At 48.1% G+C, this 282,705-nt stretch overlaps 15 protein-coding genes and 1 non-coding gene across 23 annotated transcripts in view; 5 read left to right on the forward strand and 11 right to left on the reverse strand.

The window, feature by feature from the left end:
- Positions 1-934, reverse strand: part of fam181b (family with sequence similarity 181 member B) — a 1,602-nt gene extending 668 nt beyond the window's left edge. The window contains exon 1 of the mRNA XM_086164110.1: positions 1-934. This exon is cut by the window's left edge and continues 668 nt beyond it. Coding sequence (XP_086020236.1) covers positions 1-373 — 373 coding nt within the window. The 5' untranslated portion in view covers positions 374-934.
- A 2,555-nt stretch (positions 935-3,489) lies between these two features.
- Positions 3,490-15,430, reverse strand: prcp (prolylcarboxypeptidase (angiotensinase C)). The gene is made up of 9 exons (XM_086164105.1): positions 15,093-15,430; positions 10,854-10,994; positions 10,669-10,770; positions 10,403-10,584; positions 9,444-9,601; positions 7,623-7,795; positions 5,070-5,237; positions 4,796-4,983; positions 3,490-3,755 (listed from the first exon to the last, which is right to left on the reverse strand). Exons 1-9 carry the CDS (start codon positions 15,246-15,248, stop codon positions 3,530-3,532), a joined length of 1,494 nt encoding a protein of 497 aa, XP_086020231.1. The 5' UTR covers positions 15,249-15,430; the 3' UTR covers positions 3,490-3,529.
- A 1,832-nt stretch (positions 15,431-17,262) lies between these two features.
- On the reverse strand, positions 17,263-23,406 carry rab30 (RAB30, member RAS oncogene family). 4 transcript variants are annotated; one of them, XM_086164106.1, is made up of 5 exons: positions 23,233-23,406; positions 20,659-20,752; positions 20,498-20,581; positions 20,225-20,408; positions 17,263-18,845 (listed from the first exon to the last, which is right to left on the reverse strand). In XM_086164106.1, exons 1-5 carry the CDS (start codon positions 23,235-23,237, stop codon positions 18,592-18,594), a joined length of 621 nt encoding a protein of 206 aa, XP_086020232.1. In that variant the 5' UTR covers positions 23,238-23,406; the 3' UTR covers positions 17,263-18,591. The 4 variants fall into 4 exon arrangements, with proteins under 4 accessions (XP_086020232.1, XP_086020233.1, XP_086020234.1 ...); XM_086164107.1 differs by having other exon boundaries at positions 20,659-20,757; positions 23,165-23,295; XM_086164108.1 differs by having other exon boundaries at positions 23,165-23,293.
- Positions 23,407-23,865: 459 nt separating this feature from the next.
- Positions 23,866-25,876, forward strand: ndufc2 (NADH:ubiquinone oxidoreductase subunit C2). Its single transcript, XM_086164111.1, has 3 exons — positions 23,866-24,115; positions 25,099-25,242; positions 25,672-25,876. The coding sequence occupies exons 1-3, from the start codon at positions 23,977-23,979 to the stop codon at positions 25,719-25,721; spliced, it is 333 nt and encodes a 110-aa protein (XP_086020237.1). The 5' UTR covers positions 23,866-23,976; the 3' UTR covers positions 25,722-25,876.
- Positions 25,877-26,105: 229 nt separating this feature from the next.
- On the reverse strand, positions 26,106-28,354 carry thrsp (thyroid hormone responsive). The gene has a single exon (XM_086164335.1). The coding sequence runs from the start codon at positions 26,567-26,569 to the stop codon at positions 26,126-26,128; it is 444 nt and encodes a 147-aa protein (XP_086020461.1). The 5' UTR covers positions 26,570-28,354; the 3' UTR covers positions 26,106-26,125.
- Positions 28,350-31,154, reverse strand: guca1c (guanylate cyclase activator 1C). The gene is made up of 4 exons (XM_086164334.1): positions 30,716-31,154; positions 29,993-30,142; positions 29,548-29,635; positions 28,350-28,712 (listed from the first exon to the last, which is right to left on the reverse strand). Exons 1-4 carry the CDS (start codon positions 30,908-30,910, stop codon positions 28,582-28,584), a joined length of 564 nt encoding a protein of 187 aa, XP_086020460.1. The 5' UTR covers positions 30,911-31,154; the 3' UTR covers positions 28,350-28,581.
- A 2,910-nt stretch (positions 31,155-34,064) lies between these two features.
- c15h3orf52 (chromosome 15 C3orf52 homolog) lies at positions 34,065-46,186 on the reverse strand. Its single transcript, XM_086164586.1, has 7 exons — positions 45,970-46,186; positions 35,785-35,847; positions 35,634-35,711; positions 35,344-35,467; positions 35,090-35,250; positions 34,491-34,561; positions 34,065-34,405 (listed from the first exon to the last, which is right to left on the reverse strand). Exons 1-7 carry the CDS (start codon positions 46,030-46,032, stop codon positions 34,219-34,221), a joined length of 747 nt encoding a protein of 248 aa, XP_086020712.1. The 5' UTR covers positions 46,033-46,186; the 3' UTR covers positions 34,065-34,218.
- Positions 46,187-48,636: 2,450 nt separating this feature from the next.
- LOC147224167 (capZ-interacting protein) lies at positions 48,637-63,300 on the reverse strand. Of its 2 annotated transcripts, XM_086164800.1 has the most exons (6): positions 62,547-63,300; positions 53,624-53,710; positions 53,476-53,547; positions 52,251-52,316; positions 51,560-51,763; positions 48,637-49,451 (listed from the first exon to the last, which is right to left on the reverse strand). In XM_086164800.1, exons 1-6 carry the CDS (start codon positions 62,550-62,552, stop codon positions 49,140-49,142), a joined length of 747 nt encoding a protein of 248 aa, XP_086020926.1. In that variant the 5' UTR covers positions 62,553-63,300; the 3' UTR covers positions 48,637-49,139. The 2 variants fall into 2 exon arrangements, with proteins under 2 accessions (XP_086020926.1, XP_086020927.1); XM_086164801.1 differs by lacking the exons at positions 52,251-52,316; positions 53,476-53,547; positions 53,624-53,710; positions 62,547-63,300 and adding an exon at positions 52,015-52,230.
- Positions 63,301-65,985: 2,685 nt separating this feature from the next.
- Positions 65,986-70,095, reverse strand: mlnr (motilin receptor). Of its 2 annotated transcripts, none has more exons than XM_086164520.1 (3): positions 70,047-70,095; positions 68,916-69,800; positions 65,986-66,293 (listed from the first exon to the last, which is right to left on the reverse strand). In XM_086164520.1, exons 2-3 carry the CDS (start codon positions 69,772-69,774, stop codon positions 65,986-65,988), a joined length of 1,167 nt encoding a protein of 388 aa, XP_086020646.1. In that variant the 5' UTR covers positions 69,775-69,800; positions 70,047-70,095. The 2 variants fall into 2 exon arrangements, with proteins under 2 accessions (XP_086020646.1, XP_086020647.1); XM_086164521.1 differs by having other exon boundaries at positions 68,916-69,751; positions 70,047-70,094.
- A 5,820-nt stretch (positions 70,096-75,915) lies between these two features.
- On the reverse strand, positions 75,916-125,427 carry fndc3a (fibronectin type III domain containing 3A). Of its 2 annotated transcripts, XM_086164140.1 has the most exons (27): positions 125,280-125,427; positions 124,954-125,132; positions 122,442-122,585; positions 105,202-105,277; positions 93,694-93,770; positions 92,533-92,782; positions 91,860-92,156; positions 91,504-91,562; positions 88,518-88,699; positions 88,384-88,443; positions 88,158-88,296; positions 87,850-87,903; positions 86,692-86,816; positions 86,430-86,604; positions 84,858-84,944; positions 82,828-82,966; positions 81,547-81,615; positions 81,335-81,453; positions 80,237-80,342; positions 79,943-80,118; positions 79,747-79,860; positions 78,494-78,643; positions 77,783-78,153; positions 77,387-77,599; positions 77,099-77,265; positions 76,878-77,002; positions 75,916-76,270 (listed from the first exon to the last, which is right to left on the reverse strand). In XM_086164140.1, exons 3-27 carry the CDS (start codon positions 122,550-122,552, stop codon positions 75,932-75,934), a joined length of 3,780 nt encoding a protein of 1,259 aa, XP_086020266.1. In that variant the 5' UTR covers positions 122,553-122,585; positions 124,954-125,132; positions 125,280-125,427; the 3' UTR covers positions 75,916-75,931. The 2 variants fall into 2 exon arrangements, with proteins under 2 accessions (XP_086020266.1, XP_086020267.1); XM_086164141.1 differs by lacking the exons at positions 122,442-122,585; positions 124,954-125,132; positions 125,280-125,427 and adding an exon at positions 108,605-108,718.
- Positions 125,428-127,617: 2,190 nt separating this feature from the next.
- rcbtb2 (regulator of chromosome condensation (RCC1) and BTB (POZ) domain containing protein 2) lies at positions 127,618-135,561 on the forward strand. Of its 2 annotated transcripts, none has more exons than XM_086164142.1 (12): positions 127,618-127,896; positions 129,206-129,339; positions 130,455-130,605; positions 130,897-131,063; positions 131,148-131,306; positions 131,908-132,015; positions 132,114-132,256; positions 132,325-132,515; positions 133,218-133,344; positions 133,921-134,060; positions 134,159-134,289; positions 134,366-135,561. In XM_086164142.1, the coding sequence occupies exons 2-12, from the start codon at positions 129,214-129,216 to the stop codon at positions 134,504-134,506; spliced, it is 1,584 nt and encodes a 527-aa protein (XP_086020268.1). In that variant the 5' UTR covers positions 127,618-127,896; positions 129,206-129,213; the 3' UTR covers positions 134,507-135,561. The 2 variants fall into 2 exon arrangements, with proteins under 2 accessions (XP_086020268.1, XP_086020269.1); XM_086164143.1 differs by having other exon boundaries at positions 127,754-127,891; positions 129,204-129,339.
- A 4,039-nt stretch (positions 135,562-139,600) lies between these two features.
- lpar6a (lysophosphatidic acid receptor 6a) lies at positions 139,601-142,713 on the forward strand. The gene has a single exon (XM_086164144.1). It carries the CDS (start codon positions 140,097-140,099, stop codon positions 141,183-141,185), a length of 1,089 nt encoding a protein of 362 aa, XP_086020270.1. The 5' UTR covers positions 139,601-140,096; the 3' UTR covers positions 141,186-142,713.
- A 10,471-nt stretch (positions 142,714-153,184) lies between these two features.
- Positions 153,185-167,124, reverse strand: nek3 (NIMA related kinase 3). Its single transcript, XM_086164145.1, has 14 exons — positions 166,835-167,124; positions 166,414-166,507; positions 166,178-166,275; positions 166,007-166,090; positions 165,496-165,563; positions 165,325-165,411; positions 164,457-164,511; positions 161,931-162,131; positions 161,652-161,769; positions 161,405-161,545; positions 159,054-159,185; positions 158,845-158,959; positions 158,048-158,162; positions 153,185-153,321 (listed from the first exon to the last, which is right to left on the reverse strand). The coding sequence occupies exons 1-13, from the start codon at positions 166,949-166,951 to the stop codon at positions 158,096-158,098; spliced, it is 1,377 nt and encodes a 458-aa protein (XP_086020271.1). The 5' UTR covers positions 166,952-167,124; the 3' UTR covers positions 153,185-153,321; positions 158,048-158,095.
- A 298-nt stretch (positions 167,125-167,422) lies between these two features.
- trnak-uuu (transfer RNA lysine (anticodon UUU)) lies at positions 167,423-167,495 on the forward strand. The gene has a single exon. It is a non-coding gene; the product is annotated as a tRNA-Lys (tRNA).
- A 10,951-nt stretch (positions 167,496-178,446) lies between these two features.
- On the reverse strand, positions 178,447-232,357 carry LOC147224174 (LHFPL tetraspan subfamily member 6 protein). Its single transcript, XM_086164147.1, has 4 exons — positions 232,115-232,357; positions 229,540-230,033; positions 182,533-182,631; positions 178,447-179,090 (listed from the first exon to the last, which is right to left on the reverse strand). Exons 2-4 carry the CDS (start codon positions 229,922-229,924, stop codon positions 178,972-178,974), a joined length of 603 nt encoding a protein of 200 aa, XP_086020273.1. The 5' UTR covers positions 229,925-230,033; positions 232,115-232,357; the 3' UTR covers positions 178,447-178,971.
- A 3,533-nt stretch (positions 232,358-235,890) lies between these two features.
- Positions 235,891-259,248, forward strand: cog6 (component of oligomeric golgi complex 6). Its single transcript, XM_086164148.1, has 19 exons — positions 235,891-236,073; positions 236,875-237,018; positions 239,897-239,968; positions 240,158-240,216; positions 245,307-245,418; positions 246,387-246,469; positions 246,596-246,666; positions 248,061-248,154; positions 249,476-249,604; positions 250,683-250,774; positions 252,075-252,139; positions 252,219-252,310; positions 252,393-252,510; positions 254,183-254,314; positions 254,384-254,551; positions 254,884-254,991; positions 256,231-256,284; positions 256,745-256,824; positions 258,759-259,248. Exons 1-19 carry the CDS (start codon positions 235,936-235,938, stop codon positions 258,904-258,906), a joined length of 1,959 nt encoding a protein of 652 aa, XP_086020274.1. The 5' UTR covers positions 235,891-235,935; the 3' UTR covers positions 258,907-259,248.
- Positions 259,249-282,705: the final 23,457 nt, after the last annotated feature.

Consider the following 282,705-nt stretch of genomic DNA (forward strand, 5'->3'; position numbering starts at 1 on the left):
CCTGGACGCCGTCGCGCTTGGGCGGCGGTTTGCTCTGCGCCGGCGGGGAACCCTGCCTCTTAACGGGAGCGTCCGCGGCGCCCGCCGCCGGCGCGATGATCCCCGTGCACCTCTTAATCTGCTTCTGCAGATACTTCCGGTGGTTGACCTTCCTCTTGGACTTCACCGGCTTGTCCAGGGCCAGCTTGATGTTGCTGGAGGCCGAGTCGATGAAGCTCAGCAGGTCCCTGGTGGTCTCCCGGTAGTCCTCCTCGTTCTCCGCCTCGCCCAGGAGCCCGCCGTCCAGGCTCTTCTCCACCTCGTACTCCATCGCCGAACCGGGGAAGCAGAAATTCAGGAACTGCGGGTTCATGATCGCGGCCTGCGCCGCCATCGCCTCTCCGCGGGGGGCTCCTCCCCCCACGCCTGCGCCCGCTCTGGTCCCGGCTCACCGGCTCCCCTCACAGCATGGCCCGTTCCCCGTCCGCTCGGCCTCGCCGCCGCTCATGAGCGCTCGCTGAATAGTCCGGAGCGGCAGTGAGGGGTCGCGGCGGGGCGGGGAGCGAGGAGATCTTTCAGGGGGCCGGGCCCCGTGATGTCAGGACATCGGAGAGGAGGGGCCACGGGGACTTAACTCTTTGCCTGCGCCGGGCCCCGCGGGGGCCGCCTGCGTCCGAGGGGGGATTTGTCTGAAATTCCCCGCCGGGCCGGGGAGACAATAACCTCCGTCGGAGCCGCCGCTCACCCGCGGCCGGAGTGTTTACGTGCGCTCTGATCCGAAAAAGGGCGCCGACGGAGCGGGCGTTCCTCTCTCCTCGGGCGGATTATAACCCGCTCGGATTCCGTCGCGCCGTCCCGCACGTTTCCTGTTTTTGTTTTTAAAAGGGGTTTTTAATCCGGACGGGATTAGCAATCCCGGCGCCACAATCGAGGCTCCGCGCCGGCGTCCCTGTGGGAAAAATCTCCCGGGCCGAACAGATGCCGTCCGTTCCGAAAAGAGGGGGAGGCTTCCCGACCGCTCTCCTGTGTCTTAATCTGGGCCCGAGTCGATTTCGAGCGCATTCCCAGGGCCAGTGGGAATTTCTGCCCTGGCCTGACAACTATTATGGTCTGCCTTTGACATAAAGCCCTACAGGGTCTAAATAGCCCCTATTCTTCGCCCCGGCAGTGAAAGGGAGCTTTGTGCCAGGGATTCATTAAATTGCACCTCACAGCCCCTTCGTAAAATGGCTCTCAATAATGAACAGTCGATTTAACTGGAAAAGCCGCCGGAGCTGTTAAATTAAACGGGAATAAAGTGCGTGTGTGTGTGTGTGTGTGTGTGTGTGTGTGTGAGGGGGAAGGGGGGCGGATAGAAGAAATGTTGACCTTAAGAAATCCCGGGTATGAAACTTCTGCTGTCCACAATGTATTTACAGGAAGTGTGTGTGTGTGTGTGTGTGTGTGTGTGTGTGTGTGTGTGTGTGTGTGTGTGAGCCTAGCTGTCATGAAGCCAGAACTTCAGACACAGCTTGCTGAAGAGTTCAACAAGGACTTTTTTTCATTTTTTTTTTTTCAAACGACAGGAATCAAACACATTTGTTTTCTAATCGACCTTTTTTTTTTTTTTTTTTTTTTTTTTTTCGTATTTTCAAGGTTCTTATTTTAGCAGAAAATCCATCCTCTTCCTCTGCCAGCGCACGTTGAGGTGACGCGCCCCGTTTCGGAGTTTTAGAAGGGGATTAAATCTCTGCGGAGAGGGAGTGGAAAAAAAAAAGGGGGGGGGGATCTTTCTTATGCAAATGTGTATGTGTGTGTGTGTGTGTGTGTGTGTGTGAGGGGGTTGAAACTGATAGCACTGATCTCATTATCTGTGGCCCGACAGGAGCCCCCGACCGGGCCGACCGACTGAAACGGCCGTCCCGTTACGTAGACGGAGTTTCGATTTCACAGGTTTTGCGGTTGGAACTCGGCGGCCGCGTCTAATTCACGGATTATCAACGCGGGTTTTCCCACCCGAGAGGGAGAAAGTGGTAAACACTCGTGTCGAGTCTTTTCCGAGGGGCTCGTTTTTTTTTTTTTTTTGGCACGGCGGCGTCACGACCGTCGGGGCTGCCGTGCAACCTCCCCACACACACACACTTCTTTTCCAGTCGAGAGGGTTTCGCGGTTGTGCACTCGGGGTCATTCACATCACAGGGACTCCAAGCGAAAATCCCGGAAACAAGTTTTCATTGTTGCGCGGGGGCGGGAGGGAGGGAAGCGGCGGCGCGGCGAGCCTTGAAAAGCAAAATAATACAAAAAAAAAAACCAATTATTTTTGTTTTTTTTTTTCCCCTTTCACGGCGGCTTTACGGGGTTTGTTCTTGTGTTGTCGGTGCGATTTCGGGGATTTTAATTCGTAGGAAATCATTAATAAACCCCGACGCTGATTTTTCCCACAGCCCCCGGCGGTTGTTAAATACACCTCTCCATATTGTTGAGAAATTGTCAAACATGGCCGCCACGCCCTCCGCCCCGGGGAAAATGTACTCATTCAGCGTCCCCCGAGGGAGAACGAGGGGGGGGGACGAGGGGCGACGTGGAAGCGTAATCTCTTCCTACGAGTGTGTGGTCCCCCCGTCAGCGCGGGGACACACTCGGGGTCCGGGGGTCGAGCGAATACTAATAACACCTCTGATTGATGGCCGGTGTCAGCGGCTTAAAGGAGCCCGATGAAATTAATGACCCCACCGAGTCCTGAGAAAAAGTTTTAAGGAGGGCAGTTGGTGGCCGGGAACCCTCCGCCCTCCCTCCCGCGTTCAGCCATGTTTCTTCCCCGTGGTGGCGGGGAAAGTCCTGAGATTCAAGTCAAACCTGCCACAAAACGGCGATTGGGGTTGGAGAAATGTGTCTTCAAAAAGTTTAAATTTCTCTCGGGTTTGTTTTTTTTGTTTCTAGACGAGTTCAAGCGTCGCGGGATTTCACCGGCGATGTGTTCGGGGGTGACGTCCGAGTGTCAGACGTTAGCTAGCCGGCGCTAGCACGGGCATGCTAACAACAAAAGCCCCCCGGGGTCATATTAATAATATTCCTAGCGGGGGTCGTCGGAGTCCATCGACCGCCTCGCCGCCCCGACTTCAGAGTTCTGACGGGGAACACTGACGGAAGCCCTGCGGAGGTTGAGGTCAGCGGGCGTAGCCGCGATAACCTCCCACAGCCGGCTTTATTGGCCTCCTCCGATTGGAGTTTTATTAAAGCTCGCTCTGCCGCTCTCTCTCTCTCTCGAGTTGCCTCCCGCTGGTCGGGGGCGAGGACAAAGACTGCGTTTGACACGGCCGGATCCCCGACGAGGCTCAAAGACAACCCTGGAGATCCGGGGGATAATATAATTTCGCCGGCGGCCGACATCGACCGGAATTAAACATCGGCGTCGCCGTGGTGACGGATGGCCTTCTGCGTATTTGGCGTGGCCGCCTGAGCTGGGGGAAGCACTCGGACGTTCGAACCGGGGCGGGAGTCGTACGAAGGAGAAAACTCCGGCGTCAAAAGTGATCGAAACCCCTGAAAGTGATTTATTAGTCGAAATGATTTAAAGCTTGTTGCCATGACGACCGGGCGCTTTCGACGCACGTCGGATCCACTCGCCGAAGTACTTCAGCTCCAGCGCACGGGCGGCTCGGACCGAGGGGGGGTCCTGCTTGTTGCTGAAGCGGAGGTCCAGGTGGTGGGCCCCGTTGGGGATCATGATGGAGACCAGGGACTCGGAGATGTTGGAGGTCACGCCCCCCGAGGACCACGGGTCCAGACCCCCGTTACTGCCAATCCACAAATAGAAATAGATGAAGGACAAAAACAGGGGGAACCAGAAGGAAACCAGAAGAACGAGACATGCCAGCAGGACACGCGAGAGGAACCAAGAGGAACAATCAGGAGGAAGCAAGGAGGACAAGCAAGGGGAACAAGAAGGAACTTGGAGGGCAAATAGAAGGAACCAGGTGGAAAAGCAGAAGGAACCAGAAGGACAAATGGGAGGAGCCGGGACAACAATTGTGAGGAACCGGGAGGACAAGTAGGAGGAACCAGGACGACAAGTAGAAGGAACACGGAGGAGAAGCAAGTGGAAGTACAAGAACAAGCAGGAGGAACCCGTAGGCACAGGAAGAACAACCAGACAAGTAGAAGGAACAAGCTATACAAGTAAAGGAACAAGGACAACAAGCAAGAAGAGCCAGGAGGACAAGAAGGAGGAACCAGGAGGACAATTGTGAGGAACTGAGAGGACAAGAAAAATGAGCCAGGAGGACAATCAGGATAAGCCAGGAGGACAAATGGGAGGAACAAGGTGGACAAGCAGAAGGAGGACAACAAGCAAGAAGACCTAGACGGACAAGTAGGAGGAGCCGGGAGGACAATCTGAAGGAACCGGGAGGACAAGTAGAGGGAACAAGGTATACAAGTAAAGGAGCCAGGACAATAAGCAAGAAGAGCCAGGAGAACAAGTAGGAGGAACCGGGAGGACAATCGGGAGGAACCTGGAGGACAATCGGAGGGAACCAGGAGGACAAGAAGGAGGAACCGGGAGGACTTTTGAGAATGAGCCAGAAGGGCAAGTGGAAGGAACAAGGTAGACAAGCAGAAAGAGCCAGGACAACAAGCGAGAAGCTCTAGAAGGACAAGTGGGAGGAGCCAGGAGGACAATCGGGAGGAGCCAGGAGGACAATCGGGATAAGCCAGAAGAGCAAGTGGAAGGAACTAGGTAGACAAGCAGAAAGAGCAAGGACAAAAAGCAAGAAGAGCCAGAAGGGCAAGTAGGAGTCAGAAGAACCAGCCTCTGATCTAGTCTGGTGATGTTCACCTGAAGATAATGTTGCTATGGGAGGAGATGTCCCTCCCCCCGAAGACAGTCCCGGCCCAGCCGTCCCGCGGCCGGACACCGAACAGGGCGCCGCACTCGTCGGAGTACGCCTGCGGGTTCCACTCCTCCGGCTCGAACATGTCCCGCACGCCGTCCGTGCACATGGGCATCACCATCTCCGTGCACGCCTGGAAGACGGGAACCTTCAGGGTCAGTGCGCCCGGACGTGGGGAGCGGCGGTGCGCCAGCCCCCGCCCGAACCTCCCGGCCTCACCTGGTAGGTCCAGCCGAGGAAACCCAGGCTACCGGTCGCCGTCTGGGAGGTGTTGAGGCAGGCGGACGCCCCGGTGTAGTTGTAGTAAACCCTGGCCGCCTGCGCCACGCCGCGCAGCAACTCGCCGTCCGGCACGCCGGCGTCGAAGGCCAGGTATTTGCACACCTCCTTGGAGGACGCGGGGGGGGGGGGAGGGGTCGGGAGGAAGGAGGAGGAGAACGATCGGACGGGTGTTTACAAGTCTTTCCTGTAAAGTGTGTTGTTTTTTCTACATTAAAAAAGCGGCGGCGCCTGATTTGCATTTGAAATTCCTCCCGGAGTGGAGTTCAATTTACTGCTCTGATCTTGGCACGAGACGGAAAGGGAGGTGGAGCCGCCCCCCCCACCCCCCTCATCCGAGAGGGGCCTAGCGTTTCTATTTCTTTTTTCTTTTTTTTTTTTTTTTTTAATTATTATTCGCGGCCCGATTCCTCTGGAGTTGATAGTGTCGTCGGTCAATATTTGAGCCGGGGCTTTTGTGTGTTATGGCGTTGGCGACGGCGCTGGAGTTGTTGCACCGCTCTTTGTCAGGCAAAGAAATCCCCCCCCGGCTTTCTAGTTGTTTTGGGTTGTTTTTTTTTCTTCCTCTGAGGGGGTTGGAGGGGAGCGGCACCAGTCTTTTGCTTGGGCTTTTGTCCGCGGGCCGGGGAGGAGTTGGTGGCCGATGGATGAGGAGGGCCACAGGCATGTCCAACTAAAGATTTATACCGTGGAAAAAAAAAAAAACACCGCAATTGCTCTAAAGCATCTTCTCCTTACTTTTCAGGCGGGATTAGGTTCATACATTCATCTCTGCCAACAGATTTCCCCCTCCTGAGCCCTCAATACCCCGTTCTCACACTCACTCGGATAATCACATTAGCTTTGTCATTAAGAAAAAGCCCCTCTTTTGCACCCACTGCCTAAACCGCTTAAACCACCCATAGGGGTCGCATACATTAGCGGGCGAGAGGGGCCAAAAAAAAAAAAAAAAGAAAAAAAAAATGACCATTTAGTGTTTATTTCATCCCCCAGCTTGGATTTACTCTGGGTGGTTTGAAAAAAAAACTCTGCTGATGGGGGAAAGAAGGGGATAAGCGAAGGGGGAGCTAAGGGGGAGAACCACTGGCCGACGGTGTTTCTTGGTAAGCTCTATTGAGGCTAACGGTTCGTACGTAAGCAGGTGTTTCCTTTTCAAACGTCACCGCCCAGGTACTTCCCACGCGACACCGTGGTTGTTCAGTAATAATACGTTCTCCAGAGGGCGGCGCAGAGTTCAGAGTTCACTACCGGGTTCCCTTTTCAGATGCTCGCAAACATGGAGGAGCTGGTGATAACGGACACTCTGGGAAAGAGGCGGCGTGGTAGACGCTCCTTTTGCTAGTCGCGCTCGAGCATACCGCCCACTTTCTGATCAGGTTGCCGCGTTTGGCTAATCATGTGCAAGCCAAGCGAGCGCAAAGAACAGTAGAAAGCTAACATTAACTCTGGTGCGATCTTAACATTGTGTTTAGTCCCCTTGTCTTATGGGTCAAAAATGACCCATAAGACAATCTTTGTACCCTAGTGGTGTACAGCTCATATGGAAACATAAACAAAAAAGAAGTATCACTTTCTCTAACTATGGGGCCTCTTTAGGAAAAGTCATAGAATTTCAAGTTGGAAAAAAATAGGTTAAGGTGTTTTTTTCTACAGTTTAACATGGTAGTGGGTCACTTTTGACCCGCAAGACAACACAAGGGTTAAGCCCCAACAAGCTTCTGGAGTACCCAACACCTGAAGCTAATGGTTCCATCACGGTTTCTCACCACGAGATGATCCTAAAAACCCTTCTACTCTTCTCGAGCAATAAAAGTTCCTTTTGAGGCGGCCGTGGATCAGCTGGTATGGCGGGGGATTAGCTTTCCGATTGCCGTCTGCTCCCGCCCGCATGCCAAAGTGTCCTTTGGCAAGACACCGAACCCCACGGTTGCCGCCGGCGGTCCGATGAGCGCCTTGCATGGCGGCTCTGCCGCCGTCGGTGTGGGTGGACGGGTGAACCGGATCCAAAAGCTCAAGGTGTCGAAAGCACGAACTAAGTTTGGACCGTTTAGCATTATTATTCCATTACAGTTTCTGGCAGGGTTCGTGTTGGTGCTCGCCGCGGTTTCTCCGCCTCCGGGATCCAGCGGAGCGTGCTAATGAAAGGGTGCGGGGGGAGAATGGCGGCCGTCCCGTAGCCACTCATCCGGAGAATACCTTAAATCCGACACACACTGGATCCTTATGAATATTGATGACGTTAATCGACAGCCGCTGTAAACAAAAGCTGGGGGGGGGCGACGGGGGGCCGCGGAGACTCCGCTCAATTAGGGACAGAAGGAGCCGGAGTTGCAATTAGCAGCCTTTGACAGTAAATCAACCGGAAGTTTAAACAGATTCACGTATTCTTTCTATTTGCTCTGATCGCTGCGGGAGGCGAAGTCTTGCGTGCGTTGTGTGTGTGCGTGTGTGTGTGTGTGTGTGTGTGTGTGTGTGTGTGTGTTGAGGTGGTACCTGGATGGGCCAGCTAGGTAGCGGCTGGAGGAAGTTGGCCGGGTAGGGGTAGTCCACCATGGCCAGGTTCACCCAGGTCTCCTGCAACCAGCTCTTGAAGCCCCAGACGTCGTTCCTGCTCTTCAACGGGCTGCACAGGCGGAATTCGTCCGACAGCCACTGAAGACCAGACGCTTTTATTCAAAACATCAGACACCACAAAATGTCAGGGAGTGGCATTTATTAATATTCGCTGTTAAAAACTACGTTGTTTACTAATAACAGGAGGATTCAGTTGTAACAACAAAAATACTCCAAATTATGAGGATAATGTTTTTATTTGACGACAAATAACCAACTACCCTTCGAGAAGCGACTTATTATTTAATGAGGATAAAAGACTTAAATTAATTTTGTAATTTGATAATAATAAGGTCGCCACCTGGAGAAATAAGTCAGTTTTACTGGGGAAAAAAAGCATGTTGATGACGTGGGATTTCTCGTATATTTCGCCGACGATAACGTGATGTTTACATGTAAAAGTGTTTGGCTAATTTCTGAACACTTGACGTGTTTCTCCGCATGATGCAAAATCCTTCAACCAGTCAATTTGTCACGTTATTTTTCTGATTTGTCGAGCAGCGTCTCCATCTTTAATGGTCTTCTGCAGACAAGTTGCGAAACCTTCAAGCTGTAGTCTGACTTTTTGGCATCATCAGAAATATGGATGAATGGATTCATTTAGTTGCAAAAGCTAGCTGGACAGTTAGCGGCTATATTCATGCTAAAAAGGTTAAGATACTGCCGAAAGCTAAAAATGAATAACGCGACATCAGATATGGGTGAAAGACAAAACTTTCTATCAGTTGCAAAGAATCTGGACAAAGAATCCCCGAAAATCATTTGGACCCGGACAAGGAAATACAGCTTCTAGATAACTTCTTCTTTTGCTCCTAGAAAATAAAAAAAAAAGGCAACGGTCGGACTTGTTTTCTTTCGGCTGCAGTTTCAGTCAATTCGGTCTTCTAAGCAGCTGAAAGAACAGACCGGCAATAAAGCAGCAGGTTCTGATAAGACACCTGCCGGGTTCCTGTGGGACGCGGCGGAGTGTGTTGCGCCGGGAAACCATCTAATCGATCCCCGCGTTTCAGCGAGCGAAGGCACCATCTTATCTTAAAAGTGCCGCATTCATTCCCCCCCCCCCCTTCTTTTCTTCTTTGAAGAAAGGAAATATGCGCGATAAAAAAAAAAAAAACAGCTTTTTACTTCTCGCCGCTTTCTCCGAGGTCACCGTAACGATCGGCGACGGAACGGGCGGATGAATTTCGAGGTCGGGCTTTAGCTTCGCTCGGGTGTCGCGACATCGCCTTCCTCAGAGAGCAGACGCATAAAAATGCATTTCTGATTCTGACGCTCAAACTTCCTGTTTTGATGGTAAAGAGCGTACAAAGTTTAGAATATAGCCCCCCCACACACACACACACACACACACACCTCCACCCCGCAACCCTGCAACTGTGCCCATCCTCCCGTCCGCGGCTGAATTGGCTTCCGTTGGGGAAAAACGACCCATTCAAGTGCAGTTGGAACCCGCGGCGTCTCGCAGACGACTCAGGGGGAGGCAGCTCGATGGGCCCGTTTCAAGACTCAAGACTACCGGTGTGTGTGTGTGAGTGTGTCGGGGGAGGAGAGGGGGTCGCGCATCAGAGGGGGCCGGACCATCTGGGAACATCCAACAAAAGCACTTTTTCCAGACGTGGACTGAAGTTGAGTTTTTGCCTCACTCATCCTCATAGTTGTACGCTCGTGATCCGTCCCTCCATCCTGGACTTTTCGACTCACCGGTGGAGGAGACGTTGTTGATGGCGATCCATGACCTCCTGATGTTCGCGTCGCAGTTGATGCCGCTCTTGGCGAAGTCTTGCGTGACCACCCGGTAGAAGTCCCCACACGGCACCATGTCGGTGAACTGCCAAATGGGAGCAGAGGACGCCAGAGCTCTGGGAGGTGAGAGGGGATAAAGTTGCGGCTAGCATCTTCTCCGTCTTTGCGGGGGTCGTTTCGGTGCGATACGTTCGCCGTATCGAGGTGTTTCTGATTCAAAGACCCGACGGGAGCGGATCTCCGTCCGTCAGCGAGGGAGCGGCGTCTCCTCGCTCGGCGGCTCGTGATCTGAAGACTCATTAACGTGTTCAGCCGAAGGGAACCGGCGATCGGGAGATGAGATAAACTGCCAACCAGACGAGAGATAACAGGAGCGCTAACTGTTGCGCGAATCAAAAAAATAAAAACGGGCAAAACAAACTACTGGATAAACACAAGCACCGACACCGGAGGTTTGGGTCGGATGGAAAGGAGGTGACGGTACATCCCGTCTTCCCCAAATGTCTAACGACTGTGCTAACCTGCCTATCAACCTCAATGAAGATAGCCTGTCAAGCTAATTTTGTAGAAGTTGTAACATGGATACAGATCGGCTCACGCGCCGCAAAACAGAAGGGAAAATGACATTAAACTGCAGGCGAGGACGCCTGACAGTTGTATTTGCAAGCTAAGCTAGTTAGCAACTTTTGCTAACTGCGCTTTTGCCGTTATATACCGGTCGAACAGTTCTGCACTCCCTTGTAGCTGAAAAATAAATACAGAAAAACACTATCTTGACCAAACTTGGTCTTGTTATGCATTGAGCAAGTATTGCATTCAATACATGTTTTTGTACTTTCGGTACTTCCATCATGTATCCCCAAGGGTATCCATGCAAGGACAGGAAGTACAACTCGGCGGATCCAAAGGACAACTACCCAACAACGACGTGGGGGTACTTCATCCTGAACCAGGCGGCTAGCATCCCTCCGTATGAGCCGCCGACGGCGATGACGGGGCTGCTCTGAGCTCCTGGCCGCGTCCTCTTCAGGTGCCGGATCAGCACCGCGAAATCGGCCAAGGCCTGCTCCGCCGTCAGGTAGTTCAGGTGTTTGCTGTCCTGAAAACAAATGATACGGCTCAACCACAAGAATCGAGTATCGTCCAAGACCGGTTGGTTAACTGACTCAAACAGAGAACTTACGCTGTAAGAGTCCGGTCCAAACGGCAGGGACTCGCCGTAGTAACGGTGTTCTGCGAAAACCAACATGGCGGCCAGCTCCTCCGCAGCCTCCCACATGAAGCCCTGAAGGGAAAAAACAACCGGTGGTTTAGATGACATGCGGATTACGTCAGTAATGTCGTTAGCCGGAGCGGAAGGTTGGTTACGGTGTTGTTGCAGAACCAGGTGATGTCGCCTTCATTGCCGGTGTAAAACAAAATGGGGCCCCCGTCCGGCCGCCAGTGTTCGTCGGACACAAGGTAGCGCTGCTTGAAGGTGCCGTCCTCCAGGAAGCCGAAATGATCGATCTGAGGGAGGTTGCAAAAAAAAAAAACAGAGTCAAGAGACAAACGTTCGGATGAAGCAGAAGAATCACATTTAAAATGAGCCGAAAATCAGTATTTTTGATCAAAACCGATCTCACTCTCAGTCCACGCTGAATTATTGATTGTGTTATAAGCTGCTTTTCCGACGGACAAGTTCTAAGAACTGTCCGGCAGGAATTCCACTCCAGGAACTAGCTTCCTCCTTTTAGAGTCGATTTCAAAAGAGCTTCGGTGGGGACCAGTGTGACGCAAACATCTGCGTCACGCTCAAAAGCAAAGCGCCGAAGAGGACAAAGACGACACGGAAAACATGGAGAGCCGAGTGCGTGGAGGGAATAATAACAACGGACCGTCAGATGGGCCGAAGTGTTTATATCTTCTCCCTGCACTGCTTCACTGTGTGAAGAACACCGTTAACCATTGGACTTATTGCGACCAAAATGTTCCCCCGTGAGCTCTGGAAACCCCTCTTGGTCGCTCTGCAATCCGGAGGAAGTGTCCGGTGATGGACGTGGCTTATTTTGAGATCGACCGGTCGGCAACGCCAAATGGGTTCCTGTAAAATCGCGAAAAGTCCCCGCCTACGTTGATGGTTCCAGGGTACCTGGTTCCTCTGCTGTCCGGGCGCACCAAAATTGTTCTAGACCCTGGAAAGGTACTCCCATAGAGTGTGTTTCTTCAGAGGTTTGGTGTGTGTGCTGTGCACCGTGACCCAAGAGCCGACGGCGGCATGAAATGACGGCCCCGAGTTTGGCTTTTGGGGAAATTAGCCCCAATTAGCACGATGGAATCCCGAGCCAGCTCGGGGCTCGTCGCCTCGGCTCGGGGGCCGAGCGAGGCCCTTTTCGTCGGGGCCCCCGGAGCACCTTTCCGAAACACCGTTTTAACAAAAGACGCGGACAAAACAGCGACACGACGGCGTAGACGGCCCCGCCGAGGAGACTCGGCGTCGCAGCCCGGCCCGTCGGGGACCCTGAACCGGTTCCAACCTCCAGCGTCGGAATGTTTTAATTTTTTTCTTCCCCCCTCTCTCTTTCCTCCCCCTCTCCTCGCCGGAAAACAAAAGAGGCGGCGATTTTATGAGCCAGCGACAGAAGAGAGATTCAGGGGGGCCCTCAATGTGCTCATTCAAGCCCTTGAATCCGCCAGCGCTTGGCAGCGGCTTTAACTGCGAGGAAGGAGGGGGGGGGACCGTGAGACCCTCCGGAGGACAGCGCCGGCTGTTTGGCGGCGAAGAGAGCATCATGGCCGCCGGTCACCCAGAAGTCAGAGCCACCTGAGCGGCTCAGATAACGGCCGCGGTGTTTCCTCGTGTAAAATATATCGCTGGCGGGGGTCAGAAAATTCTCAGATTTCACGCGAGAACGCCGCGGAGGAAAGAGGCCGCGTCCGTGCCGCTTCTCGCCCACTCGGAGCGCACGCCGGTTTCATAACCGGCTACTCGCCTTGACAAACAGCGCCGCCGTGTGGCCGACACCAGGAAGCAACTTTTTTTTTTTTTGTCTCTCTTTTTGTTTTTCCATTGAAATTCAAAGCACAAGTCGCGCATCCGCCGGGCCGGTACTTGAACTACCCACCAGAAAAAGAAGGCGGCGTCCGTTGCGTCCCCATCCAACACGCCACAGCCCCCCGGGCGGCAGAGCCACTAAAGTGCATGCAGGAGAAAAGCTAATTGTGTGTGTGTGTGTGTGTGTGCAGAGGTGGATGGGTGAATCAGAGCGAAGGGGGTGGTCGAGAGGATTTCCTCGATATGACAGGGAGCCGCCTGAAGCGGAGGCTGCAAAACGGCGAGGGGAGAAAAAGGGGCTTCGGCCTCCAAACCACGTCCTGTTGATTTGCCCCCCCTCGCCTCAACCGGTGCCCCGAAAACCCGAAGAGAACGAGGCAAACAGACGAGACAATGGGTGTCAGGAGGGAGGAAGTGGTCTTTATCCTCCCTGTCACTGATTAGGAAGGATGCTGTGGGTGGGCCAGGTGGGGCCCATTGTCCCCCCTCCCAGCCAATCACCAGTCGCTATTTTTATCGACCGTTTTGTTTTCTTGCAGAGTCGCGTCCCCCCCCCCGCCGCCGTTTCCCCCTTGTGTTATCATTTCTACTCTCGTAAGCGCGTGGGTTGATGTGTTGTTACCGCGCGCCGATTTTGTAACAATCTATCAGAGGTAGAAGTGGGAGCAGAACCGTCATTTCGGTTTCAAGATGAGTCGGTTCATCGATCCCCCCGTTACGTCGTCATTAAGCGCCGTGAAGGATTCCTTGAAACCAATCAGCCTTTCGATTTGTTACAATTTGAGACGGGAATCCAGAAAACGGGAACGCCGATCCGTCCTGAGTGTTCGGCGTCCCGCTAGATGAATCGGCTAATCACTTCCGTAATTGATTGATTGCTTCTCTTCTAATAGCGTCGATTCATCCTCGGTCTGGGAGTTTTAAACATTTTATCTCTCATTTACGCTCAAGTGTTGTGTTTTGCTGTCGCGTGAAAAAGCCGCAAAACGTCCGACCGCGGTCACATGACACGTGAACCAAATCACGCGGATCCATGATTCAGGTTTCATTTCGCTGTGTTGCTTTACATCGCGATGGCGTGCAATTCGACCCTCCGGCGTGACGATAAACCGCCCCACTTCCCTTCCCCTCTTCTTCGGAGGTGAAGCGCTCAGTGGGCCCCTGGGGGCCTTTTAGGCCCCGAGCCAAAAGGGCAAGTCCCGGCCCCGCCGGCAGGAACCGAGCCAATTGTGCTGCTTTTCCCTTCTACTACAGGAAACAGCCGCATTGTCTGCAAACACGAAGCGCCGCGAGGGCCCGAGAGCAATCGCTGCAGACATGATTAGTCATCCGGGAGGTTAATAAAGGGGTAAATACAGTTTTATTCAGGAGAAACAACTGAATGCTCATTCGTTTTCTAGTTGAAAGGAAAAAAAAAAAAACAGACTCTGCTGTTTCTTTTAAATCATTTCTGAATTTATTTATTGATTTGCATCGGCGTGGATGTGTAAACACAATTATACGGGTGTGATATTGGAATACAACGGGATTTATCGATAGACGGTGATACGGTTTCTGTTCAAAACGGCGAAATAAAAAGAAAAGAAATGGATTCGACTCCTTTGACTTTAATAAAAGCCGACCGTTAAGAAAGGCTGTCTAAATAAAAGAAGAATGTCTTATTTTAGATGGGTTTTTTTTTTAGGAAAACTCTTTTTTTCCGCACTGTTTTCAGGGAGATCACATAGTCGAGGCGGCTTTCGTTTACTTTTCCATTTTATTTCACTTTATTTTGCTTCTTTTTATTTGACTTTGTTTCATTTTAGACATAAATTCTTTTTCATTTGACAACAAACACTAGTCGAAAGTGAAACCTTTTGTGATGCAGGAAGTGTAATATGACTGAGATAAAAAGTCAAATGTGTTGAAATTAACACTTTAAAATAATGAGTATTAATAAAAAAAAAATAGAGGTATTTTAAATAAAAATAAACAAACTCTCGCAGGGAGAGGGGGGTTGAAAATGAGGTTTGGAGAAGTAAACATAATAAAAGGAAGTGAAACACGACTCAGATGAAAAGGTAAACATGTTGATCGGGAGGAGAAATGAACACTTTAAAATAATGAGTATTAATTAAAAAAAATGGAGGTATATTGAAAAAAAATAAACAAACTCTCGCGGGGGGGGGTTGAAAAAATAGGTTTGGAGAAGCAAACATAATAGTAGGAAGTGAAACACAACTCAGATGAAAAGACAAATGTGTTGATCGGGAGGAGAAATTAACACTTTAAAATAATGAGTATTAATTTTAAAAAAAATGAGGTATTTTAAATAAAAATAAACAAACTCGCAGGGAGAGGGGGGTTGAAAAATGAGGTTTGGAGAAGTAAACATAATAAAAGGAAGTGAAACACGACTCAGATGAAAAGGTAAACGTGTTGATCGGGAGGAGAAATTAACACTTTAAAATAATGAATATTGAAAGAAGAAGAGAGGTGTTTAAAAAAAAAAAACTTGCAGGCAGGGCTGTAAATGAAGTTTGGAGAAGTAAACAAAATTTAAAAAAAAATAACTAAAACAACTTGGAACTCACCTTCTGGTCGAAATAGTGCGTGTCATAGTGGACGTGGGTGTCGGCGGCGGAAGCACACCACGCGTGACCGCCGAGGAGCTGCGGCCTGACGGCCACCGCGCGCAGGCAGCCCAGGCACAGGGCGAGCACAGCTCCGATGCCGTCCCGTGCCTTCATCGCCACATGATCTCCACCAAGGAAGAAGAAGAAGAAGAAGAAGAGGCAGAACGGAAGCTGAACTTCTTCTTCCCCTCGGTAGCGAATCAGAGCGGAGGTAGGGAGCTTCCGCCCCGGGTCGCCTCCTGACCCAGATCCCGGCCGTCCCGTTCCGAACCGGAAGTTCCTCCGAACTTCGGCTCCGCTCCGTAGCTAGCTAGTTAGCTAGCTTGCTAGCTAGCGGGCGGTCACGTGTGTAAATACAGCGCGCAAGGGATGATGGGAAATGTAGTTTGTTTTTTTTTTTTTACCGAAGGGAGCGCTGAACGACACTGCTGCTACTCTTTCACGCCGACAAATATCAGTCTGCGTGCACTTATACTTCATACCTCATCGTTCATTTGCTAATTTCATTACTATTATATATTGTAAAACGTCTGCTTAATGAGCCATAGCCCCACACGAGTCTGCAATGTAACTAACTGTTCCCGCTCAATTCCAGATAAAAAAAAACCTCCGAATTCCTTGCACCCCCAAACCACACACACATAGTTCCCAGTAACCCCAAAATCACACAGAAAACAAGCATCAACATAAACCCTAACATTCGTGACTCACGTTTTCTCCATTCCTCTGTATGTCCAGTACATGCGGAGAAATTGACCATTAAGCTGAATTTCAAATTTGAATTTTGAGGCGCTCAGCAGGGCCGGAGTTAACGACGCCTGGGCCCGGGGTGCAATATCCCCCCCCCCCCCCCCGCCCCCCAAAGGCTGCATTTTGAAGTGGCCCCTCTTGCTGAAATCTTGTTGTCGTGGCAACTGGACTTGAATTTCTTCACTTGAAGACGTTTCCCCCCTCATCTGAGAGGCTCCTTCACTTCTGAGGAACTGTTGCGGCAACTGGAGTTGAATTTCGAGTTCTGAGGAAAGAACGAAAGAAACCTCTTGGATGAGGAGGGAAATGTCTTCAAGTTAAGAAATTCAAGTCCAGTTGCCATGACAACAAGATTTCAGGAAGAATTGACAAAATCTTGGTTCTGTTCTCCGTTTGTTCATAAGGGCCATCTGGGCGACACACAACCAAAGTGCAATAAAAGAAGGGTATTTAAATTTTTTTTAATTTTGAATTTTTATTTTTAAAATCCCATTACGCTGCTTTTACAGTAGTTTTAGCAGCTGCCTCTGAATCAAGATTATTTTTTTCAATGTGCAGCCACGATGAAATTTTGCAGTGACAGCAGAAGAATGTAACGTCCAATCAGATTGCATTGCCGCTCCGTGGAGAACTGCCCCTTTTTGGACGATTTTCAATCCCGCATAGACTCTGTTGTTAAATCTTTTTCTTTCTGATTATGTTCATGACTATTACCATTAGAAGTGGTTGCAGTATTTTTTTAATTGAATTTATTGAAGAATTTCAGGCTAAAATCGGCGGTTGCTTTCCCATTTAATAGGGGAAACAAACAAACAAACCTGTATTTGCAAGTGTTATTTGCAGTCCTTACGTCCTCTATTGTAAGTCGCTTTGGATAAAAGCGTCTGCCAAATGTAATGTAATGTAATGTAAAGGGGAAACAAACAAAAATGGACTTTGTAATCATCATTATTATCATTTAGCAATAGCAGCAGCAGCAGTTGTAGTAGTACACATTTTTAAGCTAAATTGGTTGCAAATTTTCAAGCAAAAATGAGATTTACCTGCCCAATTTTCCCATTTATGAAAACAAACTAAAATTAATTTTGTAGTTATTAGTATCTATCAATAGTAGTAGGAGTAGCAATTTGTTTTCTTTATAACCGTTCCATGGGGCGGCCATGTTGGTTTCGTGCCACGCATCCGTCCATAAATACTGCGCAAGTTGAAGTTTTTCTACTCCTTGATGATACACTGCGTTACTCCAAATAGCAGTACAAACAAATACACTTGAAGTATAAATCTGATAACCATTGCTGTACATCTGAAGGAACGTCACTCTTTTGATGGCATTTAACCTCAGTTATCAGCGCTAAGAAATAATACCATCTGACAAGACTTAGTGTAATTTTTTTAATATTTTAGAGTACTATTAGGGAGTATTTTGTACACATAAAGGAAAATGAAACACAACATCCCCATGATTTTTTTTTTCTTTTTCCTATTATGTTAACAGGAATATCCACCAGGCTAAGGATAAGTAAATGCTGAATATTCTAAAGTTAGAGGCAAAACCAGTCGCTTGCCTGCGTGGAAAGGAGTCGCAGGGAGGGGGGAAAAAAAAAAAAAAATTAAAAGTATAAAAGCAAAGTGCAAAGATGTACTAGGAGTCTGTACAAAAAAAAAAAAAAACAAAGAATGTTACAGTAAAAATAACTGCAGTATATGGCATTGTGCAATACAGTACATTACAGTTATGGTAAATATATTAAAAGTTAGACCACTACAAATGATGGCGAAACATGCTGGACAATCGGGAGATTTCACAATAAAAGCGTATGAAATACGACGAGTCCTACGGGAAACTACGTGAACACCCCTTCTAGGCAGCGACAACGAAAAAAAGGCAGAGGACTCGCGACGGCCACGGGGTCGAAGGCCGAGATCCCGCCGGCGTCCCGTCTGCGTGGCACTGAACCCCCCCCCCCACCAACACCACCACCCCTTCACCCCGAATTACAATTTGCATTTGCATGTAAGCGTCTCTAAGCGTGTTTGGGTTCCGTCCCGGTCGGACGTGAGAAAACGCATCGTAGCAGCAGAGGGTTGAGGAAAAAGAAAAAAAAAAAAAAAAAAAAGAAATGAAAACACGCGTTTCACAGTTTGTAATGAGAGGTGCAAACGGCTACCTGGGGGCCGACGCGGCGGGGAGGAGGAAGAGGAGGGGAGGACGAGGAGGGGCGGCGGTGGGGAGGGGAGGGGGGGTGATTGTGCGACAGATTTTGCAGCTCGGTCGGACTTGTTTCGTAAAACCGCATGTAAACATTTGGTCGGCGTCGGCCGCCGGCGTCCCCGGGTGATCGCGACGCTTTCGATATCTGTAACAAAATACCTGGTAAAGCATTTCTCTCTCACGTAACACTGCTGGTGACTGGAGACGGTGGAGGGGGGGGGGGGGGGGGCGGCGTAGGCGGACTCGGAAACCCAGACAGGGGCGACTATGGGGGGGGTTGATAGAGCCCTGTGCAGATTCCTGGGCGCTTCCGGCGAACCCACGCTTGGGAGTTGAGCCGATGTTTGAGCCTCCCCTCCCCTCCCCGTCCCCGTACGGCTTAATAAAAAGGCATGGGACAAGAAATGAAAGGACCGAGCGGCGGCTCCGCAACGCTTCCGGGGGGGGGCAGGGGGGTTGGGGACGGAGGCAAGTGGGGTTCGGGTTGGGGGGGGCTCACTGGTTGAGGCTGCAGCAGCTCAGGTAGCTGATGGTTTTCCCCTCGCCCGGCATGGGGGCGGCGTCGCTGTTGTCCAGCTTGTTGAGCTTGGCTTCTCGGATGAGCCTGCAGGCCAGATCGAGGAAGAGCTTCTCCACGTTGTCGGACTCCTTGGCCGAGGTCTCCAGGTACAGCATGCTCTGCGACTCGGCGAAGTCCTCGGCCCTCTGCCGGAGAACCTCCCTCTTCTCTGCCAGATCGATTTTATTACCTGTCACACCCAGACATAAAAAAAAAAAAAAAAAAAAAAACGCCGGCGTCAGCGCGTTTGGACTGTTAACGGCGTGGCTTCCTGCGTCTCTACACAGATTGTTTTCCTAAATAAAACGGCGCGTGGGAGTGTGTGGACAAGACAGATGGAAGTGTATGTGTGTGTGTGTGTGTGGGATGGATGCAAGAGCGGCGAGAGATAAAGCTTTGTGTTCTAGAATAAATGGCTCAGTCGGTAAGAAGAACTCTGGCAAAAAAAAAATTGAATCCCACAGTAAAATCCACGAAAAAGTCATTTTCTCACTGGAGGAACTTTTTGCCGTTCCTAGAACCTTTTCGGAAACTCGGCCGTTCTTTAGTGCATTCGGGTGGCGGAGGAACCGAGAACCTCCAGTCCTTAGAAGCATCTTAGCTCCTTCTCCGAGGCGAGATCTTTTTACTCATGTCACCTAAATGATTGGTGGGACTCATAAGCCTCTGCCGTCACCAGATGCGTCTTGCCGACTGCAGGGCACCATTTTTTACAACCAATGCCGTCACTGGTCAGCTGTTTTCTTACGAAAATGGATAAAGCCGGGGAGAGATGGACGAAGAGGTCCAAACTTTTCTGGCCTGCTGCACCCCAGAGGAACACTCACATTTTGGTCAAAATAAGCACTGAGTTAGCTAACGTAAGGTTCTTCACAAGCGAAGCAGCGCAGGGAGAAGATAAAAACACTTCAACCCATCTAATGGTCCACGCTTCTTTTTCCCGCCATGCACTGGGTTCTCCGTGTTGTCTGCGTCGTCTACCTCTCGTTTGTTTTTGAGCCTGGCGCTTGAATCAGAGCGCGGTCCTTTACAACCTATGAGAATGTAAAACCGGGAGGCTCCCCTTGGGGAGGCTCGTTCCTGGAACCGCATTCGAGCTGGACCGTGATAAAAGCGGAACAGACTTTGCAGCAGTTGTGCAATATTGGTCCAAGTCCATCTTGGCGTCTCCAGACCATCGCCGTTTCGGTCCAGGACCGCAGAGTTCTCACTCCGCGAAAGTTTACGATGAGAAAATTTGGGAGGACGTTACACCCCTCGGTTCCCATCAGAACTCCGGTCGAATCCCCTCTTCTGAACCCCGCGGTCATTTAACCCCTCCGCCCGACGGCTATCCCCCGAAGACCGAAGGCGCCGGCAGGAGGCCGCTCTTACCGACTGATATAATTTCGGCCCAGGACCGCAAAGTTCTCACTTCGGTCCAAAAGCGCGGCGAAAATTTACGATGCGAAAATTTGCACTGTAAAACTCGGTTCCCATCCGGTCGAATCCCCTCTTCTGAACTCCGAACCCAGTTCTTTAACCCCTTCGCCCCGAAGACCGATGGCGTCGGCGGCTGGTCGCCCTTACCGACTAATATAGTCACCACTTCATTGTTGGCGTACTGCTCAATCTCCCTCAGCCACTCAGGAAGGCACCTGAAGGAGTCCTCGCAGGTAATGTCGTAGGTGAGAATGAGGGCGTTGGCACTGCGGTAGTAACTCTGAGTGATGGAGCGAAACCTCTCCTGTCCGGCCGTGTCCCATATCTGGAGCTGCAGAAGAACACCGAGTTCCAGTTAAACCCGTTGACGATCCGTTGATTGTGACGACACCAAGACACCTTGTGAACGTCTTTGCCCACCTTGACCTTCTCCCCCTTGATTTCCACTGTTTTAATCATGAAATCTACCCCGATTGTAGCCCCTTGTCCAGGTGGGAAAAGGCCCTTTGAGTGAAAACAGAAAACAAAGACGTGAATCCCGGCATTCGTTCATTTTTTCAACTCACTCCAGACGGACTGACCTGAGTAAAGCGGCGGACGAGGCATGTCTTCCCGACTCCGGCGTTTCCAATCAGAACGATTTTGAACAGGTAGTCATAATCTTCCATGCTCATGCTAAACTGGGACGGCAGGGGGAGAAAAAAAAGGGGAGGATGAGTCGGTGCGTCATCATCGTCGTCGCCGCCGTCATCGTCGCCGTCGTGGCCGCGCCGTGGCTGATTCAGACAGGAGGCGGCTGTCGCCTGAGTCGGTCCCGAGTTTACTTTCCACGCTTGTCTGAAGACCCTTCCCACGTCTGGACCCCCACTTTTTGAGATGAGTGTTTCCAAACCACTGAGAAATCATCAGGTGTCACTTTCACCCGATTGGTCCAAAAATTATTATTATTATTATTATTGTTATTATTATTATTATTATTTTTAATCAACGCAAATGATGGGTCTCCGTACGTAGCATCCAGTGACAGGCAAATAATTACCGTGATTTACGGACTATTAAGCGCACGTCAATATAAGCCACACCGGCTAGCCGATCGCTATCTTGTGATTCCGCCAAAGTCGTCTTTTTCGGTGTCGGAATGGAACAGACTCGGAATTTCCCGATCATTTCATCAGTCCGATGTGACGGGGATAAATATTTTAGCGACATGAAGCTCATAACCCCCCCCCCCCCAAAAAATCCATATATTAGCCGCGTTGTTGTTTAAGTGAAAAAAGTCACGGCTTATTGTCCGGAAATTAGGGTAAATGCTACTCGATGGCAACAGGTAGTGAATTAACTTGTGTGTTAACCTGCTGCTGCTCAAACAGCTGCAGGTCGATACAACTGGCAAGGATTTCGAATTCCCTCAGATATGAGCATCCGCCAAAAAACACACTCAGGAATATATTACGGCATGAAACATACATCTGTTGAAGTTGTTGTACTCATTATTTACAATGTATTATAAAATAAAGTCTTGAACATGTTAATTAATGCTTTATAACGCTTCACTTTAGATGTCTATTTACCCTCACTCCTTTGTGAGTTTGTTTAGTCATAATAATGTAATTCCAACGCAAGAACTGGAAGTGAAAAGAAAAGAAAAGATCAGATCTTTAAACTCACATTACGCATCTGAGCATCCGCTAAAAAAACACAGACTCATAAATACATCACGGCATGAAATGTACATCTGGTAAAGTTGTTGTACTCATTATTACTACATTTTTAATTTTTAATTCCTTTTTAATTCCTCTTCCTTCAGCCGAAGGGAATATTCAAATCTTTGTACTTTTTAAGACCTTTAAACACTGACTTTGACACTTTATCGTTGTATTTGTATTTCTTATTCTCCCTCCTTCCTGCTATTATTTATTATTGTTATGTTTCACTTGAAACTTTTGCACAACAATTTCCTTCAGGATAAATAAAGTTGTTCTTATTCTTATTCTTATACATATTAAAAATGATAATGAATGCTTTATCTATTGTATCTATTGTAAAATATATGAGAATAACGCTTCACTTTGTCCTTTAGATCCTTATTTACCCACTCTCCTTTGTGAGTTAGTCATAATAATGTAATTCCAACGTAATAACTGGAAGTGAAAAGAAAAAAAAAAAAGAAAAAAAGCCTTGACAGTGCAAATTGCAAAGCGACCAGTCACCGGCAGCGTCAGCGCGGATCACATGAGCTCTAACCTCTGGGTGCAAAAAAAGAAAAGTTCATTTGTACCAACAAAAAAAAAAAAAAAATTATAAATAAGCATCCGGGCGCTTCCTGCAAAACCCCCCCTCTCCTGAAAGTGACGTTGAATCGGAGAATAAAAAATAAAAAAATAAAAAAAACAAAAGAAAATGTGCACGCCGTGCCCCCCCTCGCCCTCCCACCCATCCTGACATTTTTTTTTTTTTTTTTTTGCATTTAAAGGGAAAGGAGGAGGGGGGGGGTCGAGCGTCACACTGGGCAGATTGTGTTGACAGAGGAAAACTCTGCCCGGGTGAATAATCTGCCGGATTAAACACGAAGATGCACAAAGATAATGCCCGCTTTTGCAAACGCCGGGCACGCAAAACGGCGGCGTGAGAGAATAGAGAGACAGAGAGAGATGTGTTTTCCCTGCAGCCCCGTTGCATCCCCGGCCCTGAACGGTTCCCCTCTCATTCCTCCCGTTTTTTGGGGGGTTTTGGGGATGTGGAGGGGGGGCTTGCCAAATAGTGCGCCGGCTCTCCCGCAGCCCTAGACGCCGGGAATCGCGCGTCGAATCCCGCCTCCTCCGCGCGGGAGGAGCCGCCGCGTCGCATTTCCATCGCACCCCTCGCCATTATCAAAACACACCGGTGCGCAGCTGGAACTCCCGCCGGGTTCGACGCTCCCCTCCCTCCCTCCCCAGCTCGGTTATTCCCGCTACCACGTCCGGTACCCACCACCCCACCCCGGATCAGCCGCGCTCGGTGCGGCCGCTGCGACCCTGGCCATTTTGCCACAAAGTGGGAGATGCAAAGGCGAATGTCAGATCGCGGCCGGAGAGAGTTTGCACTTACCCCCCGAAAAATCCAGGGGATACCCCCCTCCCCCCCGGACGTTGTACTACTTGGTATGCATAGGTCACCTCATCAGACAGGCAAAGCTGGTGCTGGGCAGGGCATTATTCCTCTGGCCGCGTATCCTCAGCAGCCTGGTTGAGAGAGGAACAGCAGGGGGAGGAGGAAGAGGAGGACTGCACTTCAATGATGTCACCAGCTGACATTCAAACTCGCTGTTCCTTGGGGTTACTTTGTGCAAATGTGCTTTTGTCCGCGTCCGTGAACGCCCCATACGCCTCCTCCCCCCCACACCCCTGCGCACCGCACCGCACCGCAAGGCGTGCAGCAAGTTGAAGCGATGACTCCGATGACCATCTTCATCCCAGCAAATTAATTTGCTAATTAAGGATAGAATAGTAATATTAAAATTAAATGGCATAGCCATTTTGCACGGTGCTTTGTTACATTTTACTGTAAACATTACCCAATTAGTCGACAGCTACTATTGGACTCAAAATAAGCTTGATACAAAAAGAAAACGCCCTTCGCTGTCCTTTAAGTACAAAATCATATTATTTTTCATTATAAACATTTAATTCTTGATTTAAAACATTTAAATTATTTAAAAAATGTAGAATTAATCTAATTAATGACACGAAAACATAGGCGGAACCCGGAACCGAAGCGTCCGCGGTCCTTGTTCCACACGGACACTTCTCGCGGTTGCACACCGTGCCCTTGACTTCCTGTAGGAGGTTATAGCTGCTGGGCTGAGCTCCGTATCACCGAGGTCATAACTTTTTTTTATTTTGCGAGCGAATTTTCTGCGAATGGGACTCACACCAGAAGAGGGGAAGGTTCTCCCTCCCCCGGGAATCGCTAACCGGAATTCGGTCTGGCTCGCCGGCGTCGGCTGGTTCTCCGCGATGCTCCACAATGCTTTGAACCACAGGCCGCCGCTGAAAGCAGGTTAGCATGTTTGTTGACGTTAGCATCTGTAACGTTTATTCCCTCTCTTATAATTAAAAAAAAGCTTCGACATGTGGCGCAAGAAGACAGAGCGTAACCTCTGACAACGATTTAACAGAACGAGCAATGGTTTATTGAAATATAACGGCTGTTTGGAGACTTATTCGGAAAAATCACATTTCAACACAGTGGGTTAGCTATTAGCTCGGATGGTAGATTGCATGCACTCTGTATGATGAATGAAGTTCTACATGTACATAAGATCTGCATACTTTGTATTTGCTCGTTTACACGGCAGAAAAGTCAAACAATCAAGTGCATTTGAATCCAATAAAAATTGTTGCGGATAATATTCACGCACTAACACATCTTATTTAAAAGACTAAATTACCGCTTTGAGAAGGACCGTCATCAAGCGGTTTCGCGATACAGGAATGTCCATTGACAGTTGAGAATATGTTTGTATTATTTTATGATGATTATTAATAGATGACACACACGTAAAGAATGTACTATACGCAGTTAAAGTTTTTTAAAGAGATTGTTTAAACGATTCAGACTATTTTTTTAGCAGGCCTTTAAGATTCGGGAAGTGAGGCGTCACTATTGCTGCAGCTTGTTTGTGTGTCTGTCCCAGGTGGGCCGTAGATTCCCATTGCTCAGTAATACACAAATAAAGATACATGATCCCCATTAGTGATTTATATCGAAGGAAAAGGATCTCAAAATCTTTTAGCAGGCAGGAAACCGCATCATCTGCTTGATCAATAAAGTATAACATGACTGGATTGCGAGCCTGTTTGTTTCAATTTGAGATTGTTCTGCAGATCTTTCCAGTGAGCTTTTATTTGTTTGAAATACTATCTTTTGTCCTTTTGTGATTTCACCTTCTGTTGCTTACTGATGGTTGTAGTGTGTGCTAAGACTGTAAGAATTTCCATTTTAATATGAATTCATTAGTACTTTACTTGTCTCTCCGTCAGGGGTTCACCGGCAGTTCCTGCTGGCAACAATCGGCTGGTTCGTCGGCTACTACGTGACAAAATATGAGAATTACACCTACGCCAGACTTGACCGAGACATGAACGAGTATATCAAACTCCATCCGGAGGATTTCGCACCAAAGGGTAAGTCGATGTCAAGACAGGGCGGATTGGAAAGAGATCCAGATTGTGCTTTTTATCTTGGTCTTTGTGTTAGTGCACCAGCTCGAACACGGTGAATTTTACTTTTCTAAAGAGGGATTCATCACACCATCTGTGAATAGACATAGAAACTGGTTCCGTGATGATTTGTGGCAACATTTATATTTAACTTTGTAAGGTCTGTCATTCCCCTTTCTTGCCGTCGCACCTTCCATTTTCAAATCTTTTCATTATTATCTGTATCAAGATAAACAATAGGGTTTTGCAGATGTTAATGATTTAGCGGTCTTTACCCCAAAATCCCCGCTGAGCGGTAGATGGTTTTGTACCTGCAGCAGAAGTCAAATATAACCTGGACGCTTTCCCGTGATCTCACTGGATTCTTGTTTTGTTTTCTCTCCGTCACGTCAGAGAAAAAGACCTTTGCGGAGATCGTGGAGCCCTTCCATCCCGTGCGCTAACTTCCAACACCTTGCCTCCGTGGAGGAGGGAGGGAGGGAAGGAGAGAGAGACATTTTTCCTACCGCCGGCTCTCTTTCGTGGTGTTTTCTGTGAGCTCCTGCTGTCCACTATGTCAGATATAGCTGTGTATAATAATAAAAGAAAAATATCCAAATCAAGCATGACTGAGTGAAACTGATTATGTCGTAACAAAAGCCTTAGCTCCTTGTCATGTTGGGCTCCAGTTTCATCATCATACAATTTTTATCTATGCTGTATGATGATGAAACCGGAATCATAGTTTTTCATCACATAAAAACGGAACTGAACTTCCGACGGGTGACTTTTAAAGCTAAAAGAAAAATGACAGTTTTTCCATTTTTATTACACAATGCGAGTCAAGGTTCCCGCTGCATCTCTGCAGCTAGCTCTCCTTTCCATAGTTAAAGACGGCAGCCTCACATTTGGGAACCCCAATGATATCCATGTATTTCTCTGTGAGGCTGTGGGTCTTCAGAGTGAGGTGGCTTATCACGGAGAACAGTCCCCTCAGGTGGAACCGGAAGAGGGTTTCTGGGTCCGTGTCCAGCAGCGGCTCCAGGCTCTTGTGAAGGCTCGCGCTGTGGTCGTCCAGGGGAACCAGGCTGCTCTCCACCGCGTTCCTCACGGCCTTGAGCATCAGGTAGTTTGCGTACAAGTCCCCGCAGGATTCCTCCGTCGCCGCGGCGTCCCAGGGTTCATCGGCGGGGACGTCTCGCAGCAGGCTGGGCAGGAGGACGGTCTGCTCCATTTGACTGGCGGCTGAGCAGTAACTTCTGAGAGCCAAAAGCAGGCTGTTCTTGTTGGCTTTGGCCTCCGCTAGCTGCATGGTTCCAGCCGGATGGGTGAGCGCCACGCGATGCTGCGACGGCAGGCTATCAGAAGCGGTTTATATGCGGAGCAAGAGGTTGGCTTAAATGCAACATCCGATATTTTTAGGAGTGCTATTTGGAGTCAAAGCCCTTATCTTTGTTTGATTTGTCCTCACCTCGTGACCAAAGCGTAAACCCAAGTGAACCGGCGGTACATTATTAACCAGGCGCGGCGTCCGAGGGGCCTCGTCACGCCGGGGTCCGATAATGATTCACAGCCGAGATGAGCTGACAAGTTCAAATCTTAACATGTCACCCGGCTTCCACCGAGGTCACCTGTGTTTATACTTTAGGTCGTCTGAAAAAAACAAAAAGAATCCCGAGCTGAGGGGACTCGGAGCTCGTCTGGAAGTAAAGCTCTCACGTCGTCTTCATGGGTCTGGCCATTTATCGCCGCTGCACAAAGGGATCCTGCAGGATCAGTGGCAACCAGCACACCGCTGCAGCAGGACTGGGTAATTATTTCTAAATTTGATGGAACATATGTCGCTTATCCAGAGCTAAGGCGGTTTAAAGGACGCCCCAAAGATTTTGTCGTTGCGTAATCCCCCCAAATATTGCATAAAGCGCCACTTCAATTCCCTGCACAATATGTGCAGGCTGAGGTTATTTAAATAAATGCCCGAGATTGAGGGCGGGTTGCATGTGAACTGAAGTTGCGGTCGACGCGCGCGCAGATCCTGCACTTTGCAGACAGTGAAAAATGCGCCTGGTCGCCGCGGTGATGCACTTTGGAGTAAAACGCCACTAAGAGGGGAAAAAAAAAATGAAATGGACAAAAGGACGAGCAGCTGTACTGTTACGTAAGAGTAACATCGCAGATCCTTTCGGCAATGTCAACAAACCTAAATGCCACCGGTTTCTGCCAGGTTAGGTAATCAGTGCACCTTTGGGCCCTGCAGAAATCTACCAGCTGTTATATAAAGGGCCCGACGAGGACGTTTGGAACGCGGCTTGCATGCCGACCGACCCCCCCCCAGACAAACAACCACCACTTCATGTTTTGTTTTGTCACGCAGGTCGCCAGGACGACCTCGTCCACATGACCCCGGCGACGACCCTCCGACGAAGCTCCCGAGGAAGGCCGAGGATGTAAGCAAGCGTCACATTATCCACATCGGTTCGCCGGTCGGGGTTATAGTATGTTTATAACATGAGTCACCCCGAATTGACTTCCATACAGTACACTCACACATATATTTTACATAGTAAACATGCGTCTCAGCAACATGATGAGTCCGTTTTGAGGAAAATCTCGTATCTCTGCTGTGGGAAGAGACAAGAGAAACCGCGTGGCAAAAACACGCCGGTGTTGTTTTCTTTTTTTTTGTTATAAACATTGCATTGATTTTAAGGCAACAGTCAAGTAACTCAAGTGCTTCTTTACGCTCAGTGTCCTTCCGTCGAAGTTTTCACGCAGATACTAGAGCTAGAACAAAACTGTTGCGGTGGGGATTTTGTTACAGTCAATAGCCATAAGTTTTGAGAATGACACAACCATAGAAACATCTGGCAAACACCTAAAAACCCTGAAGGAACAGACTTGGTGAAAGTGTCTCAAAACTTTTGGCCATGATTTTACATTCTAGACTGAGAGCCGAGATGCTGTGATTGGTTAATCTCCCGGAGGTCCGATCAGAATCCAAATTTCCCGCCCAAGTTCTGCGAAACCAGAAACCGGGTTGGACCGGTTGAGATCTAGATCTGGCAAGCCGTCTTTCGTCTCGCAGGAGTGTGTGGCGCTCAGGCAGAGCGATGGAGGGTCTTTGCTTCCCCGCCCTGAGGCGGAGCGCTCGTATCCGCGGGGTGAAAGGTCGGTCTCTTCGTAGCATTCGTCGGGAGATCGGAGCTCACACGCACTCCTTCCTCAGTATCACCGCCTCGTGAAAATCCACCAAACAGGATTTAAACCCCTCGCAAAGTCCGTCTTGTCCACGAGGGAGGGCGTGGAGGGAGGGGCGGGATCAGTTCACGCCTTTTTCCGCTGACCTTTGATGATGATTTCCAGCACGTGGGTGAGATCCATCATCTTTGTGAGCATTTCCATGATGTCGGGATGCTCCCGCGCCCCGCTGATGAACTCCTCCAGGGTCAGCTCACCTGGAGAGGAAAAAAACGAAACGTGACGTTGTGAAAGGGTATCCGAATCCTCTCCAGCTCTTAATCTCTATACGTTTTGGTTTGCGTCCAAATGAGAAGTCGGAAAGTTCGGTGTGGAAAATAGTTTGGGTAATAAGCGGGTTCGGCCGGACGAACTCAGAAGGACGCGAAAGAACGTGTCGTTTGGATTCCTATCGGTTTGTAACCTGCTTCTGCAAAACCCAACTAACAGGGGAGGTGGACGGTGTCTGAGGAGCATTGTAACCCCGTGATATTGTTTCCTAGAAAGTTGGACGCATGACTTTTATCAGTCTATTAGTAGCGATTAGTAGGGATTAGTCGTGGTCCCGATTTGGATCCCTGAGGTACCTCAGGCTCATTAGCAGAATACGCAAACTTCCCAGAAGGCGACTAGGAAATGACTTCTTCTTCTTCTTCTTCTTCTTCTTCGGACTAAATTCATGTCCTCTATCACTTGATCCATACGTCTTCTTTTTGGTCTTTCTTTAGGCCTCCTGGCTGGCGGTTCTAACCTTAGCGTCCTTAAACTAGTCTAGTCTCTATCCGTCCTCTGGCAAACCATCTCAGTCTGACTTCATCTCCAAAACATCTAACACGTGCTGTCCCTCTGATGAACTCTTTCCTGATTCTCTCCATCTTCGCCACTCCAAAAGGAACCTTAACATTTTCATCTCTATAAGAAGTAACTGGATTAGCATTACAGTTATCAACGCTACCTACCTACGATGATGATGATTAGGACTACAAGTTCTAACCAGCGATACGGTTCTCACTCTGAGGAAGACTACGAGAAAGCTGTCGTGATAATGGTTACCTTCTCCGTTAACGTCTATCTTTTCGTATATCAGGGTTACGATCTCCTCCGGAGGGACGTCGTAACTCCTGGTGATGTCTTGGATAGCCTGCGGGAAGAAGTTTGACAAGTGATTGCTGAGCGAACTACTTTCATCCAAATTTGTCCAATTAGAATATTAATATTTTGCACTGCTTTGCAAATATTAACCAGTCCAAATACAACTTTGTAGCAAAGAACACACGGCAGTCATAACGTGTGATTTCTTCGAACAGCGAAGGTGGTTAAAAGAACAGCCATATTTAGACCGCCGTTCGGATAAGAAGCCCTGGATTATGTGCCGTGTCGAGTTCATTGCCACCTAATTCCATCTCTCCTCCCTGTTGGAGTTAAGCCTACGGACACGGAGAAGCCCGAGACACACAATTCTGTGAACCCCTAATCGTGAATTGCTTAACGGAAATACCTTAAAAATAGTCTCCAGCTCCTCCTTGTCGATTTTCCCGTTTCCGTCTTGGTCGAAAAGCTTGAAGTACCACTTCAGTTTCTGGTTGATTTCTCCTTTCAGGAGTAAACTTATTGCCGCGATGTATTCCACAAAGTCTATGTAGCCGTCCTGTGAATAAAAAGTAGATAATAATGCAGCTACCGGTATAGCCTTGTTGATCAAAAGCTCATTAGTGCTGGCATTTTGCGATGCTAGTTGTAGTTCGGAATAAGCTTTAGTACAAAGGGTGGTGTTAATCCACAGAGACAGTGATTTAGCAAGTAGTGACCTTTAATTCTCAGCTGTGTGAAGGAGTTCAGATCACGACAAGTGAACCTCAGAGGTTTAATCCCTTTGTTTTCTCAGCTATTTCTTATATATTTGCATTTGCTCAGAGCAGTCACGCTAACTTGCTCACGGCACGGGATATGAATACATGATGACAACAAACGAACCAGACAATGACCATGTGGGAATTTGGTTCGTTGCAAGTTAATATGATGGTTTTTGACATTCCACCCTCTCCCCTCCCCAATGAAATCCCTAATTTAATTTGGCCAAAGCCCCTCTAAAAAGCCTTTCTGGAGTGGCGCAAACGTCTCCTGTTTGCAGTGGAGTTTATTAGCGGAGTCTCTGTTACATCAGCTGGATTCTTTACCATCTGATTCCTTCTTCCGAACGGAGCGGCGGGTGTTTTCTTACCCCGTCCATGTCAAAGGTGTAGAAGACCTGGTCCACGTAGCTGCTGGCCTCCTCGGTCATACCGTTCATCTCCAGCATGGTCTTGAGCTCGAAGAGCGTGATCAGTCCCGACGGAGACTCCCTCATGAATTTGGTGTACCAGTGGTGCATGTCCTCCTCCAGGATGTCATCCAGGTTGGAGCTGTGGGCCCCCATCGTTGCCCCGAAGCTTGATTCCTCCGCAGAATCCCGTAAAGATTCTGAGAGCGAGGCGAGCAGCGGCGGCGATGGAGTGGAAATGCGTCGGCTGCACCCTCAGGCTACGAGGGGGCTTAGTCCTTAAGACTTGCAGGAGCCAAAAGAAGACATAACTCCTTAATGGGATAAGTGGAGACTTTTTCCAAGAACCCTTGGCTTCTTGCATGCCCGCCGAGCGTCCAAGGCCCAGGATGCGTAGCGTCAACAAAGGAGGCTCTCCTTCAAGCCGGAGCTCTTTTCTCCGAAACAAGTATTTGAATTGATAAGTTGTATTGTGACATTGGTCAGGTAACTTGTTATCTTCAACAAGTCAGCTCTCCAATCACCCGATTTTTTTGATCACAAGTAGGCCTGCTGGGAAAGGGTAAATATATTAGATTTGACAAAGGAAAATAAGAAAAATTAATAGAAAACACTAGAAACAGAGCACACATAAAAAATGCAAATGATACTACTCCTATTGCTACTACTGCTAACAATAATAATATTAATAAAAATAATAATAACAATAATAATAATAATAACAACAATAATAATAATAATAATGATAATAATAAAAATAATTATCATCATCATGGAAATAACATAATAATAATAACAATAATGATAGTAATAATAATTATTATAATAATTGTGTATGCATAGGTTTCCTCCGGGTTTAAAGTTTCTCCCCACAGTCTGTTCATTGGAGACCCAGTCATGTGAGAGTGAATAGTTACATGTTTTATATATATATATTATATATTATATATATATTTATTTATTTATTTATTTTTGTAATAGTTTTTTTCATTCTGTTGTCTATCGTTATCCGTGATGTTCACTTTGCTGTGTATTTGTGGATGTCTTTTGCTATCTTTTAATTTTCTCTCTATTTATATTTAAACTCATATTCATTGATACTCTCATTGTTGCGCTGCTGTGACTGAAGAATTTCTCCTATGGGGATCAATAAAGTATATCTTATCTCATCTTATCTCATCTTATCTTATTATCCGTCAAGTGAATGGTTGTACGTCTCCATATGTGGTGATCCAGGGTGAGCCCCGCCTGTCCAATCACAGCTTGGAAAAGCTCCAGCAATCTTGCAAATTTGATTGCAAGATAAGCGGTATAGATGTTAATGGGTGAATGATTGAATGACGGAAGGATCCTCATCATCATATTGAGAAATAAAGCTGTTATATGACCTAAATCTGCACCTGCTCAGTTGTACTTCAGTCTGTGAGTGGACTTAAATAGCCGGGGAGTCCTGGGGAATTCCTCTGAACGTACTTAACCTATTTAAAACACACATGGGAGACTAACAGGATAACACTGCGGTTCGCACACATTAGGATTCTAAAGTACAGCTTATGACTTCAACGTTATCGCGTATGATATAATCCGGGCTGTGGAAACCATCTAGGTTCGTAAAGCCGTATCGAATCGACGCCTCGGGTCGCGCGTTTCTCATTTGTGTTTCACAGACTAGTTTTGCTGAAGACGTCGGAAAGGAAGAAGCATCGGCGGTGATGACGCCTCCCGTGTGGAGTGAGACGGACCAAACTCTTCGAGACCGTCAACTTTCTCGGGGAGGAAACAACTCAGCTCAATGTCAGCGGCCTTCTGCCTCGACCGGTTGTGGTGGAAACAGAGACGGAGGGGTTTGACGGTTGTCAAGGTGAAGAGCAATCGTCTCTTAGTGATAATACCGGTAGCGCTAACAGCTGCATGCTAATTGCTAATGATAGAATTTTAGGTTTTTATCACAGGTTTCATTATAGGATGAAGTGACGTGAGTGCAGACAAGATATGAAGAGTCGGAGGAATGTGCATCATGGGATGTCCCGCGGCGGAGTGAGCCTGCGATAGCAGCCCCGGCGACTAGCCTAGCGCTAACTCTTTAACAAAAAAACAGAGGTTTTAAGGTTGTTCTTAAAGCAGGATGGGAAGTCCACGCCACCGGTTGGAGATTGGACGATGGTTCTGGACCGGCGCCGGTGACCCATGAATGAACCAAGGGTGCGTGAGTGTGTCAGCTGTAGTAACGGGCCGCTTATAGCACCGGCTATCACAGCGTAAGAGCGTTTGCGAGGGTAAATCTGGTTTTAACAGCTTAACAATTCCCGGGATGGGATTGAGAAACCGCCGATCCCCATGGGTGGCGCCATAAAACAGCCTGAAATTAGAAAAACACCTGGAAGGGGATGGAAATCACAGGAATCACAGTCGCTTTCCGCTTTTCGCAAATGATGGGATATATCGGATGGTTCAAATCGCAGGTGATTTGATTTGCTCTTCTGTGCAAACGGAAAAAAAAAAAATTAAGTCGACCTTTTGAACCGGGTTTGCCGGATTCAAAGTTGTTTTTTGTCATTAATCCCATTTTAAAAATCCCTTTGAAATGAGATAGCATTTGCATTCAAGAGCTACGAAGTTTTACAAATCGCAACTTTTGATGCTTCCTCCGACCTCAAGTGGAAGAGTTTTAAAAAATCCTCCCTGCGATTAATTGATTATCAAATCTCTGCATGCTAATTAGCGTTTGATCGGCGGCGGTTTTGATGAGGAGCCGACGGAGGGGATTCATTAATTAATAACAATCTTGCCGAGCGATTTCCGCTCACGGCCAAACAATTTTGGCATGAAGATTAATCATCGCTCTGATCTAATTAGAGGGTAGGCACGGCCGCCGCCGCCGCCAGGAAGTAGACTGCGCCGTGACATTCGGTTAAATTGGATGAAAGAGCGACACGGCGGCGTTGTCATTAGAAGCAGTCGGCCGGGACCGTAAATGCCAATGTTAATTCTAGACTCCAACGCAAAGGAGAGAAAGAGGAACGTAAAATGTATGGCGTGATGAGGGACTTTGGCGCCCCCTGCCGTTTCCTCCGAGCAGCTCCGCCTCCGAGACAAACTGGGCAGTTTCTTGTTTTGTTAGTTTTGTTTTCTTTAGTAAAGGATCTACATCATGGGCTTTGAACCTGTCAAGCAAACCGGAGGTGGGCGGGATTTCTTCCTTCCAAATATTTGTTCTAAGAAGAGTTTGTTTACAGAGGAAGGAACATAAAAACAAGTGTTGTCTCACATTTCCTGTTCTCAGACTCCAAAGCATTAACGCAGGCCGGGGTGAAAATATAAACTCTTTTATTCACACTTTCATATATATTATATTCCACGTACATATACATATTGCTCTGCGGGAATGACTCATACTTGCAGTCACAAAATATTTTGCCTTGCGGTTCCAGTCCTTCCTTCTTTTTCTTTCGTGTCCCGTGTCCTCAGGACAGTCTGAGGGAAAGGGGGTCGATGTACCAGGGCTCGGACCCGTCGCCCTCCTGGTCGTACAGGACCTGCCTCAGCACGTTCAACACCATCTCGCCGCTGAGCGTGAAGTTCCTCAGCCGGTCCTGCCGCTCAGCGGGCATGTGGAACGTCAGCCGGTACTCCGCGATGACAGAGCCGTTCCTGAGAAGAGGGGGGGGGAGCGGGGTCAGAGGTCGTGAGAAGCCGCGGCGGGAGTCGAGCGGGGTCGGCGGGGGAGCGCGCTGACCTGAGGGCGGAGACCGCCGCCTCGGTGAAGTAGCGTCCCAGCGCCGGGGAGGCTCTGTAGACGGCGTCCAGCTGGGAGCGGCGGGTTCAGACACGCAAAAACAAGACGGGTGAGATTTTTTTGTGGGGGGGGGGGAGAGGGAGGGATAAATATCTGCGGGCTGTGAGAAACGATTTGTTTGTTTCCCAAAGCCTGGAGAACATCAGAGAGTCTCCGGGTCTGGATCTGATTCACTCTGCAGCTAAAAGTGTCTGCACACCTACAGCACTCTAAATGAAATACAGTGTACACACACATATACACACCCTGCATGGAGAGATTCTATTTTCATATATTCATAGTATGGAGATATATACTATGTGTGTGTGTCCAGATTACCTATCGAGCTGAAGAGAGACAAATGATAGATAAATATGGCAAAGACAGACACACACAGGCATATGTGTACAGTATCTGTATCTATACACACACAGCATATGTGTATAATTATATAAACATTTATATTTACAAACATCAATTCACATGGAGTATTGTGCGCATGTATTTATGGATGGATAGATAGATACTTCTACACTGGTGCACTCGTGTGCTGATCCAACCTTTTTCTGAAGGTGGCCAATGAGAGCCTGGCTCTCATTGGACTGGACGACCAGGAGCTCCTGGCTGAAGACCTGGTTGGGCATCCCGAAGCTGCCGGAGAAGGAGCGTGGCACTTTGAAGGTGGAGCGGTCAAACATCTCATCCTTGTCTTGGTGGACCACTGCGGAGGACAGGAAGCAGATCAGAACCCGTAGAAACCCCCCGACGGGCGAACCTCTCGCCGAGCGATCCCGAAAAAACAGCTGGACCTCACCTGAACACAGCGCCAGGGTGACCAGCATCACCGTGACAACCAGCACCGCGATGAAGACGATGACCATCCAGAGTCTGACTCTCCAAAAGATCACCTCGTTCAGCTCATCCCTGACCTTGCTCATCTGCGGGAATCGGTGAAGTATAGATTCAAATTCGAGAGGAATGTGACAGGAAATGAAAGAGGAAAAAGAAGCGCGTTTGCAGTCATGTGACAGGGGTTCTACTTCCTTCCTGCCGCATGCAGAAGGGAGAACCTCCTGGGAGAAGTTTATATGATTTTAAGAAAACCTTGGTAGGAGTGGCGACGCGTGCTGGGTCCCTCCGCACCGCCGGTGACGCCACCAGGTTGCCATGGCTACCGTTAATCTGCGGGCAGACAGGCGGGTTAACACGGCGGACGCTCGCGGAGAGGCGACCCGCGAAGGGGCCGGGGTCTCACCCGGGCCAGGAGGTCGTCCTTCTCGCCGGGGCCTTCTCCGTTTCCCACGGCAGAGGTGTAGCGCTGAGGAAGAAGGAAAACAAAAAAAAAAGGAAGAGTCAACCGCAAGTCTACTTCCCACTTGTGTGTCAGGGTGCACGAGACGGATTTACAAACACGACGGTCAAAACACAAAAGTCACAAGGTTTTTTTTCCGTGGCGAGTCCCGAGCGTGGCGTGTTTACACGGGAAGCCCCGGGATCCGGCTCTCAACTAAGAATTAAACAGTTTATACTTTTACACATTCCTGACACAATACTGCAGTTCAATGTACCATCGGAAATTAAAAAAAGGCATGTTTTACTTCCATACACTTACATATATACAGAACTGTCTCAGAAAATTAGAATATTGTGATGAAGTTCTTTATCTTCTGTAATGCAATTACAAAAGTCATACATTCTGGATTCATTACAAATCAACCGAAATATTACAAGCTATTTATTACTTTAATACTTCTGGTTATGGCTTACATCTTAAGAAAACTCAAAAATCCTATCTCGAAATATTGGAATATCATTAAAAAGTAATTTTTGCTTTTTTAATTGCATTTCAGAGGATAAGGAACTTCATCTCAATTTTCAAATTTTCCTGAGACAGTCCTAATATATACACACAAACATATATATATATATATATAGACACACATATATATATATATAGGACTGTCCAGAAAATTAGAATATTGTGATTAAGTTCTTTATCTTCTGAAATGTAATTAAAACCACAAAAATTACTTTTTCATGATATTCCAATATTTTGACGCACACGCACACGCACACGCACACGCACACGCACACGCACACGCACACGCTGCGGGCAGACTCGAGCAGGGAACCACACCTCAGGGCAGAAATCTGGATGGGAAGCGCTTAAGTGCGTTGAAACGGCAGGTAGGGTGTCGCTGGTAAGCCCCTGGCCCCGAGACAGAGTTGCACAGGGCTGGGTCTCACCAGGACGGGTTGCAGACGGGACGGGCCGCAGGCAGGGTTGCAGGCAGGACGGGTTCAGAGGTTACACCGGCCGACTGGGTCCGCTCGTCACGAGGTAGGGGACAGAGGTTACACCAGCCGACTGGGTCCGGTCATAACAAGGGAGGGGCCAGAGGTTACACCGGCCGGCTGGGTCCGGTCGTGGCAGGGATGGTGTCAGGTCGCGGCAGGGCTCCGCAGTAGTCTGAGAGCCACAATCCCCCGGCGCCAGGCAGAGCGTGCCGCTGCCCTTTATAGGGATCTTCATTAGCAGCATCTGCTGCAGCTGGCGCCGATTGCAAATTTGGATCAGGTGTGATACCCTGACACATGTACATACACACATATATGTACATTTATATGTATAAACATATATATATATATATAGAGAGAGAGAGAGAGAGGACTGTCTCAGAAAATTAGAATATTGTGCTAAAGTTCTTTATCTTCTTAAATGCAATTAAAAACGCAAAAATTACTTTTTCATGATATTCCAATATTTTGAGACATATGAACATATGTGTATATATGTGTATGTATGTACACATATATACACACAGGTATATGTATAAGTGTATATATATATACACACACATATACATACACACATATATGTACATATATACATATATACATACACACACATATATATACATGTATATATATGAATATGTATTTTTTGTATACATGTTTGTACATGTATGTGTATGTGTATACATATTACACACATATATTTATATTTAGACATCCACATACCTACATTCATACACCTAATTTCATTTCTGTTCAGTTGACTTGAACACAGAAAAGGAAACAAAGAAATATTTGACCAATCGATTCGTCACAGGAAATGACGTGTTTTATGTTTGGTTCTTCTCACCGATTTTATAAATTAGGGGGCGTGGCTAACGAGAAGACCGGAAGTTAAGCCGAGCTAGCTAGCAGCAGCGGTCGAGTGGGACGCCGACTACGGGAGATAAACACATTTAAACGTTTTTCTTGATGAAATTGCTTCAATTCGATGAAAGAGTAACTTTACCACAAACTAAATTCATCAAAGAGAAGTAGTGACATTTCTAACCGTCATTTGTTTCATTCAAAGGAGACGTCGCGGGCAGCAGGTAAGAGGCTAATAGCATTAGCATCAAAGCTTCTTGCTATATCTGGTTCGTTCTGGATAGACTTGTTAACGGTCTATGTTCAATTCTACAGTGTTCGATTTAAATTGAATGCAAACGCTGCAATCGCTGAAGTTACGTTGTGCAGCAGTCTGTAGCAAAAACCTTTTTGAGGTATTTTTTGCTTGATAGTCTGCATTTTGACAAAAAAATCCCAGATTATATTGTGATGTTTAGTTCAAAATTCCAAACTGGGACAAAGTCATGGGCCAACATTGATATATATTAATGAAAAAAATCTTTCTCCAGATATAACAATGAATCTTCATATGGACCCACACAAGTTTTGCTTAACAACGAAATATGGCACAAGCATAGCTTAATACTATACAATATATAACATAATATTGCATACATGCTAAATCCTGTTTTCTGCCCAAGTAGCAGGGTGCCAGTATTAACATGAGGTCGCTATGACTACTGTACACAGGAGAGGGTGTATATTGGTCCTGTTGTGATTTTCGTGCCAAAACACCAGCAGAAAATTCAGTGATTTGTTGAATTAGTGATACATGCACTGTAGACTATACCGGCGGGCCAGCTCTAATAGTCATTCGTTATGGCTTTGCAGGCCAAATGTAATTACAGTGCAGGCCAGAGTTTGATGCATGGCTATGGGCATGGTGCATGGGCTATGGGCTACAGGATATGGAGGTTTTTAAGTACTGTAGCGAGTCATGAACGTTGGGGTTTATATTGATTCTTGTTTTCTATGTGATTTTGGGGTTGCTTGGGAGTTTGTGGGTGTGCTTTGGGATGCGAGGAATTTTGTTGTTTTTACCTTGAATTGAGTGGGAACAGTTAGTTGCATTGCAGGCTTGTGTGGCGTTGCTGTGGCCAACAACAACCACTGCCTATTTAACGGACGTATTACTGTCAACCAGGTGTTTTACCTGATTAAAACACTACAGTACGCTTGTCAACAGTGCAGAGCAATGTAGGTTATGGAAGAGGATATTTATGGATGGATTGAACAAGGACATGATGTTAATTGGTCTGAGAAAAAGTAATGCAGGGAAGAGATGGATGCAGATGGTTTGCTGAAGGGAGAAAATGAGAGGAAAAGAGGGTTCCCAGAAAGTTTAAATGGTAAAGTAACAAACTTTGTCTCCAAAACCCAATCCCAATCACTCAATCCTGTTAAATCATTCTTTCTCGTCGATCAGACCTTTAAAACGGACAGTTCATCTAAATCTTGCTGTGACGATCTTATGTTAGTCAATTCTGCTGTTTTTTCTGCAGTGTTGTAGGGTATTGTTTTTTCCCAGCAATATGAAAAAATGACAGTAATAAAAAAACAAAAAGTACTCAGGGTTAGGGTAGGATTGAAAGGTTAATATTCGTACTATTTCCCGTTCAGCACACAAATTTTCAAGATAATTGCAATCATCAAATTGGCACATGAAATAATTAATTTAATCTTTTCTGAATGAAGTATAGAAATGAGGCCAACATTAACTGTTAACATTTTTAAAACCCATTTAAAATAGCTCCCAAGTTGTCATTGAATGTTGTTCAGTAAGTCCTGTAACATCTGCTTTGATCTCCTTGAGGGACTCAGACAGTTTGGTGTGGATTCGAGTGTCCGTGTGCAGAGTAACTTCATTTATGACGACAACCAAGCCGAAGCCTCACGTCAATGGCAGCCTCTGCTGTGGTGTCCAACCTCAACGTTGAATAAAGCTACTTTTTCATCATGTTGGAGCCTGTGTTATATCTATTTTTCTATACATTTCTTATTATGTATATTTAATATATATGTATGTCTTCTTCTTTCGGCTTTTCCTTCAGGGATCGCCACAGCGTATCTACTTTCTCAATCTAACCCTATTCTCCGTATCCTCCTCTCTCACACCAACTACCTTCATATCCTCTCACCACGTCCATAAATCTTCTCTTCCTCAAGACCTTGCCTGGCAGCTCCAATTCCATCCTGATCACTCCCAAAGAGAGCCTCAACATCTTCATCTCTGCAACCTCTAGTTCTGCCTGCTGTCTTTTGATCATTGTAACAGTTTCTAGGCTATACAGCATCGCAGGTCTCACCACTGTCTTGTATAATTTTAATTATGATAAAAATAAAATGTTTCCTTTTCTATCGGGACACACTCACACTGTAGCCCCCCGCCTCCGCGGGTGGCGAGGGGTGGCTGGCGCCCATCTCTCAGCCTATAGGGCCGCCCTGGATTGCACAGGGCCACTCACACCATTCATTCCTAGGGACACTTTACAGTCGCCAATCAACTTAAATGCATGCTTTTGGCCAGTGGGAGGAAGGGAAGAACCCACGCGGACACGGGGAGAACATGCCAACTCCACACAGAGGCAACCGTGGGGCTTGAACCCGAGTTGCTTTGCTGTGAGGCCACAGCTCTAACCGCTGCGCCACCGAGCCGCCCAACCAGCAACCGTGCGGACGTTATATTTGACATCTACGTTGCCGGCACAGGTGGTAAGAACAAAGTAAGTATTAAGTAAGACTAGTAAAATCTTTCTGAACTAGGATGTGTTACTTAAGTGTTCCCTATATTTTTAGAAAATACAGTGTATGTATGTGTCAATTTGAGTTCTTCCCAGTCGTGTAGTAAAATAAACTGATGGATTTAACTTATTTCATTGCAGTGATTCCTGATGTTTGTTTTGAATAAAAGTATCCCTCATAGAAAAAATCCAATGTGACTGATTGAATAACTTAAACCAGCTAGTCATGACTCATGAACCACGCATGGGCTGAACAAACATCTCAGTATTTCATATCTCCCATATGGGATCATTCTGTAAGCAAAGCAAGTTTTGTTTTATATTCAATCTAATTTTATTACAGTTAACAGTTGACTTGTGAACACTGAAAACAAAATGTTAAGCCCAGACATGGGTTGATAAGCTGACGGACGGCCTTTCGCTCTTCTTGTTGGTGTCCCCTCAGACCCCCTCAGACGTAGTGGCTTGTATACACATACATATACATGTATATACATACAAATACACTCAACAGCCACTTTATTAGGTACACCATGCTAGTAACGGGTTGGACCCCCTTTTGCCTTCAGAACTGCCTCAATTCTTCGTGGCATAGATTCAACAAGGTGCTGGAAGCATTCCTCAGAGAGTTTGGTCCATATTGACATGATGGCATCACACAGTCGGCTCAGATTTGTCGGCTGCACATCCATGATGCGAATCTCCCGTTACGCCACATCCCAAAGATGCTCCATTGGATTGAGATCTGGTGACTGCGGAGGCCATTTGAGTCCAGTGAACTCATTGTCATGTTCAAGAAACCAGTTTGAGATGATTCCAGCTTTATGACATGGCGCATTATCCTGCTGAGAGTAGCCACCAGAAGTTGGGTACATTGTGGCCATAAAGGGATGGACATGGTCAGCAACAATACTCAGGTAGGCTGTGGCGTCGCAACGATGCTCAATTGGTACCAAGGGGCCCAAAGAGTGCCAAGAAAATATGGATCCATGCTTTCATGTTGTTGACGCCAAATTCTGACCCGACCATCCGAATGTCGCAGCTGAAATTGAGACTCTTCAGACCAGGCGACGTTTTTCCAATCTTCTCTTGTCCAATTTCGTTGAGCTTGTGCAAATTGTAGCCTCAGTTTCCTGTTCTTAGCTGAAAGGAGTGGCACCCGGTGCGGTCTTCTGCTGCTGTAGCCCATCTGCCTCAAAGTTGGATGTACTGTGCGTTCAGAGATGCTCTTCTGCCTACCTTGGTTGTAACGGGTGGTTATTTGAGTCACTGTTGCCTTTCTCTCAGCTGGAACCAGTCTGGCCATTCTCCTCTGACCTCTGGCATCAACAAGGCATTTCCGCCCACAGAACTGCCGCTCACTGGATATTTTTTCTTTTTCGGACCATTCTCTGTAAACCCTAGAGATGGTTGTGCGTGAAAATCCCAGTAGATCAGCAGTTTCTGAAATACTCAGACCAGCCCTTCTGGCACCAGAAACCATGCCACGTTCAAAGTCACTCAAATCACCTTTCTTCCCCATATTGATGCTCGGTTTGAACTGCAGGAGATTTTCTTGACCATGTCTACATGCCTAAATGCACTGAGTTGCCGCCATGTGATTGGCTGATTAGAAATTAAGTGTTAACGAGCAGTTGGACAGGTGTACCTAATAAAGTTGCTGGTGAGCGTATATATATACACACACATAAACACATACATGAACATTTATATGTATATACATATATATATTCAAATTTTACATATTCTAATTTTCTGACAGTCATATATATATATATGACTGTCAGAAAATTAGAATATTGTTCTTTATCTTCTGAAATGCAATTAAAAACACAAAAATTACTTTTTCATGATATTTCAATATTTTGAGATATATATACATATGTGTATATATGTACACATATAAACACACGTGTGTATATATATATATATATATATATATATATATATATATATACGCACAGACACACACACATATACATACACACATATATGTACATTTATATGTATATACATATATATGTATACATGCATATATATATATGTATATACAAATATATATATATATAGGACTGTCTCAGAAAATTAGAATATTGTGTTAAAGTTCTTTATCTTCTGAAATGCAATTGAAAACACAAAAATTACTTTTTCATGATATTTCAATATTTTGAGACCTATATACATTTGTGTATATATGTGTATGCTTGTACACATATATAAACACACGTATAAGTACAAGTATATATATATACACAGACACACACATATACATACACACATATATGTACATATATATACATACACACACATACATATACATGTATATATATGACTGTCAAAAAATTAGATACACACATATACATACACACATATATGTACATTTATATGTACATTTATATATATATATATATACACTTGTACATATATGTGTGTGTGTATATGTGTACTTGCATACACATATACACACATGTTTATATGTCTCAAATCATTGGAATATCATGAAAAGTAATTTTTGTGTTTTTACAAGGGTAAATATATACACACACACATATACATACACACATACATACATACATATATGTACATATATATGTATATATATATATATACATACACACATGTATATACATGTATATATATGACTGTCTCAAAAAATTAGATACACACACATATATGTACATGTATATGTATATACATATATATATATATATATATATATATATATCAGACTGTCTCAGAAAATTAGAATATTGTGATAAACTTCTATGTATATGTATGTATATATGTCTCAAATCATTGGAATATCATGAAAAGTAATTTTTGTTTTTTTAACTGCATTTCAGAAGATAAAGAAGTTTATCACAATATTATAATTTTCTGAGACAGTCCTATATATATATATGTATATACCCATATATATATATATATATATATATATATGTATATACATATATGTGTACAGAAATGTGTGTATGCATATATATATATGTATATATATATATACACACTTGTACATATACGTGTGTGTATATATGTGTACATATATACACATATGTATATATGTCTCAGAATATTGGAATATCATTGAAAAGTAATTTTTGCTTTTTTAATTGCATTTCAGAAGCTAAAGAACTTTATCACATAATTCTAATTGTCTGAGACATTCCTATACATATATATAAGAGTATAGATGTACGTATGTATGTATATGTATGTATGTATGTATATACATATATGTACATATATGTGTGTATGTATATGTGTGTGTCTGTGTATATATATACTGCTCAAAAAAAGTAAAGGGAACACTTGAACAACACAAGTCAATCCAAGTCAATCACACTGCTGTGAAATCATAGTGTCCACTTAGGAAGCAACACAGATTCATTTTGACTTGTTTTAAGGACATTACATCAAAGTTGAATCAGCCTGGAGTTTGTTTTTACACTTTAATTTTGAGTGTGATTCCTAATCCAGACCTCCATGGGTTGATACAATTGATTTCCATTGATCATTTTTGTGTGATTTTGTTGTCAGCACATTCAACTGTGTAAAGAGCAAAGTATTTCATAAGAATATTTCATTCATTTAGATCTAGGATGTGTTTTTTAAGTGTTCCCTTTATTTTTTTGAGCAGTGTATTTATATACACTTGTACATATATGTGTGTGTATATATGTGTACATACATACACATATGTTTATATGTCTCAAATCAATGGAATATCATGAAAAGTAATTTTTGTGTTTTTACAAGGGTAAACATATACATATATATATACACACACACATATACATACAAACATACATACATACATATATGTACATATATATGTATATACATATATATACATACACACATATATATACATGTATATATATGACTGTCTCAAAAAATTAGACACACACACATATATGTACATGTATATGTATATACATATATATATATATATATCGGACTGTCTCAGAAAATTAGAATATTATTCTGATAAAGTTCTATGTATATGTATGTATATATGTCTCAAATCATTGGAATATCATGAAAAGTAATTTTTGTGTTTTTAACTGCATTTCAGAAGATAAAGAACTTCATCACAATATTATAATTTTCTGAGACAGTCCTATATATATATGTATATACCCATATATATATGTATATATATGTACAGAAATGTGTGTGTGTATATATATATATATATATATATACACTTGTACATTTACGTGTGTGTATATATGTGTACATATATACACATATATACACATATGTATATATGTCTCAAAATATTCAAAAAAGGTAATTTTTACTTTTCATTTCAGAAGATAAAGAACTTCATATGTATATATGTACATATATGTGTTTATGTATATGTGTGTGTGTGTGTGTGTATATATATATACACTTGTACATATGCTTGTGTGTATATATGTGTACATATAGACACATATATACACATATGTATATATGTCTCAAAATATTCAAATATCATGAAAGAGTAATTTTTGCTTTTTTAATTGCATTTCAGAAGCTAAAGAACTGTATCACATAATTCTAATTGTCTGAGACAGTCCTATATATATATATATAGGAATATAGATGTACGTATGTATATATATGTATGTATGTATATACATATATGTACATATATGTGTGTATGTATATGTGTGTGTCTGTGTATATATATATATGTATATATATACACTTTTACATATACGTGTGTATATATATGTGTACATATATACACATATGTGTGTATGTATATATATATATATATATATATATATATATGTGTGTAATCATTGTCTTTGTGTAAACATCTTTTTTCAGTCTAAAATGTATGCGTGTGTGTCAATGTACTAAAAATACATGCATCTATTACATACACACACCTCTTCGTACAGGAACACATTTGTGTGTGTGTGTGTGTGTGTGGGTACATGCATGTAAACTCTTGTCTATGTGTGAATTATATGTTTTTAAAATGTATATGTGGTATGCTTAATATATGCATATATTGCATACACACACTCATACCTATACTTGCATTTTTGTGTATATTTAAATGTAAACTCATGTGTTTACATTTATACATGTCTAAATGTATATGAGTGTAAACGTACTATATATACACACACATACATTTACACTGTATGTCCGTGAATATAAAAACATAAACACACATAGATAAATACTGATACATATTTACAATACTTGTTATATTGAACGGCATACACTGTCAATTTGAACTGTGACGAGACACATTCCTATGTGTGTGTGTGTGTTTGTGGGTGGGTGTGTGAATATGACTGTTGGACAGGTGACTTCAGTAGTCACAAATTACAGTGTTTACAATTAACAGTATCTGTAAAATATCGAATTAACTGTAAATACAATTATTGATAGTATCATAAGAATAAAACATTAAAAAGTATCATGAACTTTGGACTCAAAAGCAGTATCGTCACACACCTGTGAGTACAAGTAGAAGTAAAAGTACTATGACTAGAAGTAAAAGTTACCTGGTGTTCCGATCCGTCGCGACCGTTCGTCGAAGCGACCGTCAGCATTTCGATCGAGTCCATATCTTGCGTTTCTAGTCCCGCACAGGAACCGCAACCCGGAAATGTTTGAAAAATGCGTGAATTGTCCGTCGAAACCCGAGGAGATTTTTTCTCCTCTGTTGGGAAAAAAAAGAGTCTCGCCTTCTTTTCTTTTTTTCCCTCCCCCTCTCAAACACTCACGCACACACACACACACACACACACACACACATCTTAAACACACACCTCCACTCACCTGTTTCCCTCAGCTTTCGGTGACGTCATGGGACGTCAGGAAGCGTCAGGCCGCGGCGGGAAAAAAATTGGATTGTTGTTCCTGCAAAAATCTGAACTTGGATTCTGAATGTTTCACGGGAAAATGATTATTTGTGATGAACGAATAGCAAAAAAATAACTATTTGAATTTTGAAATAATCTGATTAATATTGAATGTGTGACATCTGGCGACTTTTTCCATTTGAGGAAGAAATATGTATGATCTGTTTTGGTTTAATTCTCATAGAATTGTTTAATAATCATAGAAGATTATCAGATTATCGTAATGTTGATGTTGAGGATTATTTATTGCTACAAATCATTCTACTACTACTACTATTACTAACAATAATAATTATCATTATATTATATTTAATTTTTTGATGTTATATATTATATATTATAAGATATTTTATAATACTATATATATATAGTAAATCAATATCATATGTGATATATGGTATAGTATGATAATAAAATTATGGCATATAATATATATACATATATATAAATATGATATATATATAAAATATATAATATACAAGATAATGAATTACAAAATATAAATTATGATTACTTTTCCTGAAACAGTTTCCATATAATATAATGTCATCATTATTATATTATATATTATGTTTTATATATATATATATATATATATATATATATACATACATATACATATATGTATATATATACACATACATATATGTATATATACACACACACATATATATATGTGTGTGTGTGTGTGTGTATGTGTATATATATATATACACACACACATACGTATATGTATATATATACACATACATACATACATACATATATATGTGTGTGTGTATATGTGTATATATAATGTAATATATATCATTATATTATATAATTTATATTATATATGTCAGAGCAGCAGTATAGTTTCATGCCCGGACAGAATACTACAGATGCAATACTTGCTTTTAGAACGTAAATATCTCTACGTACAGAAGCGCATAGAGATGTTTCAGAGGGAGATGCATTGAGCCTTTGCAGACCTACAATACAAAAGAGTGCCGAAAGAATAACTTTGGTATCGTATGAGGAAGATCAGAGTGGCAGAGATGTATGTTAGGCTGGTGCAGGACATGTATGCAAGATGTGAAACAGTGGTGAGGTGTACTGTAGGAAAGTCCAGAGAGGTGGAGGTATTGAAAGGAGAGGAATGAAGATTAGTCTCAGCAAGACAGAGTATATTTGTGAATGAGAGGAACCTGGTGAGGCTACAGGGAGTGGAGGTCCAGAAGGTGGAGGATTTCAAGTACTCAGGTTCAACAGTTCAGAGCATTGGAGAGTTTGTAAAAAAGGTGAAGACAGGTTCAAGCAGATTGTAATGGGTGGTTCTCACCACATCCATATAACTAACACATGATTTATCTTTTATTTTTATTCATTTTATCTAGCCTTCAAAGAGGTTTTCAATTCAATTTTAATATTTCATAAGTAGTATTTTTATTCTAAAGTCACAATTGTTTTATCATTGTCACAATGCTGTCAAAACTATTACTATTATTACATGAGCAATTTAAAAATGCAAAATGTTTTTTACATTACTTGTATTTTTATGTTTCATATATAATAATGTTTAATATATGATTAATACATAAAATAATACTGCAGATTATTTAAAAGGTTTTTTGATTTTTTTGGGCATATTTTTGTTTTTCTTTTGTTTTTACATATAATTCATTTTTAATAATAGCTCTGAGTAAAATAATAACTTAATATTTATTATTTTTTTACTTCATTTTATTACATTTTACTTGAAGATTTGAATTGATTTTTTTTTTTTTTTTGTATATTTTTTTTTACTTTTGTTTTATTTAATTCACTTTCATTTTTTTGTTATTTACGAGTATTTCCTGTTACTTATTGCGTTTACTCAGTTCTGCAAGTTGCGCTGTGATTGACAGGTGACCCATCCCGGTGGAACCCCGCCTCTTCTCCCAGAAAGCGCTGCGATTGGTCGCAGTAAGCCGTGCCAACGGTGGCTGGTTATTTAGGGATGACCTCGTTCACATTCGAGAAACCCAACCTTGTCTAATACCCTTTCAATATCAAATTCAGAAACAATGTTTCTGAGCGAACACGGAAAAATCATGTAAATAATTTTTTTAAAAAAGGTTAACTGAAAAATGAATATGAATTATAAATCCACAAGTAATAAATTATGAAAAATTTGTGATTCCAGAGAAAATGGCACATGCTGGCAGGGGCATAAAAATTAATTAAAAAATAATAATAAAAAAAAAAAAAAAAAAATAGTATACTCCTTAGTACTTGTAGCCTTTCCAGCTACGGTCATGTGGCGGACCTGAAGAGAGGCAGAAAACGTTTCCTTTCCCTTCACGGAGGAACGGAGCCCTTTATTGTCTTGACGTTTCCTGTGCGTGGCTTCCAAGACCCCCCCTCAACCCTTCCACGTCAAAACGGAAACTAGAAAACTAGCCAAGCGAAGTACATCCTTTCATATATACACGTACATGTACACACATGAAGTACAACATGAAGTACAAAATCAAGTGCAGGGTGCTGTTGCCTTCTTTTTTTTTTTTTTTGTCTTTGAATCTCTGCAGGAGAAAAGAATTCTACTTGTTGTAAAAATGGAGCGTGGGGGCGCCGGTGGAAGGTGAAGGGAAGGTGCGGGTCAAAAAAGTTCTGGACCCGGCGGGACCTCCGTGCACGGGAAATGGTCGCGCTTCCGCGGGTGACCACAAGGGGGCGGCAGAGCGGCGGGAAGCAGGGCGGGCCTTTGTACAAAGTGGGCGGAGTCAAAGTTCTCCTTTCCAAAGCACAGAATAACTTACATTCATATAGATAGTTTGCCGGTAAAACGTTCAGCAGCTCGCCGTCCGCTCCGTCGGACAGAGGCTGGAGTCCGGAGGCCCCTCCTCCTCCGCCTCCTCCGTCGCCATGGAGATTTGCTTCTTCTCCTCCGGTTCTGGCTCTCTCGCAGTTTCCTCGCAGTCCCCGACTTGTTCTCCGTCCCTCTCCGCCTCGCCGCCCTCTGGGTCGTCCGGCGGTTCCGCCTCGGCCTCCTCGTCTACACCCTGGTCCCCGTTCTCCTTGGGGTCGCCCGCTTCCTCGCCGGCCGACCTCCGGTGCCGCCGGGTGGGCGGGCGCCGCTTGAACGACAGCCGCGCTCGAGTCTGCCGGTCACAGCCAATCAGAGAGGAGATGAGTCAGCGGGGAACCCTGAACTCTAAGGACCCACATGGAGACGCTTTGACACTCTCACATTCACCTTATCTGCAAAAATACTACACCTGTGACATGCAGTCAGTAAAGGCAGGTGAGGCTGGGGCTCACCTGGCCTCACCTGGCATCATGGGAAGAAAAAATGTTAAATGAAAAAATAATTGAATGGTTCTATTTATTCAGTGATTTGTACTATAGAGTTATTTTCCACCTAGCTTCACCAGTTTTGATCTTTTTTTTTTCCAAAATCGCTGAAAAAAAATCACATTTAGCGTTTAAATATGAAGAGGAGACGTGCGGTGACACGGCAGCCAGCGGCGCCCACTATGGATTGCGCAATGATTCTGCTAACTGCGCTGCCATGCTATGGGGCTGAGACAGTATTGCTGTCTCTGTGGATGTCACCATTAAAATTTTCAAACACTTTAAGCACTAATATATGAACTAAAATTCCATACTTTAGCTGATGTGTATAATTTTTTTTCGTCAACAACCGTAAAGTGTTTCTCGTGCCGAGCGATCCTAAAGTGGCAGCAAAGACACACTAAGTGAGGCACGCAGTGACGGTGCCTCATGGTAGGGGGCACCGCTGGTCCCAGGGATCCTTCTTACTATTCGGCGAAAGAATAATAGAATTTGCAATAGCAAGCTACTGTAAACAGTTAGCAAGTCAAGTGCAGCCATCGAGTAATTTTTTCCTCTTGCTTGGCTTTATTTCCAATAAAGGATTACATAGCTAACTGAGAGAATTTTCTAAACTGGACTTGCAGTCGAAGCAAGAGATAATAAGTAAGGGAAGACCGACGCCGGATTTGCTTCTGACTCGGAGACGGAAGACTCAAGTCTTTTCAAACGGAGTGGTTCACTCGAAAAGGCTGCTGTGTGGATGTCCAGTAATGGAGCGCCTTTTCTGCTTTTCCTGCATTTTTTTCTCAACTTCTGACAACTTCTGGAGTCAAATGAGATATTTTGACCTGAAGAATCAGCAAAGAGGCCTAATCAAACATGAGCGGTCGGCCAATCACGTCAGATCGCACAATGCTAAGGTAAAGGAAAACCGCTCAGCGCCGCATGGACGTCATTTATAAGTAAAGGTAAGAGATAATGACATTTTTTTAAATGTGCTTTTTTCTATGCTACAGTTTGTATATGTAAAGAATGCTGATATGATATTTTAAACAAAACACGCTAACTGCTGCCAATAAAATGATGAATAAGCTATTTGGTAGGGTTCATATATTTGTAAATCTGACTGATTTGTATACAATTTATATATGATTTACATATAATTTGTATATGATTTGTACTTAAGACCTTAAAACACTTTATAGCCTTGACTTGTTACTTAGACACTTTATAGTTTTATTTGTATTTCTTATTCTCCCCCTTTTTTATACTGTTTATACAATTTCCTACTATTATTTATTATTGTTATGTTTTATTTGAAACTCTGGCACAACAATTTCCTTTGGAATAAATAAAGTTGTTCTTATTCTTGTTCTTATTCTTACTCCGTAGGGTTCATATGTTTGTAAATCTGACAGATGACGTCTCACCAGCCATGAAGCTGAGCGCACGTCACTGTACTGCACATACAAGTACATGATATACTTGTACACTGCATACCTTCAACTGCTTAGTAGCTTCTTATTTTCTCTTTCACCTCTTCTTGTATTTGTTTTTTTTTTGTCCCCGGCTATCTGCTATTGACAGCTGGACAAAACAGGGCGGACGTGAATAAAATCAAAACGGAAAGCGATATGACATGTTAGCGCTCGACCGTCGAAGCCAAAGACTCTAACTAGGCTAAGGGGATTAAATCTTCAATCTCCATCCCGCGCTTATCCAAGGACTGCTTAGACAGAGGCTGCATAACCAACACCTGCTGAGGGACACGTCAGCGGGGGGGGGGGGGGGGAGGAGGGCGGCCACGTGCGAGGCCGCCGCGTCACGGCAAAGATGGCGTGCGTCACCTCAGAAGCCCCCCTTCCGGGCGGCGGCGAATTTCATGAATCCGGAGCCCGACCACGATATTACACGTCATGACGACGGGGTTTACCTTGTTGAAGCTGGGAAGCAGGGCGCCGTCCGGAGGGTCGGCGAAGACGGCGGGGTCTTCGTCTTCGATGGAGGGTTGCGACGGGCGCGGGGTCGGGGTCGGCGGGCTGCGGGGCGCGGCGGGGGACAGCGGCCCCGGCGGCAACTTCCCCTCGGGACTCTTGGACGGAGGCAGGAGAGCGGTGGGCGACAGGGCCAGGTTGGCCTGCAAGGAAAGTAATCCCGTTGCCATGGCGATGTATTTAAAAACACTCGAATCAATCTGTAGCTCAAGCTACTTTCTGAGGAGAATGTCAGGTGAAAAAACAGCGCCGACCCAATTGGAGCTCATATTAAATTGAGAATTTGTACGTTAAAAAAAATGGCCGCCGTCCTGTTTTGTTTTTTTTTTTTGTTTTTAGAGATTCAATTGCTGGACGCTCGCCGCAGACGTCCACAGGGGAGATGGTTTCCTACCTGCACCGGGGAGAAGAGGAAGAGGGAGAAGCGGCAGCCCTTCTGTCCCATGGCTGCCCACCATGTGAATGGCGGGAGGAGCGGCGGCGCCGGAGGCTGAGCGGCCCCTGATCCCATTAGCTCCCTAATCCCTGCAAACGGCGCCCAACCCGGCGCCGGCTGAGGCCGGGCGGTAGGGGGCAGTAACGCTCCGGCTATAAACCCCTCGCCTCGCTGCCAAGCTACCGAACACCCACCTGCAGCTTCTCGATGACGGAGGAGTTCTTCATCCTGACCTTCACGGGACTCGTGGGAACGATTTTCTGAGGGAAGCGACAGGTTGAGGCTCAGTTACTTGTTTTTTTTTTTTTTTTTTTTTTTTTATTTAATTGACAGAATCACAGTATTTGTTTGTAGTTTTAAAATGTAATTCCATCGGTTTATTATTTCTTATTTTATCCTTTTTGCTTATTGTATTCTTTTTCATTTCATCACTCTTGTCTGAATTTCTTTTCCTGCTTCCAGTTTTTTTTATATAACATTCTTTTACCTTTAAAAGAAAAACATATCATAAAAATATATAATATAAATTATTATATAAATATATTTATTTCTAATATATATTACATTTTTCTTTAGATGTGAATTTACCATATCTTTCATTTTATTATTTTTATGTGCCTTTATTTAATTTTATCTCCTGTGGTTTAGTTTCTACACATTTAACTTTTAACAATTTAACCTTTAACATTTTATCCTACTGTTTTAGGTTTTCGTATTTTAATTTGTTTTTCCATTTCTATTTTCATTTTCACACTTACTTTGCGTATTTCACCTCTTTGGATTCCATCTTGTCTTTTTAATCACAGGCTAATTTTTAAATGTTGGATTTATTTAATTTAATTTTATTTATTATTTAGTTTTATTTAAATCCTACTATTAAAATAATCAATAATGATAATAATAATAAACTGTCATTATGTTATATTATAGTATATTACATCGATCAGCAAGTGCAGAAAGAAAACATCCTGAAATTGCACATGGAAATAAAAATAAAGGCGTTTCAGTCATAATATCAATACTATGATAATATAGAGAACAAAACTAAATACATAACTATAAAGAGTAGAACCTCAAAATCTTTGTACTTAAGACCTTAAGACACATTATAGCCTTGACTTGTTACTTTGTCACTTTATAGTTTTATTTGTATTTCTTCTTCTCCCCCCTTTTTTTATACTGTTTATACAATTTCCTACAATTATTTATTATTGTTATGTTTTACTTGAAACTCTCACACAAAAATTTCCTACAGGATAAATAAAGTTGTTCTTATTCTTATTCTTAGACACCTGGGTAACAATCTTTGTTATCATTTTATTTTTATTTTTTCGTTCTTTTGATCCATGTAACTGTTCAAATAGGAGGCAGTAGGTCAAAAAAAAGAAAAAAAAAAAAAACAAAGAAAAGCAAACTCACGTCCGAGTCTTCAAGTTCATCTCTTTGTTTCTGGAGCTTCGGGGACCAAGGTGTCTTCCTTCGAAACGCCGGCTGAATAAACAAAACATTTCTGACTGAACCGTTTTGCACGGACGGTAAACGGTTGCGGGGGAATGTTCTGGATTACCTCCTCGCCGGCGACGGGCGACGGGAGGATGTGACCTTTGAACCTTCCGGCCAGCTCCGCCACCGAGGGCTTGGATGGAGAATCCTTCTGGGAGAAAAGTTCCAGAGAAATATAAGCATCCATGTGAAAATACAAAATATCTAAAAATAAAGCTTTAGGAGCAAGCAAGTATATTTACAACTATTTCCGCTACTTTTTACACACGCTTTGAAAAAGTGGTTTCAACAATGATTTATGTTTTTTTTTTTTTTTTTTTGGCTGTATGCCACCAAAACATTCATCCTCGTGTTATTTGTTATTAATCTGTTTCATCCGCCGTGTTACAGCCGCTGTTCGGAAAAAAACATTTCCAGTCCATATTTGTAGATGTTACCTGTATGTATCTAATTAAAAGTTAAATAAAATTAAAAATTAGTAAGTAAAATCGAAAATAGAGCGGGATGGACTGACCTCTCCTTGTGTTATTTGTTATTAATCTGTTTCATTCGCCATGTTACAGCCGCTGTTCAGAAAAAAAGCATTTCCAGTGCATATTTGTAGATGTTACCTATATGTATTTAATTAAAAGTTAAATAAAAGTAAAATTTAGTGAGTAAAATCAAAAATAGAGATGGATGGACTGACTTCTCCCTGTGTTATTTGTTATTGATCTTTTTCATCCGCCGTGTTACAGGCGCTGTTCAGAAAAAAAGCATTTCCAGTAAATTTTTGTGAATGCTACCTATAAGAAATAAGTAAAAAAATAAAAAAATAAAATAATAAAATAATAAAATAAGTAAGTAAAATTGAAAATGGACTGATGGATGGATGGACTGATTTTTCCTTGTGTTATTTGTTATTAATCTGTTTCATCTGATGTGTTACAGGCGCTGTTCAGAAAAAAAAGCATTTCCAGTACATATTTGTAGATGCTACCTGTATGTATTCAATTAAAGTTAAATAAAAGTAAAAATAAGTAAGTAAAAATATTTCCTTGTAATATCTTTTTAGTGTAAATATCTTACAACGTGGCCACCTTTGGCTTATAGACAAGTGCGGCTTATATATGCACACGTACATTGTTCATTTTTAGCCGGCGCGGCTAATATTCAGGTGCGCTAAATGTACGTTTATAGTTCTGCACTACTAGTATTTGATACAGTTATTGCACAAAAATGGTGTTAAAAGTAATTTGTCTGGGGGAGGAACCCCATGCAGACTCTCTCCATCCCAGCCCATTTCTGATATAAATATTAAACCTATTATTCCATCTTGTTAGCTATTAGCATGTAACTGTTAGCCTCCTCCTTCTCCTCGGGGAACGCAAAGAGACGCCGGTTTGCGAGGGTTCGTCGTTCCTCGGTCGTCCGGCGGCGAGGGAGGCCCCTCTCCTCCCCGCTCCGCAGCTGGCTAACATCACGCCGCGGCCCGTGACAGGGACGCCGTTTCCTTATCGCCCCCCCGCCCCCTCGACTCGGGGGCCGCCGCTCCTCCCGGCCATTAGCTCGCCGATAAGTCGGCTGATTTCTGCAGGCCGGAATGTGTGTGAGCCTCAAAAAACAGGACTCTGACCCCCCTCTCCTCCCCCCACACACACACTATTTTCCCAGGATCCCGTTTTTGGCGTTGGGGGGGGGGGGGGGGGGGGGGGGGGAGTCGGGGTCCCGCATCGGACTATTTTTCACCTTTTTTTCGTCCTCCCAGCTGCTCCTTCACACTTCCTCCTCAAGCGCCCTCCTTCCCCGACCGTAACCCGTGGAAACGCAAACATAAACACCCCCCCCCCCCCTTTCCCTCATCCTCGCCGACCCTCGCCGCCTCCCGCACCTCCACCTCCACCCGTCCCATTCCGCGCTCTAATCGCACGCTTTATTTTCCTTGTTCTCAGTATGACCTCACCGCCTCGCCGCCTCCACCCAACGCATGACAGCATCTCGGAGGAGCCGTGAGAGGGTGGACGGCTGCATGTTTTTAGATAAATGAATAAAAAAATGAATAAAATATGAATAAAAAAAGAGAATGGTTGTATGAATGAGTGAGTGAATGTTGTATGAATGAATGAATGAGTGAATGTTGTATGAATGATCAAATGATAAATGATTGTATTAATGAATGAATGGTTATATGGATGAATGAATGACTAAATTACTGTATGAATGAATGAACAAATGCATTGATAAATTAGTGAGTGAAGTGAATTATTAAGTGAATTATCATATAAATGAACAAATGACTAAATGATTGTAGAAATGAATAAATGTGTGGATGATCGTATATAATGAGGAAATGAGTAAATGGTTGTATGAATGAATAAATAAGTGAATGGTTAAATTAGTTAATGAATGAGTGAATAGATGACTGATTGTATGAATGAGTGAGTGAATAAAGGACTGTATAAATAAATGAATGAGAGAGTGCATGATTGCATGAATGAAAGGGTGAGTGAATCATTGCATGAATTAATGTATGAGTGAATGTTAGTATGAATGCATGAATGCATGAATAAATGAATGAATGACTAAATCATCGTATGCAATGATGAATGGTTATATGAATTAATGAATGACTAAATTACTGTATGAATGAATGAACAAATGCATGAATTATCGTATAAATGAACAAATGAGTGAATGGTTGTATGAATGAATTAATAAGTGAATGGTTATACGAATGATCAAATGGGTAAATGATGTACGAATGAGTGAGTGAATCATTGCATGAATGAATGAATGAGTGAGTGAGTATGTCTTTGTCCTTATCACAGCTTAGATAGACTTCAGCCCCTCGGAGTGCGGAAAAAGAGGTTTCAAGAATGAAATAATGAATGAATGAAATAATGAATGAATGAATGCTGCCGTTCACCGGTGCGCTCTTGGCCTTTAAGATCCAACTTGAATGAAAATTTACAGGAAAAGAAGTTGATAAATTGTCCCAAAAGAAGCGCTTTTGGCCCCTCGGGGTGAATGAGAGGATGAATGGTCGTATATTTCGAGATCACGTGTAGATGAGAGGGTGAATTATTGTACGTCTCCACACAAAGGTCCCTGACAACGGGTCCGCCTATCATCCGATCACAGTCGGAGGCTCCGGCGCCCTGCAGGATCAGCAGTATAGATAATAAATGAATGAATGAGGGCGTATTAACAGGCGCCAGAGGGCCACTTGGCTGCCGCGCTGTTTTTTCCTCAACCTCCGATTGTTTAACTCTTTCCTGTCCCTCGAAAACAAGGGCCGCCGCCGAGAGGAAGTCGGCTTTTGTTCGGCCCGTCGGACGTTTCAGGTATTTCTCAACTCCGGCTCAGGGGAGAAACTCAGACCCGAAACTAAACGGGGGCGCCTTCGGTGGGAACGGCTTTCCAAACCGACACCGGATAGACATTTTAGTGTCTTCAAGAAATCTGAGAGACGGGGAACCAGGCAAGAACCCAGGAGAACAAACAGGGAACCCAAGGAGGAGAACATGGAGACAGTGAATGTGTTTGCGTCTATCAGCGATCACACTTCATATCCAAAGCATCCTATTAGATCTGAGAGTCCTCGGAGCCGAACGAACGAAGATTCGATGTCAACAATGAGGTCAAAATTTGTCCGCCGTCGCCTCCCTCCGCACCGAACCGGGGCCGCGTTCGGCCCTGCAAACATTTAGGTCGTCTGGGAACCCCGGCTTCTCCGGACGGCTGGGAAAATGCGGTTCCCTGCAGGAGGTGGGGTCTAGGGGGGGGTTGGGCTATTTTTAGGGTCTATAGGCCTGGGAAGAGAAAAACCCCAGAGCCATGGGGAAACGGCTACGCTAACCCCTCTGCTCCCGCGACCGCATCTGAAACACAAAAGCAGCCGGCGAGCGGCCGTGTCTAAACAAGGAAACTGCTGAATGAAAAAGGGTCCCTGTCACGTGACGCGAACGCAAAAAAAGGTACGAGCCTTGATCACGCTTTCGTCATGGTCACTGCATACACAGGAGGCGGGGCTGGTCGTACGGATGCTGCAATAGAAATGGGAAAAAAAATCCCAAATCTGCTGGGACGGCGAACAGGAAGTTGAAAACATCTCTCGCGTTGATTCCTGCCGATCCTCCTATCCTTTCTCATGTCGCAGGTTTCCAGAAGGTGTGGTTCGATTTACTGCGGCGTTTCTTTAATCGATGTTAAAGCTATTAGCGTGTGACTGTTAGCGCTACTTTTACGTTAGCATCCGTGCTTGATTCCTCATATCTCACTCTCCTTTTCTATCTTTCCGTCCTCCTCTCTGATGGTCGAGGCAGACGGCCGCCCACGCCGAGCGAAAGGGTTCCCGTGGATCATCTTTCCGCGGAAAGATCGGGTTGCGATTTGGCGCCACGTCGATGGGAGACGTCGGTTAAAGCGTCACAGGACGGGCCGGGAGATACCCGACGCGTTCGGACAGGAGGAGGTTAATCCGCTCGGCGTCAGAGCTGCGGACGGAGACACGAGGTTGGCTGTATGACCGGGCAGACGTGAGGAGACCACGGGGGCGAACGCCGCGCACAAAGGCTGTCTTTGTGCGCTCCCTGTGACTCCGTCTCCAGAGGTAAAGGCGAGGAGGCACATGACATTTCCCTATAAATCCCCAACATATCGCCTCGATATAAAAGCAGTAGTCAGAGAGCGGCGGCGGCGGCGGCGGCGGGGGGGAGAGGGGGAGGCGTGACATCTACCGCGTTGCTGACAAACACCGTGTCCGACTCCATGATCTTGACCCTCCCGAGCAGCCTTGCAAAATATGACTATATGGACGTGGGCGGAGATAAAAACAACAGATCAAAGAGTGGCTGTTGGGCGAGATCCCGCCGAAAACGCCTCTCGCCGCGGCGTCGACCCTCGCCGACCTCCCAAAATGAAAACAGAGAGAGAGGAGGAAAGAGGACGGGCCTCCTGCTCGGACTTTCCTGGGAAAACGTGATGTGTTTTTTGGAGCCGCCGTCCGATGACTGTCTCACTTTTCCACAGCCGTTATGGCATCGCATCTGCATGCTCGCATGTGTGTGTGTGTGAGTGTGTGTGTGTGTGTGTGGGAGTGTGTGTGGACCAGAGCAGGCCTCGGTAAGGGATGAGGTAAACGGAGGCGCTCGCCTTGCATGCTGCTGCAGGAGGGGTGAGAGGTGCTGCAGCTCCGCCGGGCGAGGAGACTAGTATGAACTAATAATAATAATAATCATAATCCGAAAGGCCGAGGGAAAGGAAAATAAACGCGTCGAGAGATCAGAGAGCTGCGTGCGAAGCCGCGCCGACGCCGCCCGTCTTCAATCCCTGCAGGCGCTTCACTAGAAGCGTAAGAAGAGCGTCGACTCAAACGGATATGCGAGAGCGTCGATTCAACGTGGAGGCGGCTTCGTTTTTCCAAACTCGACCCGCCGACATTCATTTATCTATATTTTTATGACAGCGAAGATGTCATAGGAAGGCCGAGAAGGGACAAAAAGTCCTCTTTTGGGATCGTTTGTCAACGTTTTTTTTTCAAAAACCCAGAGGAACACCAAGCACACGGAGAACATGGAGAACTTGCTGGGTCTTTACTGGAGCTTAAGCTCTGACCGGGTTTGTGAGTGAATAGAAATAAACCAAAATAAACCAAAAAAAATAAAAGCCTCCCGAAAAAAAAAAAATCCACATATTTCTGATGATCCAGGTTTTCCCAGGACAGGAAGTGGATCTGCTTTTACTTTCTCGATGCTTGGAAGCGCACGTTTTTTACGGGACAATCGTAACGCGCGGGACTGCGACGGCGTCGTCGTGGCGACGCAGCATGGCTTATTTTGACTAACTCAAGTGGAGCCCGGACGCAGAGGCCGACTTATATTCCCGCTACTTTCTGCCAAATAAGGAAGAGACGGAGCAGCGGCGTGAAGGCGGGCAGGAGGCGACGGAAACCATCACTACGCTTCGTCGGCCGCTCTTCGCTTGTGCGTGAACGCGGCTTCGCTTCCACTCCCGGGCTGAAGGGGGCGGCGGCGGCGAGCGACGGCGGCAAGCGACAGCGGCCTGGAGAGAATCTGGACTGAGGAGACGCTTGTGAGAAAGCGTGTGAATGGCTGAACTTCCCGTTTAAGCGTAATTCCCCTTGCTTACATTCTTTTGAAAGCACTGGAGTGTGCGTGCTTGCATCTGTGTGTGTCTGTGTGTGTGTGTGTGTGTGTGTGTGTGTGTTCTCCCTATCGGTTCCCACCCCCTGCTATCTCTCAGCCCCACATGGGGCTTCGGGCGCTGAGGGAGGGGGAGGTTCAGGGTCCGACGCTCCCTCCTCCCAAGATAGGGCTCAGAGGAAGAAATTTAACACACACACACACACACACATACATACACACACACCACGTGTGGAGTTCAAGGGCTGAAATGAATCTGAGGCAATTACGTAAAATGGGCAATAAGCAGCGGGGCGGCGTTATGAGGCTCAAGGAGACGCTTGACGAACCGTCAAGGTGAAAACGTTCCCCAAAAGATTTGTCCGACCCCCCCCTCGCTTTACTTTTAAAAAAAAAAAAAAAGTCCGATGCGACGGCGCTGGATAGATGGCGTTAGCGTGCTGAGCTCGCGTGTGCAGAACGTGTCCCAAAAAACATCGGCTAAACAAGCCCGCTAAGTGTTCCTGCTTTTTGGCGGCGGACGCCTGTGTCGTCATGGCACCCGATGACATCAACGAGTGACATCACCCGCCAAGGCGTGTCCCGTGATCTCATTGGTCGCTCGCCATAGGGTTTTGTTCGGTAACAGCCCTTTCGGCTCGAGGTCACGCCGACGGCGACCCGCCCGATGACATCATCGGCCCGTCACCACGACGCCGCATCACACACCTGGTCACGTCGGGCGAGTCGTTTCACGAATCGGTAAAACGGTGGCGTTATTTCATCGCAGGACCGAAAAAGGACAACAAGTACAAAGTACTACAAGATGAGAACTACGATTCACCGCCAACAAAAACAACCATTTCCTGTTGTGCTTCACCCAAACACTGTCAGTCCAGCGGCTGCATGTTTACAACACCACGTGAGTGTTTTGAATACACACGAACTGCTGGACGCACACACACACACACACATATGCACAAACTTTCAAAATGTTCTTGTCGTTTTCATTCTGTAAAACCAGAACACACACACACAGACACCCTATTTCGGTCCATGATTTCAGAGGGTCCAGACGCCGCGGTTTCCTCCACGCCGGCGGTTCTGGCGGGACCCCCGGCCCTCCAGAGCCGGAGCTCCTGCAGAAGATTTCATTATGGCTAATGACACGGTAATACGACGTAAATGACGTCTTATTTCGTAGCGGGGGGGGGGGGGGAGGTCTTGTTAAACGTCTGGTTTCTTGAGTTTACTATGGATTACATAATAAATGTGCGCGCCACATGCTTGGCGGGGCAGACCAGAATACTCACTCATTTAGCGGGGTGTTGTTTTTCCATAAAGGGAGACTCCCTCAAACCCCCACCAGCCACCCACCCACACACACTCCACCTCGGCAACACTCTCAAGTACTCTCGGGCATTCACACACACACACACACACACACACACACGGGATGAAGTCTGTCATGGAAGTTGGGAAACAGAGAGATGTGAGGGTTCTCGTTCCAAGACGGCAGCGCGAAAGAGGGGTTTGAAGATGGAATAAAATTAGAAATTCAAAATTATTATTATTAAAAAAAAATGTTTTTAAAAAGTTAAATTAAATTCATTTATTAATTAATAATTAATTTAAAAATAATTAGAACGATATAGATGATATGGGGGCTGCGCGGTGGTTTCTCCCACAGTCCAATAATGATGAGTGGGTGAACCACGTCCCTACATGGGGCCCTGTGATTGGTGACCAGTCCGGGGCGAACCCCTCCTCTCGTCCAATCACAGCTGGGATAAGCTCCGCACCCCCGGATGTGATATAAACGTCTTATCCGCAGTTTCTGGCGAACACAGCGCCACCTACAGGAGAGGGCAGGTACTGACAGGAGCGATCACGGGGATGTGATTGATGAATATTGATCACAATCCCACGACCGATACTACGACTATTGATTGCGATCCGGATATTGCTTTCGGATTTCTGCAGCTGGTCCACCTGGGGGCGCTAGCATTGCTAGCATGGCTAGCACACAGATTCCACTTTTTAAGTGAAGTGTTTTTTTTACCGCGCTTGTTTACCGGTTTTTGCTGGGAGCGCTTTGGCGCCGAACACTTCCCGATGCTAATGTTTTCCCCCAACGTGCTGCGGGGCGGCGGGCGTTCCTCCTCTTCCTCCTCGCCACATGACTTGAAACACTTCGAGAAGATGCTGGAGGCCTCAAGGAGAGGTTTGAGACGAGGCTGGAGGTGAACGCGAGGCCGCGCTCCTTGTGACGCCGTTTCCTGCCCCTCCTCCCGCCGACGCAAGCTCGCTCTTAAAAACCCTTTCAGAAAATTCAAAAAATGGGGTGTCGGCGCCCCGTGGGGAGCCGCTCCTCCTGCGGGGAACATCGAAAGGAAGCGTACCTCCCTGCTTCCTCCTCCTCCTCCTCCTCCTCCTCCCCTGTCAGGGTTTTTATTTTAGAAATTCACAGAAAAGTGAACCTTCGTCTTCGACCTGTTTCAATCAGCATTTTAAAATAACCTCCAAATAATTTAGCCAAATGAGCGTATTTGCGAGTTCTGCTCATTTACAATGTAATCACGTCAGGGTCTGAGCAGTTTGCAGCACGAGTCCCTCTGAGTCTCTGAAAATGAGGGTTTTCCCGGCCGGCCGAGGGTCGGCCTGGGGGTCCAGGAAACGCGTGATGGCGATAAGATACTCGCCAGCAAGAACGAGGTACTTGGAAGAAGCGGTAATGAAGTTTTTCTCAAGTAATACTACAAATATCCTGGGTTTCCCAGTGAGCTTGAGGTGAACATCATCACCCCACGGCTGCACGTGAGGAGAAAAACAAAACATCTGCCGGTGAGGAGCTGAATCTCCTACCTCCATCCTGAGGAAAGCGCCGCTCCCTCCTCCCGCTCCTTCTTTTTCTCCCTGCCCGCTCTCCGGGGCCTCCTGGATCCGCCGGCCGTGAGGAATGGCAGCGAGGACGGACGGCAGCGCCGTGTTTATATCTGGAGCCAAATCAGCCCTGGGACGAGGAGAGGCAGGAGGAAGGAGAGGAGGAGTGGACAACTTTTTTTTTTTTTTTTTTTTTTTTTGTCACAGTTCCTCTGAGTTGTAAAGTTGCACGGATTAAAAGAAGCAGAACTTCCTCTGAAGACTTTCAAAATAAAAGCTGAATATAGGAAGTTGTCAATAGTTGACTTTCTCAAAAGAGTAAATTATTCTTTCAGTCCTGTGTGGATTTATATTTCTTATAAATTAGTCTTTTCTTCCACCCAGGAAGCAGGAAACAAAAAGCCCTACTTTTTCCACTCCGACTTGGGCGATTAGGCTCCGCCCACTGCTTCCTTCCTGCTTCCTGTGTGTGTGGCCGAGTCGGAAAGGGGGGATCTCCACTCTTTTCTCTGAGATGACGAGAAAGAAAAAGATTTCCTCCGGTGTTGTTTGTCCGCTTTCACCTTTGGCAGATAAAGTCGTCTAATCCCACGGCTCGTTTCCATTTCTGAATGAACCCTTTAGGGTCCAGGCGGGTCATGTGACCGACACCGCGCCTGCGACCGCAAGCAAAATTAGCACGTGTCTACGTGCAGCCGCCGCAGCTGCTAACAAGGCTAACTAGCATGGCCGGCGCTGGATGTCTTTCCTAGAAATAGAGAAAATCACACACAAGAGAGCCGCCGCCTCTCCGAGGCTCCAGAGCTCGGACGCTTTCATTCCTCTTCGATCGAATTTGGACGCCGCCGCGTGTTTCCCGCTCGCCGGCTTCGGAAACACCTGCTCCTCTGACGTCGGGACCTGAAACACCAGCAGAAACGAGTCACTCCTGCATGATTATCAGGATGTGTTTCACAGGCAGCTACGCCTGGTCTCTGATTTATACTGGGAATATACCTCTGCGTGAGTGTGTACGTGTGTGCGTGAGTGTGTATGTGTGTGTGTGTGAGGCGGCTTTGGCTTGCATGTCTTGCATCTGGTGCAGCAGAAGGTCGGCGGTTCCATTCCCAGCTCCTCTCGACGTGCCTTTGCTCAAAACATTGAGCGTCTTGCATGGGAAGGCGGCATACATTGAGGACAATTTGGCCATTTAATTTTCTCTTTCGTCTGTTTTTATGACATTCCTGGAAGTTTAACGGGATGCGAGACGTCATGCCGACAAACCGATGACGTCACACTGATGATAAGATGAAATAAAGACTGGCAATATTTGAAGATTCCTTAAATCACTCGGATTCTGTTGGATAATTAACAATAAAAACAAAGGGTCGACATGGAGCAAACCATTTCGGACAAACGGGGGGGGTGAAAGCAGCAACGCGAGATTATTATGCAAAGATATCAATGCCTGCCGTCCGCGAGGCTTTTTTACCTGGAGGTGGGCGGCTGATGACCCGCAGGGACAGCCCGGCCCCGGGGTCCCGGACCCCCGGGGGCCCCTTTAGGACTTCCTCTCCTAAATCAAGCCCCGTTTTTACGCAGCTTCCTGTCCAGCACATGAACGGAGCGGCGGGTCGACAGGAAGAGGCCAAGGGTTTTGCTGACAGTGAAAAAGGGGACGCGAGATGAGGCTGATACCAAAAAATAAGAATAAAAAGCGCTTTGAATACTAAGAATACTACTGTTCAATGACACCCCAGAGTATGACGTCACAACACTTAAGAGCCCCCTGGCAGGGATGATATTTGGCGCCCCCTTGTGGTTGAATGACGCCACTACAACGACATCTCTGGGTATGACATGAACTCAAATAGAACATTTAAAAGTAGCAAAAAAAAAATAAAAATAAATAAAATAAATAAATAAATAAAAATGAGATTTCATTAAATTAAAAAAAAAAAAGAAAAAAACATGCTGGTTCTAATTTGCAAAAAAAAAAAAAAAAAATCTGGCGCGAAATCCAATGCGCACAAAAAAGGAGAAATTAGAAGATCAAATCATTAGAATTCCCGTTTTCTAGGTTTATATAGTGTGCTTTATACATTTCTTACCAGCATAATAAAAGCTTTTTCATTGATTAATTAATCTGAATGGCTGTATGTCTTTTGATGACGCGCAAATCAAAAAAGAGAAAGGTTGCATGAATGAATGGTTGAACAGTTGTAAGTCTGAATTTGTGACTGGCGAGCGAAACCTGCCTCTCGGCCAATGACAGCAGGGATACGGATGGGATAATGAATGAATTAAATTGGAAATATCAACGGGAGGAGATTTCTCCATCTGCGGTTTGGTAGTAAAGGAGGCGCAAACTTGGAACAGCTGTAAAACTTTAATAAGACAAACCAGCAGGAAACCGGACAAAACGTTTCTTTTTTTTTTTTTACCCTCGGATTCTAAAAACATCGACTCTGGATACAAACATGGCGGACGTTCATGGAAGCAGCACGGAGAGCCTCCGTCAATGGGAGGGCGGGGGGGGGGGGGGGGGGGGGGGGGGGGGGGGGGGGGGGGGGGGGGGGGGGATGGCGCCGTCGAAGAAACCGCTTGGCGAGCGAATGTCACAGGTGACTTGATGTGAGGAGACGCCCCGGGATTCAGACGGGGCCTCGGGGCGGGCGGGCGATGTGGATCTCGGCGGTGGAAACGGCGCCGGAGCACGCGAGCATTGTTTTCTCTGGTTGGCGTGAAAGCAGGGGGCGTTGACAGCTCCGGACACTCGCCGTCACCTTCTTTCATTATCAGCTCAGAAAATAACCGAGGGGGTGTAAAGGGTAGACGGGGCCGCGGCGGGTTGTTGATCTTACCGAGGAGCGATGGCAGGCCGGCGCGCCGCCGACTCAAACCCCCCCCCCGCCGACGCACGGACGACACCGGAGCGCCGTTTCTTTCAACAAGAGGGCTGCTTCTGATAAGGAGGAAGGTCGGGGGGGGGCGAAGGGGAGCGGCGGTGGCGGCGGCGTGACGATTATGCAAGCGGAAGCGGCGCCCGCTCTGCTGACAGGCTAATATCTCCCCCCGTCTTTGAAATGCACTTAGAGCGACCATTACTTTGAATATGGTGATGCGGCGGGGGGGCAAATCCGACTCAGAGCCCGGGTAATGTAATAACCCTGTCAGATTACGCGCGGCGACCTGCACGTAGCGCCACCCGAGACCCCGGGGCTCAGGTGGCCTGCGAAAAACGCCACGCGCCGGCCCTGTTTCCATGGCGACCGGCCTTTGAAACCCCCCCCCTTCCACCTAACCGTCGTCCGCCGTGTTGCATACGAACCCGGCGCCCGACCTAAAACAGAAATACCCTCGACCCCCCCGACCCTCCCTCCGTTTCCCATCACACCTTCTAACCCGGCGCCGGCTAAACCCCGCCCCCTCGCCACCCCCCTCACACCCCGCTCAAGCTCTCATTCATGGTGGACGCGTGGTCGACCACGCAGAGCGGCCTCTGGCGACGGAGGGCCGGCGCCGGTCGCCGGTGTAGCAGGAAGAGACGCTTAGCCGCCGCCCTGTACTTGCGCGACATGAGGTTGTAGACGACGGGGTTGATGGAGGCGCTGAGGTAGCAGAGCACCATGGACGCCATGTTGAAGTTCTGGCTCAGCATGGCCGTGTCGTAGTCCTCCACCTGGGCGAAGAGGTTGCGGCCGATGTAGTACGGCAGCCAGCAGATGATGAAGGCCAGGACCACCACCACTGAGGAGACACCAGACCAGAAGTCAGCTGAGGAACCGAGAATCCAGCACAAAACACGGAGGAGACGCGTCGGATTGTTTTATTATATATCTAAGCTGATATCCTTCTTTAGATGATTCATCCGTATTTTTTTTTCCCGCCCTTTCCAGACTTTAAATGGCCCGTAAATGTATGTGAGCCTGTGATTGACAGGTCCCGTTTAAACCCCGCCTCCTGCTGCAAGGACGGCTGCGATTGGCTGCACGACGACGTTTCCGTAAATCCGTTAATTCGATCACTCATTTCCTTGTTGTTGTTCTTTTTTCTTATTTTGAATTTCTTTCGTGGCCCCGCTGACCTTGGTGCACGTATGCATGCACATACAAACACAGAACACACACACACGGGACTGTGTGTGTGTGTGTGTTGGGTGAAATTGGTTTTCAGTCCCTTTAATCCACTTATAACCTCTGGTCCTGGATGGCTGCTCTCCCCACTGGCAACGCACGTGCACGGCAACACGCCAACACGCACATGACCTGAGGGTCACACACAAACACGCGTGTCCACAGCCGGCGCCAATGATGTCACAATTGAAATCGTTTTAAATGTTTCACAAAGGCATCAGTCGCCATGGAGACTCCTAATAAATATCCATCCATCTGAATCTATTTATTTATCTCTATCCAACCGTTCATTAATCATCCATTATTTATCTATCATTTATATGTTTAGCTCAATCCATCCATTCATCAATTGATTGATTAACCTATTTATTTATCTATTCATTTATCTGTGCATGTATCTCTATTTATCCATCCATCATTTATCTATCATTCATTTATTTACCTCTATCCATCCATCCATCCTCCATTAATTAATCAATCTATTTGTTTCTGTCATTTATTTGTTTATTTCAATCCGTCCATCCATCCACGCATGTGTCCACCCAAAAAGAAAGTTTCTTTTTCCGTCCGTAGAGGTCGTGAAGTGAAGATCAGATCTCCGGACGTCATGGTTATTGATCGGGACGCGGTCGCTGATAGACTTACGATCTGTGTGTGTGTGTGTGTGTAGGGTAAAATTAATCTTAACTCGATAATTCAAGACAGCCGGATTATTTGCAGCTCATGGCGACTGTTCACAACCACAGTCACAGTTTTGTCCAGAATTGATCTCTTGACCACACACACACTCACACACACACACACACACACACACTCACACACACCTCCACCCCCTGGGACCAGGGGAGCATGCAGATTTCCATTAGCGCTGATTGATGGCGGCCCTCCGCTGACAATCCAATTTGTAACTTAACCGATGTGGATGCTACGCCGGCGTCGCGGGCTAATAAATGTCCCGTAGAAGCAGCCTGATCCGACGCCGCTGCTCGGAAATATGACGGTTAAAATTTTTTTGAAATAAATAAAGCGGAGCTTCCTGCGCGGACGGCGGCCCGAGGGGGCCCCGTCCTGCCCGCAAGACTAATAAACAGAAACAAGATGTGATGATGAAAAGATACCCAGAATGTGACATTTGAGATCTCTGGACTGGGAAACGTTCATCCCGCGCTGACTGGTCCTCGTCAGGGTTATTTATAATAACATATATTTATATTATTGTTATTTAGAAATTTATTTCCCTTATATTTTGTTTATTCAGAACTTACATTTGTATATAAATTCCTTAAAATACACATTGTTATATTTCCTTTTAAATCAGCTTTTATTTATTTATCCAAGATCTGTATTTATTTATTTGTGTTTTTTTATTTATCTATATTCAAAATGTGCAAACCTTTATTTATGCTTTATTTCTTTCAACCACTCAATTTATTTTTTTATTATTCATTTCAAATGTTCCTTTATTTGTTCATTCACCTATTTAAAATGTGTTTACTTGTCTGTTTTTTATTTAAAAATAGAACTTTTATTTATTTATCCATCCATTCATTTACCTAAAATGCACTTTTATTTATTTGAAATAAATCTAAATGTATTTATTTATCCATTTAAAATGCACTTTTATCTATTTAGAATGTCCCTTTATATATATTTGTCTTTAAAATAAACTTTTTATTTATTTGAAATACATCAAAATGTATTTATTTAGCCATTTAAAATGCAATTTTATCTATCTAGAATGTCCCTTTATTTATATATGTCTTTAAAATACACTTATTTATTTGAAATACATCTAAACGTATCTATTTATCCATTTAAAATGCACTTTTATCTATTTAGAAGGTACCTTTATTTATATTTGTCTTTAAAATACACTTTTATTTATTTGAAATACATCTAAATGTATTTATTTATCCAGTTAAAATGCACTTTTATCTATTTAGAAAGGCACCTTTATTAATATTTGACTTTAAAATGCACTTAAATGCATCTTAATTTTTTATTCGTTTAAAATGAACCTTTGTTCATTCATTTATCGATTTATAAAAAATGCACTTTTAATGATTTCTGTATTTACCTCCGCATTTACTTATCTATTTATTTATCATTCATTCATATGTTTGTGAACTTCGCTTCCCGAACATTTGTAAATGATGGGTTTCCGTCGATAGATAAACACATAAACGGGCGACGAGGCGAAGCGAGCGACGGGTGCACGGAGGGCGCGCGTCCTCACCCTGGATCTTGACGGTCTGGCGGTGCGAGCGCTCGCGGGTCAGGCTGCAGGGGCCCTGCAGCTCGTTCTTGCTCTTCCACAGCTTGCAGCCGATGGAGCCGTAGAGGAAGATGAGGCAGAGCATGGGGCAGAAGAAGTAGGCGGTGGACACCCACAGCATGATGTGCAGCTGCCCCGAGCTGATGGCGTCGCTGGTGTGCTTGCACTGGCCCGTGCTGTAGTCGGGGTGCGTGTCGTTGTCGTACTCCACCCCCACCAGGAAGAGCGTGGGCGCCGCCGACGCCAGGGCGAAGATCCACAGGGCCAGGATGATGTACTGCACCCGCCGGCGCGTCACCACCACCTTGATCCTCAGGGGGAAGCTGATGGCCAGGTAGCGCTCCACGCTCAACGCGGCGATGTGGAGGATGGTGGCGGAGGTGCAGCCCTCGAAGACGTAGTGGTAGAAGCGGCAGACGGCCTCGCCGAACAGCCACGGCACGTACTTCCACAGGCGGTAGAGGTCGAAGGGCAGGCACAGGAAGATGACCAGGTCGGACACGGCCATGCTGGACAGGTACAGGTTGGTGGTGGTCTTCATGTCCTTGAAGTGCTGGATGATGAGGATGGTCATGGTGTTGCCCATCACCCCCACCACGAAGATGAGGATGCAGATGACGGTGACGGGGATGAGCGTGGAGGCGGGGAAGAGGGAGCCCTCGTAGTGGTGCTCGTCCACGCTGTACTGGTCCGCCGATTCGGCCCCGCCGGCGTGGAGCTCCACCTGGGGTCTGCTCCAAGGCATGCCGACCTCCTCCGGGCGCGGGCTCAGGGCCGGGGGCGGAGCGAAGAGGAGGCTGGGGAGTGGAGAAGGAGCCATGAACCCGCGGGCGCCGACGTTCCCCGCTGCGAGAAAACCCCCCCCAGCCAGCAGAAAACAAACTCAGGGTCTCCATATTTGTTTGGGGCGGGCGAATGCGCCCCAAGCTTCAAAAAACACCACCATGCAAACTAGGCTTCAGCGGAGAGACATAAACACTTTAAAACGCACAAGAAAATGGATTTAACTTTCCAAACTTGCTCGAATTAGTTCGAAGCCTCGCTTCGAACCTTGTGAGATATGAGAAAAATGAGACGGTGCGAGAACTTTACCTCGGCAGGAGGGGGGAAGAACCGTCAGCTCCTCGTCCGGCAGCCTCGTCCTTTCGTGTCGTCGGCGGGAGAAAAGGCAGCGGCGGCTGCGACGGTGGCAGGAGGAGGATGAGGAGGCAGGAGGAGGAGCTGGAAGAGGAGGATGAAGAGGAGGAAGAAGAAGAAGAGGAGAAGGAGGAGGAGAGGAACGTCATGAAGCAGCAGAGACGGTTCCTGGCGCTAAGCAGCCGGTGAGGAACCGAGGGAGCACCTCCTCCTCCGAGGAGCCAGGGAGCAACCCTGGGGTGTGTGTGTGTGTGTGTGTGTGTGTGTGTGTGTACAACTTATCCACACAATCAAATGATGGGATGGGGGGGGGGGTAAAGTGGTGAGGGACCCCCCCATCATCTGGACCAAACCATCTGAGATCCAAATGAAGGCATCGATCATGGAGATTGTTTGCAGAGCTGTCGAGGGGAGTGGATGACAAATGGAGCCGAGTGTTTGCCTCGGTGTCCGCCGTCACTCCACACACACACACACACACACACACACACACACACACACACACACACACACCTTCATCCGACCCCCCCCCTGCCCATTGGCGCCAGCCCCGAGTGACCCGTCCGGCTTGTCACAACAAACCCGACTTCAGCAAAAGACGCTGTTTGTTTATCCGTCGCACGCGGAGCGTCTCCACTTCCTGGTGGAAGAAACGGACCAATCAGGAGGGAGGACGAGCCGGGCCGCCAAAACAAGACAACCCGCGCAGTGAATCGCCCAAGTCCGTGTTTATCGTCGAATCTAAATTGTGTCGGGGGTTCTGGTCACGTGAGCGACCCCCCCCGGGGCCCCGAGCCTCGCTTTGGGAAACACAGGTCAGAGGAGGGAAGGGTTAAATTAACATTTCTGTCAATGAGGGGACCTGGTCCGACTTCATCAGCAGGTTTTACAATAAATTTATAATTGAATATACCACGATTTTTTTTTTTTTACTTTTTTTTCTCGTAAGTTTTTTTTAAAGTTTATTGTAATTTAATAATAATGATCATTCCCTTCTTTTTCAATGTATTTAATTCACATGAATTTTGATTTTATTGCTTTTTTTGTTTCACTTGACAAATCCTTTCAGGATGAGCTTCTTTTTTAAGTCATTATTATTATTGGCTCCCTGTTATTGTAAATTTAGTAAAGTCAATTATTACTGGCTCGCTATTCTCGTAAATTATTGGTTAACTACTCTAGTAATTTATTCCAATAAATCAATACATAAATGTAATGAAATTACATGTAGAAATATAAATTTAAATTATATTACATTTTTTCTCCATGTACTCATTTCTGTTATATTCTATAGAAATAATCCTTTGTATTTATTGATGTGACGGGAGAGAGCAGATTAAATCGGTGTAATAACACGTTCATAAACAATTCATAACCCAAGCGGTGCAATCATGTCTCTCGCTCTCTCACACACACACACACACACACACACACACACACACGCATGCACACACGCACACTCTGATGGTTGGGGTGATGTTGCCCATCCCAATCCCTCATTGGACACACACTCGTCTTACAGAGTAAAGCAGCAAACACACACACACACACACACACACACACACTGTGATGCAGATTCAGAAATATTGGGTGTGATAGTTGATAATGGAATAAACACCTTAGAGGCCCTTTGTCACAATGACAAACAAATACACACACACACACACACTCACAAGCTACACTTTTTCTTTGGTGTGTGTCCTGCAGCATCGGCGTGGTGTGTGTGTGTGTGTGTGTTTTGTGTTCCATTAAATCTAATTCACCCTGGGAGGGAGATCACAGTGACATCAGGATTTGTTTGTGTGTGTGTGTGTGTGTGTGTGTGTGTGTGTGTGTGTGTGTTTACCCAGGATGGTCACGTCGCTCCACCTCTGGAGGGAAAGAAGCTTATTTGTCCTTTTTCTTTTCCCCATGGTTGTTTTACAAAACCTGTCTCTCAGCAATGGAAGTGTGTGTGTGTGTGTGTGTGTGTGTGTGTGTGTTTGTGTGTGCGTTTGACAGTGGGAGTGTTGAGGGAAACCGCCCTCGTCCTCATCAATCACGGGCCTCTGAGAGAGAGAGGGAGAGAGAGAGAGAGACACACTCACACACACACACACACACACACACACACACACACACACACACACAAAAGAAGGCAGGGGAAAAAAACTCAACTTCTACCTTTTTATTATAAGTTTGCTTCATTTCTGGTTAATAGCAGCCTTTTTCTAATTAATCACTCTTAATTTAATTTTAATTCCTTAAAAACACAACTGAATGACAAAATATTCCAACGGTGGGACTTTGGCTATCACTGTCTCTCTGGACTGGAATACACACCGCTCATTGCACTGGTTAATGTATATATAGATTATAAATCACTTATTACTCGTTACTAAAAAAAAAAGACTGTCAAACATGCAGAAACCCTACTGGAGAATCAACAATTACTAACATGTGTGCACCTCTATGACCTTTGACCTTCGACCCAGCAAGATCCTAATTTACTTTATATATAAATATATAGATATTAGATACATGCAGATATAGATATACAGTGTACCCTCACTTTTCGGGGGGTACCGCAAAAAAAAATTCAAGAAATCTTCACAAACTAAATAGCACAAAGTGAATAGTATTCGCACTTATGCGAAGAGCAGCAAAGTGGAGCAGGACTTGTATGCTGGGCACAACCTACAAGATCTGCTGCTTCTCTCCGCAAACCAATCAGAATGAGGAGTGGAACAACATGCTCAATCAGCCAATAGCACGGCGAGTACAGATCTATCTAGCAAATCTTATTCTGCATGGTAGGAGCGAGTTTGCAATGGTGGGTAACTTTGTTTAGCAAAGGAGATCTTGTAATTTATTGATATTACAAAATGAATTTTAGTTTAATTATTATTCCTTTTTCCTTTTTTTTTTTACTGTTTTTCCTTCTTTCTTCATCTCGAAAAAAATGCTCAAATCTGTGAAGCAGCGTTGGAGTGAAAACCAAACCAGAAAAATAGCGAGGGTCCACTGTGTATATAAATGAGTTGGAACTCTAAATAAAACTTACATTGTTTGTCTCATTCTGATGTTTTTTTGGTGGGGTCAGATAAGCTGAAACAATCGGGATATTTAGAGCAGACAAAGCTATTTGTGTCACTATTTAATGACTTGAAAATGACTTAAAGTTGACTTAATGAATAGAGTATAGAAGAATCCTTGGCACCAGGAGGCCACGTCCAGGACGTCTTGCCGCTCCTCCTAAAGTTACGCTCTGAAATGAAAACTGAGTGATCAGGTGATTAATAAGTCGACTTATTTGGAAAATGAGCGAAGACATTGGTGAAAAAAAAAGCCGATATCTACTGTGAGTAATGGGCTTCGAGACAGAGACAGCATTTAATGACACACAAAACAGCAATCCGGGTGTTATAACAGTGATACGACACAAGAACAACCCGAGGTGGATAAGAATTATAAATCTTTTATTGTGCATGGATCCTTTGTCGATATCATGGCTATACAGATACACTTTAAATACATTTCTATGATTATACATTTTTCCCCATAACGAACATTTCTTTTTTTTTTTTTTTTTTTTGTTTTTCTTTTTCTTTATTTTTAAACCTTTTTTTTTTAAAGTGATATGTCTGGTAGTATGTAGAGTATAACAAATTCTCGTTTTGGAATGTACGGTGTATGAGGTAACTGCAAACATTAAAATTACATAAAAATGGTCTTTCCGTTGCTTTTGTGCATATATATATATATATATATACACTTTGTTTTTATTTTTTTATTATTTTTTTTAATTTTTCCAAGCATTTTCTGAACCTCCCTCCCCCCCCCAGTCCAGGGCTTAAGAGGTGATAAAATGGCACACACGTTTGCAATCACTATCAAAAATAGGAATTTTGAATTCTTCTTTTATGCGACAAAGAGGGGGAGGCGTTCAGGAGACGTCCGAAAAAACCAGAATGTGTCATCGTATGAGACATTGTTTTTTTTTTTTTTTGTTTTTTTTTTCCACGGTACCTGCAATTTCTCATGATCTCACCCATTTTATTTAATTCTAACACTTTCCCCGCCCCTCCGCTATGAATACAGAAGGGGAGGCGGTGGGGGAAGTACGTGATGGGGCTCTATTATTTTCTCTTGAGTACTTATATTACTTCGGTAGTATTATTTTAAAAAAAATATACATATACTTCACACGTGTAACCCCCCGCCCCCCCTCCCCGACAACAAAGAAGTAAAAAATAAAAAGGGAAAAGTAATACACAAAGAGTACACACAGAACTACTCGCGGGGTCACGAAGGTCTACGAAAAGGTGTCGCTGACGCTAAGAAACACCAAGATAAAGAGAAAAATCCCACTTTTCTCTCCCTCTCTCCTTTCCAGTTAAGGCCTCTGAAACAACAGCTACCTACTTCCGTTTTCGTTCCCTCTCTCCCTCTTTCCCTCTCTTCCTCCCTCGCTCGCTCTCTCCTCGCTGAGCTGCTTCAGTGACACGGGCAGAACGACAAACCCCCCGCCGCCCCGCTCTGCACGGAGAGAAAAGGGATAAAAAGGGGAAATGCATCACAAGACACAGTCGAGGTGTTTTTCGTCCACTAAGGTGCCAAAAATAAAAAAAAAACAAACTTAAATTACCGGGAAGGATAAATATAAGAATAAAATAGGTAAGCGTACATTATTGTGCTGAGCAATTATCTGGGAGTAAAGCAACCGGTTGATTGTAGAAAGGAGCTATGATGGAAAGACGTGATAGTAAAAAAAAAAAAAAAAAAAAAAAAAAAAAAAAAAAAAAAAAAATTACTTCACTGTTAGTTTGGTTTTCTCTTTATTTTCTAACATTAATTTTAATTTTTTTTTTTTTTTTTAACTTTTTTTTTTTTTTCTCTCCCCCCTCTGTACAAAAATATACCGAACATTTCTCCAGTCGTTTTTGCATCCTCCGACATTCTGATCATCAAAAAGAAAAAGAAAAAAAAAAAAAGGATAAAGGTTTCGGAAAGTGCTAAATGGACTTTCTGCTTCCCCGCCTTCCTCTCTTCCCCTAAGACCCCCCCGATTTAAAAATCCAGCAGGAGGGGGGGGTTGAGCCCCTTCAACCTGGCCCTGCAGCCCCTCCCTGCCGTGTACCTCTGTGGCACAAACTACATAAGAGAATCTGATCTCACACACACACACACACAGACACACACTCGCTTGACCCTCCCACACACACACACACCGCTGTGCAAACAACTGGCCCACCACGTCCCGGGATCAAAATAGCACTAAGGCTAACGACACACCTACATACTAGTTTTGGAACAACGTCTATCAAAACCAGAAAAAAACGAGTTTCATACTGGACACGTGACTGGAAATATAAATAAAGACTATTTCTATACACATATATATACTGAGTGTGTATAATCAGAAACACGTGAGCCCCCTTTACCCCCCCCCAAAACCAGAAAAATAAACCACATCCCCGGCTCTATCCTTACAACGCAGGAAGCGGATGGTGACGAGACCCGAGTGGAAGAGGGGCGGCGTCGGGACAGGTTAACGGAGGGCGAAGGGGAAAAAAGGAGGGGGTCGGGACGGTATTAAGGGCGCCGGATCGGTCGTCTCAGCCGCCATTAATCACCCCTCCTCCCACGGCCCCCCAGGGGTGGCTGATGGGGACTGCTGACGACGTGAAAAAAAAAAAAACAACAAAAAAAAACATAACCGTAGGAAAAAAAAAACAACAACAGGAAATACAAATTAAAAAAAAAAAAAAAAAAGGGAAGAGAGAGAGGGAGAGAGGGGGGGGGGAGACAGAGAGAGGGGAGAATAAAGCTATAACCCTGCAGCTTGGGGTGCACACTGCTCATTTAATGACAAAGTACTGGATGACAAAAGCAATGAGGATCGCGATGACGGCGAACACCATCAGGAGCAGGAAGGCGCACTGCTCGTCCGTCAGGCTGCGTGCCGCCCGGCCCGGCTCACCGCCGGCCCTGGACACTGAGCCCGCCGCCGGGCCGCCCGCCGCCCCCGCCGCCGCCGACGCCTCGCTCCGCTGGGAGGAGAGCGTCACCGTGGGGCTGTAGGGGCCGCTCAGCTCGGGCGCGTCCTGGCACTGCCGGATGGCGCAGACCCTGAAGCGGTAGTCGCTGTTGGGCTGCAGGTTCTGGACCTGGAAGGAGGAGGCGGAGCCTTTGTAGGCCTGCGAACAGGAAGGAGGAGCTGTGAGGGACCAGACAGGTGGAGTTGTATGTCTCACAGAAGCTCCAGAGGCGAACCTCCACCTCTGCAACCCGCTAACACCCATGAAGCTACATGATATAAGCTAAAACACCATTATCCTCACTGCTCAAGTGTGTGTGTGTGATCAGTTTTGGGTGTCGGGGTCAAGGCTGGATGCACAAATAAGGAGGCTTGTTGTTTGAACCGATTTGAATCCCTCCCACAGTGACGCTCATTGCTCTTTGCCTGTTTTTCAATTTCCCAAAAAAGGGGCGGAGCTACAAACGCATGGCGCCACATGATAGCAACGCATGATAGCAAGCATCGCGATCCCTTGCAGCACGCCCTTTTCTCTGGTGCCGGCACTGCTATGGAAAATGACCATGTGAACAAACAGGAAGTGAAAGCTAGCTAGCGTTAGCCCTCAGCATGGGCATTGGTGGAGGCAAACCAAAGCGGGGGAGGGCACCGGCCTGTGGTGCGACACCGGTTAGATCAACAACTGTCGCGGAGCGAGAAACTTAGCAGCCTACGGCGTCCGAATGGCGGTCTGGAATGGCGATGAACGGCGAGCGGCGCCCGTGTACCTGTTTGAACTCTGAGTTCCCCATCATGAACTGCAGCGTGTAGATCACAGGGTCGCCCCTCATGGGCAGCAGGGCCTCCCATGTCACCTCGCAGGAGGTGTCGTCCACGCGCTCCACCTTTGGGGCTGAGGGGTCGGGAAACTAAGTTAGCGGTGCGTTACCGGGGGATGGAGGGGGGGGGGGGGGGGGTCGCGGATGGCGTCAGCGGCGGGCGACTCTACCTTTGACGGGAGCCGGGGGGGAGCGCGGGGTGGTGAAGGTGTAAACACTGGAGAAGGGCCCTTCGCCCGCTTCGTTGAAGGCCTGGATGCGGAACGTGTAGGAGGTAGACTCATTAAGCCTCTGGACTTTGTGTGTGTGGCACGGCCCTTTGTACAGGGACACGAATCTGAAACGACGGAGAGAGGAAATAATTAAAAAAAATAAAATAAATTAAGCAAATCAGAAGGACAGATGTGAGGTACCGCCGATCGGCATCCTTTCCCCCGAAGCCCCGGTTGGCAACCGACCTGCCGCTCTTGTCCCCCATCTGCAGCTGATACTGGGCCGCATCCGAGGCGGCGGCCTTGGCCGGGCCGTCGCCCCACTTGAGCCGGAGGGTCTGGTGGCTGAAGGCGGTGCACTCCAAGCGCGGCGGCGCCGGCGGCAGCGGTTTTGTCTTCAGCTTGAAGGTGTGACTGAAGGGCCCCGGCCCCAGGTTGTTCAGAGCCTGGATCCGGATCCTACGACGACGGCGCCCAAAACAGATGTTAGCGCGCTAATGACCAGCTGATGAAGTTGTTTGGTTCAAAGTACCCTGCTACGACACTGACGGCGGTGGCCAGAGTCCCAATATGAACCAGGAGGAGTGGAGGATGTAACAAACCGGTAAAAAGCCTGAAATTCGAAAAACGGCGCCTCCTCACCTGTAGCTGGTGTCGGGCTGCAGATGCTGGATGACGTGCCTGGTGACGGGGCCGACAGCGATGGGCTGCCGCTCCCCGAGGTCGATCAGGTAGGACGTTATCTCGGAGCCGTGATCGCACGGCGGGTCCCAGGAAATGCCCACGCAGGTGGACGGCGAGTAGAGCGGCGCCGGCTGCCGCCCCCCTTCCTCCTCTTCTTCCTCCTCCTCCTCCTCTTCGTCGTCCTCGTCCTCCGCACCTGGCGAGGCCCCGTACCGCTGCATCTCCGCCTCCTTCAGCGTGTAGATGTTGCTGACGGCGGCGGGCACCGAGCAGGGGGTCTGGCACAGCACCGCCTCGCTGAAGGGCCCCACGCCGGCGGCGTTGGCGGCCTGCGACACAGCGGGACGCCGGTCAGGAGACAGAAAATCGGACGTGTGCAATACCGGCAATTCACCACTAGGGGGAGCTCTGACGCAAACAACCCACTGAGGTTTCAACAGGTCACAGGTGAATATTCCGTCTTTTCACTAAAAATATCACTCAAAACTCTGAATTGTACTTCTGTGAGAATAGTGTTTGTGGAAAATCTAGTAGAAACACTTAAAATCATGGATGGGGTGAGACGTACACTTTTCTGGAACCCCTTGGAAAATAAAGTTGCTCGACGATTCGGGTTTCGGAGATCGCGCCCGGCGACGAGCAGTGACTTCGCGGGAAGCGGATTCTCACCTGCACCCTGCAGAAGTAGTTGGTCGCCGGCAGCAGCCCCTTCATCTCGTGGCCGAGCGCCGTCCCGCTGTAGCACACCTGCATGCTGCCCTCGGCGGCGCCCCATTCCAGGCGGAAATCCGTCACCGCGGCGCCGTTGCAATGAGGTGCCTGGCGGGAGGAAGACGGAGAGGGAGAGTGAGCGCAGAAGATCCAGTTCTGTTTGAGGATCCCCTCGAGACGGGGGAATATTCTGCTTTGACTGATAATAGGTTTCAGCTGGATTGTTTTCACTTTGTGAGAGCAGGCGCTAAAGAGACTCCTCTGTGTGTGTGTGTGTGTGCGTGTGTGCGTGCTCTCTCATCATGTTAATTTGACAGACAGGGCCGTAAAACTTCCCCCGTAATCTTTTATTAACAGTCATTTTCATTTACAAAAGAGCGAAGACTCTTCCGTCTCTGGAAAATACAGGCAGATTTGACGCCCGGCTCGTCCGCCTGGTCCAATCCTGTTTCCAAACAGGGGGTCACGGGTTTCACATTATTTTCTAACTTACTGACAGTGTTAGCGCCCCATTAGCAACAACATTTATGTTACTTCCTTTATCTCGTTGCCCAGGTAACGGACGCCGTACCCGCTGGTTTGTTTTCCCTCACAGAACCATCTTCCAGACTTTACCCTCTCTGATTGAGAACAGGCTTAAGTCTGGCCTTTTTGGGAACGCTTGTCATTAGCGCCCAGCTAGCTGGTAGCTGCTGCTGCCGGAGGCTTATTTTGCTGAAGGATATCCCATGACGCACCGCTCTCATTCCTCCACTCTTCCTACCATCAGCCCATGATGAAAACATTATATCTTCTCCTGATTTGTTTAGCAGGTTCCCGCAGGGGTGTGGCTTGATCTAGTTTTGTTTCTTTATGGCGATCAAACGTAGTATTGTATCACGCTAGCGATTAGCGTGTGACTGTTAGCGGTACTGGCATTATTTGTAGATCATGTGTGCCCGGCCCACCTAACCTCTCTTTCTACATTGATATGGGATCTGTAGATCACTTCCGAGAGAGGTGGTCCAGACCTGGTTTCATAGCGCTTTCTGCTAGATTGCATTCACACACACGTACACAAAGATGGTTGCAGAGCTGCCATGCGGCCGCTAACCAGACCGTGGGGAGCAACTTGAGGTTCACTTGGACATGCAGACAAGAGGATGTTGAAGGACCTCATCGGACAATCGCATCCGATTCTTAATCATCAATTAACGTCTTTGTCTTCTCACCTCCCAGCTCACCACCACGCAGCTGGGTGACTTGCACACGGTGGACGGCGCCTTGCACTGCTCGGGCGCCCCGGGGCCGGTGGTGACCTCGTATCGCTCCGAGAGGGGCCCGAACTGTGGGCGCGCAAGAAGGGAGAACGGAGCGTGAGTCAGCCGCGGCGCCGCGTCTTCGGCGCTAACGCCGACACGTCCTCACCCCGGCCTTGTTCGCCGCCTTGAGCCGGAAGCCGTAGGTCCTGCCGGGCAGCAAGCCTCCCACGGAGCAGTCCAGCTCGCCGCCCTGGTACACCTCCCTAACCTCCTCGGACTGCGGCCCGCTCGCCTCCAGGATGTAGCAGGACACCGGGCTTCCTCCGTCCACCTGTGGCGGACCTGGAGGTACGGGATCACAAAAGGAAAGTTTAACGGAGACGAGGACGACTCGGCTCCGGCGAGTTCACTGGACGGAGAAGTCGGTTGAGATCAGCCCACGCGGATCCCAATGACTCACCCCAGCGCAGCTGCAGATCCCTGGCTTTGGGTTTGCCCACCAGCCGAGGGGGCGGGCACGGCCCCGGGGGCACGGCGGGGGTCTGGACCTGCAGGGTCTCCGACAGCTTGGGAGGACGGACAATGCATCATGCAAATGTTCCCTTTTTTGGCCGATTACCATAAAGATTCAGGTGTTTAAAAAAAAAAAAAAACTTGAATCCCCATGCTTTTTTTTTTTTTTTTTTTTTGTTTTTGAATTTCAACGGGCACGGAAAATGGCAAACACGTGAGGCTCGTGTCACATTGCGCCGCCGACCGTGAGTCATTTTTCTTTGCAGTCCCCGTCACGAGCTGTCGGGGGAAAGTAATGTAGAGCAACTGTGAAAATGGGATAATTGAAGGAAAACGTCTGTGTGTGTGTGTGTGATCGGACAACGCGTGGATTCGTGGCGATTATTTTACTGGGGAAGATCCTTCATTGTCAGGTTTGATTTTAAACAATACTGATATAATTATAACAACAATAAGGGTGATAGACTGTAGGAAGGTCTTTCTCAGGGCAGTTTCCTTTGTTTGTTTCATTTGTTGGATTTCCACCTCCATCAGTCAGTTGAGTGTGACGAGGCAAGGAGGAAACAAGAGGACGTGTAATAAACACCTCACACGTGACAAAGATCACCCGTGATCTTGTTATTATTGCAGCGGGTTTATTTAAGGAAGAGGTTCGGACGTCTGATGGGGAGTGACAGTGAGAGGCACCGTGGACGGTGGCGGTTTTACAACCGGAAAGCTGGATATGGATTCAGCAGCGGACGAGAGGACAGTTTAACTCCGACGGCACCTCACTACTTCGCTCGTCTGGGTTTTCACCCCGGAGAGAAATGGCCCGGGTCGACGGCTGCGACGAAGCAGGCGGGGTGGTGTTTAAGACTTTCGGGAAACGCGGCGGGGGCCATACGAAACGTGCCAAGTATTAAATTTGGCCGGTCTGGCCGGACCTCGCGGTGGATAAACAGGTGCAGCTTTAAGCCTCCCCCATTTTCTCCAATTCCCAAGACCACGGATGCATCTGTGTGTGTGTGTGTGTGAGTGTGTTTGGTGCAACCAGGTGACTCACCAGGCTCTGCCCCCCGTCGCTGGCGCAGTAGACCCGTGTCTGGTAGGAGCAGCCGGGCTTCAGGCCGTCGCACACGTGCTCCAGCGCCGGCCCCGAATACACCGGCGCCCATGTCAGACCTCGACGGGATCGAAGATCGGGGGACAAAACTTGAAAAACCGTCTCTGCCGCCGCCGGCCGGCCGGCTTCGCTCCACCCGGAAACGAACTTACCGCTCGGGCCCTCCGAAAGCTCCACCACGTACTTTGTGATTTCTGCGCCGCCGTTTTCTTTAGGAGGTTCTGGATGGACAAACAAAAGGAGTGATGAACACCATGACCTCCCCTCTCTGTTCTTTCAGCGCAAGCTTACAGTTAGCACTAGGCTAGCCCCTGCTGCCGTCGGCTGAGCGTTATCCCATGATGCACCTCTCTCATCCTAACCCTCATACCGTCTTATTTCCCGACACCTGGGCTCTCTAATTTCACAGGTTCCCTGGAGGGCGTGGCTCGATCTACAGCGGCATCTCGATGGGCGTCCACCATCGCAATTTCTTTTAATTGTATTGAAGCAAAATGTCAGCTATTAGCATGTAGCTGTTAGCGCTACTGTTATTATTCGTGCCTGTCCCCCCCCCGACCCTCCAACCGCCATCTTGCTCTCTTTCTACCCCAACTGATGGAGGCAGACGGCCGCCCAGATTGACCCGGGATCCGTCCAAGGCAGCACTGCTTGGAGAAATCCCACGATGCGCTTCTGTCTTCCCAGCTTATTCAACAGACGATAGCGCTCTCATGTCGTCTCCTGCGTCCTTGGGCTCGATCTACAGCAGTGTCTAATTCCTATTTTTGACTACTATTAAAAGGATAGTACTTCTGGTCAAGGCAGATGGTTGCACACATTGAACGTGCCTTTTATTTGTCAGCCAAATAAAAGGCATGTTCATTCCTGGATGGATGTTGGTCTGTCAATCTTACAGTGTGGTCCAGATCTGCTCTAGATGGACAGTGTCATCAGACAAGTGGGTCGGGATCTGGAGCCGCGGAAATAATATCCGACTCGACTGTCTGAGCGGCAGACCCGTGCACGTCCTCTGAAACTCGGCGTGCACTTTTGCTCCGTCTGGAAAATCATCCCAAATTGGTAATCGTTTCAGCCCAATTAGCTGTTTACTGAGCTAAGAAATTCACATCAGCCCCGACGTGATAACACAACATTGTTCCGCCTCCGACCTCTCGTAACTCATCAATAAATAAATGTAGCGTGATTTTTTTTTTTTTTTTTTTCCTCCCTCCAAACTACGCTCCTGTCACCTCAGGGGGCGTTCGCGGCACAACTTTGGGTGAAACGTCTGCACGGCCCGCCCGAATTCGCCCGGGAGTGGCATTTGTCTGGCGGCGCAGACTCCTGGAAATGTCAAGCTTTTCGTGCAAAATAATTTCACTGTCTGGCGGGAGGATAATAACAGGACGGTGTGGGGGCGCGAGGGCGGTGATGAGGAAGGATGTGCTCACCCCAGGCCATCTTGAAGCTGTGAGGCAGGACTCTCCCCCTGACGGAGAGCCTGCAGGGGCAGCCCGGCTGGTCCGGGAGCGTGATGAACTCCACCACCGGGCTGGGGTTGCTCTTCCCTTCCGTGTTGTAAGCGGCCACCTGGAGAGAAGAGCGTCGATTCAGGGAGGGCCTCTCGCTTCTTCTTGGTTTATACCGTAATTTCTGGACGATTGGGCGCACCTGAATATAAGCCGCGCCGGCTACAAATAAATAAATACATACGTGGGTACATATAAAGGCCGCACTTGTTTATAAGCCACAGGTGTCCATGATGTAACATGAGATATAAAATACATAAAAAATAAAAAATTAAAATTAAATACCGGAGAAAGAGTTTATAATAATGCGAGGAGGCTAAATGTTTTGGTGGCATGAAGCTTGTTAGCCCCCCCAAAAAAATCCATAAATCAACAACAATGTTGTTTAAGCGGCGTTGTGAAAAAAGTAGCTGCTTATGGTCTGGAAATCACAGTAATTGCACAACCAACGAGCCAATGGCCGCATCGCAGAAAAGTGTCCAGCGCAAATCTGGTTCTGGGAACTAGCCTCCTCCGCTTTTAGATTTGGTGGGTTGAGGTGTTTTTATCTTCTCCCTGCAATGCTTTGCTGTGTGAAGAGCCCCATTAGCCATTAGCTAACTCCAAAAAGTTCAGGTTCCTCCGCAGCCCTGGAAAACCCTCTAAGGTGTAGCAGGCTAAAAAAAACTCTTCATCGCTCTATTTCTTGCAGCTTCTGTGCAATATTGTTGCAAGAAATGATCTGACCAGTGACCACCATAGTTTTTAAAAATGGTCTGCAAGAAGTATCTGCTAATGGACCTGGCTTATGAGTCCCACCAAGCACCTTGAGTTGGTTCCTCTGCTGTATGAAAGCACAAAGAAACTAGTCCCTGAAAAGGTTCAAGGAATTGCAAACAGTTCCTACAGTGGAAAAGCGACTTATGGGACCCGGGAGAGGAAAGGAGGACTGCGACTGAGACGACCTCGGTCAAACCGTCCCATCGGAAACGTGCTCCTCTGGGGTTCAACGCCGCCAGCGTCAGTTGAAATAGAAGCGAGCGCCGCCGATTCAGATGGAGCGCAGGCAGTTTAAGCCGCAGGCCGGAAACACGAAATGTTGAGTAAAAATCGAGCATCGAAACACGCCGGGAAGCCATTGACTCTGCATCGTGTCTATAGCAGAACACACACACAAACACACACGCACATACATACATACACACGGCCCAAAGAGGATCCCATTGTAATTGCCGCGCTGATTACACGTCATTATTCATCTGCGTGAATGCAGTGCACAAAACACCGACGGGCTCCTGCTTTCCGCCGAATGACGCCCGAGACAAAGCTGCTGAGACGCCTGACAAAAGAGGGCGATCGAAGAGAGAGAGGCTCTCGGCACGTCTATAATAATGTGGAAATCTGCACGAGCCGGCTGGGAGCAGCTCATCCACGCGAGGCCTGCACGGCGCCGGGAGGCGAGGCGGGGTATCCGTATGGACGGCGGAGAGAGAGAGAGAGAGGAATAAATGGCTGCTCTGAGAGCGTAAAAAATATAAGAAAGATAAAAAAATCAAAAGTAGCAAGGCGGAGTGGCTCTGGACGTCTCCTCTGGCTCTGAAGGTGAGAGAAATCGATAATGAGCGGAGTGCGAGGCCCGGAGTGGCCCGCGTGTCGTCTGACCCGGCGGATGCCGCGCCGCGCCAGAGGGCGAAAATAAACACGCCGTCGCCGATTGCAATTAATACCCCGTGATATTTCTATTCTGCTCCGGCGTCAGCGCGGAGCCAGACGTATACGCCGGCGGCATGGGAATAGGGCAAAGACGAAGCAGAACGTGGGTGTTTTGCTGTTAATCTGATTAATTTTTTTTTATAATAGAAAATCAAATTACTCGCGGCCGGCGTTCCTGGCGCCATGAGCTGCACCCCGCAACATAAGCGGCGCTCAGTAAAACACATATCGCACACACCTAGGGGTCAATTCTGATTTACCCGAAATTTGTATTTGGTGCTCCGGTGGAGGTTCCTGACGGTGCAGCAGAGCTCTTCGCCGTCGTAGCTGGGCTGGAAGCCGTAGCCCTGAAAACAGACAAAAGGAAGGGGTGAGCCGCGGAACGGGGAAGCTACATGGTCTGGGCGCTCGGACGGCGCTCGGAAATAGGATTTTTCTAGTTTTGATTAAAAAAAAAAAAAAATTTCAATTTGGGGTTTAAAAAAAAAAAAAAAAAAGGAAAATTGAAAAAAAAATTTTTTTTTTTAAAATAATCAGCACCCCGTTTCAGAACACGCGCATCGATTTTAGATTTATAATTGCCGGATTCCGCGGAAAAGCTCTTCCCGAGGCGAGTTCAACCGCGGTCACATCTCTGTTGACTCTACGCTGGACGCGGGTCTGAACCGTGCGGCCAAGGCCTCGCGCTTGACCTGCCAAAAAAAAAAAAAATGCAACAATCTCATTGGCTGCAGACGGGGTGGAAGAGAGCGGCGGCGCCGGGACGACGAGCGTGAGCCGCGTCCGATGAGATCCTCCACGGAGAAGACTCTCACACCCAGTATTTTCAAACGCGTGCGTTTATCTGTCGCCCTGTGACGGAACCCATGAGCGTTTGTCGATTACACCGTTATGCTAATATGCACATGAAAAAGCGGCAAGCGGTGCACAAAGCTGATCACAAAGGGTCGGATTGACGTTCCAGAAAACAAGGCAACTGAATAGCGGCGGTGTTTGGCGTTTAAGTTACTAAAGAACGTGTTCTTCACTAGCTCTTTTAATTCCTTTTGTTTTCTCTCCATCAAAAAAAAAAGGGAAGTTTATGGCCATATATGGCTCTTCTGGTGACACCATAAGGCTCCCAGACAATTTTGAGTTGAAAAAGAAAAAATCAGTTTAAAATACTCGTCATATTTCTTCATAATAGTTTTAGGGTTAGATGGAGAAAGTCGATTCGCTGTGGGGACCCCTGAAGGGAAAAGCCGAAGGAAGAAGAAGAGTTCTTCATGATACTGTGTCATTTTAAAGTAAACAGATATTAGTTATGAAGATAAATTTCACGGGTCACCTGTCGGTAGGGTTGGGAACCATTAGCTTCCGAGCACGTCTGGGTCATTGTAAAGGTGAGGAAATTAATTTGATCAAATAGCCAACTACTTTATCCGCATCAACCCTCGTAACGGAAAAGATGGCGACAAAGAAAAAAAAAAAAAAAAAAAAAAGATTACCGTGCATTCCAGGCTGCGTGGACAGAGGAATTTGCATTTGGATCCGCGGTACGTCTAATATGCTATGATCAAATTGCATAGATGAAACGGTCAAATACAAAGCAGCACTTAGAGCAAATCCATTCAGCGCCAGAGGTCGCATTAAAAGTAAGACGTATTTCACCTTTTGTGCGTTAAAAATACCATATGGCTCTCGATGAAATATATCGAGAAATATTTGGCTTTTGCGGCTCTCCCAGTCAAAAAGGTTCCCGACCCCTGCGCTAAACTGTAGCGCTAGCATGATGTTAAAGCTCTCTCTTTATCTGAATCTGGCTTGAACGTGCACCGGGCGCCGAGTTATACCGAGCCCTCCTCCTCCATCTCCAGGATGTAGTAGATGTCGTCCTCCTTCGGCGAGCTGGCGGGTCGGTGCCACTTCAAGCACAGCCAGGTGACGCCGGCCATTTGCAGCTCCGGAGGCTGGGGCGGCTGCGGCACGCTGCACGAGGTGAACAGGTCCACCGAGTCGCTGAAGTCGCTGAGGGGAGGAGAGGGGTAGGAGGTGATGGAAACCCTTGATGGAAACGTGGGACAGCAAGACAAGGGGGGCGTCCAGCGTTCTTACCTGACGCCCATGTCGTTTTTGGCTGCCAGGCGGAAGGAGTATCTGGAGGCGGGTGAGAGTTTGGTCACTCTGTGCTGCTTCTGCGGTCCGTAGTAGCACTGCTCGTAGGTACCGGTGCCCTTCCCCTGGGGAGGAAACGTAGCAGGTCCGACATCAGCAAACACGCCTTAGCTCAGACCTGGGCATTTTACGGCCCGCGGGCCACATCCGGCCCGTTTACCTTTTTTATACGGCCCGCCAAACTATTTTCTTTTAATACCGAATTTTCACGACCATAAGGCGCACCTTACTAAAAGGCGCAATCTCGGTTATGTGTGCCATTATTGTATTTAACACACACATAAGGCGTACCAAATGATAGGGCGCGGGTTTTGTATACAATCCACGGCCACGCTTTCCCCTTTAACGTTCTCATGGTGTCCTCTACTACTTCCGCCTTACAACAACACACACACACACACACACACACACACACACACACAAGGTGCACTGAACGATAGGGCGCACCGCACGTTTTGAAGAAAATCTTTGACTTTTATGTGCGCCTTATGGTCGTGAAAATACGGTATTTTAAGAAGAATTTTCAATCAATATTGAATTTAGAAACTCCTTATTTTTTCCCCTTTGTTTAATTTTGTATGGATGATTACAAATAAAATGATGTCGGTACATTTATATGATTATTCATGATTTTAAAGTAAAAAAAGAAATAAAATGCCAAAAAATGTAAATAATTAAAATGAAATTTTCATTTTGTTCGATTTACATGGTACCAAGTTGGCCCGCGCATAAAAATGAAATAAGACATGCGGCCCACCAGCCAAAATAATTGCCCACCCTTGCCTTAGGTCCTCTGTCTTAAAAACTAATGATAGCCATGTTGGCTAAAATGGATAGGGATCGACGTATCCACGATCTAATTGGCAACCATGATGGTAATCGTTCCAGGCTTTTAGAGAGAACATCATCTCCGAAAACATCATCTTCTGAAAACCAACAAAACTATTTCCTCACATCATTCTGGAGACGCCGTATTTGTGACTCTGCCCCCATGACTATTTTTGGTTGTTCAGATCATCAGATCCTACGGATCTCGACGTAAAGCCAACGTGTTTTTTTTTTTTTTCCCCCCGGGGGTTAAAAAGGTGGAAAACTCACCTCATCCCACTGAAGAATGTAGTTTTGGATCTTGGAACCGTTGTCACATGGAGCCTGAGGGGGGACACACATCGTCACCGCGACTCATACGCACTGATCCGACTGCTACCGTTTCTGGCGTTACTGGTAAATCCAGGTTGTTTCAGCTCTGTAGAAACTTCTTCCATCCATCCATCCATCTTCTGCTGCTTCTCCAGGGAGGGGTTCCCGACAAACCCTTCACTTAGGTCTACCTGGCGACGGCACTTGGGAGCTACTTTTTCACCCTGACCATTACGCCAAACGGAGGAAACCCTCCGAGCCTTTACCTTCCACTGGAGGACCAGGGTGTTCTTGGTCCCGCTGGCCTTCCGGGGAGGGTTTGGAGGATCGGGCTCGCAGCTCAACGTGGTGAAGCTGGCGGCCTCGGATGGGCTTCCCTGTAAACATTTGCAGGCGGCCTGGACCCTGGGGGTGGCGGGGGCGAGACAGGGGGCAAGAGAGGTAAGGAAATAACCCCTGCTTTTGAAAACCCAGGAGCGGAGTGGAACCCACCTGACGTGGTAGTCCGTTGCTGGTCGGAGGTTTTCTAAAGTTGCACTTAGTTGGTCGCCACTGCGTCGAAGAAGGGGAGTTATTTGAAAGCGACCGACAGCATCTGTTGCGTCACGCCAGCGGGGGGGGCTCACCAGTACACGCTCTTGTACTTCCCGTCTTTGCCGGCGAACGAGATGGAGACCTCATAGCTGAGGGGTCCGGGGAAGGCGCGGTCGGCGTCGGCGCCGTCGTCATCCCCGCCGCTGGTCTCGCCCTCTGGCCCGGCGGGCTCGGTCCAGCTCACCGTGGCGCCCCTGGCCTGGATTTCCGACACCTGCGGACGTGAACATACCGCCAGTTACCGTCCGGTTAGCGCCACGGAACGCCGGCAGGGACAATTAAGGATCCACTGCCAACGAGGCCTGAGGAATTTGAAAATAAATTTCTTGGGATGGTAGAGCAATCAGCTTCCCCCCCTCTCTGGCCTCGGACACCCGACCAACACATCCACCCCGACCCCTGTTCTCACAGATCTCTTAGGCCACATGTGTCAAACTCAAGGTCCAAGGGCCAAATGTGTCCCGCCACGTCATTTTATGTGGTCCACAAGAACCTCCTAAAAGGTCTGATTGTCTTAAAATAAAGAAGTCAAACACGTGAATTGACCATAAACTACATATCCCACTATTGATGCCGATTAGGTTACCCGCGAAGTGACGTCATCCCGATTTTTTGCGGCGTATCCAACAAGCGGAATTGAGAAACACAAATGATCCCTAAATGAGAAAGAGAAAAAGTGATGCAGATGGAAGGCTGATTCAAGAAAGATGGTAAGGCGACTAGAAAAAAACGGTACGTTCTTTTTTTGTTATGAGGCAGTGTCGGTTCTCAAAGAGTACAATCTAGATCGGCATTTTGACACGAAACATGGAACTAAGTATGCCACGGTTAGCCTTTCGGAAAAACAACAAATTGTCCAAGAATTAAAAGCCAAACTACGAGGGCAGCAGAATGCGTTCACGAAAGCCTCATCCAAAAACACAGTAAAAGCCAGCTTTGTAAGAGGGCAACTAGTAAAAAAAATTTTTTTTTTTTACATCTATGCAAATGCATTTTGAATGAGTAATAAATTCAGATTTATTTAACATTAAGGAATAGTTACTTTCATTTTACATTTAGCCATATTTGTGCTGTTACCGTTGCTCTTTGAGGGAAACCATAATGCTGATGTGAAAATGAGTTTGACACCCCTGTCTTTGGCAGCACAGGAAGCAGAGAAACCATTTTTAGATTCACAAATTCAACATTAATTCTTTTAAATTGGGACAACAAGGTTACTGCCTGTTGCTGGGTTTTACTCTATTTATTTTGTTTTTTGTTTCTCACATTTCTGCCTGATCGACTCCCAGAACGTCCTGTTCCGATGCGAGCCTATTCTCTGAAAAAATAAAGTGAATCATTTTGAAAAATAAAAGATGTTATGATAATAAAGGGCTATCTTTACTCTTGCCAATTTTTGTTTTATTTCTGAAAACCTTGCATTTGTTATTCTGTCTTTTATCATAGTTAAAAACCCTTCGGTTGAATGTTCAAGCTAAAGAAATGAAAAACACTGCATTTTTACCCAACTGACAAGCAAGTTAAGACATTGGGATGTTTTTAGCGCTTTCTCAGAGACACTCCGTGACTGAAAACTGCCGCGAAAAGTTTTCCAAGATCAGAATATCTGTCGGTAGCCAGAGGTCCGACGAGAACCTGCTGTCATGACCCTGAAGGTCTGGAACTGGTGTGGAAAAAGTCGAGAATCTAAGAATTAGAGGCAGGGTTTAACCTGGACAAGCCACCTGTCAGTCACATACAGGACTCATCCAAACATTCACACCAAGATAAACAAACCACTGATCGCTTTTGGGCTGCGGGAAGAAGACGGAGAACCTGGAGAGAACCCAGGCTGGAGAACGTGGAGAAGCCAAACGGAGGGAACTGGAGTAGAACCAGAACCCCCCGACTTTCAGGGCAACCGTAAATCTGTCCATAGATGGCGTATCTATGCATCCGTCCTTGTATTATCTTTAAGGGAGAGCCTGCCGAGGTCACTTGAACCCGTGTTCTGGTTCTGTCAGTGACCAGAGAGGTGGGAACGGAGATCCACCGCTAAATCCAGATCCTTCTTTACCCCCGACGACATCAGCCAACCTGTCGTGGTACTTAGAGCTCCTCCACTTTGGGGTGGGACCTCATCCCCGACCCGGAGGGGGGGGGTTTCTCCCATTCTCACCCCGGTGGTTTCGTATTTTCATTACATTACATCGCATTGCATTTGGCAGACGCTTTTATCCAAAGCGACTTACAATTCCTGCTCGCCGAGCCGACAGCGTCACGCCGTCTGTGAAAAGGCGAATCCCCTCGACGTCTCCCTGGCGAACTTGGAAATTCTGTCCGCGAAAAGTTATTTGTAACGTGTTATTATAGTTTGTTTATTAAAAACTGCACTGGTGTATTTGTCCCTTGGCTATCGCAGCCACAAACACACACACACACACAGTTTCTCCCAGAGTCTACAATTATCATCAGAATACCGAAGCAGATGTCACAATGGGAGCAGGTTTTTTTTTTTTTTTTTTTTTAAATACGTTTCACAGACTTGGCAGACGTCAGCCGTGAAATCTGACAATGTTCCACCCTGTTCTCAGGAGATTTAAAAATAGCTCGAGGTAGACTGCGAGAGCTATTCATACTCGAGAGAACTCAATCAGGTCAAGAATCCCTCCTCCTCTTCCTCCTCCTCCTCCTCTTCATGCCGCCACCGGGGGCCGACCTCGCTCCTCTATTTCCCCATATTTTGCTCCGTAGTCCGTTAACTAACTCGCGCGGCATCGAAAAGACGGTACGCGGTTTTCGCTTCCGACTTCCGCAGCGGAAGTTTTCGCACGTCAACACCTTCTGGTGCTCTCGGCAGAGGTGGACTCGCGGTCATCTTTGACCAGGTTCAGAGGAAACCTCGCGAAAACCCGGGCGCGCTCTCCGTTAGCGGGACGTCGGCGAGAATTCATCGCGGGTGCTAACGTAGCGTTTAGCGACGCGGGAGCGTTTGCGTCATTTCCGGCGCGTGCGATTAAGTGACGAGTGTGTACTCACCGCCAGTTTGGCCACGGTGCTCAGGAGAGCCTGCAGCGCCCGGCCTTCTTCGTCCAGCTCTGGGGGGGGGGGGGAGAAAACACAGCGGGACACGCGAGGGTTTGAAACCGACAAAGAAGAAGGAAACGCGTCCCTCTTTTCTCGAGGGCTGAAAAGAAAAGTCTGGTGTTTGTAGACGGCGGTTCTTTAGAAAGCAGCGCCGCGGAGTCAAATTCCGGTACTAATGAGCAGTCGGGTTGCGGAGCGATCCGATCCTTCGCTCCCAGCCGCCGCTACGGCTAACGAGCCGCTCCCGGATTGTGACGCGTTCCCCGAAATCGGAGCGGTACATCCAGCTTCGGCCGTCGGCCTGTTACCTTCCGGCTCGCCGTTCTTCCCCTTAGCATGCTGCTTGTCGGGGCTGGCGGCCGCCTGGCCGGCCTGGCCCTGCTCCGCCTCCGGTCCCTTTCCTCCCACGCCGTTGTGGACGTCCGGCGCCGAGGGGCTGCCGCATTGCTTCTGCGGGGAGGGCGGGGGACTGTCCTTCACCTGCCCCCCTCCGCCCGCCTGGCGCTCCTTCAGCTTCTTCTGGAGTCGCTCGTACATTTTGCTAGTCCTGTCGTCTCTGTGGACGAACGCCGGGCGTCCGTGCTGGGAGTGGGAATCTGTAGAGACTGTTGGGGAGGAGGGGGGCAGACAGGCGGCGCTTACATGAGGGAAAGTACTGGAAGTAATCGAATAAACACAGGGTTGCAGGTACTTGTGGGAAAGGGTGCTGACCCAGATCCGCCATCACCTGCTTCTGTCCCGGACACAGCTGCCGGGTCAGATCACTGCCCTTTTCTATTTGCGATTCTACCCGAGGCGCCGCGAGCGGTAGGACGGCGCGGCTTCCGGTCTATTTTCGAAACCGGACTCCATCCTTTAACGTGACGCTTGATTCAACGTGCCTGGTGTTTTATCCTCACGGTTATCGCCGCTGTTTCCCCACCGTCATTTTTGCCAAAAAAACGCGTCGGACGGCGAAGGGAGACGGTATTGGTGACTCACCCTGCTCTGAGTAGATGTGAGCCGGATGGTACTGGGGGATGTACTGGGAGCTCATGTCGCCCACGCCGCCCGCCATGCCCGTGTAGAGGTGCGGCGGCGGTGGCATCATGGCGGGGTGCGGGATGAAGGCAGGCAGGTGGGCGTGGGGCGGCGGCGGCGGAGGGTGGTGCAGGGGGGAGTGGCCCCCCGGGTGGAACTCTGGTTGCTGAGGTAAAACCAGAACTCGACGCACTCCGTTTTCTTCAATGATCTGATGGGAGACAAAAGAGCAGACAACATGAACTCCTCGGGGCCTTTTGGGATGCCGGAGAGACAGGAATAGAACCCTGAATCATGGGTTCTCTTCCATTTCCGCCAAGATACAAGATGTTTTTCAGCCCGCAATCAAACGATTCCCATCTGATTCTACTCTTTGACGCAACACAAACTTTTATGGTGGAAAAATTTCAATATACTGCGGCGCAGTGGTTTGCACATCTGCGTCACAGTAAGACGGAGTCCAACGCGAGGCCTTTCTGTGTGGAGTCTGCATCTTCTCCCCTGGGTGTTTTTTCTCTCACAGTCCCAGCGGGAGATTGGAAACCGTAAATTGTCCAGAGGTTTGAATTCAAGGGTTAATAGTCTTTACATGACGTATCGAATGTAAGACGTCTCTAAACAACGAGCTACGAAAGCGATTAGTTCTTTAGCGCTTTTCGCTAGCTCCGAACGATGGAATTGTCGCAGACCGAACTTGGAAAATTTCTCCAGGGGTCTTTCGCGGAGGGTTTTAGCATTTCATGAATTTCAAATCAAACTACGCAGCTTTCTGTCCGGACCGCTCTCTCGCTGATGCCTTCAACCGGGAACGGTTTACCCGTGGAACCCTCGCACACGTACTCCTCCTGAGACGTCGCGCTAGCAGATGGAGGAGAGCTACGGAACCGCTCGACTTGCTGTCAAACTCCACAATTTCCGCCCTTTATCACACTGATGATCACGAATGCGTGTATCGACTAACTAACCAACCGGGTAGCAGAACGCACAATGCCGCTGCCCGTGAAAAATATCAGCTGGTACGAGTACGCGGGAGATGAAGTACACGGGTAGTGTTGTGAGTGTTGCTGTTGACGGAGTAGCTGTTACTTTATCACCTTTCTGGGAATATTCTAGAGTACGTACCTGTGAAATGTATCCAGGAGGCACATAGATTGGAGGCACTGAACCGTTTGGAGACATCATGGGAACCTGAGCAGGACCTGTGCGAAGGAATGGAGAAGGAGGGGTGGGGAGGTCATACGACTTCCAATCATCGTCTTCATCTGCGCTCGGGTTGGACCCGAATCGGTCTGTCGCAAATGCTTGGATGGCGCTTTCACACCTTGTGACGTCAAACGCTTTACACTCGATCATTCACACACACACCGATGGCAGCAGATCCGCTGTGCCGAAGGTGCTAACCGGGCCGACGGGAGCGACTCGGCGTTCATTATCTTGCCCGAGGACACTTTACCACCAAAAGTTCAGTTCAGTTCGGTTCTACTACCTCAGTGGTGGAACAAACTCCCAGAAGCAACAAGACTAGCATCATCTCTCTCAACCTTCAAGAAACAGGCAAAAACGTTTCTCTTTCAGGACTTTTTACTGCGCTGATGCCCCAGATCAGGTTGGCAGCAAGTTAGGCTATGCAGTGTGTGTGAACATTTGTGTGTCTCTGTCCAAAAAAAAAAAAAACCTCACTAACCCAAGCTTATATTTCCTGTGCATCGTGTATTTGCAAGTGTATTTGCAGTCCCTATGTCCTCTATTGTAAGTCCCTTTGGATAAAAGCGTCTGCCAAATGCAATGTAATGTAATGTAATGTAAAAACAGATTTCCTTCCCCTTGCCTGCTCCCTGCTTTCAGTATAGATTACGATATCATCTGCAAATATCATCCTCCAAAATTTGTCGCATTAAGTTATGAGCCAGTAACTAAACCGCCGCCGTTCTGATTGGACGGACGCCCGCTCTACCAACTGGGTTTTCTGTCCTGCTACGGCTAACCTTCATTCCTCTCCAAGGTCTCCACCTCCACCTTTCTGGATCTCCCTCCCACCGCCTCCTCCCTGCCTTCACTATGAATCACAGTATCATCTGCAAACGTCACACCAAAATCAGGCCTAAGCATAATTACCGTTTGTTGCATTAGCTTACAAGCCGGGAATCAAACCACCAGCGTTCTAACAGGAGGGACGCCAGCGCCTCCATATCTCCATACCTCCCTCCTGCAACCTGCTCTCACTATAGATCGCAATGTCATCTGCAAACATCTAACTCCAAAATCAAGTCTTTACATACACACTGATTGTTGCATTTAATTGATTTGCCATCTTTCCAATAAGAGGGATACGTGGTAAGTCGAGTCTCAGCTTCTTAAGGGGGTCTTAGGGGCGTTACAATGAAGAATCTTTTTATCATTTGCAGACCAACAGTGCGGAGTCGCTGGCAGTGGAAGACGCGCAAAATGACTTGGCGAGATGACGCCGTCGTCAGAAGCTTCGGCTGCGGAGAGAAAAAAAAAGGACCCGCGTGTCACCAACATGCTCGTCCGTTATCTGTATCAATTTAAAGGGAGGACCTGCGAATCAGAAAAGGCAGACAAAGCTTTTTTTTTTTTTTTTTTTTTTTTTTAATCCCGGCAAATGCAAGGAAGCCACTTTGCAAAAGTGCTGAGAAACAGCAAAGCCTCCTGCGTGGCCGTTCCCCCTCCCCCTTCCCCTTCCCGGCGCTGCTCCGAGGAAGTTACAGCTCAGCAAAAAGCCCGCGAGGGAGGAGGAGGAGGAGGAGGAGGCGCCGTCCTGCCAAGTCACACATTTCTCCTCTCGCGGACATAAATACTCGGGACCAGACTCTAGACGAGCGTGGGGAGCGGGAATGATCCACGGCGCACTCACCGACCGGCGACCCGCTCGGGGACCGTGTTTCCTTCATGTTGTCGGTGCTGGGACAGGAAGTAGGGGGCGTTCTAGATGGGCTGCCTTACTGGCTGCAGTAAGACAGAGGCTGGGCTTTCAAATCCCCAAATCCAGCCCTTGCAACCATAAACAGGCCCAGACTCCACCTCCCGGGGGGTGGAGAGGTTTTCCCTCTGCACTGAAACAGTCAGGTGGAGTGAGGAACCCAAACCCCCTAGGAAATCTAACCTTCCTGAAGCTTAAGATGCTAGTTTTTTGGTTTTTTTTTGGGGTGTTTTTATAAATACCACTGGTGTTCTAAAACTCAGTAAGCTGTCTACCGGCTGAAGTTTGCGGCAAGTGCTCTCCTACTGGGCTCTTTTCAGGGACAATTTTCAGGGTTTTACCGGCGCTGGGGTGAAATATCTGGAAGTCTCCTTCACGCTTCAGACAGTATAAATAAGCCAGGCCCGCTATTGACCGACTGAACTGGAACCGAGCGAATGTGACCGTTTTCGCAAAAGCTGCCGATGTTGGTCGGGGATTTGGTGAACAGAAAAAAAAAAAAAAAAAAAAGAGGGGGGGTCAAGTCACCACTGCTGGATGTGTGACGGGTGTTTAAAGAAGTGAAGCAGAGACTCTGAGCTGTTGACCTGGCGTTGTCTTGAGGATAGCTGTAATTTGTTGTTGCGAAAAATCTTTTCTTGGGATTATAATGGACTTGAGAGGCCATCTATTGTCAACGGCCGGTTTGGGTTATCTGATGCCGACGCCTTCTTATTGGCTGGTCTGCGATCAGAGCCTATGGGTCCAAACTTGTCTCCATTTCCGTCATTCACTGGAGTTGCCAACTTTTTAAGCATGGACTTCCTGTTTGACTCTACTGCGATCCCATTGGTTGATTGATCTCCCATTGAACCCGGTGGGAGCGGCTGCAAACAGTCTCCAGCTTCATTCGGAAGACACGATAGCTTGGAGGTGAAGTGACTGTTACAATGTAGTACTTTTGTGCAATATGCTAATATATGTCTTTTTTAACAACGTACAGTACTACTGAAGGATGATCGCATCCACTAGGACTCCGGAGGGAAAAAAGCTCCGGTGTCATACTCCCTCTCGCAAAATCCTACTTGAAGCATAAGAGTTCAGTCAATATCTCCCAAGTGAAGGGAGTGTAAACAGTGCGCAGAGCTGACAGAATCATGCAGTAACTCAGACAAAAGTACGCCATCTGGTCGAAGCTAATATCGCTACACTAATGACTTCGCCTGTAGCCTCCAGCACGGCAGATTGGAAACCAACCACAACAGCGGCGATAATAAAAACACTGAACTACTTGACCCTGAACCCACTGCACTGAAATCCCGGGGGGGGGGGGGGGGGGGGGGGACCGAAAACAGAAGGCGAAGGAATAAATAAATACATTTACAGCAAAAATGTAACGCTTCTGAAACCCTCCCAGTGGAGCAGGGAGCTCCGCGGAGGGTGGAGCTCAACCCAGCCAAGCTGCATTGAACAGCGAGTAACTATTGGTTACTTGATAGTATGATGCTGTCAGGGACGTGTTGACAGTTAACTGAAGGGTGGATTAGTAACTGGATATTTTTATTCGGGCCTGACAATACCTCCGGGCCTCCGACGGCTTACGAAGACCGAAAATGGTCAACACAGTAGGTATCGTTCACCCATTCGAGCACCGATCGTTGCAGAGCTGCCAAGCAAAGCATCGACCAGGAGGTCGGGAACAACTTGGGGTTCAGTGTCTTGACCAGGGACAGTTCAGGCACGTAGACCTTCTGCTTGGGAGGGATGCCCGCTCTACCGATGGATCCGCGGTCGCCCGGACCTTGAGGTAGAACGGGCTCGGTTCGGACGAGGAAGAATCAAGGAGACGCGTCACGGATGTGTTCGGATACCTGGACAAAGTGTCCAAACTGTGGAATTGCAAGGGAGGACGATTGATAAAGACTTGGGCTGACAATGAACTTCTTTTTTTTTTTTTTTTTTTTTTATCCTTTGTTTTTGAATAGAAGTCAAAACCATGCAAACGGCCTCAATTCACTATCGTGGTTTGGTCCGATAACGCTTTGAAGGCAAATTTTATTAAACCAACTCGACTGATCCTGCTAACGGGATACTTCCACTGTGATTCTTGTGATGGAAATTTTAGGTCAAGTTACCCCCGTTTCCAAACCTCGTGCATGTATGCGACATGTGCCGTAGGCGTGACGGAGAAGGTGGAAGTGCATCGGGGATCACCTTGGAGCCCCTTCTTGTTTGCAGTGGTCAGAACAGGAATCTCCATGAGCTACGATGTTTGCACATGACATTGTGATATGTAGTGAGGGAGGATGGAGGGTTTTAAGTACTTTGGGCCGACTGTCCAGAGCGGTAGGGAGAGGAGAAGCATCAGCTGCGATAAAAGAGTATCAACCAGAGTGAAGAGGAAGGTGTAGAAGACGGAGATGAGAGCAGCCATGTTGTCGGGTTTCGAGAAACCGTGGAAAAGACGTCAGGCAGAGCTGGAGGCAGCAGGGATGAAGATGTGGAGGTTCTCTTTGGGAGTGAGGAGGATGGATGGGATCGGGAATGAGTCCATCGGAGGGACAACGGGTGTTCTGGAGATAAAGTCAGACTGAGATAGTTTGGACGTGGACGAGAGATGGTGAAGGATGCTGAGGTTGGACCTGCCAAGCAGGAGGTCTAGAAGAAGACCAGAGAGATGATTTCTGGTTGCGAAAATCTGAAAGGGAGCCGCCCGAAGGAGGGAAAACAACTTCTACTTTCAAGCCTCGTGCCAGCCCTCCGGCAACAAATACTCAAATTTAAATTCAAGCAGGAGGTTCACCGGAGACCCGAAACTGCCCAGACGTGCGAATGATTGCACGTCTCTGTACGACACGCCAACGAGTGGCTGTTTGTCTCTATATGTGGCCCTGTGAGCGCCTGGCGACGGGTCCAGGGTGAACCCCGAATGCCACCCGATCCAGCACCCCTGCAACCCCGACTGCAGGATAGGCTGGATACATGATGAATAAATGAATAAATGAAATTCTGAGTAATTAAAGAGACCTTTTCAGTCCACGAAGCTCAAATATGTGAGGGCGACTACGGGATTATCTATTATCTTCAACTCTTCTTCATTTTTTTTTTTTTTTTTGTAGCTTACGACTGGTTGCCATGGCGACAGGAGACACGTAATGTTTGTGTTTCTTGTTTTTCCCGTCGACCAAACAAAAAAAAAAAAAAAAAAAAAAAAAAACGCGTCTGTCGGCCGCGCTCCACTCGAGAGCTCTTTGATTGCTTTCATTGAGAGCCAGATGGCCCCCGCGGTTTATGACTTCCTGTGGGGATACGCCGCCGCCGCCCTGCGCTAACCGGGGGGGGAGAAGGAACCGGACCGGAGCGAGCAGGTATTCCTCCAGGGGAAAACGCCGGCGCTCCGGAGACCCTTCTCAGAGCGCGACGCCCCCCCCACGCACCTGTACTCCTGTGAGTCATCTTCCTACACGTGACCGTCGGGAGCATGAGAACCGAATCCGTCCGGATCGGCCCCTCATCGATTTCGGATTTACAATACCGCGTGGGTGGGAGTTCAAAGTTTGCAGACGGCTCGCTCGCCGTTTCCAAAGAACCGATGAATTACGCCGTGTTTTTTCCAGGGGGGGGGGTGAGAAGATGTGCGACGGATCCGCCGCTGTTTGTGGGGAACGGTAGAGCGAGAGGGTCCGGAAGAAAAAAAAAAAAAAAAAGGAAAAAGGGAGGGTAATAAGGTGGGGTCGGGGAAGGGAGGGGGGGTTTTTTACATCAGTCTGACGCACGAGTTTTGACAGGGATCAGATAGAAAAGGCCACATCCCTCCCCCTTCTCCGCCTCCTCCCCTCCCCCTGAGTCAACTGGAGCGCCGGTTGTGCTGACGTGGCCGCCGAGTGCCAGCCGTCCAGCGGGAAGCGGCCACGGAGGGGGAAAGAAAAAAAAAAAAAACACACAGGTCCTCCTCCACAAAAACAGCAGCTAAGAATAGTCCAGAAAAGATAGGGAAAAAAAAAAAAAAAAAAAAAAAAAAACCCCGTCCGTTCCAGGATAAACACATAGGTGTCACTTTGGGAGCAGCGTTCAACCTCCCTTCCCCGATTTTACATTTTCCAAACAAACACCTTTGCACACCTTTTAAACGGATACGGAAGAGAGGGGGGAGGGGGGGGCGGTAATTCAGACCGGCTGCGCGATAGAAAATGTAACAAGAGAGAGAAGCTCGACAGGTGGCAGGCCTATAAAGATGACGCGGTGCGGATTATTAATCAAGAGGTGATAAATTGTCGCCGCCGGAAAATAAAGAGCGTGGGATTCGCACTGAGGCGACTAACCGCCAAAGGTTAATGATTACAAACAAGCGAGGGGGAAAGAGGCCGAGCGCGGCGTGAAAGAGGAGAGACGTCGCTCACGTTGAAGCCCTCGCGTTACGACGGCGCTTTCTAACGTCAATTAAGGAGGTAGTCGTTTCGCGTTTGGCGGATTCGCGACGGTGGAAATGCTCATCTGCAGCCGAGCGGATTCGCCCGGGGGGACGCGCCCACGAGCACCCGACCAAAGAACTATCCGGATAGACGGCGACGCGACGAAAGTGACGAGCGCCGATCCAAAGAGGCAACCGGAATAAAAACGGAGGAGCGAGCCTTGGATGGATGAGATTTAATTTGGACTCCGGAGGTTTGCTTTGTGCGAACCGTGAGTTTACGGGAAGAGGAGCGAGGCGTCGGCGACCTTCAGGCTTCCCGTTCACCGGCAGAAAGAGGAGCTGCGGCTAGCGCCGGCGTTTAGAAAAAAAAACAAATAAATGAAAAAGAGAGAGGAAATGAATTACGTTGTTACGTAAAGGGTCATCGATGATTGCTTCTGGAAGGCTCCGCCTCTTGCGGCGTCGGGTGTTACGGGACAAGTGGCGTCACCGGCTGCACCCTTTGCTTCCTGCCCCCAGCGCCGATGCGGCGATGGGAAAATGAGTCACGGAGCGCGTTATCCAAGGAAGCACTCATTGTGGAAGCTGTGAATGGATGGTGTCTGCATGCGTGTGTGTGTGTGTGTGTGCATGTATGTGTGTGTGTGTGTGTGCTCGCGCATGTCCTTGGGGGGGTGTAATCCATACGGTGTCAACGCGGCTAATGTGTCCGATGTTAGCAGGCTGTGTGTCAGGTATCGCGCCGGTTAATTCTCAATGCCGAAATTCACATTGGAGCTTTCCGCTGAAAGGGTTGGAGAGACGAAACAAAGAGCGCAATTATTGACTGATTTCTTAATCTTTCCGCAAATTATGATGCAAACCTGGGGAAGTTCTAGCTCACGGGATGAGATGTTTGTGTGTTTATGCTATTTTTTTCCGAAAAGCCAAAGGTAAATATCCATTTATCCTTCTACTGCAACTGATCCGAAGTTGGGGGGTCTCAAGATCAAGACTTCCCTGTCCCCAACCCCTTGGTCCAGCTCTTTTGGGGGACTCTCTAAGAGTTCCCAGCTGAGAGACGTCATCCTTCAGGCGTGCCGTGGGTCCTTCCTGACCCGAGCCTCCTCATCGGCTCTACCGCCTCCCGATTGGCCGACCTCCTAACACTTTCTCCGAGCCCAGACACGATGGGGAGGAAACCCCTATTCGATTGCTTCCGGGGATCTGATTCTTTAGGGGCCGAAGAAGAGAACGTTGATCCGCCGGTAAACGGACCGATGCATCCTCGGGTGCTGGTGAGGTCCGAGCCGACGGCATTTTCCATCTTGACCTTCACACAGCGGCGGGATTCCTTCCCGATGCACTTGGAGCGCATCCAAATAGCCCACAGTGCTATCTTCATTACTATCCTCGACTTCTCCTCTTTTTCTTCTCCGTTGGGCTTTTCCCCTTCCCTGCAGCAAATCGATCTTCTCCATCTAACCCTATTCTCTGTATCCTCCTGTCTCACACCAACTACCTTCATATCATCTCTTGATACGTCCATAAATCCTCTCTTTGGTCTTCCTCTAGACCTCCCCGCTTGCAGCTCCAACTCCAGCATCCGTCTACCAATATATTCACCATCCCTCCTCTGTACATGACCGAACCATCTCAGTCTGGCTTCTCTGACCTTCTTTCCAAAAATATCAAACGTGCTGTTCCTCTGATATACTAATTCCTGATCCTATCCACCCTCGTCACTCCCAAAGAGAACCTCAGCATCATCATCTCTGCCTTCTTTCTTGGTCATTGTAACTGTTTCTGGTCCACACAGTATCGCTGGTCTCACCACTGTCTTGTACACCTTTGCTTTTATTCTGGCTGATAGTCTTCTATCTCATGATATCCCTGACACTTTTCTCCACCTATTCCAACCTGCTTGAACTTGTCTCTTCACCTCTTTTCCACACTCTCTGCTGCCCTGGACTGTTGACCCCAAGTACCTGAAATGCTCCAACTTCTTGATCTCCACCCCCTGTAGCCTCACCGTTCCACCCAAGTTCCTCTCACTCACACACAAATACTCTGAGTTGCTGCGACTAACTTTCATTCCTCCCCTTTCCAGAGCTTACCCCCATCTCTCTAGATTTTCCTCAACCTGTTCTCTGCTCTCACTACAGATCACAATGTCATCTGCAAACATCATAGTCCATGGAGATTCCTGTCCATCAGCACTGCAAACAAGAAGGGGCTCAGAGCCGATCCCTGATGAAGCCCCACCTCCACCTTGGACTTCTCTGTTACCCCAAAGCACACCTCACCACTGTCTCACAGCTGACATACAAGTCCTGCACCAGTTTAACATACTTCTCTGCTACTCCAGACGTCCTCATACAGTACCAGAGACCATATACTTTTCCTAGGTCGAGCTTGTGAAATAACATGGGGGCGCCACATAAATTCCCATCAGAAAATTTCTTTTTTCTATTTTATAGATTGAATATTTAAAATGAAGTGACAAACAGTACAGAGTTGACTGACCCATGAGGGTGAAATGTATCACGGCCTCACATTGCGAAAACCTTCTCTGCCCATTTTAAAGAGCTCCAAGACCACGTTTTTTTTCTTTTTTTTTCCTCTCTCTTTGGAATAGCCACTCCGTAGCTATTTTTCCATATGACTTTCTGGAAAAAGCTTCCCAGAGTCCTGAGCTGCGGGTCAAGAGGGTTTGCAGGTTGATCGGTGTGTCGACGCGCGCAATAGATCTCCTCCAATTCTTTATGGTTTTTAAGTAATGCTTCCCATGATGGACACGGGTTAAGTGTTCCTGCCACATATAGGCTCAGATGGTTCTTCTTCATTTGGTCGGTGTTTACTGGTTTACACTGAACATGATCCTGGAGCCAGACAAACATCGGCGTCGGAGGAACTGGATCCTGATCCCAAAAGAGCCCCGGGGTCGTTTTTAGAAAATGTCTGGAACAAATAAAATCGGGCGTGAAATATTTCAGTGGGGAAAAAAATCCGCCACATAAACATTTCACTCGTGGAGCTGCCCCCCCCCCAAAATCTTAAACGTGGGGAAAACTATTATAAATTCAGCAAAGCGGCTGAGGCGGCACCCCCGCCCTTCCACCAGCCTCTGAGGGGCGAAGACGGGTTGATTTAAGCTGTCTTCTTCAATCTCTCTAAACTTCTGTCAGGAGCCTGGCGTCGGGAATATTTATCCCGCCGGTGTTTCCGGAAAAGGCCCGCGGTGGGATATCGCAGCACCGGGCTTGATTTATGAAATCGGCGTAAAACACGCGCCTCGGAGTCCGCGTGCGCGCTTGCGCGGGGGGGGAAAAACACGTAACAGCGCGTCAGCGTCGTCGTCTGGCTCGCCTCGTGGCATCCAATTCCCTCCTCCGCGTCGTCTATGCTTTAATTTCCACCGAGTCCGCCCCCCCCGTCCCCGTCCCCTTCGAGTCCGGGGTTATTTTTTATTTATTTTTCCCGGGGATTTCAGTCGGCGTAACCTTGTTAAATATTTATTGGATCCGACGATCCGACCGACGTCGGGCGTTCGGTGCCGGGGTAATCGCGTCTCGCCGCATGCTAGCCGTCGACGTAGCGGCCTGATCTCATTATTTCCGATTGTATCCATTTAATTCGCTGCGAGACTTTCACCCTACCGGGTAAAGCAGACGGAGGGGAGATTTGGAGATTTGATTCAGCAGGGGGGCCTGGGTTCCAAGTTTCGGGGTTCCGTCCGCCAGCAAACACGACGGTCTTTACGACGAGCAAGACAACAAGCGGGGGAGAAGCTAAGTGGCCCCTGTAATTAGCTTCCGTCGCTTCCGCCCGCCGCCCCCCCGAACCCGAGGCGACTAAAAACTCAAATGCCCTCTATAAACTTCACTTACAAGATTGTCGGTTCCTATTAAGCCGACTGTCAGGCACAAACATGCACCGATTGCACGCTAAAAATACGCGACGGGATCCACCGGGGGAGGGGGCGCACCTTATAAAAAAATAAAATAAAAAAGATAATACAATATATTATGCTTTATTAATATTATATTAATATTGTGAAATGATAATAACGAGCTACAGCGAGGCTAAAATTGATAGCGTGCGTTCGTGCGACAGACACTCGGGCGAGCGGAAAAGACGGCCGTGAGGTTTTTGTTGAAAACACCACACACACACACACACACACACGCAGATGCACGCGAACCCTTCCCATCCCTCCACCAACCAGACACACATACACACTTCTTTCTCCCTCCTTGCAACGCAAGCAGTGAGTCATCCCTCTATTCGCGTCACAGAGATGAGTGCACCCTGTGACAAGCCAGTTAGTAGCAGTCACACTGATCTATGTGGCACCTCTCGGCTCTTTGTTTCTCCTCTGATGGAGAGACGATGTACGTTCGCTCCCTATAAGGGAGGCCGGTGACGGGGTGGGGTTGGGTGGGCTTCTGCCCCGGCCGTTGCTTTTTTTTTTTTACAACCCCTGAATTTTCACCCCTTTCCCCTTTGCCCGGACCCGGACGGTCCGTGGCTCATTGTGCGGGCCGGTCGCCTCATCTTTATTTATGTACGTCACAAGGCGCTCTCGCCAGACAAAGAAATGCCATTGTCTTGGCACGGGGAGGCAACAATGGGGGTATTGTGCGCGCGCCCGGCGGCCCCCGGGAATGTCAGCATTGGCAAAGTTGTGCCGGAGGGGGAAACTATCAATATGGGGTTCAAAAAGTAATGAACATCCAAACGCCGTTATTTTTTTTATTTTTTTTTTTTCCATTTTGCAGGTGGGCTGCAGCTAATGACGTGAAACCTTGGCGCTGCCAGTTGTCATGGTAACGCCAGCGCTTTCCGGCTGCTGCGGCCGTCGGGATGTGAGCTCTTGTAAAAAAAAAAAAAAAAAAAAAAAAATCTGACGGAGGTGAGCGGGGATCAAGGGGAGGGGAAGGGAAAAAAAAAAAAAACGGGATGGAGATGAGGTGTTCGCGGCGTGTCGGGAACGGCATTGGACCGGTCAGCCTTGGGAGCGCTTACGATGCTAATGGCGAGCGGCGGCGGGCTGGCACTGGTTGGCGCCAGCTTAAGTTTAGAGCCCGAGGTTGGGTGTGGCGCGAGCCGGAGGAAAAAATTTTAAAGTATGACGAGGAGAGATAGAGGTCGCGGTGGTTGGATCTTTGTCGAAATCGCAGGCGGTGCAGGTTCAAGTCAGGCTAACTGGATCAAGCTAACTCGCAGGGGAAGATAGTAGCCATATTAGCCGAGGACAGGAAGGCCGGATTGGAAGCGGAAAACGTGCCGGGCGCGGAGGGAGCGGTTGTCTTACCTGTGATACAATGATACTGACCATCCTCTCGTCGAATAGTGAAGGCCTCACCTGGGTTTACCTGCACCAGGATTACCTGCGGAGGAGGGAGGAGACGGTTATCTCAGAGCAGGAACACCGGCGTCATCTCCCCTCGGACGATCCCTCTCGATTTCCGCGGAACGTCTCGAACCGAGGGAAGCGCGTGACAATTTCGGTGAAACAATAAATCAGCGGTCTTATCAGGACGGACGGCACGGCGACACGTCTCCGGGGAGGCGGCGCGCTCGGGCGGCCGAGACGGAGTCCGTTTCGTCCTCGTTTGAATTGAGACCGGCCGCGTCGAAGCGATCGGCCGCGTCACACGCAGCTGCGACTTTTGAAAGCACAAGGACAAGAGGCTTTAAACCCAATCCGTGCTAATCCGGGGGACCTTCGGAAGGTCCCTGCACCGAGGAGGGGTCTTAATCTGGCCCGGGGGAATCGACGGGGTAGCTATCAACCAAGAATATTGCCAATCATTTTACTAATCGACTGCTTCGCTTTATCCCCCCCCCCATGTTGGAGCACTGCAGTTCCCAGGGCTTTGGGAATGACCCCCCCCCCCGCCCCCCCACCCCACCTGAAAGGAGTCAACTGTTTATTATCTGCAATACATCTGTTGCCAGGCAACTAAAATTAAAATAAATTAATAAAGGCGGCAAATGAGAGCAGCGTATGGAGGATCAGAGATGAACAAGTCCTCTGGAGTTTGACTGATCTCTCCGAATGTCGATCGTAATAACAATATCATTACAGATCCCCGCCGAGTCGGGGGGGGGGGGGGATCTGACGGGACCTGCGCAACCTTCCGGACAGAATGAGGCCGCTCGGTTCGCACCCGTCAATCAATAGATTAATCCTCGTCAAGCCGGGTGAATCTGGTGATCAATTACCGTTGAGATCCTGAAACCGTGTTTCTTCATGTTTTTAATCTTCCGTGATGGTATACTGAGTTTTCGAGAAACACCAACTTTCCCACGTTTGTGTATTTTAGCTGGATAGAGAACCACGTGAGCACAGCAGAGTCCGTTGTGGTCGCTTATCCTGTTAGCAGACGAGTGCAATAAAACCTCAGAGGGAATATTAGCCTCCTTCACAAACAGGAAATGTTTGATTCTTTGCTTGCGGAACGACGACGACGACGATGCCCCGGCTCAAGTTTCATTTCTCGAGTTTTGGTTCTCCGACAGCTCCCGCCCTTCCAAGTCCTCCCACGGCGGGCCAACGTCGGGGCCTGGAACCTCCAACCGGACTGGATCAGACGGGGGAGGGATTTCACCTGAATCTGCTTTGACGTCAGCGACCGAAAACCGGGATATAGATTTACCTTTAAAAGGGGGGGTCGGGGGTGGAAACAACGCTTTTGGTTCGCAGCGAGACGAGCCTGACGTGCCTCTGACTCAGAGCCACATCCCGCGTTCTGCTCCCGGATCCGTCGGGATCCGTCATCTTGCAGCTACACCCTCCGCCAATTTTGCTTTGGGGATCTCGTCTGGCGGTGTCGATAACAACAACAACGACGACGACGACCCGGAGGATGTTGAATCCCCCTTTACTCTCCCTGAAAGCAGCCACGGAGGCGCCTTAAATATCATTACGGCCTGCTTCGGTATCTTTCCACAGTTGTCCGGCGTTATGGATACATATCTTATGCATCCTGTTGAATGGATGTGAATATTTCAGAAGCACCTTCTTCAAAAACGGGGACTTTTGTTCTGCGATTCAGCCTAAGACCGTGATGGGGTGCAAATGGGTGCTGCTGAAATGCAGCTGGGTGAGGATGAACCAGTACTTCGCAGCGCATACCACAGTGCAACCAGAACGCGGTCCGTTTATCAGCCATACATTTGAGCTGTGATGGAGGTAAAGGCATGTTGTCTTTTAGTTCCAGTAGAGGTCATTGAATGCATCATTAATTCATGATTGATCCCGCTGTTCCTGCAGTCAGGTTCACAGAAGGGCCAGAACCTTTTCCCAGGTGGCGTTGGGAAAGAGTTGGGGTTCATCCTGGGACGGATCGCAAATCCGTCACAGTCCCACATTTGGACCTACAACCATTCGCTCTCTCGTTGAAACGTTTGAAAGAAAAACGTACAACCATTCAGTCATTCAGTCATACATCCGGACAACGGAGGAAGCTCCTGGTTGCCCCCGGAAACGAGGACGATGAGGGTCCCACAGAATTCTGGATGAGTCCAAAGTAAATCATGAGGAAACTCGACCCGATCTCCTCCAATGTGGACGAGGTCTTTACGAAATTTATAACCCGGATTTCTTAATCTAGCGCCAAATATGGAGGATTTTCGATCAGGCTCCGCCCCCTCTACTTACAACTACAGCTATCAGTTTAAATAACATCGTAACCAATGACGACGAAACTTGGGCCTCCTCTTTGAGACTCGCCGATGACTACGGGTGAGTTATCAAACTTAATCGTGTCCATTTTCAGGAAGCGCAACCACCCAAAAAGAGCAGGTGACAAGAAAACAACATGGCGTCTGTTTAACCGAGAAGAAGAGTTCTCAATCCACGCGCCACCATGGAAATAACGGCCACAAAGACCACTTAGAAGGTACATTACGTACGTGGCCATGTTTGTTATTGTCTGAAACAGAACTTGGAAGTGAACTCCGCACCGTCCCCTAGTGGACGACCACAGCGACATATAGCACACCTTGGAGGTGTGCGTTTTGAAATGGACGTATGCGTTTACGAACGGAATTTGAGCTGGGTTTTGGACGCCCGGCTCATGCGGGTTCTCCAAAAATGCGCTGGTAGCCGTGGCAAGTATTCAATAAAGATATATTTTGTAAAAAGGGGCGCAGTGGGACAGGACAGTCACTGGAGCGACCCGCTGGCATTTTGTAAAACTTAAAAAGGACCAAATGTAAATTCAGCTGTAAATAATGACAACAATAAACAAGCCAATAAACAAATGACAGTCTTACTTTAGATATAAACACAAATACGCATATATATTCATATAGGTGGATGTTTTACCCGTATGAAAGATTCCAATGTAAAATGTATCACATTATTTGCATGCAAAGACTAGGGAGTCTCTTGGAGTGATTATTTTAGCTTCAACCGTGCGTATAATAATAATGATGATTCCAAACCGTTCAACCTCATTTCCCTCGGGAAAAAAAAAATAAATCGGCACAACTCGGTTCCCCTCCAAGCCGGCGAATACGACCTTTAATTGAAAATTACATTTAAAAAAGAAAGAAGAGACAAAATATTCCCTTTTGCCTGGAGGACCATTTAACACACCCTCAGAAAAAAAAAAAAAAAAATCCGCTCCATCAATTCCCCTCCGTAATTCCACGTTGGTGTAAATGTTATTCTCCCAGGGTCCCTGCGGCGCCGAGCCCGGTGTTACCTCGCTCTTGGCGAAGACGGTGTCGTAGAACCCGCCATCCCCCGGGCGCGGGTTCCGGCTGCGGCTTTCTTCAAGCGCAGAGATCATCAGCACCTCCATCTCCCGACACTGCTCCCATTCATGTGCGCGGGAGCCAGAGGAAGGAGCCCTTTGACTGCCACACACACACACACACACACATGCACGCACACACATCCTCGGATGTCCACACACACACACACACACACTCCCACGCGAGTGGAGAGTGCAGCGGCTCCCAGGGTCTAATTGAATCAAAGTTGAGGCGCTTTACACTCAGGTGTACACACCCTCTTTGCTGAAACACACACACACACACACACACACACACACACACACACACACACACACACACACCTCCCACTCCTCTCCCAGATGATTCCTGTGCTTTTGACCCCCCCTTCCCCCCCCCCCCCCGTTCAGATGTGTACCTAAGAAGTTACTACTGAAATCAATACTTTGACATTTACTGCCTGGTGATGACATTACAAACAAACAGGAGGAAAATTCCAGTGTGTGTGTGTGTGTGTGTGTGTGTGTGTGTGTGTGTGTGCGCGCGCGCTCACTTACTGTTGCCCGCATCGCTTTTTTCTCATTCAGGCATCGATTTTTTTTTTTCCACGCAGTCTCGGACAGAAAAATCCCCCCCCCCGGAGGGCAGGGGGGTCGGCCCGGACCCTCCGCCACTTCGACCGCTTCTTCCTGAGAAATCACATGGCCCGCGACGCAGAGAGCGTTCTCTCCGGCGAAAGGAAAAAAAAAAAAAAAAAAAAAAAAACGAGAGAACGGGAGGTGGGGAGCTTCGTCGGTGGGGGGGGGGGGGGGCTTAGTCTCGCCGGATGAAGGCTTCAGAGAAAGCGCGGCGCAAATCTCGTATTTGCCGAGCGTGGCCGGGTCTCGTCTGCTCCATCGCGGCGCTCTCTGCGCGCAGCGTCGCCCCTCCCGCCGGTGGCTCCGGCTCAGCCTCCCCCGCCGGCAGTATCCACGGCAACCCCTTCAACAAATAAGCCACAGCTCCGTCCGAGCCAAAGCCCTCAGATAAGGGGCTGAAACATTATCAGGAGCGAGCGCTAACCGGGGGCTGGGGGTGGGAGGTGTGTGTGTGTGTGTGTGTGTGTGTGAGGGGGGGGGCGTCGAACCCGACCAAACAGGAGCAGAAACGAGAGGGACTCGGGAGGCTGACGCTCGCCGTTCAACTCCCTCCTCGACTCTGTCACAGTGTGTGTGTGTGTGTGTGTGTGTGTGTGTGTCGGCTGAGGCTGTTATTTTCTGCAGCATTCCATCAGGGTGTGATCGTGGCAACGCTGAGCCGGCAAAAAAAAAAAAAAAAAAGAAAGCACAAACGGTCCACGGCTGCTTTGCCTCTCTCCTTCCTCCTCCCCCCACCTACGACGACAACAACAACGGCGTGGAGCAGCTGAAGCGACCCGCTGGGGGCTTCGGAGGAGGCGACGTGCGCCGCCGACCGCTGCCGCTCCGATCGATGCCCTCTCAGGTTCCACGGCTGACCGGCGAGTCCGAGCAGCGAGCGTTTGTGAGCTTTTAAACAAGGGAGGGGGGGGTTCAAGAAGTGTTCGCCTCGTCCGCACCTCTTTCCTCCTTAAAGTGACAAGTTTTATTTTATTTCCACGCCGACGAATCGCAATTGAGTAGTCTTTTGTTTACGTTAGACCGGTGGTTCTTAACCCGGGTTCGATCGAACCCCAGGGGTTCGGCGGAGGTCAAGACACACATTGGTGATGACATCAGCGGCCGCAGGTGATCACGCTACATAGCTCGGCCGATCCGTGCTGCGGGGATTTTGGCGCGCTCAGTTGTAGTAACTTGTGACTGTCGTGATGGTACGTCATGTGATTTCTTTCTTAATATTTGAATCCCTTCATACTAATTATGTCGGGCAAAAAAAGAAAGCGGTCGGAAGAATACGTACAATACGGATTCACATGTATGACGGAACGTGATCGGAATCGATGTCCTAACGGCATGATTTGCAAAGACAAGATGAGCAATTCTAGTCCGGCACCGGCAAAACTAAGGGAAGGCTTCCTTCAGCTGCATGGAGATGGGAACTACAAGAACATAGCGCTTGCTGAATTCAAGGTGAAGGGAGCCAGATTCGATGAAAAGGCTACTCTGCCTGTTCTTTGTACCCATCAACGAACCGATCCTCGATCCAATAAAGAAGGGTTCGGTGAATGCGCATGTAAAACAGGTGGGGTTCAGTACCTCCGACAAGGTTAAGAACCCCTGCGTTAGACGCAGATCTGGGCTGAGGGTTTAAGATGATCGACAGCATCCCTCATGAGCGACGGCGGCGGGGAAAGAACTGCGTTTTCCCGGCGCGGAAACCTCAGGCAAACTCGACGTGGGCGACCTTCTGCCTCGACCGGTCAGGGGAGAAAGAAAGAGAGAGCGGGATCCCGAGAGACGGCGCTGACGACTTCATCAGAACGTGCCAGATTAGCGGGAACTCTGCGTCACCCGTGCTGCCGGGAAGGAGGGACGCATTTAAAAAAAAAAAAAAAACATCACCGGCTAAATGAAATCTCTCAGAGTGCAAAGACAAACGTGGGGGATTTGAGGAATTAAGAGGGAAATTAAACCCAGAGATCTGAGCGCAACAAGCTTCGGGAGCGCGGCCGCTTTGGTGAACGACGAGGTGTAATCCACTTCGTAAAATGGGAATTTATCCGCCCACGGGGAGGGGGGGGGGGGTCTGAAATCCACCCACTACGGCTCTGTTTCGCCGCCGCTCATCTTCAACTCCGACCAAAATTTTTCTATGAACACTCCCGACTCGTTCATTCACTATCTACCAGCTCACCCCGATCCATCTCAGGGGCCACTTGTTCACACTCTCATTCACACAATTTGGGTTTCCATGTTTGAACCAGGGTCCTTCCCGCTGTGAATGGCTAACCCCCGCGCCGCTAGTAACGGTTTTGCTGACAATGCGGAGTCGCCACTACTCATCTCGACGTACAATCTGACCCTGGGAGGAAGCATACAACTCCTCCTAACAGCAGGGGGCAGAAGTCTTGCGAGCCACAGGGACAAGGGCTTGTTTACGCTCGATATTGCGGTGGTGAAGACCTGGGTGGAATGCACGGAGAAAGAAGCTATGAGACCCTAAAGCAACCCAGGTTGAAGAAGAAGAGGTTAAACTTCTTCTTTCCATCCTCTGCATCATTTCCTTTGTAATTCTGTAGGTTCTCCGCGAGCTCGTAGACTCGCAACAGAACCGAGCAGTACCGGCAGAAGTCATGGTAGGGTATGCTCGGGCGCGACCAGACAAAAGGAAGTCAGGGCATTTTAGAACCAGCGAGAAGAATTCTCCGGCCACATGGCGGCATTTAGTCAATGCCGCTGTTTTACCCGAAACTTGGAAGCGCACTCTCAACTCCGCACAGTCCTCTGGTGGATGTGCAGCGTAAAAACCACGGCGACGTCATGCACGCACGGGAAGTATGTGGGCGATGACGTTTGAAACTGTTTACATGCGTAGCGTTAGCATAAACAAGAGGGTTTCTGAACGATTCCGGTAAATCTATCAGCGGCATCAAATACGCTGATGGATAATAAGACGGTAAGGGAAGTGCCGTCTTTCGGAAACATTTGGAATTGAATGATTGGAAAGCTCCTTTGCCGGTCCTTTACGAGTCCTTTGCCGTTTGCTTGAGTTCGAGATCCGCCAGACGATTTGAGAAGATGTGATACTTCTGGATTATCAGAAGATGGGAAAAAAAAAAAGGTTAATGGTTCTGTTTCTACACAGCGGGACTTTGTCCTTACAAGTGTCGTGATCTCCTGACCGGATCCTCACCCGCGCCGGATTAAACCTCGGACGCGTGTCGCTTTTGGACATAAGTATGGGCTTAAAAAGCCGCGTTGTAAAAGTATCTGGTTCCCAGCTGCGGCGAGGATATCAATGTTTGAGCTTTATGCAAATACGGCGTGGATCAATTAGCCGTCACGCAGGTGGCCTCCACTGTGTTTTATTACCCGGGAGAATGAGCCCTGCTGCACGCATCCGCCGCCCGTTAACGCTGACGTTTCCCCGCCGCCGATGAGTCAGAGTTCAGGTTTCTCACTGTTTGTTCCTCTTTGCTGCGCTTGGAGGCAATATAGCAGCTGGGCGGACAGGAAACGCACGCCAAATGACACGGGCAACAATCCCGCCGGCGTCGGAACTGGCCGGGAACTAACTGTCTCCCCGCCGCTGAGCGCACACGCTTACGTGTGCGCTGATAATTCAAGGCAATTCGATCATCCGCCCGCCGTGATGCCACGGAAATCTCACATGATGGAGTGATACCGCATAAACCCCCCGCCCGGTGCTCAGAAAAAAAAATATTCTCAGGTATTAAAACTTCACAGGAGATAATACTTCCATTATTCTTCCATTATCTGCGCCGCTTATTCCGCACCGAGGGTCGCAGAGGAGCCAATCCCAGCTGACATTTGTCGAGAGGCGGGGTTTTAACCTACGCCAGTCACCTGTCAATCAGAGACATCCAATCATCCGCTCTCTTGCTCAAACCAAAGAACGACTTAGTCTTCAATTAACCTACGGATGTTTTTTGGACGGTGGGAGGATGAAGGGGGAGCCGGAGAACATGGAGAACCCATTGCGGGTGATGGGTGACATGTTTTTCTCCGGATTAAAACTTCCTAAATGTCAGATATGGACGTTTTCACTGCCTAGCAACTCCAGGCTGTTCATTTGGACGACGTTCAACGGTGTTCTGAAGCATCTCCATCTCCAAGTCCGGGTGTCGCCGGACCCGATCGCCACGGCGACTGATCCGATTTCAGACATCAAATCAATCGGCCGATCGAAATACACGGAGAACCAATCGGAGGAGGGGTGTCAATCGCTTCAACCAATCAGGGCCGGACTGAGTGACAGAACTACCAATCAACCAATCACGAGTATGGAAGGCGAGACTAACACTGGAGGGGCTACATATATACGTGTATATGTATATATATAATACACGTGACGGCCACAGATTTTTGAAGAAAAAAGAAAGCATGCAGTAAATAAAACTCTATACCACTTTACCATATTGTGTCTTTTTTTCCAGATCTTTTTTAAAGATATTAAAAATCCGGGGCTGTCGCTGGAGCGCCATTCCAGACCGGCGAAAACGAAACAAAGTCTCGGATACGCCGTTCGCTGAGACACGTGACCGAGTCCGCCACGAGCGTCGGGTGCAAACCGCCGTCAATAAAAGCCGACGCGCATCTCGCTTGTTAATCTACGCCCTCGTGCATTTTGTCACCGGCGTCGTTAAGCGGGATGTTTAACGCCTTCGGCGGAGCGTGCTCCGGGAAACCGGCAGGAGGTGCTTGAAGACAGCCCGCACCTATAAATAAGACCATTTAAATGGGGGGGGGGCGCTTGACGCTGTTTCGTTTTTCCCCAATCACTTTTGATGATTCATTACGATTCGCCGGGTTCCATTAAGTTTCATTCATGAATAGCATTTCTGTATCTGCTTTAAAATAACAAAATAAAAAAAAAAAATCGTGGGGTAATTATGATGAATGGCAGAGTCGGATTATGTGCTTTAATTATACAAGTGTCTGATAAAAAAAAATTTAAATAAACACGCCGGCGTCTCCTCGAGCTCCCAGCTCTCCCTGAATGTGTCATCGGGCAACGTTTCCATTCATGCAGAAGGTCACATCGGAGCTGGTTCCGTCTTATTCTGTTATCGATCTGGGCGCGCGGCTAAGATCGCCGCCCAGCTGCGTGACCGATTCCAAGACACCGCAATGAACAATGGTGCCGCTACCATCGTCAATATCCCCCCCGCCCACCTGAGTCCCTGGAAAATGATAACTTAGGTAATAGTTGAAGACAGCGATCTGCACTTCAGCTTTTTGCTGCTTTGCTCGGACAACATGGTCTAAGAACACTTCCACCCTGTAGGAACTTTCGGAACTTTTCCTGAAACCTTTTCAGGAGCGAGACTGTTTCTTGGTGCATTGAGACAGCGGAGGAACCGGAGACAGTGGACCTCAGTTCCTAGAACCATCTTAGCTCCTACTCCGAGGCAGGGTCTCCTAACGGTTCCATGGGAACTTCTATGACATAGGTGCCTATTACCAGATACGAACATTTTTAAAAACTTTCGTGTCTACCGGTCAGGTGTTTACTTGCGACGAAATGGACAGAATCAACGGGAAATTAACTGAGAACGAAGTCCGAGCTTTTCTGTCCAGCTACATCACAGAGAAGTTTCCAGGGCTCGCGGAAGAACATCAACATTTTGGCTAAAAAAAAATTCAGAATGAGCGAACATCGGGTTCTTCACATGGTGAAGAAGAACCAGGGAATTTGTTTTCGAGCCTGGCACTTCAGGTTCACATCCCAGCTTGCGCTCTCTTACTGCTGGTGGGAATGCAAAGCAACAAAGTTTCCTGCAGGGAGGCTGATTCCTGGAAGCAAATTTTGAGCTTGGAACTTGAAAAGAGTCTGAAAAGAGGCCAATATTGGACAAAATGTGAATTTTGGTTGTTTTCTGACCGGCGTACTTTCCGCTGCGCTGGAAGAGTCCCTCGTCACGCACCTTCGACTGGGGGTTGAGTTGTGTCGCTCCGCCGTCTCCCCCCCCTATGAAAAATTTATCGCTAGGAGACGTGCAAAAAAAAGGAAGCAGAGCGACACGGGGACGGTTTCAGTCCGGCTTCCAGAACATCTGCAGGAGCTTGTAATTTGCACGAATTGTTTATTTAAATTTATGGAAATCCGCAGTGATTTTGGCCAAATAAACCATTTGAATTTCCAATGTGAGGCCGGGGGGGGGGGGGGGGGACGGACACCAGGAAGGTCGACTGATTGCATTTTTTTTATATTTAAAAAGCCTATTTTTGTTTTCAAAAAACAGTGATAATACATTTCCATGTCAAAATATATATAGTCGATGGCTGGAGGTCATATTACATTGATTTTTCTAAGGCGCTAAATTATTCAGTGGGTGATTTAAACTGTTGAAATAAAAAAAATAAATAAATTAAAAAAAACCCACACACACATACGCAGTGTCCCCGGCACCGCTGAGTCACCCGCTGCCCACCTCCTCAAAATAGTTGACGAATCGTGGGCGTGGACCCCGTCTCCGGACGTGACCGAGCGAGTGTCCCCGAGACGAGTGAGGAGGCGCGGCGCTCCGGTCACGTCTCGGCGGCCCACGGCGGGGGTCGAATAAGGGGAGGGGTCTCGCCGGCACAACCGTCACATTTGCCCACATATGGCATTTAGTCAAATATCAGACACCCCCCCCCCCCACACACACACACACACATGGTGGCAGGTTGATGGTAAGCGGTGGAGGAGTGAGAAGAATCAATGATCTGCAGACGCATTAAAATTCCTCTGTCAAAAATTCCGATCAATAACCTCAAAAAACACATAAAGCTGACATGAAATTCGTCTCAATATATGTTTTTTTTCATCATCTTGCATGCACTGCCCCCTCACATTGTCAGGTGGGTCGTACGCAAACTGTAAAAATGAAAAGTTAGGCGTGTTTTGGATCAATACGTCCAGATAAATTAGCCGAGACTCACGGTTTAACTCATCTCATCGGCAGTAACGTCAGGAAAGCACCTTTCCAATGTTTTTAGGGAGTAGATCCGAAGTGGGCTAACTTTTCGGCGCAGGGGCACAAGATACGAAAGATATAAAAAAAAAAAATTTGCATTTGTTAACAGTACATATCAGACTCATCTGATATTTGTCTGAACGTTGTCTGACATCTGCTTTGAAAATAAAACCAGCTCGGTTTTGAAGGCTCGGACGATTGCTTGCATTTCACGCACAACCCTTTTTTTTTTTTCCCCTTGTAGCTTCACGTCCAGCTCGTTCATGTGTGTGTGTCCACAGCGAAGCTAGTCTGCGCCATTCAGCTCAGGAAATTTCCAAAAATGAAATATTCTCCTGTTTGAGCTCCAACATTCATTGATCCAACCATCTTAGCTCCTTCTCCGAGGCTGGGCCTTTAACGGTTTAACAGGAAGTCATAGTAGGCGATTGTTGGAACTCATAACCCGCGCTCATTACCGGCTACTTCTTGCACACTGCAGAACGCCATTTTCCAAAAGTATCGCGGTCACTGCTCGGCTGTTTTCTCGCTACAAATCATACAGAAGCAGGGAGGAATGGAGCGACTTCGAGGTCTGAGCTCTTCCGGTCTGCTACACCTCAGAGGGGTTTCCGGGGCTCGCAGAGAAACGTCAACATTTCGGCCAAAGTTAGCACAGCGCTAGCTAAAGGTGGGGCTCTTCAAACGGCGAAGCAGTGCAGGGCGGAGGTGACGACACATTAATCCATCTGATAGTGTTAGCAGTGTCTTCCTTTTTTTTTTTTTTTTTTTTATAATGATATATTTAGTGCTGAAGGTGCATTCGCAAACGCTTGCGTCACAGCGATCGCTACCGTGGTCGCTTACTGCCTGCATGAATGCACAACCGAAAGGTTCCCCCCGCAGGAAGCTAGTTCACAGAATTAAATTTGAGCGGTTCTGTCCGAAAGCTGGCCCCGCCCCTCTCTGGGTAGCATTTCATTTAAGCTAAAAAGTCGATAAACCTTCTCTCGCAAGTCCCTGAACAAAATCTCCTCGTGTTTGTTTGAGTCACGAGTCCTGTCACTTGCGGAAAACATGGGAGCGCCGAAACACAAAGCCCGGGGAACATCGGATCGCTTAATAGCAGGTCTAATGAAAAAGACTGACGGGCGGAGTGGTCGAAAATATACATGACCGCGGCGAAAAAATAAATAAAACAACATCCAAGTACGTAAGCCATTAGCCTGGCTTAAAAATTTACAGACAGATTCATCTGTTACCAATTTAGCTAATGGACGGAATCAGTGAATCATCCTGCAGCCAAAGTCCTCTCTGAAAAGGAATCATCTCAGGTAATGACCGCGAGACAACGGCTTCCTCTGACTCAGAATAATTGGTCCGGCGGAGCATTAATACCGAGCCCCGACTGGGGTGGAGGAACCTGGGGGGAGGAGGAGGAGGGGGAGGGGGCAGAGCGAGGTGTCCTCGCGGATTATCGGGGTAAAAAAAGGTCAGGGAGGAAGGGGTGGGGACGTGGCCTCAAGATGACGATCCGCCGATAGTCTCTTCCCGTTTCCGACACCGGCCTCTCTTTTTCCATGAGGGCTGTCGCCGTGGCGATGAGCATCCTCCCCCCTCCCCCCCCCCCCCACATTGTTTTTCCACTACGCTGGTTTTGCCTCGTAGGCTACCGGTCCGATAACGATCGGAGCTGCGTCCGAAATCTATGACGGAATCGCCGCGGCTCCGATTTGATGGTTTTTAAATAGGAAAGAAACGTAAGAGCCTTGACAGGTGATCGGGTTCCGTGGCGAGCGGCGATTGGGCCAGCGTGTGGTCAAACGGCCATCGGAAACAACCCCCGGGAGGGAGACGCGGCTGAAGGGATAATTAAATTGGAAAAAAAAAAATTGTAAAATGAGACCGACAAACAAACCGATGGGGGGAGCGATGAGCCCGGCGGAGGCCTGGGGAGCTGCTGCGGGAGACAAACGACCAGTTGGTCAAATTACAAATAACTGGGGCTGCACTTTGGCTCCTCCCCCCCCCCCGTCTCCAACCCCTCGGTTGTCCAACTGTTTAATATGCTAAAATGACCGCCTTGGCAGGGTTTCCTTTGCTTTGTAACCCAGCGCTGTTTTTACCTCCCTACCCTTCCATTACCTGCTGGACCTGACAAACAAACCCCGGACAAGGGATAATAAAGTCTGCCTATTCATACAGACGCCGCCGAGCAAAAAACACGGCGGTCCGTCGTTCCAGCAGGCAGGTAGCGGCAGACGTGGTTCCATTCGCCGCAGGAACATTGACGGACATCTAGTTTTTTTAAAAATTGGGGCAGCTGTGGCCCGATTGGTGGGAAGTTCTCGGTTTTGTGAGCGACACGGGTCCTTGGGCAAAACATGGAACCCCGAGCTGCTCACGACGGCCCTGTTAGCGCCTTGCATGGCATCTCTGCTGCCATCCTGTGGTGTGTGAAAGTGGACGTGTGCGTGAATCCAACCTAGTGTTCAGCGCTTTGAAACCGCAAGGTGTGAGAGCACGGAATAAGTGAGACTATTCATCATTTCGTGGAGTTGTAGACCACTGAGGAGGGAGTTGGTTCGTCTTGAGGAACATCTCGGAATGTGTCAGAGGTCAACGACGCTCACCGCCAAACATGGCAAAGCGCTAGCTTGGACGCGAGGTGGGTAGCGGGGGTGACCGCCGAGAATCCACGAAGCGAGTGGATTCCGTGAGAACGCGGCGCTCACAGTCAACCGCCGCCGGTGCAATTTGATCTCTGCGCAAACAAAGCCTGATTCAGGAAAGGGTTTTTCCACAGTGGGGCGTGTGGGGTAGGGGAGGGGGGCAAGATTGCTAAAAAGGCAAAGGGCGGCGCTAATATTAGCATGCCTTATCTGGACAAACTGCGCCGGAGTGTGGAAACGAGGTGAAAAGAACCCCCCCACCGACCCCACCGGGAAGCCACGGAAACAAAGCAAATCAAACTGACGGCCATCAAAATGACAGGGAAATCACCCGGCGCTGTCACGGCCGCTCAGTCTCACCCTGTTGCTGACGGGAGGGGGGGGGGGTTGGAGGGGTGAGTCGCCCCGTGATCGCCGAGGCTCGCCGCGCACCTGTTGCCCCCTGGTGTTTCGCTACTTCTTTCCTGAGTCACGGCGGCGTGTTTGCATGCATCACTGAGACATCGCAGTTTCACACGCTGACGATGCTTCGTTGCTTTCACAAAAAAAAAAAAAAAAAAAATTTTTTTTTTAAAACGCACCACTGCACCTGATGAGCCACTTGCGGCGGCACTGAAACGCTTCCTGTTAAAAACTGATAACCGTGACCGTCCCCCCGGGATGTTAATACTCTCGGAAATAAGTATAAAATGTAATAACCGACGGCTGAGACTTTTAACATCAAGCCGCCGCCGCCGCCGACGACGTCTTTCAATTTAATTTAATAAAAAGGTCGCCTTGTGCTTTTACTTATCAAGCGGCAATACTTGTCAATAAGTTGTTATTAATCATTTGACAAAATAGAAAGGGTTACTCCGTTTGTAGTCAGCGACGCTGTAATTACATACTTATGTCACTTTAAGCAGTACTGATTCTCTGGCGTGGCGGTTTCGGCCCCTGGCCATCCATAAGGAGGCTTCAGTATCCTCTCTCCTTACATCAGCGCTGCTGGTTGCCACGGCGCTGAGGTTATTTTGTCTTCTAGGGCCGGGCGGAGAGACAGAAAATGAAGGGGAAGGGTGCTTTTCGGGGTTTGACCCGAAGTATATGAAATATCCTCCAAAAAAACAAACTTTTTTTGTATTCTCATACGTACAGAGATCTGCTCGGGTAACAACTTTTATTGGATTTCTGATATTTAAGCCGCGTGTATTGTCAGTCTTTTCTCCCTATTTTTGCAGTTCCTAGAACAGGGGTGGGCAAACTGCAGCCCGTGGGCCGCATTTGGCCCGCTGGTCTTTTTAATCCGGCCCGCCAAATATCGGTACGGAATTCATACTTAATGTGAATGATTGGATCAATGAATGCGGGAGCTCAAACAGGAGATTCATTTCATTTTTGGAGCTACTTGAGAATTTTCCTGAGCTGAATGACACAGATCGGGTTCGTGATTTAGCCCGGTGATTTTCAACCGATGTTAGAGTTAGTGCTGCGCGACAGAGACAGTTTGGGATCACAGCAAGACGAGCGAGTGACAGCGATGGAGTTGGACAAAAAAAAAAAAAAAGAAAAGTTGGTGAGCTCGAGGAGATACAGCGAAAGCTCGTTTTCATTTGGGTCGACTCCGCCGTGCTCGGTGTATGGCGAGAAGCTATCCGATAGCGCCACGGCGCCGAGCGAGCTTAAACGCCATCTCCAAACGAAATGTTCAAAACAAGCCGATCGACTATTTTGTAAGCTTATGTACAAACAATGAGAAACGGGCAATTTTTGGGGAGAAAAACCACAAAGGTAAACGCGAGAGCCCTCAAAGCTGGCTATTCCGTTGCTTAACTCGTAGCTAAATCCAAAAAGTCCCACACTGTGGCAGAGACATTAATACTGCCGGCTTGTAAAGCTTGAGCAAAAGCTTCATGCGTGTCTTTCTACCATTACTGCCAGGATATCCATTGTGTGTGTTCATCGAAACAGCCCCAGGTTTCCCACTAAGTGAGTATAAATACATGCGAGCCAACGCGAGAGCCTTCAAAACCAAGCTGGTTTTATTTTCAAAGCAAATGTCAGATGAGTCTGATATGTACCATTTACAAATACATTTTTTTTATATATATATATATATCGTTACTTGTGGTGACCCGGCCCTGGGTCACCACAAGTTAAAAGTCAATGTGGCTCCTGAGTCAAAAATATTGCCCAACCCTGTACTAGAACCTTTTCGGGTACCAGGTGCATGGACGTCAGAAGAACCAAGGACCGGGTCTTTTTACAATTCCAAAGAAACTCAAATCACACAGGTGCTTTGAGGAACTCGTAAGCCAGGCCTACAACCAGATATCGTAATTTCCGGACGATAAGCCGCGACTTTTTTCACGTAAACAACGCTGCGGCTAATATATGGACTTTTTGGGGGGAGGGGGGGGGGGGGGGCTAACGAGCTTCACGCCGCTAAAACATTTATCCTCGTCACATCGGACCGATGAAATGACCGAGAAATTCTGAGTCCGTTCAACTCCCACATCGAAGAAGACGACTTTGACGGTTTTCGTGCGCAGGAGGAAGCCCGAGATAGCGATCGGCTAGCCGGTGCGGCTTATATTGAGGTGCGCTCAATAGTCCAGAAATTACGGTACTTCTTTTGGACTGTGGGGTCCATTTTAAGAACGATGGCGGTCATTGGCCTGCTCTTTTCTTGCAACTAAATGGACAGAAACAGTAAGAATTGGACCGGCAAAGAAGTCCAAGCTCTTCTTGCCTGCTATACCGCAGAGGGACGTCAACATTTTTGGTCGAATTAAGTTGGAACAACAGCGTTCGGGGAGAAAAAAAAACAAAACTTCAAGTCTACAGTCCATGGGAATTATTCCCGCCATGCATTTAGCTCTTTACGTTCTGAGCATCGTAGATTCTCGCGTAACACTGGTCTCTTCCGTGGCCCCTTACTGCCCGTGGGAATGCCAAACGAAAAGATTCCCCTGGAGGAGGCTAGTTCCAAGAACCAAACTGGAACTGGACAGCTCTGACAACTTTTCTGTCTGAAGGCAGCTATTCCACTGATTTCGCCGAGTTTTTGGTGAAATAAAGACAAAAAATAAAAAACAACCAAAATCTTATCTCCTCCAAGGCTGTGAGGAGGTAACAGCGACATTTCCAAAAGCAGCCGACTCCGCTAACCTTCACGCCTCGGCGGCCTCATGAATATTTCCTTCCGGTGCTGCTGAAGAGCGAACACTGCACGTCTTCTGTTTGTCCTCGGTGAAGTCAAGTGCTGGTAATTATTGCCCGGTTGAGTCCCGGATGTGACGAAGCTTAGCAGCCGTTGAAATTCTAGAAATTCTGCGGTGCCGTGAATGCCGACCGCTAACGTCTCATACGTCTACGGAGTTCTGCTGGAAAACCCGACATCGAAACCCGCGCGGGCGCCATCCCGGGCTGCGTTCGGTCGAGCAACCGGACGCCACCTCTGACCCGAACACCGTGAGGCAGATGGGTTGAAAGGGGATTTTAGAAGGGAAACGCTCGACGGCGACGTGGTGGCTAGCGGCGGACGGCTACCGGGGCGGCGGGGTCTGAGCGTACCTGCTGGGGGCCCTCCCCGTTGACCAAGGGCGAGGGCGGCGTGGACTGCATGATTTGGAGTTCAGGGCTGATAAGCTGGCCGGACTCCAGAGGCGGGGTGTGGTCCGCCATGTCTCCCTCATTCACACCACTGAAGGGGCTCTCCTGCAACAAAGACGGGGGCCGATCAATGGGAGGAAGAGCGCAGAAGTACAGTCAATAATCTTGATTAATGCTTCTGGCCTTCCGGCCGGCAGCCGGACTGTTCGGGGCGGGGGAGAAATATTGGAAACATCTCTTGGGTTTGAGCCACCTCAGCATCGCCGTCAAGGAATTCTTAAGGGTGCCCTCCGGAGGACGGCGCTTACAAAGCCTCTCGTACCTAATGAAATTACTTCACTGCATTTCTGAGCGGCGTTTCCATGGGAATCGTGTCTCGTGCGCGTTAATCCCATTTTAACTGTATTTGTGATTTTCCCCTGACTTCAAAAGGGAGCCGCTGAGAGACGGTCAGACCTTTCATACCCCCAAAATCAGACTGTGAAAACAGATGCATTTAGGTGCTTCGCTTCCTCTTTCAGATAAAGATAAGGGCAGCACCAAACATCCCCTGCTTGCACCTGAGTTTACACGTCACACCGATGGAGATTTACAATTGCGTTGTCTGTCGAAGTGGCCTTTTCCCCATCGCTAGTCTAACGTCACACACGCCCATGCACTATTAATTCTCCCCGCCGGCCCGCTGCCACCATGCCCCGCGAAATGAAAATCACCCGGAGGTCAATACAGAACTTTTACCAGCCGGCTAGCGGAGCTCAGTATCTGCTTCTGCTCTGGTCGCACACTATAAGACCAAGGTCTCCGAAGTTCTAGACCCACTTGATGATTAACTGGGGGCGACGTTTCGAGCGAGGGGGGAGGAGACGGCTGGCTTCCTGTCTCCTGTCGTGGCGTTTTCTCGTGTTTCACTTTAATTTACATTAGACAAATCGACAGATGGGATCATTCTGGGTACGTTTTCGCTCCAAAACAGATTTCAGTGTCATTGGAGTGGTTGTTGCTTTCCTTTTTGGTTCAAGTGTAAAGAACCACCTGACGCCATGAGGAAGGCGTTCGGTCGTGTTCGGTCGACAGCCTGCAGACACGCTCCACGCACGGCGAGGGATGAGCAGAAATGAAAACACACAGGGGGAAAAAAAAAAAAACGTCATTCAGCCACAAACCTACGAGAACCGCCGTGAGAGAAATGTAACATGCGTCCTTGAACCTAATTACAATCCGGCGCATGCGCTGCTAAATCTCGCAGTGATCTGGCTTATCGGTCAGCCGTTCGCCCCTCCCCTCCTTAAGCTTGAGCAACAAAGTCAGTTTACAGTGTGATGGTCGATGGACTGGATCGGAGGGATTGCATCGGGGGCGCGGGGTGGGGGTGGGGGGTGGGAGGGTAGGTAGATTTAGTCACACTAGATGGAGCACTGCCTCTGTGTCACAAGGCCTGCTCTGACGTTTTTGTTTATCTATATCGTAGCGAGACATCAGCTCAAGCTATCAGGGTTTCCAGGAACACACACACACACTCAGACTTGTCCACTTTAACATTTTTCCCCCCCAACATCCCCCTGCTGATTCACAGTTTCAGGCGGAGCGGTGTGTTATCGTCAACGAGGAGCGGAGCTGTCATCAGGCGTTTCCTAAGACGGCTTTTAAAAAAAAAAAAAAATTCACACAGGGGTTATTTGCAGATCCCATCTAGTCCAGTCTAAGAGGTTATTAGTGCAGGGGGGCTCGTGTTGGGGGCATTGGGGATGGAAGAAAATAAAAGTTTTCCGTGAGGAGACCAGCAAAGAACAAGAAGAGGAGAAAAACACCTGTGAACTTTGAATGACGGCCCCTGTGAAAAGCGGAAACTCAAATGAGGCCCGATAGTGAAATTGTGGTAACATATGTTATTTACTTGGCTAGGGGAGCAGTGCTGAAGGTTGAAGCAGCTGTTTCTCAGTTACGGTTTGAGTGAAATGGGCACAAACAAACACACAAACACACACATACACACAAAAACACACACACACCTAGAATGGTAACATGCTAAATGAAGTGCTGAATTATTATCAGACGATAAGTGAACACATGAGAAGAAACAGCTGGCTTTACCTCCACTTGGCTTATGTAACAGAACCGAACACACGAATCCCCCAACACACACACACACACACACACACACACACACACACACACACACACACACACACACACACACACACACAAATCATCTTTTGCACTGCGGCTCTCCCACCGATTCTAAAGAGTTTTGTTTACTCCGGTTACAGGTGTGTGTGTATGTGAGTGTTATGTCATGACGTTAGCTATCACACAACCGCAGAGCAACGCCGCAGATAACCGTGATTCCTCAATCCAGGCGTGTTTTTAAGAGTTTCTCCCCCCTGCAGGGATTGCAGGCACGGTTTTGTTATGTTTTGCTGGACATTAGCAACAAACGCGCGTCCTGACAGTTAGCGGTGCTAGCGCTACTCACTCAGGCAGTCCACAGTCCACGGCGGCGGCACCAGCGGCGGTCGGTGTCCGGTGATGTTCCCGGTGTGGCTCCTTTCCCCCCCACCCCCACACCCGGAAACGTTTCTGGATCACGTCAGAGAGCTGCAGTTGACCGGCTGCCCCTCTGCGCCCCCCCGAGAGAGAGCGACACCCCGCTACCTGCCTCGACAAACACAAGACAAGGCGAGATGTGACATGCTAACGCTAGCGCTCCCGATGCTAGCGCTGCCAGAGCTAGCCGCTAGCGAGATGTAGATGTGCTTTTCCCTTCAGGGGGGGAAGCTTTGGAAAACCGCGATCGCTCACATTCAGCGGCGCCCGGGCGACGTGGAGGTGGCCGGCGATCGACCGTGACGCTGCAAAAGTGTCGATAATCGTCGCCGAATCGCCGATATTTCAGAGAGATAACTTCCATCCGAGCCCGGTCCTCGCATAAAAAAGCAAGAATTTCGCCATCGCTGACGGGGCTCTGTGCGCATGCGCATTACAGATAATAATGACGAATCCCAAATTTATGGAAAGCAAATTGAATTACTTCGCATTTTTTTCCAACTATCCCCTTTGACATCATACTTAATTCAATCGTTAATATATCCGACCCAACATCCGTGAAAAAAACATCGAGCTTTATTTTTTCGTCGCCGCAATCGGTTCATCCATGAAACGTGTTAAATAGACGCACGGTTGACTTACATATCTCTAAACAATCAATAAGACTTTTAACTTCCCCGTTCCAGTCGCAGTGTGTTTTGACTCTTGTTTTTGTGTCTGAATATTTGAACAGGTGTGTGTGTGTGTGTGCGCGCACAGCGTGACACTTGAATTTTTTTTTATTTTTTTTATCTCTTTCATTTTCCCCACCACCTCCACATGCATCATGAAAGTTTAATGCCCTCTGTACAAGATAAAAATGTGGGATAAGATATGAGAGAGTGGGCAACAAAGATGATTTGTGACTTCGAAACTATGACGAAGGCACTTCTGCTCCAAAATACAGAAGAATCTCATGAGATGGAAATCTGATGCCTCAGGTCCTGGAATCTGATGAGGGCCAATGCAGTAGTGAACAATATTAATGATTTTGTGCTGGCAGCGTTTTTTTTCTGCAAAAATGATGTCATTCAAATTCAATAGTTCTTATCGAAGAACTTTCTTAAGATTTGAGTCATAGGTTTGGATAGGAGCCTTTAGAAACCAGGGGAGGGGTTTGAGAATATACAATTTCTGTCACCAATTCTAAATGAAGCTTTAAGAGGGGCATTGATCAATGGATGTGATTGATGAACACGCGAAACATGTGTTTGTAGTTAAAAAGAGGGTGTAATCCATGACAGTGACAACAGATAGTGTCTGACAAAGTCAAAAATGCAAAAAGGAGGTTGTAAATCTTTGGCACGGAATAGACTGATGTGTCATGCCGTGCACTTGTTTCCTTCAAAACCTGATTGCACAGAGCGCCATCTGTTGGGTTCAATGGAACAATTCCTTTATATGCAACTCACAGGAATTTCAACGGGAAAAGGTGAAATCAAAGCTGCATTTCCAGAAAACAAAGGCATAAAACGGTTACATCTATTTATGATGTTGTCTTTCGGGTATTCGGAGAGAAAGTTGTAGAGTTTTGTAGAAAGACGACATTTAGAAATGTGCAAGAGGTACTAGAAAACCCAATTTTATAAATATGTGTGTATAATACGGTGCATTGACGTGTAACACAATCCAAAGCGAAGCAGCTTCGATATGGAAATGGTCACTGATGAAAGGGGGAGAGTAATAAGTAACAGAAAAGAGATAAGCGACCGCATTTTCGTGCATCCCGAGGAAACCAATATATATATATATATATATATATATATATAGAAATGAAGGTGCAGTCAAGCATGTCTAAGATTCGTCGAGTCTTAAAATAAACCTCTGAAAAGTAAAAACCAAAAGTCATCTTTCACGCAGTGATGATTCATTCTGGAAGCTCATTGGAAGCCTGGGCTACGTGACATCATAAATATAATAAAGGACGTCCTGGTTCAGACTGATGACACAGTCGACCAGAAAAGTGTTGGTGGAAGATGGATTAGGTTCTGGAGACGAATGTAGACGAATGAAATGCTATTGTAGCCTTTTTCCAATATTCGTGACTCGCGACAGTATATTGTTTTTGTTGGACTAGATACAATTAGAAAGCATTGCAGAATGACTTGAACACCTGGTGCAAAAGCACAGAAAATGGCTGTCGGAGTAAGAAAATGTGCAGCCCAGCAGTTTAACTAAGATATCAAATACAATCATGTTGTATATTTTGTGATAAACCTGACGGTATTTGTTATGTCTATTTGCGTGCGGTGGGAATTTATGCTTTTTTTTTTTTTTACCGCGTATTGATGTTAAACAAACGGGGACATAAATACAGAATACAAAGGAGACGACTTAATCTTGAAAATCTGCGTTCGGTTGACAAATTTTGAATTATATAACAAAATTGAATTAATGTATGTCAAAAAATAAATAAAATAAAATATGCTCAGAAGTCATCTTTCATCACTTCCACCGCTCTCGAACGGCGAGTATTCGATTTTCCGAGCTTTGGTTTGACCTCGAACGCACCATGTCACCTCGGGAAGTAACGTGACACCCCCTCCTCCCCCCGCCCGCTCGGCGTCTGCTGTCGGGAGCGGGTGGTGGAGAACCGAGCGAGCTAGCGAGCTAACGCTACGGCTAGGGCTAACACCCGCTTCCCCTGGCAACAAACACGGACCGGGTGGCTTGACGAGCCGAGCGGCGGTCACGGAGGCATCGTCCTCACCGACATGAATCCGCCTGCTCTCGACAATGTCGCCTGACACACTTTCAGTGTCGCCGACGGGTGGGGAGAGGGCGCTCGGAGAGTGCTAGCTAAAGCAACAACAACAACAACAACAACAACAAGGTAAAGTCGGCTAATTAGCTTAATGGCTATTAATGGGTAGCTCTAGTTATTACTCGCTGTCACTGCTAGCGACGGATGCTACTTTAGGAAGTGGCTTAGCTTGTTTATATTTAGTCGGCTTATTTTGTCGCCGTTGTCTTGTGTTATATTTTTGGCCGATGAAGTGTTGACATCTCCGGAGTGAAAAGTGTTCGGATTCGGGCTCCTGCTAACTCAATACCCGCTATTCCCGAGTTATTACACACACGTACATACATACATACACACACACACACACACATACACACACGTAAACGGGGAATGGCGTCTTGCGTGATTTTCCTGCACATCTCGTTGTTGCTGTCTATAAAAAAACTAATGTAATAACGTAATGTAATGTCATAGCACATGATTTTAATTAGAGGCAGGAGGCAGTTCAAACATGTTAATTTTTTCGGCTGTTCAGATCCAATCAAAATCAACAAAAGGAGCAGAATATTGGATCTGAAGTCAACTGTTACTTTGCACATTTGTGCATAATTTCAGATTTTTGATCAATAACGACCGCAGAGTTGACATGAACGCACACTCTTTGTTATTTTCATTTTATTGCCCTTTTCCCCTTTGACTGTTTCCCAAACTGGGCTCGGTGCCCAGCTGTTTGTGTCCCACTGAGCATGAAAAGTCCAGAAGATACTTAATCATCCTCTCTTCTTTTTTATTCATTAAATGATTTACTCGCCATACTCACTTTTGCCCCTGTTTTGCTTTGATTTTAGCCATTGGTGTGTGGGTAATAACTGCACAATAAGTTGATATATACAGGTATTATAGTGTTACAATCCTGCGCATGAATTACTGTAACCTTACAGCAAATGTGTTTGTATTTACAAGTAGTTTGGGACTGTCTACAGATATACACATCTGACAGGCTGCAGTTCGGACAACATATTTGCAGATTTGTTGACCTCGGCTCAGGAGATCGTGGCACCCCGGTTGTGCTGAAGGGTGCAAAACATTGTTATTGCGTTGTTGTTTTTAACCTGACCCGGTCATGGTGAAGTCCACCCGGGGTTTGACTGCTGTCCGGCTTTTTTTTTTTTTTTTTTTTTTTTTTTTAACAAAGTTAACATGGACTTTAAAGAAGACATTTCTAACCAGTAGATCTGTTTTATATCCCGCGGCGTATTCAAACAAATTGAAATTGAATTCCCTTCGAAAACGAAGGTCATGATCAGCGGCGCGTGTGACACTTTTTTGTGTAAAAAATACACCTGACCAAGATTGGTGATGTCTGACAAAGTGACTTTCTTCCATTCCCATGTGCCAGTGAATAGTATGCTGGACGTGGGGAAGTGGCCAGTGTTTGCGCTCCTTCCTCCAGAGGAACTCCGACTCATCAGACAGGCTTGCGTCTTTGGCAACGCCGCCAACGAAGCCCTCTACGTCACGGTCAATGATGAGGTAATATCAGCGACGACCAGGGGACGCTTCTTTCCTCGCACGGCCCGGGATTTTCTCCCTCGCCAGGTTGTTGTGGTCAGCCGTAACACTTCAGGCAGGGCGATAAGCAGATAGATTGAATCTATCTTTGGCAACTATGGACCTAATACCACGACAACAGCTATTTATATCCCCTGGAATTGCTTTGTGAACGCCTAACTCCGCCCAATAATTAATAACAACAGACAAATAACGGGAAATCTGTACCGAGAGTCAAATATAAATGAAAGACAAAGGACCCCTCAGTTAATGGAGTCATGTGACGATTGCAGAAGTCGAAAACAGAGGTCAGTTCTGACAGGGTTCTTCCTCCCTGGGTTTCTGCATGCTCTCTGCCTACCTCTCAAAGTCATTGAAGACTCTAAATCGTCTGTAGGTGTGAGCGAGAGGGTGAGCGGTAGGATATGTGACCCCGTGATTGACAGGCGACCAGCTGTGGGTTAAAACCCCTTCCTCTGTTTCCCAATATCGGCTGGGATTGGCTCCATTACTGCGACAAGCAGGGGAGACAAGGAATGAATGAACGGCGCCGTGCTGGGGAGGATACGGAGGAGTCCTGCTCATTAACCGGAGGAGACGGGTCGGAGCTCCTCTCCCCTCCTCTAAGAACACGATGTGCTGAATGGCTGTATTCAAAGCTGCCGGCAGACTGTCTGCTGGATAATCAGTATGCGCTACATCGGATTCCTGTCGGTGATATCGGAACGGGTGTGCGCGTGTGAGGGTAATCATCCCGTCATTAGCACATCCTGCCGAGAAATATCAGTGCAGCTGCAGATTATTGTCATTAGAGCCTAAAGACCCGCCTTACCTATTCCAGAAGAAACTGACATGGTTAAATTGCATTGTATTCATAGTTAGCTGTTAGTGACTCCTCAACAAGTCATTACAGTCTGACGCCGACTCCTCAATGACTTGGATACCGACAGTGTGACTCCGTGCCCGTAAAGAAATATAAAATAAATGAAGAGCCTTAGCGATACCGAGGTATTTCCTAGAAACTTGGGCTTGGTGTGGTGTATTTGTTGAGGTACCGTCTTAAACACACACCTGTACATTTTCCGAAACCCCCGCAGGTCTTCGCCCTGGGCACAAACTGCAGCGGCTGTTTAGGGCTCGGGGACCTCCAGAGCACCATCGAGCCTCGCAGGATCGACGTCCTGTGCGGAAAGAAGATCGTTTCCCTGAGTTACGGCACGGGGCCGCACGTGGTCGTCGCCACGTCAGGTAAAGCACGCTATCCGGAGAAGCGGTCGCTGCCTCACTTGTCAATCATGTTCAGTCCAGAATGTTTCACCAACATGGAGTCACCTGTCAAATACATTTCTTTTCATCCTTTTCCTTTATTAAATCGTTTTTTTTTTTTTCCGAGAACGTCGGTTTTCAGAGATTAAACAAACAAAACGGGCAGTAACCCCCCCGCCTGTCACCTGCAAGGTTGACTCCTTATCGCCTCGCAGTAAAACATTAACCGCCGCGGCAACAGCGGTGTAAGTTTATCCCTTCTCCCCCCCCTAGACGGTGAGGTCTTCGCCTGGGGCCACAACGGCTACAGTCAGCTGGGCAATGGCACCACCAACCACGGGCTGACCCCGGCCCTCGTCTCCACCAACCTCCTCAGCAAGAGAGTGACGGAGGTGGCCTGCGGCTCCCACCACACCATCGCCCTCACCACCGATGGAGAGGTAGCCGGTCCTCTACTTTCCCATCTCCCACTCCGGACGGTGTGGAGCTCCGTCTGAGCACAGTGTGTGTGTGTGTGTGTCCAGGTGTTCGCCTGGGGCTACAACAACTCGGGCCAAGTGGGTTCAGGGTCCACCGCCAATCAGCCCACGCCGCGGCGGGTCAGCAGCTGCCTGCAGAACAAGGTGGTGGTGAACATAGCCTGCGGTCAGCTCTGTTCCATGGCCGTGCTGGACAACGGAGAGGTAATGGCTGACCGGCGCCGGGCGACCCTTAACTTTGATCAGTGAATGTTTGTCAGGAAGGAAAGCGCTAGCGCATGGTCGTTCGTGTAAATCTCACACACACACACACACACACAGAGCACTTCCCTCCCCTTTAGCTTCCAACTGATACATCGAAAACCAACACGAGAGGAAGTTAAACACTAAAATATAGTTGAAGTCTTACAATCATCTGAAATCAGATGAACCCATCAATCAATATTTCACTACAAGAATAAAATCCCGGGGAAATTAACATAAACAAATCGTGCCCTGCCTCAAAAGGGAGGAAACGAAAACAAACGCAGGCCCAAAACCCCTTCCTGTCCTGCTGCGGCCGGCCAATCACTGCTCAGATATTGTCATACGTCAAATCCCGGGTTTGTAAGTTGGAATCAGGTCAACAAGTAGAAATACTCTGAGGCTCCGTCTGTTGATTGACAGCTCATGCCCCGGTCGTCACCACGCCGAGCGGAGTCGGCTCCCCGTCTTTCCTTCCAGTATTTCAAGCTGGGACGCCCCTCAGATCGCGATGCCTCCTGGCGTTGACCACGAGTCAGCTTTTGGTTTGTCCTCCTCGCAGATCTACGGCTGGGGCTACAACTGCAACGGCCAGCTGGGTCTGGGGAACAACGGCAACCAGCAGACGCCGTGCCGGATCGCCGCCCTGCAAGGCGTCAACATCATCCAGGTGAGAGACCGGCGAGGATTCCACACACGCTGTCGCTATGCTTCGTTTTTTTGGTTTTTCTTCAAGTCTCCCGATGTGGTGTTTCCTCCCCCGCGCAGGTTGCCTGCGGGTACGCACACACGCTGGCACTCACAGACGAGGGGTTTGTTTACGCCTGGGGAGCCAATTCGTACGGGCAGCTGGGGACGGGAAACAAGAGCAACCAGGCTCTTCCTACGCAGATCAACACGGACAAGGAGAGGTTCGCACCGAGCTCTTCGAGAGTCCTCTTTTTTTTTGACCGACACGTGAACGATCGTGCGTTCGCAGGATCGTGGAGGTGGCCGCGTGCCACACCAGCCACACCTCCGCCGCCAAAACCCAGAGCGGACAGGTGCTGATGTGGGGTCACTGCCGAGGCCAGTCGGTGGCCAGCCCTCACGTCACCTATTTCAGCAGCACCGACGACGTATTCGCCTGTTTCGCCACGCCGGCGGTCACATGGCACCTCCTCTCAGTAGGTAAGACACACCCCACATGGCCATTCCCGTCAAGCTAATTGGAAAAGGCTTGCAAATGTGACCCGTCGGGAAAAAACCTACAGGGCTCGAACACTGGATGTCTGCGACACCACAGAAAAATGACATTCCAGGTTGAGGGAAACGTCTCCGGGACCGTCATCGGCCACATCTGGCGTCGAGCGGCCTCCAAGCAGACCTTGAGCCAATGAATCGGCCCGCCAGCATCAAAGTTAGCGCCATTTCGAAGCGCACGCCGCTCTTAAATCCCAGTTCAAGGACTGGCCTTTTTTTCCTCACTTTAGTGTATTAAGGTACATCAAGCGTACCATCCGACCTTGTCCCATTAGTGCTATTCCTGGAAGCGGCCTAATGAATAAACAGGAAATAGGCTAAGAGGACCCATTGTGTCACTTTAGGGGTGACCGTTTGTGTGTGTGTGTGTGTGTGTGTGTGTGTATTAAATCCATTGCTAGACACTGAGATCCAAGGAAAGGTAAATCAAGGTTAGCAAACACCCACAAGCACTTCTTCATAAAATTTCTCTGTGTGCGTTGTGAAAGCAGAGGAGGAGCAGTGTATCGCGTACACTCCCTGAACGCCTCATCTTAATCAGATAATCTCCGAGCAGAATTTCGAAATTAATAGGAGTGTGTGTGTGTGTGTGTGTGTGTGTGTGTGTTTGCATGTCTCTGCGTGCTGCAGACGGGGACGACTACCTTACCGTCGCCCAGTCACTGAAGAAGGAGTTTGATAGCCCGGAGATTTCGGACCTGAAGTTTTTGGTTGACGGGAAGTGCATCCATGTTCACAAAGCCCTGCTGAAGATAAGGTAACAGACCCCAAACCCTCTGCAGCACCAGCGCAGAAAAAAAAAAAAACACACCTGCTCACGTTCTGTAACGTCCTCGTCTACAGGCCTGTCCGTAGAAATTGATATTAATATACGGACGTGGTTTCCCCCTCAGATAAACTGATGTAGAAAGGAGGGGAACTTTAAAAAAAAAAAAAAAAACGATAACAGCAGGGAAACCCCGCAGAGGACAGGCAGCAGGTGTGTTCTAGGCGAGCGACTTCCGTCGTGAGCGGTCACAAGTGTGTGTTCATCGCCCCGTCTGGCTTCTACCGTTAGCCTGATGGGGTAACAGAGGCGGGTCCGCTCTTTATACTTGATCTTTTTATAGAGGCCCGGACACAGAGGAGCCGCAACTCCCTCTCCTGTCCTGTGCCGTCGGCAGGAAGGAGCCAGGCTGTCTACGGCGGCAGCTTTAACACACACCAACACACACACACACCTACGCACAACAGTGCTACAAGCTAACAGAAGCCAGAGAAGGACGCCGCCTGCCTCAAAGCAGCCGGTTATGTTAATCCCGATGTGAGAACTTAACTCCGCTGCCCCGTCCAGGTGCGAACATTTCCGAGCGCTGCTGAACGACAACGACGAGGACGCTATAGAGATCCACCAGTTCTCCTTCCTGGTGTACCGAGCCTTTCTGGAGTACCTCTACACCGACACCATCAACCTGCCACCAGAGGACGCTGTTGGTACGACCAGACGCCGGTGAACGCCGGGCCGCGGCAGAGCGCAGGACAAACATCTCACGTGTGTGTGTGTGTGTGTGTCTTCTACCTGTGTCACTCAGGCCTGCTAGACTTGGCTACGTTCTACAGAGAGGTGCGGCTCAAGAGGCTCTGCCAGGAAACCATCAAGAGGGGCATCACCGAGGAGAACGCCATCACCCTGCTGTCCGCCGCCGTCAAATACGAGGCTCGGGTGAGTGGGCGGGCGACGGCGGCGAAGCGCACGCTACCGGGCGCGCTCCATACGACTGTCCGCTTTGTCTCGGCAGGACCTGGAGGAGTTCTGCTTCAAGTTCTGCGTCAACCACCTGACGGCGGTCACGCAGACGCAGGCCTTCACCGACATGGACCACGACCTGCTGAAGAACTTCATCAGCAAAGCCAGCCGCTACGGGGCTTTCAAGAACTGACTAGAGAGCTGCGGCAGCGGCGGCGGACCAAAGTAAACACATCGTCTGCGGATGTGATAGCCCGACCCCGACGCCGCCGAGCTGCCGCGAAGCTCAAACTATTCCCGAACTGAACTGCCGCCACCGCGCGGGGGCGGGTGCACCTCTTATCAAGTCACAAGGAGGGAGGATGACCCAGGAGGAAGGGGAGGTCACTCCACCGTCAGCTCTGCCAAACTGACAACACCTTCGGGCGAAATGTTTGATTTATCTGTCGCGGCTAACAGAAGGTATGGACGCAGGGGGAGGGGTGGGGGAATCGCGCGTCCGTCAGCCGTCAGAGGACGGACACCTGGAAACACTTTGGACAAGGAGGTGCGCCGCCGTCCAAAGACTAACCGCCGGAACCGCGTGTCTCCCGACGTCTTTATCTGTCATGCACACACCGCGCAGGATCCCTCCTGCACCCGCCATCTCCGAGGCTTCGCTTCCTAAGATTTCTCTTCTTTTTCCGGCACTTTTCTTCATCGCTACAGCCGGGCTGTGAGGTCAAAGGTCGCGTCGGTTCTCCCTCTGTTACAGAAACCCAGGAATCGACCCCTTTAGCGGCCCCGGTTTCGTCACGTCTGTCCCGTTTCCATGCCAACGACGAAGCTGCTTTAGCGTAGCCTGCATCTTAAATACGTTTCTCCGCTCTGCCCGGCACCTGCGAACCAAAAATAAAAAAGTTACAGTCGGTCCAGAGTCGTGATATACAGGGCTGCGTCCCGCCGCCGGCTCGCAGCTCGGTGTGTTTACAGCAAACTGTGTGTTTTACATGTTTGTTTTGTTACAGCTGACCGCCGGCGTCCGGCTCGGACCCCGAGGGTCCTCTGTGTAGTCACCGCGTTAGCACACGTCGGATCGCTAAATGAGTAGACGTTAACATGAGATTTTAGTTTTTACCAAGCCAATTATTGTACATATTTTTTTTTTCCTTTCGGAATATTTTGATATTACATTTACCGCCTGTGTGGTCATGTTTTATATCCTTGCGAGCTGCTTGGGAACATCTGATCCTAAAATATTAAAATGACTCTTAAAGATAAATACCTGTGTGTGTGTGTGTGTGTGTGAAGGAATAATTCGCCTCCCTGCATGGGGAGCTGCAGCCTCGAGGTGAAAGGTAAGGTTTTGAAAATCACCCGTCGAACACAAGCCCCACTCTCAGTCATTCACGCCTACGAACAATTTAGTCGTCGGCGAACCGGTTTGTGGACGGCAGAAAGACGATGGAAAACAAGAAGCCGTCGATGTTTTACTTTGCCCACATTGAATTTAATAATGTGTCATATGCCGCCCGTCCCTTCAAAAACACGACTTCCTGCTGCCGAGGACGTGTTAGCGCCCGCTGTATGTCACACCTGCGAAAAAACGGTGCCAGTTGACTCATCTCTTTCATGGAAACTGTGTAAACAGAGGTAAATAGCGGCGCTACCGCCTGCTTTGCAACCAAAACAACTTATCCCTCCTCTCAGCATCCAGTGATACATGGCAACCGCCATCTTTGGAAAAAAAAAAAAAAATTTGTGGTCACAGGAGACAGGATGGTGGTGTGTGTGTGTGTTTAAGTTTGTGTCAAACCAAGCTTCGCAATACACCAGTTGTCAAGGTGACACGACTTGCTTGTACTAAACAAACCACAGGATGGTAGAAAAACCCAGACGTCGGGTTTCAGAAATATTTTTTTTCACGTGGTGCCAAACGTTGCCCAGTAAATGTAAAAAAAAAATAATAATAAAGGGGGGGGTTGTTCTGTGGTTTTTACGGCCGCCGACCGGGCGAGCTGACACCTGAGGCAGCCGGGGAGGGTTTAATGCCAGCACGTCGAGTCCTTCTGTGGCGGCGGCGGGGCGCGTTGTGGTATCCTCGGGTGGAGGTTATTTGTACTACAAAGCAGTCAGAAGTTGATAAGGAAATGAGGCGGGGGAAGCGTTGGAGGGGATCAGTGGAGCCGCCTCGGTTTGAAGTCTCTCGCAGAACTCTTTGGTATGAAATCGCGATTAAGCGTTCCTCGGGAGGAAGACGAAGGGTCGAACAAAGGTCACGCCCTCCGATTCTCTCGATCTTCTCGGCAAGCCAGAATAATGTCACCTGCTGCGCTTCTCCAGCCCCTTTGCCCTCGCGCTTATTTTGGTCATGGCCTTGGGTGGTGGGTGGGTTGGGTTGGGTTGGGTTGGGTTGGGGGGGGAGGTGGGGTCCCAGACTGTTTCCTGGTATTGTGAGAGATTCGAGAGTCCAGGGATTCCGACTCCTTGTTGTTGTTATTTTGCGGACACTTGCATGTGAAGAGTGTTTTTCTCGTCCTGGACGGAGCTGATTTGTTATTTCTGGACAAAGAACATTAAAAAAAAAAAAGAAAAATAAATGAACAACCTCCCACTTCGGTTCCATGGAAGACTCCCTTATGTGTCTTTGGTTGTTGTTGTTGTTGTTGTTGTTGGCGTCTGGGTGGAGGCCCGACGAGTGGACGTGGTACTCCATCCCACGCGGGTGGGAGATCGTGCCATTACTGGCGCGGAAACCAGAAAATGAGCAAATTCATGGCGGGCCGGAGTTGGTTCAGGTGCAGGTTTCCTCTCCTCCGAGGGTCAAAGGGGCCAAATGAGGCGGATTATTTGTAAACTTCACTTTGCACCACTTCCTCCTGAGCGTCCGCAGGGAGGAACCTGCTCTTTGACAGAGGGTTTGCAGAAAACAGCGTTCTGGTCTGAGGTTCACCAAAAACCGTTGAGGCACTTATCCAGCACTTCATCTGGTGGAAAAACACAACTACGAAAGTGATCTGCTTCCCCACATATCAGCCCAGAATAATTAAAATCCAGATGTTGCATGAATGCGGAAGCTGCAAGAGAAAAAAGATCCTCTATTAAGGAAGTGATACTTTCCCACGGATGTCTCAACATTTGACTTTTCAATCTTACCACTGATCTAGCATGATGAAAACTCTTTACAGTTATTATTAATAATAAAATACTCAAAAATGTTTTCATTCATTGTCTCCAAATATCGCTTATCCTGCTCTATGGGTTGTTCTAATAATCTAATAATCTTTATTCAGAGATGAAAATGCTAAGGTTCTTTTTGGGAGTGACGAGAATGGAGAGGATCAGGAATGAGCCTATCAGAGGAACAACACATGTTAGATGTTTTGGAGAGAAAGTCAGAGAAGCCAGACTGAAATGGTTGGGTCATGAACAGAGGAAGGATAGTGAATATATTGGTAGACGGATGCTGGGATTGGAGCTGCCAGGCAGGAAGGAGGTCTAGAGGAAGACCAAAGACAAGATTTATGGATGTATCATGAGAGGATATGAAGTTAGTTGGTGTGAGAGAGGAGGATACAGAGAACAGGGTTAGATGGAGAAGCTTGATTGGCTGTGGCGACCCCTGGAGGGAAAAGCCCAAAGGAAAAGATGAATTTGTCACAGGGGTGCAGGACATGTATGACCGAGACAAAGTGATGACTGAGATGGTTTGGACATGAACACTCCTCATGTCCAAACCATGGTGAAGATCTGGGTAGAAGGTTGCTGAAGGTGGACCCGCCAGGCAGGAGGTCTAGAGGAAGACCAAAGAGAAGATTTATGGGCGCAGTGAGAGACGATATGAAGTTTGTTGGAGTGATACAGAGAATAGGATTAGATGGAGAAGCTTGATTGGCTGTGGCGACCCCTGGAGGGAAAAGCCCAAAGGAAAAGATGAATTTGTCACAGGGGTGCAGGACATGTATGACCGAGACAAAGTGATGACTGAGATGGTTTGGACATGAACACTCCTCATGTCCAAACCATGGTGAAGATCTGGGTAGAAGGTTGCTGAAGGTGGACCCAGCAGACAGGAGGTCAAGAGGAAGACCAAAGAGAAGATTTAATGAAAAAGATGAATCGAAAAGAAGAATTTGTCACAGGGGTGCAGGACATGTATGACCGAGACGGAGTGATGACTGAGATGGTTTGGACATGAGGAGTGTTCATGTCCAAACCATGGTGAAGATCTGGCTAGATGGTTGCTGAAGGTGGACCCGCCAGACAGGAGGTCTAGAGGAAGACCAAAGAGAAGATTTATGGACGTAGTGGGAGAGAATATGATACAGAGACTAGGGTTAGATGGAGAATGTTGAGTCGCTGTGGCGACCCCTGAAGGGAAAAGGCCAAAGGAGAAGAAGAAGAATATTTATTCTTATTATTGTTATCATGAACAACAACTACAATTATTATTGTTGTTATGATCAATAATAGAATAATATCTACTGCCACTACTAAGACAACTACTCTTAACCATTAGAATAACAGAAAATGCTAGTGGTTCACTAAGCCAGCCAGCGGGGAGCGCCAAATCACACAATTCCTACATTGATAAAGTTAATAAAAGTTTTTATCTCCCCCTGACCAAAGTCAAGCCTTACAGGTGAATCTCTTCTGTTTCGGTTTTGGGAAAACGGTTAGGAAATCTAAAGAATGGGATGTCCTGGTTCTGCAGCTGCACCTCCACGGGTCTGGAAGAGGAAGAAGAAATTGAGATCTAATAACATCTGACGGTTGATGGGCGGCTCGAGGGGGAAGTTGGTTGGTTTGATTCTCACCACATGGAGGCGGTGAGGCTTCCACTTGCATTTTCTTTACGATGGTACTATTACCTAGAAATAGCAATCGTCTGATGGTGCATCCGCCAAATATGGCGAACAACACTTAAAAAGACAGGAAGTGATGCAAAAATCCACCTTTTACACGACCGTTTTCTCCCTCCAGCTGGCGTTTCATGCAAAACTAGGGGGATTAAAATGAATCATGAATGAACAAATCGACGACGTGCGGCGACTCGTTTTGGGCCTCTTTTACGAGAAAGGCGGCGTGAAAGTGCAACAATTCCAATAACCCGTCCCTTTATCCGAGCAAATAAAAATTCCTGAGTTCGCTTTTCCTGTCGGGACGAATCCCCACCATTGTCTTCGCGTCGGTTGCAACTTTAACTTGCGGGCGGCAAACAAAGAAGTGGGAGGAGCCAAGGGGGGGGGGGGCGGAGCCTAACCCCCGACACCACCCCCACTTCCCGCTCAAAGTACAAAAAGTGTGTGTGACACCGGCAACAAAGGAGAAGCCGGGCGAGAACGGCGCCGAGCAGAGGGAGAAGGGTCGGATAGAGGAGGAGGAGACGGAGGAGGGGCGACAGGAAACGGCTTCTCGGGACTGGAGCGCAAACTGACTCGTCTGCGGCGACGGGAAGCAGATGAAGACGGCGCGTGAGGGAGGCCGAGGACGGACGAGGATCCGGCGCCGCTCCGGCGGGGGGATTAACGGCCCGAGGACGAGGGGGTCGGATTTGCGCGGCTGATTCATTCGAGGTTTCCCAGGCGGCGGCGGCGGCGGGGGAAGGGGAGGGGAAGGGGAAGACGCTCCGGGTTCGGCTCCCCTCCCGGCTCGACATGAGGTAGCCCTCGGAGGGGTCGCGCGAAGATCGAGCGGGGGCGGGGACGGGGGGGGGGGGGACGGCGGTGGCGGCGGCGGTCGGACGCTCCGCTCCTCACGCCGCATTCCTTCCCGCCGCCCCCGACCCCCCGTGACCCCTCAGGATGTTCAACGACACCCTGCCGGCGGACGCTCCGGCCCAGCGCTGGGCGGAGAACATCTCCCAGTGCAGCAAGAACGACGCCTTCAAGTACCCGCTGTACAGCGCCGTTTTCAGCGTGGTCTTCGTGGTGGGGCTCATCACCAACGCCGTGGCCATCTACATCTTCACCTGCTCGCTGAAGCTGAGGAACGAGACCACCACCTACATGATGAACCTGGTGGTGTCGGACCTGCTGTTCGTCTTCACGCTGCCCCTGCGGGTTTTCTACTTCATCAACCAGCACTGGCCGTTCGGCGGGGTCCTCTGCAAGGTGTCCGTCTCGCTGTTCTACACCAACATGTACGGAAGCATGCTGTTCCTCACGTGCATCAGTGTGGACCGCTTCCTGGCCATCGTGCACCCGTTTAGCTCGCGGACGTTGAGGACCAAGCGCAACGCCAAGGTGGTGTGCGCGGCGGTTTGGGCGCTGGTGCTCTCCGGGAGCCTCCCGACGGGGTTCCTGCTTGAGACCACCTCCAGCGAGAACAGCGCAGCCAACGCCACTTTCTGCTTCGAGAACTTCTCCTCCAGCCAGTGGAAGTCGCACCTGTCCAAGGTGGTGATCTTCATCGAGACGGTGGGGTTCCTCATCCCCTTGCTCCTGAACGTTTGCTGCTCCGTCATGGTGCTGCAGACGCTGCGGCGCCCGCACATCATCAGCCGCGGCGGGAACCTCAACAAGACCAAGATCCTGCGCATGATCCTGGTGCACCTCTCCATCTTCTGCTTCTGTTTCATCCCCTACAACGTCAACCTGGTGTTCTACGCGCTGGTCCGCACCAAGACCCTGAAGGGCTGCTTCGCCGAGTCGGTGGTGCGCACCATCTACCCCGTGGCGCTCTGCATCGCCGTTTCCAACTGCTGCTTCGACCCCATCGTCTACTACTTCACCTCGGAGACCATCCAGAACTCCATCAAGAGGAAGTCGCAGAGCGGACGCCCTTCCGACGCCAAGTTCTCCGAGGCGTTGCAGTCGGAAAGCAGTTCCAACCTGCAGTGCAGCTTGAGGAACCTCAAAACCAAGGTCTTCAAAGATGAATCCTCGGTGTGAAGGGGGGAAAAAAAAAAAAAAAAAAAAAAAAGACTTGAACTTCCCACACACACACACACACACACTTCCACACATCTGTGGATTTATCACTCACTAATTAACCCCCCCGCCTCCCCGCGGAGTCATCTGGAATTGCGTTCAGCGCCGACAGCTCCGCCGGTGACCCGGAAGGGAATGTGATAGCCGAGCAGCGCCGCCGCGTGTGGATTTTTTTTTTTTTTTTTTTAATCTTTTTATTTTTTTTTGCAGGTCGCATTTATTAAATTAAGTGATATCAAGCTGCTGGTTTGTGCCGGATGTTTTCTTTGTCGTCCTTCTCGTCGTGAATCTGTGCGGTTGCATATTTGCAGGGGGGGTCGTGTGTCAACACCCCCCGAGGTGAGGAAGTGGAAGTGCGAAATCTGTCCGAGCGCTCGCCCCGGAGGTTTCCTGTGTCGCAAACGCCCGCGGGCAGGAAGTTTCCGAAAAAAGAAAACGCGAACACGAGAAGCGCGTCCGCGATCGAAAACGGCGTTTATGCCGAATTTCAGGGAATCTCTTCGTGATGTTTTGACCTTCCCGCCGCCTGACGGCCGAGAAAACTCCGATGCCGATTCCGGTCGGATAACAACCCGATAACGGCGAGCCGAGAGCGAGGAACAGGAGTCACGCGGTCCAACTGGAATAGCGGAGCCGCCACGTGAGCTTTCAGACGGCGGCGGCCGACCGGCGCTGTTTTGACAACAAATAAAAGCGCGGCCGAGACGGAGGCCGACCTCCACCTGTTAGCAAGCGGCAACATCGGTTTAAGGTCACGCGGCGGCGACTGGCGTTCGTCCCGCTTGTCCGATTCTCTGCCTCTGGGTTTTTATTACACGTTCGCACCCTCGTTGCCTCGGAAACGAAAGTTCTCGGTCGGATTCCCGCGCTCCTGCGAGCCGGTGGAAGTGTTGTTGTGCAACACGGTGAACTTCTCGCCGCCTTCAGCACATCCAGTGTGAAATACGTGCAGTAAAGCAGATTTCAAAATTTCACTGGTGTTCTGCTGTAAGTATCAGTAAATATGAAAATAAAGGCCTTTCTTTCCTCTTTCTATCTATCTATCTATCTATCTATCTATCTATCTATCTATCTATCTATCTATCTATCTATCTATCTATCTATCTATCTATCTATCTATCTATTTTATATATATACAGGACTGTTTCCGAAACTTAGAATATTGTGATAAAGTTCTTTATCTTCTGTAATGCAATTACAAAAACAAAAATGTCATGCATTCTGGATTTATTACAAATCAACTGAAATATTGCGAGCCTTTTGTTATTTTAATATTGCTGATTATGGTTTACATCTTAAGAAAACTCAAAAATCCTATCTTAAAATATTAGAATATCATGAAAAAAGTCATTTTTGTTTTTTTAATTGCGTTATAGAAGATAGAGAATTTTATCCCAATATTCTTATTTTCTGAGACAGTCTGTATATAGAGGAATGAATAGGGTGAAAATATATTGCTCAAAAAAATAAAGGGAAAATTTAAACTCAATCACACTTGTGTGAAATCTGTCCACTAAGGAAGCAACACTGATTCATTTTGACTTGTTTTAAGGACATTATATCAACTTTGGATCAGCCTGTCGTGTCTTTTTCCACTTTAATTTTGAGCCTTTATGGGTTCATACATTTGATTTCCATTGATCATTTTGGTGTGATTTTTTTCATTCAACTATGTAAAGAACAAAGTATTTAATAGGAATATTTCATTCATTCAGATCCAGGATGTGTTATTTTAGTGTTCCCTTTATTTTTTTTGAGCAGCGTATATATATTTATATCCATAAAATACATGGCTGACAGAGCGCGGTGTGGATGAACTTGACCTCAACCTGATAAAACACCTTCGGGATAAATTAAAGCGTGACCTTAAAAAATGCGCTTCTGGAAGAACGGTCAGAAATAAACACACGTTTGTAGAAGAGGTGAAGCTGTTATAGCTGCAAAGCGTTAAAAAAAATCATATTAAACCCTAAAGATTAGGAATGAGATGTCGCTTAAGTTCATATGCGAGTCAAAGCAGGTGCGGCAACACTTTTGGCCGAATCGTGTAAAAAGGGCGTCTTGGTAGCGTAGCGGTTAGCGCTTCCACCTCACGACAACAAGGTGGCTGGTTGGATTCCAATAGATGGCCAATCCAAAAAAAATAGTTTTATCATAGCCTGCATCGCCCAGACGTGTAAACGAGAAGGTGTATACAGTGATCCCTCGCTATAACGCGGTTTACTTTTCACGGATTTGCATGGTGCATCGTGTTCTGCATTCTGATTGGCTAAAAAGTCACTCCGCTTCTTCTCTACCTGTGCGTCGATAACGTTGCAGTTTAATATGTACACGTACGTAAAACAGCTCGCCGAATTTACATGACGTACGTGCAAATTCTCTAACGATTTCGAGTTTCTCTAAAACCCATAATGTTGACAAAACTGCCCAAAAGGCAGCGGAGGATGCCTAACCCTAACCCTGGACATGCTAAGGGAAGCTAAAAGCTATGCGGCTGTGGGTCGGCATCACGGAATTAATGAATCTTCCGTTCGCTCCATAAAGAAGGAAGAAAAAAACATAAGGACGACAACAGCAATGTATTTAATTGTATAATAATAGTGAAAAAAAAATAAAGGTTTCTACTTCACGGATTTTGCCTATCCCGGGTTCTTTTTGGAACGCAACCCCCGCGAAAAACAAGGTTATACTGTAGTTGTATCTCCCGATATGACCTATGAGTGAGAGGGTAAATGACGATACATCTGGGTTTATTACGCACTCACATCTCGACATTTTACAGGAAAATGCATGACTTTCGCGAGAATCCGACCCCGTGTTGTTTGAGTTCTGCGGGAGACAAAGGGTTAATCGCTCAGGAAACCTCAGGCTTTATCACATCAGCCGAGCGTTTCGTGACAGTCAGGTCTGGGTGAAAGGTTGAGGAGGAATAAACAGGAAACGTTCACATCTTTATTTCGCCGACGAGGGACGGGGGAGGGGCTGCTGCTGCTGCAGTTCCGGCACGTCAAACCTCGGGGTCGAGAAGCTCGCCGTTTGAGTCGTCGTTAAAAACAAATAAATACCCGAGGAGAAGCAAAACAAACGAGAAAAAAAAAAAAAAAAGGAGCAGTAAATTCAGCTGCAATCCTTTCGAGGCCGCGTCGGGGTCGTGGCGTTCAGCTGACCTCTGACCCCACACACCCACACACCCACACACACACACACACACACACACGAGGAGCTTAGCCCTGCCATTCGGCTCCTACCCTGCAGGGAGTCACCGCTCTGTTATTTACATTATTATCATTATTATAAAACACAGTAGGACTTTTTAATGCCTCTTCCCTCAGCCGCAGGGAATCTTCAAATCTTTGGAGTTAACGGTTAACAGTTAAGACAATTTATATTTCATTGTATTTCTTATTCTTCCTCCTTCCTACTACTATCTATTACTGTTATGTTTTTGCTTGAAACTCTGGCATAACAATTTCCTTCGGGATAAATAAAGTTGTTCTCATTCTCATTCTCAATAAAACATGATGTGGGAGAGAATGCAGATAATCGGAAAATACGAAGAACGCAAAAATAAGGTAGGCGTTAATTATGTTTGTTACGTCACACACACCTAGCCTTTAGCGACATTAATAGTTGACAGATTAGCATTCGGTTGTTTCACTCGTGTGTGTGTGTGTGTGTGTGTGAGGATGAGGTCCTCGTCCATCAGCTTTCACTCGAATCCCTGGATCACATGTCCTGCAGCCGAGCACTGCTAAGCAGATCTAGCCCGCGCAGTGTGTGTGTGTGTGTGTGTGTGTGTGGAGGATAATGAGCCAGTGTTCCCGGTGTTGCGAGGCTCGCAGGATAAATTAAGGAGGAAATGTCTGCCATTACCCCGATGCATCAGCGCCCGTTTAGGCCTGTGCATTATTTTCCCCACCGTGACGCCGCGTCCCTGGTATTTACAGCTCCCGGAGCAAACAACCGTTATTATCGGCCCTGTAAAAAAAAACAAAAAAAAAATTAAAAAAACACGTTTTTCACCCAGCGGGGGGGATATTTCGCTTTTTTTTTCAGGAGGCCGCCGAGGGGAGAGGACGTCGAACCCCACGTGGATCCGAGTCGGGATTTTGCGTTTCTGCACAACGTCCGTTCACGCAATAACTCGCGGCGTAGCGGAGCGCAGGGCGGGAGGCGCGACCGCACCGTCATGTGAGGCTTCTCGTCAGGCCCTTATCAGTTTTACACCCAATGAGAAATCAGCGCCGGTTGCGTCTCTGTCTGCAGGGAGCGGCGCTGCGATTACGCTGTTTGTTTCTTTGTAAAATGATTTTTTTTTATTTTTTTTATCGCTGAACAGAGAAGTGAAAGCTCACGTATTTACCCGGATGAGTAATGTGCCGCGTTCGGGTTTTGCAGAAATGGTGAGGGGTCAGGTTCGGTCACACACGCCGAAAAATAACTAATCTGGACACACCTGCTGCTGCAGTGTGAGCGTCTTCATAGCATTAAAATCTTTGTCCGGATGAATAACAGATGGTTGGTTTTGTGGTCGCCGTGGGAACCACAAATGCGACAAGGTTCCTCTCCTGAGTTGATGTGTGATTGAGAGTGAATAGCTGCCTGTCTCTTAAATCTCTAAGTGACGGGAAATAATTGAGATTAATTTTATTTTAGGGTGTTATTTTTCCAATGGGATTCTAAATTTAGATTATGGTGGTCTTGTAGCATTAAAATAAATGTGGTTACTTTCTTGTAAATCAAAAATATGCGCCACAAATCGGCAACGAGCACACGCCGAGGTGCGGAAGCTAAAATCACATTAACCAGGTAAAATAAACATTTTAATTGGAGATCTATTTTGCTAATATATACTGCTCAAAAAAAAATAAAGAGAATGATTAAACAACACAATGTAACTCCAAGTCAATCAATTGTGTGAAATCAAACTGTGAAATCAGCCTGTAGTGGGTTTTTTCCACTTTTATTTTGAGTCTGACTCCACATCCAGACCTCCATGGGTTCATAAATTTGATTTCCATTGATAACTTTTTATCAATTTTCCAGTCAGCACATTCAACTATGTAAAGAACAAAGTATTGAATAAGAATATTTCATTCATTCTGATCTAGGATGTGTTATTTAGTGTTCCCAGTGTATATTTTGCAGAACGTCTTTTTGACTGCACGGCCCAGTACATGCGATAATAAAAAAATTTGCAATTTGCTGCAAGCAGATCACTGAAGTTCTTTTTTTCCTGAATGAGGACTAAATTTCCGTATTTTTTCCGACTTCGAAATGTTTTTATAGCTTGCAGAAATAGATTTCCTTTTCGGTTCATTAATTTCCTGACTGCAACATATTTTTCTTCAACATAAAAAAGATACCTGCAGTGTTATCTACCTCTCAGATGCCAGAAGGGGTTTTGTGGCTCCAGAGTTTTCTTTTCTGCGGGAAACGGGTCTAAACATCTCTTTGAGCGTTTAAGGTTGCCGACCCCTGATTTAATGTTTTTATGTGAGACGTCTATAAGACGTGTGTTGTTTGTTCGTCCGTATATGATAGGTGAACGGTTGAATGGCCGGTCCAGGGTGAATGAACCTGCCTCTCGCCCAAGATGGATAACTTCTATTTGCGCTTGGGTTTCTATTCCTGGATCCATAGGGACGTGTCTCGTTGACAGAGGTTATCTGCGCGCCCCTAAACAAACCGCACAATTAGGCCTTCGCCGACGACAGATAAGAACCAGATGCCCGACGGAGGAAGAAGACCATCGAGCCTGGTGAGCTTCGATAAGACAATACGCGTCCGTCGCCATTTCTCTACGAGCGGCGCTGCGGCTCTGCACGCCTCTTCCAAGGCCATTCTGACAGAAGACAGAAGGGAGCAACAAAGAACACTTTTAACAACAACTCCTCTGGTGATTGCCATATCCTAAGTCCCTTACCCAACCTAAAACACCTTAAAGTCATACGTCAATATCAAGAAATGGAAGTAGAAAGGGGAGAGCATGATGATAGTACAGTAAAATATGAAAATGACACTGGAAAAAATTGAAAATGAGAGAGTAGAGGTGATACACAGGGACCAAACCATCTCAGTCATCACTTTGTCTAGGTCATACATGTCCTGCACCCCTATGACAAATTCTTCTTTCTATTAAATCATCTCTCCTGCCTGATGGGTCCACCTTAAGCAACCTTCTACCCAGATTTTCACCATGATTTGGATATGAGGAGTCTTCATGTCTAAACCATCTCAGTCATCACTTTGTCGAGGTCATACATGTCCTGCACCCCTGCGACAAATTCTTCTTTTCCATTCATCTTTCCATTAAATCATCTCTCCTGCCTGATGGGTCCACCTTCAGCAACCTTCTACCCAGATTTTCACCATGATTTGGATATGAGGTGTGTTCATGTCTAAACCATCTCAGTCATCACTTTGTCTCGGTCATACATGTCCTGCACCCCTTTGACAATTCTTCTTTTTCTTTGGGCTTTTCCCTCCATGGGTCGCCACAGCCAATCAACCTTCTTCATCTAACCCTGTTCTCTGTATAACTCCAACTGACTTCATATCCTCTCTTGATACGTCCATCAATCTTCTCTTTGGTCTTCCTCTAGACCTCCTGCCTGGCAGCTCTAATGCCAGCAGCAGTCTACCAATATATTCACTGTCCCTCCTCTGTACATGATGCTAAACTCTTCCAACGTGCTCACAATCAAGTTTGCCCAACGCTTCAAGCCGAAAAGCGCGAGTTCAGGATGTCGACCCCCCTCTACATGAATGTTCAGCCTGGATATATGTATGTTTGTGTACATGCTGTGCGTTTGATAATCAATAAGATCCACCAGACTTCTCTCCCCGCACGTTGATTTTCAGTTTTTTTCCGCTGTTATTTTCTTCTAGGAAACTCCAGCCCGGCTAACGGATACTTTGAGCGTTAAATCCGACACTGATGGACCCGGCTCTACCCCCCCCGGCGTTCACGGCCCCCGAAATAAACCCTGGTGGTTGTGGATGTCACGGGGCCGAGGCATGAGCGTCCCCGCTATTTCACACGACAAGTCTGACACCGCCACGATCGTGATCGATAAAGGTTTATTTTCATCCCAGATTCTGAAAAGGTACGGCTGCAGCTCGAAGATTACTAACGGAGCCATGGATGATCGACAGCTGCCGGAAAATCATCAAGAGCGGCGATTTTAGATGAGGAATTGAGTCGGCTAGCAAGCTAATTAGGTACTTAATTAGCACGCTACTTAGCCTAATGACTCGTTTCATTGAGATTGTTTACGCTATACAGAGGAGAGGCTACGCGAGCAACACTGATAGTAGCAGGTGAAGACAGAGCACACACACACACTATAAGTAGTATTTATATATATGTGCATATATATGTATACATAGAGTTAAATATACTTTCTTTACGCATATATATGCATATATGTATATATAGTGTGTGTGTTTATATGTATATAAAAGAGTATATACAGTATTTGTCTATCTATTGATATATACATACAATGTTTATATATAGTGTGGTGTATGTATATGTGTATATACACATGCATGCGCATGAACACACACACACAGCATATACAGTATTTCTGTGTCTATTCATACATACATACAATGTTTCTATCTTTTACAGTATATATACAGCTTATATAGCGTGTGGTGTGTATGTATACACACACACATGTGCACACAGTATATATATATATATATATATATATATATATATATATGTACTGCTCAAAAAAATAAAGGGAACACTTAAACAACACAATGTAACTCCAAGTCAATCACACTTCTGTGAAATCATAGTGTCCACTCAGGAAGCAACACAGATTCATTTTGACTTGTTTTAAGGACATTACATCAAAGTTGGATCAGCCTGGAGTTTGTTTTTACACTTTAATTTTGAGTGTGATTCCTAATCCAGACCTCCATGGGTTGATACAATTGATTTCCATTGATCATTTTTGTGTGATTTTGTTGTCAGCACATTCAACTGTGTAAAGAGCAAAGTATTTCATAAGAATATTTCATTCATTTAGATCTAGGATGTGTTTTTTAAGTGTTCCCTTTATTTTTTTGAGCAGTGTATATATATATATATATATATATATATATATATGTGTGTATATATATACACATACACCTGTATATGACACAGTATATGCAGCATATATATAGTATATATATTAATGCATGCATATGCACACACACACACACACACACACACACACCCACACACACACACACACACACACACATACATACATGCAAATACCAATTGGTGCATGTGCCATCTGGCCTACTTTTTTATGGCGGGTTTGTTTTCAACATATCATTAGCAAGGGCTATTTGGTTGAAATATAAAATATATATTCAAAACTGGAACGTGTGAACGGGGGGAAGCGTGAGCGTGCTGTGAACAGTGGCAAGCCCTCGCTTTGCCGGCACGTTATCTCTTCGGAGTCGCTGCCGCAGGAAGTCTCACTCCAGTAGAAGTTGTGATATAGAAGAATAGAGGTGTCAATAGAGGTGTCAATGGTAATATAGCAGCTGAGGCTACAGAAAATCTGTATATGTTCTTTTGAGAGCTTGGCTCTCATGACAATTTAGCCGTAAACGGAGACGAGATTATGGTTGTCAGGTGGTGATAATCTAATTATCCTCTCAGACCTTTGCTTGACTTTTCAAAACAGGGCCAAAGGTTTCCCCTCCTCCGTTGCAGACCTTCATGCAACCCTGCTCTAAATGAAGACCAAGAGCGCAGAGAGATGGGACCTCAACATCTCCATGAGAAGGTCAGACCGCCTTCTCCTCTAGAGACGGGCTACCTACAGGACGCCATTCTATGATTCTATGCAGACTTTCTATGTTTTATGTGCTGGAAGGAGCTGTGTTTCTACCTTTCTCATGGAGATCTTCCGTGAGTTGTGCATTAGGGAACGAGGGGGCGTATTTGCAAACACTGCTGAATTGTATCCATGTACCTACATATTGAACAGACATGTATACTTTGCCTTCTTTTCCATTCGGCTTTTCCCATCAGGGGTCGCAAAAGCGAATCAACCTTCTCCATCTAACCCTATTCTCTGTATCCTCCTCTCTCACACCAACTAACTTCATATCCTCTCTCATTATGTCCATAAGTCTTCTTTTTGGTCTTCCTCTAGACCTCCTGCCTGGCGGCTCCACCTTCTATCCAGATCTTCACCATGGTTTGGACATGAGCAGAGAAGTGTTCATGTCCCAACCATCTCAGTCATCACTTTGTCTCGGTCATACATGTCCTGCACCCCTGTGACAAATTGTTCTTTTCCATTCATCTTTCCATTAAATCTTCTCTCCTGCCGGGCGGGTCCACCTTCAGCAACCTTCTACTCAGGTCTTCACCATGGTTTGGACATAAGGAGTGTTCATATCTAAACCATCTCAGTCAGTCATCACTTTGTCTCAGTCATACATGTCCTGCACCCTGTGACAAATTCTTCTTTTTCTTTGGGCTTTTCCCTCCAACGGTCGCCACAGCCAATCAAGCTTCTCCATCTAACCCTGTTCTCTGTATCACTCCTACTGACTTCATATCCTCTCTTGATGCGTCCATAAATCTTCTCTTTGGTCTTCCTCTAGACCTCCTGCCTGGCAGCTCCAATTCCAGCATCCGTCTACCAATATATTCACTGTCCCTCCTCTGTACATGACCCAACTTTGTACTGTACGCAAAAAGTACAATGAACTTTTTCCTTTTTTTTTGCACTGCTTGCACTTAGTAGTCCCTGTACTGCTCTGTATGCCCTTTGTGCTGTTTTTATCAACATCTTTGTATTCTATATTTGCACTCCTATATTTTTTTTTTCACTGTATGCTAATTATATATCCAGGCACTATCATTCATTACCCACAGGCGGGGTTCCCCCTGTCGCCAGTGAATCACAGGGTCACACATGGAGACCTCCAGCAATTCACCCTTTCATTGATACGTCACGCTCACAGGTCATGTAGAGACATACTATCATTCACTCACTCATTCATAATCCAACCAGAGACCTTCTAGCTGTGAGACAGAAGGGCTAACCACTGGGTGGTTGTGATGCCTAATGCTAAGCTTACACAAAAAGACTTCCACGGGCACAGATAAAAACTGAAGTCTTACTGGAGTTGTGATGCGCAACAAGTATAAGGCTTTATACAGATCACGCTTTTCCTTGTATTGGGTTTACGACACTATCAAATGTGTTTGATATTATTACAAGTCTTCCAGTCTTTACGGTGACGGAACACGATCAACAAGCAATAGATGAGCTGTAACTAAACCGGAAACCTGGAAGACAACAACGGCCAGAGCGGTGTTGGCGGCAGAGACGGTATTCGTTGGCGGTATGGATGAACGGGAACGGCGAAGGAGGTCCCGATCAGTTTTGGAGCGTCCGGAAAGAGGAGCTTCGACTCTCCAAAGTATTGACTCTCCACCGAGTTGAGAAGGAAAAGTGGTGGAGTGAAATAGTAAAGGCTCGGGGAAAACATGGCAAGGGGGGAATAATTGCTGATAGAATCTAGTTGTAGTCTTGTAAATAGTGACCCTGTAAGACTGAAAGTATTTGTAAACTCTCAGTTTCTATTGAGTGAGCAGGTGTGAGATGATAGTTTCCCTCGAGTCTTTTTCAAATCTTTTCAGTCTTCCGATGTTTTTATCCTATATATTGTGAATTTAGTCCGCGGTCCAATGAATTACTTCAAATCCACATTACTTTCCCCCAAATAAATCAAAAAAGAACCAGATTTACAGTAATTCAAGACAAATTTTTCCCTCTCGACGCGGTTTTGTGTTTGCGCGAAGCGTTTGTTTCACAATCACGACTGAGGGAAACAAAACACACAACACCGTCCTTCTAATTTTTACTCCGACGGCCAAAAGCAGAACAAGGCACCAGTCAGTTTCAGCTCAGGCGGCAGAATTTTGGCTCCTCACGCACGGATAACGTGAGAGTTCAACTTTTTTTTTTTTTTTAAATTCCCCGCTCGGACCTCGAGCTATTCTGTCAGATACGTTGCGCCACTTCGCCCGGCGGCGCCAAATTTAACCATTCTTGACCTTTTCGCGACTGATGAAGGGAGCCACGCCGGGCCTCCATTGTCCGACAACAAAACACTGGTGGGTCGGCGGCGAGAGCTCGAAATAATCGCAACAATGACAGCCGCTGTATTTATAGTTGCAGAGAGACTCCCGGCTTGCAGAGCACCGGCTGCTTTGTGATTAACAGGAAGAGCTGGAGAATAAACAGCACTTCTCCTCGCCGGGTGAGTCACGGTAGCAGATTTCATTGTTTCCCCTTCTGCTTTGTTTAAACACCAGGGAGCTCCGTAACGTCTGCTAAACTGCAGGGGGAAAACAGCGGAGAGAGTTAACAAAAAAAAAATAAAAAGAAAAAGAAAGTTTTTCAAAGCGAGCGCTGTCAGAATCGGGAGCCGAGAGGCCTTCGGAGGCCCGGGTCACCGGGTCGCCTCGCATCTGCTCGGTCCTTCCTGATTTTTAAAGAAAGAACGGCGAAGGCTGAAGGGGGAGCTCACGGATGGCTGCCTCGGCCCGCTTAAAAAACAAGCACGGCGAAAAACGAAAATCTGCTTCTGAATGCAATGCAGCAGGTGAAACTGTTGTTTTTTTCGTTATCACACATTTGAGTTTCTAAGAGATCGAATGGCACGTCCTTCCTGCCAGAGGAAGCGCTTCCTTTATACAAATAAAAAAAAAGTAAAAAAAGAAAAAAATCATCTCCCATGTCAAAGGCAAAACAATATACACATATTAAATTACATTATATTACATTACATTGCATTTGGCAGACGCTTTTATCCAAAGCAACTTACAATAGAGGACATAGGGACTGGAAATACACTTGCAAATACACGATGCACAGGAAATATAGAGAACAGTAGATTTACTGAGATTACTGAGGTTTTTTTTTTTTTTTTGGGTTAGGGTTAGGGTTTTTTTTTGGACAGAGACACACAAATGCACACACTCACACACACACACACACACACTGCATAGCCTAACTTGCTGCCAACCTGATCTGGGGCATCAGCGCAGTAAAAAGTCCTGAAAGAGAAATATAATATAACATAAATAATATAAATATAACATATAATTTATGTATATATTTTTTACAAACAATTCATTGGTATTTAAAAAAGCATAAATGTTTGCATGAAAGTCAGAATTAGAAAAAAGGGACAATTGGGGCGTGCATGGGGTAACAGCATCAAATTGTGAACATCTAAGAATGAAAAAAATAAAATAAATAAAAAAATAAAATAAAAAAAATAATTTATTTATTTACAATGTATTTATGCATATACATACACACATATATATGTGTTTATATATACATATATATATATTTATTTATTTTAAAACAATTTACTGGTATGTAAAAAAGCATAAGTGTTTGCATGAAAGTCAGAATCAGAAAAAAGGGACAATTGGGGCGCGCATGGGGTAACAGCATCAAATTGTGAACATCTGAGAATAAAAAAAATAAAATAAAAAAAATACAAAAAAATTATATAAAATTTATTTATGCATATAAATTGCAAAAAAATTGCATAATATGCGTAAAATGTATATAAATAAATTACTGTACAGTACAGAATTGTGGCATTTGTAGGAATTGTAAGGTTCTGCAACCAGAAGGGAACCACTTGAAGTCCAGCTGCAGGATGTGGGACGGGTTTGTTAAATATTTGAGCGTTATGCAAGTAGAATATGGCGCAGCGGTTAGCAAGGAGCAGCGCTTGTTTAAATCTGCAGAGAGACGTTGGCCCTCACAAGAAGAGGCACATCTGTGCTACCACTACCTCATTCATTCACAGTCATGTCCTTATCTATATCTATTTATTATCCTTATTGTTGTCTTTATGCTTTTAATTATCTCCTTTATTTATATTTACATTTATTGTTATTTTCGTGAGATCTTTGACGACATAGCACAGGGTCTCCACTATGAAGCAAGGGGGAAACATGAATGCAGAAAAATATCGCCAAATCTTAAAGGGGGATAATCCTAACTCAGATTTGGGAGAAGATTTATTCTAAAGCAAGACGACGACAACCCCGAGCCGAATTCTGCAGAGCGTCCGGGTCAGAGCACAATCCAGAATTTGTGGATGAACTTGGGGGAAAAAAAAGGGCAGTTTGCGCTTGATAATACTGACCAGAAGGGAGTGAATACTTATTTACTTGACCTGATCCAGTCAAAGTAATGATTATTTCTTAGAAACCTGCATTTTTTGTTTATGTCAGTTCTAATAAAAAAAGTTCTATGAACCACGATTTCATGCAAACAACCAAGATGGGGTGAATTTCTTTTTTTTATATAGTCGATATATTACTACATACTTTCCTTTTCATAGAAATTGTACGCCAACTCTGACTTTCTCATCTGGGCTGAGTGCGGTTTGCACGTAGCATGGAGAAAACAAAACAACCCGCTCCATGGCCAGGAAGTGAAAATACCAGCGTGAAGAAACAAGAAAATAGGGTCGTTGGCCCTGAAGTCTTTAACTTCGGCCAAGTTTGAATGGGAACCCCAACCGGGAGGACTAATTGGCATACATTTTTTAATCTCTGTCTCATAGTAGAATGTGCTCAAAAACAATTTATACAAGAAAGTTTAAGCGACGGGCGCAGCCTTTTGTTTTACTTGCGCAACGCATGCTTGGTTGATGTGGGTTGCATTTCCCTCTACAGAATACGGTAATAATCCCACATCGTGACGCTTTTGGGTGCGATTTCCAGAAAGGGGCCGACGCTAGGCTACACAGATTTTCCAGCGAACAAAAAGAGGAGTGGGAAATTGCTTGTTGACATACACGATTTCCCAAGAAGTCGCGGCTGGGTTCTCTCCGCTTCTCGTTTGATGCGTTTAGCCGAGCTAAGCTGCTGTAAGAGCTCGCAGCTGCTGCTAGTTTAAAATCGAAGACTGAAGCCAAATGCCGTGCCGACAGTTTGCTTTCTTTCGAAAGACCGGGTTAAGAGCAGGAAAGCGGAGGAGCCTGACGACGAGTCACTTGGTCAGTCGGCGCGGCGGTCCGGAAGTCTGGAGCGAACAGCTCTCTCTCTGTTAGCGTAGCGACGCAATTGCAGGACGCACACCGGTGAATTCAGCTGACTCTCGCCTCTTCATTTGGACACTTATAAATTTTATACCAACCAAACTACTGTTTTTACACAGCTGGTATGAATACTGATCAAATAGGACTGTAACGTCTTGGTACCCGGGGATCCCTTTAATAGTCGCAATACACGAACACGGGAAAAATGTTTCGTTCATTAACGTAAACACTTATGCTGAGACTGATGTGAGAGTATTATTATTATTTTTCCTATTTTATTTTTTTCTGAGCCACCAACCGATAAAGGTTTTTGCTTTGTCTCTTAAATTAATTCAAAGAACGGAGCGGTTTCGAGTGACACGTGCCGCCGCTTCTTTTATACTTTCAGACAACGAAATAACCCGGGAGGTGCAATGTTTTTCTGTGGAAAATAAATACGATTTAAAAATGATTCGATTAACCGAGTCGGTGCCGGCTTCTCGCGTCTGACTCCGCGGATGATCTAATCCAATTAAAGCAGATTACATCACAGATATGAGTGTTTCTCGTTTGGATTTAATAAAAACGCTGCTTGCGTTCGAACGTTGGATTAGACACACACACACACACACACGTGGGCACACACACTTTGGAGTTTCATTGCTTTATTAAACCTGAACGTGGAGGAGGAAGCCAGGATGAGCGTTGGGGGCCTGAAGGGTGTGTGTTTATGTGTGTGTGTGTGTGTGTGGAGGGGGGGGGTGTCTTCTCTGAGGCTTCCAGATAAAGAGCCACTTGCGGCCCTGGGCTTCCTCAATAAAACACATGGCGGGGGAGATATGTGGCGTGCGGGAGGTGGGCGGAGCCTAAGCCGCAGGATAATCCATCCCTTATGTGTCTGTTGGTGAATCAGCACCATTATGGTTTTGTTTTATGACCCCGAGGGTCTGTAATATCTATATCCTGTCGCCCCGAGCTGGAAGGCCCCATTGTTCTTCTCCCCGATGACGAATAACTCGATCGAAATAGCGCCGATAACCTTTTTTTTTTTTTTTTTTTACGCAAACTTCCAAAATCAAAATAAAGCTGGGCGTTTCATGGGAGGGAATGTCGACACGCAAACACACGCGTGTATTTGCAAGTGTATTTGCAGTCCCTATGTCCTCTATTGTAAGTCGCTTTGGATAAAAGCGTCTGCCAAATGCAATGTAATGTAATGTAATGTAAGCCGTTTCTCGTTTGTTAGGTCTTTTCCCTCCAGTCACGAGTCGGGCTTTTGACAGGACGCCGAAGCGTGGATTAACGCTGATTTCCACTTCCCGATCGGCCTTTTTACGAAATCGGGGATGAGTCACAGGTGCCGCGTCGACGCCTGCTCAGCACAATCTAATAAACCCAAGTGATAAAGATAATTTCGTCTAACCTGCTTCTCACAGTTCCTGTACATCGCCTTTTGCCCTCCGCGGGAGCGTCTTATCGGTGAGACCCCAAAGCGTTCGGGGGACGCGGTGAAGAAAGGGGGGGGCCGGCTCTCCTGAGAAAACACAACGGCCGGCGACTGGTGTGTTTACACCCCTTTGAAAACCTGGACTTTAGCTGTTACTTCCTGTGTTTGTGTGCACGCTGCGCTATTGTTTTAGGGATCGGCGGAGAATTAAATTAACGGATAATGGATACAAAGTGCACTTTTCGATTTCTGATGACCTTTTTCTTTTAACACCCCCCCCACCCCTCCCCGCCGGCAACAAATTCACTTTTTATTGGCCCCGTCGACGAGGCCCCGGGAATGTTTATATTCAGCGGTTTGTCAGCGGGAGGAGGCCGATAAGATATCAGAGAGACGTCAACAAAAGGAGCCATTGTGTGTTTTCTGTCATGACGGGAATGTCTCTCGCCCCTGCGGATCAAATTCCCGTCAGACGGCGCCACCTACTGGATGATGTGTGTGTGTGTGTGTGTGTGTGTGTGTGTGTGTGTGTGTGTGGAGGGATCTGGCACTGGATCACATATATCAAATATACTGCTCAAAAAAACATAAAGGGAACACTTGAACAACACAATGTAACTCCAAGTCAATCACACTTGTGTGAAATCATAGTGTCCACTCAGGAAGCAACACAGATTCATTTTGACTTGTTTTAAGGACATTACATCAACGTTGGATCAGCCTGGAGTTTGTTTTTACACTTTAATTTTGAGTGTGATTCCTAATCCAGACCTCCATGGGTTGATACAATTGATTTCCATTGATCATTTTTGTGTGATTTTGTTGTCAGCACATTCAACTGTGTAAAGAGCAAAGTATTTCATAAGAATATTTCATTCATTTAGATCTAGGATGTGTTTTTTAAGTGTTCCCTTTATTTTTCTGAGCAGTGTAATATAAAAAGGTAGAGAAACTATGAACATCAAGGACAGAGGGTGTTTGGACTGGAGGAAACGGACGTCAAACCGCTGGCCGACCCGCCGCAGACCCCGCCTCCTCGCCATTAATACTTCCTGTTCCCCCCCCCGACAAGATAAACAGGAGCTTCCAGACGGCCTTTGTCAGCCTGGAATGTTATCGCCGGTAACCCGATCGGCGGGCGGCGGATCGGAGGGCCGGGAGACTCGGTTTTTTGTCCAAAAAAAAAAAAAAAAAAAGGTTGTGTCAGGAGATCAAGCCTGGATTCCGCCGCGTGTGCGAAAAAAAAAAAACATTTTTTTTAACCGGACGCAGAAAACACACTGACCATCGCGGGAGCGGCGGCGGGGAGACGGGGACGGAGGGTCGGGGGTTTTCACCGCTGCAAAAACATCTTCTCCACGCCATCCATCCAGTCGCACGGAGATTCTTCCTCGAAGTCCCTGTGGAGAGGGAACGGGGTCAGACGCCGTTCAACACGTCGATATTCTTGAATACGAAGCAAGAATATAGAGATTTAATCAGATAGATAAGGAGTATCAGTGGCGTTCACTAAATTAAATTTAGCCATACAGCGCGGCAAAGTCTGCATGTTACATTTAGCAATACATTGTAGCGTGAAGTGTGTAGCCAGTCGGCTAAATTAAGCGAAAGAGCAGCAAATTAAAGCGGACGAATGCACTTAATAAAACCACTTTTTTACATTACATTACATTACATTTGGCAGACGCTTTTATCCAAAGCGACTTACAATAGAGGACATAAGGACTGCAAATAACACTTGCAAATACAAGAAGCACTTTATTTCTTTGTGTTCACTTTTATCGTGTATTATCATCTTTTATAAAGTATTCGTTATTGATAAAGTACATTTTTCACATAACCGGATTACGGAAAAGGATTGATAGTGTTTCATTTCATTTAAATGGGGAAATTCAATTTGATATATGAGCAAATTGAACCAATTCAACAGGCAAGTCAAGGTATTACTGGAAATTTAATCCACCGTTTCAAGGGTCAATAAAAGCACCTTCATTACGAAACGATCGTGTCGTGAGATCTCACACCCTTTCAGAGGCAGTGTGTGTGTGTGTGTGTGTGTGCAAAACGCTGCTCGTCCCTTACGTGTCTTCGTCGTCGGAGCGTGGCTGCAGCCGCTCCTCTTGCGTGGTCACGTCCTGCTCGGGGCCGTCGGTGTCGTCGCCCCGCTGAGCGAGGGGTCCCGCCAGAGGGTCGTCACCTGCGGGGACGGAAACATCAGGCGGCGCCACATCGGGGTCTCGTCCGAGGCGACATGGAGACCCAAATCCAAGCGAGGAAACAGGAAAACCCACCTCCTCTGCGGATTAGATAGGTTCTGAAGGACCGGCTGAGCGTGGCCCTCTCCAGCAGGCTCAGGAGCTTCTCCGGAGGGTTCACTTCCCAGCGTCTCCTGGATGGGACGTTCTCCGAGACCTCGCACACACCTGCAACCGCACCAACACGCCCGCGGTAACGTCTGCACAAAACCTCTTTGCAACCGTTACACCTAAGGTTTGGGAAAAGACGAGACGATTCCTGAATCTACCTCTATCTCTATCGAGGGCAGCAAAAATAACAGCAGCGGGTGACTTTCTGCCAGCAAAGATGGACGGTGGTTTCATTAGACGGGCAGGGAAAGGTTTAATCGCAATAAATCAGTTATTTGAAGGAAGAACTCTGAGCGCTTTTTCACAACTTCGGGCAAAATACGACATTGACTCTAAGGATTTTTTTAGATATTTTCAAATTCGACACTATTTGATGACACACAAAGAATGGGACGATATTAAAGAAGCTTCAACTAATTTTGAACAATATTGGATTGAGATAGTTGAGGACAAAATGAACATTAAAACTACAATATCAGATATATATGGCAGGATACGTATGGACACTTTAGTGGACACACTGGATGTGAAAGCTAAGTGGGAATTGGAATCTAATGACGTGATTGCAGATGGAGAATGGGAGAGTTCTTGGTTGCCCTGGCAACAATGTTTAAGCAGCCCAACATGGAGGGAGTTCAGCTGGAAGTTAAGAATAAGGTATTTTAAAACTCCCTTCATAATAGCTTCTTATGATGGTAACTGTTCTCCCCTGTGTTGGAGGGGCTGTGGCATAACGGGGGACTTTTCCAACATTTTCTGGGACGGCCCTAAACTGATGAAATTCTGGGAAGAGGTAAAAAAAAACAAATAAGTGAGATTTTAAAATTAAACAGACCAATGGATCCACAGCAATTTATTATGGGTACAGCATCAACAAGCGATTTAAGGAAAAACCAGGTGTTTTCGCTTAGAGTTCTTCTATTAATTGCACATAAAATGATCACAGTAAACTATTATCTCTATTTGACTGAGTTAGATGTTTTTTTTTTTTTTTTGTTTGTTTTTGTGTTTTGGTTTTTTTTTCGCTGCTAGTGAGGAAATAAGTGACCTACAAGGAATATTGTATAATGTGTATCTTCTTATGAGGTTTTGTAAGAACGTGTGTGACTCTGATAAGGAACCTGTTCTAATAAATGTTCAAAAAAAAAAAAAACACTTTGGGAACTCCAAGCCCAGTTTCTCCATTGGTAAATTTGCTTTGAATTTACTCGGGTCACTAATCTACACTTAGCGATGGAGTTTCTTATGTTTAGGAGCAACTGGCTCCGGGAAATATGCGGTCGTAAGCAAATGACGACATGACCCAAGACAGAAAAGTTCTAAGAACTAGTGAATTTGGACTCAGGAACAAGCGTCATCCAGGGGAACCTTTTAGTTTTGTGTTCCGACAGGCAGCAAAACAAAGACACAGACAACATGGAGAGCCGAGGGAACGAACATGAACTTCCATGAACTATCGGATGGGTTGAGATGTTTCAGCTCCTCCCTGCACTGATTCGCCGTTCGGAGAACCCTGCCTTTAGCTAATTCTGGTCAAAATGCTGATGTTCCAAACTCCCAGGCATAGCATAGAGCTCGGACTTCTTCGTCGCTCCCTTTCCGTTACTTCACGAGAAAACAGTTGACCAGTGGTTGCGATCATTTCTACGAAAACACCAAGAAGTGTCTTCTAATGTGAGCCCGCCTCAAAGTAGGAGCTAAGAGGGTTCTAGGAACTTGGTCCAATGGGTCTCTGGTTCCTCCAAGGATCAGTCTAGTTTCTGGAAAGGTTCTAGGACAGGGGAGGGCAATTGTTTTGGCCCCATTTCTTATTTAATTTCTATGCACAGGCCAACTAGGTTCCATGTAAATTGAAACAAACGAAAATTGTAATTTAAATATTTACATTTTTTTGGGGCATTTTATTTCAACTTTAAAATCATCAATGATCATATAAATGTTTTGACATTATTTTGTATTTAATCGCCCATACAAAATTAAACAAAAGGGAAAAAAATTAGGAGTTTCTAAATTCAATCTTGATTGAAAATACTTATTAAAATATTCATTGAAAATAAAAAAATGCCCAGGTCTGTTCTAGGAGCTGCAAAAAAGTTCCTCCAGTTGGAGAGGAGCTAACATTGCAACGCTTCTTTGGGTTTCGAATCCTTGTTTTATTTGATTTTCACACGATCCTCCATATTTTTTCCAACTGTTCGTGTCTGAGTGCTATTTAGTTGGGATCGTTCTGGAGACCATCCCGATCTTTACCAGATTTCGGGAGCCTGTCTGCGTACCTGCAGGAGTAGAGCCGCCGCCGAAGCCGCCGCTCGGCGCCGAGCCGTCCGACGACGCCAGCGTTGCGTCGGCCAGCTCCCGCAGCGCCGAGTCCCCGGCGTCCACGGACCACTGCTTTCGAGGGCGGGGCCCCACAGCGCCTGAGGGGGGACAGATACATTCAGGACTGTCTCTCTTCCTTCATCCGGTTCTCGCCGGATGTGATTTTCCCAGAATATCCTTCTGAAAACACAACCGAGAAGCAACCTTCGAATGTTGTTGTTTCCATTCCGCTCTCCTTCCCCGGGAGATTGACGACCTCCTTCCCCTCTCCTCCGTCCCCCGCCGCTGCGGTCGCCCTCCCCCGTCCCTCCGTCTCTATCGCCTGTAAATCAAGCGCACGAGCGACGTTTACGGCCACCTGAACCAACAGCCGTCCGTCAAGAGGTCAGATTCCGCGTCGGGGAGGTCGCGTAAATCCCCGGGGATGTCACCGCGTCTCCGGAGCATATCCGCCGTGTTTGATTTTTTTTTTTTTTATTTTACCTGGCGGGACAGATGAGGACGCAAGAGTCCGGACGCCCGGTGGGAGGTGAGGATGGTGCGCAGGGACGGCCTGTCCCGCGGGCACGTCTTGAACATCTGCTTGATCAAGTGCCGCAGCTCGTACGGCAGGTGGCCGGGCAAGGGGGGGTACGCGCCTCGGCACACCTTCAGGATCAGGCTCTTCCAGCTGGGTGCCTGGAACTGAACGGGAAATAAGAAAAATCTGCACGCCGAGCTATTTTAAATAGGCCTCATCCTGCAGCAGGAGATAATCACAGAGAGCTACACCATCAAGAGTGGACGCATCAACGACGTGATGGGTGGAAAATGGTTTCACGTCAAAATCGCCATCCTTTTCACGCCAAAAGAATAGGATCTCGTTTCGTTTTAACAATCACGGGTTCGTTTTAACAGGCGCTGTTATATCGGCCTCCGTCGCCACTTCGAACGCGACTCAGAACCATGAAGACTTTATCACCAGATACGCGGCGAGCGAATGAAACCCCTGATTTTCCCCGGCGGAGGTTTTCATTTCGGTTCCACTAATCCATTATTTCTGATTATACAAATTAAATACTTGCTCTTTTATTGAGGAGTGAATGTTGGTTTGCTGGTTTTTGTTGGTTTTTGAGGGACTGGAATCAATCCTCGCTGTCACTGAGCGAGAGGCGGGGTTTAAGCCTGACCGGGTCAACCGTCAATCACTCATTCATTCATTCATTCATTCATTCATTCATTCGTTTGTTATCTATAATGCCTGTCCTGCACTCACGGTCGTGGAGGAGACGTTCACCATTCACGCTCTTATTTACACATCAGACCAGGGGTCTCAGACTCGCGGCCCTCGGAACAATATTTTGTGGTGCCCTCCCTGAAATCAAATCTTTGTGTTCTCACATAAATCTGGGGGTTTTATACAGTGGGTTTCAAAAAAAAAAAAAAAAAAAAAGGCCGGGGAAAAAATGGAAAAGTAACTTTGCAATGTATTTTTTTGCTTCGAAATTTGAAAAGAAAATGATTTTTTGATTAAAAAACGTCTAGCGACATTGATGGACGATCTTTTCTTCTGTTATTGCTAGAAAAAACAAAAAAAAGCATTGTAAAAAGAAAAAATTAAAAAAATTGATTTAATAACCAGAATAGCCTTGTAAACATTATACCTCCACTTATGCATGAAACCAATCAGTTTTCTAATAAATTCTCCCATAATGACAAGATTTTCTCTTTTAACTCAACGATATTTTTAGGGTGTAATTTCATCAATTCTTTTTTAATATTCATTTTTTAATATTCATTTGTCATGTATTTTTTTGAGGAACAGTTCATTACATATAAGGACTTTTATAATTTACCTGTTTACCTCTTTTACACTAAAACAAAGGAGCATGCACGCACACAGCACAGAGCGGGAAATATGAAGAACTGTGAACAAACCCTCAAGAGACACCACGGAAAAATATTTAACCGGGATAATAAGAAAGGCGATGAGAGACGGAGATAATGAGACCAACGAAAGTCACCGGAAAGCCACGACGAGGAAATATGACGAAAGTATTGCAGCGATCTTGCGGGAATATTAGCGTGAGTTCTGTTTTCCTCCTGGCTGTGAAGGTGTTTTTGGAGTTGCAGGGTGGAGCACGGAGAAAGAAGATAAGTGAGGCCACGGTTGTTTAATTGTGTTAATAAAGATAAGGTTTGTCAACCGCCGTATCGTCATTGTTGAGCACGTCCATGCGGAAATTACAGTATGTAGCGCTTGGCTTTACTGTGATTACGGGGAGAGACAAGGAAAGTGTCTAAAAATGTTGGCAGCGGACAGCATGAAGACAAATAAATGAGGGCGTCACCTAAAGATATGACTATTACGTTAGCTGTTTGAGTTTTTCCAGCAAAACACGCCGAATACTGGCAACAGTCATCCGGCTTTGTGAAAGCTACTTCAACAAACCAGCGAGCATTGTTATGTCAATAAAGTCATTCCTTGTTGCAAATTGATCTAAATTTCTTTTTGTTTCTTTTCTCTATGTTGTGTCGAGGTGTACATTTTAAAGAGAAATTATACTATTTATAGTTGCGGCGGAGTGGGGGGGGGCACGAAATGTTTTCTTGCAACGGAAAATAATTGAGACGCACTGATGTAGACAAACATTCACACATATAAAGGCTACTATTCACTCTCTCATTCAAATATAATTTTTGATGCATACAGCCGTTCACTCTCATTTATGTCATATAGAGATGGAGAAAAAAAAATCACTCTCATTCACACATTAAAAAGACAATTCGTTGCTGTGTGTTTTTGGTCCGAGCGTGTTTTGGTCTCCAGAATCCGGAAGCATCTGCCCCTCCCAACAGAAAAAAATGTACAAAATTCCCGAATGGTTTTTGCCCTGGACACGCTCCTGTCCAGGAGATGTTACGCCTGTTTGGAAATATCTGGGAGGTTATCGAGAGCTTTAAAAGGACTCCACGTGGATCTTTCTTTTCGTCATATTTGAGGACCACGGCAGGGTGGTGGACACGTACCGGGTGGCGCAGGGCGCAGAGCTCGTAGAGGACGCAGCCCAGGGACCACACGTCACTGCGGGGGAACACAAACACTTAGTCGTTTATTCCAGACGTTCGTCATCGGGGGGGCGTCGAGTCAACCCGAGCGCTCTGAGAGGACTTGACTGCCGGTATGTTCGCTGACACTTCCAGCCACACAGTTGGCTGCTGGAGGGGGAGTGTGGTCACAGGTTTCGCTGGCAGAGAGAAAAAGGCGAGCCCAAAACTGCAAGCAACCCCACACACACACACACACACACATACACACACACACTTGCACGCTTTCCCCGGGAGCACGTCATGTTCGGGTGTTCACGGAAAGAACATTCTTGTCAGCAGGGGCCAAGACCTGTCAGTCCTCAGACAGGAAGTGATATTACGGATGAAGAAATGCACCGTGGCCTTTTGATCAACATACCAAATGAATACTCTCTTATATTAATTATATAAAAACAATATGTGATATTTTCAGTGATAAGCATTAATCAGAAGGGAAAACATATATTTAATTTGAATTAAATCACCTAAAATGTGATTAGATAATAATAACAATTCTTCTTTTCGCCACAGCAAATCAACCTTCTCCATCAAACCCTATTCTATACATTTTTTTTTTGAATATTTAAAAAAAATTCAAAATTGTATGAAAAAAAAAAATTTTGAAATGAAATCTACAAAATCTACATCCAAAATGTCTGCAAAGGGAGATCATCTGGATATTTTTCTGTCTTTTTCCTGGTTTGCTGGTTTGCATTTTCCCCAGGACATATCAAGCATACAATATCGGCATGACAGACACACACACACAAGTGCGCGCACACACTCATACAGGCACACACAAACCTACCTTTTATTGTTATATGGCTTGTTTTCCCAGATCTCTGGAGCAACGTAATAAGGGGTTCCGACGTACGTCTGAGCGAAAGCCTCAGAACTACGATACAAAGTGAAATTACACTTCAAAAAATGGTGAATTATTGCAAAAAGGCTTCATTTTGAGGGGGGGGTAGTTGTTTACCTGTTAAGAACACAAGCTGAGCCAAAGTCTCCCAGTTTGATCGTTCCGTCATGTGTCAGGAAAATGTTCTGCGTCAAATGAGACAGAAAGACAGAAGAGACGAAATGCTGAGAAATACAGCATCTTCTTCACGATTAAACACAGAAAAACAAAATAATGGACCTCATGTTGTGGCTCATTTGGCCCTGGAAGTGTAACAACACTTCGATCAGAACCAAAATATCATTTATCAATGGGAATATGAAACAGACATTTATCACAATGCGTATCACAATGCGTGCATTTATTGTGAAAGTCTTGCAATTGCTTTTCATTTCAATTTTAATGAAAAAAAGCTTCCAAAATTCACATTTCAAAGAGTCGTTTAAAATGTAAGTGATAGCAAATAATTATCGATCCATTGCTATCGGGATCCAACATGTGGCTTCGAAGCCCGGGTTAGATGACGAAGCTAATTATATGCTTGCTCTTCCACAACAAAACCAAGTCACATCATTCAACATTCCTTTACCTTGGACTTTAGATCTCGGTGCAAAACCTGCTTATCGTGTATATGCTTTGTGCCTGCACACATCTGTCCGAACCATCTCAATATCTGTGAAAAAAAGACAACCAAAGGAAAAGTATAAACGGGACTGAATGGCACAGGGGGTGGGGGATAACATGTAGCCATTCGCCCTACTTCGTCAACACCGAAGTGCGTGGTTTTCTGTTGCCGGATCCTCTGGAGAAGGTCTCCTCCGCCGCAGTACTCCATCACGATGCACAGGAGGTCGTCAGCTGAGCAAACACAATAATGCTCTTTATTTATTTATTTTCAATACAACCCAGACACTGATAACTGCATGTCACCAGAGAGCAAAAAGGCATGTAATGAGCTTAAATGGAAAGTGTGTGTGTCTATGTGTGTGTGTGTACCTTCAAATGCCTCCCTGAAGGCCACAATATTAGGATGTTTCATTTTGGACAGCAGGACGGCTTCTCTCCACGAATTCCCCGATTTGGACGGATTCTATAAAAATGCAAATAAAACATAGAAGCGGGTCTGTTATGCAAAAGAAACAGCATCCGTGTCTCTGTGAGACTGGTACCAATCTAATATGTTATCAGCATGGTGCAAATAACGTTTCCATATCCAACCCCAGGCTGTGACATAACAGGCTGGATTGTAATGCATTCTGTTTCTTCTCTGCAGGGTGGTGCAAATCCAACATGCTTTAATATTAGGATAGCTTATCATCAAATAAAATATTTCTCCATGAGGGATCCAGCACCTGTTCCATCGTCTTAACCCTGTAAATCCGAGTGCAGTGTAATGATTTATCTCCTGCATACTCACCTTTGGTAACTGGATTTCCTTCAAGACATATTTTTCCCGAGTATTTTGACACTGGACTAACAGAGCCCGACCGAAAGTACCCTCACCAATAACTGTCTGGAGCGAGTACTTCTCCATGGACACATAAAAAGCCCAAAGAAGAACAATAGAAGGTGGAAACAAAAGCAATCAGTCGCAAAGGGCCTGCAAAAAGCCGGGCTTTTCAGGGTCAGCTCAGGTAAAGACTAATGTTTTCTTTCAGATATTGAAGCCATTCCGCGAAAACTTGGTGTTTGGAGCAGACGCGTGTGGCGATGCGGTCGACGGATACTTCCTTGTTATTGAATGACGTATGAGTGACGTAGATGCAGATTACCAAAGCTATCGCTGGATGGCGGTACATCACCAACTCTAAACTATATAAGCGCTGTATCAGCAGTGTACCTCTGCAGTCGACAGACTCCCTATTCTGCCCTGTCCTTGTTTGTATGTTTGTTTCCATTAGCCTCAAAGTGTATCAAAACCCTCTCAAACCATATATGTAAACAGATATGATGCTACATAGTCGATACATATTCATATATTTACAACAAACATGCGACCGACAGAGCCCGGATAGCTCAGTCGGTAGAGCATCAGACTTTTAATCTGAGGGTCCAGGGTTCAAGTCCCTGTTCGGGCGATAGTTTTCTTTTTAAAATGTCACAATACACTTCTACTTAAGCTATCTAAAAAGGTAAATAAAAGTACTCTCACTAATATATGTAAACGCCATTCCGTCCTAAGTATTAGCAAATTAATTATTTTATTTTTTCCCTCCACTGGCTAGCCAACGGGTAAGCGGCTAATCGTTAGCCCCGAGTTAGCAACAGTTCCGGACTCAAGCTAGCAATGCCGTGTTCCCCGGTAAGCTAACAAGCTAACACCCCGAAACCTCAAATTCTATAAAATTCCATTGAAAATAAATATGTTTAAAGAGGTTCTTGTTAATATTTGCTACAGAGGAAGAGAAAAAGAGTAACTATTAATACAAACGCACAGAGAAGGTCAGAGGGTTCTGTAGATCTAGATCAGGGATTGACAATTATTTTGTCCGGTTGGCCACATTTCATTTTTGATTTTTATATCCTGTAAATTGAACAAAATAGAAATTGCAATTTAAATATTAGATTTTTTGGGGGGCATTTTATTTCAACTTTAAAAATCATTAATGATCATATATATGTACCAGCATCATTTTGAATGTGAATTCACACAAAATCAAACAAAAGGAAAAAATAAGTTGTTTTTAAGTTAAGAAAATTGTTTGGTGTGCCGGATAAAAAAGCAAAATGGGCTGGATGTGAACCGCGGGCAGTAGAATGCCCATGTCTGATGTAGAAATAGCTTTAGATCTGGAAATAGCATCTGACAGGGTTTCTGGAGAAGAACTATGGTACTGTATGAAGAAGTCTGAGGACATGTATGATCTGTGGGACAAACAGAGGAGATCAAGATGGACATAGAGCTGCAGTGGGGATTAGCTTTGAGCCCCTTCATGTTTTGCAGTGGTGATGGACAAGGTTGAGGTCAGACAGGAATCTCCACAGATCATGATGTTTGCAGATGACACTGAGCTGTAGTAAATGCAGGGAGCAGGTGGAGGAACATCTAGCGAGATGGACATCTGCTCTTGGAATGGAGGGGGATGAAGGTTAGCAATAGCAAGACAGAATACATGGGTGTGGAGTGGAGACGGTGGGGGATTTAAATACTTATGGTCAAAAAAGTAAAAGAAACGGGGAGTGTGGAAAAAGGGTGAAAAAAGTGTGCAAGCAGGTTTGGATAGGTGGAGAAATGTGTCAGGGGGAATGTGGGCCAGAAGGAAAAAAAACAGGTGTACTAGACAGTGGCGAGACCAGTGATGCTGTTTGTTTTAGAGACGGTGGCATTGAGGAAAAGACAGGAGGCAGAGCTGGAGGCAGCAGAGATGAAGATGCTGAGGTTCTCTTTGGGGGTGAGGAGAATTGATACAATCAGAAGGAGTTCATCAGAGGAGACAGCACATGTTAGATGTTCTGGAGATAAAGCCAGACTGAGATAGTGTGGACACGTACAGAGGAGGGATGGTGAATATATTAGTAGAAGCATGCTGAAGTGGGAGTTGCTTGGAGGAAGACCAGAGATGTATGGATGGAGTGAAAGAGTACATGAAGTTAGTCAGTGTGAAGGTAAAAGGATACAGAGAATAGAGTAAGATGGCGGAGGTTGATTTGCTGTGGCGAGCCCTGAAGGGGCAACCGAAATAGGACGATGAAGGAAATGAAAAATCGCAAGTTAACTTATTGAAACACAAAATGAGCTAATGAGCTAACCAAATGAACTAAAGTATCCAAAATGTTTAGTGTATGCATTGGATTTGATTAAAAGTTAGCTCAAGAGTCAGAATTTATTCCTTTTTCTGAGAGACAAAAACAACCACCTTAAAGTAGTCTTGGCGAAGGATCATAAAAATAGATAAATAAAAATCATAGCATGCAAAATCAGATGCTTTGACACTTTTCATTGCCTTCTGTTGCCTCAGAGTGACACATGATTGACAGGAGGCATCTGTTTGGGGGGTTACAAACAAATCGAATGGAGATGAGTGACACGGGGGAACCTCTAGTGTCGGATTCTTTTCGCCGGGCCGGGTTCTCCTGTGGGGCCTTCTTGATCTACAGGCAACTCATGAGTGATTGAGTTTGACAACTTTGCAACAGACGAGCAGCATATTGAGATAAAAGCCTCAACCAGTGACTTGTTTTGATGTGATTATGTTTTAAATGGAGGCTCGCTGTTATTTTTATGCATTTTTCAGTTCGCGGTGATTTAATACCATTGATCTCTTGTACCGATGAATGCAAAAAGTCACTGTACTTTTTCACCACAGGATTCTCACCACGCGATGTCAAGGATGGATCAGAGACGACTTCAAGATCTGTAAGTTTCTCCTGCAGGCTTGATTGATGCAGCGGCAATCTTGTGCAAAATCCATGTATGCATAGCAGGCCTCATTCGTCACCAGTTGAAATGCAACAGCGATTGATATAATGCTGCTAAATGTTCATGTAACATTTATCTTAATAAAGGTTGAAACGCTGCCGAGTTGTTAACTCAGTTGGAGCTAATTTTTGGGTGCAGCTCTGTTGTTATCTCGCTCTCGCTCTCGCTTGTCATGACAAACTGTGCTGAGTCCTACTTGGAAAAATGTCACCCGCTGCACCAGGAGCATATTGTACATGGAATTACTCAGCTGTCACGACTCAAGTCACACTCAAAGCCAAATATTCTGTGCTTTTCTCTTCATTACATTTCCAAGTCTCCAGCTGCCGGGAAGAGAAACTGCAGAGCAACGCCAGAGATGTCGGCGCTGGCATGGTGTGAGTTTAATTACTTTATATTTCGCCGCAAAATGCATTTTGATGTACCCACGTTTGTTATCGCACACCGTGGCCCCGTAATAGTTAAAACAAGCTATATATATTGCGGCATTTCATCTCGGCAAAATACAGAAATACCAAGATTTGTTTTTTTTAAAGACATTCTTCATCAGGAATATGTGAAACAGACTATGAAACAGGGATGAGGAGGTTGTCTGGAGGCTTCCATATTTATACATTTAATTCACAAATGACAAACACCGTAAATATTAAGAAGTTATCAAACCATCAGGTTGCTTCCATCCCTCTTTGAATTGAAGCCACTCTTATCACAGTGCCAGTTACCCGTGGGTGAGAAGCATTCATAAAGCTGCTTCTGTTTCCTTACATTTCCCAGAGTTGCAGTTTAGCATGTCGGTGTCCCCCATGGTTCCTTCCTGGGTCCTGATGTCTTTAATCCATATATGCTTCCTCTACTTTATTAACAAATAAGTCAGACTGCCAGTCAGAATCTATGTGACAGGCTTGCTTCTTATCGTCGGGGGAGAGTTGTGCACAGCGATAAATGAAAATAATGATTTCTCCGCGGAAACATCTGAGACCGGAGCTTTCCCTCCTTCGTCTGCTCGAAACCATTTAAATGCTCGTGCGCAGAGCGAGTTTTCGTAAAGCTCCAGCCTCACAGGTGGTGGAGCAGACTGTTGTTTGTCGTTGTTGTCCAGGACAACAGTGGGAGAAATACAAAGCCCGTGGTTCAAAAGGCAGTAAAAAGCCATGTCTGTGGATTTGACGATAATCCCGTCGGCTCCTCCGAGGCACGGCTTTTTTAGTTGCGCCGCTGGTTTAATGGCGCAGGGAAAAATATCGATGACGACGGATTTTAAAGCCTTCATATCTGAATAGTCGCTGGTATCAGGTGGTAAATGAAAGCTAGCCAATTCAAGAGAGAATTACTTTGTGTAATTGCTTTCTAAAAAGGTAACGGTTATTTGGCAGGGATTACCTATAATGAAAATATGCGACTGAAATAGTTTTACGTTTGTATTTCATATAGGAGTTGGAAAAACAGAGGTGTTTATTGCCGTTAAGATGTTTTGGAAAAACCAATATCAGAGGCATCCCGGAAGAATCCAACCGACACGTTGTTTTAGAGGCAGGCAAAGTCCTCTAATTGATCTGTTTTTAATGGGAAGCTGGTTTTCCAGCAACATCAAAACAGCATACTTGGAATCCAGCGCTCACATGCTTTGGTTGAGGGATAAAAGAATCTACATCTGTTTCTCGTGGGAGGCTCCGGCGCCGCAGAATTGATTATACCGAGGAGTACTTCAGGTGTTTGTACTGTGTGACGATTTGGAGACGGCAGTCACAGAGAACTGCTCTTGCATCCTTATGCATGGGCCCGATACTATAGTTTCTAAGATACCAACACTTCACAGCGTCATTTCCTCTAATCTGTACGGAAGCACACTCCCTCTGAGCAAGAGAGAGGCCTTTAAGTAAATCTTGTGATTTAGCATTGAGTAAGAACTTGCCTAAAGGGGTGACTGCAGGACATACAGCTAAACCCGTACCTCAGGTTTAGCTTTTTCCACATTTTTTATTGAAAAAAAAACAACCAATGATCTGTTTTTAAAAACAACAAACTTGCCGTGCCTCATTCAGACCTGCAAATAATTCTACATCTTTTTGAACTTACACCGAAGTCACTTGAAAGACAGCAGCGCCAGCCCACATCCTACGTTTTTTTTTTTTTTTTTTTTTACTTCTCTCTCTCTCTGTCTTTTTTATTGATGCTAACTGCACAAAAGGATGACATCCAGGGGGGAAAGACACCAAAGTCTCTCTTCACTCTCTCCTGTCTTACCAGGAAACTTGGGGGAATTGCACATTAATGATGCCATGAAATGCTCAAAGGAATAGTTTGCAAAAGTAAAGGTGGAAAATAACTCATTAGCCAATGGTGATGAACGAAGGCCAGCGGCCGTGAACGCGGCTCAGAACATAGCAACAACTGTTTACACCTATAGACATTTATTCTGAAATTTCTTTATAGATGACATCTTTGAAAGTCATCTTGGCGTGCCGGGGCTTGCAATGGATGTTTTTTTTTTTTTTTTTTTTTTTAAATCTTGTAGCGTGCTTGTCTTCCGTTGTCTGGGTCGGAACTTATCGCTCTATCCTGTTATTTTATGCCGTGTTTATTTTTGGATGAAGTATTCCTTTAAAGGGAGGTGGGAGGTTCTATAGATATTTGTTCGCTACTATAAAAAGTTACCATGTTTTATTGATGAAGGAGTCCGGGTGCACAAACCAAGACCATAGGTTTACTTTATTAGTAATCTGGGTCGCACTTTATTTGATGTGGATGCTGAACGTGCACGCTGACAAGCTCATACCTGCAGAGACTCACACTCACAAACGCGAGCATGCACTGGGTGAGCTTGTCGCACGTTTGTAAGCCTGATGGAATACAAACACAAACCCTCGAACAAATGTCGCCGTGCCTCTGCGCTCCTGCACCCTTGGCTAATTACAGACAACAATAGCAGACATTTCTTTTTTGAAATGCACAAACTTCACAGCACCGTCGAAATAATCATCACGCGCTCAACACAAGAGCCCGCAAAACATTCTTAATAAAAAAAAGCAAGCAATGGAAAGCCAGAGCGCTGTTGGTTTTTGTGACTTTTTTAGTTGTTGCATAATTTTGGTATGTTTTTATTGGAGCTGAGTAGTACCTGCTGTATATCCTGTTACATCTTCAGATGGGGTGTATTTATGATAGCGGTGCTACTTTACGGAAGAGCTTCTAAAAATAAATGATGGAGGAGAAAAGAGGAGAACGAGCATCCGTTAAGCGTTTTCTCATGAATTTTTTTGTCGCACCTTCCCTTGTAGTATCTCAAAAAACCGACTTGGCGTAAATCCCGGTCGAGACCTCTTTGTCTCGTCCGGGACGACGCTCTCTTCTGTAACTTTTAACCACTTCTTACAGCTGGCATGTTTGCCTTGCTCCCCTTCGGTGAGGCTTTACGGCATTTGGAGAACGGGGCGGGGGGGATCCTGCGCTGTCTCCTCCATGTTCTCCTCTCCCTCAGGCTTCATTGCCGTCAAATTCGTCTTTCAAGTCCATTTGTCCTTGTTCTCCTGTCTTTAAGCTCCGTTCACCATCAGTCTTCATCGCTTTCAAAATCTTCTTTCAAGTCCACCAGACCTTAAAACCCTTGAAATGCATTTCATCCCCACAGAGCTGCCTGCATACCCTAATTTACTTTCCTCTTCTTCATTGAGGTTTTCCGACGGTTGGCATCCTGTCTCCATTACTGTTCGTTGTCGCCGAGGTTCCTTTCGTGTCCGGTTGTCACTCTCGAGTCTTTGTATTCCGTGGCCGTCGTCTTTCCAGCCCTGTTCTCCCTCGGCCCTCATTCATTTTAAATTTGTTTATCGAACCGCGTTCGCCTTCAAAATACGCATTGTACGTTTCGTCCCCTCGGCACCGTCTCCTTCCCAGCTAGGATGTCATAATGACACACAGCAACTTCTCATCCCCTCCAACCGCCTCCGTCTTCCCTGCTCAGCCCGGTTGTCAGAGAAGCATAATCTCAGGTTGTGATATAAAAAGTGACATCTACTGAAAAATACTGATCTCAGCCCCGGGGCCTGTCACCTCCTTCTGGCTCTGCGAACGCCAGGACGGCTGGCAGGACTCGACTCCAGGAGAACCTCTTCGTCGGGCGATCGAAAGCCTCTGCGGGGCCGGCGATGTGACAGTGGCGGAATGAAGCAGGACACGATGACAATGACGGGAAGGGGGTAACAGCGTCACGAAAATCCAAGTGTCAAAACCGCAGTGTTGACGAGCGGAGAAGCAGAGCTGAAACGCACAATAACCCACGCCACTTGAATTGAACTCGCACACGAGGACCGCTCACCTCGTTGCATATTCAGCTGAGATTTCACGCAAAGAAATTGCTCCTGAATGCAGACGAAATCATTACAAATGCCTTCCATGTCTACGGAACACCGGGGACTTAAATGGGAGAGCAACACGGTGCTGGCAAACATGCACGCACGCACACGCCGGAGTGCCGGTCAGCCTGTTTCTCATTTTAACATCTGCATCGAGAGCACGGAAGCAAACGAATCAACTTCTGCGCTCGCCAGAGCACGAAAGCAGGGGAGCGCTTTCAAAGGTGGTCGAATTCTGTCGAACGGCTCCAGCGGCCGGCCGAGCATAAATGAGCCGTCGCTCATTGGCCTGCACCTCACACACAGCTTTCATCAGATTCAGATGCCGTCGCCGCGACGTGTTTGACGACCCGCGCGCTTCATTCAACGTTATGCTAAAGCTCTTCCCCGGAGAGACCGCGGAGCGTCCGCCCCCTCGCTTCACCTCATGTCCCCTTCGCCGGAGCTACTGAGGTGTACGGCCGATGAAGTCGGTCTTCCCGCTCCGCGCGGCTCAGACGCCTCGGCTTTGCGGCCGACACCACCGGGACTTCGCTGAGGTCAACGCGCCAACCTCCGGTGGACGTTCAGCTGTTTGTTTTGACTTGACTGCCGCTTACACAGTCAGCTCACGATGACAAAATAACAGAAACAAGTATTTTTCGTCGCTCCGGCCATGCCGTCGGCATTTAGGATTAGGAATCTGTTGTTTTGGTCGGCGGAGGACAGGAACTCTTTCTGGTAGCGCGCTGATGAAAAACGATCGAACCACGTCCGTCCTTGAAATGAATCTTTCATGGGAAAACGGTTGATGCCAAGTTTGATTCTGTTACTAAGTGCGCTGTTTCCGCCGGAAATGGCGAATCAGAATTTTGATGTGTGCAGTGTATTTATAATTTTTTTTGTAAATTTCGGTCCTGGCCAGCTGCTGTGCGGTACATAAGCAGGAAGCCCTCCTGGTCAGCACAGTGGAGTGATGAGTAATGTCAACAGAGGCCAGTGACGCTGGAGGACGGCTGCTGATTCCCAGTCTGACCACATGGTGGAGATTGACACCTTTTTTGTGGAGCGCTTCCCCACCTCACTACCCAGCATTTTAAATTAAAAACATAAAATGACACGCACTGCTGTTTTTATTTTTAATCCTGAAATGGACAGGAGGTCCGGTCTGGAGTAGTTCAAAGAAAAACACAATTTATCCCGGAAGGTGACTCACGAACAACCTACTCGTCGTATTCACATTTGGAGGAGCTTTCTGGTTGAAGGGACAACCTGCCGACCACAGCGGCTCCACTGGAACAGTTGGGCTCTCTTTTTTATTGTTTCCAACATCTGGAGGCTCCACATAGAACCGAACAGCGGTTCCCTCGTGGATCATTAACCAGGCTACAGATGGCACGCTGGGTTTTTAGCGCTGACTTGTTTATGGAAACCGTTACCCAGGTTAATGTGACTCACCTGTGTCGGTTGTCTTTGCTTTACATCTGCCGACTTTAAGGCGCAGTTTTACGATACGCGGGGCGTCCTGCGCTTCTCGGACGCTGTTTCACCGCAGCACTGTCAATCATCCATCCGTCCATCCATCCATCCATCCATTGTCTACATTTTATCAGGTCGCGGGGGCAGCAGCCGAAAGAGAGAGGCTGAGACTTAAGGACTTAAAGGACCCTGCTGAGGATTTAGAGCTGTTCCACTGTTCCACGGTCAGGACAAAAACCACATTACTACTCCTGGATCCGAGGTTCGACAACTCGTCGGACCCTCCTTTCCAGCACCCCAGAGTAGACTTTTCCAGGGAGGCTGAGGAGTGAGATCCCCCTTTAGTTGGAGCACACCCTCCCAATAGTTGTTTGCCGCCATCTCCCACGCGATGCTGCAGAGCTTTGCCAGCCAGGAACTTCAACTCTGGAAATAGGAAAGTCCACCTCAGAATCCCCCGACTTTACTGTCTTGTTGTAAGGCCCGTCACCGGAATTGAGAAGATCTTGGAAGTATTCTTACCGTTCCGCAGCAGTCCACCATCTCCACTGTGCACAGTATTGACGGCGTATCGCCTCCCCCCCCCCGAGCCTTCGGATGGTGTACCAGAATCTCCTTGGCGCCTATCAAAAGTCATTCCCACTGGCCTCACCACACTCCTCCCATGCCCGAGTTTTTTCCTCGGCAACCACCACAGCTCCATGACGCTTGGCTCGCCGGTACCCGTTAGCTGCTTCTGGAGCTCCACCGGCCAGAAAGGCTGGGCGCGACTCTTTCTTCAGCTTGACGATCATACAACTACAAAATCGATCATTGAACTGCGCCGGTCCGAGGCGCACATATCTGCACCTTCGTGTCCGAATATGATGTTCGAACACCACTCGGGTTCAGATCAGGTGACCTTTCCTCCCAATCACGTCTTTCTAGGTCTCGCTTTCGCTGCCCACGTGAGCGTTGAAGTCCCCCAGCATTGTCAACTGTTAATTAGCTTCATTGAGATTGGTGTTATAAAAGCACAAATGCTTTTCTTTTTTTCCGCTAGCTCTTAAGGGCAGTAATTATCTCACTGTGGTAGTGTTGGGGAAATAAATTAATAAGAATAAATTAACTGATATTTATCTGGCTGCTAAGGTTGAATTCCCAAAAGGCTCCGGAGATTTTTCTTCCGTAGATATTTGCTAATTCAGGAATGTTTTTGTTCATGCTACACAGCTTTGACACCTCAGAGTTTTTTTTTTTCCCCTAGCTTGATATCTCTAAATATAAATCTCCTCACTTGTCGTCAATCTAACGGCATTTGCTGATCCGGTCCGGACAGGCTTTTAGCTTAACTTCTGCACAGATCACAGAGGAAAGACACGCTGTTATCGAAGTGGGGCGGGGAAAAAAAAAAAAAAAAAATCACTTTCTCCACCTCCAAATTTGAAAAATATCTCAGTTCCACAAATGTATTCTACAAAAGTGCCTCCGCCTGTGCAGAGATAATTTTGGTTTTATTTGCCGTCATATCGCGTCCCGTACTCCAGCACAGATGAACAAAGTGGGTGAAATTTCAAGCAGGGCCCTTCTGCTCACTGACAGAGCACCTGTGAGCGCAATTATCCGTCAAAGAGTCCTTCAAGGGAAACTAATTCTGATCCCGCCGATGTGATGTAGCTCCGGCTGGTGAGAGCCGCTGTTAGCGCACCTTTCTGCATGTTTTAATACAATCGACCGCCTACACGTTGCGAGACGGCACGCCGCGCCCCGTCACCCTCGGATGGGAGCGCTGATTCAAAGGAGAGAGCGCTCGCCGACTCGACACCGGCGTGTCAAACCCCCGGCTGATGAGGCGCGTGGTTCGACACTGAAACTATCGCCGGTGATATCAATCAGCGACGCAGATCAGAGAGCAAGAGCGAGCACAATGCAGGGGAGCCGAGGAGATGGGAGCGCGAGGGGCGGAGGAGGGGGGTTCCGTTATCAAGGGGATGCCGCACATTTTGTGAGAAAGCGTGCATGCTAATGAGGGCCAAATACATCCAGAACAGCTGCATGGCAAATGAGACGACTCGGTACTCTTGGGCTGGAATAAATCTCTGAAGTGTTGTTTGTTAATCAAAGGAGGAGAAACAGAGAGGAACAAATTACTAAAAATAGTAACAGGGAAGCTTCGACGGCGCACACGCCGCGGCGGTAATCGCTGAGGAAAGGTTAGCGGAATTGTTATTCACGATACGGAGGGAGGTTGAGGGACCGGGAGATAGCCCTCCCGACGTTAAGCTGACGGATGCGCAGCCACCCGGGCGAGATTCTATCTCCCGCTTTGTCTGGGGAAAAAAATGCGAAGCTCCGAGGCGGAGCAAACCCCGACGCCCGACGCCCAGAAATCGGAGCGGGGGGTCACGGGTTTTACCCCGGCCCCGATAGGACAAAGTTAAATTCACAGCCCCCGTCTTTATCAGCTCCCACATGCACGGGGGGGGCACCGCCGGGGACCAAGAGGTCGCGGGAAAAACTTTTTAGGAATGCGAGGGGGGGTGGGGGGGGTTGATTCCGCCCCGGGCCGCTTGGACTCCGAAAAACAACACACCGGGAACCTCGGGGTTTCCGTAAAACATTTATTTACAAAAACAAGAAGTAATGACAAAAAGAATAATCCGAGGAGTGAATACAAAACGTGCTAATGTGATAAAATACGTTATCGTACACAAAACTCATACGGTATGATAGGTGTTAAACAAACTATGCTTATACTTTCTGGGATCTGAAAAAGGCGGAGTCGGGGAGAGCAGGCAGCCAGTGTTGGATTGCTTTCGATTAGAGGGATTATTGCATTTCAGTTTGTGTTTTAAGGCAAGGATGAGACACGAGGACGGGGGCAGGGGGGGCACTTCACATTACGTTTCACTTTTGTCTTCATCACAGGGCACACTATCACATAAACATCAATGGCTGTTCGGGAGGAGGACCGAGAAGGAAGGGGACAAAAAAAAAAGAGAGAGGGAGAGACCAACATATAAACTCTTCATTAAAGAAATCGTCGGGTAAAGGATTACAAACGAGATTGGTCCTTACATTTTTGATTTATGAACAGCTTTTAAGAGAACCACTTTTCAAAGCAGTGAGTGTGTGTGCGTGTGTGTGTGTGTGTGTGTGCATGTGTGTGTGTGTGTGTGTGTGCATCCTGCATTATGAAACAGTCTCTGCAGTTGTCAGATGAGCGGCGTCCCTTGATGTGCAGAACACCATGACTTGGTGTCTTTGGTGCCTGATGTGCTGTACTTGTGTGAGTCCACAGAAGTCAGAGTCCTCTCCCTCCTGTCGTAGCGCCCGGGGGTCTCCGGCTCAGTACGGGTACTGCTTCTGCTTCTTGCCAGCAAAACAGGACAGCCAGGTGCACAGCAGCATGGCGGCGGCAGCCCCTGCTCCTGTGCAGTAATACGCCCAGCCGATCTGGCACGAACCTGGAGGGGAAGAGAAGGCGGGGTTTCGGGATACGTGACTCACCTGTTGGTTTAACCCGGCTGTCGGCGACACGTTGCCAAAAAAAAACGATCTCCTGCCCACATCAAAAAAGCAACTTAAATGAAATGTACCGCGCGCTCACGGTTTCATGTCTGTCGGTGCAAACGTGTCAAACCAGGACATCGGGTATGTTTTAAGGCTACCCGGCAAATGTCCTCTGACAGCTACATTTGCTGTGAGATTTTTGAAATCTAAAAATAGTAATTAGATTTGGAGGAGGTTGAAGAAAGCTTTTTCTGTGTGTGTGTGTGTGTGTGTCTACAATGTCTACCTCCAGCAGCCCAGGGACAATGACAGCTTATTTTTCATTTGAGCGTCAGTGAGAAGTTCAGCAACCCACCGCCCCTGCAATTTATTTAATTCTCAGAGAAACCACAAACACGAATACGGGACAATAATCCGGCGTCCTCTTCGTCACCTAAAAAAATCCCCGCAGATTAGTCACCGCGTCCCTCAATCGACCCCTGATCACGCCTCTTAAAAAACAGGCCTTTTATTTATTTAAGGGATTCTTTCCGTGACACCGCTCTGACCCCGACGTTCGTTCAGAGGCTCTTTGTTCCCGCATCGAGAACACCACGCCGCTCGCTGAAGCCGATCCGCCAAATGAACACAACGGTGTTAAAAAAATGAGAATATCTGTCCCGGCCATTAAATCTCCCCCCCCCTCCCCCAGCTCTTGAAAAACGGTCAGTCTCTTTCAAACGCATACCGCGAACGCAGTTTTCTCGCTTGCCAACCCTCCTGCGTGGCGATGGCGGATGAAAAAAGGAGCTGAAACGGAGCCAAAAAAAAAAAAAAAAAAAAAAAAAAAAGCTGAAAGCAAACATAAATTAAATTCCAAAGTGCCTCCTTGAGACATTTTCCTCTATAATCCTCTGAGGAAATTATGTGCATTAATAAACACAGATGGGACCTTAATCTGCTTTTAAAATTTGGAAAGTGTTGTGATGACCATCGAGGCTCCTCGGAATATCTGATTTAATATGTTTAATCACCTGCTTGGGAGGACGCGGCTGCACATTAACAACTTTGCCCCAGTCGGCGGCAGACAGAATCCCTGATTCCATATTGACTCCTCACCTTCTACCGCAAATTTCTTTTAAAACCGGCGACACGTTTAATGATATTAGGTTTCCCCCACGTGGCTTGTAGTTTATTATTATGCATTTTGAGTAAAGCATTAAAACGATGACTGATAATTCAAGCTCCAGGGAGGAGGGGAGGGGCTTTCACTAATCAACTTAAATTTTTGTGCGAAACAGACTTTCTTTTTAAGCGTCGTGCAGATGCATTCAAATCGTCCCGTGATGAGCGCGCGCGTAAAAAAAAAAAAAGATAAAATAAAAATGAAAGGTGTGTGTGAAATCCCATGATCCAGGGAAGAGCGTCTCGGTGCTAATGAGGAGGAGGTGAAACTGGAGGGGGAGGAAAAGGGGGAAAAAAAATCTGTGTTGAAATCATTATCAGCGGTGGGGTGTCATCTGCCTGCAGCCAACTGATGCAAACAATGTTAGCGTATTAACGCTAGCGCGTGGGTGAAAGTGTGTGATATGAGTCTGCAAGGGGAGGAAATCTAAATCTGTTGCTCCTGATGACACCTTTGGAAATGTTTCCGCGTTGCAGATTGGACCTAATTGCAAAGTGTCGGCCATCCGTGTGCCAGCTATCGTAAACATCTGCACGGACGGAAACCTCTGACAGGGTTGCGTCAATATTATATATGTTTTTGGACCATCCTGACACACATCCTTCAGGCTAGCTTGACTGAAACTGAAGTGTGTTACTTCTGCATCGTAGCCTCTTATTTCTTTGTCCCGAAGAGAGAAATGTTATCATAGCACGTCAGCTGTTAGCACATACCTGTTAGCATTACTGCTATATTAGCATGGGATCAGTTGTTTTTGTCCCTACCAACTCCAATACCACTCTGTCTCTATCACACTCTTGCTCCTTATCTCTCTGTCCTTGTCATTCTTGCTTTTTCTCATTCTACCCCAACCAGTTGAGGCAGAAGGCCGCCCACATTGAGCTCACATCTGTTGCAGAGTGCTTGCTCTTTGGAGAATCTTGGGTTTCCATAGATCATCTTAAAGTGTGTGGTCCAGGCCTGCTCCACGTGGACAGTGTCATTAAACAACTGTTGAATTTGGCCCCGGAGAAATGAAACAGCCTTACTTTGATGAAAACAAGCCAAGCGCCGCTTCCAATCACTTGGCTCGAGCCCTGTAGACAATCGCTAAGTGTTTGGTTTTTTTTTTTCTGCTGATGGTCTGTGAGCTGCACTGAAGGCGCTGATGCTGCAGAGCTTGATAAATACACGTCAGCTGGCGCGTGTGTGTTTATGGAAACTTTACCGAGTAATACTTCATTCATTCATTGTCTGTGCCGCATATCCCGCACTCGGAAGCTCGGGGGCGCGGGAGCCTTTCCCAGCTGTCGTTCGGTGAGCGGCGGGGTTCGCTCCGTAAACATCGCCGGGCCACATACAACGATTGACTCTCACTCACACGTCTGGGCAACTGATCGTCTCCAATGAACCTCCGTCGTGTTTTTTGGATTGTGGGAGGAAGCGCTAACTGCCGCACTGCTCTGAGTAATACTTGATATTTGATGTATCAAATTGAAACACAGCGTTGCCGCATATATACACACCTTCATATACTGTATGTACACATGTACACTGCTCGAAAAAATAAAGGGAACACTTAAAAAACACATCCTAGATCTAAATGAATGAAATATTCTTATGAAATACTTTGCTCTTTACACAGTTGAATGTGCTGACAACAAAACCACACAAAAATGATCAATGGAAATCAATTGTATCAACCCATGGAGGTCTGGATTAGGAATCACACTCAAAATTAAAGTGTAAAAACAAACTCCAGGCTGATCCAACTTTGATGTAATGTCCTTAAAACAAGTCAAAATGAATCTGTGTTGCTTCCTGAGTGGACACTATGATTTCACACAAGTGTGATTGACTTGGAGTTACATTGTGTTGTTCAAGTGTTCCCTTTATTTTTTTGAGCAGTATATTTAAATGAGGCTGCTGGACCCCAGATGTATATTTCTCAGTGCCCATTGGGTTTGAGGCCCAGCGCTGCTGAATGGGATGCCTCGTGCTTCGGGGAAAAGCGAGAGCAGCTGGTGTTGCTGAGTTCTCACTTTTAAGGTCACGTCGACTCGCGGAAAAGGAGACGTTGAAGATTTTATGGCCGCCGCGATGAGTTTGACATCAGTCCTACATTGGAACTTAATGGCGGTTTGATGGCGAGCAGGTAGACAGGCGAGCGGCGGACCGGAACATTCGATGAAGCGCCGGGTTTGATTCACGCGTCGTCTCCCGGCGGCGGATGTTCGTGCCAGTTGTCTTACCTAACTGGAACTGGTTGGAGCTGTTGCTGCAGGTCTGCTGCACCTCCTCGCTGTCCCATCCCAGCGGGTAAAGGGCGCAGCCCGATCCTATGAGCAGACCTTCGGGGGGAAGAGAGAGAGAGCGCGTGAATTTGGTCCCGGGCGGATCGCTGCGTTTTAAAAACACAAAGAGAAAACGCCGCGGCCGCATGCAGACGAGGCCCCGTAATTGATTCGAAAACCTTGCCATCAAGGTATTTGCCCCGACCCCGGAGAAGCCCTCCAATGTTTTTGCAAGACCTCGCCTCGGAGGGTTTCTGTTACTTCAAAAACCTTTCCGGTAATGAGCCAGACAAATGCAAAGCAGCGAGTGTGTGTCACCCCCCCCCCACCCCCCCGACACACACACAAATGCAGTAAAACATCCAGAGGTAAAATAGTAAAATATTTTCTGCATGTGTCCACTATTGTTCTCTGCTGCTTGTCTTTAAGGATTTAAACCACCATGAAGTGTTGCTCTGGCCACTGGAACAACGTACATAACTTCACCTCTTTAACCCCCCCAAACACACACACACACACACACACGTACACACTCTTATCAAGCACTTCCTGCAGATAGTGACAGAGGGGTTAGCTGCGGCCACTTCCTGCAGTTTTACCACCCTTGTATGTACTCCTTTGGTGAAATGACATTTATGTCGATTACAACCACAAAACAAAGCACTCTCCCTCCCCGCCTCATAAAACACAAGCAATGGATGGAAAATGAGAAACGCGTGGAATAATTACTGTAAAAACCAGCACATCCTCGAGGGGCCGACTTCTCTCTGTGATTAAAGACTCTCAAAGCAGCGCTAAGATGAGTTAAATCTAGCCGAGGCCGTTCCATTAAGGATGAATATTTTCAATATTCGCCGGTAGTCAGGTCTTGACAAGTCATTCCCTGGATGCCGGGACCCGTCTCTCGAAATTACCCCGTCGGGGACCCCCGGTAGGCGGCTCCGCCGTCACATTAGCTTAATCCCGCCCGACACGACCGCCTTGTCATCAGTTCGGAACGGCGGCTGAGGTGGCGGCATCAATATCGGGCTCCCGACCCTGATCGCTCCCGACTCTCCAGAACTGCCTTATTACATCTCCGTCACGGACGGGAATTCATCCAAATGCTAATGCGCAGGCGCTAGGGCGACCCGCTAGCATACGAGGTGGGAAAAAGTGAAAAAGACGTCCGTTTATTCTATCCCGGTGGCGGCCGAGAGGGCGGCAAATGTCATCAATAGACCGCCTGATTATGACAGCCGTGTTCGAAAATCAATTCGGCGGAGCTGTGGCATGTTGATGAGAAGGGAGGACTTAAACAACAACCGGGAGCGAGTCTTTGTCGTCGCGGCTCGGGGATCAGCGGGGGATCCCGGGATTTTCACACGCAATAACCCCGCCGTTTCTTCTTCAGACCCCGAAGAGAACTTCACACGAGTTTCCACTTCAAGACCTTAAATTACAACCTTTAGCCGAGCAGCACCGAGGACGTCACACTGGGGGGGGGTTCATGTAAATCCCAGCGTGAGCAGCCACGGTGGACCGCCGATGGAAATGAAAAAAAAAAACAAAACAAAAAAAAAACCAACAACTCCGCAAAGGTGCATCAAACGCACCGAGGAGCGAGCGCATACAAACAGTCGCTAAAATATTCACAGTTATATAACATTATCAAATGTGTTTTGATTAAAATTTGTCACAGTAAAGACTGTTAAGCGTGCCGACGCTGATAATATATTCATGATTAATATTTAACAAAATCAGGAATTCTCTTTCAAGTGTAATGCGGAGAGATACAGCGGCATGTAATCAAAGTGAATTTCCTTGCAGCACAAGGAGAGGGAAAAATGCAAAAAAAAAAAAAAAAAATGAGAGAGAGAGAGAGAGAGAGAATTTTTTTTTTCCGAAGCTATTGCTATTCCATCCGGGAAACCGGGATGTATCCATTTGAAAAAAAAAAAAAAAAAAATCAAGATTAATGATCGTCGCATAATGAACAGGTTGGTTAAAATATTCCACACCGTAGAGAGCAGCCGCTCTGGAACTTCAAGTGAGGAATAAAAAAAAAAAAAAAAAGGGGGGGGGGGTTGATGTTTTGTTCAGGTATCGGGGCGTGAAGCCGATGACAGTGAAAGCTGGCAGGGAGGAAAAAATAAAAAAATGTCAGGGTACGACAACAGGAAGGAGCCGTTCCGTCGACACCAGCTACGTTCCGACGTGTAACTAACAGAGAAATCAGTGCTCTGTGGGTGAACTGTCAGTGTTTTGTGTCTCCGCTCAGAAGGCCTGCGACGCCACAGCGAGGGCGGGGGTTCGGGTTTGGGGGGGGGGTTGAACGTTAGCGCTCACATGTCACTGCAACACCCGCCGGAGAGCGCAGAAACACAAATCTCCGCAGGAACAGATGGATACTCACCGACTGCCAAGGTGTATTTCAAGTCCCGATAGTCAGCGGGGCCCGCATTTCTCTCTTGGCTTTTATTTATTAAATGAATTTCTCTCCTTTTTTTTTTTTTTTTTTTTTTCCAAGGATAGCTAATCCCATCAAATCTCATCCTCCACACTATGTGGGTTATTGAGAAGCAGAGGTAGAGGAGCTGGTGACTGTGGGAGAAAGATTACCAACGAAAAAAAAAACATTTTTTTTCTTCTTCTTCTTCTTCTTCTTCTGCCTCGTGTTCATGCGCCAAAATGCTTGAAAGCAGCGCAGACTCGAGATTCTTTTTCCGCGTGCGCGCCGCCGCAGACACATACCTCCGCCCTCGTCGCTCTAGACGTCTGGGGGATTCTCGCGCTGTTTTCGCGACTGTTTGTCAACAAAAGCAACTCCGTGCCGAATATTTGTCTCGCGACCTCCGGGCCGAAACAGCGAGGTCACGCCGACGGAGAGTTAGCTCACACTACTCTCTTTTGTCTTCCCCCAAAATGCCTCGCGTCTCCGCACGTCATCTTTCTTTCACCTTCATCCGTTGTTCCCCGTCTGGCGGTGACAATCAGGCGGCAGGATCACGACCATTAAATCACACGCTAAGCTTCGGAAAATAAAATATTACCGCGGGAGACAGATAGCGGGGCGCGATCCGGAAAACTCTTGAAGAAATAGCGAGCGTACCTGCTAAATTCTGCCGACATCAGATATCCGGCAGCATCCATAATCAGCGTCTTTCAGACACGGAGATCATTTCCATATTCACGCCTCATCACTTTCTGTAGCGCGCTTTACCTTATGTTTTTGGTCATTCCGGTTGCCACGGTTACCCCGAATACGACACCGGAAGCCATTCCGCGCCCGGCCCTGCTCCAGACGCCGGTTTTGTGACGGCAGAGGGTTTTTACGCCAGGCCGCGGGGGGGAAGGGGGAGCAAATCTCAGAGAGTGACAATGCGTGCCTGCTTCTCCTGCACGTAGCAGGTAGGCAGGCGAAAATACAGAATATCTTAAAAGCGGCGAGCATCCGGGTTCGAACTGAAACGAATCGCTGTCCCCGACAGAGCAGCGGCAAATAAGATGTCGGTTTACGGAAAACCACCGCTGGACAGCGCCGCAGCCACCGGAAGGCAGAAACGCTTTTTTAAAACTCCCCGCCTCGTTTTCTTGGAGATCAGAAGCGCCGGCCAATCACGACAAGCCGTGAGGTTTCTTTCTTTTTTTCTTCGCCAACAACCTCTGTTTGTAAAACCTCATCTCGGACTCCTGTTTCAGTTGACGCTCGATTGTAAGGTCAGAGGGAGCCAATCCAACAGCACCGGACAACTTATTCTCAGATCGGGTTTCGATTGATCTCCACGCGGTCGTTATCAGAACGACTATCGGACCTAATGGCCTCTCGGAAAGTCGATTCCTCGCAGTGGGAAGGAACGCGGTTAAACGGCCAGTCGGAACCCATGTATCATTGTTCAATCCATAAAATCTGCCTAATAAAGTGATCTCCTCGCGGCCCATCCTTGCCTCGGATTTCATCATAATAGTCGGTCTCACTTTCCGAGTCACATGTCAGGGCTTTAAAAAGCCCACAGAGAAGCCCTTTATTCCGTCGAAGCGGCGCTATTGTTCCCCATCCTTTTTCTGTCAGTGCTTTTTACCTGCCCCCCCCCCTTTTTTCGACCCCTACTCCGCCCCCTCCCGCGCTAACGTCCTATGATTTAGGTAGCGCTGACGCCTTTTGTCAAGCCTTCTTGCTCTCTGTCAAGAACCAAGGAATTTTCTTTACCCGCCTCCATGCCTCTAGACAATACCATTCAAGGTTATCATTCAAAGGGCCGAAGAGGACGAGGGAGAAAAAAAAAGGCTGACGCTAAGCCGGCGAGGGAGAATTTGGGCGACGGGGGAATTAGAGTTGGGATGTGCCTCAATGGCCTTCGCCGCAAAGTAGGAAATTCCCTCCCGGGCTCGTCTGAAGACGGGGAGAGAGAGGCGACGTGAAATCTCCCCGAGGCCGATGAGGCGTTCCTCCCGGCCGCTGCGTCACTTTCACAGTTGGGTGGGAATACAAAAAGAGGACGAGGCGGCGAGGATCAATACATTTGCCTCATTGATTAATGCAACTCAACGGTGTTTTCCCTCCGTCGGCTTCGGTTTCGCGGCAAAAAGCCCGGAATGAAGGATGAAACGAACAGTCGGACTGTTCGGTCGGCGTTATAGGCGATTTCGTCTTTTTACAGATATATCGCTGTCAGCGAATACTTTGCCCGATCAATATTTCATGAGTAAAACATCTGATGGTTTCATCCCCATCTGGCAGCCTGCTCGATATCTGCGGGTTTTGTTATTCACATTTGTGTTGAACCGGCTAACCATTCCTGACTTCTGTTTGCTTTGTTATTTTTCCAAGTTTTTAACCGGGCGGTTATTGCTTTGGTACCACAGCGAGGAAGAAGGATTTTAGACCTTCCTGTGCAGGAGGTGCATTGGAGAGCCTGAATTACCTGGATGTGTGAATGAAGTGTTGTGTGTTTCCGTACGTGGCGACTGGCGAACGCCCAAAGACAGCTGAACCTTGGTTTTGGGGCTTTTAATGTTGATGCTGCGAATTAATAAAGTCTCAGAGGACTGACATTTTGTCGGGTTTAAGGCCCAGAACAGTAAAGCTCTGGAGTTGAAAATAAATACAAACATGTACGATACACATGCACTTGCAGTTATATTCCGATATATTCAGTTGTTTTAATCAGACTGTCGTTATTGTTAGCTTTGTTTAACGCGTCCCATCTTCTGAGCCCGAGCGGAGCGTCGTAGCCGGTCCCCGGCGCCGCGCTCATCCGACGCCAAACTGTTTCATGTGACTTACGCGTCGGCTGACCCCGTGCCTCTTCCTCCCGACGCGGTTTCCTCCTCGATTAAAACACAAAGCACATCGGCGGCGCGCACGGCTGCACATCATATGATGTTTCGATTCTGTCACTCAAGATGGATCCACGCGCTCTCAAGGCGTCGGGGGACGGAGGGGGGGGGGGAAGGGTTGGGTGTACACCCATGTGAGCTCGCAAACAGGGTTTTTTTCTCTTCGACGTGAGCGGGATGGGGATGCGGAGATCGAGCGGCGAGCTCGGATTGCGCGGCGGCGAGACGCGAGGGACGAGGAGGCCGCGGGACGGATCTTTTTCGGGAGATGATGGGAGACACGAACAGAAATAGCGTTCGCAGGATGATCGTGCCAGGACCAATCTGGACGCTCCATGTCAGTGTTTTCACACTGAGATGGTGGTGAATTTGTCATCTGGCACAAATCACACCGCAATGCAATTCTGGAAATAGGCGAATCAAGATATAAATAAGAATCATTATCCTGTTTAAAAGTGGTGAAAACGATGTCGGCCAGGAAGAGTTTGTCTGCTTTTCTGTCATAGCGTTAGCATGCTTGCTAACACTAGCTGGGATGGGATTTGCCAGAAGAAGGTAGCGGTTAGCGCTTCCGTCTCCTAGCGGATTCCGACAGGGGGGCCTTTTTGTGTGGCGTCTCTGTATTTTCCTTGTGTCTGCATGGATTTCCTCTGGGTTCTCTAGTTTCCTCCCACAGTCCAAAAACCCTGAGAACCCTTCCTCTCCACCGGTGACAGCTGGGATAGGCTCAGGCAAATCCCGTAACCCTGAGTGCAGGATAAGCGGTGTAGATAATGAATAAATGAATGAATGGTACTTCAGACCCGCAATAGAAAATCGTTACAACGCCGCAGTGTAGTTTGTCCCGCTTCTCACCACTTCACAACCCGCAGGACGGTAAAATTTGGCCGTGATGGACTGCTGGATATTTGCTTTGGTCACACACGCTGAGCTGATCAGTTAGCGTAAAAAAAAAAAACAACAAAGCTTGTTAAAATTTCCAGATTAATTTGAGAGTTAATACTGACAGCCCAAGTATAAATCGAGAATTTAGCATTCCACACGGTGCGTTGGTCTAACAGAGAAAAGTACTCCGTATTTACTTACTTTTTTCTCTTATGCCATTTCCCTCGGCTTGAGAAGAAAAAAAAAAAAACAGATCAAAACCGGTTAGTGTTATTTTTACAATCTAATAATTTCCCCCGCGCTCTTTCTGGAGGTACCTTTCCTCCTGGGACTGACGTCAAATCGATGCTAGCGATTTTGTCATTTGCGGGCGGTAAAGCTAACGTGACTTGCAAGAAAGGGGAAGTCCAGAGGACGTAGCAAATCAAGGCAAGGAAAAGTGCAAGAGCGCCGCTTTCCACCTGAGCTGCTCCGAAGGTCGAGGGATTGTTTGCGACAGGAAACGGGTCCGCGCTCCGCTCACTTGTCAGCCCGTGAGACGCCGCCGTTCTCCCGCGGCTCCGTGTCGATTCGCCCCGGCTTCCGCCCCTTTAGCCCCCTCCGTCGGCCCCTGAGCGGAAACATCAACTGGTGTCGGTATCGATCCTTCCTCCCCCCCAAAGGTGCTCCGTCACCAACCCACCTTATCTAATCGCAGCATTCATTCGTCACGCGGCTTTTCCACGACCGCCTGCAATTAACGAACGCAGCGATTGCAAGAGCGAAATGAACCAGCGGCTCATTAGGCGCAGGCCTCGCGTTAAAACAAACCGGCTCCGGAGCACAGCGGGAACCCAGAGTGTGTGTGTGTGTGTGTGTGTGTGTGTGTGTGTGTGTGTGTGTGTGCCGAGAGGCGGGTGTGTTAAGAATGCTGCAAATTACATTTGAAAGAGAACATCTTCTGGATGTGCGGGGAGAATGAGCTTTTCACATGAGGGCACAGATATTTTTCTGTACGTCTCACTTTTTCCAGCCAGAAAAACACGCCTGCCCGCGACCTCGGCCATGTCTGCGCTAATCTCATATTGCAAATTTAACATTCTCCACGCTCCTTCCCATGAATGTGGAGTTGAATAAGACCAAGACACACACACACACACACACACGCTGAATAACTCCTGCTTTCAAAGGAAATTTCTGGGATAGCTTTTCCTAAATGTATATATTTACATTTTGGTTTTTTTTACAGATTCGGCCCCAACTTGCACCGATTGAGTGCTGGAACGGGAATAATAATGAACAATAGAAACCAACTTAGTATGAAATTGGACCGGTAGTGACCCAGATAAACACGCCGAGCAGTACTTTATTACTGCACTACTTCCCGAGCACTGATCAGTCAGAGCTGCCATAAAAATGAATACTCCCGAGGTATTATTATTTTAATTAAGCTCGAGTACACAATAGTTATTAGTATAATACTCAGACGGAAACTCGAGTGTTGCCGCTACGATATTAAAAAAAAAAGTTCTCAAGACTCACTCCTACATTATTACATGAATACACAGGACTCATTAATACATTATTACATCAGTAACCAGGAGCGCAGTGTTAATTATGTGCTCAAGAATCTTCGCCTCGGTAACACAGACGTACTCGGAAATAATCACTAGCGTTTTACTTCTCGAGTACTACCGTGCAACTTTCGGGACGGATTTACAGCGAGAGCGATCCCAGGACCCCCGCCATGTCCAACCGTCCTAAATGGATCTGATTTAATTAGTTTGGCGAGATAATACTTCATGAGTCAAGGCCGGCCGCCATGTCTGTTTTATTGTCATTTAAGTAGCGAAGCCCGACACGATGCTAGCGGAGAGGCACCCAGAAACCCCCTTGCTTTACGACTCCCATCTCCCGTGCTGTATCCAATTATTACTCCTACGTTGCATCTTGTGCCACCGAGGGGCTCCGCGCGGCGTGGAAGCCGAGGCCCCGCCTCCGGCGCCGCGCCCCGCTTTTTATTACGCACATCCACGGACCGTCAGCTCGCCGGTCTGGAATTCCAATTAAAGCGGCGGCTGCTGTTCCTTCCATTAGCCCGGCGGGCCGAGAGCGAGGGAGGAACACGTGAGATGAACAACAAAGCTAAAGCGGCACGGAAATATCGCTCAGGACTGGATCCACTATATAGGGTCCTACGAGTGGAGCTCTTCTAACTAGGTCACGTCTGATGTGTTGAGCGGCAGCCTCCTCCTTCCAGCGTAGCCCGTACAAAAGTCAGCACATATACCTCCAGAGCCGCGTTCCTTTAATTACCCTTTACAATGGGCAGTAAATAGACTCCGGCAGGGCCTTCTGGAGAGAAGGAAATCAAAGATACCAGCCCGCGCTTTTCATGTAAATAGAATCCAACGATTCAGTGAATGTTTCACCCCCCCAACCCCCTCCATCACGCACGCAGACACTACAAACATCAAAATGCCTTTTGACAGTACTGGGGCTTGTCATGTGAGCAGATCCATGCCACAAACACAAAGGGCCTCCTTTGAAAACACAATGCAGCGCTTGAGGGATGGAGTGCAGACCAGCTCCCACAGAGGAAGCGCACAAAGTAGTCCACAGACGGCCCGCATTCACGGACGTTGACCCGCCGTCCTCGTTGCCCCCGGGGGTTTGTTTCCGAGAAGACTCATACAGTTCATAGCCTAAAAGGCCGGGGTCTCTCCCCTGGGTATCGCACTCGCCGGGGCTCGAGTTCGGACGTTTTCTTGCCAACGGCAACGACTGAGTCTCGATAACGGAGATAAAATGACTATCGGCGCTCCTTTTTCTTTCTTTTGAAACGACGACTTTATTCGGTCTGGAGTTCAAAATCAAGGGTGTCTGCGGAACCCCGTCGAAATTATACTCATTTACTCACCTCGTTCTTTACGTTCATAAATCAGCTGAACAGCGTTCGACATTACCGGCCCACTATATTTTTCCCCGACTCATTACCAAAGCAAATCACCCATTCATTTTCACCACGGACTTTTCTTCTGGGAAATATTCATATAAAGAGTTTTAAGCTTTGCATCCAAGACAAATTAGCAGGCCAGACTCCCTACTTTATGTGGAAATTTTCCCGACACTTCTGAGCTCATGATCCGTAATGTCATGCCGATTCCTCTAACGTGATTTTCCGCAATCCGTGTTTCCGCTGTTCTACTATGGGGGAAGGTGGTGTGGATCATCTGACTGAAATAGGTCAGCATCAACAGGAAAGCGACTTCCAGTATGCGGCGGGAGAAGTAGCGAGCGGCTCTCCGGCGGCGCCTCCCGGTCAACGGCGAGCGATCCGCCGCAGAAGGGCGATTATCGGGCACGCACTTTGTGATGAGCTTTGTCAGCCGGTGGATGGAAATATTCAGTCTTTTCAAAATGCGAAGAAAAGCTTGTGTGAAATATCGTCGTGAACGCGGAAAAAAAAAAAAAAAAAAAAAAAAAAGCAGCGAGGAAGGAGTTAAACATCTTTAAACCCCTGGAAGCTATTTACCGAATTTCAAATTTCTGTGGGACGGATTATATCATATTAGGACTCTTTTTCATCTCCTGGACAGTCACTCTGACATTCGAGTACCCTCGAGGAAGGGAACGCTAACAAAAAAAAAAAAAAAGAACACATTACATAACAGCCAGTAATCTGAGAGCGACGCAATGGGGGGGTCGACGGAGAGGCAGAGTTCAGGTTCTGCATGCACTCTTGACATTTGGCATGATATTGAATTGATATTGTGATCCCATATAATCATGTAATATCTGCCTGATCCTGTCCACTCAAGGATGAGAAGCCATTTCTGCTCGGATAATTCCGCAGATTGAAAGCAAACAGATGTCAAGAGGTTTCGCAATTGAATTTCATACGAAGGCCTCTCTTTTATGTTGCCGTGGTATTTACAGTGTGACAGCAAATGTGTGTGTGTGTGTGTGGGGGGGGGGGGTGTGTAACACTGATGGAAAATAAAACAATGCTATTAGAAAAGCCTGGTAATTTCTTTGAGCACACGGAAATCTCTAAAAGGATAATTTCCAGCAGATATGTGACAGCGGCGTGGCGGTTAGCGCTTCACGGCAACGAGGTCCCTGATTCGATTCCGATTCTGTGTGTGCGCAGTTTCACACACGCCGGTTTGAACGACCAGTGAACGGTCGGATTTCCGTGACGTGAACGGTCGTATCTTTCCACCGGTCCAGGGGGAGCCCCAGTTAGGCGTCGTTGATAATGAATGAACAAACGCTAGAATGCTATGCTAACAAATGCTAGAAATGTCCGCATCGGTGAAATGTACGACACGCCTACAGCTTCATTTTTTTGTTTTTTTTTTCCATTTATCGGAAGGCGGGCTAAACGTGACATCTTGGTTCGTGTTTTGACAGGAGCGTTCATTAAACCACCCCGACCTCTAGAAACTGTCAGTGGAGCCCGGAGGAAAATGATGTCAGAACACATTCAAGGAAAAGAAATAAAACCAGCTAGATGAGAATGAACTTGGACAAATTACAGCCGTTCGGCGGTTCGGTTGTTTAGGTGGTTAGAGTTACAGGCAACACCCAGGATTTTATAAAATAAATCTGCGTCCATTTAGGGCAATAAAATAAAAAAGATACAATGGCCCAGCAGCTGGTCCACATCATGTTTTTCTAATAAAACTGGAACTTAAAAAAAAAAAAAAAAAAAAAAAGTGAGACGTCGCCCGGGCCAAGTTTTCGTTACACAACCCTGGAGACAATACAGACGCACATTGTACACCTCCCACCTCCCACACACATATGGCTCCCATCAAGATACAGGCGTTGGTGCCTTTTAGAAGCAGTGGATCGCTTGAATCAACAGATCCCAGTGAGGGAGCGCAGACGAATGGAAATCATCGGTAGATCCCTCGGGATCGTCGCAAAATTGTTTTTTTTTTTTTTTTTTTCTTCCGCCGGGAGACCAGCCTGCCCCTCCAACACACTGGGGCATAAGATCGAATTCTTACCGAACTAGGGGAAAGGAAACTCTGATACCTTTTTTTTTTTTTTTTCCCTTTGGCCTCAATTCACGCGGGAACAAAAGCTTTTTGGATCCGGTGTAGATTTTCCCTTTCGACTTTACCTGACCGTTCAGAGATCTCTGCGCTGGAAACTGTTTCTTTGACGGGATGCTAAGCTAAGGTCTTAATTATATGAGATCTCGATTCGTTTTTTTTGTTGTTTTTCCCCGATTTAACATTTTGCCCTCGGAATAGTCTTATGAACATGCTTCTACACAAGATTACTGTGTGTTACCTATGGACCACTGGCTCTGCCACGGTGAGGCGTAACTTTACTTAAAACCGCAGCCACAGATTTGTCGGATTCGCGTCAGGATTAAAAATAATCGACGATCTCATTCTATTATACAAATTACTTCCTAACCTCAGGTTATATTAGTTATATGCAAAATAAGGTTTACAAGGTTTCATCAGTATTCATGAACATGACCAACGCTCTCAGAAGCTTAAAAAGGAGATAAAACTTGCCTCCGCCGCTGTGATGATGAATTAATGATCAACTATGTGAGAGATTTTTTTTCCTTGTCACTTTCATGTTGAGTATTAGGAGCCCGATGGGTTTGCTTTGTGGCCACCAAAGTTTCGTATCCCCGTCTAAATGCCGTAGCCTCTACAGGCCCGTGACCTCGCCGCAACCATCCATGCTTTTGTGTACGTGATGGGCGAGCCATGTTGGTGATTTGTGTTATTCAGCAAGGCTTTCTCTTCTCGAGCAAACAAAATCCATTGCAGATCGAGGGTCGATGCCACGTTTGTCTTTGGGCAGTCTCATTCCCGCTGAATATATTTTTGCAGTTCCTTGAACCTTTTCAGGAGCCAGGTCGTTTCTTGGGGCATTCAGACAGCTGAGGGCCCAGGGATTATGAACCTCAGCTCCTAGGACCATTTTAAATGCTACTCTGACGTTGGGTCTTTTTACAGTTCCATAGGAACTCATAGGTGCTTGGTGATTGGTGGAACTCACAAGCCACGTCCATTACCAGATACTCCTTGCAATGCGCCATGTAAAAAAACCATCGCGATCTCTGGTCAACTGTTTTCTTGAGGCCTAATGGATACAACCAGCAAGAAATGGAACGAAAAAATTTCTCTTCTGGTCTCTCGGAGAGGAGTCTCTAGGCTTGCAGCGGATCGTAAACATTTCGGCTAAAACGAGTACAGTATCAGCTAACGCTGGGGTTGCACACAAGGCGAAGTGTTGCAGATATAAGGGTTAGGGTTTTGAGCGGGACCCGTCGCAGATGTTTGCACCCCGCCCCACGGTCCCTTACTATGTGTGAAAATGCAAAGCTAAAGAGGCTAGTTCCTGGAACTAAAGGACTCCCGGAAAGTCCATGCAGCGGAGTTCTTCGAACTTTTTTGTCCTGAAAGCAGCTATTGTTGCACTTGAACATGGGAAGGGTGACAATAAGTCTCTAACACCCGCAGGTAGCAGGAGTTTGTACGTAGTTAGAGCTCTCCAACTATTGGAAACGTTTCCCATGGTCACCAGCGGCTTCCAACCTGAGGTCCGTTTAGGATCAGAAGTAGTCCGAGAAACGTCTGAACATTGGCGAGTTGAACTGATATCTGTGATAAAACAGATCAAAAACGTGCTATGAAAGAAGCCTTTTGGACCTCTGTTACAGCTGAAAATGTGCAGGTTTCGCCTCTTCAGGTCCAGAGAGGAACTTCTGGCTACATGCAGATGATTTACGTGCCTGCGGTCAAGGGGGAGGATACCACTGCGTCACCCGAGCCCACGGGTCATCCATTATGATGACGTACGGTCCACCCGGGCTCGGGGGCTTCAACTCAATCGGGCCAGGACATGGCTTCGGCTTGAATTTTCAAGGTTGAGAACCGTAGGAGAGAGCCGGAGCTGCCGCTCAGCTCCGAAACTGGAAAATCAATACCAGGCAGACAAAGTTGTATTTGCTGAGGGCCCGGCGCAAATAAACAAAAAGGGGAACGCCGAAGCTATTCCATAACACAAGAGCTGGCTTTGTCTGTTGTAAAATACCTCGCGATGACACATCGAACGTGCTCTTTCTTCTGGAAAACAATCGACCGTCCTCTCTACGGACATGAAACTCGACAACAGCCCCCGCTGCGTGCCGGCGTAACGACGCCAGTCTGCTGGCGTGAATACGGACGAGGGGTTCTCTGGTGAACCTAGGTGACCTCCGACCTCGCCGTCAGCGGGGCTCAAGTCAGTCGCGTTTCCTGCTTTGATTCTCTCGACGCTTGATACCAGGAAGCCGTTTGAGGAAGAGTTTGTCCGAAGAAGAGATGGCCGACGGCTGCGCGAGGCTTTCAAAGCTCTCGCGTTTACCGATAGAGAGCAGAATATCGCTTCTCGCCATCTGGATAAAAACACTTGAAGGTTACGTTCTTTGTTTACGCCAGTTACATACAGGTGGCCAAGCGTATCTACAATCCATATCTTTTGTAAAAAGAAAAAGCGAGGCTCAAATTGCTTGTTTTTTTTTTTTTTTCGGGCGGGGGCTCCTCATGTTGATTCCTGTAGCTCCGTTTGCAGTCGCCTCGCAGTGACTGAGCTGCCCGCCGAGGGCTGATGTGAGTGAACCACCGGACATTTCAGAGCTAGTCAGTCTGATCGATTGAGCCATAAAGCGTTTGTCCGCGGCGCTAAGGGGACTTGGATAAAAGATTAGGAGTCTGTTGAGTCTTGATTAATGTCGTAGGATACAACCTCAGGCCAGCGGTGCTGAGAGATTTACACAAACGGGGGCCTCCGCCTTGAAATATACAGACGCCGAATTGGGAGTTGTTGAGTTGTGGACCGGGATTAAACAATCCCAGTGTATCCCCGGGGCACGGGACCAATCACAATAAAATAGCTGCAATTCCATAACGAAGGAAAGGAGTGTATTACGGAGGAGCAGGTGATGAGAACAGGGTGTACTTAAAGCAACAACCCCGATTTCATTTGGGCTGTTGTTTCCGTCGGGGGAATTTCACGCAGAGAGAAGGAATTCTTCTGCATATTTATACAATCCTTGTCTGTGTCAAGCCCTGCCCCACCCCCTGGACTTAGGCTGCCTGATTAGTATTCAGCGAATTCATTAAGACACAATCGCCGGTGTCTGGGAACATAGGAGCTCTTGATGGAGGAGAGGTGGAGTTCAGCCCACCGGTTAAGACCCTACAGAGAGGGGAAATGAAAAGCCCCCCCCCCCCACAACCTGAAGGTCACCGTGTCCTTACCGCCGATCTGACGATGGCAGGGTGTGCAGAGCACAGGGTTTTTTGCATGGGGGTTGTGGTACGGTTTGCCGTCTAACGGCTATTACAATTAATGACTTCAGCGGGTCCGGCCACAGGCGTGAACGGTAAAAGTGTGTCCGCTCCCACCTGGCGAACGCAGCGTCTCGGAGTGTGTGTCAGGTGTCGATCGAGACCAACCGCGAGGGTCACTGGCGGTTTGCGGGCCAACTTACTGTGAAAAATACTAGCTCGTGATGCTACCCGCTAAGTCCAGTCCGGTCAGTTTTTAGCAATTTGGCGCCCAATCACAATCCAGTTGTCTGATGAGGCTTCACATGTGGTTTCATGCTTTGAAACGATCTACAGAAACCCCATAAGCGAGCACTTGGCGACAGCGGTGAGAAAAAATTGGCAGCCCTCTGTCTTGACCGGTTGGCTATGAGTACTCAATATTGTGCAGATCTTTAGCTTGAGTTAAACAAAAAACAACCAATGTGCTAAATCGCCTTCTCATATATGGAGACGCATAAAAAGCCTGCATTATAGGTGCGGGTTCATCAGCCCAGATGATGTAACAGACTCAGTGTAACATAATTTGGTTTATTGTACTTATTTTTTCTTGTCCTTTTTAATGACGGCACACCGCCCACACGCACTTTACCGCGCCGCGCTGTTTTTTTTACGGCCGGCCCCGAGCCGACGAAGAGAGCGGTTTCGGTTCACCGCCGTCTCTGCAAAAAAAAAAAAAGGCCATGAGAGGAAAAGGTGCACGGCAAGCTGATTGTCTTTCAAGGCAATTGCACAGAATTCATCACCAAGCGGGGAGGATCTGCGCGCCGCTTCATAATATAGTGTTTCTCCTTGTGCGCTATAAAAAAATATAAATGAAATCAGACTTTGTAGCCCACAGACCATCCATCCCTCAAAAGCTGTGCCTCCACCTCCCCTGACCATTAAAATCAATGCCGGGAAGAAGGAATAGCAGGAACCAGAGGGACACGCTGGAAAACTCCTCTGGCTCTTCTAATGGCTCTTACGTTGAGCGAGGTGAGCTGTGGCGCGTCCCGGCGATGAATCATCTCTCAAGGGAAGCGCTTACACATTTTCAGCTAGTTTCATAAAAAAAAAAAAAAAAAAAAAAAAAAAAGAAAAGAAAAGAAAAGAAAAGGAAAAAAAAAAAAAGGTCCCTGCTAGAAAGCTTCGCCATAATAAATCACGAGGAGGAGATGTAGCATATGGCTACGGAGCGTAGCTCCAGCTGGGCTCTGGCTTTAGCACCCCTCTCACGGCGAGGATGTCAGCCTTGTTTCTTTCTCCATCCCTCCGCACCAAGCGCAAATCCTTTCTTCGCCACCCCCCCCCTTCCCACCGCCCACACGCCCCAAAAATGAGTTCGTCTTATGAGCGAATTACCAGCGGGTAGCGCCTCGCGGCGAGAAGGTCGCGGGTTCGATTCTAACAGGAAATGGCGTTTCACAAGTTAAATACAGAAGGTTCATCGAACCTCAAGACAAAAATTGAGAGAGCTAATGGTCCTAAGTCTCCATATGACATTTGAATGATATTTGCCTCTATCTGACATATAAATGACAGTGAATAGAGGCATGTCTTTATCTGCAGTTTGAAGGAGAGTGAATGGTGGTATTTCTCTACATTACATGTGAATGAGAGGCTGATTTTTATGCCTCTATATGATGAATGGATAAGCGGGTGAACAGTTATATGTCTCTTATATGACATGAATGAGAGGGTTATTTTTTTTTTTCCCTCTATATGATAAGCAGGTGAACGGTTGTATGTATCTATACTGCTCAAAAAAATAAAGGGAACACTTGATCAACACAATGTAACTCCAAGTCAATCACACTTCTGTGAAATCACAGTGTCCACTCAGGAAGCAACACAGATTCATTTCGACTTGTTTTAAGGACATTACATCAAAGTTGGATCAGCCTGGAGTTTGTTTTTACACTTTAATTTTGAGTGTGATTCCTAATCACACCTCCACGGGTTGATACAATTGATTTCCATTGGTCATTTTTGTGTGATTTTGTTGTCAGCACATTCAACTGTGTGAAGAGCAAAGTATTTCATAAGAATATTTCATTCATTTAGATCTAGGATGTGTTTTTTAAGTGTTCCCTTTATTTTTTTGAGCAGTGTATATGTGGCCCTGTTGTTTACTGGCGACCGGTCCGGGGTGACTCCACCCCAGGATGCAGCACTCCCGTGACCCGGTGTAGGATGAGCGGTATGGATAATGAATAAATGAATAAATGAATGAATGCGCAGCTTCATGCCGTTGTTTAGCCTCCTACCCCAACGCCTTCCCTCCGCTCCCTTCACTTGAAGGCGACGAGAAAACCTGCGACGCCTTTCACAGCGTTCCCGGTAAAAAAAAAAACTAATTACCAAAATAAAGAAGGAAGGAAAATATAAAAACAAAAGGAGAATAAAACGAAGAGCGGCTCCGGCGCGCCACGCGCTCGTCCCAGAGAGAAATCTGTGCCATATCCCGGAGCTTCTGTTTTCCTCCGCCACAATAAGGAGGGGAAGACTTTGATCATGCACAGTATCGCGTGAACCAAGAGGAGAGGGAAAAAAAACAGAGTCGGGGCATATGGGAGTCTGATTTCTTCTCCCTCCATCGCCGCTTGGGACGGAGAAGCAGACGTGGAAGAGAGCCAGGTGAAATGTCGCGCATAAAAAACAAAGGGAGAACCTTTGGCTCGCAAGGCGGGGGAACGAAACACCAGACGCCGAGGGCGAGTGTCAGGAAAAATTGTCACGGCAAACTGTTGAACCATACGCAGAGGATGATACCTTCATACGTCCTCCAGGACACACACACACACACACACACACAACTAAGCGAACTGTTTCTGTCGCCGGAGCCGACGTTAAAATAGGCTCCCTGTCAAAGCCGTGTCATGACAGGTACATAAAAACAGTCATTGAGCAGACAAAGGCGGGCGGCCTGTCATTTAGGGGGGTATTTTTAACTCGGGGCGGCAGCGGCGGAAGGGCAGACCTGAATCAGCGGCGCTGGATGAGTGTTTTCAGACCTGACGCGACAACAAACATACACACACACACACACACACATACACATCTGTATTACAGCCCCGTCTGTGAAATACTGGCTCATCGCTGCCGTCGATAAGATTTACTCCTTAGCCTCAGTGCTTGTGTGTGTGTGTGTGTGGACATTTCTTTTTTTTTTCACAAAACAGTTTCTATTTACAACTTTTCTATATGTTTACGCCGGGCACCTCTGGAGTGCTGGTCGATGGAAATTTGAATTCATAATTGCGTTCTTGCTCTATATTTCTAGCTAATCCGGCAGGTATTGATCAGTAACCTTCATGTTTGGGGGATCAATGACAAAAATAATCATTGAATGTTGAACAAATGTGTTTAAATAAGGCGGTTTATACTGTGTGTACACTGAGTGTGTGTTCATTCATTATCTATACCGCACACCCTGCCACATAAAGAGGCACACAACTCTTTACCTTCTTATTTCCCACATCATATAGAGACATATAACACATAATAAATGGAGATTTGAGGTATTTAAAGTTTTCATCGCAAACAAGTTCAAGACGTGTCACAGCGTTTCCACGCAGAATAGAATATTTCTTTAAATGCGGGGACATTTCGACCGCTCACAGCAGAAAGTGGACAATGCAAGAAAAGATATTAAAAATAGGGAACTAAGAGTAAAACAATCAACAGTGTTAGCAATATATGTAAACAGGTAGGCCATGTTTGACAAGTTGCGCCTTAATAATATATAATATGTAATACTTGCAGTAATATTGCTCAGTGCTGCATTGACAGATACAATCACAGCACCGTTCATCCTTCCATCCATTCATTCATTCATTCATTCATTCTCTCTCAGTAATATCACACAGACATACAACGATTCACTCTGATTCGCTGCCGTGGGAAGAAACCGCAGAACCAGAAACTGGGAGAACACAAAAACTCCAAACCAGTCAGAATTGAACCAAGGACCTCCTGGCTGGGAGGTGGAATTGCTAACCATAGCGCCACCACTAGCGTATTTTCCCCTATATACCGTCATTTCTGGACTATTGAGCGCACCTCAATATAAGCCGCACCTGCTAGCCGATCGCTATCTCGGGCTTCCTCCTGCGCGCTAAAACCGTCAAAGTCGTCTTCTTCGGTGTCGGAGTTGAACGGACTCAGAATTTCTCGGTCATTTCATCGATCCGATGTGACGAGGATAAATGTTTTAGCGGCGTGAAGCTCGTTAGCCCCCCCCCCCAAAAAATGTCCATATATTAGCCGCAGCGTTTTTTACGTGAAAAAAGTCGCGGCTTATCGTCCGGAAATCACGGTAGTTGATTATAGATTTGTTTTATTGACTCGAATGTGTTCATCAATTCGCGCCGTTCGATCAAAAATCATATCGAAGTGTCTGCGGAGAGTCTTCGTTTCGCAGCCGTGATAGAATCAACTCCGCTGCGTTTGCACGCCCGTCGTAAAGCTTTAAGGCGCTCATTACTTCGTAGATTAGTGACACCTGGGGGGGCACAGATGGCACAGAAATCCTCGCTCTCTCCGAAAAGGTCATGTAAAATACAGAAAACCCCCCCTCCGCCTCACCCACGCCCGCAACGGGCTGTTTTGGTGGCCGGCCTTTCGCTCGCCCCCCCATCAATCCCCCTCCGAATGATCGACAGTCATTCTTTCCCGGCGAAACAGAAATGAGCGGCGCAGAAATGTCTTTAAAATGTCAACAGGACTTTGCGAGATTTCTTACAAAGGCCGAGTTCAATGAGAGGCCAGCGGCGTCTCAGGGGGATTCTTTTTCTCCTTCTTCTTTTCTTTTTGTTCCCATCAGATCTCATTTGCTAATACGTTTAATCGGACGGGATCCGAGGAGGAGGAGGACGCAGATCTGGCTCGGGATGAAACTATTTGTTTCGCGCCTCGGCCTCAGTTTGAAGGTCATTTTCGATGCCCTTTCCTCTTTTTTTTTTTTTTTTTTTTTTTTTTTCCATCCAACCCCCTTGTCCATTTGTCTCCATGCTGTCTTGTTCCTACACCGACGCGACCATAAGGCACCCCCCCCCCCCGGAGCCTCGCTCCTCCACCAGCTCCATATGGCGAGACCGACGAGGCGGGCAGCCTCTGCAGGACTGTCAGAACCTCCTTGTTGTTTCAGGGGATCCGGTGGCAAACGATTTAAAAGGCGGTTAAAAAAAAAAAAAAAAAAAAAGCCCTCAGAAGTTTCCTGACACCCCAAATCCTGACCCCGGACGAGCCCCGAGCTCGTTCCGCAGCCAGGAAGCCCGACTTTGAGTGGGTGTTTTTTGAAAAATGTTTACACTCGGTCGCTGGCGTCGAAGCGCGGTGTGTCGTTCAGGTGTAGAGGAGAGCGCGGGGACCGCCGCCCGTAAGCGACATAGCTGAGGTCGTCTCCCCCGGACGGCGGCCAGTAAAGCAAACCTTGTGGGTTTGGCAGTTTTAGCGGGAACACACAATTACGAGGCGCAGCCGGCGCAGATTTTGGTTTGACGTGCAACATTCTGAGCAACAAGTGTCGCAATTTAGCTTCACCTTGGAAAGCCGTTCGCCGAACGCGCCGCCGGCACCTCGGCTCATCTAACAACAGCACCAGCGGCGTTTGGATCTAAACACGTCCCGGGAGCCAGAACGGGAAGCCGGCCTGGCGAGGAGCTACAAATAGACGCCCCTCCTTCCAGTCTGGGCGGGCAGATGGATCCCACTTCCTGTGCGCCTGTGTGAAGGTCAATGTCGGCGCCTGACGGATGAAGAATCCCGACACGCGGTTAATTTCACTTCTGATGACGATTCATCAGTTCTTGTTCTTTCTCTATTACGGTTGACTACTTCCGCTTGAAGCACGGGAAAAGTTGAGCTCGAAAACAGGTCCGATATTCATGTTCCGTGACGAGGGATATCGGTTAGTTGAGTCGGTCGAACTGTTGATTCTGACAACAATACCGCTCTGCGGTCGCCCTTGGAACAGAACATTTCTGGTTGGATACGGGCCCCTCCTAGCCCGAGTGGTTGAGCAAGACACCGATGCCCTAACCGCTCACGGTTCATCCATAACGGTTTAAACGCAGAGGTCCAAATTCACAGATGTTGTGCTCTATGTATAACTGAATGTGACAAGAAAGGTGATGCTGATTAAATGCGTTTCCGACCTAGCGTTAGCATCAAGGGAGCGAATAGTTGTATGTCTGTAAGAGGTATGAATGAGAGAGCGATTGTTTGTACATCTCAATATATGTAAATGAGCGAATGACGGGTCTTCTGATTGACTTTTCGACCGATCCGGGGCGAACCCTGCCTCTCGCCCAATGCCAGTTGGAGTAGGCTCCAGGAAAAGTGGATAGGATAGAACAACCAGAGGGAAACTGTAGTCCCAGCAGCAGTTTTGGCATGGATAATAACTGATTGAATGACCGAACCTCCCCTGAGTGGCACGGTAACCCTGTGACCCGTCTTGCTTTACAAAAACTTTACATACCTCAAGGGTCCTCTATAATAACACACGATAAGACCCTTGATTACTGAGTGAATCCATGCGCGGCTCGTAATTTGAGCCGGCTGACGTGGGTGTTAAGACGAAAGGGAGCGAGAGAACCGGCATCTGCAGCTGATAACAGTCACGGTCTGGTGATGAATGTGTGAACAGGAGGTGGTGATGAATGTGACGCCCCTTCCCGACACGCTACGTGTCTTACTACCGCTTCTCCTTCGCGAAGCCTTCCGGTCCGACGGGGGGGGGAAAAAAAAAACGGGGTGAAAGAGGCCACGACGACTTTTAATCCGACAATCTCCTCGTTCGGGGTTTTCATTACAGAGCCGCACACAGGCTCTGTAATCTGTCGTAACCCCAAATAGTCGCCGGACGGCGTTTCCTCCCGCGCCGCAACGCTTTTCGCTCGATACGACACACTCAGCGGGGAAAACATGAAAACAGGGTCACCGGTCTGATTGGCACGTCCTGCTCCCGGGGGCCGGCGCTGCCGCGGCGCATGCTAAACCGAGCGCCTTCACGGTCGAATTCATAGGAGCGATGCAAAGCATGGAGGGATGGCGCTCCCCTCCTCGCCACAGAGGTTGACCGCGGCATATGTCGCCGCTTATTATTTCCCAGTCTCTGCTGCTTTTCCTTTTGTATTTATAGCGGGCGGCGGCGGTGGGTCTCCCCCGCTCCGTCTGGTGATTCGCTATAAGGACGGGCGCCTCTTCATCCTCGGCGTAATCTCCTCCTCTCTGCTTATTTTATTTAATTTTTTCAAATTCCTCTAACATTTTCAAGAAGCCAGACGGTTTTTCAATCCTCGCCCACCAGCTGCCGTGCCGTTTTTACGCGTGTGTGTGGAGGGGGTTTCTTGTGTAGGTGTCAGAGCGCTTCCCACTCTGGTATGCAGAGATTCCACAGGCACAGCACCCCTTTTACCTCCCCCGACCCCCCCAAACCCCCACATCCACCCTGAATCGAGGTGGGGGGAAAAAAAAAAAGTGCAGGCAAAGAAGCTTAAAGTTCAGAGGAAGGAGTAACTTCACTCATGAATCTCCCTCTGCCAGGATCTACAGGCGTGCAGGATTTGAAGTGGGGATGGCAGCAATGCGTTTTTTTTATTTTTTTTTTATTTGGGGAGGGAAAAGGCTCACCACAGGAAGTTGAGGCCAGGAAACACGCACGGCCCGCAGCTTATCTTACTGATCTCACGAAGCGAGCAGACGCCGACTGCAAATCGTCTCGGCATCCGGACTTCGGATGGTGTCAGAGGAGATCGCGAGACCCCTTGATGAGAATGAGAGTCGCCCGATCAGATAAATGTGAATTGACGGTCCGTCCGTGACGGCTGAGCCGTTTTGTCTGAAACTCATTATTCCATCGCCTGGCCCATCAGTTCATGGAGTGCGGAGATGAGCCGCGATCTTAAATGCCTCAGTCCGTCACACGGTTATTCATTCATTCATTCATTCATTCATTCATTCATCAGTGCTCACGGTCGCAGGGGGTTCTGGAGTCCAACCCGAGAGGCGCGGTTCACCCCGGACTGATCGCTAGTCGATAACAGCGCTTCAAATAGAGAAATACAACCATTCGCGCATCTCCTGCATGTCCCTGGACTGCGGGAGGAACCTCGAGAAACCCCACAGAAAGAGCATGGAGACGCCACACAGGAAGGCTCCGCCATTGGAAACAAGCCAGGGACATTCTTGCTATGAGGCAGAGACGCTAACTACTACCCAATGGTTATATTTCTGCCAAAAAAAGAAAAGCTAGCATCTGATAATCTCTAATCCGCCCGATAAATCGGCTCCAGCAGAAGCAGACCACCCCCTTTGTCTCCCCCTTTTGCTCGGTTAATCCCAAGTTTGCTTGCTGAAGCTGTATTTGACTTCCTCTCCGGGGCACAAACAAGGACCGGGCCTCCCGCCGCTTCCTTCGAGACAACGTGTCATTCACTTTGCCGCAGCTGCAAGATTTTCGGAGTTTGCCTGCCAATGTAAACGATCGGCCACCGGGCCGGCCCTCCGGTCGTTGCATGCGGGAACCGCGATGTCCAACACTGACTGCAAAACATCGGCCGACTCACTTCCTGCGTTTTGTCGCCCGCGTTCTTGTATGGTTTTTTTTCTTGGAATATGAAAAACGCCAATTGTAAAGCCGGTCTTTGTCTTATAAGCTTTTCGTGCTGGTTTTATGGATGTGAGGCAAAAGCAAGAATGAGTAAAAAAAAAAAAGAAAACAACAATAAAAAAACAAGCAGGAAGTCATTGGACTGATGTTCTGCACACACTGCTGCTCAAGCAGGGTGTAAAAACCCCGTGAACGGCAGTCGGACGGACACACCGTGTGACGGCGCGGGCAAACAACAACGCAAATGACTTGCAAACACCATTTCTCGGCTTCAGTGAATCTTAAAGAGTAATAGAGAGCAAACACAGCAATTGGCAGCGTCTTTGTCGGGGGTGGAGGGGGAGGGAAGGGGGGGGGGGTTGGCGTGACTCAGGCGCTGAGCAGCTGACAAACCTGTGACCTAAAAAAACAAAACAAAAAAAAACAAAAAACGGGACTTTATTTTCTCTCAAACGCTACGGCAAACGTTTATATGTGATCAGCTTTCAAAACAAACGGTGTTTGCTAGTCACCAGATTGGTGCGCAGCCACGGCGGCGCCTGCGTGATGCCTCCGAGGAAGGCGGGGGAGGGAGGCGGGGAGGGAGGGGGCTCAGCACCGATTTTCATTTCCATTCTGCACATTCTGCATCCTGGCCGGCGGAGCTTCTGATGCAAGAGACAGGTCACGGTTCCGTTCCCCACCTGGTGACCAGATGGATGCTCCGGGGTTCTGCATCCGCCCGCCGCTCTGCGCACGCAAGCGCGGCCAGACGGACAGCGACCGGCCGGCCTCTCGCCTCCGGTCTGTCTGCAAGACGGATGAGGGCGATGACGCCCGGCGCCGGGGCCCCCGGGGGGCCCTCGCCGCCGGGCTGGTAGATTAGGTCCGGATCACAGTTGACGTGCCACGGCAGAATGCGGCGGGGTTTTTTTTTTTTTTTTCGTGCGCCGGGGAGCTGCGGGTTGTTTCCCATTACGTCCGAACCCCAGAAGCTGACGGGGGGAGCTGGCGCTCAGCTCTCTAACGTCGCTTCGGGTAAATTCCATTCACACGCTCGTGGCTGAATAAGACACGCGGCAGAAACGGGGTGCGAAACGCCTACGAGCTAAAAACAACGGCGAGTCGTGTGTGGAAATGCAGCGTCTTAGTAAGAGAGATATAATAAAGTGATCAGACAGACTGAGCTAAAAGACACAGATAAGCTAAATAAAACACAATCTGTAGCCTTTTATTTATAATAACTGGAAACCTGGACCTGCTGCCAGAGGGAATTAGTCTGTTTAAACCGCTCTTTCTATCGTCACACGAATATATCGCAAATTAAATTAAATAGTACTGTTTTTCCTGACGAAAATATCTTTTATCGAGTGGGGGAAAAAAGCCAAATATCTGCTGGGCTAAAATGAGATTTGCCAACCAGCCCGTGGGCGAAAACAAGCAATAACAGCCGCCGATTCCGACACCGGTTGATTTAGAAAAAGCTTGACCTCCTGGAAATTAGCGACCGCGTCGGTTGTGATATTGATCACAGAGGCCGCCGGCGCGGGCTGCGGCTTTTCATTTGGTGCCGCCGAGGGCCCGTCGGCGCCGGGTAATAATAACAGATCGACATTGCGGCTGTTTAATACCGTCACAGGAGAGCGACCGCATTAGTGCCCACTCAGGCGACAGTAGCCAATTTCCCCCCCGTGGTCACCTCGGCACCCCGCCGATTACCTCCTCCACGAAGATATATAGCCGGCCGTATAGATGCCAATGAATTACAGCCCCGCTCTGCACGCCACGCGGCGCCCTTGGCTAGATGTTGCTCCTCGAGCTCAAGGTCTAACGTGGAGATAATTCTCATAAAGCGCTGAGATAGAGGAGGATGCGGAGATAATATATTTATCCAATGTGTGACTTTGTGTGTGTGTGTGTGTGTGTGTGTGTGTTGGCAAAGGGTGGGGGTGTGGGGGGGGGGGTTCCTCGAATGTCACCCGCCGGCGCAGCATCAATTTTATGTTTGTGCGTGTGTGGTCTTTTTTTTTTTTTTTTTTTTTTTTTTAAGATAGATGACCAAATAAGCAAGTTAAAGTCAATTTATTGGTGAAAGTGCATTTTCCTGCACAGTTCAGCTCAAAGTGTGTCTCATAAAGCCGCCGGCGCCGTCTTCGGTCGTGGATTTTCATGTGGGCAGTGTAGTGGCTACAAAGGAGCTTAGCCGTATCTGGTTTTTGACCTTGGGACCGGTTGCTAATGTACAACCAGCCGACCTGGACATCCTATTAGGTTTGCACTGGTTTGGGATTTTAGATAAGGGTTTTAGCCGCTGAGAGGATGTGAGAAATGCCCTCAGAGACCCACTTCTTGAATTTATTTACCCACCTCGGCTGTGGCGCGCTATCTGTTCCGCACGTGTTCTGCACGACCAGCTGAAGCCGCATTTAGCCTCCGTCTGCGCTCTTTAACTCGAACACTAAATGATAATCCTGCTGTGCCTTGATGCCTTTTTAAATTTTTTTTAATCATATCTACTTTTCTGCCCAATACGGGTCCGGGTAGGGCAACCAGAACCTCTTACAATCATGCCGTGCTATCTCAAGAAAATGAAAAACACATCGACTGTTGGTTGTAAATCGCTGTGTTGCGACAACCCCAGCAGAACCTGAATAAGAATCAGGCCTGGAAAGATTCCAAGCGTTTTGATAGGTTCTGATACGTTCAAATGCCGTTTAATCAACCGTCTTAAAAGAAGAAGCGTAGACCAGAACGTCCCGCTAACCCTTTGATCATCCGTATTACCAGCGGGACGACGGGGCGAGACCACTGAAAATGGGCAATCGACTGCTTTCCCATCAACACTAGACAACTTAAGGAGTCAGAACGACACAATCGAGGGAGGAAATTGGCTGCCGAGCCATTTGACCTTGGAAGAAACATCCTTTATTCCAGAAGAACAAAAGCCAAACGCCGGTGTCTGTATTTTCCAAAGTGTGTTGCGTGTGAAGTACATGCGGTAATGGAGTGACAAGCGGCCAAGTAACTCGGCAGAGTTCCGCGAATCAATGCGCTTCACGGTCCTCATCTCCTCCTTTTATAAATCCCGTTGAGGTTAGGAACCTGTTTTAGATAACCACCTCAGTTCCGAGCGCTACTTCAGCTCCTACTCCTCCAAAGCAGGGTCTTTTTAAAGGTCCACAGAACTCATAACTCGCTGGAACCAGATACTTCTTGCGGCGTGCTGTTTTTAAAACCCACGGTGATCACGGGTTGGTATGTGAGGTCCGAGTTCTTTGCCACAGAAGGATCGCCGAGGCGAAAAGCCAAAAGATTCGGACCAAAATAAGCACGGCGCTAGCTAGCTAGCTAGCGGCGGGGATTTTCACACCGGAAAGCGGCGCAGGGAGAAGATAACCGAAGTCCACGGTTGTTATTGCCGCCGTGCAGAACACGAACGCCATCGTAAAGCTCCGTGGCGTCCGTGTTCACGGTGGTTTGTTTTTGAGCGCGGCGCTTAAGGTGCACGTGGAATCGTTCCGTACTGCGTTCCGGAAAGGAGCCCGACCCCGACGGTTTTCGCATTTCAGTCCGAAAGCGTCGCCGCTCGCGGTGCAGGCGCTCGAAGCTTTGAATCCAAGTCGGCCCGACTGGCAGGACGTCTTACTGCCGGCGCCAATGTTTACACCGCACGTCCTCGTCTGCAGCCCGTGCGTGCAAACCGCCGTCTCTGCAACGGAGGGGCCGCTGCCAGCGCGGTTCGGCAGCATCTCTGCGCCGAGAAGAAGCGGTTTCTGGCTGCGTTCCTGTGTTAACGTGGAGGGAGGGGGGAGGGGGGGGGGAGCGCGCACTCACAACCGCAGAGCCTCTTGGAACTTTGACACACACACACTGACGGGCTCCCAACTTTGATCGTGATTACAGATGACGGAGGGCTCGGGGCAGGTGTCTCCCCGAGTCAGCGGCGCCCTGCCGAGAGCCCATTGACGAGCAGCGGGGAGCGTGTCTGTTTGAAAACTTCGCCTCGAAGACAACCATTACCCCTTTAAATCCCCACGACGGCTTCACGCCGAGCGCCGAGCTTTGAGGTGCCGCGTTCTCCCCCGGCGACTCCCGAACGGGGAACCCAGGGGACGGACGAGAGGGTAAACACCCGTTTACTCCGTCCCGCGTATCTGTTTTCCCACATCAAACCGGCTGGGTTTTCTCGAAGGCTTCGCCGACAGTCTCCGCGCTTTCCGAGCTGTGAAACGTAACACCTGGGCCCTTTATTCGATCAAAACATCCGGAGCGAGTCTTCTCAAACCCGATCTTCGCGCCCCCGGGGGGAATTCTCCCCCGAAAAAAGGGAAGAAGCGGCTGACAATCGGCAAGCTGTTCTTACGCTTGTTAATTGTCTCCAGAGTTGGCGGAACAAAGCTTCGGATTGACCGGTTACCACATATTTGCTATCTTTCCTGTGAGCGTGGAGAGCGTTGAGAATCCCACGCGCGCTTGAAAGCCTCGCGCCCCGAAGGAACTCGCTCCCCTCCCGCTAATAAGCCGTCAGATCGCGTTTGACATTTCATTTCCGGCTGTTTGTCTCCGACGTTTTCCTCTCCTTGCCGTTCGACCTCGTACTCTTTGCGGACGTGAACCGGAAAAAAAAAAAACCCCGGCACGAGTTAATTATATATCCGTCGGTGATTAACTAATACGCGTTGGCTAACCGCAACACGAGCGCCCCTGAAAAACTGGCTGTTTGAAAAAGTCTCGTTTCAGGCCGTGCCATTTTCCTTTCAGTGACGAGTAAGATTTTGTGTAATACGAGATAGTTCATCCCAGGGTTATTTTAATTACGGCTCGCTAAAGTACATTTTCACGTTGAATGAATGCCAAAAAAAAAAAAATATGTGTGGCTTTGGAAATATTCAACACTCACACCAGTGGAAGTTCACAAGGATAGAGAGATAATAAGTTTTGGGTTTTTTTCCCGGCAGTCGAGGATGTGGGATCTTGCTATTATCAAAAGCCGGAATACATAATAAAACCCTGATTTTTAGCCCGGAGGACTTTCCTACCGGCAGAGAGGGATCTAAATGTTATTCAGGTGTTGCTCGACTTTTCCGGAAAAAGGCCAAAATAGCGGCTGAACTCATCTTCAAATGCACCGCCTGTGGAAGAGGGATCTAAATGAACTGGCGGAGGAAGCCAGAGGGCGAGACGCTCAAATAATAACAGACGTTTATTGCAGAAATCCCAGCGCGGTATTTGCAAGAGGTCGGTTTCCCGGATGGCTTCACCCGGATGTCGCCGGGACGCTTCGACCGCGGAGGCCGGGGAGCTACCGCCAGGCCGCGATTCCTTTGTCTGGCGGGGTGACAGAAGCACGCCGTCAAGGATTGGATATCGAGCGCACGTCCCGGCCCGTCGCTCCGCGTGAACGATAGTCTCGAACCGTGTTATCACGCCGCTCCTGACCGGGAAGCTTTCATTATCGCCTCCGTCGCACATGACGAACCGATCGGCCGCCGTCCCGAGGGACACGCGGCCCGACAGATGCGCCTCCGCCGGACCGGCGGAGCTTAAAAAACCCAAACCTGCCGCTACGGTTCACGAATCAGCCCGAGTCGATACGTTCCCGGCATGGGCGACGTCGCTCCCGAGGCACGCTGACGTCGCCGTTCGGGCTCTCGGCGATCCCGTCGACATTCTCACGGCCCTGCGTGAAAGACTTTTATTTCTTAAGTGCGAGATTCAAACGCGCTGCGCGGGGAATGCAGAAAACGGGCTGAGTTATTTGATGGAATTTAGCTCCCCATCGATAAAAACCAGCTGAGCTCCAGGCCCTTCCGGAAATTTCATCCTGGAACAAATGGCCCACAGCTGCGCATAAACACCGAGATGCTTTCGGATGATAACACGTACAGGTTTAAATGAGCATTTCAGTTGTGTTTGTACGTTCTGTTTAAAACAACTCATACCCGCCGGCCAGAACTTTCCAGACACCGACCTCCTCTGTTCAGACAAGGGCGGAATTTGTATAAATCCCCTTTCGCGCTGTAGGAACAGTTTGTCGCGCCTAAAACATTTTCGAGAACGATATCGTTTTTCTTGGTGCATGGGGACAGCAGAGGACCCTGGTACCGCGGACCTCAGCTCCGAGAACCATCTTAGCTCCTGTTGAGTTCTTGACGATGGGTCATAAGCCACATAGCGCATACTTCCCCATACTTTAAAATGCACCGCTCAAAAAAATAAAGGGAACACTTAAAAAACACATCCTAGATCTAAATGAATGAAATATTCTTATGAAATACTTTGCTCTTTACACAGTTGAATGTGCTGACAACAAAATCACACCAAAATGATCCATGGAAATCAATTGTATCAACCCATGGAGGTCTGGATTAGGAATCACACTCAACATTAAAGTGTAAAAACAAACTCCAGGCTGATCCAACTTTGATGTAATGTCCTTAAAACAAGTCAAAATGAATCTGTGTTGCTTCCTGAGTGGACACTATGATTTCACACAAGTGTGATTGACTTGGAGTTACATTGTGTTGTTCAAGTGTTCCCTTTATTTTTTTGAGCAGTATATTTAAATGAGGCTGCTGGACCCCAGATGTATATTTCTCAGTGCCCATTGGGTTTGAGGCCCAGCGCTGCTGAATGGGAAGTGTTCCCTTTATTTTTTTGAGCAGTACATATTGCGGCAAAATGTACAGAACCGGTGAGACCGTAAATAAGTTGGGCGTTAGCTAACGGTGGGATTCTTCACAGGGAGAAGATAAACTCACCTCAACCTCCGTGGTTATTGGAGGTGCTTTAGGCTGAGATATCGTCAGTTTGACTCCTTTCACGAATGTCACGAGGGGGTTTGCGGTCCAGGAGCGGTGATTGGGTGATTGAGCGAATGGGTATTGTATTCACGGCGGCTGCACGGAGAGGGCGCGGTGTTTTTCGTCAAGTGTAAACCGAGCATCTGGAACGGCCGTCCGTGCCTCGCCTTGTTTCGCACGCTTGTTTCGGCGTTGGAAATAAATACGGGACGCGGTCGGAAACACGGAAATTCTTTGTCGTTCGTGCAGCGAGTCAGCGGTGCAATGCCCCTTCACTTGGCCTCTCGGTGATTTTTGTCTTTTGTTTGGCTGAAGCTCGTTTCTGGAATGAAATTTGAACCGGGCGGTTCTTAAACTGATCTGATCTTATCTTTTTTTTTTTTTTTTTTTAGCGCGCGCGCGCGTGTGCATCCCGACACGTCGCTTTTGACCCGGTCAGGCCGCCGCCGGAACAGGTTCCGAAAAGGCGGGTTTTATCCGGACGGCGATAACATGAATCGATTTCCCGCTCGTGGAAAAACAAATTAATCGAAAAAAAAAAAAAAAAAAAAAAAAAAGAGCCGACCCGCATTCGAAAGACGGTTTCCACCCGAGAGACGTTTAATTTACGCGCTCCGTCAAAGAGGCAGCCGGCGGCGGGAGCCGAGAGTTGAACCCCCTGGAGGCGAACATCCACCAAGGACCAATCAGGCCCGTCACACAAGTGACACACCAACTAATGAGCGAGTCTCAGCCGGCGTTGCGGGAGATAAGTAGACGTGAGTGATACCGGCGGCGGCGGCGGGGCGACGCCGTTCGGCTTTCGGGGTGGGGGGGGGGGCTCGACACCCGCGCCGCCATCGCTCTGAAATTCCAATTCCTTCGTACAGCCTGAGCTTTGCAGGTGTCGACCCGGCCTCAAGTCATCCGTCGTCCGAAGACGACTGTTTTCCTTCCGATTCGCCGGCGTAATGATGTTTGCGTGGAAACGGAGCGAGCCGGAGCCCGTTAATGAGCTCTCGTTCCGTAAAGCGATCCATACGTTTCGAGCAAAACATTACGTAAGTGTTTATCTTGACTCTATAATGGACTCGGGCGAATCTTCCCATCTGACAAATGACGGCGAGCCGGTGTTATTCCTGGCGCCGTCCGCCGAAATTAATAGGCGTTTTCATCCTGCTGGAAAGCCTACAAAGGCCCGAGAATAACCTGAACGTAATCATTTCGGTCCGTCCGCACGTAATGAGTGACGGCCTCTGTGGTGGGTATTTTTAAAAAAAAAAAAAAAATAAAGCCTGCGTTCAATTGTCGCGTGGTTCGAAATCACACATTTTTGCGGTGCGACTGTAACTGGATCCACATTGCTGTTACCATGGGGACCCACCCGCGACTCGGGGACAGGGGGGTATTGGGCTTATTAAGCCTGGGTGAACACCAGCCGGGGTCGGGTGGGGGCTCGGAGGGATCCAGGACCAGAATTAGAGCGAAGTCACTCTGCTGGATCAAAGAGCGCCATTGTTCCCAGGCTCTTTTTTTTTTTTTTTTTTTTTTTGCAAAGAGCACAACTCAACTTTGTTTTGTTTTTCTTCACCACCCCCACCCCTCCAAAAATAGGATTATGAAAAATAAGAGCGTTCAGAACAGAGAATATGTGAGTAATTGGAAAAAAAAAAAAAAAAGGGTGAGGGGCTTAGCCGGAGCCGGTTCTCACCGCGTAAAGTCACAACAAATCTGATCAAACGCTCCGGAAGCAGCTCCCCCAAATTTAGATGTGTGTTTATTCTGATAACGGCCCCTTTCTCTATTTTCCTTCCAAATTTGCAAACAAGCCCCTAAAAGGCTCCTTTTTTTTCTTCTTCTTTAAAAAACCAACAAATCCTATACAAGGCCGTCGGTAAACGCCGATCTTCCTAAACATGTACAAATATGGGCAGAGCGTGTCGTCCACTGTTTACAGTTTCCAGCTCGCTCGGGCCGAGACGGAGATCCTTCCCCCGCATTCCACACTCATTGGGTTATTCTTTGGACGGAGCCTCTCGGAACAACAGGCCTCTTTCTGAACACCTGTATGCAGTTTGTTGGTTTTACACCGAGTCGATGCCTTTTCTTCTCGTTCATTCACTCATTGTCTATTCTCTTTATTCCTCGCGCTCTGGGTGGCGAGGGGCGCCGGAGCCCATCCCCGCCGTCGACCACGACTCGGACCGGTCGACCGCGAGGCCGTACAACCAGAAGCATCGTATAGAGACGTATGACATTCACCCCAACATTTACACCTCATACATTTCCGTTCGCTCAGAGCGGGGGTGTCATTTTCACCGAGGGACACGTCGGCATCATGGTTGCCCTCAAACGGCCGCATGTCACGGTAACAGTAGAAATGGAACTCAATGTAATGTTAAATAAGTGTACCTACTCCTTAATGTAACTACCCATTCAAATCGATTGACATACGCATTCCCATCTTTCTGTCTGCGTTAACTTTTCTCTTCCTGGACATTTAGGGATCATTTGTATTACGCAACGTATTGATTCACTGGGTAACATGATCGACACGAACGGCGGGGTAGTTTCTGGTCGATGCGTGCGTTTGACTTATTTAAGATAATCAGACCTTTTAAGACGTAAAATGACGTGGCGGGCCACATTTGACCCGCGAGCCTTAAGTTTGACACGTGCGACGTAGAGTCTCCGATGAACCGACTATATGCTTGAACCAGGGACCTTCTTGCTGCGAGGCGGGAGCGCTAACCGCTCTCCTGCCCCTTTTTTATCATCTTTTTTTAAAAGGAAAGGCGGCTCAACAAGGCGCAGGTTGACCGTGGACGCATGTTCTGGGTAAAAAAACAAGACTCTCAGACCTGAAGGCACCGTGAGCTGAATGGTCGCGCGTCCTGTCCGGGATCCGAGGGGATAAATTGCAACTCTGCTTGTTTATCTTCCACGGCGTACCGCCGACCGCAGCAGGAATCTCGGGGCGTCTCCGAACGCTGACCCTTCCCCCCCGTGCACGCTACCGCGGAAACCGGATCCCGTAATGGCCAGAGCCCACCCGACTGGGAGCGAGGCGGGACGCATCCCCTTCCAGTTCAAGAAAAACCTCCCCTGGTCTCCACGCCGCCGCCGCAGCTCCCCGGGCCGCAAAGTAGGGAGAGTCTTTCGGCGTGTGTCAGCCTTCTAAAAACTGAAGCGTGCGCGGCTCTTTTCCCAGGCGCAATTTCCTCTGGCAAAATTACAGGGACATCGTATTATCATAATGGAGGGAACGTTATTCACGCTGCTTCTCCAAGTGTGTTTTTTTGCGGGGCTCGCGTTACCCCGCTAAGCACATCTCGCTCCCCGGGAACCGACTCGTGTTTGTATTGATCGCGCGGCGCGCATATTTCTCGAGGGCGTTGCCACGTCTAATTTTCATAACAGAAAAATTCCTCCGGGCCGTTTGTATTCATAGATACGTAGCGAATATGGATTCCAACCCGCCCCTGTTAGGACAACAAAAGGAAAAGCCCTGCAATTTTAATCCATTTGAACGGTTTGGCTTCGGCGCGGCGCACGAGGGAGGGAGGAATACAACTTTTAGAGTGTGTTTCGGGGGACGGAGAGGGTGGGGGACGGCGGAATATATTTATCCCAAATTCCCAGCATTCCTTCGGACGGACTGATGGCGGGCCCCGGCCACAGCGCGCATTTCAGGCATACCCTCAGCCACTCGCGGACTTGCGGACGCCCCCGACCCCCGGCCCGCCCCCACACTCCCAACTCCGCCCTTACAAGCTTTTGTCTGCAACTGGAAAAGCGGCGATGGCCACCATTGTGAGCTCAAAATGACTCAACAGGAGTCACAAGTATTAATATCTCCACCTCACCTGAACTCCACACCCGTTTATTTAGTTGTTTTCCACTTTCCAAAACATTACGTTACATTACATTGCATTTGGCAGACGCTTTTATCCAAAGCGACTTACGATAGAGGACATAGGGACTGCAAATACACTTGCAAATGCACAGGAAAAAACACCTTTAAACCGTGAAAAAGACTTCTTCCAATACGGGCCCTGGGCTACGGCAGATCGCGAGCAGGTCCGGTGGAACCAGGAGCGAGCCTCGCACCCGCACGGGACCCGTTTCATCACCGCTAACGCGATGAGTCAGATCCGATAAGACCGGATTGAGACGAGACAAGAGCCAGCAGATCAGCTGGTCGCACATTATCAATGCTAATGTTAGCAAACCTGGAAGGGAACCAAGCGGCGTCGGGTCGGGCCGAGTCCCGCCCGTCATCCATCACCTTAACGGCGCGTGGACTTTAAGGGGGAAATAACAAGTGGACGAGCCGAGCTGTCTCCGTCAGCAAAAGAGGGAACGACATTAAACCTTGATTTATCTCGCCGACGTTCTCGGCGAGGAGGCGGACGAAGCGCATCCCGTCCGGCCGCGGAGGAGACGGAGACTCGTTCTGGAAAAAAATCAGGTCGGATCCGGAGCTCCGCTGACTGCTTGACACAGTTATTCGAATTAATTTTCTCAACGCTTATAAATCAGGGCGTGTTCAGATTAATGATAGCTGATAATAGCAATCGGGCCAGTGTATCCTCGGGCTTTAACACCTCTTCGTCACGCGGAAGCAACAAAGGAAGGCGTTCAACACCGAAAATGAACTCTCATGGTGGAGAAAGGCATGTTCGGAAGTCGCGGACGACCTCCTCCGGGCAGATCTTCAGCTGTTTTTTTACGCCACCTTCACCTGCTGCTTCCCCCCCCCTTCCCCTCCGCCGCCACCTCGCCGTTTGGCTCCGTGAGCCTTAGCGGCCCGCGAGGGGTTTCCATAACCCTTATTTATTTCTCCCCTGAGCGTCAGAAGAGATACAGCTCTTCTACATTGCTACTTCCCACTCTTTTTCCGTGCTATTTCTGGCCTTCCGTAGATAAAAAGGATACTTAGACGCGCCGAAATAAAAATTCAAAGGAGACGTTCGCGGGTGCGAGTTGTAAAAAGGAATGAGAACAGGTCATTCGCTTTGCGGCGGCGATCGTCCCCGAACGTTCGTGCGCACTGCCGGCAAGAATGTCTCAGACGGACGTGCCTCCGTGCATCCAGGAGTGCCCTTTGACCTGCGAGGAGGCGCCGCGACGGGAACACTGACCCCGCATTCCTCCCGGTGCTGAAGAACGGGCCGTAATTAACCGTGGTGTCGGAGCCTCGGCGAGCTAAAAACCGCGTCGCCCGCGTTTATTCGTTCGTTCATTCATGGCGTGTAACTCCCCGAAAGGCGCCCGGCGGGTCAAGCTCTCGCTCGCCATCTCGCTCCGTCTCAACTCGTTAAGTTGTGGAAAAAAAAAAAAAAAAATCGAACGCCGAACAGACTTGGCCAAGCGAAGGTGTAAACGCACCCGCCGCGCTTCCCGGACCTGGAGCGGAGGTGGCGTCGTGGCCTTCGGAGGCGTGTAAACAGCAACGCGCTCACGCGCCTTCTTATTACCTCCGACGGCGGCGCTTTATTACCTCGCAACGGCGAAAATGGTAAAGAGCCCGCAGAGAGACGACGGCGGGGCTCTTAATTTCACATCCCCACATGTTCTCCCGCAGGTTCGCAAATGGTTTATAAGTAATTTGCCCGTCCACTCCGATATAAAAACGCGCCACGGCGTTCACTGAGCGCGTCGGGCCGAAGCCCGCGGGTTCACTCGGAAGACGGGCGGGAGCGCAGACGCGTCAAAATGTTAGATCGGTGTTCGTCGATCATCATCTCTCGTTGCTACAGGAGGGAAAGACCGAGTGCATTTGGCAGCCGGACCCCCATTTACCGACAAACCTATTAGTCCAAACAGATGTCTGTTTTATTTTCTTGCTTAAAGTGAATCATCTAACATAAAAAGGGGGGGGACGTCCTTGGAAGGTCGGGAGAAAATGACGGCTACTAGAAACGAAGCATTTTTGGTAAATACACCGCTAAGGGCGGTCGCTTCCTCCTAGCGGCGGGTGGAAACACAGGGAAAACAAAAAGCCCACTCTCTGATCGGCTCGAACCTCGCGGCTCAGACGGCACGCAACCGGTTAACGCTCGTATTTTATTTCTATGACTTCAGCGTTGCTCGCCGAACCGACGCGCGGGAGCGGCGACATCAAACGCGCGGCGAACGATCCGACGAGACGCAGTCGCCGGAGCCGCCGCCATCTGCCGGGCATCTGCCGTGATTCATCCCTTCACCGTCTCAAGTTTCACCGGAAGAGGCGCGACGTGCCTGATGGTAATGTTGTTTTTGTTTTTTGTTTTTTCCCCGGCCTCTTCTTCCCCCCGTCTCCGACCGGAGAGGAGTTTCGACTCACGAGACGAGCTGTTCCTGACATACCGAACTCCGGGTACTTTTATTGCAGTTATTTTACCGCATCATAAAATTCCCCGCCAACAGGTTAGCCGCGCCACAGGTGTCGATTCCAAGTTTAGCCAGATGGTAGCATCTTTTCCCTCTTTCATCCATGTTTCCGTGGTTACAATCTGGATTAATAACATTTGTCTTTGTCAGATCATGGCGTGCTTAACACAACCTCTGCTATCTCTGCGTTTCCATTCATCTGCTTCCTGGTCACTAATTGCTTATTTCCTTCAATGTCGCTTGTGGGTTTTAATACGTTGCTTTAAAAAAAGTGCAATATACTTGTTTTCTGTTGCGCCCCCCCCTTTGGAAGAAGAAAACATTTTCGCCCCCCCCCCCCCCCCCCCGCTCTCCACCGCAACTATAAACATAGGCATAACATTGTATCCTTATTAAAATTAAAGAAAAGAAAATAGAAAGAAATATAGATCAACTTGCAACAAAGAATAACTTTATTAACATTGTTCTTTAGTCTGTAGCAGAAAAGGGCTAAAGTGCATTACTTGCCTGAAATTTAAAAAAAAAAGAAACTCAAGAGGCTTATCAGTGTAATTGGGGTGTTATATTTTTAAGTGACGCCTTAATTTATTTGGCTTCATGCTGTCCACCTCCAATATTTTTCCACACACACACACACACACACACACACCGGTCTTTCCTCGTCTTCCACCGTAGTCACAGCGAAGCTAAGCGCTACATATCTTTCGTCATATTTCCTCCTCTTAGCTTTCGGCTGACTTTCGTTTGTCCCACTATTTGAGAAGCGATGCTTAAAATGCACCGTCTACGGAGCGGCTTTCAGATAGAACGCTTCTCTGAACTGTCCACCTTAAAATTTAGTTCCAGGAACTCGCCGCCTCGGGGGGAACCTTTTGGTTTTGCATCGCCGCAGGCAGTAGGGGACCGTGGTAACAACAACGTGACCTAAAGAGCCACACGAGTGCATTGTGGGAAAAAACCATCCGTTGTGTTTTTCTTGTGTTTTTCATATACTTCCTCCCGCCATCGGCTAAATCCGCACTTATTTTTGTTCTACCTCGAAGCGGCCTCGGACCATTTTCCTCGCTCCATTTCTCACCTCTCCTGTCCATTTTGTTGTGAAAAAAAACAGCGGGCCACTGCAGTTTTTAAAAAATGGCGCTCCCCGGTCTGCAAGAAGTATCGGGTAATAGCCGCGGCTTGTGAGTTCTACCAATCACCGATGTCAGGTGGACCGTAAAAAGATCGAGAAACGAAGAGGTTCTCGGAACTACAAACACTTCCTACTGTGCGAAAGGGTCTTCCGCGGCCCGCTGGTTTCATATGTTGAGGATAAAACAGACAGACGACCTTTGACCTCCGCGGACTTGCACTCCCGAGTGTCAGAGGCCAGAAAGCCAAGAGGCTCGTCTCGTCAAAACCAGCTGTTCGAAATCCAGCAGACAAACCGGAGAGTCTGGAAAGCAGAGCGTCACCCGCTGCCATTTTCGTCAACGGACGAACGCCCCCCCCCCTCGCCGCCGCCGCCGCGTCAGCCGTCCCGCGCTCTTGTTTTCACAGCTGCATTCTGATGGAAGTCAGGACAACGACGCGACATGCGGGGGAGATTCTGCTACCGCGGCAGGGAAAACAATTACTTAACCGGAGAACAGGCTGAAATAACCCCTCCGTCTGTTCCCCGGTTCCCCCAGACTTCCTGTTTGACAAAACTAAATCCCTGTTGGTGCCGGGCTTTCCGCCCTGTTTCTCCCCCTCCCACTCCCTCTCTCTCTCCGGCTGAGTCCGGGTCCACTCCGGGTCACTGGGTAGCAACTCAATCCATTTTTGTTCCGCTCGCGGCGCCGCGTGCGCGGACGCGTGCGCGAAGGGAAACAAGGGAATAAGATGGGGAGGGCGGGGGCGGAACGCAGAATTGGGGGAAAGGTGAAAGATGGAGTTAAAGGCCGACGCCGCCGGAAATAACGGCGTCGTAAAGCGGAACCGGAGAGGGTCGAGGAGGAGGAAGGTCCCGAGACGGAGGAGACGATCGATCGGCTCGGACCGGGAGGCGACCTTCACTTTGCGACCGTCGGCGAGGAAGAGCGGGAAGCTTTCCCGAGAAGCGTCACCCCTCAGAGAGGCTTTTCTTCACGTAAACCCGCGGGCGGGAGTTATCTAATCGGGCTCCCGCGTTAGACAGAGCTGTCAATCATCGTCGCTTCAAACTGGCGGGGCGATGAGGAGAACGCGGCGCGTCGGGGGGAAAGCCTCGATTTACGAAAATCACCCGCTGGACAGGAGGTGGTCCTCCGGCGGGACGGGAGCTTCATCCCCAAACCCCTTCCTCGGATGGATGGGATTTTTTTTTTTTTTTTTTTTCCCGCTCTCATGGCCCAACTCTTGAAAATGAGTGATGGCGGCGAGGAGGGGGTTTCGGGGTGTGTGTGTGTGTGTGTGGAAGCGCACATTCTGGGACTGGGCGGGATCCAGCTGGAGCCGCCTCACACAGCCGACACAAGGACAAAGCTCCTGGCTGTGCTGGTGCGGCTCAAAAACAGGACAACGCAACCCTTATGCCAGATCGTCCTTGGCAACGTGGCGGACGCCGGCGTGGCAGCCAATGTTTAATTTATTGACACGTCTTTAAATTTATAGGCCCGTACGTGCGCGCGTGACCTTGACGCGCCCTCCCGAAACGGGCGAGTTTAAAACAGCGGGTCGCTCCGGGAGGCGCGGACGAGCGCCCACCTACGGCGGGGGGTGGAGGAAGTTTCATCCGATTATGCTCCACGCTTCAGTTATTCGCCGGTTCGCTCACATTCCAGGCCGGCGTGGGGGGAAAAGGGGCGGCGGCGGCGGCGGCGCGGAGGCGGAAACAGCTCCAATCAAACACGCGGAGAGCTGAATGCAGCGCCGCTGCCAGACGGAAACACCGCCAATTATTTGATTTTTCTTTTTTTTTAATCATCAGCGGTGGGCCGGCGTGGGAAGTATTCAACCGGCGAGGTCTGAGCCGGCGGGCCGCATTGTTTCCTCCGCTGCACGCACGCCGCCAGACAGTTTTCAACACCGGCTGGCAAACGGCGGATTAGAGTTGCGTAACACGGAGACGGGAGCGGGACCGGATCCGGCGTCACCTGCCAGATGGTTCCCTCCATGTTCTTCGCGTGGACTCCTGGAGCAGCCGCGACGCCGTCTTGGCCCCCGAGGGGGGTCGCCTCGCACGGGCGCCGCGGCGCCCGAATCGTCCCGTAAACGTCCGAGGGCCTGAGGCGGCGGTCGTCGGCCGACGCCGTCGAACGTCCGCGGCGGAAACCGCCTTTTTGACGTCAATTTTCTCTTTTGGGTCGCTTCAGAAACTGCGAGATTATACTTCAAAAGTGAAAAAACGAGGCTACGGCGGCGGCGGTTTCATCCGCCGCTATCGGATTCTCTTTCTTGTTCCGCTGCCATCTAATTCTCCTTTGGAGAAAAATCCACTCCAAACCAAACGGCTGTAATTAGCCGAAAGTAGGGCTTTTTTTTTTTTTTCAGACTGTATGAGATTTACACGATATGATAATCATCTCCGTTTCGCTGCATCAGGCGTCATTACACAATTATTAATCGCCATCCGTCACACCGGATTTTAGTTAAGAAGACGCTTGAATAAAATTTCACGAGTGTTATGTCGCAGAAGAATCGGTATTAAAAAAACACATATATAAATAAATTATACTCGTAAAACGCAACCGGTTTGATCATCTCCGTTTCAAGCCGAGCGGCGAGAAAGATTTCGGAAACGGCGCGTGACGATCGGCAAATAAAAGAACTTCACGCCGGACAGATTGATCGGTCCGACGGCAGATTTTCCCGCATTTTACGTCCGGCGACGGAGGGAGAACGTCTATTACGTCCGGAGAAACCTGTCATTCTCCCATTCCAATTCCAGAAAGTGTCAGATCTGACTGACTCTTGCCGCCGAACGGCCTCCGGAGCTTCCCGGAACCGGGACGGTCCCTGCAGATCTCGCTGCGTTCAGCTGTTTGTAACTTTATTCATTCATTCTTTACCCAGACTGCTTATCCTGCAGTCGGGCGAGAGGCGGGTCACCCTGAACCGCTTGCCAATCAATCACCGGGCCTCGTGTAAAGATACACAACCGTTTTACTCACATTTACCGGCCATATAGAGTCGTAAAACATTCACGCTCCCGTTCACCTGTCTTCGTACCGCGTGTTTTTAGACAGCGGGAAGAAACCCGTTTGTAACTTTATCAACAAAAAAAAAAAAAAAAAAAAAATAATTCGGCTCATGTATCAGAACCGCCGCGTACAAACGGCGGCATTAAAGTTCCTCAAGCATCGCGGCTGTTTTATATCGTTTGTTCAGTCGCGTTGTCAGTTTCAAGGACGCGCCGCGACGTCATTCCCGCCGAAAATACAGCCCGGAGTGACCCGACGTTGTTATCGGGAGTTGAAGTGATTTAGATCCCGCTGACGTTTACTGCAGGACAATATTTTGGGAGATTCCGGAACATCCGTCTCTCCCAGCGTGAGTTATGTAATGTTTAGCTTCCGCCGCTGCAAATCAACCACTTACACCCCTGTCCTTTTCCGTGTCCCGCTTTTTTTTAATTTTTTTTTTTTTTTTATTTACGGCCTCGAATCAGGGCGCCGACAAATGCTCTCCGAATCCCGTCTTGAAATGTTCAGGATCGGGCTAATCTCTGGACCAAACCATGACGACATCGACTTTTTATTATTAATTTTTTTTTTTTTTTATTTTATTGTCCAAGCGACGGTGATTGTTATAGCTTTTAATCTAGTTTTTTTTTTTTCTTTTTTTCAGTCAGGTGTGGAAACAATTTGATCGAGTCGCTCCGGAGCCGGCGCCTTCTCTCGCTGTTTTCCTGCCAGTTTTTAAATCATTTTGAGTTTTTTTTTTTTTTTTTTTAAGCTATAGCCGGACTTGGCAGCCGTCTAAATCACAAGCCTATGAATCCCTTCGAGCCCGGCAGTCAAACTCACTCCACGAATCGGAGCGTCCTGCGGCCGGTCGGGATGTGATCCGGCTCACGGCGCGCCGCCATCGGGAAAATCTGCGAGGCACGAGCGAGTTAGATGGGCGCCGCCGAGCCGGGGATTTAGCCTTTTCTTTCCACGCGTCTTCGGGCTTCGGACACGTCGATGCTGTGATGGAACAGCAGACGCAGATGGTATATCTAGAAATAATCGGTAAAATCCGATCGATAGATTAAGTGACCAAAATCTGTTCCCACAGGGCCTCCGACCGTCCGCTTTTTAACGCTCATTCTTTATATCGCGTATCTTCTTCTCGGGGTCACGGGGGTGACGGACTCCATCCCGGCTGCGATTGGGCGAAAGGCGAGTTCAACCCGCCGGTTAATCACAAGGCCACAGATAGAGACCGACAACCATTCGGCGTCTCCTTCGCACGTCATTTGGAAACATACGACCATTCATTCCCTCATTTACGCAACACGTAGAGACAAGCGAGCCGTCACGCCAAGAGGCCCAATTTGGCAATCGATTCGCCTGACATTTTCTAACGTATATTTTCACTCATATTTCCAGACGCTTTCGACGATTCGCGATGTGCGACCGACTGTCTCCAAACGCGAGCGGGTTAATGCCGAACCGGCTCTGGGACCGGGATAATACCAGGATCGTACCGTGTCCTTCCACCTCGGAGAGCCAGATTTCATTTCCTCTTTGATCCGATTCCTATCAAGGCGAGCGGAGGCGGGTTTTATTGTCAGTACTGATAGACCAGCCGAAGATTGAAACTCGTCATTTATTCCTTCGAAACGCCCTTCTTTTCCCCCGCGATCCCGCGTTTCCTGACAGTGACCCCGACTTCCTTCTCCTTCGCCATGCTGGCAACATGGCGGCGGATTTTTATATTTTATATAACGAACGAGCGTTGATTATATTGTTCTTCTGAATACTTCGATAAACCGTATCGACCCCGGCCCTGTGATTGACAGGTCCGGGTCAAGCCCCGCCTCCCCCCCCACCCCACCAATCCCCCGGGTGCAGGATCAGCGATATAGATAATGACCGATCCATATTCACCCCTCATCATTGACCTCTAAATGCGACTAAACGACGTTTCAAGGAAGTACGGCAGATGTCGGGAAGGTACTTTTTCTATCAAGCCTGCTGGACTTTGGACTTTAAGAAAAAAAAACACTGACAAAGTGACAGTTATCTTGGTTGTCATAGCAATGGATCCATCCTGCAATGAAGGCTATTTGAGGGTCTGCGGAGAACCGGAGCTTCTTCCGAGTTCCTCCCGATGGAAGACGCGGACCGGAAAACGGTTAGAAACACCAGCTCTACCAGATCTTCGGGTCTCCAACCACCATCCGCGCCCTCCTTTCCTCCTCGTCGTTTTAATTGGCGACAGTAACGGCAGAATGTGAAAAATGTTCCCCCTTTCGTCCGGACAGGTTGAGGGTGGAAGGATGAGGGACCGGGAAACGAAAACTCATCATTTGGTGGGAGGGAGCAGGGAGCAGGTCCAGCGGGTTGTTATATCCAGCCTGCCTGAAGGAAATGTTAATCCCTTTGTGCGGCGCTGCGCTCGGGGGCACCTAATAAGTCGATCTGGGTTCTGCGGGGGGGGTTGGGTGGCGGCGGTGCAGCTAAATACCCAGCAACCAAAATCCAAGCTTGGAATCTCACAGTCTGACGTGACGTCGGTGATTGGTGAGACTCATAAGCCACGCCCAGTACCGGATACTTCCAACGGCATTTTTAAAAACTATCAGCGCTAAGCTGTTTTCTCGCGACATATTGTACACAAGCGGCGAAAACCGGAGCTACGGTTTGACAAGTCCGGCCCGAAAAACTGGTGTCAGCCTTCTGGAAGCGGGCCACCACTCCCACTGACTGGATCGGGGTGAAGTAGCGGAGGATATTTAGCGCGGCGACGCTAGAAGTTGGAAGAGCGGCGTCGGAAGGCGAAGACGGCGATAAATTCACGCCGCTTCGCCTCCGGCTGCATGCCTCATTTAGCAACGCCCCCTCCCACCCCCCTGCGCCTGCTAATGGCAGGCTGAATCACACATCACCTTTTTCCTCCTTCCTCCGGTGGCGGATCCTTATTTCGCAGCCAAGTAAACACATCTGGTTTCGTCTTTTCCTTCACGAAGGCGATAAAAGCCCCCTTACCCACCGGAGAACTCTTTGCAGTTCCTACAATCTTTTCAAGAAAGAGCGTCTCTCGGTGCATTTGAGGAACCAGAGCCCGTCGTGTGACGCTGGTGATTCGGCGATTGGTGAGACCCATTACCGGATACTTCCATTTTTAAAAAAAACGGTGGCTGTCGCTGCTCAGCTGTTTTCTTTTGTACAGAAGCAGCAAAAAAATTGAGCTTCACGGAGGGGTTTCGCAGAGGAATACCAACATTTTGGCCCAAAATAAGTCCGCAGTTAGCTAAGAGCAGCGCTCCACGGTTATTGTTCGCACAATGCACTCGCCTTCCCTATGTTGTCCGTGTCGTCTTCATCTTCTTCTTCCAAGGTTTGCTTTTCAATGTGTTTCTAGACACGCTAACGCGGTCCCTCACGGCTAGTGGGAATTCAAATTTAAAGAGAAAACTAGTTCCTGGAATAACAGTCAAGCTGGATAGTTCAGTAACGGGGGCGATTCCAAAAACCCGACGTCCGATCCCGGCCCCCTGCGATGCACGGCCCCACCCTCCTCCGCCCCCCAAAACTAAATCCTTGCATGTCTGGATTTGTGAGTCCCGTAAAAAAAAAAAAAAAAAGTGAGGAACTCGCAAGGAAGACAGACAGACAGCGTTTTTTTTTTAATCCCACCGCCCCAAAAATAGCAGCTCGCCGTAATGCCGTATGTACGCGGCTGCTGCTGCGAGCTTAAAAGGAGCTCTCCTTACATAAAAGTGCACATTTCTGGGTAAGTGCGCCAGCTTTCACCTTAATCATCCTCTATATTATACATCATTAATACTGATGTTTCTAAGTAGCTAAGCCTTTTAGAACTGGGGCATGGAGCGTCGCGGTGGTCCTCCTCAGATTTATGCTTCTTGGAAGAGTGGGGGGGGGAAAGGAAAAACTCAACCTGGCAGCTCCGTCAAAATCTACCCGCAACCTGCTTTCCCGCCGTCTTAAAGCCGTGGCGAAGTGACGGGGATTGTGAGCGGGGTGAGCCGGCGAGGCGCGGGAACGCCGGCGCTAGTTTGTGAGCTAATGAGAGGGCCGGTGAAATGCGGCCTCTCAAATTAAGGCCGGAGACTTTGGAGCCTCGGCGGACAAAAAAACCCCGTCGTCTCCGGGGGAAGCCGGCGGGCGCGCAAAGCCGCGTCTGATCTCAGGAATAAAATGAACAGAACTGATGCTTTCATTTCACCAGGAATAGGAATAAATAAGCGGCGCCCGCGTGCAGGTGGGGCTCCTTTAGCTACCCAATGCTACCCATACGTTTTTAGAGTTTTTAAGCCTAGTTCCTGAGATTTTACAAAGACTGTGAGTCTTACAGGGTCACTATTTACAAAACAGCAAGATTCTTCTTCCCACAATTCAATGTTTCCCCTGATTATTTGCAGAGCCTGTGCTTTTTCACTCCACCGCTTTTCCTCCTTGACGCGGTCCGACATCCGCTCCTCTTTCTGGGCGCCACACATTGATTGAGACGTCCTTCGCCGTTCCCGTTCATCCACAGCGCCGACAAATACCGTCTCCGTTGGCGAGTGTTTGTCTACCCGGGTTTCCTGTTTACTTGTAGCTCATCTATTGGTTATTGATTGTGTTCCTTCACCGTGAAGACTGTAAGACTTGATAGCGTTGTACGCCCACGACTTAGATTGCCGCCTTATACTTAGCGATCGAGATGACGTAAGAATCCTAAAATTTCCCTCTGACTTTCAGTTTTTTTATCCGCGACCGTGAAAATCTTTTGTCGTACGTCGAGCATAAATGGTCGATTTGGCGGCGGCTGCCGAGCTTCGGGGCTGACGCTCGTAAAGTTGGCCTTCATCCCGCGGCGTAAAGATCTCTCCGGTAAAGACACCCGCTATCTCCGAGACGGCAAAAACACCGATTTCGTCCTCGGCCGGCTCCGAAAAAACGCCGCCTTCGCCGGAGCCTTGATGTTTTTGCCGTTTTTCCTCAGATGTTCCTGCCTTTGTGTGTTTGTGTCCTCGGTGGCAGCCGTGTCACTTTCATTCTGCTTAGATGGGGGGCTTTAAATAAGCCTCCTGTCCCTAAACTGTATTTGTTATTTTAAGCCCCTCTGACACGCGCCCTGATGCTTCACACACACACGGTGTGTGGGTTTGCGTGTGTGAAACAAAATGCGAGTTAAGGCGGATCAGATGTTTCCACGCCGCCCGGGTGCAAAGTCCACATCGCCGCCGATCGACTTGCTGTAGATCGGATTCCAGGATGATGTTAGCGGATGGAAAAGGAAGGGCGGGCGCGCGCGTTTTGCACAAAATACCGCGATTCTCTGCCGACAGAACTTCGGGTGCCTCCGAAAACACCAACCCGCTTTCTGAAATGGAAATTCTCTGCACGGGGTTAACTTCCCGGCGTTTACGACCGAGATGGTGCGTCGTACGTCTCGCGTATCCGCTTGTCTTTTTCCCCAAGCGGCGCAAAAGCGAAACAAACCGAAACAGTCGAGGTAGAACGGCCGGCCGGGCCCGGGGACTGTCTTGTGTAACCCACGGTTTCTTAAGAGACGCCGCTGTTGTATTTTTAGCCGCTTTTGTGAGTTACGAGTTATGTCGTCTGCTCACGGGGGGCCTGGGTTCGAATGCTAGAACCGAGCCGCCGCCCGTGCGGAAATGTGTAGCGCAGCGAGAAACACACCAAAATTCATTCGTTCCGCAAACCGCTTCTCCTGCACTCAGAGGCAAGCAGGGCCACGAGCCATATGGAGACAAACAAGCGTTCACTCATTCATTCAAAATAATATACGTTAAAAACGGCCACTCAGGTCTGCGGTGAACCTCCTGCATGCGTGGGAGGAAACCGGACAACCTGGAGGAGATCATGCAGGGATCTTCTTGCTGTGAGGAGGACGTACTTCGCCTCCGTGCCGCCCCGAAATAATCAGCCAAGGTTACAGAATATCCTCGAGTCGTACACCGATTCTCTCCTGGGGAAAGAAGCGCGACATCTCGCCGACTCCTTCGTTTCCGACCATTCCTGCATCTTCCGGGGAAAACGCCTCCTTTTAAAAAAAAACTGTAAATTCCAAACATGTGAACCCACCCGCCGTTATGGAGCAACGCCTTACAGGGAGATGTTTATTTCCCGGGGAGCCGGAGGGGCAGACGCTCCCCCGGGGCCCCCGGGCCCCCCTGTGGCCGCAGATTTATAGTTACACTGATTTCTCTACTCCTGCGGGATGGTCTCTCCAGGCTATTACTCTGGAGTTATGCGAAAGGCTGGCTTTCTGCAGGGTGCAACAGCTGACTGGGACCAAGCCAACGCTTCTCCATCCTCCATCCTGGAGCCTCTCCCAGCTTTCAAAGGGCGGGAGGCAGCGCTCATCCCGCTGAGATGACACAACGTCGCCATCATCGGAGTTTCTGAGGGCGTAGATCCCGGAAAAAAAAACGATCGGAATCGAGGCTTCTCTCCAAATAGCACGTTCGATCCATAACGAAAAAGCGCTTCTCTTTTCCGCTTTTCCGCGAGAACCGGATCTTCCCTAACACGCGAATGCCGGCGCGTAAAAACACCGCGTGGACTTCACTCACCTCCGACAAACTGGATTCCTCCGGCCACGCGGCCGATGGTGCGGGAGATGAGGTCAGAGATGCAGCAGCCCATGACGGCGGTGAGCGCCACCAGCAGCAGGAGGCCGCAGCCCACGCCCGTCACCACCGTGCAGATCCTCCACTCCAGACTGGGGATGCCGTGGAAGGAGGCGTAGCGTCCGCACTGCTCCAGCATCACCGTGGCCTGCCGCTCCTCGTCCCGCACCGGGTAGGAGCAGCGGCGGAAGGTGCCGAAGGACACCGGCTTGTCCATCTGAGTCCCCAGCAGCCAGTAGGGCATGAAGAAGCCCACGCAGGAGGCGGCGGCGCACAGCAGGGACAGCAGGGCCCAGACCACCCCCGTGCACGTCAGGCTGGACGCCATGGTGAGCCCTTTGCGGCGTCTACTCAACGGCGGGCAAGGGGGGGGGAAGCGGTCGCCGTGGGGATGGGGGCGCCTGGAAGCGAGCAGCTTTCACCTCCTCAGTGAATCCCTGGGGAAAACACCGAAGTTCAGGTCAGCGGGACAGAACCCCCCCCCCCCCAAAACACGAAATTATAACACAATCGGTAAAAGTAGGGCGCACGATTCTGAGGAAGAGTCGGATCCGACTGAGGAACGTGAGCTTTTGGAACGTGAGCTAAAGCAAGTGCTTATCCAGTTCCTGCTTCCCAGCGGGCGTCTTCCTCCTCCTCATCCTTTTCTTCTTGTCTTTTTCTCACTAAGTCAGGAAAGACTTTACTTCAAAACGGTGGACTGGGACCTGACAGATGGATGGATCGTGATCTCACAGTATCACATGACCGATTGATTCAGGAGTTGCAATAGATGTGCAGTCGTCCCTCGCCGTTCACTGTATTGCGGCTTTTTAACTTTTTATCTCATTTCATATCTCGGATTTTTCGCTATACCGCCCGTTTTTTTTTTTTTTGCAGTATACGTTTATTATTTCAATTACTTTGATGGGAAAATAAGCATTTTCTACAACCGACCAGAGCGCGGCGTTCTGTATCCCGGGCTCTGATTGGCTCAGCAACCGCGGCATCGTTCCCTGCATCTCCTGCACATGGCACGCGTTCAGCACCTCGCCTCGTCCGTTTCACACCCACGTGCCAAAGCTACTCGTAGCGTTCCTCTGCGGTGTTGTGTTTTTGTGAATGATCCCTGGAAGATTTTAATTAATTTCCACCCTTGCTGTGACACCCAAAGGCTCTGCACATTTTCACCTCCTGAGCTACTTTTTCAAATGGCCGTGTAAAAACCTATGCTAAAAATTCTGAGTTAATATTTATATATACTTCGCACAATATATGTTTGTATTTGCAAAACCGCAACAGAGTATATTTTTATTGTCATTGCCTTACTCTGATGACTTGCACTGCGCGCTGGGAGACGCTTTTAAGCTTTTGAAATCGTCCCTGAGAAAAAATGTTTTTCCGAACAGTCAGAAAACATTCCCCTTCTTGGGAAAAGCAACGGTAAATTGACGGATCAAGCAAGTGCACTTTGACTGGGACATTGTGGGGGGAAAAAAAAAAGTCTCCCCCGAAGTGGTACATTTTTGGTTTTCTTATTTGACTCGACTCCTGCGCTCACGTTTAACCATCTGTTGGGAAGAAATAAATTGAAAGGCTAACTTGCTGGTTAGCTCGCTGGAAGTCGCAGTTGCTTGCGTTCATTTGACTGCATTTGTGTGTGTCGGAAAAAAAACAACAAAACAAGATCTCAATATGGTTGCTACTTTGCGGATTTTCGTTTGTCGCGGCTGGTTCTGGAGTTTAACTCCTGTGACAAATAAGGGACGACCGTAACACGACAACAACATTTTTTAACATGGATAACTTCCAATCTAACGTGGCGGCTGCGCAGGTCAATCGTCCTCTCCGGGTCTGAAGCGAAGGCTGACGGGGGTCAGATCCTGAAGTTTCACTGTCTGCCGGACGCCATCCGGGTGATTGACATCCTTACCCAGCCGTATGGCGTTCATTTATATCCATGTGGTGTTAATTTCTTACGACCCAAATGTCAAAACAGCGGTTGTGACGGCTCATTCATTCATTCACACCAATATCTGGCACTCAGATGGAAGCGCGAGAGCCTTTCCCAACGATTCACCCTCTCATTCAACATTCAATATCAAACCGTTCCTTCAAACGTCATATAAAGACCCACAACTATTCACGTCGTATAAACATACAACCATTCACCCTTTCGTTCATACATCTGGACAGTTTCGGGGCTCCAGGGGACCTTCCTGTGGGTTTTTGGACCTTTAGAGGAACTTGGAGAACCCTGAGGAACCCCACGTAGGAGAACATGTAGAGTCCACACAGAAAGGCCCTCTGAGGGAATCCAACCAGGGACCTTCCAAATACTGAGTCACTGTTTGTGTCCATCTCCGGACTTGCTCCGTGTTAAGAATTGCTATTTCCATCTTTCCTCAGCACAGAGTCAACTAAATCCTTCTAAGGAGTTTTAGAATTAATGAATCCTCTAACCCGAACAATCCAACATCATATTTGTTTTTTATAGAAGTATAAATAAATGTCCTTGTGTGTGTGTGTGTCGTCTCACCTGAGATCCGGCCAGGTGACAGGAAGAAATCCGACATCCGTTCAGGTGGTGAAACCCTCCAGGAGCCGGCGGCAGTCTGGGGGGCCACGGAGGGTCCGGGATCCGGATCCGGGGGGGGGGGAAGCCGCGGCTCCGGGGCCGCAGGATGCGTGGAGCCGGCGTGGAGGAGGCGATGAGTCCTCCTCCGCTATCGCAGTGCTCACACCCGCGGAATGTGAATAACGGAGGCGGGCGGAGGAGCGCTCCCACGCCGGGACTCCGGCACCGGGGCTCCGCTCAGGGGCTCCTTCCCACCCGGCTCCTCCTCCTCCTCCTCCGGAAACTTTTCTCCGGCGCAGGGGGAACACGGAGGTTTCCAAGAGCCCGATCGCTTCCCTATAGGATCGATCGCAGCTAAGCGGTGATCGATAAGTCCCCACCCCCCTCGGAGGAGCGGCGGCGGCGGCAGCGGCGGCGGCGACGGCAGCGGCAGCGGCGGCGGACTGACTGCGAGCCGAGTCCCGCGTCCCCGCTCGGAGGGGCCGGGAGGGGGCGAGGCTCCGGAGCGCTCCCCGGGGGAGGCCGTCAATCACGGAGATCCCACCCAGGGGCCGGGCTCGCCGCTGCCGCTGCCGACGCCCCCCGCCCGCCCTCTCCGCTCCGTGCTCCCGGTGCGTTCAGGGGTGCCTCGGAAAGACCGAAATCCACGCTCGGAAAACTCATTTAGCTGGAATTTGATGGGTTTTACTGGACTGTTTCAGAACATGAGAATATTTAGAAATTAGAAAAGCACAAAAACAAAAAATGTCATACATTCTGGATTCATTACAAATCAACTGAAATATTGCAAGCCTGTTATTATTTTAATATTTCTGATTATGGATTACATCTTAAGAAAACTCAAAAATCCTATCTCAAAATATTAGAATATCATGAAAAAGTTTTGTTTTTTTTTGCATTATAGAAGATTAAGAACTTTATCACAATATTCTAATCTCCTGAGACAGTCCTGTATATCCCAAAATTACGGCCCGAGTCCTCCGTTAGCAATGTTACCGTGTTACTGTGGTGGGAAAAACAGGAAGTGGAGGAAAACAAAAGAAAGAAATACTGTGAGATGACAGAGCGAATGCTTGCAGGTCTCTATATGTTACTGACTAAGGGGGTGAATGATTGTATGTCTATGCAATGTGAAAATGAGAGGGTGAATAATTTGGTTCAATTTCTCTATATAACTTGTGTGAGAGAGAGTGGGTGGCTGTATCTCTATATGATGCATGATTGGTTGCATGTTTATAAAACTTGTGAATGAGAGGGTGAATGGTTGTATGTTTATGCCAGGGGTGTAAAAACCACCAGTAAAAATATTTTCTAGAAGTAACACAAAGTCCAAATTTTTCCCTTTTTTTTTTTAGTGTAAATGAGGTAAACAGGTAAATTTTAAAAACTCTGTGTATGAAATGAACAGCTCCTCTAAAAGATACATGATGAATTAATATTAAAAATGATTATTAAAAAAGAACTGATGAAATTACACCCCTAAAATATTGTTGCGTTAAAAGAGATAATTTTGTCACTGTGGGAAAATTTGCCGCTAGAATTTATTAGAAAATTGATCGGTAGCATGAGTAAGAGGCGGCATCATGTTTACAAGGCTAACAATGGCTATTCTGGTTATTAAATCAATCTTTTTAATTTTGCCTGTTTTTTATGCCATTGTTTTGGGTTTTTTTTATAGGGGTTTGGGGCTTTAACAATGTCACTAGAGGTTTTTTCATCAAAAAATCATTTTGTTTTCAAATTTTGAAGCAAAAAATATGTCACGGAAACATTTTTTATTGACGACACCTGACTCAACTATGTCTGGATCTGACGTGCATGACAGGGTGAATGGTTGTCTGTCGCAACATGAGTGAAGAAGAGAGTGCATGGTTGTGTAATAATAATAATAATAATAATAATAATAATAATGATATATTTTATTGAAGGCGCATCACACGACTATGTCTCTATATTCAAAGATTCAAGACTTTTATTGTCAATGCACAGAGTGCAATGAAAATTAGAGGTTACAGTGGAATCGGAACAGACAAAAAGCAGCAATTAAAACAACAATACAACGAAAGCAGCACCTCTTGGTTAGAGATATAAGACAGGATTTTTTTTTTTAAAATTACATGAGTAGTTTTATAACTCTGTATGCGGCCAAGTGATAAACTGGCAAACCCTGCCTCCTGCCCAGCTGGGATAGCTTCGTGTTCTCACAAAACCCCGGTCATCAGGTTTGGAGCCGAACCCCCGTGGTCGGACAGACACACACCGCTGACGATTCTGAAGTGTGTATCCTTTGCACCAGCGGTCATGCAGAGTCTTTCTGCTTTCAAGTTGTGGACAGTGAATAAATCAGTCCTTAAAATATTGTACTTCATTACAGGTACTTTAAGGTATGTTTTATTTTATTGGCCAACTTTACAATCATCTCCGCACAACATATTTTGCTTTTCGCTTGAACAAACGGCTAGTCTGTAACCTATGAACACACATTTGCACCCATAAAATAAGATGTACATTTAATTTGAGTGCAAAATATGAATAGACAATAGTTTTGTTGTGATGCTGAAATAATAAATGGATATTTCAGCATAGGAATGGCATCAACTGAGTACAGCAAATAGGTAAAATACACTTCGCTATGAAAGTACAATAATGTAATGTTGTTTTAACTGGATTGTGAAAAGGCATTGTTACATCCACCACAGCAGCTGATTTAAATTCTCATTTTTTTCTAAGAGTTTACTCTTTCCCAACCAGTTGTCGAGAGGGGTCGGTGAAGGGGTCGCAATTTGTCCGGGTTTCTGTCAAGGAAGCAGTTTTCTGTTTCACCTGCTGGCGTTTTAATGAAGCAAACCGCTGTTCCGACCAGCTGGAGGGACAAGGAACAGGCTGCAGGACCGATGGTCGCGTCTGTTCTTATATTCTTATATTTTTTTTTACTTTATCTTATTTTTATTGCACCGATTCATGGGAGGGGGGGCACCGCTGTGTTTGGACAAGATTAATGATTCAGTGAATAACATAACTATTTACAATGTAATGACAAGCAAATGACAATTTATGCCAAAAAAAAAAAAAAAAGGATAATCTTTGCAGATAAATCTCAGATTATGGTTAAAATAAGTGATACGAGTAAATCATTTTCACATTAAGGATTTGTGTTGTCAATAAGCTCCAACATTCAACTAATGTAAGACAAAAAAACAAAAACAAAACACAAACTTAAACAGGTTCCTGTGTGTCCCTTTGTGCTCAGTTCTTGTTGGAAGTTTCTGGAACATCACCTCAGTGACCATGAGGTCATCCCAATCCCATTTATTCCCAATCAATAATCAATCGCCAAACTTCCTGGTGAGCGCAATATGTCCGACTGTATTTGAACGCAGCATTGCTCTCCCGCGGTGCACACGACCATACCGAGTTAAGGTGATAAATACAATAGGTTAACTATTTAAAAATAGATTTATTTTTTTAAACTCTTAACTGACGTGGAGATAGAGTGAAAACAAACAACACGCCTAATTCTAACGATCCGTCATCCTGTCGTTGATGTATAAAAAGATGTGATTTTATTGAATTCTACGGTTTTTAAAGGGAGTGGCGCAGACAAAAAGGGAGAATTTTTATCTGTTTTTTTAATTTTTTTATTTTCTATTTATTCTATTATTTTAAAATGATTTTTGAATTAAATAATCTGGTAGCGGAACCTTCGGGAGACCGGCCGGACCCAAATCGGTGACGGACCAAAACATCTCACCGGGAGTTGACGTGTAGCGGCTGGTTCTACGATGGCTGATACCAAGGTGGAAATATCAGCCGACGGCAGCTCTTCTGCGTTACAGAGCAACAATGCTACGTCGCAGCCGAATAACCCACTGTCCAGGAAGTTAAATAAAATTTTGGAGACGAGGCTCGACAATGACAAGGTAGAATATTAACTTAAATTCCTTGCAAGCTAGCTCGCTAGCCGCTAGCGGCTAACCCTGCTAGCTCGCCTGTTCAGGTGCATCAGATTACCTGTTTTCTGCACAGCGGTCTCTGAAACCCGAGGAAAAACCCCAAAAGACTTGTTATTACTTTCTAATTTATGTATTTTCTGTTAGTGCAAACGGTTAGCCTGCGCCTTTTCAGCATTGTCCATACGAGACGTGTTTTTTTTTTCCCCACTAAGTTAAAGAAGTATGTTTCTCCTGAAACCTGTGTTTTGAATTGTATTGAAAGGAAGCTGAGATTTATGTGTTTTATTTTTCTAATGTGATGGTTAGGCGTGCAATGACACATCCATCCCATAATGCGTAAATATTGTGCGGTTTAAACCTACAAGCGGCATATGGTAGGTTGGCTCTGAAATCATCTCCAAGAGGAAATATATCGTGATCTCTGAAGATAATGTGACAATAACAGCAAAAAGGTCAAATAAGATAGTAGAGTAAAAGCAAATTTGGTTGAATGAATATGAACACTAACAGGAATTTGTTTACCTGGAAGTGTTTGGTAAGCAGATGCTTGATTGATTATTTCCGTTTGTCTTTGAGACTTTTAATCTTAATCTAATTGTATGTTATTGATCACAGCTGCAGGAGTGAATTACATTCACATGACATAATGTCAGACTACATTATGAGCTAACATAGCAGTTTGGTCCTCACTTGGCTGGTCCAGTATTATCCGGTGGTCGAACCTGGTGATTCCCACCTCTCACCAGAATATCCACCCTGTGTTTGCAGGAGATGCTGGAGGCCCTGACGGCCCTGTCTGTCTTCTTCAGCGAGAACAGCCTGCGCACCCGAAGGAATCTGCGAGGAGACATCGAGAGACGAAGCTTGGCAATCAATGAGGACTTTGCGCGAATATTTAAGGAAGTGAAAGAGGTAATGTGAATTGATTTATTCAAAACATTGCATGATGAATTATTAAACAGCGTTATTTTATATTGGAGTGTGGAAAAACACTCACGCTGATGGCAGACACTGTAGAACCGTCAAAACCATGGGGACATTTTAAGAAAACAAGCAATTTCATCTCTAATATTAGATGAGTCTTTAGAAACCGGCACACAAACATGGATTCCAAAAAAAAAAAAAAGCCAAATCCAGTTCTCTTATCAATGAAATGTTTAAGTTTCCTTATATAGTTAACTTCAGGAATCTGTTCCTTCTTCTTGTCTTTTCTTGCTGCTTGGCGAAAAGACCACTAAGCATCAACATCCTTCGAGTACATGAGCTGCTTCTCTCATGTTCAAATAAAATGTGGAACACGAGAAAAAGATTGAATTTATGACCGGAAGACAAATTAGATTTGAACACGAGTCAGTCTTTAGCACCTCTTTTTATCTGCTGCTGCAATAGAACTACGCCGATTACTTTCCTTGTGGTTTTGCATTCTTTAAAGAGGGCAAAGATTGTCTTCTTCCTTGCAGGCTGGATCTTTCCCCTTCCTCTTCATAGCTCTTTGCAAATGAGCTGATGCCTTCTGTTGTTGTTGTTGTTGTTGTTGTTGCTGCTCACATTTGCACCACCATTTGACCCACCGACTGGGGGAACCATCCCCGACCACTGCAACCAAAACACCCATTTAAGTAGCTTGAGCTAGACTGAAGCCTCCAGATGCAACCCCCTTGACCCCCGTGCTAATATCACCGATTTTACAGGTTGACGCGATTTCTGGATTTATTTTTGGCCGTTCTCGAAGAGGGTCCTGCTTCAAATGTCTGGAGGACATTATTTACACTTAACTGGCTGTGTTTTGTTGATTCATATATCAATGAATATGTGTACCATATGTGCCTTTGCTTGCTTGGTTTTGTTGTGTATGCTTATTTCTATGGCGCGGTGTCGTGTGGAGTCTGTTTAGGTTCGGCTTACGTTCTCCTGGGTTCTCCAGAACCACCCGGTAGGTTAATTGAAGACCCCGAGTTGTTTGTTGGTGTGAACAAGGCGGTCGGGGTTGGAGCATTCTCCAGCCCCCTGCCTGCAGGAAAAGCGATATCAATAACAAATAAATGGATGTTGGTTTTCCGTGGCTCTGCCCGTGTACTCTGTAAATCTCTGTGGCTCTGAAATGTGTTATAAGAAAGAGGAAGAGCTAATTGGTCCCTGGAGGCTCTCAAAGCAGAACGCGGGCCTGAGCATCCAGTTACCGAGCCCCTCTTCTGAGGAACCAAATTCCAAACTCCCTGCGGGGGGCAGACACCCTCTCTTTGTTTAGGAACAGGCTTAAAACCTTTCTTCTTGTTAGCGCTATGCTAGCCCTTAGTTATGCTGCCCTGGGCTTACTCTGTTGACGAATATCCCATGATGCACTTCTGTCATTCCTCCCTCTCTTCATCTCCTGCCTGCACTGGTGTCCCTTCATCAGTGCATGACAGCAACCTCGTATCTTCTCCCGAGTCCCTGGGCTCTGCCACGCCGGGGGTTCCCAGAGGGCGCGGCTTGATCTCCAGCAGTGTCTCACCAGACGGTCACCGTCGTGCTTTCTTTTTTGAATATTGATGCTATTAATGTATCATTTCAGCTATTAGCATGCCAGTGTTAGCGCCACTCTTCCCGCTAAGAGATCTTTTATGTTGATTGCCTGAACTTCCCCACCCTCTCATCACACTCTGGCTTTCTATCTCTCTGTCCCGCTCTACCACTCTGTCTTTCTACCTCAACCGGACGAGGCAGAAGGCTGCCAACATCGAGGTTTCTGCATCGGAAAAAGGCAGTGTTTCTTCGTGACTGTCTCGAAGTGCTCGCTCTCGGGGTAACGTCGGGCCGACGCGGCCTACAGCGGCAAAGCTTCTGCCTCGCAGGTTGCACTTTTCCTACGATGGTTAGCATCGTCCTCTGCCGCTTAGGCTCAGTGCCCCACACCTTAGAACAGGGGCGCCCGACACATCGATCAGTCACGAAGGTAATGTTGGTACATTACATGCCGATCAAAGTCTGTCATCCACCCTCCCGACGGCCCTTGCCAGTTTATTGAAATACAGGGCAGCCTGTCTGAGATCTCGTTTTTTCAGACACACAGGTCCCCACAGAGTCGAGCGCACGCAGGCAACTGAAACTTCCAGGGAGCTAACCAACGAGTTAGCCCTTCAAATGATTGAACATGAGAGCGGGGAAATTAATAAGAATTAATTAATAGATTAATAAGAACCGAAAACTTACCACTTCCGTGCGCACTCTCCCCCCCCCGACAATGTCCCATTCAAAGTGCACCTGCTCTTCTGAAGAAGGGAAATGTGGAGCGGCACTTTCTGACCAATCATAAAGGCTACGACGTGAATTTCCTTCGGAGAAGCGAGCTGAGAAGGAGAAAGGTGAAGGAACTAAAATCGCGATTGTCCGAACAGCAGTCATTTTTCTCTGTCCCGACTTCAAAAGCTCGGGATCGGCTGCCAGCAGCCGCTGTCTGGACCAAGCCGCTCTGGCGGGCTCTGTCATCATTTTGGTCAGAAAATGACCAAAAATGTACTGTTGTAGCGCGGTGCAAGGTGCACAAACATATATTGTGTTAAGTATATGTAAATATATATTCATATTATATATATTATGAAGTGCGTGTGGCCCCGCTGTAGATCACCTCAAAGAGTGCGGTCTATAGCTGCTGCACATGGAAAGTGTCATCAGACCACGGGGTTGTGATTTAAATAAAATCCGAGCTGACTACCAGTTAGAAAAGTTGTGCTTGTGCCTTTGCTTCGGAGTTGCTCATCAGTCGTTCGCCGCGGTCGTACGGCTTTAACGCTTCGTTTTTATCCCCCAGGAGCTGGAGAGCGTCCACGAGGACGTCCAGGCCATGAGCACCTGCTGCGAGGAAATGACCAGCAGGTTAAAGGTAGGCACTCCTTGCTTAAAAATTCTCCCGAGTGATTAAAAATTGACAAATGCGTTGTCACCCCCCCCCCCCCATCAGAAATTCAGCATCTCGTGAATGAAATCAGCGACTGAGTGAGCCAAGGGCAGGTGTCAGACAAACATCTGAAAAAGCCTGGCGAGTGATGATGAAACTTTTCTTCTTCCTCAGGCTGCCAAGGAGCAAACTCAAGACCTGATCGTGAAAACCAACAAGCTGCAGGGAGAGAAGTGAGTCCGTTTCGTGTGTGTGTGTGTGTGTGTGTGTGCGCGGGCGCGCGTGTTTGATATATTCCTTTCTAAAAAAACGAAACATGAAAAGAAATGTGCTGTAATACAGTCGTAGCTCCTCTCCCCTTTGCTTGCCCTCAACGAGAAGACCCCGATAGAATTAAACAGCGCAGACTGGCTTTTAATTTTTGAGCGAAAGGCTTGTCAGGGAGGCTGCCGAAAAGAAGGAGGGAGGATGAAAAAGACAAGGATCCTGCATTTGTGACTGGACCGGCCGACCGCAGCGGCAGACCCGGACGGTGACAAGTAATCAATAAGTCGATAAGCGGCACGTGCGACGCGACAAATGCGCACGCGGCCCGCCGTTCAGAGCGGGATGGTTTACGATGGGATGTTGAATGTCGAACTCATAAAATGTGACATTTGAGAATGCCGGGCGGGTCGCCGTGACTGACTGGCATCCTCGGAAGCGGCGGATCTCACAGGCATTTCCTCCCGTATAAGCTCTGCTGCTGCCAGTCATTTGGAAACACACACACACACACACACATGCGCTGATAGGCATCTTCAGCCGTCCCAATCTAGATGACGTCGCCCGCCATTTCCCTTTTTCCTGGTTCTCATTCCAGTGGAAAAAATGAGTCCTTTTCTTTCCTATTTTGCCGCGTTTCCAGACATAAAGGGCCTCGGTCAGCCTCGAAACGACAAGTTATTTTCTCCCCCCACTGTTTTATATCTAGATACGAGTCATGGAACTATTTTCAAGTCGCCAAACAGTTGTATCTTACTGCGGCACGTCCTGGTCGTCCCCCAGACCTCATTATCCGCCAGCGGCGGAGAGCGGCGTGTGGTCACGTGACCCCAACCCGAGCATTTCAGGGAAGTCCTTGCTCCCCCGGGACGGCGGAAACAGAAGTTAGATCTCACTCTTAGATTTCCACTCCCCGGCCTTTATCCAGAATCACTGATTATTAACGTGTTGTCATGGCGACGATTGTAATTTGACCTCTGCCTGCTTGCTGCGTGCAAATGACACCGTCTCCGCAGCCTCGCCGTCGTTGTCGCGCGTGCGTTTTGCCACGGCCGTGTTCCGCCGCTCCAGGTGCTCGGCAAAAATGAACACGCTTTCGCTCCCAAGTTAGCGTTTTGATACGCATGCTAATGTTTGGATATGTGTGCTAAAGTTAGCGAAGGACACGTCAAGTCCAAAAAAAAAACCCTGGCGCTGTCTGGTGAATGATTTATGGCATTTATGAATATCCTCCCTGCACCTGTGTGCGTTCATGGGGGCGGTATGCGACAGTCATCATCAACCGAGGTTTATTTGCGGCGCGTATCCTGTGATAGTTTGTCCTCGCCGCGCACATCCCCAATCGCTCGTGTTTACCCCCCCCACCCCCCGAACTTTTTACCGCAGCAGGGGTGTGTTTTGTTCTTGCACTTGAGAATTGCTGACAGTTCAGGTTAAAAGCCGCCGCGCCTCTTGATCCTGAAGATGCAGAGTTAAGACAGGAGTCAGGTGCTTTCTCCCCCCAACACCCCATCTATATAAAGGTGAAATTAATCTACATGTCAATAATCTACCGAATTGTTCCGGCAAAGTGTCGATGAAAATGTGAGAAATAAAACAAAGACTGGTGTTTGTCTGATAGCCTGGGGAGGGGGAGGGGGCTCATTAGCATTCAGGGCTGTGACCTCCGCGCTCAGCGACCTTGCGTGTTGCCGTGGAGGCAGGGGAGCGAGCAAAGATAATGTAGATTTCTGGCAAAAAAAAAAAAAAAAAAAAAAAAAGTGTGTGAGAGAGAGAGGGAGAGACTGCTGACAGCTGTGATATAACGCCGCAATTCCGTGCTCCGCTAGCACGTTGTCGGGCCCTCGTCACGGAAAAAGGTGACACGGGGATGGAAGAGGAGGGTGACGAGCTCAGAGAGCGATGGAGGTCACAGACGACAGAGTGATGAAACCGCCGGCAGTGGGAAAAGAACGCACCGTGTTGGGATTCGTCGGAGGTCTCGCTGCACAGCTTTTTCGCACGAATAGGAACCGCCACTGAAACAAAAAAAAGAAACGGCGGTTCCTTGCGGCGGTGACCCCGCGGCCAGATGGGCCGGCAGCGGCGTGCCGCGCCCTGACCTCGTCTTGACAAATTTTTACGTCAGAAAAGCCGCCTAGGGAGGCGTGAAGCCGGAGCTGTCCTCCCTGTCCGCCGACAGCTCTCTCTCAAGCCGGAATCCGAAGCTTTCATCCGACGACGGCGTGTTTTTTTTTTCTCCCTGGCGTCACCAACGTTACCCGCCACGACACTTTTTTTTTTTTTTTCTTTCATTTCCCTTCCCAGCGGCCACTCTCGCGCCGCAGTCGCAGCCACACCGCTACTTCCAGTTTCACCTCCCTGCGCGTTACCTCCTCCCCACAGCCGTCTCACATCCAGCCGCCAGGTCTGCGCGGGTCGGAGGCCCTCGCGTCCGACCGAAGCCGCCGGCGTCTTATGCGCGTCATTTGTCAGCTCTAATGAAACGGAAAGGGGGGGCCAGATTGATTGTGGCGGTGGGAGCGGCGGGCCAACGTGGGCGGGCAACCTGTGTTTGTCCGCCGGCTGCTCTTTTGTCTTTCCACACATCCTGGCCCTCCAACAAAGGCGCTGCCAGCGCGTTGTCCTGTAAGGAAACCCGATGCCGCCCACCTGTCGCGCTCCGCGTGATCTCTGTCCGGAGGTGACGCCTTATCGCTCAGGACGGACTGAGGTGCCACCGCCAGCGGCGGCGTCCGTTGTCAAGTGGTTCCAGGCGGCCCACTTGGCTGCACGCCATGAAGAAGTGCACGTGAGCGGCTCGTAAAATCCCGCCTGTATCCGTTAATCATCAGACACGGGGGATAAAATTCAGCGGTCTTGAGAAAGTTTCACCTCGTAAACGGCGTCAGGGCGTCCGCGGGTTTGCGGGGGGGGGGCTGGTAAGTCGAGAGACATAAATCCCCGGGAGGGCAGAGAAGCAGCCGAAAAGAGAACCCGGGTAGACGGCGCTCGGGACCCGCAAAGGCGCCGGGCGTCCTTGACAGCCGCGTGGCAGCGCGTCGGCGCGCGTCGGCGCCCCGACGGAATTGGCCGAGCAGCTGACCAGCAGCAGCCAGGACAGGGCCAAGCTTGCACACAGGAGGGCCCACTTGATCCGGTGATACCAGAGTTTGTCATTTTTGACGCTGCCGTCTGGGGAAAAAATGGCGGTGGCGGCGCCGGCCGCCGGTGGAACGTCCAGACAGCAGGGTGGTATTTACTGCGGGGGAACGCCTGCGGGCTCCGGGCCTCTGTTTTTGTCTCGTTTACTTGGAAATTCATGCTGTCATGTTGCATTGCGCAACCCGGACATCTTGTTTTTCCCCGAGCAGAGCTCTTAATGTCCTTCCGTCGCCTCTGCGGAGGCGCTTTTCCCTCCTCTGGTGTTGAGGAATTGCATTCCGGAAAAGGATCTGTTGTGGCTTGACGCCGCTGCGGAAAAGATTACCCGCTGCAACCCCCCCAACCGACCTCACCTTTGACAGGTGTATCAAACCGTTTTCTTTTGTCGTTTTGTCAGTCGTCGTATCTATTCAGGAAGAACAAGTCTGTCACTCAGTGCGCGGTGAGGGCGTGAGATACCGGCTCCGTTGTTTACTTATCGCGGCCGGTTCTTTGACGTGCCAAACTTTTCTTCCCTTCTTATCCCGGCCGTTGCTCTGGGAGGGACTCACTCACTCGGCCCGGCATCCCGCGCTGAAGGGACCTTTGTTATGACCTGACGAAGGTAAAGACGTCCAGCCCAAGAAGTAAATATAGACAAACGGAAAATCCTGCCTTATGGAAACTGTGAACTGTTCAGGCGGCACGGTGACGCAACTCTTAGAGCTTCCACCTCACAGCATGAAGGTCTCTGGTTGGATCCCCACAGGGGGAGCTCTCTGTGTGGCATCTCCATGCATTTACAGCGTCTGCACGGGGTTCCTCCCTGTTCTCCGGGTTCCTCCCACAGTCCAAACACTTGCTAGGGGTTGATTGGAGACCCTGTCTGAGTGAGAGGGTGAATGGTTGGATGTTTCCAAATGTGGCCCTGTGATGGACGGGTTGAAAGGCTTCGGCCCCCCACGACCCTGAGAGCAGGGTTAGCGGCGGAGGTAATGAAGGAATCCGATTGAAAAGACCTTTTTCATTACTTTTTAAAATGTCCTTTCCTGCTGCTCCCCCTGTAGTCCAGTGTGAGGACACTTCCGAGGATCCGAGGCACCGCTCACCCTCCGCTCGCACCTGTGATGGATCCAAACTCAGGTTTCCCCGCCGCCGACCCCAGGAGGAGACCGGCTCCTTTTCGGTCCCGGCCGGCTGAAGCCGGTCTTTGCCCCCCCCTCTTCCCCGCCGCTGCCCCCTTGAGAAACGATGGTTGGAAAATGTTCGCTTCTCCTCCGCTAAAAAACAACCAGGTGATTTACCGAGCGCGCCTTGTTCGCGCCGCGTCGGTGTCCGCACGCGGCCGAGGGGTTCGGGCAGTTGGACGGGCCGCCGTTTATCCCGCTTTTGCCGCGACAGAATTCCCCCTCTGCCTTTGGGCCGTTGCCATGGTCACCATTGTGCAGAGACTCTTACAGTGACACCGAAGGCGATCCCGCCGCCGTTATTGATGATAACCCCCCCCCCCGCCATCAGGCTCTTTATGCTTTTTGTCCCTCTTGTCTCTCAGTTATTTATGGATGTCCACGCTCCCACCGACCCTGTTGCTCCCGTCCCTGTTTGGAGCGACGGCTCCATCTGCTGTATGAAAGGAGCCGTTACAGCCGGCCGGTATTATTGAACTTTGTCCCCGTGGCCTTCTTCTCCCCCGAGTGAGACGCTAAAAACACAACAATGGAACCAAAAACAGAAAAGCCCATGAAAACAATTGAAAACTCACAAGGGCACGGCGCTCAGACACAACAGGAGACTGATAGAGAGGCCGGCTGAGCCAGAATGAAACTGATACCACTTATATAAGAATTATGTCAAAGGCCTTTTTTTTTTTTTTTTTATCAGTTATTTTGTTATATACAGCAGCAGAAACCCTCCATGTGTGTGTCTCTCCCCTCAGTCACCGCCTGGAGGTACGAGCCCAGGTGGCCCAGGCCTTCCTGACCAAGTTCCAGCTCACCGCCGAGGAGATGTCGACGCTGCGGGGGACCAGGGACGCGCCCATCACCGAGGTGAGGCTCCCCGGTCGGCTCCAGTGAAAACCCTCACGTCTGCCGTGTGCTTTCTGATTTCCGACGATTATCCCGACCCACGGGTTTGGTTTTAAAGGAGAAATCAATGAGCTTGAGTTGCTGGGTTCGGATACGGTTTCCTCTTTTACAGATCTGAGGAACCTCCTGCATTATAGCTGCTTTCAGACAGAACACTTCTAAGATCTGTCCGGCTCGAATTTGGTTTCAGGAACAAGTGTTCTCCAGGGGAGCTTTGCGGCAGTAAAGAACATGGTAGGTGCCGGTGCGGCGCAAGCGTCCGGTCACCTCAAGTGCCGCACTCAAAAGCAAACCACTGCCAAGACGACGAAGACGACTGACAACATGGGGAGCCCAGTACATTTTGGGGATAATAACCAAGAACTGTCAAAAAGTGTTTTTATCTTCTCCCTGCTCTGCTTGGCTGTGTGTTCGCTAGCTCGGTGCTTATTTTGGCCAGAATGTTTATGTTCCTCTGCGAGCCCTGGAAACCCGTCTGTGGCTTAGCCGCCCAGAAGAGCTTGGACTTCTTCGTTACTCCGGCTCTCGCCGCTTCTGTCCATGCTGTTGCAAGAAAACAGCTGACCAGTGACCGTGGTAGTTTTTAAAAATGGCGCCCCCTGCAGTCCGAAAGAAGTATCCGGTAATTGGACTTTGAGTTCCACCGATCACCTCCACCAAATGTGTCCCTATGGGATCGTGAAAAGACCCTGCATCTGAGTGAGAGCTAAGATGGTCAAGTAACTAAGGTCTGAATGCATCGAGAAATGGCGTAGTTCCTGAAGAGGGTCAAGCAACCGCAAAAAGTTCCTACAGTGAGAAAGTGGCTGTTGTCATAATTTCGCTGATTTGATCCGGCAGTTCGTTTTCCAACATTTACAATCCTTCACCGGTGTTTCACAATCCTCTCTGCTCACGTGGATCCATGAGCGCCGCCTTTTCTTTTTCAGGATTTCTTCACAGCTCTCCGTCGGGTGAAGCACATCCACGAAGACGTGAAAGTTCTCCTGAGAACCAACCAGCAAACCGCCGGGTGAGCTCTCGCTGCCGTTGCTCCACGCCGGGATCCGGGGGCGGGGGAGCGGGGGGAAGCGGGCGTCCAGGGCGGCGTCCCGATGGCGTGGGTGTGTAACCATGCCTTCTGCGTTCTGTGTGCCAGGCTGGAAATCATGGAGCAGATGGCCGTGTTGCAGGAGGCGTCGTACGAGCAGCTCTACCGCTGGGCTCAGAGTAAGTCGAGAACACGGGTACGACCCAGAATGCACCGGGCCTCCCGGCGCGGAGGCCGGGAATAGCTTCTTTTCTGTCCAGATTTAGATAAAGCGGCGTGAACCTCCTCTCAAAGATCGAGATTATGTTTCCTGCCACATCCTGTAACGCTGCGAATAGGACGTCTCCCCGCTGACCCGGCGTTAATTTCCTCCGTCCTCGATTGTTGGTGTTTACCTGCCGGTTTGCGTGTCTGCCAGCAAGACCCCGGGAAAGAAACTAGAGCATCGCTTCTGGTTATAATCCCACCGATGAAAAGACAAATAGGACATTTATTTAAATTTGTCGCGAGGTCACGCTCTCTTCCTCTTCCTCAGTTCCCGCGCCCCCAAATTAAAACGGAAATCAAACACTTAAATTGGCACCAACCACAGCCGTGCACTTACCGCCAGGAAGCTCGAGAGCTCCTGCTTGATAAGACGATGTTAATAGACGAACGTGTGGAACCATGCAGCCGAAATTCAGACCTACTGTAATAGTCTTGTGATGGAAGGAGGAAGGAGAGCCGAAGATTGCCATGCCGCTTTGTAATTACTGTTTGTGGCAAGAGTTAATTGGTGGGGTGTGTCAGCGTGTGTGTGTGTGTGTATGAGAGCTTGCGTGTTTTTTTTTTTTTTTTTTTTTTTGCTCTCCTTCCCACACAGTGACATAAGGCACGAGGACATACAAAACAGAATTTAGATTTCGATCAAAACAAAGCTTCCGTCTTTTGTAATCGAAGAATTTTCCAACTCTCAGCGTTTCCAGCGTCACATCTGAGGAGGGCGCCATCTCAATTTCCTTTTTCGCTCCCGCCTCCCGGCAAGAAGGTCCGTGGTTCGATTCCGACGGGCTGGCCGCTCTGCGTTCGGTCGTGTTCTTCACGAGTCTGCAAGGAGCTCCTCTGGTTTCCTACCACAGACATTCTGGAGGCTCATTGGAGCCTCTAAATTGCGTGAATAGTAGTATGTCTTTATACGATACGTGGATGAGCGAGCGAATGGACGCCGCCTTTCGCCCAATGACAGCTGAGTTAGGCTCCAGTCCCCCGCAGCCCTTGGTGCGAGATAAGCTCTATAGAGAATAATGATAATTCAATATTGAGTTTTGACAGCAGCTGATTGTGTTAACCTTTACATTTATCCTGATCTCGGCCTCATGCTTAAGTTAGAGTTAATAAAGCTGGGAAAACGCTGGATGAAGGCGGTGCATTCAAGGACAGCCGCTCAGCGGAGGGGTCGCCGCTGAGCCAACTCTCCTCCTTCGAGTCAACGCACGCGTCGCCTTTGTTAATCGGAAAGAAATTTCATTCTGCCTGCATAATGACACTTAAAAAAACCTTGAGTCTGTGCGTGTGTGTGTGTGTTCCCATGCAGACGAGTGCCGGGCTTTGACCCAGGAGACCTGCGACATCAGCCCCATCATGACCCAGGCCATGGAGGCGCTGCAGGACCGCCCCGTCCTCTACAAGTAAGCTGACGCTCGCAAACATTTCACCTTCGCTCGGCCCGCCACGGCTCCCCGGCGTATTCCGGCTTCACAGAATCCGCAGCTAACGGCGTCAGGGGGGGTCGGCCACTTAAAAAAAAGGAAGGTAAAATCCCCCGGCAGAAGGGTTCGCCATGTTCAAACAAAGGAGGCGGCGGTGTGTTTGCGTGGAGTTCAGGGCCGCAGAGGCTCCTGCCGTGTTTGTCCCAGTGAAACAAAACAAAAGCTTTATTTTTTTTTCAAAAACCTCTTCGCCGAGAGCGGGTGTGGGCGTGGGGGGGTTGGCGGTTACAGGAAGTACAGGTTGGGTTCAGGACCGCGGGGAAAACACGCTCCAGGAGAAAAGTACGAGCAGGAGCACAGTATCCTCCACGTTCACCGCTTTCCTCTCAAACCTCCATCCGGCCCCTTTCTTATTCCACACTATTCACTCACTTCCAAGTCGATTGATAAAAAGAGACAAAGATCCCGAAAATCTCCCGTCATAATTCCCATAATTCCCCTGCCAGGCCTGTGGATTTCCGCGCCAGGATGCGATCGGCTCCCAGGTTACGCTTTCCTGGCACTGGCTAACCATAACAGCGCGCGGGGGGGGGGAGGGGGAGTTTTACATCTCACCCCGAGAGATGTTTTCGCCGCATTCTCGGAATCGCACCTGTCCGTCTCCAGCGCCCGGATGAGTATCCAAGGTCGCCCCCCCTCCCCGCCCCGGGTTGAGGCTCGGGGTGTAAAAAAAACAGTTCTTCCTGGAATCTAAATTGGTCTGTATCTTGTGTTTAGTCTGACAAAGAGCCCGCCACTGCCAGGCAATCAAAACAACCTCAGACTTCTTTCCTTCTGGAGAGGCAGCCTGCATTGTTGGTTCTCTGTTAGGGAACGACTCGGCGAGTGGGCACACACACACACACACTCACACACACTCACACGCACGCACACACACTCAAGACACCTCGGCTTCCCTGGGACTGCAGGCAAATGTGTCGGATCCAAACTCACCGCCTTGTTTGAGTTACTTTGGTAGTAACGAAGCAAGAAACGTCTGTAAGGGTTTTTTCCTTTCGCGGGCTTTCGTGGCCGCTCCGGTCCCGCGGGGGTCGGAGATTTTACGCCATCAGCCCGATGACTCGTGGAAACCGAAGCCCGTTTGGACGCAGCTTGAGGAACCCCCGGCGTGGCGCCGTCGGCTATTTCTTCAAGGTCGCATTTACGATATGAGTGACGGGCCGGCTTTGACACCCGGACCCGCCGGCTCCCAACATGGCCGCCTTACTCTGTCCCCATTTAACCCCCCCTTTTTGCACAGGTACACTCTGGACGAGTTTGGGACGGCCCGGAGAAACGCGGTGGTTCGCGGCTTCATCGACGCCCTGACGCGCGGCGGGCCCGGTGGAACGCCACGCCCCATTGAGATGCACTCCCACGACCCTCTGAGGTAACGTCCGGGTCCCTCCAACAAGAGTATTTTCAAATGAGCTCAGGTTGAACCAAGGGTTTCTCTGAAGTGCTCAGATTCTCAGAAGCCCATTTGACAGGAGGAAAACAGGGAGAGACTGACCGGACACTTAAAAATGCCAAATATAAATCTCTTCAACCGTGATTGTTTACATTTGTTTTGAATTCAATTTGGCAGCACGCTGGCGCAGCGGTTAGCGAGCGAGAAGGTCCCTGGTTGGATTTGGACACGGGGCCTTTCTGTATGGAGTCTTCGGGGTCGGGTTCCTCCTGCAGTCCAAAATACCCGAAATTGTCCAGATGTGTGAATGAGAGCGATGAGTGTCTCCATATGATGTGTGAATGAGAGGGTAAATTATCTTCTATGGGACGTGTGAATGATAATTTCTTTCTCAGTGACGCATGAATGACGGAATTGCCTCCATATTGGCGTCGACATCTCCTCTATTTTGGCTCCAGGCTCACTCATTCATTCTCCTGAGAATGAATGAATATTCTTCCTTTCCAAAACGAAGGCAGCCGCCCCTGCGATTCTTGCGACGCACGGCAGGCGTCCGTGTCGCCGGGTCCCACGGCTCCTCTGCCGTTCAGGCCGTCTCTCGGAGGGCGACGGTCTGATCGGCGAGGGGAGAGTCTGAGCGTCTTTCTGTCTCCAGCGCACCTCTTCCTCCTCCCTCTTCCTCCTCTGCCCAGAAACCAAATGGGAGATTTTCTGAGAATGCCAGCCATGTTTAGAACCAAAGAAAGGGGGAAAAAAAAAAAAAAAAAATCATCTCCACTTTATCGGGAGACATTAGCGCTTCTAAGAACACCAAGTTCTTTCCCACCTCCCTCTTTCCTCACACACACACACACACGCACGTCTTTATATGTTTGTGCGCGCGATGTGCACACACGCAAACACACACTTGGTAATTCAAGTTAAACCTAGCTGTTTTCCAGCATTATGTAACACCCGGAGACATGTGCTTGTGTGTGAGGGGTTGTGAAACACAACGCGGTGGCTGCGGCCTGGTAACCCCGGGGTTTAACGCATCCCACCCCGCGTCTCTTCTCAGATACGTCGGGGACATGCTGGCCTGGCTGCACCAGGCCACCGCCTCGGAGAAGGAGCACCTGGAAGCTCTGCTCAAGCAGGTCAACCTGCCAGGTACCGTCACCGTCGCCAGCTCTGAAAAGAAAACGAAAAAGGCGCTCTCTCATGTCTGGCGTCTCCTCCTGCCGCTGTGATTTCCCATCCGCCCCCTGAGCGGGATTCCAGAAACTTCCTGGCCCAGGTTGAAACAGGAAGCGTATGAGATTTTTCTTCTCTCCAAATAAGGACTCGTGGCTGTTACCTAGCAACCCCCCCCCCCCTCCTTTTTTAATTTTTTTTTTAAGGAGAAAAACCTGTGATGAAATTTACATTTTAAATCAAGTAGAAAGGAATGCACCTCATGACGCAGAAGAGCCGACGCGCGCGCGCACACACACACACACACACACACACACACGCCCACACAGGCAAAATGAAACAATGATAAATGGCGCAATATGCAAAAAAAAAGTTTCAGTTTAAATATTTAGTATGTTTATCTTCATCTTCTGCTCCCCTCAGGTGTCGCCTCAGCCAATCACCCGACTCCATCTCTCACACCAGCTGACTTAATGTTCTCTTTCCCTCCGTCTCCATACATGTCCTCTCTGTTCTTCGTCTTCTTCCAACCGCAGCATCCTTCCACCCAGATCTTCCCCGTCCCTCCTCTGTCCATGTTCAAACCATCTAAGTCTGGCCCAAAGAGGAACCTCAACATCTTCATCATCTTCATCATGCTGCCTTTTGTTTCTCCTCAATGCCGCCGCCTCTATTGATATAAATACAAAATGCCGATATGAGAGTCGCGTTTCAATATTAAATAATCCGCAACTTCAGATTGTCCTTCTTCTCACCCCGTCTCTGTGAGGTCATTTCAGATCCCGTCCATCGATTACAAAACTCTTTTAAACTGACACACGCACACCCCGGGCCTCTGAGAGAACCGTCACGGTTCCGCACAAGTAATTTTGTTTATTGGCGTATTAAACCTCGCACGCAGCGCTGCGGCGCTTGTTGCAGGAACCTCCGCCGCGCCAGGGTTCACGCCGGGAGGAAGCGGCGGGGGCGCCCGGTGGATTCCCCTCGGATGAATACCGACACTGTCCGTCCGATGTGGATAAAACGGTGTTTGATGGCGGGCACGCCCACGTGCAAGGCGCTGTTGCTCCAGACAAAATCGGGACCCGATGTCCTCGGGGCGCTCAGTGTTTTTTTTTTTTTTTCTTTCTTTCTTTTCTTTTTTTTTTTCTTCTGGATTTCAAAAAACATCTCAAGCTCAGTTTGATGAAACGCGGGGGTGAATTTTCGGGTTCTTTGATGCCAGCGAGTTAAGAGATCTTTGTGACTTGACTCTTCAGCGCTTGTGTTCCTCCAGGCGTGGCGGAGAACATGCAGGATGTGGTGGGACACATCACCGAGGGCGTCTGCAGGCCTCTGAAGGTGAGACAGTTGGCGTATCGAAAACCCCAGCGCCGCCCCTCTGCCGCGTCCTGACCCCTCTTCCCGCCTCCGTCCCCAGGTCCGGATAGAGCAGGTCATCGTGGCCGAACCCGGCGCCGTCCTGCTTTACAAACTCTCCAACCTGCTCAAGTTCTACCACCACACGGTCAGGTATGTCCCTGCGCCCCCGACTCCGGATGCCAACCTTCCCTCCCGTGCCATCGGCTGACCGGCGGCGTCCTTCTCCGACCAGCTCCATCATTGGCACCAGCGCGGCGTCCCTGCTGATGACCATGGAGGAGATGCACATGCTCAGCAAGAAGATGTTCTTCAACAGCCTGAGCCTCCACGCCAGCAAACTGATGGACAAGGTGGGTCGACAAGTGAACCGTCCTCATGCTACGGCGCCAACCTGAACCCGTGACGTGGCGCTTGCCCAAAATTCCAGAGCCTTAATCCCTGCTGCTCTGTGGCCGGCAGGTAAGACTGCTACTCCAGCTACCTGTAGTAAAGCATAACAATAATAGTAGGAAGGAGGGAGAATAAGAAATACGACACTTTATGTTTTATTGTATTTCTTATTCTCCCTCCTTCCTACTGTTATCTATTATTATTATGTTTTACTTGAAACTCTGGCACAACAATTTCCTTCGAGATAAATAAAGTTGTTCTTATCTTATCTTACCTCTGAGCAGAGAACCTGCAGTCAGGTGTAGGGGATGCAAGGGGGTCCCAGAGTTTATGCCAAATTTGCCAAAACACGTCACAAAGAAACACGCAACCGTTCACACGTGTTGACAATTTCGGGGTTCCAGTGCACCTCCTGCATGTTCTTGTACTGCGGGAGGAACCCGGTGGAACCCGGTGGAACGCCACACAGACACGGGGTCGTCCCCAACCAGCGGCGTCCTCGCTGTGAGGCAGAAGCCTGAACCGCTCTTCCACCTTGTATTAAGAACGCAATGTATAGATTAAAAGAAAAAAAAAGCCAGCGAAACCAAAGCAGCGCTCAGTAGGACAAAGAAAGGAACTCTCAGGTAAAGAGTTGAAAAGAGGAACTTTTAATTTCTCCGTCCGCTCCCCCCACCTGAATAAAGCTTGCCGCAAGCCACCTCTCAGAAGCGGAGGCATTTTTTTGCAGTATGGTTTTGACGGGACCCTGCGCCGGGGAAAAGCCCAATCACCAGGGGTTGGTCTGCGGACGTGAAAAAGCGATCTATCTGTTTGAACGCAGCTGTTTGTTAAAAGGACCGGCGGGGAGGTCCGCGTCCAACTCCCCCTCCCCGTCAGACTGAAAAGCCTTTTAAAGTTGTCGTCCGACAGAGACTCTCCCCTTCGAGCGGACGCTCCTCCCGCTCGACGCCGCGATAAAAGCTAAAGCTGCCCCCCGCCGCGTTTACATAACGCCCTCCCAGCGTCTTTTATTTTCCCTAGAAATGCAAATGTTAATGGATGGTGACGCGTCTGGAGCGTTGCTGCGGGGAAACCCGCTGGAAGGGAGACGTGGCGTCGATCCTCCCGAAGACAGAAAGGGTTTGATGTTCTCAGAAGTTGCCATGAAAGCGTTTTCGCTCAATCGAGCAAAAAACGCGGAATCTAATAAAGGTGAAGCGCAAAAGTAGAAACCACCATTTTGAATTAGCGGTTCGGTGTTTACGCCCTCCTCCTCTTCCTCCTCCCTCTTTAGCTGCGAGGCGTTCTTGTGGCGCCACCGTGGCCGGACGCCAAACCGGTTACAGTTTTGCTAAATTGCCGTCCAAATATACCCGAGCACGAGCTCCTCCGCACAGTGAGGCGGCTGTATGGGGATCAATAGCAGTTAGGTGGGGGCTCCGGGCCGCTTCGCCAATTTGGAGCCCCCCCTCCCCCCCGGCGGCACCAGCTTCAGGATGTCGGGAACGCGACCTTCTCGTAATTTGCCCTGTTAGGTGGGCAAAGGTGGCCGGGGCACAAATGAAATCAGAACCCTCCATCTGGAGAAAAAGGAAGCGGGGGGGGCTTATAAGGTTCTTCTCCTGGTGAATGATCTCCTCCTTTGGGCAGGTGGAGCTGCCTCCCGCCGACCTGGGGCCCACAGCCTCCCTCACCCAGACCCTGTCGCTCCTCAGGGAGGTGCTGGCCTCCCACGACTCCTCGGTGGTGCCCTTAGACGCACGCCAGGCCGACTTTGCCCAGGTAAACACTCGCATACACCCCTAAGTAGCTTCCCCATCGGCCGTATTTAACTTCCTCCCCCTCGCGCAGGTGCTGTCCTGCATCCTGGACCCCCTGCTGCAGCTGTGCACGGTGTCGGCCAGCAACCTGGGCACGGCCGACATGGCCACCTACATGGTCAACTCGCTCTACGTCATGAAAACCACGCTGGCCCTCTTCGAGTTCACCGACAAGCGGCTGGAGATGCTGGAGTTCCAGGTCGGGCCCCGTTTAGATTCACTACCCATCAGAAGATGATCCGCTGCTTGAATGGAAATGGCCCTGAAAAATATCTTTTAATATATTTTAGTCCCCCGCATCCATTAAACTCGCCCGCCCACGGCTTCTATTTAGGCGGTTCAAAATTTTCTCAACTCTGTGTGTGTGTGGCGTTATTGTCATCTGTGCTCAAACGCGTCGTCTCTCCCTCTATTTCTAGCACATCCTTTTGTCCGCGAGCGCCACCAGAGAAGTTTCGTCCTCCAACGCCATAGCGATCCATTAACAACAAGTACCGTCGCTTTTCTCTCTCCGTCTCTGTCATATTCCAGATCGAGGCTCACCTCGACACCCTGATCAATGAGCAGGCGTCCTACGTGCTGACCAGAGCCGGGCTGAGCTTCATCTACAGCAGCGTGCAGCAGCACGGCGCCGAGCAGGTCACTCTCAAACCCCCACCACCACCACCACCACCACCACTCCGTAACCGCCGTTTTCACATGCACTTTTATCCCCGGAGCCTCGCGGGCCCGTAAAAAAGTCCTAATGGGCCACCTCCGTAGGCATCAATGCTGTTTACACTCCTTTTAATATGGGTTGCTATGGCGACGCCGTGACCGGCGTCTGTATTCGCGCGTAATACAATTTGCAGGTCGGGTTCGTGCCAAAGACGGCGGACGAGGGAGGTCGAGCCCAGGCTTTCCCCGCGCCGCCGCTGCGTCGACCGGCAGCCTTAGTTGCGGCCCAACGTTTTCTTTTTCCTCATTTGGCAATTTTTTTCTTTGATTTTTTTTTTTTTTTTTTTTTTACCCCCGACTTCCTTAAATAGCCGCCCGTTTGAAAATGTCTCACTGCCTTCCATCGGCGGCGGCGCTGACGTCCATCAGCTGACTCTGTTCCCCGTGTCCCCCCCCCCCCCCTTCCCGGTGCTTTTAAGGTTGACTCCCTCGATCTATGAAACATTTTATCCCTGTCATTTTCTTGGAAACGGCCCAAAAAAAAGGATTGTATTTACGACCCGCACTCTCCTGTCGGCCGGCGGCTCGCAGATGAGCTCCTTAATGAGCCGGCGTCTCCATAAAATCACCGCGGGCGCGGCGCCGCAGCCTCGACCCTTGGACCGCTTCCCATTCGCTGCGTTTAATGTCGGCAATTTAGGTGTTTGAGCTTCACTAAACGTGGCCGTTTACCTCAGCGGCGGTCGGCGTCCCCCACCTCCCTCCCCCTCTCTCCGGCAACGCCGGGAAAGACGGGTTGGCGCTCGCAGCCGTCGTGTTTTTTAAAACGGAGTTGAACCGAATCCCGGCTAAAAAGAGGCTTTTATCGATTCAGTCAAACCAGGAGTATCAAGCCGCGTTGTTCGGCGGCGGCCGGGTTATGTAAGACCCCCCTGGACGCCGCCCAGACACAAATCTTCATTCATGGAAAGAGAATGAATCGATCCGCGCCGGGGACGGGGTTCGTCAGCGCATTCATCCTTCTGAAACGCTGCCGAGGGCAAGAAAAATTATACAGGGAAATAAACCTTTTCTTCTCGGCGTGAATGAGGAGACCTCAAGGGCCCGGTCGTTGTTTGGTTCGCAGATCCAAAATGGCCGCCGTTCATTCAGAGCAACCTTCATTTGGAAGATAAGCTGAGGTTTTTTTTTTTTTCTGTCTCTCTTTCTTTGCTGCTGCAGGGTTCTCTGTCCCTCCTCCCCAGCATGGACGCCTCCTCAGTCAAAGAAGCGATGGTGAGCTTCTTTTTTTTTTTTTTTTTCTTTGTTTTCCTCGCCGCGCTCAAGAGGTCGCAGCTCGGCCCGCGTGATGTGATTTTAGCAACGTTAAGCGAAGACTCCAAAAACGCCCGGCAGGCGGGTTACGAGCCCATCGGAGGTCTCAGGCAAGTCCCTTTTCCCCGAAAGGGACGAGCTATAAACAAATCCGCTGTTTTTTTTTTTTTCCATTTCCCTCCTTTCCTGTAAACCCCTGACAGCTCAGGCGGCGCCGCTCTCTTTCCCCGCAGGTAGACGTGAATTGGTCTCTTTATCTAGGAAATAAATCCAAGCAGATAATAGTCACGTTTAGGCGAACAGGTAGAAATAACAAACGCGCATCTCGCCCGCGCGCTGCGAATCAAATCTGGAGGCGCTAATTCGTCATTACCTGTTTTGTTTTGTTTTTTTCCTCCTCCTCCTCCTCCTCCTCCGGCAGGTCCAGTTTGATCGCTACCTGTCGTCCCCCGACACGCTCATCATGCCGCAGCTCAACTTCCTGCTCAGCGCCGCCATCAAGTGAGTCCCCAACCGACGCGCTCGTGCCCTCCTCGCTCGCTGTTCCTCCCCGCCCGGGCCGATTTCGCGTCTGTTTTCCCCGCTGTTTCAGAGGGGATATTCAGGGGGCTAAAAATAGCGCCGGAGAGTTTAACTCACTAATGTGCAACATTCATTAGCTCCCCACCGGCGCCCCAGATGTAACCTGATCATTACAGCGCTCCAAACAAAACACTCCAGCAAATGCACGGCGAATTTGGACGTTAAATTGCCGGGGCCGCCGACACGCGGAGACGGCGGCGGGCAGGCTCCGCCCTCGTTTGTCTTATTGATCAGAAAATGCACATGCTTTTAGCTCGGCGCCGGCTCTACATTGGAGGGCTCTTTCTGTGAGTCACGTTTACTGGGAAGAGCAGCAGGCTTGAGGAGCACTCTGTACCTCAGGTTAATGTTCTCTATTAATGGACACGGGAGGACTAATGGGCAGGACGCCATTAATTAGCTTCTGGTCCATTTCTCACTCACAGTCGTTCCCTGAAATCATTCCTCCTTTTTTGTCTTTCTCTCTCTCTCTCCCTTCCGTCTGCTCTTCCGCTCACCTAAATACACAAAAACATGCTTCGGCAAAACACTCCTGGAGTGCACGAATAATGAATGTACTTTCCGGCCCCCCCTCCCCACTCCAGGCCGCCGCTTCACGTTTTCACGTTAGTGCACTCGGCGCAGCGTGAGGTGTTAGACACAGCCCGCCGCTTCCGTCGCTCTCCGCGGACCAATTAATGGATCCCAAAAGGGCGCCGGGTCTTCAGCCGCCGAGGTGTCCCCGGGTCCAGGCGCCGGGGGCCCCGCGCTCACACACACACACACACACTCTTAGGATTTCAGCGATGAAAACACAAAGCGAGAAAAGCCGCGCACGCTCTGAGGCGTGTCGCCGCACAGGCGCGGGGATGTTGTGAAACGGCGGAGCGATCCGGGGTTCGCCTCGCCGGATCCTCCGCCGGAAACGGTCAGAAACAAAGAAGAGGTGCCGGGAAGGAACGGCTGCCGAAACCGCAGCTTCTAACGCCACGTCCCATCTTGATTTTCACCGGGAAGAAAAACAAACGGAGATTTGAATTCTGGGGCAAAAAAAAAAAAGAGGCTTTTATTCAAAGAAATGAAACACAAAGACGCGGGCGAAATGTGGGGAAAATGGTCCGCGAGCACAAAGGAATTCCGTGAATATTATCTGTTTCGGTTTTGGTCAGAGATGCTTTCACAGCCTCGGGAACGAAGCTGGTTCGCAAAGTGATGACAGATCATAAAGTTAAGTAAGACGCAACCCGGTCGTCCGATTTTTGGATCTCGCTCTGCAAGACGATCGACAGAAACCGATCTTCCCCCCCGGGAGCGACGGACAGATCCCGGATCAACGTGGGCGGCCTTCTGCCTCGACCGGCACGGGAAGAAAGGGAGAAAGCGAGAGAAAACAACACAGGAGCCAGAGGAGGGACGGGCACGAGACATCTTATAGTAGCGCTAACAGCCGCACGCTAATGGCCGAAACGGTCCAATCATAGCTGTGATATTCCTAAAAGAAATAGCAGCGGTGGAGAGAAGATGGGAGGTTACTATCACACACCGACGAAGGCGCTGGAGTGCGTCTGGCTCTTCCCACCCTTCAGGAGCCGTGGCTCTTCTTCAGAGAAGCAGCAGCGCTGCCGCTCTTTTCCTTTTCCCCCCCGCCGTCGGGGCATGAAGTGGTCGCCGAACACACAAAAAACGTATTAATTAGGACAAATTCTTACTCATGGGTGACTTATTCCAGCTCTGGATGGCCGACTAATGAAAGCTCCGTCCCGCCGCTCATTGAGTATCAGTAGAAAGATTCCCGCGCCGCCGCTTTTCTTTTGTTTTTTTTGTTTTTTTCCCCGCGAGCTCTGAAAAGGGTTTTCGTCTGCCCCCCCGCGCAGGGAGCAGATCTTCCGCCAGTCCACGGAGCTGGTGTGCCGGGCCTACCGGGAGGTGCACGCCGCGCTGACCAGCCCCGCCAACGGCTACAAGGACCCCGAGACCCTGGTTCCCCGGTCCCCCCAGCAGGTGCAGACGCTGCTGTCCTGAAATCCCCCCCCCCACCCCGAAAAAAAAAAAAAAACAAGGAAGAAAAAAAAAAACCCGGCTGTGTAAAGATCTGTACGAATCGGTGCAGTATTACGACACAATGTTTATGAAGCCGTTCTTCTGGGGCTAGCAGGCGCTGGTGGGGGTTCTTCATGGGAAAACAAGGGATCTTCATCGCCGGCGGAACCGCTTCCGGCCGCCGTCGACCTCGTCTTCGGACGGCGACCATATCTCGCCCCGCGTTCCCCCTCTGGACTTGTATGCTTTATTTTCCTTTTTTTTTTTTCTTGAAATGGTGAGCTCATTATTATTATTATTATTATTAAACACCAAAGACTCGTCTCCCTTTTGTTTCCTTCTTCGCGGCCGACACCGGACGGAACCCCCCCCCCTCGGGGGTCTTCGCTCTCGCCGCTTTTCAATCCGCAGGGCTCTGAGCGGCAGGAGCAGATGGAAAATCTTTTGCGGCCGCCCTGTTTGGCTTTCTGTCCGTCCCTCATAGAAAACACCCACATCTATCCTGCTGACTAAGACGTGGGAATGACACTTTAATGATATTCCTGAAGTCGCTCTCGTAAAAATTCTACCCCCAAAATCCCTCTGGCGGCGCACGACGATTCATGGCGCCTGAGGAGGAGGAGGAGGAGGAGGAGGGTGGCATCGCTATTAGCGCGAGGGAATTTTCATGTGAATGTCAGACATTTAAACACATTATATCAACCCCTGCTGCCTTCAGGGACCAATAAGAGCGTCTACCTCTAGAACTCCATTTGTAGACTTGTCCTTCTGTGGCTTTTACTCCACGATCCAAAAAGTATTTGTAGAAGTTACCGCGGGCGTCAAATCGCCGTGGAAACCCCGTCGGCCGACAGCTGTGGGTTCAGCGCGCGCGTCAACGTTGAATCAGAAGTGCGGCACGACACCAGAGACGACAACCGAAACCAACTGTATGGTTTTTTTGATGTATCCTCACCTTCCCTCTGCGACGGTTCATCGTCACGGCGACGGTGATTCCCACCTAGTTGTCACCGGGCGGAGCCATGTGGTTCTGCAAGAACCTTTCGCGACGGACTCGTCCTGTCGTCGACCGGCGTTTTCTTAAATTCTGCCGTCGGAGGCGTCTCCGTCGTCCGGGGTTTGATGTCGAAGGCCGTCACCCTTCGGGGGGGGGATCGTCTCTCCTCTGGGAGAAATTATCTGAACATCGTATCCACCTGAAAACGTTTTGTTGACCTTTTGTGTTTTACACGAAAACAGATTAACGTCTTTTATACGGTGCAGCTTTTCTTTTGATCTTTTTTTTTTTTTTTTTTTTAGCCTCCGAGCGCCTTGAAGATACTAGAACCCCAATCGCCCGTTCGGTCGGATCCTTTTTATTCAGCTTGAACTTTTAAAAAGCGATCAAAGCGGGGAGCGTCATGTGCGGCGAGAACCCGCCAGTAAAACACGCTAATATCAATCCAATCTGCTGTCGGTCTCCGCGCCGAAGAAGGCGGCGTTTGATTCCCCCCCGCTCCGCCGGCGGCACGGGCTCGCCGATCTTGGCAACGGCCTCGGGAGCTCTCTAGTTCACCGGATGTTACTCAGATATCATTGGCCGGTACATCGAGTACTAAGAATACCTCATAGTTCAGCATCTGGACGAGGCTCCGAAGGCTTTTAAAACAGACCAGATCTGGCCTCCACTCCTGCGGGCCGGGGTCTCACGTACGAGCCGGGGTTCTTCGGCGTCGGCGGGGAGCGTTTTGATGTCGGAGACGGCGGATTATTCAAGAACAACACGCTGTTTGGTGCGTGATAATACACACCATTCGCGCTTTCACTTACTCAGCTGCACCTCCGTTTATTGTATTTGTTTGGACTTTATTTAACCAGGAAGTCAAGCTGAGATCAAAACCTTTTTTTTTTCCCTGCTAATAGAGACCTGGGAAGGGTATCCACAATAGAAAAGCACCCTCCGGAGAAAAACAGCCACATTCTTAATAATTCACGTCATTAATGGATACATATTTAGTCCGTGGAAGAGTCTGTGCCGCCCAAGGAGTGCAATTGTAATGCCTGTTTGCCTACAGGATTCTCAAGATTCGAAGTCATAGCGAAGGCGGTGGCGACACGTACACGGCTCTATGCGTTCACGACTGAAGACGGACGGGTGCTCAGAATCGATGTGAAAAGTGTGAGTCACCACGGGCAGAAAAGTCAGACCTTTTTTTTTTTTTTTTTTCCCCTGGGCACTGAAAGAAAATGAGGACTAATTTCCATAAAAGATGCCTATCGTCACTTTGGCTCCCCGGGAGATGTGAGTCTTCTGTCCAGGCGACGGGGCTCTTGTCGGTTTTTACTATCGATCCAAATAAGCGAGTTTTCAATTAGCATTCAGGAACAATGTCGATTCGTGCGGAGCTGCTGGGAATAAACGGGGATGCGTCCCCAAACATATGCATGGAAACAACAGTGTCATCAGCATATAAGTGTATCTTTTCCCCTAATGCAGTGAGAATAGATGAAATGGAAGTCTAAATGGACCCCTTTAGTCATGTTTAAAAAAAAAAAAAAAATTTATATATTTGCGAGGGGCCGTATTGACACCCGGAGTTCAAGAAGTACGATAGTTTAAAAAAAAAAAAAAAAAAAAAAAAAAAAGTCTCCCGACCTCAACCGGCATTCCTCTGTTTGTGCAGTAGTAATTTGCGGTCCACTTATTGTGGCCTGGGACAAAAACCAGCATTGTGCAGCTCCCTGTCCGAGGCTCCAATAAGATCATCCCTAACAGCCACGGCAGAACTAATGGTTCCGTAGCCAGTTCTAAAACCTGCCTGAAAATATTATCAAGTAAAACTCGTCGGCCGGAGAATTCCTCCCTAAATGAATTAGCTCTACGCGCCCGGGTCGTCTCCTCGGCTGATCCCGGCCTCCTCCCGATGGGAACGAGTCACCGGGGAAAGTGGGTTAATTCGGTGAACGTTTTTAGTTAAAAATAAAGAGAAGGAGGGCATCCGCTGAGATCTGTGAGAGGGTTTCTGTCATGGAGCCAATCCCTGCTGACATTAGAATATTCATCCGTTAACTACACCGCTCACCCTGCACTCGGGGTCGGGGAGTTCTGGAACCCGTCCCAGCCGTCATTGGCCGAGAGAGTTGGGAATCCAACCGGTAACCTTCTTACCGTGAGGTGGAAAGCGCTAGCCTCCGTACCGCCCACGCTGAAATATACGTTTATGATTGTCGTCGTTGCGGTTCTGACAGAAGCACGAGCGCAGCGGTTGGTTTGCCGGGATAGAAGCGATCATTAAGATTCATTGATCGCTTTGGGGTTTGGTTTCGTCGGTTAACGGTTAGCTACCCGGGGTTCGGCCCAAACCGCCAACCATAAAGCTTTGATACCGGATAGTTGAACTGGGTTCGAAAAATACGGTCCATCCTTCAACCAAGTATTCAAACAGAACATTTCTGTCGGGGGTGGATTTACTAACTAGAAACACTGGCGGGAATCTTAATTTGATCGAATGTGATTTATAGCCGTGAAAACTCACTTATCTCGTTGACCTCCACTTCAGAGCAACAGATAGTGGGATGTCGAAATGGACGAGTTGACCTCTGACCTTTTTTTGTGTTGTTTTGTTTTGTTTGATGGAAAAGTTGAGGTTTCAAGGAGGTGAGCTCACGCTTTATCCCCATCTCGTAAATAACGACGTGACGCTGATTTCAAAGGAGGCTGATAAGCGGGACTCCATTAAAGTCCCGCCACAGTGGCAAGTTAACTTAAATTTGCAAAGCCAGAGGTACAAGTAAAAATCACGACGGCTCGGATCGACGCTTTTAAATGAATCCGAGAGCTTTGCTAAATCCGCGTCGTCGGATTCAAAGTGCCTGCCGAGGCGCTGACACAGTGACACCGGTCTGACTCCGCCGTCAGCTGTGTGTGAGTAACACGCCGGCGTGCCGAGCTCAGCACGTGAGCGCCTGTTCTTGCCGTCGCCGCCGCCGCCGCCGCCGCTCTGGTTAATGGCCGAGCAGATGCGAGACGCGACGCGGCCGGCCAGCGCCGAGCCGGGTGGCAAACATTCATCCCATCATCCGCTCCAAATGACAGCGGTCACCGGGCTGCCGGCCGCTGAGGCGTGAAGCCGGCAGGAATCTGGGTTAAAGGATAATTCCTCGCCGCCTCCCCCAGCGGCGTTTCCCGGCTGATAACGGCAGAGTTATTTGTTCGGGGGCAACGGGGGAGTTTGTGAACGGCTCGTGAAGTTACGCCTCTCTTTCTCCAACCGTCTGTTTCCTCCTTGCTCGGATATCAATCCACGCAAAATAGGATTTGGCAACAAGTTCTATAAATGGGTGGAGGTGTGTGTGTGTGTGTGTGTGTGTGTGTGTGTGTCTACTGATGTTTCTTTTTGAGTCGAAATGCTTATTTGCTCCTGGTGATGTGGTACCAACCTTTAACACGATGAGATATCCACACATCAATTCTTGATTCAGTCATGACTTTGTCTCAGTCATACATGTCCTGCTCCCCTGCAGTGACAAATTCTTCTTCTCCTTTTGGCTTTTCCCTTCAGGGGCCACAGCGAATCAACCTTCTCCATCTAACCCTGTTCTCTGTATCCTCCTCTCTCACAAGGTCTTCCTCGAGACCTCCTGCCTGGCAGCTCCAATCCCAGCATCCGTCTGCCAATATATTCACCATCCCTCCTCTGTCCGTGACCCAACCATCTCAGTCTGGCTTCTCTGACCTTCTGTTCGAAACATCTAACATGTGCTGTTCCTCTGATGGACTCATTCCCGATCCTATCCATCCTGGTCACTCCCAACGAGAACCTCAACATCTTCATCTCTGCAACCTCCAGCTCTGCCTCCTGTCTTTTTGCCATCGGAACTGCCTCTAGTCCATACAGCATCGCTGGTCTCATCACTGTCTTGTCCACCTTTCCTTTCGTTCTGGCTGATAGTGCTCTACCTCTTCGTTCCCCTGACACTTTTCTCCACCCATTCTAACCTCATCTGTCAGCCTGTCCATCGCCACTGCAAACAAGAAGGGGCTCAGAGCTGATCCATGATGGAGTCCCACCTCCACCTTGAACTTCTCTGTTACCCCTACAACACACCGCACCACTGTCCTACAGCGAGCATACATGTCCTGCACCAGTATAACGTACTTGCAGAAAATTCACCCTGTATCAGTTTTTTTTCTGAATATACTTGACGGACCAGTCACCGCTGCTAGGTTCCATCGTAATGGCTGCGTTCAGACAGAAAAGTTGTACGAACTGTCCGGCTCCAATTTCGGTTGGTAGTTTTGCATTACCGCAGGCGGTAAGTGACCAGTGTGATGTGCACGTTTAGGACCACACTCCCAAACAAACCGCAGAGGAAGAGCAAGACAAGGACCAGTGCATTCTGGGAATAATAACTACGGACTTTCAGATGGGTCAATGTGTTTTTATCTTCTTCCTGCACTGCTTTGTTAACTGACACCATACTTCTTTTGCCGAAATGTTGATTTTCCTCTGCGAGCCTGGGAAACCCCTCTGAGGCGAAGCAGGCCAGAACAGCTTGGAGCTCTTCATCGCTCCATTTCTTGCTGCTTCTTTCCATTTTGTCGTAAGAAAACGGTCAACCAGTCGCCACCGTAGTTTTAAAAACGCTTTTTAATTTACCAGTTGACCCAGGGAGCAAAGCGGACATTGAGCCAGATTTGTTTTATCTATTGCCAAATCACGACCCAGTTGTCCGATGGCACTTTTCATGTAGAACAACTGGCTTTTACCGGTGATAAAAAAGCCAGAGTGCAAATGAGACCGGTATTAGGGTTGGGAGTGACAGCAACAATGGTCTATTATTAATAATAACAGTAGCGCTAACAGCTACATGCTAGGAGCTGTAATTATACATTAATAGCTTCAATATAGATTGAAGAAGTAACGGTTGATACCTGGCACACGGCTGTAAGTCAAGCCACGTCCCCTGGAAACTTGTGAAATTAGAGCCCGGGGACTCGAGAAGATACGAGGTTACTATCGTGCACTAATGGTGGGAGGAGCGTGAATGAGAGAAGTGCATCCTAGAATATCCCTCAGCGGAGTAAAGCTATGGCAGCATAACTAGGGGTTAGCATAGTGCTAACAATAAGCTATCTCAAGAAGAAAAGACATGTAGCATCTCTGTGGCTCAGGGATCCAGCAGGGGTCACGCTAGTAACACTGAAATATTAGCGGTTTTGCTAAATATGGTTTAGCGTAGCGTGGCGCGGTAGAGCGGCGGGTCAGGCGACGAAGAGAAGTTTCGCTATCACCGCTAGTCCGACGCGATGCAACCCGGGCAAGGACAAGTACCCCAAAACAAACAAACAAACAAACAAACCCCGCCCCCACATTGATACCTTGACCCAGATGAGCGGCAGGAAGTTGTTAGGAAACCGATGACGAGGACGTCGGACTTTGAGCCTCCAAACGCGGAGCTCAGGAAGCGGCGGCGTTAATGTGTCAACCATTGGGCTCGGGCTCCCCCACAAACCGGCCCTGCTCTCAAATTATAGCCTGTTGCGTCACGTCATGTGTCCTTTTTTTTTTTTTTTTCTTCTCTGCCGCTGCGAACCAACTCCGCCGGACTTTCCGCGGTTTCCACGGTTTCCACCTCTTCCGCCGCTCACCTACTCTTTACGTTGCCATTGTAAAGACGGCGGTTACCTAACATCCTCCGCGCTTTGTGCGCGTTCCTGCCCCCTCCATCTTATTACGCCGCCTGTTTTACATCGGTGCCAGTCATAATTATTTCTCCACTTTGCTTTTGTGATGCGGACGGAGCTCGTGCCCCCCCCCCCACCCCCCCCCCTCGGAGGCTGTTATATAATCCATCTATTAGCGCAGGAAAGGGGACACAGTGAAGTACTGACCTGAAACGCGAGTGCGCGGTAATTACTTCTCTAATTCCCCGCTCTCCCGTCGCCCCAATTAGCATTTTGCGGTTGCCAAAGCTGGGTCCGGGGGCCCCCTGGGAGCCCTCCAGAGTCCTTCCAGGGGTCCTGAGGAACACGTTCTGCTCACTGTCACCTGGAGTTCCTGCTAAAATGTATAAACGCTCCGGCTTTTTCAAGATCTCACGCTTGAGTTTGTGGTTTCTGCAGGGTTCCCGGTCATCGGGGGAAATACGCCGCAGCTACAAAAAAAAAATAGATTAGCGGCGGGATGAGACACTTACGAGCCTTTCAAAGAAAAAAAAAAAAAAAAAAGGAGGAAAAATAAATAATGCACTCTTGAGAACGTCCTCCGGTCGCGAAGGTCCCTGCAGATCTGTAACCCCTCCGCTCCGCCGCTGCTCTGAACCCCGCTATTTTTTCCGCTCTTGATTATATTTTATTTATGTATTTATGTGTTTTCCTGCCTCACCGGAGGCCTGGTTATGAATGCGCGTCCATCTGGGCGTACGGCGGACAGGCGCGCTGACCAGATGCACGTCCAGGTGGTCCGATAAACAAGGCATATCGGGGACGCTCGCGGCGCTCTGTTTGGTCAGTTTGTGGGATGAGAGGAAGGAGCGGAGATGATTGGCTCTCTCCGGCCCGGGGATTAACCAATGAGGAGGCGACCCCCCCGCCGCCCTCCTTCCCCGCGGTGCCCCAGAATCCTCGTACTGGATTGCGTGTGGTTGTGATTCTCCCATTGTGCGAGCTTCTCCTCCCAGAAGAAAAACGACGGCGTCGCGTCCAGGGTCCGAGCACAATCGCGTCCACGGTGTGATTTTTTTTTTTTTTTTTTTTTTCCTCTCTCCGAGCGGCGTCGCTAATGACCGGCTCGGCCCCCGTGTTGTTGTTGGGATGTAGTCACCCGTGAGACGTCCGCCACGTCAGGTTTATTGGTGCTAATCAGTTGTAGTAATACTGCGTGTTTCCCCGGCATGTTAATGAATCCGCCATTTTCCCAAACGCCGAACCTCTCAAAGCCTCAGGATCCATGTGAGACGGACAGAACCGGTTACACAATCATTGCCGAGAACAAGATCATGTAACAAATTCATCATGACTAATGCCTCTGTGAGTAATCCAACATGCTGTCAATCATTACTCACACCGTCTCCGCTGCCATTGGTCCGAATCTGCCCGCGCCGTGCGCCCTCCTCATCAAAAGCCGGTCCTGTGACTCCCGGCCCGAGGCGGAGGAACAGTTGTGCGCGCGAGTTTGGGGGGCCGCGAGCGGCGGGTTGTCTCCGGTCGCCAGGATCGCGGTCGCCGACCCTACTTTCAGTCGTTTCTGGTGGGTAAACAAACACGGTGCTAGTGTTTCCATGGAAACGGCCGCCGTCGGCTCGCAAGGGGGATACCGGTCCGACCCGCCACTTTTATATCGTTCATTCGTTCATTATGGAAATGCATGGAAACATACGACCCTTCATTCACTCATTTTACAGAATAAAACCATCCGCTCTGGTTAAAATGTCATGCGGAGACAGACGGCCATTCGCTCCTTCTTTCAAATACGATGCAGACATGCTAACATGCACATGTCCGGACACTTCAGGGGCTCCACTGAGCGATCTAGCCGCGAGCCGCGAGCGCTAACTACCACATCGCCGTGCGCCTGTAAACAAAGCAGGGTGGCCATTTATATTCCGCGGCTCACATTCTTACGAGTGCGGTACAAATGCCAGTTTAATCCACCTAAGCTGGATGTGTTGACTTTTAAACTGCAGCTCAGCAGTGTGTGCGTGCGTGTGTGTGTGTGCGTGTGTGTGAGAGAGCGCTCGACTCTCGGAAAGAAACAGCCCCCCTTCCCCATCAAGACTACATTTCTTCTTAAATGTCCCGGAGTTGCATCTTGAGCTGAGGAACCTGAAGTTTGTCACGCGACGACCTGCAAACGCAGTTTCTCCACAGCAGAGGAGAGATTTGAGCGTCTGTGTAAGATGGATGAGCGAGTGAGTGGTCGTCTGATGGTCTCTATATAAATGTGAATGAATGTCTTTAAACGGCGTCCGAATGAGGCGGCGATGTCTTAATGTGACATCTGATTGAATGGTTAAATGTCTCTGGGCGGAGATGGGCTCCATCCTGAATGCAGGATAAGCGTAATAGAAAATAGAAAATGAGTGAAAAATAATAATAATACTGTTCGACGGTGATGTTGGCTTTGTGTCGTGTGAGAAATGAAACGGTGTTTGTGTTTGAGCCGGACTTTGCCATCGGCTGCGCCTCCCCATCAGGTGGAGCGCGTGCGGGAGTCCGACCAATCGCCGCTTCTGTATAAGTCACGTGACCCGGGGAGGTTTAAGCGAACAGGAAGCCGACGAGAGGCCGCTTTTACACAATCGCCGTTGTCCTCATCCTCACCGGTATGCCGCTGACACCGTTTCTCGCGTTTACCGGCGTTTCCAGCAGCTCAGCTCGCGTGGGCGGCCATTTTGGCTCTGATTGCTGGAGTGTGTGAGCAGAGAGGAATTAACACCTGCACTTTCATCCTTCTCTTTTTTCAGGGGCAGAAAAAGAAGGAGCAACAACTCATTTTTCACAGATTTTCTTCTTTCTTTCGAGCACATTTGAAAAACTGAAAACTGCCCAGCTGCATCAAGTGTGTGTGTGAGAGAGAAAGGTGGTGGAAGGTGTGTGTGTGTGTGTGTGTGTGTGTGTGTGTGGAGGGGGGTAAGAGGGGAAGCTGAGAGCCCCAGTTACTGAATAACCCAGAGCAGCAGTCCCATCACCTTTCCCCTAATAGCCCTTCACCTTCCAAACCACGTGAAATAGGCCTGTATGCTGACTCCCCACAGTTTGTACTCAAACACACACACACACACACACACACACACACATGCATGCACACACAGAGAAAGCTTAGCCGGGGCTGCTGGAACATCGAAACAATTCAACAGACGCATGAAACAGATTTAAACACCAGGTTCCCTGGAAGCAGGGCAGCGCCTTGGCTTAGAGGTATAATAATAATCATAATTACAACAAACTCCGAAGCCGTTTCACTTGTTTACGTGTGAAAGTTGGGGGGGGGGGGGGGGGCGGTTGCATGTGCGCGCGTGTGCATGTGTGTGTGTGTGCGCGCGCGCTCGGGAGCGATTTCAATATCTCCCATGACAGAAACTCAACGGCGAATACGCGCTAGCACAGCTAATCTCACCGACAACTGCAGTTTTACAATGCATTCCTTCACTTCCTGTTCAATCCGCGTCAGCTCGCAGCTCAACAAAGGCCTTGGAATCACACACTCGGGCGTACTAAAATCAGCGGCGTGCTTTTTTTTTTTTCGAAGCCGGACGTTTTTTGGAGGGAAAAGGGGGCCGGCGCCGGTTTAGAGTCAGACGCGTTTGTGCGAGGGGAGCTTTGCGGCCGGGCAGGGAGGTATGTGGGAATGTGCTCTCCTCTGTGTCAGCACAGACACTCCCTCCCATTGTAGCCGCTGAATAAGTGAGTTGTCAATGGAAAGTGTGAGTCACTGCACCTACTACTCACAACAATAATATTTAGTGTGCGCGGGGAACTCGTGTCTGCACGTAGGTGGAATTGTTGCGGTTTTTTTTTTTTTTTAGTCACTGACTGGGAAAGCTAGCCTGATATTGTAATTCCGTCCTGGCCTAGGTCGTCTGCGTAAAACTCCGTTGTTGTTGTTGTTGTTGTTGATGGGGTGAAAGACCGGCTTGCTTTTTGCATCCAGGGCGGGGAGGAGCAGGAAAGACCGGTGATTTTTTTTTTTTGGCTTTTGCAAGACGCACCTCTGCGTCACCGGGTGCTTTTTGTTGCGCCACCGGGACGGAAAGTGCAGAGAGCTGCTCTTTTCAGGCGGAGCTGCAACCGTAGAAGCGGAGAAGAACCCCCGTGTTTTGATTTGAACCCCCTCCGCTTCCCTCTAGCCGTCTCTGCTCAACTGCGGTGGCTCGCTCCGTGACGGCCGGTGGGTCCGAACGCCTTTCACTGCCTTTCACGTCATACGACCGCCGGCTTGGCGGGACTCGTAGGCCGCGGCCATTAGCAGAAACTTCTTGCAGACCGCGGAACGCCATTTTTAAAAAGTACCGTGGACTATTTTCTTGCAACAAAATGGACAGAAGACAGAAACAGACTCCTGGAGGAGGGGAGTTCCCGGAACAAAGTTCCAGCCGAAGAGTTCTAAGAACTTTTCTTTCCAAAAGCTTGGATAGCTTCATTTGCTAGCAGCTAGCTAAGCATCTGAACCAAACGAAAACTGCCATCGTACTTACTCAGGACATGGGTGGTGTGACAAAGTGTCGTTGAGCAAGACTCCCCTGGCGCTGCTAGACGGTATGCCAACTGCTCATAGCTCATCCATGACGGGTGAAATGCAGAGAATGATTTATTTCCCGTAAGGGATTAATAAAGTATAATTAAATTTAAAAAAAGCATCTAGCCATGGCAAGGTATGTGAAGGATGCAGGCGAGCGACGCTTGTCATGTTAACAATTTGCTACGTGCTTTTTGCAGGCCGGAGGCCAAGATAGGGCGCCATTTTTCTGGCGTTACAGATGCGAGCGCTTGTAGATGTCATATAGTCCGCGCAGGCACGACGGCGGCGTAATGGTTCCTCCTCTTTTGACTCCGTGGGCGGTTGGCCGACAGCTTTTGGACCTCGACTACCCGTCTCACGGAGGTGCTGTGGTTCCCGTAGTAGCTTTACAAATTTACTGTAAATTATTTCCCCGGCCGTCGGACCCTCAGGGGTCCCTGGGACCAACATCGAGAACCATGTGTGGCTTTTTGTATTCAATAGAAAACATATTGACGGGGGGGGGAAATGGACATTTGAAAGGAAGACGCAAGATTCGTATGTCAAATAGAGACGTACGAACCGTCACCCTCTCAATCACCTCATACAGACATAGGATCATTCACTCACTCGCTCATCGTGTCGATCAATACGATTCACTTGCGCGCATCATATGGAGTCGTACAACCACTGATCGGAGTCATAATTCAGCATCTCCGCTGAACTTCCTGCTTGTTTTTGGCTTGCGGGAGGAACCTGGAGCCTCCCCGCAGAAAGATCCCCTGCGGGAATCTGACCGTGGACGTTCCTTGCACTTTTGCACGCATCCCCTCCTCTGTATTTGAAACTGTCAAGAAGTAATCTGTAAAAATGTGACGCTCGGACGGATCAACTTCAAACTTGATATGTCGATAGCGTCGAGAAGAACCGAGTTCAGATAAAAAGGTGGGAAAGAAAACGGCACGCCGGTCTTTTCTGGATCTGTTCAGGGACGACATGGCGGCGGACAGATGTGCTCACACCCGCAGCTGTCAGCTGCGGACGACCCGCCCGCGTCACAGGAACGCCGGCGGAGAGGCCAAGAATCTGCTCGAACTTCAATCTCATGACAGCGAACGGACGGTCCGATCCAAAAAAACATCTCCGACCGGCGTCACCGCGACTTTAACGCGCGCAGTCCAGCCGAGCGGGGACGGCGGCCGCGTGGCGGTCGGCCGTGTTGACGCAGGAAAGCGAAGCGCGGCCCCCCCCCCCCCCCGCGGCGAGGCCCCCGGATCATGGCGGCAGCTGTCCCAACAAAAGCCGAAGGGGCCCCGGGACCCGGAATCGGACCTTTGTTTTCCGACCCGAGACCCGACGGAGTTTTTCTCCGAGAGGTCGCTCTCGGACCTGGGAACCGGTTCGAGGCGGCGCGGCGAACAACAGCCCCGGGTGAGCGACCCCGGCCCGGCCCGGGCTGTTTTTACTGAATGGCTGGTATGTTGGAGCAAAAGCTCCAGCCGTTTCCTCCCATTCATGCGGCGAAAAGGTCCCGACTTTCTCCGGAGCCGTATCTCGGCGCTCTCCGCCCGACCCGATCAAGAAGTAGGAAGCCGCGTTTTGACCCGAAATAGGAAATCTCAGTAGGAAGTAAGATAAAAATTTAAGAATGGTGTCCACAAAGGAGTTTTTCCAGCGGTGTCGCCCCACCTCGCCCACCTGCACCTCCTCGACCGCCAAACAATCCTCCCCTCGCCTTTTAAAACCATCCAAAAACGTCTGAGCCGTCCAGAGACCGAAAAGTACTCTTTTACTGAAAATACGGATCTTTTTTTTTTTTTTTTAACTCGCCACTCCGATGCGTGGGTGGCCCCGGCGTGAGTCAGCAAAAAAACAGGCCGCCCCGGGCTGCATCTGCTGCCGGCAAACCAGAGACATCGCGGACTCGTTTTCTTTCTTTCTTTCTTTTTTTTTTTTTTTTTTTTAATTCCCCGCCGGCCGGCCATATGGTCAAAGTCTGCTTTCCTGCGAGTCGCAGCCCGGAGATGAAAGAACCCCACAACCACCCCTGAAACGGCGGCGGGGACAATTTCTTATGTAATTAGAGAATCAACAAAGTGTTGCATTCATCGGGAGCGTTTAGCTGCATGTAGTCTGGTACCGACGTGACTAATGGACGGTCACGTGTTAGACGTTGCGTTGCGTGTTTTCTAACAGCCACCAAATCTATTTTCGAGTCTGAAAAGCGGGAATGAAGGACAGAGCTGTTGGGGATGACAGTAAATCACCGATGACGTGTAGCGATGATGAGAATATTACTACTGTTCTTCTTCTTCTTCTTCTTCGTCCCCTGTCGGCTCCTGGTCTTCCTCCACGCTCTCCATTGCTCTGTTCTGTTTATCCTCCCTCTCATTTATATTAGCAACCACCGCTACTGCTAATAATCTCAGTTATAATATGAGGGGCAGTTTTTAATCCCATGGTCCCAAAGATGGAACCCTACCATTTTCCATTTTTGCACCTGACGGTGAAGTAGAATATAATTTTCGGCGCCTTTTTAGTCTTAAGAATAAGACTAGCTAACTTGCTAGCATCAGATTGGTGCGCATATGGACAGCTGACCTCGCTAGCGGGATGCGGTGCGTTAAATAGCCCCCGACTTCACGAGCACATCCGACGCCTTTTGAGATGATCTATCTCAAACGTCCGTGAGACGCAAATGATATCGGACAAGACGAAGGAGATGATAGCGGTGTGCTAAAGCGGTAGGGCTAGCCTCTCGGCCCACCGGAGGCCATGGAGCGGTCGCTGTCATGGAGGTAGATCTGGGGAATGGACCACAGCTAGTTGAGCTTGCCCACTCTAAATGATTTGTATATTTGGGGAAAGGAGGAGGATCCATCCTGCCGTCTCTGGATGAGATGGATGCTACAGATGGAGGCACGACAAAAGTCCTTACAGAGATCATAAAGTGGGCCGAGCTCCAGAGAGTCAAAGCCAATCGATCGCAACCACCCAGAAGGATCGCCTTCCAAATAGAAGCTAGCAAGGCCACCGAGAGATAGTCGTAGCCGCGCTCCGACTAAACATGATCCAGAAGTGCAAAGACCATCAACAGTGACCTGGAAAAAGACTAGCCATCTCCTTCCAGCTCAAGAAGGCCAAGTACCTGATTGATGAGGCCTGTATCAAAGACCAAAGGATGGCAAACTTCTCTGTTTGAAAGCAGCCATTACGATGGAACCCGGCAGCGGTGACTGGTCCGTCGAGTATGTTCAGAAAAAAACTGATACAGGGTTAATTTTCGGCAAGTATGTTATACTGGTGCAGGACATGTATGCTAGCTGTGAGAAAGTGGTGAGGTGTGCTGTAGGGGTAACAGAGATGTTCAAGGTGGAGGTGGGACTCCATCAGGGATCAGCTCTGAGCCCCTTCTTGTTTGCAGTGATGATGGACAGGCTGACAGATGAGGTTAAACAGGAACGCCCATGGACCATGATGTTTGCAGATGACATTGTGATCTGTAGCGAGTCCAGGGTACATGTTGAGGAACATCTAGAGGAGTGGAGGTATGCTCTAGAACGGAGAGGAATGAAGGTGAGTCGCAGCAAGACAATTTTTTATGTGTGAATGAGAGGATCCCGGGTGGAACTGTGAGGCTACAGGGAGTGGAGATCAAGAAGCTGGAAGATTTCAAGTTCTTAGGGTCAACAGTCCAGAGTAACAGAGAGTGTTAAAAAGAGGTGAAGAAACAGGTTCAAGCAGGTTAGAATGGGTGGAGAAAAGGGTCAGGACTATCGGCCAGAATGAAGGGAAAGGTGGACAAGACCAGCGAGACCAGCGATGCTGTTTGGCCTAGAAACTGTGACTATGAGGAAAAGACAGAAGGCAGAGATGAAGATGTTGAGATTCTCTTTGGGAGTGACCAGGATGGAGAGGATCAGGAATGAGTCCATCAGAGGAACAGCACATGTTAGATGTTTTGGAGAGAAGGTCAGAGAAGCCAGACTGAGATGGTTGGGTCACGGAGAGAGGAGGGATAGTGAATGCTGGGATTGGAGCTGCAAGCAAGGAGGTCTAGATGAAGACCAAAGAGAAGATTTATGGACGTATCAAGAGATGATATGAAGGTAGTTGGTGTGAGAGAGGAGGATTCAGAGAATAAAAGGTTGATTTGCTGTGGCGACGCCTGAAGGGAAAAGTTCATCAAACCGTCTGCACGTACCTTACATGTACCTTGTGAGTTTGCACACCCAACTTTTCAGATATCAATCTGCCCACCACGTGAAATCAACTATTTACATTTCTCTGCAACAATAATACTTTTTTTTTTTGTTGTTTTTTTTTTCTCTCTGGCCAGCTTCCCGCCGGACAGCGAAATACAAATTTAACTGTACAGGAGAAACACGTGTCCAGACCGTAAATGTGACGATAAACGCTCTCGAGTCTTGAACATCGGTCGTCGAGCAGCATCGCCGCGTGGAAGAGAAATCTTTTCAACGCACCTTCAGGTTACGACACGCCGTATGTGTTTGACTGCGTTACACTGTAGCCGAACCCCCGTCCCAGCGGGGAGTAGGCTGGGCCCGTGGTGACCTCAGGGAGTCCAAGAGGCGGCTTAAACCTTCCACCTGCTCCCTCTCGTCCCTGCAGTCCCAGGAGATGCTAGGTGGCGGCGGAGGCGAGGCTTTGTCCGGACTTGCCCTACCGCACAGGTCAGGTCTGTTTTTTTTTGTTTTTTTTTCTCTCCCCCGCTCCGTGGAAGCCGCATTCACAAAACGAGAAGTAACATTAATTGAAGTGTAGCACCTGAGCCGCCGCCATCTCGTGTGACCCCGCTAATTGTTTTTTTTCGCGTGAAGCCGGTCTGACAACTTCTCCCACGGCCCGACACTCCGACTGGATGATGATGATGATGATGGTTCCCCGGATGTTTCCTCGGAGAGCTCTGCTGGGAGCTCTGCACTTTTTATTTTACAGCACGGTAGAACCTCCGCTTAATTCATTCTTTGACTCCAAATCAATGTCGATCCGGTTCGCCAGCCAAAACATACCGCATTCTTTTGAAACTTTTTGACAGAAAGATTATTTCTGTGTTTCTGCTGTTCTTTCTCTGCTTGTCAGCACTTGTACTCTTGAGTTTCCTTCACTAAATCAGCAAAAGTAAAGCCTTCTCTTCCGTGAGACCCTCGCTAACAGTAACGCTATCTCCGGCAAGCTGGATGTCATTAATCCAAACTAAAAATAATGTGTCGACTTCTTCCAAGACCTGACAACTTTGCTTTAACGTAGCGCCTTTAGCCACATCAGCTGTCTTTAGCATCTTTGTTCTTCAGGATCGTACACATGGTTGACTTAGCCGTTTAGCTAATATTACCTTCGTCAGATCGACCGTCATTCTTAACTTCTTCTTAACACAAATATCATGAACACTTTGGGTTTTTTTGGGAGCCGTAATGAGGGCTAACTTACCGAAAAAAGTGTTTTTTTTTTTTGTTTTGTTTTTTTTCTTTTTCTTGTGCACTCCTTATCTTTCACTCGTTACTTAAGACACTTTATAGCTTATTTGTATTTCTTATTTTCCGTTTTTCTCTGATTTTTTACTGTTTACTGTTTTACTGTATTTTTCTAATAATTGTTATATTTTTCTTGTAACTCTGGCACAACAATTTACTTCGGGATAAATAAAGTTGTTCTTATTCTTGTAATAGGAGAACACAATGATGAATGATGTAATTAACGTACACGCGATTGCCGCTACGCTACAAAGCGACATCGCAACAATACGGAAAGCTTTTTTGTTTGTGTGTTCGAGGCTTGTTTGCAGCTCCATTCAAATTTGATCAAAAACTGCGTTCGCCGGCCAATTTATCAGTAATTAGCGACGTCCGTAAACTCAGGTTCAATCAATGATTTGCCTATCAGGTCATTTATTGGTTTCTGCTGATACGCACGAAGATTTATCTGCGTGTGATTTCCTTCCCGGTTCGCGATAGCGGCGCTTCGGATCACAAGTCCGAGGCGTCACCTGCCAACCAATCAGACGAGAGCAATCGATCAGAACGAGGTCTTATCTGAGATGAGAACGACTTATTTCTGAAAGGCGCGTGCCGACGATGATATTCGTCTTGATGATGAGATATTCCTCGTCTTGAGTCTCGACGCCGTCTGTTCGCCCTCGCCGCCGCGGCGATCGTCGTCGTCTCACCCGGTGCGTCCGGCTGATGCCGATGAAGCACGGCGCCCGCGGGCATCAGCTGAGAAAACAAAATCCGAAAAAACAGACCCCCCTCGGGCCTCCGCTGAGGGTCCGGGCAAACCCGGCGGTTCTCACGCGCGGCCGATAGCGGCGAGCGTGGGAGTCGGGGCGCGGCCCACCGAGGCGAAGGGCTTGGCCGTCTTTCACAGAATTCCTCTGCTTTGATACACATCTTGTGTCACGAGCAGGTTGTATGTGTGTGTGTGTGTGAAGCCCGACCCCCTACACACACACACACCGGAGAGAACAAAAACACATCTCGAGGCTGGTCTGTTTTTAATGCAGTGAAGGACTCTGTGTGTGTGTGTGTGTGTGTGTGTGTGTGTGTGTGTGTGTGTGTGTCAGGCTGAGCTTGGCCGTGAACAGCTGAGCGCAGGTTGCCCGGCAGGCTGTGTTGTCTCAGCCTGCAGCCAGGGATGATAGATGGCGCTGGAAAGGCTCCCAGAGGGGAGGTGGGTGGCGGTGTGTGTGCGAGGGGAGTTCACACACACACACGCACACACACAGGTGGTGGGAGCTAATTTGACAGCAATTAAATGTACAAAGTTTTGATTGAGCGCAGTGGTGAGGAAGCAGACGGGCTCTCCTCCATTATTACCAACTCCAGTTTCCTGCTGAATTTGCATCTCCAGCCTGGAGGTCAAAGGTCGTGGCCGACGCGCTTCATTTTCGCCGTGTGTTTGTTTGCATTTCGCGCCCGGTCCCGACTTCAGCCGGACAACGCCAGGGCGAAGAGGCTTGCGGTCGCAGACTCACCGAGGTCGGGGACGTCACGTCAGAAGCACCGTTGGAAAGTGTAGTGATGTAATGTTTGGCTAACGGTGGCGCAGCAGTTAGCGCTTCTGCCTCCCAGCGAGGAGGTTCTCCAGGTTCCTCCCAGTCTGAAAACATGCAGGAGGTTAATCGGAGACCCCAAAGTCTCCATATGACTTGAAAAAGTAACAGATACGGGAACTCTGCAATTCCACGTTGCTGAAGGCGAAGTGGAATATTATTTAAGGTTTTGATCCTCTTCGTAAATCTTTTTTTTTTTTCCGGAAGTGGTAGCGGCTAACCTGCTAGCTTTGATGCAAACAAGATGTGGCGCATTCAGTGGCCGCCCTGCTGTTTGCGAGAAGGTTGTCTGTCTCTAGATGACATAAGACTGAGAGGGTGAATGGTTTTGTATCTCTATAGAAGAGAACTTTATTCAACATTACATAAATTCACTCGAAACATATTGATTTTATTGCTGTCAGGTTTCTTTCTTGCAGAACGCTTGCAAGTCACCATATGACATCTAGGGTGGATTGTATCCTCGTCTCTCCTCATCGAGCGCTCATTTTTCCAGATGTTCTTGTAGGAGCTACGCCGCCCGCACCTCCACCCCTTCACACACACACATACACTCCTACACCTTCACATATAGTGTATCACACACCTAACAAGTCCCCTGTGCGCCGGCGTTGTCCTCCGGAGACCCGGAGTAGTAATTGCCATCCTCTCCTCGGCTCATTAATGAGAGCTTCTGAAGCCGCCGCCGCCGCCGCCGGCGACTGCAGACGGGCCTGAACCTCACAGTCGGCATCCCATAATCCCGGCGTCTAGATAACGGGGGGAACGCTTGTGGCTTTCGCACCCGACCAGAGAACTCAACCGGGTCAGAAGATGCTTGACCCGGGATCTGTCAACCCGGGTGTTTCTTTCTCAGGTGCGTTTTTTTTTTTTTTTTTGTTTGTTTTCAGCCTCTTCTCCGGTGCTTGTAGGCGGCTCAAGTTAAGCCTCTTTATAAAGAAAAAAAAAAAAAAAAAAAAAGAAAAAAATATCCGAGCGCCTCAATTTATAGATCTCATCTTTGGTGGTTTTGGAGAATCCTCCTGCACTCCTTTCATGGGAATCTGTCGCCGTGGAGACGTAAAGGACACCTCCCAACCCCTCCCAGCCTGGCTGGAGCCAGGAGAGGCAGACTCGCGTCCCGCTGGGCCGAATCTGAGCCGCAGAATGGCAGCCGGCGGCTCCTTATTACGGGATAATCAGAGGTGCAGAGTTCAACCCGACACTGTTAAATGTCAATTACAGCGCGCCTCACGCTCACCTGCGCCGCTCGCTGCAATCACCTGCAAAATCAGCAGATCTTGACGGTGATTAGACCAAGCAAATTTTGAATAATAACCAAGAAAAAAAAAAAAAAAGCTTAAAATCGCAATCAAGCCAAATGAACTGAGGCGGGTTTGGAAAGGCCTCCGGAGGCGACGGGAGACACACGGTGCGGATGCAGGTGGTTTAACGGACGGCTGATTCTGAGAACGTAACAGGAATTTGGGGGTTAGAGGGAGGATTTGGTCAGAAATCATTCATTCATTCATTATAAATGTGTTTATCCTGCATTTAGGGATGCCAGAGCTAAACATAAAGACAGGGTTCCGAGACTAGCGTTACGCGGGACAATATTTTGTGGCCTCCTACTTGCTATCAAATCTTTATGTTAGTGCGGCCCGTCCATTTTTTCTCAGATGCATCTGGGGGTTTTATACAGTGGGTTTAAATAATACAGGCAAGGAAAAGATGAAAAAGTGACTTTGCAATGTATTTTTTGCTTCAAAATTTGAAAACAAAATGATTTTTTTTTTGATGAATAAAAACCTCTAGTGTCATTGTCAAAATGATCTTTTCTTTTCTTATTTCTACAAAAAAACGCAAAAAAAAAAAAAAACGGGCAAAATTAAAAATTAAACAGAATAGCCACCATTAGCCTTGTAAACACGATACCTCCTCTTATACATGCTAACAATCCATACATTCTAGTGTCAAATTTTCCAAAAGTGATAGGATTTTCTCTTTTAACTCAACAATATTTTTAGGGTGTAATTTCATCAATTCTTTTTTATATTCATTTCTGATATTAACTTGTCATGTATTTTTTAGAGGAAAACTTCATTACATATAAAGATTTTTATAGTTTACCCGTTTCCCTCCTTTTTTAGGGTGTAATTTCATCAATTCTTTTTTTATATTCATTTCTAATATTAACTTGTCATGTATTTTTTTAGAGGAACAGGTCATTACATACAAAGATTTTTATAGTTTACCCGTTTCCCTCCTTTACACTAAAACATTTGGTGTTACCTTAGTGTTACCAAGAAGTAACACTAAGTCCAAATAATTTTACTGGTCCGGCCCCCTTGACATCAAATTAGACCGTATGTGTCCTCCAAAAGGATCTACCCACTACAAAAATGCAAAACATATATTTACAAATATATTATGTACAATGAATGTTGACGTCCTTGCATCACCGCATGAGCCAATATTGCGCAACACAAAATAATTATGTACATTTTTTGTCATGACTTGCACTGAAGGGGTGTATAGTCCAGACAGTAGCTGCTGACAGCCGGCCTTATTAACCATGACGTGACTCACCCGGAACGATGCTTCGGTCGAGGCTTTTGCTTTTTAAGTATGTTGTGTGAAAAGCGACTGCTGTCCGGACAACTGGGATTTTAGTTCCTTCAACTTTCTCTTTCTCAGCTCGCTTTTCAGCGGGATTTCCGTCTTGTATTTTCCGTGAACGGTCCGAAAATTACCCCTCTTTGGTATTGCCATGTGGGACCGGCAGCTGAGGCAAACGCTCTTCGAAAATGTTATCATGAAAAAAAAATCCTCGTCTCATTTTATAACCTTTCTTAAGTTTAAGAGAAAAAGAATCGGGCTGAAAATTGGAGGTAACTTGCTAACTAGCTAGTTAGCTTTGCTGCACTTTGCGCCATTGTTTGCGCATGCGCAGCGACTTCAGTGTCAGAAAAAATCAGATATCATCTAACTGGCTGCCCGGTACATCAATCAAGTGACGGGATGGATGATAGGCTGATGTCTATTTTTTTTTTTTAATGTCATGCTATCTAACAGGATTACCTTTAAGATCGACTGGTAGATGGCGATCGGCGTATTGATTTCGAGTCATACGTCCATTCACCCTCTCATCCCTTCATCCTATAGATACAACCAACCTTCTCGCAAACAGCAGGTCGGCCATTGAATGCGCCATATCTCGTTTGCTATTCTAGCTATGCAATCTCTGCTAATGCTAGCAGTTTAGCCGTGTGTTTTTGTGACGGGGCATGAAGTTAGTTGGCCTGAAAGGAGAGGGTTAGATGGAGGCGGACGATTGGCTGAATCGTCTTTTTTGTTTTTATTATTTATTTATTATCCGGGCGTCACGTCGTGGTGTTTCGACGTCCTCGCGCGTCAAAGCCGGGGTTTCGAAGCTGATTTCACCGAAGGTGTGAATGTGCGAGAGGACGGGCATCTGCCTCCTTTGCAGAACACCTAAGTGTGTGTGTGTGCCTCGTGACCGCCCCACAACGCCACTTTCAGTTGTCTGTCTGCCAGATAAATGGTGTTTTAAAAAAAAAAAAAAAAAAAGAGAGATGTTCAGCAGTCGATAGCGTTTCCCGGGTCTTGCTTGATTTCCCCCGATCCTCCCCTCTTCTAAGAACATGTTTGCCGTGCTAATCACAGGAACCGACCCGGGCTGGAGGTGCATGCCTTTGCACATGGCAGCACAAATTAAAATGTCTCCTCTAATTCCCTGGCACTGTGCCCCGGCCCGTCCCCCGAATTACAACCAGACCTCGCCGTGTGGTGCAGCCAGCATGGGGCGGGACGCTTTATTGACATGAACTCCCTGAGTCAATAGCTCGGAGGAGCGCGCGCACTCCCGCTCCGGCGCTAACTCGCAGAATTATGGAAAACAGCGCTCCGGCGTAGCGGAGAGCAGGCGAAGGGATCTGGACCCCACGGATGGGAGGATTGATGATTTCAAAGCTGTCTGTGGACTTATACACGTGTGTGTGTGTGTGTGTGTGTGTGTTTTTCTCACAAATGCTGGCCTTATGGCTCACGATTTTCACTTAAAATGGAAAGTCAGAAGGAAATCTTAAGAGTTTTACAGGAGTCTTACCATCATCTTGGTTGTCGGTCTGTTCCTGGACTTGGGCTTGAATATCAAACGGGTTCGATATTATCACCTCTTTCGGCCTTTTTGTTGCCGTAACAGAATCAACAACCAATAAAGGCGCTCTGGAAAAAAACGGAAACAGGAATTCTGGTAGACAAACAATCGCCAGACTGTCCAATGCCAGTGGAGAAGGTAAAGGGAGTGAAATACTGTGGCGGAGGCTCTGCAAATATTGCATAGTGGGAAAAATAGCTGAAGAATCTAGTTTTAGTCTTGTAAATAGTGACTCTGTAAGACTCACAGTCTTTGTAAAATCTCAGACTGAGACTAAAAACTCTAAGCACTAGTTTTTAGATGTTAGCAGTTGTGTGATGATGGTTTTTTTTACAAAGTCTTTCAATGTGCGAGTAGCAGCTCTGACCTGAGGTTTTGCCATGAAAGAGTGTGTGTGTGTGTGTGTGTGTGTGTGTGTGTGGAGGAGAATCAGCCCGTGTGTGGCGTGACTATGAAATTAGCAGTGATGTTATATATAGCCCTGCAGTGTGTGTTTATGTGTGTGTGTGTGTTGTACCGTTCCTGTATTTAAGCTTTTAATAAACAGCAGCAGTGTTGTTACTGATGGACCTGTGCGCTGAAACCTGAGGCCGCTGGGTTTTGGATCAGCGCCGCTGCTCCTCCATGGACCCAGATCTATGAGCCAGAAGAGTTGTGGGGAGGGGGTGGGGGTGGGGGGGTGGGGGGTCAAAGGTCATGACTCTCTAAATTTGCCCGGATTTATGATCTCCAGCCAGCCGAAGCTGAAAAAAATATTAAAAAACAATGTGAAAACTATTTGAGCACATCATGCCGTGCAGTTTTGGTGATGCGTTCAGGCGTCGGCCGGCGAGCACGTGCACTGTGTGAAGGTAGTAATGAGTCTCCAGCGGGCATCGCAGGTTCCATCTGTCAATCAAAAACAGGGAAGAGCAGACACTGGATTCTAATTCGGGTGGTAGCCGTCACCAGCGCTACCGTTAGCACGCCATAGTTCATCCATTCATTATCTATACGTGTGTTTGCTGAGGCCTCTAATTCACACATCATATAGAGACATTCAGCCATTCACTCATTCATTCACCCAACATCTAGACATCCAACTATTCACCCTCTCGTTCACGAGAAAAAACATTCATCCTCTCATTCACATGTAAAATAGAGACATGCAACCATTCACCCTCTCATTCACTTGTTATGTAAAGAAAATAATTGTTCCATCGCTCATTCATGTGTGGTATAGAAACATGTAACTATTCATTCACACAACATATGGAGACATGCAACCGTTCACTCATTCATTCACGTAATTTCGAAAAAAAGGAATTCTCTTATTCATACAACATACAGCCGTTCACTCATTCATTCAC

This window comes from Fistularia commersonii, chromosome 18, assembly GCF_037954325.1.
Source record: "Fistularia commersonii isolate RoL2024-O1a breed Wild chromosome 18, RoL_Fcom_v1.0, whole genome shotgun sequence".
NCBI classification, from domain to species: domain Eukaryota; kingdom Metazoa; phylum Chordata; class Actinopteri; order Syngnathiformes; family Fistulariidae; genus Fistularia; species Fistularia commersonii.

Bases quoted from the DNA above. Each gene is read 5' to 3' on its own strand.
- lpar6a (XM_086164144.1), top strand. From the start codon at position 140,097: ATGTTCAACGACACCCTGCCGGCGGACGCTCCGGCCCAGCGCTGGGCG.
- nek3 (XM_086164145.1), bottom strand. From the start codon at position 166,951: ATGGAGAAGTACTCGCTCCAGACAGTTATTGGTGAGGGTACTTTCGGT. The intron at 162,132-164,456 runs GTACGTGTCCAC...TTTCCCGTTCAG, and splicing joins TCTGCGCCCTGCGCCACCCG to TTCCAGGCACCCAGCTGGAA. The intron at 158,163-158,844 runs GTAAGGGACGAG...CCCTCTCCACAG, and splicing joins CGCTCCGACGACGAAGACAC to GGACTTCGAGGAAGAATCTC.
- rcbtb2 (XM_086164142.1), top strand. From the start codon at position 129,214: ATGCTGGACGTGGGGAAGTGGCCAGTGTTTGCGCTCCTTCCTCCAGAG. The intron at 130,606-130,896 runs GTAAAGCACGCT...TCCCCCCCCTAG, and splicing joins CGTGGTCGTCGCCACGTCAG to ACGGTGAGGTCTTCGCCTGG. The intron at 134,061-134,158 runs GTACGACCAGAC...TGTGTCACTCAG, and splicing joins GCCACCAGAGGACGCTGTTG to GCCTGCTAGACTTGGCTACG.
- ndufc2 (XM_086164111.1), top strand. From the start codon at position 23,977: ATGGGACTCACACCAGAAGAGGGGAAGGTTCTCCCTCCCCCGGGAATC. The intron at 24,116-25,098 runs GTTAGCATGTTT...TCTCTCCGTCAG, and splicing joins CAGGCCGCCGCTGAAAGCAG to GGGTTCACCGGCAGTTCCTG. The intron at 25,243-25,671 runs GTAAGTCGATGT...CCGTCACGTCAG, and splicing joins GGAGGATTTCGCACCAAAGG to AGAAAAAGACCTTTGCGGAG.
- rab30 (XM_086164106.1), bottom strand. The intron at 20,582-20,658 runs GTCAGTCCGTCT...TTTCACTCAAAG, and splicing joins TCGTCCGCCGCTTTACTCAG to GGCCTTTTCCCACCTGGACA. The intron at 20,409-20,497 runs GTGGGCAAAGAC...GTTCTTCTGCAG, and splicing joins TCAAGGGGGAGAAGGTCAAG to CTCCAGATATGGGACACGGC.
- mlnr (XM_086164520.1), bottom strand. From the start codon at position 69,774: ATGGCTCCTTCTCCACTCCCCAGCCTCCTCTTCGCTCCGCCCCCGGCC. The intron at 66,294-68,915 runs GTGAGGACGCGC...GTGTCTCCTCAG, and splicing joins CCAGACCGTCAAGATCCAGG to TGGTGGTGGTCCTGGCCTTC.
- thrsp (XM_086164335.1), bottom strand. From the start codon at position 26,569: ATGCAGCTAGCGGAGGCCAAAGCCAACAAGAACAGCCTGCTTTTGGCT.
- c15h3orf52 (XM_086164586.1), bottom strand. From the start codon at position 46,032: ATGGACTCGATCGAAATGCTGACGGTCGCTTCGACGAACGGTCGCGAC. The intron at 35,848-45,969 runs GTAACTTTTACT...CTTCTTCCTCAG, and splicing joins GCGACGGATCGGAACACCAG to CGCTACACCTCTGCCGTGGG. The intron at 34,562-35,089 runs GTTGGATCAGCA...CGCCGCTCCCAG, and splicing joins TTGGCCACCTTCAGAAAAAG to CTGGACGCCGTCTACAGAGC.
- guca1c (XM_086164334.1), bottom strand. From the start codon at position 30,910: ATGGGGGCCCACAGCTCCAACCTGGATGACATCCTGGAGGAGGACATG. The intron at 30,143-30,715 runs GTAAGAAAACAC...TTTTATTCACAG, and splicing joins ACACCTTTGACATGGACGGG to GACGGCTACATAGACTTTGT. The intron at 29,636-29,992 runs GTATTTCCGTTA...TTCTTCCCGCAG, and splicing joins AGCTGGAGACTATTTTTAAG to GCTATCCAAGACATCACCAG.
- LOC147224167 (XM_086164800.1), bottom strand. The intron at 52,317-53,475 runs GTGAGTTTGCTT...CGCTTCCCTCAG, and splicing joins ATGAACTTGAAGACTCGGAC to AAAATCGTTCCCACGAGTCC. The intron at 49,452-51,559 runs GTAAACCCCGTC...TGTGACCGGCAG, and splicing joins TGCTTCCCAGCTTCAACAAG to ACTCGAGCGCGGCTGTCGTT.
- cog6 (XM_086164148.1), top strand. From the start codon at position 235,936: ATGGCTGATACCAAGGTGGAAATATCAGCCGACGGCAGCTCTTCTGCG. The intron at 250,775-252,074 runs GTACCGTCACCG...GTGTTCCTCCAG, and splicing joins CAAGCAGGTCAACCTGCCAG to GCGTGGCGGAGAACATGCAG. The intron at 254,992-256,230 runs GTCACTCTCAAA...TTGCTGCTGCAG, and splicing joins AGCAGCACGGCGCCGAGCAG to GGTTCTCTGTCCCTCCTCCC.
- LOC147224174 (XM_086164147.1), bottom strand. From the start codon at position 229,924: ATGGCGTCCAGCCTGACGTGCACGGGGGTGGTCTGGGCCCTGCTGTCC. The intron at 182,632-229,539 runs GTGAGTGAAGTC...TTCCCCCCGAAG, and splicing joins AGGAATCCAGTTTGTCGGAG to GTCTGCTCATAGGATCGGGC. The intron at 179,091-182,532 runs GTAAGACAACTG...CTTCCCCTCCAG, and splicing joins CTCCAACCAGTTCCAGTTAG to GTTCGTGCCAGATCGGCTGG.
- fndc3a (XM_086164140.1), bottom strand. From the start codon at position 122,552: ATGGCGGACCACACCCCGCCTCTGGAGTCCGGCCAGCTTATCAGCCCT. The intron at 80,119-80,236 runs GTGAGTCATTGG...CCGTACCTCCAG, and splicing joins GGATCTGCAGCTGCGCTGGG to GTCCGCCACAGGTGGACGGA. The intron at 79,861-79,942 runs GTGAGGACGTGT...GCGCGCCCACAG, and splicing joins AGGCGGCGAACAAGGCCGGG to TTCGGGCCCCTCTCGGAGCG.
- prcp (XM_086164105.1), bottom strand. From the start codon at position 15,248: ATGAAGGCACGGGACGGCATCGGAGCTGTGCTCGCCCTGTGCCTGGGC. The intron at 10,771-10,853 runs GTAACCAACCTT...TTTTCCCTTCAG, and splicing joins CCTGGTTCTGCAACAACACC to GGCTTCATGTGGGAGGCTGC. The intron at 4,984-5,069 runs GTGAGGCCGGGA...CCCGTCTTCCAG, and splicing joins TCCTCGGCTGGACCTACCAG to GCGTGCACGGAGATGGTGAT.